Source organism: Podarcis vaucheri (genome assembly GCF_965113315.1).
Source record: "Podarcis vaucheri genome assembly, chromosome: 2".
Lineage (NCBI taxonomy): Eukaryota > Metazoa > Chordata > Lepidosauria > Squamata > Lacertidae > Podarcis > Podarcis vaucheri.
The window spans coordinates 39,625,610-39,883,664 of record NC_138760.1 but is presented as its reverse complement, the minus strand read 5'-3'; the positions used below and the strand labels follow the sequence as shown (position 1 = coordinate 39,883,664).

At 43.4% G+C, this 258,055-nt stretch overlaps 12 protein-coding genes and 2 long non-coding RNA genes across 37 annotated transcripts in view; 10 read left to right on the top strand and 4 right to left on the bottom strand.

Annotated features, from left to right (window-relative positions):
- Nucleotides 1-12,372: 12,372 nt before the first annotated feature.
- Nucleotides 12,373-17,154, bottom strand: GALR2 (galanin receptor 2). Its single transcript, XM_082212286.1, has 2 exons — nt 16,336-17,154; nt 12,373-14,776 (listed from the first exon to the last, which is right to left on the bottom strand). Exons 1-2 carry the CDS (start codon nt 16,713-16,715, stop codon nt 13,996-13,998), a joined length of 1,161 nt encoding a protein of 386 aa, XP_082068412.1. The 5' UTR covers nt 16,716-17,154; the 3' UTR covers nt 12,373-13,995.
- A 6,636-nt stretch (nt 17,155-23,790) lies between these two features.
- Nucleotides 23,791-44,952, top strand: SRP68 (signal recognition particle 68). The gene is made up of 16 exons (XM_082203892.1): nt 23,791-23,988; nt 26,387-26,453; nt 27,562-27,675; nt 29,317-29,512; nt 31,879-31,961; nt 32,245-32,354; nt 33,476-33,558; nt 34,251-34,391; nt 37,871-37,969; nt 38,165-38,229; nt 38,807-38,966; nt 40,191-40,285; nt 40,834-40,963; nt 41,426-41,501; nt 42,079-42,131; nt 43,010-44,952. Exons 1-16 carry the CDS (start codon nt 23,829-23,831, stop codon nt 43,235-43,237), a joined length of 1,860 nt encoding a protein of 619 aa, XP_082060018.1. The 5' UTR covers nt 23,791-23,828; the 3' UTR covers nt 43,238-44,952.
- Nucleotides 44,953-45,109: 157 nt separating this feature from the next.
- LOC309522020 lies at nt 45,110-47,947 on the top strand. The gene is made up of 2 exons (XR_014214813.1): nt 45,110-45,895; nt 46,030-47,947. It is a non-coding gene; the product is annotated as an uncharacterized lncRNA (long non-coding RNA).
- A 10,381-nt stretch (nt 47,948-58,328) lies between these two features.
- Nucleotides 58,329-101,568, top strand: EVPL (envoplakin). The gene is made up of 23 exons (XM_082202963.1): nt 58,329-58,371; nt 61,839-62,013; nt 73,737-73,839; nt 74,314-74,468; nt 75,813-75,936; nt 79,901-80,026; nt 81,613-81,651; nt 83,327-83,488; nt 84,602-84,709; nt 86,492-86,587; nt 87,987-88,112; nt 88,989-89,135; nt 89,931-90,085; nt 92,443-92,540; nt 92,817-92,998; nt 93,646-93,824; nt 94,033-94,171; nt 94,592-94,785; nt 95,597-95,747; nt 96,044-96,127; nt 96,226-96,336; nt 97,032-97,124; nt 97,599-101,568. Exons 1-23 carry the CDS (start codon nt 58,344-58,346, stop codon nt 101,013-101,015), a joined length of 6,192 nt encoding a protein of 2,063 aa, XP_082059089.1. The 5' UTR covers nt 58,329-58,343; the 3' UTR covers nt 101,016-101,568.
- Nucleotides 101,569-101,998: 430 nt separating this feature from the next.
- On the bottom strand, nt 101,999-113,943 carry CDK3 (cyclin dependent kinase 3). Of its 15 annotated transcripts, none has more exons than XM_082204436.1 (8): nt 113,543-113,943; nt 112,288-112,338; nt 111,030-111,107; nt 109,456-109,576; nt 108,573-108,743; nt 105,840-105,941; nt 103,562-103,765; nt 101,999-103,261 (listed from the first exon to the last, which is right to left on the bottom strand). In XM_082204436.1, the coding sequence occupies exons 2-8, from the start codon at nt 112,311-112,313 to the stop codon at nt 103,136-103,138; spliced, it is 828 nt and encodes a 275-aa protein (XP_082060562.1). In that variant the 5' UTR covers nt 112,314-112,338; nt 113,543-113,943; the 3' UTR covers nt 101,999-103,135. The 15 variants fall into 15 exon arrangements, with proteins under 15 accessions (XP_082060562.1, XP_082060569.1, XP_082060558.1 ...); XM_082204443.1 differs by having other exon boundaries at nt 112,190-112,338; nt 113,543-113,942; XM_082204432.1 differs by having other exon boundaries at nt 112,190-112,335; nt 113,543-113,942.
- A 1,514-nt stretch (nt 113,944-115,457) lies between these two features.
- Nucleotides 115,458-123,281, bottom strand: TEN1 (TEN1 subunit of CST complex). Of its 3 annotated transcripts, none has more exons than XM_082205020.1 (4): nt 123,122-123,281; nt 121,358-121,474; nt 119,478-119,635; nt 115,458-116,018 (listed from the first exon to the last, which is right to left on the bottom strand). In XM_082205020.1, the coding sequence occupies exons 2-4, from the start codon at nt 121,444-121,446 to the stop codon at nt 115,882-115,884; spliced, it is 384 nt and encodes a 127-aa protein (XP_082061146.1). In that variant the 5' UTR covers nt 121,447-121,474; nt 123,122-123,281; the 3' UTR covers nt 115,458-115,881. The 3 variants fall into 3 exon arrangements, with proteins under 3 accessions (XP_082061146.1, XP_082061147.1, XP_082061145.1); XM_082205021.1 differs by lacking the exon at nt 123,122-123,281 and adding an exon at nt 122,932-123,115; XM_082205019.1 differs by lacking the exon at nt 123,122-123,281 and adding an exon at nt 121,627-121,872.
- Nucleotides 123,282-123,414: 133 nt separating this feature from the next.
- On the top strand, nt 123,415-149,487 carry ACOX1 (acyl-CoA oxidase 1). Of its 2 annotated transcripts, none has more exons than XM_082203853.1 (14): nt 123,415-123,694; nt 125,019-125,178; nt 134,738-134,898; nt 138,960-139,067; nt 139,572-139,691; nt 140,158-140,273; nt 141,349-141,518; nt 141,851-142,013; nt 142,655-142,845; nt 143,631-143,810; nt 145,640-145,745; nt 145,840-145,983; nt 147,016-147,222; nt 147,763-149,487. In XM_082203853.1, exons 1-14 carry the CDS (start codon nt 123,565-123,567, stop codon nt 147,811-147,813), a joined length of 2,007 nt encoding a protein of 668 aa, XP_082059979.1. In that variant the 5' UTR covers nt 123,415-123,564; the 3' UTR covers nt 147,814-149,487. The 2 variants fall into 2 exon arrangements, with proteins under 2 accessions (XP_082059979.1, XP_082059980.1); XM_082203854.1 differs by lacking the exon at nt 134,738-134,898 and adding an exon at nt 130,476-130,636.
- A 533-nt stretch (nt 149,488-150,020) lies between these two features.
- FBF1 (Fas binding factor 1) lies at nt 150,021-179,672 on the top strand. 6 transcript variants are annotated; one of them, XM_082203429.1, is made up of 30 exons: nt 150,021-150,643; nt 152,669-152,775; nt 153,851-153,878; nt 155,201-155,242; nt 155,889-155,976; nt 156,268-156,328; nt 156,719-156,769; nt 156,896-157,031; nt 157,503-157,586; nt 158,696-158,815; nt 160,388-160,541; nt 161,450-161,583; nt 163,494-163,593; nt 163,688-164,113; nt 164,335-164,406; nt 165,113-165,210; nt 166,622-166,680; nt 167,660-167,815; nt 168,949-169,049; nt 170,508-170,714; nt 171,305-171,412; nt 172,700-172,839; nt 173,263-173,381; nt 175,347-175,469; nt 175,862-176,047; nt 176,539-176,715; nt 177,457-177,594; nt 178,778-178,916; nt 179,064-179,185; nt 179,519-179,672. In XM_082203429.1, the coding sequence occupies exons 2-30, from the start codon at nt 152,773-152,775 to the stop codon at nt 179,600-179,602; spliced, it is 3,456 nt and encodes a 1,151-aa protein (XP_082059555.1). In that variant the 5' UTR covers nt 150,021-150,643; nt 152,669-152,772; the 3' UTR covers nt 179,603-179,672. The 6 variants fall into 6 exon arrangements, with proteins under 6 accessions (XP_082059555.1, XP_082059557.1, XP_082059554.1 ...); XM_082203431.1 differs by lacking the exon at nt 150,021-150,643 and adding an exon at nt 151,338-151,442 and having other exon boundaries at nt 166,643-166,680; XM_082203428.1 differs by lacking the exon at nt 150,021-150,643 and adding an exon at nt 151,338-151,442.
- Nucleotides 179,673-190,594: 10,922 nt separating this feature from the next.
- On the top strand, nt 190,595-198,062 carry MRPL38 (mitochondrial ribosomal protein L38). The gene is made up of 9 exons (XM_082204344.1): nt 190,595-190,717; nt 191,420-191,599; nt 192,778-192,906; nt 193,001-193,209; nt 194,008-194,080; nt 194,385-194,430; nt 195,071-195,229; nt 196,146-196,282; nt 197,026-198,062. Exons 1-9 carry the CDS (start codon nt 190,651-190,653, stop codon nt 197,160-197,162), a joined length of 1,137 nt encoding a protein of 378 aa, XP_082060470.1. The 5' UTR covers nt 190,595-190,650; the 3' UTR covers nt 197,163-198,062.
- Nucleotides 197,620-201,468, bottom strand: LOC309522040. The gene is made up of 2 exons (XR_014214816.1): nt 199,437-201,468; nt 197,620-199,184 (listed from the first exon to the last, which is right to left on the bottom strand). It is a non-coding gene; the product is annotated as an uncharacterized lncRNA (long non-coding RNA).
- A 381-nt stretch (nt 201,469-201,849) lies between these two features.
- TRIM65 (tripartite motif containing 65) lies at nt 201,850-212,279 on the top strand. Of its 2 annotated transcripts, XM_082203980.1 has the most exons (7): nt 201,850-202,429; nt 204,923-205,018; nt 205,417-205,650; nt 207,653-207,818; nt 208,510-208,551; nt 209,202-209,282; nt 210,920-212,279. In XM_082203980.1, exons 1-7 carry the CDS (start codon nt 201,980-201,982, stop codon nt 211,561-211,563), a joined length of 1,713 nt encoding a protein of 570 aa, XP_082060106.1. In that variant the 5' UTR covers nt 201,850-201,979; the 3' UTR covers nt 211,564-212,279. The 2 variants fall into 2 exon arrangements, with proteins under 2 accessions (XP_082060106.1, XP_082060107.1); XM_082203981.1 differs by lacking the exon at nt 208,510-208,551.
- Nucleotides 212,280-214,708: 2,429 nt separating this feature from the next.
- Nucleotides 214,709-234,771, top strand: TRIM47 (tripartite motif containing 47). Its single transcript, XM_082203873.1, has 6 exons — nt 214,709-215,592; nt 225,532-225,627; nt 226,461-226,691; nt 228,529-228,724; nt 230,806-230,880; nt 232,385-234,771. Exons 1-6 carry the CDS (start codon nt 214,846-214,848, stop codon nt 233,008-233,010), a joined length of 1,971 nt encoding a protein of 656 aa, XP_082059999.1. The 5' UTR covers nt 214,709-214,845; the 3' UTR covers nt 233,011-234,771.
- A 5,041-nt stretch (nt 234,772-239,812) lies between these two features.
- On the top strand, nt 239,813-253,556 carry WBP2 (WW domain binding protein 2). Its single transcript, XM_082213147.1, has 8 exons — nt 239,813-239,971; nt 243,418-243,526; nt 244,138-244,273; nt 246,822-246,914; nt 247,989-248,123; nt 248,620-248,739; nt 250,022-250,098; nt 251,013-253,556. Exons 1-8 carry the CDS (start codon nt 239,913-239,915, stop codon nt 251,064-251,066), a joined length of 783 nt encoding a protein of 260 aa, XP_082069273.1. The 5' UTR covers nt 239,813-239,912; the 3' UTR covers nt 251,067-253,556.
- A 2,236-nt stretch (nt 253,557-255,792) lies between these two features.
- Nucleotides 255,793-258,055, top strand: part of UNC13D (unc-13 homolog D) — a 73,676-nt gene continuing 71,413 nt past the window's right edge. Inside the window, exon 1 of the transcript XR_014214502.1 lies at nt 255,793-255,886. The gene's annotated coding sequence lies outside the window, so the exon portion shown is untranslated. The remainder of the gene's footprint in view (nt 255,887-258,055) is intronic.

Genomic DNA, 258,055 nt, shown 5'->3' with positions numbered 1-258,055 from the left:
AAACTTCCTCTGCCGAGAGGATCAGCCTTTGAGCAGAGTGATGCCCAGGGGTCAACAATCTTTCCATAGGGGGCCGGTCTACTGGCCCTCAGACCTTGTGGCGGGCCAGACTATATATTTGAAAAAAATATATGAATGAATTCCTGTGCCCCACAAATAACCCAGAGATGCATTTTAAATAAAAGGACACATTCTACTCATGTAAAAACACGCTGATTCCCGGACCGTCCGTGGGCTGGATTTAGAAGGTGATTGGGCCGCATCTGGCACCTGGGCCTTAGTTTGCCTACCCATGGACTAAACGGATGGCACCAAGCAGATCTGACTGGCACAATACAGCTCATGATGAATGCCCTTCCTCGGAGCAAGAAATGTATGCAATCCCAGTGCTGTGCTCTGTGTTCAAAGTATAAGTCTGCCCGTTATACTCTAAGCCATTGGGGAAGGCTCTGTAAAGTGGCAACAAGTCTTAGCTCTCCGTTGCTTTTAATTGGCCATTAAGCAGCAGAAAGAGCACTGGTGGCAGGTCACTGAGCTGCATTATGGTTTTTGAGGCACCTGGTGCCTGTTGTTCCTCTTGCTTCACACCATTAGGTAAGGCTGTTTGCGCTAGAAAGATGCTTAGTCTTGCAGAACACACCCATTTCCCTTGAAAGATGGAGATGTAGAAGAGGCAGAGAAGCGTCGTGGTTTCCCCAGGGTCAGCTGTTACATTCTCTAAGTGCCTGACAACGCTATACTTTGGATTCATAATCGGTTATTTGTCTGAAGCTGATCTCTGTGTGAAGCAGAGTCCCCAAGGGCATATCTACACTCTCACCCAGCTAGGGAACAGCCCAGAGCTGCTGTTGTGTGGTGGCCAAAGGGCCTCAAGGGAACAGGGCTCAACTTGCAGTGATGCAGGAATTAGAAGCACAACCAAGGCCAGCTCAATAACTTACCATTGGACAACCTTTACTCTTGGTTAGAAACAAATAGCATACCTTTAAAGCACATGACTTACTCCCAAAGAATCCTGGGAATTGTGATGGGAATTGAGGGCATTGGAAATTGTTGCCCTGTGAAGAGTAAACCACAGGTCCCAGGATTCTTTGCGGCAAGTCACGTGCTTTAAAGGCACAGTGTGGGTGTGGACATCTCACAAGAAACTGCCACCACCAAGTATGTAAAGAGATTACCAAGCAAATGGCAACCAAGATCCTTTGGGAGAAGCCATCACTGTTAAAGTGGTATGGTACTGCTTTAAATGTAAGGTACAGATGTGGCCTGAGACAATGTTAGGAAGAACTTCCTGGAAGTACAAACTGTTCTGACGGTGGAACAGACTACTTTGGAAGGTAACGAACTCTCCATCATTAGCAGCTCTTAGGCAAGGCTAGATGAGCACTTGCCATCAATGCTGTTTCAATATGCTTCCTTCACTTGCACAGGATTGTGCTAGATGCCCTTTGAAGTCCCTTCCATTGCTATAATCCTAAGATTATATTCATCCCTTAACAGTCAGTCACCATCACTCCTGAAGCGTCAGCAAATGCCTGTTATCATGGCTTATCCCACCACAGCAGTTGCTACCACAGTGTTGGCTTTTGAGGCCTATCAACTCTTTCTTTCCGATTTACCATCAACAAGATGGATGGTTCTGCAAAACAGTGGGGTTACTAAGTAAACAGCAGCCTTCAATAAAAGCGAGCCAGGCAAGTGCTTCAGGAGAACATTGCTGCAAAGTGGCTTCCTGGGTTGTATCTGATTGCTGAATGCTTCTCAGTGGCAGGAGACCATAGAAACTTTAATGCCGTGGAAGGTGAGCCCGGTGCAAAATTTGGAATGATCTCAGAAGAAAAGGCAACCATGTCACCTGAAATACTCCTGAAAAAAAGGATTGGGAAATACAGGAAATGGTAGAATGTAAATCAATCCTAAAGATAACAGCGGAAAGCTAGGGTGACAGGAAATGGAAGTGGAGGATTGTTATATTTAATCTGGAAGTCAATTTGTGAGGTTGGACTGGAGGAATTCTATGGCTGACTCTTACTCATAATTGTAATTGGAGAACCTCTCTTGGATTTCTTGGATGGAAAGGGAAAGGAATGACTCTGTGCTTCCTGGGTTGAACATTGGGAAAACATCAGCAGAGGGAGGAATAAATGGATATTATTCGGGATTGGACATTGAACTATTATGAGGAATGTTTCCTGGCACAACTGATGGATGGATAGTTGGAAGTCATTTTTATCACTTTCTTCATCTTTGTTCTTCTTCTTCTCTCTCTCTCTTCTATTATTATTTCCCTTAATATTATTTATTGTTGTATTTGGGTAAGTTTTGCATACATATGAAGGTGGTGGGCTGTTTGAAGGACCTTTTGTGAGAGACAAGGGAGGGGAGATCTCCCAGGGTGAGAGGCTGAAAGAAGAAAGGGATGCTTCCAGGTGAGAGCTGGGGGGGGGGACGACATCTTTTTTCTGTATGGGACAAAAGTTGGGTTACACTTGTGAGAGAGAATCTCGTATTTTTAAAAATATTTCTTCTTTTCTTTTCTTTTTTGTTATTCTTTGTATGGGTTGGTGTGACTTTTATTGTATTGTGAAAATAATTAATAAAACTTTATTTAAAAATATTGTTTTTTGAGTATATTCATGCCTGTGTTAAGTAAAGGGGTTTTATCTGCTCTTGCTGTGTTGTATTTTCACGTTGCGTCTTTTATGTTGTAACTCATGTTGGGCTTGGTAACAATGAATGGCAGGACGAGAAAGTACCGGTATGCTAAGCAATAAATAGTAATTAGAGACAGCGGAACATTGCTTTTTTGTAAGCACAATTAGATTCCTTTATTGTAAAATTCTTTATTTCACAATAAAACAGTGTGATAAACTATGCCCTAGCTTATAGATTTACTTATGCATTTCATTTATTTCTCTTTTCTGCACGTGAATACCTCCTTTCCTTACATGTTGCTTGCTGAATTTGCTTGGCTTTTCCGCTCCCCCTTCCCTTCAGCCCGCTCTTCGGTGTGCTGGGATATAAAAGAAGAGAAGGGAACGATTTCGCATTTAATTAGCACAAAATGCATTTGAAAAAGGGCTTTGCAGCTATGTCTTCAGGCCCTTTTGAAACAGCAATACCCACTCAACGGAAGGCAATGTTATTTGTTCTGGATTAACAAGCTCTGAGTCCTCTGTAGAGAGAGGCATTGCTTCCTTCCCCCAATCAGTGAACTTGTCATATGGGATTCGTGAGGAGCTCTCCTGGGTGCTGTGACAACCAATTTGCTTGCCACCTTGCCCAATGGCAGAGCTGGAGAACCTGGTGCCCTCTAGATGATGTTGGACTCCAACTCCCATTAGTCCTAACCAGTATGGCCAATGAACAGGGATGATGGGAGCTGTAGTTCAGCTGCAACTGGAGGGCCAAAGGTGCGATGGGCCCGATGCCTCAGTTACCGCTCACGCCAACTTGCCCGCTCTCTCTTACATATATTGCCCCCACCTCACTGAACAACCCTTAAAACAAATGCTAACCATCCCAGAGAATCTAGTGGGAGATTTTGGGAGGGGGATAACCAATAAGCTGGAGTCTCAAGCGGGTGTTTTTAAAATAACAATAAAGGTTTATTTTAAAACAAGGTACAGTCGTACCTTCTTTTGTGGCCGGGATCCATTCTGGAGCCCCAGCTACTAGCCGAAAAGGTTGGAGGGCAAAGCACAGTGTCTGCACACACACATGTAGCGGTTTGTGCTTCTGCGCATGCGCAAGCGGCAAACCCAGAAGTAACCTGTTCTGGTACTTATGGGTTTGCCGAGGACATTCGCCAGAATGAACACTAGACGAAGCAGACGTTTGTCGAGGTATTACTATATTGTAATACAAGTGGAGAAACTTAGGTTACTTCAGAATCAATATGCTAGTTTGCTGAATTTGTTTCACAGAGGTTTCGGCTTTTTTAGTTTGGTTCCTTTCCGAGGCAGCACTTTCCAACTCCTGAGGTAACTTTCAGTAATAGTCTTAAGGGCTCACAACCCCCCTTCCTTAACTGGGTTTTGGGAGTCTCTTCCTTCCTCAGAAGAATCTCTCCCCTCCAGACTAGTTAGAGACCTAAGTAGACTGATCCTTTTTCAGCTACTTCTTTCCCTCAGTCTCCCAGCAAGATCTGTTCGTATTATTCCTGCAGGACACTACGCTCAGTCCTTCTCTGTACACTCGGCATGGATGTTTTCTCCTGAACAACTCTCCCTCCTCAGTACTCTGTATATTTCAACCTGTCTCCCAACCTAACTCCCAACCTCTATTCCAATGCCCTCCACAACCACAACTCAAAACCAACCTAACTAACTCTCTCCCTCCAAAGCCTCTCCTTTTAAACTCTCCCTCCTGGAACCTCAGCCAATCAGAGGCTGCCGTTCTTTAACCATTTGCTGGCAGGAGATAAAAGAAAAATGAAATACTTGAGGAACCACAAAAGGTTTCCCAGCCCTGGTTGGGAGCAAGACTGGGCAAAGCTTTAGAATCCACCAGTCTATCTTTTCAACATTGGACATCTCAGTTCTGGACATGTAATGAATGACCCTGATTTGCATGCATCCACAGAATATTTGGCATACAGATTCCAACAGTAGAACTCTAATGTTGATTTTTTGTGGGGATGGGGAGAGAAATGTAGATTCTATAAGCCCAGGTGGCCACCACATTCCACGGCTTCAGAGGAGCAGTGCCTAAATAAGTTCACAAATATTTTGTGCAGCTATGGAATAAACACAGAAAACAGAAAGCAAAAGCATTAACCTCCACCTGAACAACCATGGTAATGTGTGATGTGTCAGTTTTGCTGCTGGAATAGTGAGATTAATGTAGGTATATTTGTTGTTAAAAGCATCTCAGATGTAGGTGATTTTTGAGTGCAGCGGCAAGCAGTCCCCCTCTTTTTTGCTGCTAATAAATATAGTTCTTATCATAATAATGCTTTTTAGTAATATCCAAGGGAGAGAGACAGCAAAGTTTCCAAAGTGTTTGGGTGATGTTATCCAAAGGTTTTTAACAGTGGAATATTTTGTGCTATTTCCAGCAGGCTACAACAAGTAAAGGATGATCATAGATACTGTAGGCACTGAAGTTATTGTCAATTGCTTTTCTGCTGTATTAATTGAGAGTTTTCTGCCATTTGTGCTCTAGTGGTCAACCTCATCACTTCATTCCCTTCAGTATCCCTGAATACCCAAGAGCCACCTGCCAAACTTCTACAGCTGCAAGGGGAGAGGTTGTGCTGTCTCATCCCCTCATCCCATGTGGAGACCAGGGCCATCAGCTAAATCTTCAAGAAAATCCCCCAGGGATGTCGCAGAACCAACCAGATTCATCAGTCATAATCAAACTCAGTCCTCCATCTTCAGATTGTAGTAGCGGCCTCATCAGGTAACGACAGCTTTGGCCAACGGGATCTTTTACAGCCAAATTAGTTATTGATAAGCAGGCAACTAAAAGTTTTGAACATATCATTATTTCTTTTGGCCCCAATGCCAGAGGTCAAGTGTCACCTATAAAATAATAAGCACTGGACATTGGCATTTTGACTGCTTTTCAGCTGTCTTTGGAGGATGATTTACAATATAAGCTTAACTCAGCAAGCTGGAGTAAAATTCAGTGAAGAGCCTCATTATGCTCAACCTCTGCCCTAATAAAAGGAACTACACTTAAATGGCATTTAGATGGCATTTCACTCCAATTAAACTTCCATATATAAAGTCAAATCTTTCCCCGCAATATTGGTGCTGGAAACCTAGTAGGGACACATACTTCTACATGGTGGGACCTGCCCATCAGTATCAGAGTTCTGGGATATGATCTGTGTCAAAATTCAGCTAATTACTAAGCAGGCCATTATACAGACCCCATCTGTTCCCTTTCCAGGGGCACAGGAAGGGCTGAATGAAGAGTGTCACCATTATAAAAGAACTTATTCTGCATCTCCTAGCTGCAGCACGAATCGCTGGTTCTTAAAAACTGGAAACATCTAGAGGGAATCAACAAAGAGGCTTGGTACAACCAGGTGTGGTTTTTTAATATTTATGGAGAAACCAGCATATAAAATACAGTTGAGCTGGGAACAAACTAAGAAAGACAAGTTTCTTAAGGTTCAGCAAATGTTTCATTTTTATATAAATGATGCTAATGATGTCCAGACTGTTCTGGCAAGATATGCCATTATTCGGAATACTTTATTCCTGCCAACCAGTGCTAATGGTTGATGATGTAACTTTGGATCCTGGAACCTATAATCTAAATAGGTCCAAAACTCCATAAAAGAACAGAACTGAAAATGTCCTGATTTTTGGCAACAGCATGTTGTTTCCCTGACTGAGCAGTCACTGATTATTCTTTTTCTTTCTTTAAGAAAACGTTGCCCTTTATTTAAGGCATTGCAAGCAGGCCAGGAGCATAGGCCTGGCAGACTTATTGTGGGGGAGTCCCCACAGGGCTGTTCTAGGCTCCCTCTCTGAATTTTCATGATTCATTGGGAGGGGGAGGAAGAAAATAAGCCTCTCTAGTCTCTTTTTCATGGAAATATATAAGAGAAAGCAAGCAGGCAAGACTCTACCCAATTGATCATGAAGGTGTAAATTTGCTCTGGCAAACGAGTGCAAAGGCTCTGGTATGACTGACACTAGCACTAGACTCTTGTTTTAAATGTTACAAGATTTGTATTTAAGGCAGTTAAATAACTTTGTCTACCTGGCAACCTGTTTTCATGTCCTGCAACGATTTCTGTAAGTCCCCCTAACTACAAAATGCCTGATTATAGATGGGCTTAAATGGAGGCAAGACTGGAAGTGAGAGAGAAAATGGCAATGCAAAAGTGGTGTGTCAGTGCAATTAGGAACAAGAGGATGTCTCTGTTAACGGGTGGTGGAGAGAGGACAGGAGATGGCAACAAAGCAATGAAAGGATAAATTAACTCAGAATATCCTTATAGATTCTGCCTTGGAGCTAGCAGCCTCAAGCTGTTTCCTTGGATACTAAGAATCCGTGCAGAACAGCTCATCAGCAATTTGCCACATCCTTTTCTATTGGCTTCCTTTGATTCCTTTTCATTTGGAGCTTGGTAAACGTTAATCAACACTTTTGCCTTCCAGGTTGCAGCCACTGGGCTCTTGGACCTGCCAGGCACGATCTTTTGAAATCCCAAACAAGCCTCCAAATCGCTGTGTCTCCCATGAAGTCACAACCCACCCACGACTCCCTTGCCTCTGCCAGGCTGCAGGGATCAAACTAATTGAGTTTCTCAAATTTTGTCTCAGTCCTGGCGTGAATTTTTCATGTACAAGTGCAGAAGGAGAAAATGACTAGCTTTCGTGTTGCCACCTGAACTCTAGCGGTTTTCTGAGGCTGCTTCCGAACTTTCTGAAGCGTGTAAGAACTTCTTGTATGTGGCAGCCAAATTGTTAACTGGGATTTAGGTGTTGGAAACATGTTGACTCCTTGTTTTGAAAAAGCTTCATTGACTTCTGAGTTGTTGCTTTCCAGGTCCAGTTCAAAGTGTGGGTCATTATGACCTTTCTCACAAGCCTTTATGGTTGCCAAGGGACTTGTACTTGACGTCCAGAGGATAAGCACCCACCATCTATTACACAATGATTTGAGGACCTCCCCACTTTTGCTACAATTGAACATTTTTTTGTTGCAAATGTCAATTTTGTACGGATACCTATCTGCATATTTGGAAAGTGTATATATCAGTTTGTATGTTTAAATTAAGACTGGTGTATTTGATGGTTTAAAGGTAAAGGGATCCCTGACTGTTAGGTCCAGTCACGGACGACTTTGGAGTTGCGGCGTTCATCTCGCTCTATAGGCCAAGGGAGCTGGCGTTTGTCCACAGACAGCTTCTGGGTCATGTGGCCAGCATGACTAAGCCGCTTCTGGTGAACCAGAGCAGCACACAGAAATGCCGTTTACCTTCCTGCTGGAGCGGTACCTATTTATCTACTTGCACTAGATGTGCTTTCGAACTGCTAGGTGGGCAGGAGCTGGGACCGAGCAACGGGAGCTCACCCCTTCACGGGGATTTGAACTGCTAACCTTCCGATCAGCAAGCCCTAGGCTCTGTAAATGTGCTGATTTATGAGCACTTAAGCCAAAACATCTGAATATCCAAAGCTGAACTCAATAATGTTCTGACACAAATAGGCAGGAGTTTGGGGTGTTTGGGGGGGATAGGGGGATTATGAACACATCATCAGACAAATAACAATAACATGCTAACAGAAATCATGAATTCATTTCATACAATCATAATTACTTTCCTCTTGTGAGTTCCTAAACTGGTATGCTAGACTGTAGAAGAAGAAACAAAATCTGAAGTATACCCTTTTTATGAAAAAGGGACTTATTGGAATAATGTTATGCATGATAATGAACTAAACTTATTCTGCACTGCTAATTGTGTAGATGCCACAGGTTACAGAAAATCAAAATGAATGTACAAGTAGGCAGCAAGTCAAACAAACTGAAAGGCTGTGTCTTCCTCACATTGCCCCCCCCCCGAGTTGATTTAGCAGTGTGTATCTGAATACAGGATTTATTGCCTATGCAGTTTTAAACCAGCTTGGTCCTTTTCAGACCAGGCCAAATGGTTTGGTATCTGGAGTTTTCTTTTTTCCTTGCTTCCTAATTTCCTCCCCAACCCCACAGCTAATGCTAGCCAATGAATAATTTGAAAAATACAGTCATACCTCGGGTTACAGACACTTTGGGTTGCGCGATTTCGGGTTACGCACCGTGCCAAACCTGGAAGTACCAGAACGGATTACTTCCGGGTTTTGGCGCTTGCGCATGTGCAGAAACGCTAAATCGCACTTTGCGCATGTGCAGAAGTGCTGAATCGTGAGCCGCGCATGTGCAGATGCAGTACTGCGGGTTGCGGATGTGCTTCCTGCACGGATCACGTTCGCAACCCGAGCATCCACTGTATGCAGCTATAGTGAAGTAAAATTGTACAACTGGTGAAAATGAGCAGTGGCTGGTTATCCCACCTCTCTTGGAGAGCTGATGAGTTTCCATTTTGTTTTTATAAAAATAAGCAGCAAGGGAATCTAATGAAAGATTACTTGTAGAGAACATTTCTGAGAGATGAGATTTTTGCTTCATGGTACTTGACGAAATTGAGGGGGGGGTTAGTTTCTTTTGAAGTGGCCCTGAGTGGCCTAATTGCTAGATGGAGTTAAGATGACCATTTTAGCTGCAGGTGCTCATCAGAATTGCAGGGGCAGCCTGACATGTAACACTATCTACTTTTATGTGTGTAAGTTCCTCAGATGCGTCCTCAAGGGAATTGAATAAGGGCCTTGCATAATGCCTGCTTTTATAATCTGCCAAATAGCTAAAAGAAGGCAATGGAGAAAATGCTTCATAATATAATCTCATATCCTGCAGGGAGAAACCTCCTCTATTTTTTGTGTCTATCAGTATTTTATATTTTATTCTTGGTTTTTCCCCTCACCTCTTTTTCTAGAATCTGTCTCCTGAACTCTGAGTTAAGTGACTTTCACTGGACAACTCCTTGTGCACATGCTTCAGTTCCCGGTGTATGAATAGTCATTTGTTAGTTTTCTTCTGAATTTCAATGGCTTCCTTCCTTTAGTTCTCCTTGAATCTGCCTCCATTGTAAGAAGAAGAAGAGGAAGAAGGGGAGGAGGAGTTTGGATTTGATATCCCGCTTTATCACTACCCAAAGGAGTCTCAAAGCGGCTAACATTCTCCTTTCCCTTCCTCCCCCACAACAAACACTCTGTGAGGTGAGTGGGGCTGAGAGACTTCAGAGAAGTGTGACTAGCCCAAGGTCACCCAGCAGTTGCATGTGGAGGAGCGGGGACGCGAACCCGGTTCACCAGATTACGAATCTACCGCTCTTAACCACTACACCACACTCACTCCCAAATGAGTTGGGTGAGGATATGTGCTTCTCTCAAGAGGGCCAGCTCTATCATGAGGCAGAGTGAAGCAGCCACCTTAGGCAACAAATGCTGACGGGTGAAGAGTGCACTGATTTATGCTACCTCACCAGACCACCCTGAAGGTAGTCTGCTGTCCTCATTTGTAGTGGAGATGTTGTTCCATGTTGAAGTAAGCCTCAGCTGTCAGTTTGGTCAGCTTTTATACATAGGATGAGGGGAGGTGCCATCTTTGTCTTCGTCTTAGAAACCAAAATGTATTGGGGCAGCTCTGTCTGTGAAGGACACATTTATTTTGAACCAGGAGAGAGTCCTACATCATCTGTTGAAAATCAGTTTGGGAGTGGGTGGTATGGCTGCAATTTTATTCCACCCAGATATTGGATTCGTTGCTATGTTATGAAATGAGTATTCAGTAGCATTATCACAGGCTGTAAATTACTGTGGTGGTCAAGGTTGGTTTTTCTTCAGCTCCTCCCACCTTCTGCTCATGTGCACAATTTAGCAATGGAAATCTTGCTCCTCCTTTCACTCCTTCTCCAGTAGTGGAACCAAGCTAAGATAAGCAGCTAACCACGTGCCACAATGTCTCCTCTTTCAGAAACATTAACCCTTAGCTAGAAACAATAGAAAGAAACCTGTCAATCAGCCAGAAGACTTGAAAAAGATGAAGAGACAGCATGAGAAGGAACTGAAGAAGGATGAGATGCGTATTAAATATATCCCTCTACTGTAGAACATTTGGACCAGGGAGGTAAATAAAGATATATATATATATATGATGTGTTTATACAGTTACCGTGCATGATTCATGCCAGAAGAATTGTTAGACTAAATATAGAGATTATTGATAGGGAGCATTGCAGACCTTGACGTAGGAACAACCAGTTCTGGATACAATAAGGTTTAATGGAGATTGGCTGACATGGTCAGACAAAAGTTTCCAAGAACCTCAGAAGAGGAGGTAGGATCCAAAAGGTGAGGACCAAGCGGGTTTGTGGAGTGTAGATGAGAGACTTTGCTACTCTACTAGTCCATATATATTCTGCATTCTGGGATTGTTCACTTGTTTTAAATTTGGTATGTCTCCAGTTTGGGACGCGGGTGGCGCTGTGGGTTAAAGCACAGAGCCTAGGACTTGCCGATCAGAAGGTCGGCGGTTCGAATCCCCGCGACGGGGTGAGCTGTTGCTCGGTCCCTGCTCCCGCCCACCTAGCAGTCTGAAAGCATGTCAAAGTGCAAGTAGATAAATAGGGGAAGGTAAACGGTGTTTCTGTGCGCTGCTCTGGTTCGCAAGAAGCGGTTAGTCATGCTGGCTACATGACCCAGAAGCCGTACGCCGGCTCCCTCGGCCAATAAAGCGAGATGAGCCCCGCAACCCCAGAGTCAGCCATGACTGGACCTAATGGTCCGGGGTCCCTTTACCTTTACCTATGTCTCCAGTTACAAAAAGAAGAGGAAGAGGAAGAGGAAGAGGAGGAGGAGGAGGAGGAGGAGGAGAAGGAGAAGAAGAAGAAGAAGAAGAAGAAGAAGAAGAAGAAGAAGAAGAAGAAGAAGAAGACGGTTCCATGGAGGTTGAACTGAAAAAATAATGTTGCACAAATACTTTTTGAGGACTTTCTGCTGGAATCCACAATAGTGGTTTGATTAAATTTCCTTATAGAATATCATACTCAGAGCTGTGTGCATTATCCATATCAACTGCCATCAATCAGATACCAAAAGTGCATGACCTATTCAAGTAAGGAGTTAGAAAGGATTCATTCAGAATAATCAGTACCTATCTATCTGGAAGAGATGGAACACAAAAGAGGACCTCAGCCACTGACCTAGCTTTTATTGACAAAATTCAACAAATAGCTCTCACTGCTGAGATTTCCGTTCACATCAAGTCCAAGCTATACAGAAAATTACTTTGTGCTGAAAATTGCACAAATAGCATCAGGGTGAAAGCAAAATATATCCACCAGGCATGGCCCAATGGCCTCCTTGTAAGATCTGCAATTTGCATTATTTGTACATATAATACATGCAAATTTCCTGTAACCCATGGCCATAGTTTTGTGTGTGCAATGTTCCCTAGAGAGAAAAAACTTATCTGTGCACTAACTACATTGCACAAGTAATCAGAATAATAAAGTTGACTTTAAAGCCTTTCCTCTCTCTTAGCATCTCAAGTCCAACTTGACGTACTGTCCTATTTTGCTATAACCAAGATGTGAAAACATGGACTTTGCCCCCAGTAAACTCTCATTCCTAAATACTGTGGGATTGCACTGTGGTACTGTATATGCCATAGAAAAACACCCTTCTTTTGCATCATATACATTAAATATTATGTAGGGTCCTCATTTTATGGTCTTCAGATTATTAAAAAGCCTTACATATTTTCTGTAATATTTTGGATGAATGAAATTGACTGTACACACAATTTCAGCAAACAAATAACACACACTTAGTATCTTTTATTATACAGACCAAAAGCATCTGCTATACATCATTATTGTTTCTATTTCTACCATCATAAATTGATTGTTTTATTGTAGGCATGATAACAGAAGTGGGTCCTATGAAGAAAATAATCTGCTCACTCTAGGAAAGCAAATCAAACAAACAAATTGGTAAACCTATTGACTGGATACTGTTGTTTTGGCAGTGAGTAGGTGGAATGTTGTGAGATACAAGAATTTATTTTTAGGTCTAAACTTGTGTGATTAAGAGTGCAATCATATGCATGTTTACTCAGAAATAACTCCCAATGAGTTCAGTTGGGCCTATTCTCACATTAAGTATGCACAGATTGAAGCATAAGCAATGAAGATACAATACAGTACAAATATGTTTTATGGACAGAATAATGTGATTCTTTGGACAGAAAAACCAAGCATAAGACTTAAGATTCCTAAACCCACCATGAACTTTATTCACAACCCGTCAAAGCCAGTTGGAACCATGAGTTGTTGGACTCAAATCTAGATCTGGAGAGTGTACGGCCCACTCTGGGTGCCCAAGATCAGAGATGGGGAACCTGTGGCTCTCCACATGTTGCCTGGGGTTGATGGGAACAGAAACACAACATCATCTAGAGCAGTGCTATTTTTCTAGAAAAAGAGGTGCCAGAACTTACCATGAACACTTCCCTTGTTCTTTTAGAATGGCAATGGCACCCACCAGAGAGGTACCGGAACTGAGTTCCAGTGAGTTCTGGCTGGGGGGGGGGAACCCTGATCAGGGACCACAGATTTCCCATCTCTACATTGAAGGATGGAAGTTAGAATCTGTAGTACATACAGTATGTACACACACAGAGAGAGAGAGAGGGGGGGGGGACAGACAGACAGACTTTATAAGATTCATATTTGCTGGCAGTGAAGGGGCTAAACTCTACTGCTCCTGAAGGGGGCTTTGTGATTTGAGCACAGAGAGATCATGGTTTACCCTTGTAACAGATTCCAGAGGTTTCCTACTCGAAGTCCAAAGTCCTTGACACAGTCAACCAGCCAGTCTCATTTTTTGGTGTAATAATCTTTCTCTTCTTCCTTTAGGCTATAGAACCCTATTCCCCAGGCCCCTGTAATACACTGGTGAGTCCAGATTCCCAGTACAATAATTGCTTGATCAGCTAATCTCTTCAACGGAGTTTTATTTTAATTCCTTTATTTACTTATTAAATTTGTATAATGCCCTTCCTCCGAAGATCACAGGGCAGTTCACAACATAAAAATACAAAATGAGAACACAAAATGCACAACAATGAAAACAAACCAATAACTGAAGCCACTTTAAAAATGTGCAAAATGAAATGAAGACACCTTCCAGTGCTGTTCTCTGCATGTACTTCATGCTCAGTGCACTGTGAGCTTTGCCTTGCAGAGTCTCCAATAGTGCAATGGCTTCTGGTGGAGAAGGGAGCAACAAACAATCAAATATCGTTGGCTGGAGCCATCTGCTGGTTCTTGTGTTTTCAGCCACTATCTTTTGTTCTTAAAACCGTACATCCTTCAGTTGCCAAGGAATTAATCCTTTGGCTAGAGCCTAGAGAAAAGGCACTTTTCTAAGTGACATTGAAAGTGATGAAAGGGTTGGTGACTCTCTCTTGGCGACTCAGCTGCTCTGCCTCACCCCATGTCTGGATGGGGATTTGACAGCAGCTGGAGGCCCTGGCATGCATGGGCTCACTGACGTGTATCACCTCTGTCAGATCTGCTTCCAAGATGCTCACTGTGTGAGTCACCTGTGCCACATGAACCTTGTTGGTCACTCTTTTGTGCAAGAGGCAACTGAATATCTTCCTGAATCCCTTACGGAAATGTTTGGATACCAGAGCGTAGACGATGGGGTTGACACATGAGTTGGCGTACGAAATCAGGTGGGAGAGGATTCTGAGCACGTAGGTTGCGTTGTTCAGTGGGAAGTAGCCAAACCAAAAGCAGAGGATGACCAAGTGATGGGGCAGCCAGCAAAGGCAGAAGAGAACAGCCACAATGATGATCATCCGCGTGACCTTGCGCTTGCCCTTCTTGGAATCAGACATGTCTTTAATGGGGTCCACCGACGTCCAGAGGTAACGGATGGTCCTCACGTAGGTGAGGCTCAGAATCAGCACAGGAATGACATAGCTGAAGACAAAAGTGCAGAGGTCCATAACTTTGCGCTGAGAGACTTTCCAGATGGGATGGCAGACAGTAACATTGGCCACCTGAAACTCCTGGTAGTAACTGATGTAAGGTCCAGAGAAGACGAAGGAAAGGCCCCAGATGAGACAAATGGCGGTGAGGGCATTCCTGGGGGTTCGCAGTTCTCTTGAATGCAAAGGGTACCTTATGGCTAGATACCTAGGAAGGCAAAAGTAAAGCAAGAGAAGGTCATGATGCTGAGGTGGTAGCAGAATTTAAATCAAATCAAATCTAGTAAATACTGTATGTGGGAAGAAACCAAAGTTACAGGGCGTGGTTATGATGGTAAATGCAATAGCCAAAATAATATCTTGAATGTTGGAGAAGTTTCTCCCTGTGATGAAATGGCAGCACTAGAGTCCACTATCATACAATCGAGCTCCTTAACTCAATATGTGACAACAACAAAGAGTCTTGTGGCACCTTAAAGACTAGCAAATTTATTATGCCTTAAGTTTCTGTTGACAAATTTCCACTTTGTTGGATGCATGAAATGTTGTGTGTGTGTGTGTATAGATTGTGGGAAAATGAAATGTAGAATAGTACAGATGGTGACAATTGCAACACACAAAGTTGTTGTTGATAGCTCTGGCACTGGAGAGCCAATTAACGTGGAATGCAATTTTTATTATTTTAAAAAATCACCTTAGTATTCAGCTAGTTTTGCTAAGAATAGACCCACTGAAATTAAGGGACCTAACTCAATCAATAGGTCTTTGAGTAAAACTTAGCTACATACCACCCAGTGTCCCAATTCAGTCTGTAATATCAACAACTTTTTTTTTTTACATAGTCAATATTAATAAAGTAATTATCAGTGTCTTTATTTTTTATTTTTTGTATTTCTCTTCCTCCACCCTCTGCATTTCATTTCCTTCTAACCTCACTATATGCACATACCTGTAACACAGGATATTATTTCATATATGAATGTGACTAACAGGTTTTCATAATCGTGTAATATACAGCTGCACTTACCAAGCAGCTAGGATACAGTGAGGTTCCCCAAAGAATATGCTCTTTAAACAGCCTGGGGGTAGTTATTTCAGAGAAAACCTTCTTTATCTCCCCCCTCCCCATTTTTTATTTTCAATTTACAACATAACTTCACCAGCAACAAAATGCTTTCACATTACAATTTTCTTCTTTTTTTAACCAAAACCATATGAACAATATAGATTCTTATATCAAAAATTTCATTTACTTTTGTCATTGTAAGAACACGGACTACATATATTTGGAGTGACACCCAATATTTGGGTGCAAATATTGGAGTTAAATTTTAGGACAGATTACCTCAACAAAAGGAGTCGGGAAGCCTTTGGACATGTGTTGACATGTGAAATAAAAGAATGCCAAATCTCACAATCTACCTGACTGTGGCTCTGTGACTCTGTGACTGTGGTCTGTATAGTATTGGGATAATTTGTTTGAAGGGAATTCTCGATGTAAGGGCATAGACAAGATGACCCTTGTGATGCTGTTATTCTGGGGGCGCTCCTTTGTCTAGGCAATGTTTCCTTTTTGGATCTGTTGTCCTGGATTTGTAAAACATTAAGTAGATTGATGGAACAGTGAGAAAGTTACGAAACAAAGTTTTACATGCATGCAAGGAAGTGGGAGGCAGGGAATCGTTAGTAGCTGCGGAGATATTGATACTCTATAGTGACTCTAAAAGTCCAAACTCCCCCCCCCCCACTCCCCAACTGCTTGCTCACCTGTCTAGGGATACAGTTGTGAGGGTGAAGCTGCTGGCATACATGGTCAGGTAGATGAAGAAGTGCACTGCTTTGCACATGAGTGGCCCAAAGATCCAGTCATCCAGGGTGTAGATGGTGGCCTGGAAGGGCACGCAGAAGACTATAAAGCACAGGTCGGCCACTCCCAGATTGAGGATGAAGAGGTTGGTGGTGTTGTTGACTTGCCTGTTCCTCAGCAGCACTGCCAGTACCAGAGAGTTGCCCACCGTGCCTACCAGGAAAATCAGAGAATACGCTAGAGGAATGAGGATAGACACCAGATGCCAACAGCTGCTCTCGCTGCTTCCTGAAGAGTTTAGCTGGGACAATGTTCTGTTCATCTTGGAAGCAAGTTGCATGCCCTGATTAGGAAGGAGACGATGGAGAAAGGTTTAGCCAGGAGGAGAGAGATGGCTTCTGTTTGGAAGTCAACTTTTCTTCTAAGAAATTGTTTCCATCATAGCAGATCTTTTGCATAGTGACTCTCCTCTTTGCAGTCCTTCAGCTCACCCCAAGTCCCATTCACAGATGCTGGGCTTCTGCCTGCTATCAAGTTTTTTTAAAAAAACGGTACCGTTAAAGCTCCAAGTTTATTTCCTTTCACAGCAAACAGATTCCGACTTTGTATGGTGCTGGAGTGCCTTTCAGACAGCTGCCTTTTCTCTGAAGGGAAGCCCTCACTGGCAGCCACTCTTGTAGGTGTGCGAAGCTGAAGGACTAAACTTCTTGCCAGTTGCGCTTTTATGGGCGTTTTAATATAGCACTGAGTGCGTTCTGAATCCATGCTATGCTTGGGGGACTAATATAGTCAAGCCTGCCTCTTGTTTCCAGGGAGACAAACAGCTAAAATAAAAGGAAATGGTATCTATGGAAACACAGACCCCTCCCCACATACATACTACACACACTGAACATTCAGAGTGTTTGCAAGTCTGGGGCTTGCCATGTGCTTTTGGAAGAACGGAAGGATTGCTTTAGTGATAAATAAATTGACATTCCTTTGCTGATAACTTCATACTGCAAAGGGATGAACTGTTGTTCAACCCTTCGTTGGTGCATCAGGGAAGGGGCAGAATCTTCCAAGATATGTAAGAGCTAGTGGTGCACACATTAACAGCTACCACATGCAGCTGGCTCAGATATTTACACATATCTCTGCTGAGTGTAGCGGCTGAAAAATGTGCCACCATGCTTATGCGAATCACTGTCAGCAGTGGAGAATCTGCAGTCCAGAATACAGAATGCTGGAGGCATGAGTCCCAGCCAGTGTGGTGTAGTGGTTAAGAGCAGTAGACTCATAATCTGGGGAACTGGGTTCGCTTCACCGCTCCTCCACATGCAGCTGCTGGGTGACTTTGGGCTAGTCACACTTCTCTGAAGTCTCTCAGCCTCACTCACCTCACAGAGTGTTTGCTGTGAGGGAGGAAGGGAAAGGAGAATGTTAGCCGCTTTGAGACTCCTTTGGGTAGTGATAAAGCGGGATATCAAATCCAAACTCTTCTTCTCTTCTTCAGTAGAATGAAGGTGGTAGACCCTCCCTTATTTGAAGATTATAAGCAGAGGTTGGATGAGCATCTGTCACGGATTCCTGAATTGCATGGGGTTGGACTAGATGACCCTTGGAAACTCCCTTCCATGACACTTACTGTTGAGGATTTAGAAATTAACGAAGATCATGCTTAGACTGATGAGGAACAGTACTAATAAAACATCATATCATTTCTTGTGTGTGGAAGAAGAATGTGAACATAATGACCTGATATTTCTGGGCTGTTCTCCAATTTTTCCAAAGCAATGTTTATATTTCTTAGAAGAAACTGTCTCCCAGTCTCCTGCACTGAGTACATCCATAAGTTCATCTTCCCCCAGTTCTTCCAGATCCCATGGTGTTCCCAGGCTGAGCGACTGTAAAATATGATTTGCTTCTTTCTTCGTTGATGGCAGAATGAGTAATACCAGCATCCTCTACACAGAGAGAAAATGGGAAGCCTTGGCGATAAGAGTATTTGAGCTGCCTACAATTTCTCTGTTCTCAGTAGTTCTGTACTAAAAACCTTGCAGCACCACATTATCATCATCATCATCATCATCATCATCATCATCATTATGTTCTGCCCCCTTTCTCTTTGACACTTTCCATAAATTTGTATTTAATGAGAAAGTTGTCAGAGTAAATAATAACATCATGAGGGAATGAGGATTGGCTGTTGCTCTCCAGGGTCTCAGGCAGAAAAAAATGTATTTCCCAGCCCCTGCTACCTAATAGCTTTAACTGGAAATGGCAAAGTTTGAAATGGCAGTGGCTTTTCTGCATGCAAACTAAGTGCTCCACCACTGAGGCACAACACACCATTTTTTGTATGCCAAAGCACCAAATTAGAATAATGGCAAAGTCCCATACAAAGGCACCCTCATCAGAATAGATTGGGCTGCTCCTGCCACATAGCTGCTAACTTGCGTACCATATGGTGTGCTCTCTACTCTGTGGAATAAGGGTGGTAATGATTTTGGCTATAAGCACTTTATTGGTCAAATCCATCAAGATCTGTCACATGGAAGAGAAGGGAGAGGCTATCTGTAGACTAGGAGTCTCCAACCTTTTTTTGGTCCAGGGGCATTTTGGGAATTTTGAAAAGGCATGGACAGCACCAGTCAGAAAATGGTTGCCACCAGCAGTGTAGCCAAGGACAAAATGGATGCCAACTCCAGAAGAGCAGAAAAGAAAATTACCGTAGTTCAAATATGAGAAGATCCATTTATTTTGTTGTTGTTGTTAGCAAAATATGTTTGAAAAACTTTCTTCTTTGCCAGACACTCTTAAGTCTTAGCTGTTATATTGTCTGTCGCTGGTATGCTGCTGGCAATTACAGCTAGAAAATAAAAGGTAACTGAATCCTGGGATAATTTAGAATTATTACAGCCAGCCACACACTTGAATTGTCACAAATAAAAAGACATACTTAATGCTGGCTTGCAAGCTGTTTTTGTTGTTTTTATTAATTTCGTGAAATAGAAAAGAAGTACATGGAAAATTACAGAAAATACCAAGTATGGAATGTATGAGGAGATAATAAGAATGTTTCTGCTTTTCTGTACTGAGCTGTCTCCTACCCAAACAACTTTGAAACAGTCCTTGATTTGGGCCAGGCATGGTGCTGGTGCTGCTGGTGGTGGTGGTGGGGAGTGATGAAAATAAGGATATATCTGGAGCGAACCCCATCACCATATATAACAACTTGGGAACAATCAGAAAAAGTAATGATATTGATACCTCTGCACTCTACCCCGACTACAATTCCCATAGTTCCCTGTGAAGAGGAACTGATGGTTAAACCACTCTTGGAATTGTACCCCTCAGAGGGGGTATAAAGGTCTCCTAAAAACTCTCAGCACCCTTAATAAATGATGGTGTCCCAGATGAATTCAACTATTGTGTATGGTTGCAGGGTTGCAGGTGCTCCTATAGGAGAGCTGTCCCAAGTTGTTAGGGTGTTATGTACTAAGCTTGGATCCTAGAACAATAGGCAAGTAGGGTCCTAGAATGCAACAACTGGTTGGATTGCAGGAGAAGACCAATCAGGCTCCAGGAGGAAGTTAACCAGCCTATTAGGCTGGTAGGATCATAGAATGCAACAACTGATTGGCCTGCAGGAAAAAACCAATCAGGCTCCAGGAGGGAAACAGAATCAGCCAATCAGACGGGACTCATTCTGTAAATAAGGTACAGTGGTACCTCGGGTTACATACGCTTCAGGTTACAGACTCCGCTAACCCAGAAATAGTACCTCGGGTTAAGAACTTTGCTTCAGGATGAAAACAGAAATTGTGCTCCGGCAGCGCGGCGGCAGAGGGAGGTCCCATTAGCTAAAGTGGTGCTTCAGGTTAAGAACAGTTTCAGGTTAAGAATGGACCTCCGGAACGAATTAAGTACTTAACCAGAGATACCACTGTATATAAAAGCCTGAGGTTTGGGGGGCAATTCAATCACTGTTTTACAAGCTGCAATAAAGAGCATGAAATCACTATAGGACTCCGAGTATATTTCAGGTCACATCATGTTGTAGACTGCTGTTGAACTGCTGAGAGCCATTGGGTTGCAGGGGACAGGGGCATATACTGCTTGAATGTAGAAGACTAGTTCAGATCCTGGTTTGTCTATGAAACCTTCTGAGCAAGTCACTGTTTTTGTGAAGGTTCCCATCCAGCTTATTGTTCTTTGAACCTAGCAAGTGGAGACATCTCAACCACCATGCCCTTTGAAAACAGGTATCACACAAGGTCATTTTAGGAACTTGAGGTATAAAATCAGAAATGGAACGGTCATGTGGGAAGAAATCTTTTCATTCCTGTCATCACACAATATGGCACTGAATATTTGAAAACATCCACTGGAGGCAGAAAATCAGCCTGCATCAATTTTTCTATTAGGAACTACAAAAAACAAAAAAAGAAAAGAAAAGCTGAAAGTGTTCAGGAGCCACAACAAAAGCCCTTGTGGATTTAAGCGAGCTGCACAGAAATAGAGGTGACACAAGAGAAATGAGCTGCAGCAGAATTTTACTAATTCTTTATTAATATTAAAGTGCATTTCCCCCAGGGCAGAAGGAAGGATGTGTGCGCCTTGATGCCACTCTCATTTTAAAATGCAGTGCAAATGGGAAATATATTAGCGAAAATAGCAGTTATGAATGTGATGTATTTTACTGGGCAGAGAAAAACCCTCCTATAAGGTCATCGTGACAATTCAATTTTTAAAAAATATGTCTGGAGAAGAAATCTAATTTACTGCTGAGAGACTCACATTCTGAAAAGACGATGAAAATGGATTGAACAAGTTGGAGCCTGTGAACAGTCCAAGGAGAGTCCAATTTCCCCCTCCACATGTGGCTGTTTCACTGACAAAGAAAACCCAAAGGTCCTAGCACACAGTTAAACTATGGAACTCACTCCCACAGGAGACAATTTAGGCTACCAACTTCGATGGCTTTTAAAAAAGGATTAGACAAATCCATGGTCTAATGGCTACTAGCCATGATGGCTATGTTCTGCCCCCACAGGTGGAGGTAGTAATGCTTTTGAATAGCAGTTACTGGAAACTGCAAGAGGGAAGAGTGCGCTTGAGGGTTTCCCACAGGTGCCTGCTTGGCCACTGTGAGAACAGAATGCTGGACTAGATAGGTCATTGGTCTGATCCAGCATGCTCCTTTCAAGGGGGAATTACACTCCAGTAACACATGTCAACAGAACACACGTACTCAGAGCCCTGCTCTCCTTCCCCTTCATTTGGGGTTGAAGGGAAAAACCTGTTCGCCACCAACCAGATCTTTGTGCAGTGAAATGTCCACTGGAGGACCCTGGAAGGCCACAATCATAGCCAGAGAACTGCCTAGTAAGTATGCTTAACACATGGGCAGGGAGGCGACCTGTGACCCTGCACTCCAGCTCCCATCAGCCATGACCAGTGCCATGCTGGCTTAAGCAGCTGTTATCACAGACATTGTAAGTCATGATCTCCTCTCCTCTCTCTCAGCACTTCAGTACTCTAAACACAAACCTTTATGGGTGTAAGAGGGAAGCATGTCTCCCATTTTAATCCATTAAAAAATGCTTGGCTTTGCTATCAAAAGTCTGGGGAACACAAGAATGTTTTGTTTTTTTTACAGTGTCCTGATGTTGCACACATTTGAGTTGCACGTTAAACATATTAGGCACAAGAATGCCAGTTGAACTCTGCAGAACTGTGTAAGCATGCTAAAGCTGGCACAGCAGTGAGACTGTAGCTGTGGGGTATCTGTTCAGCTGGAGCATAATGGAGTTCTAAAAGGACATCTGTGTATCAAACTCTCTGGAATGACAAAGTGCCAGGTTTGGGGCAGCTGCTGCTGGATCTTTTTCATGGCAGGTCTCCATGCCTTTAGTTGTTGCAGGCCAAACAGAAAATTCAGCATCTGCAGCTTTCTCACTCAAACCATCTCTAAGTTGGAAACAGGGCAGGCTCTATGATGAGGCACCTGCCTCAGGCAGCAGGTGCTGAGGTGTGATGAGTGGCCAGACCTGTGAGTGCCATGTGTCCCCAATGCTAGCCTCAAGCACAGGGAGGATATTGTTCATTCACCAGTAATGGGGTAAGATTCAACTATCAGTCCAGTTGGCTTTTTTATATGCCTTGGGAGAGGCTGCCCTTTTGTCCTTCACATCAGGCAGCAAAATGTTATGAGCCGGCCCTGGTTGGAAAACACACTTTTCTACTGCTGTCTATTGTTAAAGGACGCAGGTGACGCTGTGGGCTAAACCACAGAGCCTAGGGCTTGCCGATCAGAAGGTCAGCAGTTCAAATCCCCGCGTTGCTTGGTCCCAGCTCCTGCCAACCTAGCAGTTCGAAAGCATGTCAAAGTGCAAGGTAAACAGCGTTTCCATGCACTGCTCTGGTTCACCAGAAATGGCTTAGTCATGCTGGCCATATGACCCAGAAGTTGTCTGCGGACAAACACCAGCTCCCTCAGCCTATAGAGAGAGATGAGCTCCGCAACTCCAAAGTCGTCCACGACTGGACCTAATGGTCAGGAACCCTTCCAATGTCTGTTTTTTTCTGAATTGGCAATCATGGTGGATTATGAAACTTTGTCCCAATACATGTTCAGCTGTCTCCTTCTGATTTTGTTTGTAACAGCACTGATGTTGATGCTCTCTTCTTGTTTTTAATGTGCTATTTTGGCTTTGTAAGCTGCCTTGGGGGGCTCCTTTGGTTCTGAAAAATGAATGTTTGACCAAATAAACCCAAGTGGATACCCTAACAGTGCTCAGACAGCAGTTGCAGCAGTCTTCCGTATTGGGGAGCCTGCTGCTGCAGCGGTTCCGCTGAGCGGATCGCCCCTTAGAACTTAAAAAAGAGGAGCCTCTGCTCAAATCTGCCATTAGAATAATTCGTCACTTTTATTTAACACCATCTCAGTATACACGAGGCCTTACAAGAACACAACTTAAAATATAAAAATAGATTCAGGTAAACAGCAGCTGAAGGCAAGGGAAAAGAAGCAGGCGGGTGTGTGTGTGTGCAAATTAGGTAAGTGCATGCAAATATTTCAATTAGACAATTACACGCGGAGGGACTAGGGAATTGCAGATGTTTTTGTTGGACTGCAATTCCCATTATCCTTGGCCGTTAGTCACGCTAGCCGGGGCGGGTGGGAGTTGGAGTCCCCCCCCCAAAAAAAAAATCCGGCCGGCTTCTCCGCTTCAGCTTTAAATGCTAACGGAGCTGCTGACGTACCGCCCCAGTTCCGAATGTGCAGCGGCTCGGGGGCGGCCTCAACCATTTAAATAGCCCCTTACTAAAGCGCTTTCTCTTTTCGAAAGCCCAGTCCTCCTCTTTCCCGTCATCCTCAGCGGCCATGTCCGCTACGCCCCGCGCTCCCGACGGCTCGCCTCCCCCGTCCCGTGATGCCTCGCGCCGCGAGTGGAACAGGCGCAAGATGGCGGCTGAGCGGCAGGTGGTCAGCGGCGGTAGCGGCCGTGGGGGTGGTGGAAGCGGCGGCGGCGGCAACAGCGGAGGCTCCACGGCGGGCCTAGAGGAGAACAAGGAGAATGAGAAGCCGAAACCGGGCGGCCTCGGCGATAGCCTGGGCCTGGAAAGTATCCTGCCGGCATGACGGGGTTTGGGGAGGGCTTAGTGGGGACGTGTCACTTAAGCGAGCGGCGGAGCCCTCCATGCAGCTCTGGCCTTCAGGAAGCCTCTGGCCCCTTCGGCCTCCGTGGGCCTTTCTCCCGCTGCTGCCTCCTCCCTCGCTCTTTACAGGGCTGGGGATGTGGCTGTCGGAGAAGGGGCCACTGGCAGATTTCCTAGTGGAAGAAGGGTCAAAATGGGTATTAGCGGGAGCAGCTGACGTGGACCTTAGGGATGCAGAGCAGCAGATTAGTAATAATTAATAATAATGTTATTATATATACCCCGCCCATCTTAGCTTTACATTAGGGTACAGTTTTAGCCAGGCGTTATGGGGTGGTCGGGGTTTTTTTTGTTGGGGGGGGGCGTTACTCCTTGAGATTGTGACAGAATGGATTTGGGATCAACAGCAACATATGGCATATTTAAGAAGAACTTTCTCTTTCCACTACCATCCCCTAAACCGCCTGGATTTGCAGGCCGCGCCTGTTTCTGAAAGGCTCCGTGTGGAATTTATTTTGGGGCAGTAGGCCATGGCAGACTTATTACCTGGAAAAAAGCAGTGTTGAAATGTGAAATCCGTGTGCAGTTTGTAGCAAAGATAGCTGAGCAGGGATTCAGAGCCCTGCTTACCGATCTCTTTTTGGAGGAAAGAGTTATTCTTTGGAATTATTTGGTTCCATATGCATTTTCCCCGGGGGGGGGGTGTCTTTTCTTTGTAATCTGCTCCATATAGCAGATTATAGAAGTACTGTTAAGCTCTTCTGACTGATATAGCAGTCCTGTGCTGTTGGACATTGTGGAGAAGCATTCAGAACTGCTATATAAAAATGAAATGTTATACTGTGGAAAGAAATCCAGGCCCATAGTGTTATTTTGCAAAACTTTGTGAATCTTTCAGTGCAATTAATTTTTCCTTGGTGTTATCAGCATATGTAACACTTCACCAAGCAATACAAGTTTAAAATAAAAACTTCCACAAAGTCATTGCACTTAGATGCTTACAATTTAGACAGTGGGGGAGACAAGAGGCCATTGTTGTGGAATAGATATACTCTGATATAGAGTGAAATAGTTGTTTATGGATTGATGAGGGCAGCATCAAATTGTCAGATGAACAAAGGTCAGTGTTTGAAAGTTAGTTCGGTGATTGGCATTAAAAGTAACTGGTGATCATGTAGAAATGTGTTGTGTGCTGTATAAAATTTAACAGTTCCTGAAAATAATTCAAAGGCATACTTTTTGCCTCCTTCTCCAGAGCTACCACTAAATACTGCAAAGTGTTCATAGTAGCAGTTCATTGAAACCTACTGGAAAGTATACCATTTCAGAAAATCAATATCCCAAACTGTGCAATTGCCACATGCAGTATTAGCTGTCTTTAAATAAGGAGAGCATTTATTCTTACTTGTTATTGTGCTCTGCCCTTTGTTTTGCTAATTGGCTGACTTCCATAAATATTAAGATTTAATAAATATCTTTGTTTCTGTGGAATCAGGAAGAGGGAACCTGTAGTTCATGCCTTTTATAATGTGCGTTAGGAGCCTAGAAAGGTTGATTTTTAAAATTTTTATTTAAACTGATCAGAAGATCCCATGAATTTTTGATACTTCATTATTTTAAGTGTCTACTCTTAATGTTTTACTGAAAAGGCAGATGGGAAATGTAAACTACAGACTACCTTTTGGCCTCTTTTTGAATTTATCTGTACTCTTACTATATTCATTGGCCTATGTGTACCAGTTTTTATTCTGTAACTGTAATAAATTAGATCAGTTAATCTCACAAATTAATGATTATGGTTGCAGTCCTAGATACAGTTACCTGGAAGTAAGCCCATTGAACTTTATCTCATCATCAAATATCTCTTTATAAATATATAAGGAACCATTGGGTTTCCCAGAATATAGCTTAACTTAATTTAGACAAGCTAATATTGATATACAGTGGTACCTCAGGTTACATACGCTTCAGGTTACAGACTCCACTAACCCAGAAATAGTGCCTCAGGTTAAGAACTTTGCTTCAGGATGAGAACAGAAATCGTGCTCCGGCAGCGGGAGGCCCCATTAGCTAAAGTGGTGCTTAAGTTTAAGAACAGTTTCAGGTTAAGAACGGACCTCCGGAACGAATTAAGTACTTAACCCGAGGAGGTACCACTGTACACAGTTGTATTGGCTTTCCAGTGAATACTACTTGGGGTAATTTGTAAAACTTACTTTGTTTAACGCTTTCCCAGTTCAGAAATAAGTATCAGTGTAATATTACAAAATAGAAAGTTATTTACATGTGCTTCTAAATAACAGCTGTCATTTTAATGATACAACTTTATCATCCTGTTTAACGTTTCCTTAACAAGTTCTTCAGTCCTTCAGATTGTTAAGGAATCGCAACAGCAGCATGGGTTACGGCATGGTGATTTTCAGAGATACAGGTTGGTATACTAGGAATAATGAATGGGAATGATTTGCCGCCAATGTCCTTTTGTCTTTATTTAAATAACTAGGTCTAAACAGATGCTAGTTCTTTCTGCAGTTTTAGCAGGGCTGCCATATTTCAAAAAGTGAAAATCAAATCTGGACACAAAAGTTGTTGAGCTGCTTCTTCCCCCACCCCTAAAGTTGTTGAGCTTTTTAAAGTTTTGCCCAAAATTGTTGAGCAGCTTTTTTTAAAAACAACAACAAACTTTTGAGCTACTTTTATTGAAATTCACCAAAATCTACACTACCAACCTGGGCTGTCATACAACTGGGTTTCCCCGGACATTTCAGCGATTTCCGCCCAGACACTGTTTACGAGGGCTATGTCTGGGAAATTCCGGACGTATGGCAAACCTAGAGAGAACCTGTTCCTTCCACTTCTTTATGAAAATTTGTATCTACTTAATGTTTAAAGATACTTCCCCATTTATTTGAATCGTTTTTTCTTCAATTCTATAAAGCACTAGCATGGGTGTTGCATATAATTTATATAATACAGCTTTTACAGGTGTGTAGAGAAGTATGCAAAACACTGAATGGAAAGCTACTTACTCAGAACTAGGCACTAAAGGCTTCATTACCATAAGCCATTTGGTGCACCACTCTAAAGCAGCTGCTTTGTGGTTCCATTCAGTTCTGTAAATCTGTCATGTAGGCTGCCAAGATTTCCTGATTATTAACATTTTGGCTATGACTACTGTCTTCCACTGTAAAAACTGATGACAGCCACACATGGTGCCCTCTAATATATGAAATGTATTATAGTTCTAGGTTTGTTTTTACTGTCCTCCTCTTTCTTAGTCAAATAGGCAAAAAATGGAATTCAACATTGTGTAAATCCTATCCTTCTGTTAGTGCAAGCTTGCCAGACAGAACAAACTCCCATCTCCTCCTTCCACACACTGTTCTGGGGATTCTCCTTGCCTTCCCAAGCAAAGTGGGGAGGGGGAACCCCACTAGGCTAGCAGGGCTTGTTGCATTGGCTCCTGGAACCTTTTTAGTTGAATCCAGCCCAAGTTCTATTCTTTGTAAGAACTAAAAAGTTGTGGTTTTTCTCTTCAGAGGTTACTGCTCCCGACGACTAAGAAGACTCAGAAAAACTCTTAACTTCAAGATGGGAAATAGGCACAAGTTCACAGGCAAGAAAGTAACAGAAGAACTGTTATCCGACAACAGGTACTAGGACGCTCAATAGCCACGCTGATTTTTTGATTTGCCAAAAGGGGCAGGTAAAGTTATAACCTTCTGGTTATATCTCTCAATCAGAAACCTCCAGTAGTGAAGGGAAATGGTGTTGCATGCCTATATCAATGGCTTTTGACTACATGTACCTTAGCAGTGCTATTCCCCCATCACCATGGGTGACATTATTCAACTGTGTGCTGCAGATTTGGGGTGCTGGTGAGGAGAGGAGAGAACTGTTCAACTTCAAAATACCATAGTTTTTGCTCTATAAGACTCACTTTTCTCCTCCTAAAAAGTAAGGGGAAATGTGTGTGCTCCCTAGGGAGCCAATGCAGGCTGCGCAGCTATTGCTGAAGCCAGAAGAGCAAGAGAGATTGGTGTGCACCAATCCCTCTTGCTCTCCTGCTTCAGGGATAGCCACGCAAAGCCTCTTGAGTGCAGCCGGAGCGCTCCTGCCTCTTCACTCAAGAGGGTTTGTTTCTTGTTTTCCTCCTCTAAAAACTAGGTGCTTCTCATGGTCGGGTGCGTCTTATAGAGCAAAAAATACGGTAGGTGGCCCTGCTCAGTATTATAAAAATGTTTTGAAGCGGATTACTGATCTTTTCCCTCTTTAAATGTAGTGACGTGGAAATCAGTATCCTGACTACCAGACTTTGATATGCATATTTGTATGCTAATTTATTTGTGGGTGGGCGGGCAAAATGCCATCTTTGTTTCTTTCTACTTTGTTGGGGGATCGGATTTGTTGGGTTAATTGTTGGGATACTTTAGATAAAATGGGATTTGAGTATCAAGATTCCACATACTTGAATGAAAAAGTTCACAAGCTAATTTGGAGCTACCCCCTTTCCTGTGTTGATCATTGCTAGTCCAAGGAGCAGCATAGGACCTCGTAAGTTCAGTGCGGATGGCACAGTCCAAAACAGGGACCACAGCCAGCCTCAAAACAATTTGCTCAAGGTACCTGTACCACCTCCAGGTTTTTACACTACATCTGAAACTGATGTTATTTATTTATTTATTCATACATACATACTATGTATAGTCGTACCTTGGAAGTCGAATGGAATCTGTTCCGGTACTCCGTTCGACTTCCAAAATGTTCGAAAACCAAATTGCGGCTTCTGATTGACAGCAGGAAGTTCCTGCAGCCAATCAGAAGCCCCGCTGGATGTTTGGCTTCCAAAAATATTTTGCAAACTGGAACAGTCACTTCTGGGTTTGCCATGTTCAGGAACCAAAACGTTCGGGAACTAAACTGTTCGAAAACCAAGGTATGACGTTATATGCCGTTTAAGAGATAAAATATAGTAAGAAAAACACACATACCAATACAATAAATTGAATACAACTTGTATGAATATCAATAACATTTCACAACTAAAACAATTAGACATCAACAAAGCAGGTTTTTTTAAAAAAAATATAGGCAGTTTCCTTACAAATTTTAAGTTACGCAAAAGGAGAATGGTCTTCAGGATGTGCGATCAAGGCTTTAAAGGTGATGGGGTAGATAAATCTGTCCTAACCACAGCAGAACTTGTTCCATGGGTTTTTATTGCACAAGTGAAATAAAGGAAAGAAATTTGTTTGGAATAGATTTTTAAGCTGTCTTGTCTTTTCTTATACTAGATACTTGCTCTTGATTCTGATGGATGCTGAGAGAGCCTGGAGTTATGCTATGCAGCTTAAGCAGGAAGCCAACACAGAACCTCGCAAACGATTCCACTTGTTATCTCGCCTGCGCAAAGCAGTAAAACATGCTGAGGAGCTGGAGCGCCTGTGTGAAAGCAACCGCGTGGATGCCAAGACCAAGCTGGAAGCTCAGGTTACTGCTAACTTTCAAAACCCTTTTATAGCATAGAAGATATAAACTGACATTTTGTTTCGTGTTGGATAAATCAATCTGATTTGTAAATAATGTTAAAACTTCCTGTGGAGATTAGGTTAGGAATGTCCAGTATATTTGTAGCGACTTTTTAAGCCCAAGTTAAATAACATAATTTCATTGAATCAGAATAGTGGTCTGTGAAGTCTGAGACAGATCATTAATCCGAAAGCCAGTACAGAAAATGGGGAAAGAAAGCAGATAGCAGCTAATCCTAGACAGGAGTCTGGTTGGGTTCAGCCCATAGAATGTTTCCAGCTGGCCGATATGTATGCTGCTTAGCCAGTGCTTCCTCCTGTAGTCTACCTGGGACTGAAGGACAATAGTGTGCCATAGCAGATGCAGCAAAAAGGTCAGGAGATGCAAATGCTTGTTTGAAATAGCAGGCTCTGTTATTTACATATATAAGGACATGCGATGGAAGGTTGACGAGTGATATATTTGAGGATGGTGAGTGGAATCCAATATAGTGCTAAGTGAATGTTTTGTCAGTGCAATAATTTTGGCTTGTGCAAAGGAACACCCTTTCCTGTACCCTGTTCCATGCAACCTCTAAATCTGTTCTAAGGGTTTCCCCAATACTCTGGAGCAGATTTGGGGAGCGTGCAGGCCATGCACAAGGAAAATAGAGAGGGAAATTGTCATGCAACTTGAAATAATTGTGCTGATGAAATGCAGTAGTTGAACACCGCTCGGTTTTTGGAAATATCAGGCTGTAGCATATCAAATTATGGAAGTTCAAATCTGACATTTCACACCTTCTGTCCAGAAGGTTGAATCTTCATCCTGTCTTATAGGAAGCATAGATAATTGTCCTGTCATTCACTTTCAACTTTTGGCTGAGAAACAGGAAGGAGGTATCAGCCTGTTTGGAAGAACTCTATAAAGTTTGGAAAAATAAATAACAATTATTATCTCTGCTCGTAAAAAAGAAATCCTCTACTCCAGTGAGGATTATTCTATAGTCACAGGATGTTGAGTGTCAGTTGGAACAGAAAACCAGGGGATACTCTGCTTGAACTCCTTGCAGCTTATATTGGAGGAGGGTTAGGCTGGCTGGCTGGAAACCTGAACAGGAACACTCCTGCTAGGAGGTTACGGTGCACTGCAACATTTTGCGGTATATCTTCTGATGTAGCAACCATTGCCTAATATTTCCAGTGGAACTCCTATATATAAAATGAGCCTTTTCTGGAAACGGTCAGACAGTAGCAGGGATAAGGACTTGGGTCTCTTTGTTTCACCTGTGGTATTCTCCCCAGGTCGCACCAGCCCTGCTTTCTTCTTTCAGTGTTTATTAGAGTCCTTGAACTCTAATAAATGCTGCTTCCTTTTTTGGGGGGTGAAACATAGGGAGGTGTGGGGGGTGTATATATATATATATAAACTAGCCTATTGCATAAAGGTAAAATTCACATTTGCTGTTCTTCTCACTTTTGCCTCTGGTGCTGCCCACTCCTGGCATGCTGCCCCTGGAAGGTTGCCCAGAAATGAATGCAGCCCTCTTGTTAAACTAAGCCCCCGCAGGGCTATCACTTACAGGGAATGGGACTTTCATTTTTACAAATCCTGGGGTTCCTTGATTGAGGCAGAACCTAGAAGAGTGAGGTGGGAGTTTGGGGCCTAGCTTATGTATTCAGTGAATAGGAAACTGACTGTCTGCAGAGCACAGGAAAAAAACAAGAAAGAATAAAAAATTGCTGTGCTGAGTCAGGGTAAAATTCTACTTCCTCTATGTACATTCCATTTTTAGCTGCCTGAGCTAATAGCAATTGATTAACACATCCTTTAGGAATTTGTTCCAAAAATATTATCTATGCTAGAATCCATCTATATTCTGATTTGTGACTTATCACACCCAGGCAGCTATTTGACTCTGGCAGCTTAATGATTTACTTATTATAGTGCACGTGTTCTTTCATTTACCTGAACATCCTCTGTGTGGTGGAGTAGCATGAATACTTGCACAACAACTGGCCAGTAAGTAACACAAGTCTTAGTAACGTGTCTTTAAAAACAGCATTGCATAATTCCTAGAGCCTTTTCACTTGGGGTTAGGTTTCTGAAAACATGAATTCGAAACATGAATGTATAACTTGTACAATGTATGTAGTGATGTAAATGTTAGGGCTGAATGCCAGGTTTACTGTATGAATGCTTGTCGTGGTATTTGAGGTAATGTAGGCAACCGGGGAAAAGAATAGTGTTCAGGCAAGTTTCCAGTCTCTGCTGGCTGTATTCTTGCTGGCTGTAGACTGAGACTGTACTATTGCACCGACTAATAGGCACCCCTCCTTGATTTACAGGCATATACAGCATACCTCACAGGTATGCTCCGCTTTGAGCGCCAGGAATGGAAAGCAGCAATGGAGGCATTCAACAAATGCAAGTGAGTTTGCGCATCCTTCCTATTGCTTTGTTAATATGAATCTGTTAAACTAATCCTATCACATGTTGATGAGTTTTTCCACGCAAATTCTCCTCTGTGTTCCAATATAACCCCCCCTCCCCATCAGTTTTGGACCCAGAGTAGTTGTCCTACTGAGCAGCATGATAAAGTTAAAAGGGCTTTGTAAGAACAGCTCAGTACTGTAACAGTAATTTATTTTAAAGAGAAAGGACTTTCATTGTTGTAAAATAGAAACTATTAAGTTTTTATCTTCCTGCTGCAGAACCATATATGAAAAGCTGGCTAGTGCTTTCACAGATGAGCAGGCTATACTATATAATCAGCGAGTGGAGGAGATCTCCCCAAATATTCGTTATTGTGCTTATAATATTGGTAAGTAAACCAAGAAGAAAAATATTTTAAAAGTCTGCTAGTACTGTTTACATTTGCTCACCTGCCAAAAGAGATTCAAGGGGTAATACATACTTGAGCATATGCTTGGTGCACCGTTTAAAGTCCAGAGTTTCCCTCAGCTTGATGTTTTGGTAATTTCTGCCTTTACTTGGAATAGTTCTGCCTGTCATAATTGTAAACAAGAGCTTGAAAATGTGCTGGAGAACACAGAAAGCTGAGAAAACAAGAATCAAAATTGGGCTTTAATGGTTATAAGTTGGATCTAGGTGCTTGCTTTTTTTTTTTTTTTTTTACTTCAGTTCTATGCAGTGATTAATATCCCAATTTTTCCATTACTTTCTTTGATCTTGAGGCAGAAAATACTTGATAAAAACCTGGTCATTTAAAATAAAGTCCAAAGTACATGTGTCTTGCAGTTTTTTCCTGAAGAAGCTGCTAAAGCTGCAATCTTCACGTGAGGAGGATCTTACCCTTCTCTTTCCAGCATTTTTTTTCCTGCTGAAAATTGCCACCCCATGTGCTTTCTCCTCACAGAAACAGCAGAACGTTTTCCTTTATAGAGCAAAAATCGGTAGCTTTTAATGTGAAAGGTTTGAGAACCCCCCCCCCCATGTTCTGTCTTCTACCACAGATGAAACTACTTGCAACTGAGTAATATGTAACTTTCCTTTGAGAACGAAGGTTTGTAAATATGGGGGTCCTTGTGCATAGTCAGCATCTCTTTTTAGCATGGGCTGAAAATATTAAATTATTTATTATTATTTATTGAATTTATATACCACCTTATACCCGAAGGTCTCAGGGCGGTTCACAGAAAAGATCAACATGAAAACCACAATATATACAATCAAAATAAAAACAACAACCCAATAACTCAAAATAGCCAGTAACTACAGTTGCCTTTCTCAGCCCACTGTTGCAAATTGCCGTTTATCATTACAGCATATCTGTTTCGTGCATACATATTCAAGACACAAATGTAACATGTTGCTCCCAGTGTTCTTTTCATTTACTTCACAATCACGAGGCTTGGAATTGTTTTCTCACAATGTAACAAAATGTGCTAGGTCACATATTGTGCACTGCTATTTGTTTCTTAGGTGACCAGTCTGCTATTAGTGAGCTAATGCAAATGAGACTGAGATCAGGAGGCACTGAGGGACTTCTTGCTGAAAAACTTGAGGTAATCTGTTCTCTTTTTTAAAAAGAGCCCTTCTTGCAAAAGTTGGCATAAGCCTGAACTTAGACCAATAGTGTCAAACTTGGATGGGCTATAGAGAAAACTTGCCATCTAGTGTGTCCTGCAGACATGGAAAGCTATTTGTTCTGTTAAAATGAATCACATATTTAGATGCCTAGCTGTGTCCTGGAAGACTTGGAACGTTCCTCTCCTCCTCCTCCTCCTCCAACTAGCCACCTAGCAAAGCAGATATATGTGTACGCATCCCAGATGCATATGATCACTGAAGGTGGCTTAGTCATTTGTGTAGTAAAAGTGCCGCGGAACACACTGGGATCCTTTAAAAGATCTGACAGCACTCCCTGACTTTTATGATGGACAACCCAGCTCTAGATAATTTATTGTAGGCAAGGATTTTTTTGACTAAGTATAATAAACAGAAGAGTCCTTAGTGGTTTTAGGAGCATTTTAAAAAAATACTTTAAAATATTTTGATTTCTGATCATTACTTGCCTTTAGGGGATAGGACAGACTGCTTATTTAAAAAAATGAATGTGTTATCAGATTAATGTTTGAAAAACAAACAGGCAGATTTTATGGCTGTCATCATGGTTGTTGCACAGATCTAGGTAAAATATTGTGGGAAATACAACCTTCTATTTGCATTTCTAAATAGTAGCTTCTCTGTTTTGCAGTCATTAATCACCCAAACCCGAGCAAAGCAGGCAGCCACTATGAGTGAGGTAGAATGGAGGGGAAGAACAGTGCCAGTGAAGATAGACAAAGTGAGGATCTTCCTGCTGGGGATGGCTGATACTGAAGCAGCTATTGCTCAGGTAAGTATAAACTCCCTGCAATCTGTCACTGTGATTTTTACTGTAGTCAAAGTCCTGTATTCTTGTTTGTAATTAGATAGCTGTACATCATCCACTTGTGTTGGGGGCGGTGCAGATTTACGCCCAGAAAAGTTGTGTAATAGAGCTGTGTGATCAGCAGGTGGTGTAGCTCACGATTTTCCAGTGTCTTGGCTGAACCTTGGCCAAAAAGAATGTGGGAGGATATAAGTGATGTGTATTTTCTGACCTATAATTGTCATGATCAGGCATGTCGCCAAGTCAGTGAGTACACGTAGATTGGCTTCTGGAATTATCACATGTTGACATGCAGACACTTGCACGTACATAGCGCTCCCCAAATTTTGTCTTGGCTTACTCGTCAAACTCATTTATTGAGTTCACCACCAGCCCCTCCTGTCCCCAAACCTTATTTGTGCAGAGAACTCTGAGAAGTGTTAGGCTTTTGCAGAAGGCGCAAGTAGCACCTTGCCGTTGCTGCATCTTGCCGAAGCCCAGTAGGAAGGGAAAGTAAATGTTTTCCCTCCTCATAGAATAGGGGTGGAGAAGAAAGAAGAGGTGGCTTCTGTTATGCAAATTTTGCAAAAGTACAAGCCATGGATCGCTGCCTCTCCTCCCCCTGTTCTTGTAGAACAGGGATGTCCAGCCAGTAGATCGCCATCTACTGGTAGACCCCTGGCTGATCCTGGTAGATCGCGGCAACCTTATCGTGTACAGTGGTACCTTGGGTTAAGTACTTAATTTGTTTCGGAGGTCCGTTCTTAACCTGAAACTGTTCTTAACCTGAAGCACCATTTTAGCTAATGGGGCCTCCTGCTGCCGCCTGAGCACGATTTCTGTTCTCAACCTGAAGCAAAGCACTTAACCCGAGGTACTATTTTTGGGTTAGCGGAGTCTGTAACCTGAAGCGTATGTAACCCGAGGTACCACTGTAAAACTAACTTTGTGCTTTGTGCAATCCTCCCCCAAGAAAGCTCAACCAACCACTCTGGGCACTCCCCTCCTAAAAAAAGCTCAACAATTCGGGGCAATCCACCCACCACTCGCACGCTCCTCCTCCCTCCAACGACAAGGGATAGATCACTGCCACTGCCAGTTTGTTTTTATACTGGGAGTAGATCGCAGTCTCTTGGGAGTTGGGCATGCCTGTTGTAGAATAACAAAGGGAGTGTTTACCTTCCTGTTAGGATTTGCAGGACTGCTGCTGTCTTCTGCAAAAGTCTTAACATGCAAAACTGTTTCTTTTCCTTCATGGAGGAATGAGCCAGTAGCAAATGGTTGCAGGCAGTTGGAGAAGCTGAATGGGAAGGGAAAGATACCACATTTTTTCTCTATGGGAGAAGAAATAAGGAGGGCTTCCCCCTCCTCCTTTCCAGCTGGGTTTTTGTACGAAGCCGCTGCAGGGCAACTTTCAAGAGAAAAAGTGTATTTCCATTTTCTTCCCTGAAGGTACTTCTAGCTTCCCACCAGCAAAGGTTCATTGGTGCATGTCAAATGGAGGAACAGCACTTGTTACTTGTCATGAAGTAAGCAGATTTGTGGAATCCTCATTGAGTGGATCATACATGAGTCTTATTTAGAGGCAATCCTATGAGCCACAGCCTGGTTAAATATCCAGTTCTCACAATTGTTTTTGTACAAGTTACAAGGGAATCTCTAAATGGATACACCCACAACAATATACAGTGGTGCCTCGCAAGACGAAAATAATCCGTTCCGCGAGTCTCTTCGTCTAACGGTTTTTTCGTCTTGCGAAGCAACCCGATTAGCGCTATTAGCGGCTATTAAAGGCTTAGCGGCATAGCGGCTAAAAGGCTATTAGTGGCTTAGAAAAAGGGGGGGAGCGGAAAAAAATCAGAACACTCGCAATACGTTTTCGTCTTGCGAAGCAAGCCCACAGGGAAATTCGTCTTGCGAAGCAGCTCAAAAACGGAAAACCCTTTCGTCTAGCGGGTTTTCCATCTTGCGAGGCATTCGTCTTGCGGGGCACCACTGTATACAAATGTTGTTAAGCAGATGCTGAACATTATGAAGAAAATACTTTCAGGGTCTCATCAGGCAGAGAAGTAAAACTGTAACCATGCTTCTGAATCAAGTATTTACTTATTCAAGCTATTAATCCAGTTCAAGTCTATTTTGCCTTCAGTTCTGCTCTTTAAGAACCTTTGCTGATACATCTATTTCTTGAAGGAGCTTGTTATCAGTCGCAGTGCACCCAGTGCTTGTCCATAGTTATGTTTAACATGAGTGATCAATACACTAACTTCAGCCTTCTCCCCTAGCCAGTCCTGAAGCTCTGTTCTGTCTGCTGGGCGTTTTATTACTTCATCATTATTCTAGTTGGTTTCCCCTTTGCATGTCTGAAGTTGACATACTCTCATGGGTGTTGCTGAGAATGCTGTCAGACTTGTCTAGCTTGTCTCGGTGGTGGTTCAGAGTAACCAATGTCCCTCCTTAATATTTAGAAACCACCTTTATATATACCTGAAGAATAAGCAGCATATTTTTGAAGTTTATTAATCCAGTTAACATTAGTTAGATGAGCAATTAAAGCTACTATGCCCAAACCTATCCCAAAACTGCTAGGGAAGTTTTCTGAAGGGCTGTTCAGGCTAATGAAACTAGAGAGTAATTGGCTTCTGGAGTGCAGCCCTAATCCTGCAATGCGCAAGCCATGGCTCTCAAACATGCTGATCTAATCAAATCAGGCCGTATACCAAGGAAGTGGAACTTTTAGCCTTCCAGAAGCTTAATCTAGGAAAGGCTGATACTGTTAGTGGGTGGTTCCTTAAACTGGATGGGTGGGGTTCAAGCTGTTTTGGGTGGAGTCTCACACCACAAAGGAACAGGTGTGCAGCTTGTGGGGTCCTTCTAGATCCCATTACTTCCTCTGGAGGTCTTGATATTTTGTGATATGGCACTATATAAATAGTAATCTTCATGGTGTGGAGAGCCCTTCATCACCTGCAGCTGATGATCCAGCTGTATCTCTGTCTGGATGGGGACAGCCGAGGTTCTGTTTCTCTGGTCTGGTAGTCTATGTAGATTACTACAGTGCATTATACATGGGGTTGCCTTTGAAGATTGTGGTCTGGAACTAGACAATCTAAGCATATAACAATGAGCCTGGTGGGCTCTTGGTTTTTCTTGCTCAGTTCATACGGTACAGCACTGATGAAACAGTTACAAACAGTTTTTATGAGAAACTACTATAGAAGGCCTTTTTTTTTTAGGGATTTGAACATAGTCACACTACTTTCCCTAGTGCATCTCAGGAATGTTAGCCACAGGGCCAAGTTTCTACAGTTTGTTCCGCAAGCAGTGTAACGTTCTGTAAAGTTTCACATGATATTGCATTTCTGAGTTGTTAGAATTCTTAGCTTTTACCTCCTTTATGATTTCAGAAAAAGTAGCAGCGGCCTAATGGATTTTCAATGTTTCTGTGGTGCTTCTTTGTTTAGGCAGAAGAAGAAGAAACTAAAGAACGGCTGTTTGAATCCTTGCTGAGTGAGTGTCGAGATGCAATACAAGCTGTTCGTGAAGAACTGAAACCAGATCAGGTGAGGATAAAGTATTGTCCTTGTGCATCACCTTTTAACTGAGTGCTTGAAGAAAACATCTTGTGACAGACCCTGTAGGGTTCTTTATGAAGTGTAATAAATTGCAGTACAGTATCTCTCAGGCTTTGAGTTTTTGTTTTATCTCTTGTGTGCTCCCCAAATAAATACAATATAGCTTTGTTCTGCTCCCAACAGAAGCAGCGGGAACACTCTTCAGAAGTGGATTCTGGAAAGGTTACTAATATCCAGTACCTGCACAGGTGGGAGTCTTTCTAGATACTAATTTAGGGTTGTATCCTGTGAAGTCATCCCATTTGCACATTGGAATTCCCCACCCCTTCTCTTGCCAAGCAGCCCACCAAATCTGTTCTGCAAGTTTGGAGAGACCCTATAACAGATTTGAGGGAGCACATAGAATGAGAAGAGGGAAGGGGAAGCTATGTTGCATAAGAAGTGCTTGTGTGGGACATACAACTTGGTTGGAGAAAACCCGCAATCTTTATTGAATAGATCTTAAACTCTTAATGGCTTGTGACTGTGGATCATTCAAATCCAGCAATATAACAAACGCTTTAAATATTCCAACATTGCTAATAAGGGTTTGTAAACAAGCCAAAGTTAAACATGTTCCAAACTCTGTTCTACTTGTTTGTTTTGTTGCAAATATATCAACGAGAAAAACTTGTAAGGTGGTCAGACTAGAGTTCTTCAATAAACTTTTTAGGAAGGTTTGACAGTCACCTTGTTCACTTGCCCATTTTGCCTGTTAAGGTTTTATGGTATGTCCAGGTGTTTTTGAAATGGCTTTAACAAAACTCCTTTAATCATGCTTTCTAGTTACCTGACATACATCAAGCTGTCCACAGCCATCAAGCGCAATGAGAGTATGGCAAAGGCATTGCAGAAGGCGCTGCTTCAGCAGCAGCAGCCCGAGGAAGATGGCAAGCGTACACCTCGGCCTCAGGATTTGATACGCCTTTATGACATCATCTTACAGGTAATAGCAGTGGAGGGGGAGGAAGTCTTCTGGTTCCATATTTCTTAATCCTTTCCTAAGTTCGCAAATCAGGATCAGAAAGCACAAGTGCTATAAAGCTGCAGGGAGATCCTAATGCATTATTCGGCAACCAGAGATCACAATCGTCTGCTGAAAATTCTGTATAGCCTATAGTAGTGCTTAAATTCTAGAGCCTTATGCTCTCAAAATGAGTCTGTTCTCCTGCCTGTTCATTCCTGCAAGTACATCTTTGCCGTGTTCATTGTCCCTAGAGGACTCCACCTCAAGCACACAGTCCCAGCTGGTCAGCATTCCAAATATTTATAGTCTTTTCTGTATTTTGAGATGCAAGTCTTTGGGGGAAATGTGGCTTCATTGTAGGGAGACTAAATTTGATGCATTTGTCACTTTCCTATATGAGCATTTACTACAGCTAGTACATAGATAATTCTGATAATTGCAGGTTATTCTTAAAGGGAGCATGTGGAAAGGGTTTAAGAAAAATTTAGTGTTTAAAAGAGTGATGCTGTAGCTTCCTTATTCAGTTATTTCATATGTTTGTGTTTCTTACTGAAGAAACAAACAACCATCCTGTGAAAACTACTGGTTTGGTTTACACATCACTCTAAGCCACAGTGTGACTTGGCACAAGTGTTGGGGGCTCCTGGGAAGGAGATGGTGGTGACTTTGCTACTCCCCAGTTGTTCTGCTACTGTTTAACCATGCTGAGCTAAGCCCATAGTTTAGCTTAACATGTTGTCCAAACCCACCCTTGTAGTTTGGCTCTCTCCAGACTAGCCATGAGCCATGAACGAAGAACGAACCTTGATTATGCTTCATGGTTAGTCTCGAGACAGCTAAATCGTGAGCTCGCGTTTGGATGACACGTTAAGCCAAACTGTGGCTTACTTCAATACAGCAGCAGCGAAACAACCAGACAGCTGTGCATTTACACCGAGCCATCATTTGGCTTAGTGTGGCATGTGAACCCAGGCCTCTGTCATAACAAAATACTTAATTACTTTTGGTGAAAGATTATCATTGTTTTATTTTAATAAGATTTATATACCATTTGATTTTAAAAACAATTTGTTTTACAAAAAAGACACCTTCATTTGTAAACCACTAGTTGCATTTCTGATTTATGAAATACTATTTATATTCAATAACTGTTTCTCTCCCCTCCCCCTCCCTCCCTTCTGTTAATTCTCTTCAACATTGAAGAATCTGGCAGAGTTGCCACAACTTCCTGGTCTGGAAGAAGATAAAGGCTACCTAAAGGAAATTGGGATAAAGACACTGGTGTATAAAGCTTACAGGTAATTCTCAAGCAAACATGGTTACTTGATCAGTTTACTTGTAGCTAAAGTACAGCTAATATTTGAATACAGAGGCATGGATCCTAAGAACCAAGAATAGAAGGAGAAAGTATAAGTGGTGTTCTGTGAGCTCTTGTGTAAGCTGTACCAGAAGATTTCTTGCAGTGCCATTCCACAGTGTGTTGGTGATTTCATTGCAGTAAACATTGAAAATACAAACTTATAGCATATAAATGTTAGAGGCCCAGATAAAGTTCTTGCACAGAAACTTAAGCAAATAGTTATTATTTCAACACTGATTGAATTTGAAGTCACTTTCCTCAGGCAACATTCTTCTGCTAATTCAGAAGCAGCCCTGTTGTGACTAACAAAAAACCAATTATACTGAGAACTGAGTTGATTGATAACAAGAAGCAGACAAGAAATTGCTCAGCAGAGTGGGCTTCTTTTAAATTGCTTTTAAATTGTTTTTTATATCCTTTTTTATTGTTTGAACTGTTTTTAACATGAATATGAATGCACCCAATGTTGTCTTCCCACCCCACTAGGTGTTTTTTCATTGCACAGTCATATGTTCTAGTGAAGAAGTGGAGTGAAGCCCTTGTTTTGTATGATCGAGTTCTGAAATATGCCAGCGAAGTCCAGGCCCAAGCTGGAACTTATAAGAACAGCTTAAAGGTATGAAACTCTCCATTCAGCATGGAGCAACTTTGTCAGTGAAAGCTCTTGAAAGACCGTGTGCAATTAACTAGAGACCATGTGTATACATTTTTAACTGGCTCTTTAACTGCTGAGCAGTAATATGATGTTTAGCTTTTGTAAATTCTTGCTCTGTAGACCTTACGGTACAGTGCGCAAATGCAGCTGTGACTTCCAGAGACTTTCCTCTTCTTGCAGAAAATATACTGAATATATGTATCTCAATGGTACTGCTGGATGCAGGCTGTGGGGTTGTAACGGCTACTGTGGATTGTATTTGTATATGCACAGTAAATGCTTTGCTTCCTTGTCTGTTGTGATTGAAGCTGCTCTGGGTGATCTTCTGTCTCTGAGGAGTTTTTGAACAGTGGTTGAAATTGCTAATGGCATAAAACTTTTAATACCTGGAAGATGTTTTACATAATTGATCTGATTATTTAGGAGCTGCCTGATGTCCAAGAGCTGATCACTCAAGTGAATGCAGAAAAATACTCCTTGCAAGCAGCTGCCATATTAGGTGAGTGGGTTCCATTTCTTCTGTATAGATTGCTTCTCCCTTTTCAGCATTGTGAAATTGTAGCCTTTTCTCTGCTTCAGAAAAATTCTGGTTCATGCTGTAGACACCTCTTGCCTACATATATCTAGAACTCTTATCACTAAAACCGTCCCCCTCTGGTACCTTTTCTGATACTTCCACTGGCTTTCTGATCACTCCCAGATGCAGCACAAATTCCTCATCCTCACTTTCAAAGGCATCAAACCTTTCTATGACTTGTTCAGCACAACTCACAGTTCTTAATCACTACTGAAAAGAAACCGGTGTAACTCAAGTCAACATGCAGTCGTTCGTTCCTTCTGTCCCCAACCAGCCACCCCACCGCCTGGGTCAAATTTCAGACTGCAGTATTGATGGCACTATTACACATAAATAAATAAAACAGGACAACTACGTATAAATCTCAAATTGCAACAGAGAATAGGAACATGTTCTGAAAGCTGTGACAATAGATGCTTGTATACTATTGATGTGTTTTATAGGTAGTTGCATTGCTAGGAGCTGCATTTTCCTAAAATATTCTTGTGGCACCTTTCAGATGCAGGTGACAACCATGAGACTGAATCACCATCCCAGGTCAAGGATGGCAAGGTAAGACAGTTTTTGTAGCTAGTGAGATGGAAAATAGATTATTTCAGCATAATCAGCAAACGTACCACATGTTGCAGTTTGCACAAGCATGCTTTTAGTTACACAAATTAGACAGATTCTTACAAGTACATTTAATTGCAGATTTCTGCTGCTCATAGACTGGGACTTCCCCTTCCTCCCTTCTGCAGCTCCCACACACCCCAGATCTGCCCCAGGTCCCCCAACCTCCCAGGGCAGACTGGTGTTTTTTTTAGCACAGGGAGCGAGGAACAGTGAAAGAGGAAGTCCCATTGGGCAAGCGAAAGTCCATTCCTCATCCATAAACAGCTTTGAATTTCGTGACATTGGACCATGAAGAATAAAAATACTTTTCAGCTAAGTTTTGCAGAATCACCCAGGCATTACACCTGAACTCTATTTAGCATGATAATGAGGACCTTCATCCAGATCTGGGAGGAAATCTGACAGCTCAGAAGCTGTTTAGAGATAAGAAAAATGAGCGTAGAACAGGTCTAAACGCTTAACCAAGTTTGTGCAACTCTACAGTTGACTCATTTTTGAGAAGCTGTCAGCTTTCTGTAAGTATGCATACACACACCCTCTCTAGCAGAGTTTAAAATACTTCCTCTTCAGGCTTAGAAGAGCAACTGTCTCGTGGAGTGGTTTAAAAGAAGGTTCTGAGGTTTCCATGGCAGTACATATGAAATATCCATTCTTACTTTACCTTCCTCACTGGCTTGGACATGTTACCCACAAAGTCAGAACTGATGGGGAAGGCGATAATAGGTTCCTGCCTGGCCATTAGGCTAGACTTCACTTGGTAGCTAATGTTGTTTCAACTAATCTTATCTGAGATTTTTGTTTCCTTTGATATCAAGCCACTTTCTGAACGGTTTGAGACTTTCTGCCTGGATCCTTCTCTTGTCAGCAAGCAAGCCAGTCTGGTGCATTTCCCACCAGAATTCCAACCGATACCATGCAAGCCTTTGTTCTTTGACCTGGCTCTCAACCATGTTACTTTACCGCCCCTGGAGGACAAAGTGGAGCAGAAAGCAAAGAGTGGTCTCACAGGATATATCAAGGGCATCTTTGGATTCCGGAGTTAACCGGGGCCATTCTCAAGAAGAGTGCTTTTCTTCCTGTATTTTGGGATGGCTCCAGCAGGTTCAGACCTTAACTACTTATGTCTAAAATCTGTATGGGAGGTCTTTAATAACTTCCCACTATTCTCTTTGTTTGCACACCTGTTTTATTAGAAACTTTCCACCCTGAGAACATGCATAATGTGGTCTGTCTCCCAACATTTGAAACTGAAGGAAAGAGCTGGAGTCTCAAATCACATTTATCAATCAGTTCAGGCAGGAATAATGCCCACTTTGTGTGGGCTAGACATATCATCATTTTGTTTTACAGCTGATATGGTACTTTTAATTTTCAAAAAGCTAACCCAGCCCTCTGGACAGTACAGAACAGAGGGGAACCAAAGGCACATATATGTCTTCAGATTTGGACTGTCTAAGCAGAGTATGCAAAAACCCACAGCTGGCTAGATATCTGTACTGCCTGCCATTTCTGACTTTTGCTTACAGCCATGTAAAGTTTTCTTTTGTATTTAACAAAAGTCAGGAGCTTCAGATTTACAAAAGTCTTGGATTAAAGATATATGATGGTTAAAATCTATAAAGTAAAAATGAGATTGTTTAAGAATACACTTTAAAGCGTATTGTATATAGTCTTTCCACATTGAGGCACCACTTCTCAGAACAGAGGAATATGTTTCTCAGAGGGTCTTTCTTAGAACCTAAAAAGTCTTTCGGCTTCAGAAAGAACAAGCTACTATCATTTTGTATCTTGAAAGACTCCTGACATTTCTTCAGTTTCCCTCTTCAACTTAGCTGAAAGTGGTAAATTGGGAGGGTGGTTTTGTTGCTTATTCTGTCTTTTACCTCCTTTCTGACATTAAATTTGGTTGTTTTAGGGATTCCACTAGTGAAGAATCAAAAGTGGAGCCAATGAAATCTTAAGCAATAAAGATCTCTAGCCATGTGTTCATGGTGCATTTTTTTGTGAGAGCATTTATCTGTGCTGTGGGAATCCAAGTATCTTTATGTCAATATCATTCCCCCACCCCCCCAAAAAAAATGCATAGGCACAATTATTCTAAACATTTGTGAGCCTGAATTGTATATTTGACTTTTTTGCGAGCTATATTACTTGGTCTTAGGTAGTCTGAAATATTAGTTGGAGATGAGAGTCCTTAGCCATATTTTCGTGTTTATATTTTGTCATACTGTGCTCCAGTTTAGCTCTGTTTCTTCTTGGCATTGTTGGAAACAGTTTTGAAACTGGATTGTTCAGTTATAGAAATATTAAACAAAAACTGCTTTTCAGCCGCTCAGTTAACAAGCTGCAGAGAATTAAAATTTTCAGATTAAAAATAAATTGGGTTTAATTATACCAAAGTTATTGGATGTATGTACCATATGAAAAGAGTGCCCCACCTGTTTTAAAGAAATGGTCTTTCTGATCTGTCTATGGGAAGGGGGTTTTATAGGGGGGGAACCTATTGCAAAAGAAAAAGGAAGTAATATTTTTTAATTTTATCAAGATATGAAATTTCACATTGAGATGCAGTAGTAAGCCAATGATTTGTTAGTTCTATTGAAAGTTAAATGGAAATGAGATCTTTTGTCAAGTGACTGGGTCCAATCTCCTTTCTGGGGATGTGCCTATCAGTGTTTCGTTGATTGTACTTTGCTTCAAGCTCTGCTGTCGTCCTCTTTTCAGATCTGAATTAAATCTGAGAACTCTGCTCCTCTTACAGATGTAGCCAAACTTTCTTTTTGTTTGCGTTCTACCCCACACCTGTGGGCAACTGGACACATTCCACTCCCTCTGCTTTTGTCCTTGTTTGCTGTCACAAATGGCGACTACTTCCTTTGTGAAACATGCTATGGAACAAAGCATGTTGGTCAGACTTTCTAAAAGTGTAGTTGTAAACTATTGAAATCAGTGCTGAGCTTCCACTTTGCTGCTTCCTTACTTGAAAGTTGAAAAATTGCCTTTGCAATTGTTGGAGCTAAATTTCTAGGGAGAGTAAAAGCAATATTTCAAACTGTGTCTGCGGTTAAAAAAAAAAAGGAAAAAGCTTCCTGCCACACATACATGTACCCACTACAGTGGACCCTCCAGATATGAATTAAATTCGTTCGGGGGTCTGTACTTAACCCGAAAAGTCCATAACTGGACACTTCCAGGTTTGCCCCGTTCGCAACCCAAACATTACATATCCAGAGCAGTGCGTAACTTGAGGGTCCACTGTACTACTATCTTGAGCCAGCTGAAATGGTTCAGACGAACTATGGGATGATTGAGTTGGAACCACTGTGCTTCGGCTGCTCACATGTCTGTTGAAGGCTTCCCCTTCAACTGTTCTTTAGCAATGTGTTAGGGCCTATATCCAGGTGCAGCTACCACCAAAGCAGCTGCTGTTCATAATGGGCGCCAGCATATGGGCCACAACCCTTGGATTGGGTCAGGTGTCTGTTAAAAGAGCAGCAGGGAGCCTCACTGCAGTGTTTCAAGGCAGTTTGTGCATCACAAATAGATTTCATTTAATGATTAAGAGTGTGTTACCCTCTGAATTTGTGAATTGTAAAAGGAATACTGTGATGCACTACGAAATCATCAAAAGAGAACACAGAAACGTGGGCTTTTTAAAAGCTATGTGAATTATAAAAACCAGGTAGTTTGCATCTGAAGATGTAGCCTTAAAACAGGCATAGGCAAACTCGGCCCTCCAGATGTTTTGGGACTACAACTCCCATCATCCCTGACCACTGGTCCTGTTAGCTAGGGATGATGGGAGTTGTAGTCCCAAAACATCTGGAGGGCAGAGTTTGCCTATGCCTGCCTTAAAAGTTGAGTCAGGAGAGGTTTGTTGGTGGTAGAATGCTAGATCCTCGCAGTTGGCTGGTAGTAGTATATAGTTGGCAAGCACATTTGAGTAATTCTTGAATATCTGAGGTGGGGAAATCTATATAGAATGCTTTTGAGCAAATTATCAGCATAGAAGCAAGTGGAGTGGGGAGCTGCCCGATAACAATAAAAAATGCATATTTCCCAAAAACAAACAAAAAAATTAATGTCACACTCAATGAAGAAACAGGAATGCAGTATTTGGTGGTGGTATTTAACAGTATGAATCACCAGCTTCAGTTTCCTTTGGTTCAAAAGAATATTGCTTAGTTTCACTATTAGTCACCTACACCATAAATTCCATCAGAATTCACAAGTGATTCTATAAGAGCCTTGATTTTCTGTGTAGCTTATTGCGGTTCAGTGTTGGCTTAGTTGGTCGAGAAATAGGCGATGTCTTTCACTTAGTCCAGGGGCGGGGAATCGCTGCCTGGGGGCCAAGTGCAGCTCTCCAATTCCCTCTAAGGCCACACCTCTCACTGATGCTGCCCCACACCCTCAAGCATTTTTGCACATTCTTGAACTGTGATAATGCATCTTGCTTGCCTGGGTGAAGAGATGTGTGCACAGAAACCTGACTGGCTATAGCTTACTGTACCCAGAGAAGAGCCACATCCCTTCTTCTGCCTCCTTTTGCCTCTGGCCCCACCCAATGTTGGCATGTGGCCTCCAGAAGGTTGGCAACGAGCGACGCCCTGGGCTGATAAAGGTTCCCCCCCCCCAGGCCTTGATTATATCAGGTTGAAATTTAAACACCTTTGTCTGTTTCTTGTATTGATCAGAAAGGTAAACAGGATGATTTGGTTGAGCTAGAAATATTTGGCTGTTAGTGATGTCTGTACTATGTAAAGTCACAGTTTTTAAGTTAATAGAACAATCTAGGAGTAAAATGTGTTGACTTAGGAAAAACACTGAGAGGTTCTTCAGTTCTCTGCATAAGTGCAAGATAGGATGCAATAAAAACGATACAGATGCAGAGAAGTATTGTTGCAAGACTCGGTTGTGATGAAGAGCAGTTTAGTTCTCAGGAGCCCAGTTTGTTCAATTAAGAAATGGGGAAGCTGTGGACCTCCGTATGCTCTTGGACTCAGGTTTTCAGCAGCCCCAGCCAGCAAAGCCAACAGCCAGGGAGGATGGGAGTTGTAGTCCAGCAACATTTGTAGGGTCAAAGATTCCACACACCTAAGAGCTGGAAGCCTATTGGACAACACAAGCCTACTAGCTAACATTTCATAGGTTGTCGGCCTGTATAATGAAGTCAGCAGCACCTAGTGATAAAGATGTCACAGTTAACTGAGGCAATGATAATGTGTGGAATATTGTGTCACAACTTTTGATAAGTTTTTGCTTTAATTAAGTTAAAAGGTCAGCAAATAATCATTTGAAATCAGATTAGGATAACCAGAGAGCAGATGTGGACCTCCAGCTCCAGACAATACCTTGGGATAGTTATTATGTCCCGACAATTTAAAGCGGAATAAGAGAATGGCACACTCTGCCATCCCAGTCATTCCAGGGCATTGAATTTAAAATGAGAGATCTGTTCACTGTTACAAAAGCTGTAATAGTTGTTTGAACACTGCAGTCAGGAGTTAAAAGAATGAATTTATATTCCATGTGTTTTTCTTTTTCTCTTTAATGTATCCTATCTCTTTTAAGAAAGATTAAAAACTGTAAATGCTCCAGATCTGCATTTTTAAAAATGTGTTTTGCCATTGTATGCGCTCGTGTTCTACCTGGACCATTAATTCTGCGCAGACCTGCTACAAACTCAATTTGCTTAATTTGTTTAAAACCAATTGTCATAACAGAGGAAAAAAATATGTGTGTATATACAATCTGCTGGTGAGTACTTCCTGCAGTGCTGAGAACAGAAATATTTTTCAACACCATGCTTAATTTACCTTGGTTTCAGTCACTGAGCAGTTGCATTGCTGAAGTCATTGTAGCAAAAGCATATGCTTAGAAAATAAATAACCAAGTTAGCTATCCTTTGGCTTGGCATAGAGCAGTTCCAGCCCAGTTTTGTGCTATCCTACTAACACCTTTCCCCCCCCCATGTTGTTTTTTTTTTGAAAAAACAGAGCAGGTGCCAAATTTGGGCCTGATAAATCAAAAGAAAATTAAAGGCATGAACAGCAACTCTGTTTATCAAAGTAAAAGTGCTTTTCTGTGGTACAAAGTTGGCCCAGAACAGTTTCTGGCCAAAGAGGGAAAACTTTTCAAGGTTTCTATATACACACTGTTGTGTTTTTTATGGTATCTGAAGAAGTATGGTATCTGAAGAAGTGTGCATGCACACGAAAGCTCATACCAAGAACTAACTTAGTTGGTCTTTAAGGTGCTACTGGAAGGAATTTTTTTATTTGTGTTTTTTATGGCGTTTTGTGACTGTTCATGTAAATCAAACTGCCTCCTCTCCATATGTTTGAAGAGTAGCCTCTGTGCAAGAACATATCTCTCAAGAAAATTAAACATCGTTAATTGTGAAAAGAAATATTTATTTTTAAAGGTCTTAAAGGCTGCTGTACACAACAATGAACCAAGCGAGTCCATGCAATCTAAACAGTGATACGAGAGCCAGAGAAGAGGAGACAAAGCAGCAGTTGAAGTGAATACTGTATATAACAAAGCTATGGCTGGTCTGTCTGTTCCAAGTGCTTTATTAGAAACTAAACAAAGCTTGTCCCATTGTGTTGATATCATCCAGCTTGGGCAAAAGGTTAGCACTCTGCTACCCTTACTGTCATAGAGCTAACTGAACAGAAGAAAAGCAGGATCAGGATTAACAGTGGGAGGGAAGGAGGCTTTCAAGGAGAAGAAAGGAACTGATAACACCTGCCAAGAATATAAACCAAAGATAGGTGACTTTAAAAGATGAGCAAAAGGAAGAATAAAAGACAAGAGAAAAAAGATGGGAAGGAGAAAGTTATCCATCAGTCACAGAGTTTATAACATTGATTAGTGGTAGTGTGTGGATGAATGGATATGCCCCTCTTTCAAGTGGCAGCTGTGCTGTCAGTGCTGCCTCAAATATGCCATGCAAGCTTTCCTCATGGGTTTTCAGAGTACCTCTTGGATACTTAACAGGTTGAAAGTTGGCCATAAAGTAGTTGTTAATATGGATAAGGAACAAGGTGGCAAGAATCTTGCCCCGTTGCATGGCCACTCTTTGCAGTCAAGCTGTTGTACAGGTTAGAGACAGGGTTACAAGGCATATTTACTACCTGTAAAAAGGTACCGCTACCGTCTGAGCAAGCTGATGAATGGCATTGTCCCTAGAATCCCCTGGTGGGACAATGATATGGATCTGTTAAAAGCAGATGTGAATCCAAAGCCTGTCAGAATGGAAAGTTAGAGGGTTTCTTAATAAGATGTTTAAAAAGTTATTAAAGGATTTTTGCCCCAGCCTTAGGTCTAGATGCTATCAGCATGACAAAAAAAAAGCCATAATAGTTATTCAACCTAGCAATCTGCTGTAAACAGGAAATAAAAAGGCCTTCATCTGCTGCTTGCAAGATCTGTCAGTGCCATGTTGTGACCTCCCTGGGCAAAGCATTCTATGAACGGGGGTGCCACAACTGAATGAAAAGGCAGGGACACGTAGAGAAGGGCCTCTAACAATTACATGAATAGGTAGGCAGAAACATGGGAGGAGGTGGTTTTGAGATGTCCAGGTCCTAAGCCATATAAAGGCTTTGAAATTCATCATGGAGTTGAATTATGCCTAGAAATAGGCTGACAACCAGTGTGGCTCTTTTGACCTTATGGCACTTGCCTTATTCTCCACCAGTATTCCAACAACTGTGGGTTGTTTATAGTGGTTATTGCCAGAGCAGAACGACTGCTGGTGCTGTCACTCTCCCTCCTCTACTCCCCACCCCACATCTGCTCTGGGGGTTCCTCAAACCTTCTGAAGCATATTTTTTAAAGGGGTGGAAGTTGCTTCTCTCATGCAATGACCTTTTTGAATTCAACCCTTCATTCTGGGATAACTGAAGTCTCCAAAGATGCTGATATAATGAAATGAAAGCATGGATAGGCTCGCTGTCTTAGAGGGGGTTTCATGTGACACTTGACCAGTCTCAGTTGGTGGAAGGTGCTACTTTCCATGGAAGCCATTTGGACTTCCTGTGATAAAGCTGAATCAATCATTGCCCCCAGAAATGCAACATTGAGCCATCGGGGCCAGATTAGTTCTATTCTGGCTGAACACTGCTGGCCAGGTCAGATAAACCAGCTCTGAACCATCAAATTGAGCTTCAGATTCTCACTGGCCTCAGACTTCCATTTAGTATTTTGGCAGCCTTACCTGGATTAGATTAAATTAGTAGTAGAGTTAGATGTTATCAGCATACCGAAAGCACAGCACTCTAAATCCCTGGTTGACTTCACTCAGCAGTTTTGTGAATCTTCTAATAGTTAACTACTGTAGGGCAACAAGATAGAGCTCTACGAAATGCCATATCACAAAAGCCGAGGGGTCTTCCAGGTAGGAGCAGGATCTTCTAGAAAGTAGTGCCTCATTTCTGCAAAGCCTATCCAGGAGATCAATGGTATCAAAAAGCTGCTGAGGTACAGGAGAAATAACAGGGTGACATTCGTCCTGCCAGTCTCCCAGCACAAGTCATCTGTGAGAGTGACCAAGGCATGAGAACAAAGCCTGAAATGGATCCAAATAATCCACCTCTCCCAAGAGTGCCTGGACTTGTACAGCCTCCAAATGTTCAAGCACCTTGCCCAAGAGGGGTGTGGGATCATCAGCCATGTTGGCTGAGGCTGATGGGAGTTGGGAGTGCATCAACACCTCAAGGACACCATGTTGTTGACCCCTGGCCTAGAATCTGTTGGACATGCTTTAGCTCTGGGGTTTTGGTTTTGCACTGACTAGGGGTTGGGCTTGATGGCTAGCTAGGTCCACTCCAACTTCACTGATTCCACGAAAGTAAGATAAAAATGGGTACTGAGAGCCAGTGTGGTGTAATGGTTAAGAACAGTAGACTCGTAATCTGGTGAACTGGGTTCGCCTCTCTGCTCCTCCACATGCAGCTGCTGGGTGACCTTGGGCTAGTCACACTTCTCTGAAGTCTCTCAGCCTCACTCACCTCACAGAGTGTTTGTTGTGGGGGAGGAAGGGAAAGGAGAATGTTAGCCACTTTGAGACTGCTTCAGGTAGTGATAAAGCGGGATATCAAATCCAAACTCCTCTTCTACTACCTCCCCCCCCCCCCAATATTCCTTCTCCTTTGGACTTACTAAGATGACTGTGGACAATAGCAATGAAAAGGCAAATGAGCAGACATGAGTAGGCAGATGAGCACGCAAATGCTTTACTACTGAGCCACAGCTCCTCCTCACATATTTCTGATGCTGTTCAGTTACCTTCATGTGCCAGGCTGATACAGATTATAAAGAAAATCAGTGAAAGTTCAATATTGCTGTTCTCCGCCACTCCCACGCCTGTACTTTGAGGAAGTAGAGCCAGCTCTGGTGACTGCTGCTTAAGATCAGAGATCTAATGTGTACAAAGGTTGGGGTGTTGGTAAGTATTAACATTTTCATGCTTTCTTGGTAACATTCTGTCCTTGCAACTCTTGCGTATTCCTTTCTTATCCCCATGTCTCCCAAGTGTTTGCCTCACTTAAAGGAATTCTGGCCAAGTTAGGGAGAGGGACACCCATTTTCATCACTACCTCCTTGGGCAAGTCTTTGGTCTGGGTGTTCATGGGAGGCATTGTGGACTTTCAGAGTGCTCTCTGCCCATCCCTGTCTAGGTTTCAGACCCATGTGTTCTTTTCCTCTTTGCAATGCCGAACAAAAGCATAGGGGTGAGGTACAGTGGAATTGGTTTGAATTTGCCTTTCCCAGGCCCTCCCTTGCCATTTCAAGCTCTCATGAACTTAACAAAACAATACACACTGCAAATGGGACACCCAGTGGAAAGTCTGAGAAAGCCTCTGGCCTCTTTGATTTTTTTATGAGATGTTATGACTTTATGAGTTTACAAGCTTTACCACAGTCACACATGGATTCCTAGCTTGGGAAGACACAAGAATCCTTATATAAGGAGTATCGATATCTGTATTTGGAGGGATAGTTTTTTCTATCCTAGTGTTCAGGAGAGGATGAAATCTTCCCCACATCTAATGTCCTTGGCTAGTCTTATTTAATATATAGGTCTACTCAGGAGCCATCAGGGCTTGTTACTAAACTGATTTCCGAGTCTCAAGGCACCTCTCATATTACGCACTCTGGTTAACTCTCAGCTTTCTGCTTTTGTGACACATGGAGGAGCAGAATTTGCATGCTGTGGTGTCATGGGAGCAGGGAATGTAGTTTCTGAGCATAGCATTCAGATTCCTGATTATTGTTTTCTGGCACTTCTTGACTTTCCTTCTTTTTAAAAGGACTTTTGAACTCTTGATATGTTTGCAATGCCTAGCAAAACCAGAATAAATTATGCAAATTAGTACAGTGGTACCTCGGGTTAAGAACTTAATTCATTCTGGAGGTCTGCTCTTAACCTGAAACTGTTCTTAACCTGAAGCACCACTTTAGCTAATGGGGCCTCCCGCTGCCGCCGTGCCGCCGGAGCAGGATTTCTGTTCTCATCCTGAAGTAAGTTCTTAACCCAAGGTACTATTTCTGGGTTAGCAGAGTCTGTAACCTGAAGCGTATGTAACCTGAAGCGTCTGTAACCCAAGGTATCACTGTAAACATTTCAAAACAAAGTATGCAGCAACAACAAAAAGACAGGGACTGTGCATAATTTGTGTAGTTTAATCAGGTAGCAGAAATTAGTTGCTTGCTGCAATGTTCGGATTCCCTGAGAGCAGATTAAAAAATATATAGCAAAGACTACATCTGGCCCTACTATAATCTGATTCATGTGTTACGTCTCTTAGGGATAAAGAATCCCATCTCCATGGAAGAAGTTACATGTTATATTTACCACGTGCTCTTTCAGGGCATCAAATCCACGAATGTTCCATGTTATTTCTGGTTTGGGAGTGAGAACTCTTCAATACTTCTGGTTTAGTGGTAAAAACACAGATCGCAGACATCACGGAAGCTCCGAAGTCAGCAGTCTTTCTCAACCCGATGTCTTCAGTATGCTTTCTTTTTGATGTATTTAAAGCATTTCCCCCACCCATAGATTTTATTAAAGTTTGAAAAAAAATATATGAAAGTTAGTATGAAATACCCAATATATTTTTAGAATATCAAAGGTAAAAGGAGCTAATCTAAATAAAAACACAAACAAGGAAAAAGGGAAAGAGAGAGAAATGACAATGAGAGTGAGGAGAAAACTTCTGATTCCTTGTCTGTCAGCAAAAGTAGAAAAATTATTCAAAATATCCACTCGAAGATATAAAGCATTTCTTGCACGCTTTTCATTACAATGTAATTTCAAGGCAGGGCTCAATTAAAAAACCACCACAATACATAATAAAACACAATAAAAACATCAAACATATTTGCAATGATAAAAACAATAACCATAAAAATTGGGGGAAAGTTAATGGCAGCTTTGGAACCCAACAGAATAACATGTTCAGCTGAAGGTGTGTGTAAACCAAGGGAACACTCCCCAAGACTACCCCAAACTCACCGTCAAATCACATGTCTGTGGCCACAGCATGAAACACAAAAATCATACATCCACTGTTTCGTTCAGAATATTTTTTGTTGTTGTTTTCCTCCTCTAAAAATTAGGTGCATCTTATGGTCAGGTGCGTCTTATGGAGCGAAAAATACTGTGTATTCCAAGATATCCAGAGGGCACCAGGTTGGGGAAGGCTGTCCTAGAGACTTTTAAGTTTGTTCCTTTCATACAATTCTGTATACTTGGAATAAAATAAGCTGAGCCCGGCACAGCTGGGGAGGGCGGGATATAAATAAAAATTATTATTATTATTATTATTATTATTATTATTATTATTATTATTTGTTCAAATCTACAACTTATTTCTTTCTCTGCTTCTGCAGAACTGAAATGGAGCTCTTTTGTCTGTTCTTTGGATATGCAGACAAAGGAAGATTTAAAACTTGAACAGCAGGTTCTAATTCTGCTACTTAAATTTCATCCGACAAATCTGTTTGGTTATAGCTTTCCTCTTCTCCCCGTTGCAAACATTATTCTTAATGCAAAGTGTCTCTCTGAACTGTTTTCTCTCTCTCCTGAGAGGCTTAGGACAGCAGCACTCACTCTCAGCACTCGCTCTTAAAATATTCATGTTGAAAATCAGCACAAGTAAAAATGCATCCTTAGTTTCTGGTGGTGGGGTATGTGGCAGAGAGGATATAGTCCAGTGAAGCAGTCTTCAATGCATTCAGATTCAGACTCACCTTTAACTCAAACATGCAATTGGGGACTCTATTAATTTTGTTTATCATATATTCGTATGGTGGTAGTGCTAAGATGTAACCCACCTTAGATCAGGCAAGTGACCTGGTAGTGGCTGCTTTATTCACTTTTATATGCATTGTGTCTTTTGGTTGATGTTTCAATGGCTTTAAGTTGCTTTTGTTTTAATACTATAAAGGGGGGAAATAAAATAAGTCAGAATGCTGAAGTCCAGCAAGTTGAGCCAGAGCTGAAAAAGTGGTTATGTTATCAGTCCTTAAGCCCATTTGCGTATCAATGTGAAGTAAGACATGTTTCTCAAGGGGTTCTTCAGGCTGAAAATATTTACAGCTACAGCTGGAATGCATCATAACTGGTCATCCTGTTTTGCATGACTTGTCCAATAGCGACTCTCACTCTGTGTTGCCCTTTAAACATTAAAAATATTACGTAAATAACTTCTCCCTTCTCTGGATATTTTGGAGGGCAATTCAGGATAAGGGCTGTTAGGTGAAAATGCCAAAGTACATTCTTCTTATTTATTTGACACACAACAACTAGTGTGTATGTTACATTTTCTCCATTGTCATATTCATCCCAGCCTGAAAGAGAAGCACAACTAAAACCTGTGTGAAGCCTGAATTCCGTAAGGAATTCAACAGGCAGGAGAGAGATCTGTCCTGATGTTGCGGCTTTACAAAAAGGGATTCTGTTCCTGAGTTGGAATAGGAATAGGAATTGAAAAGAGACGTGGAGACCTCCATCTTTGTGTTGTAGCAACTGCCAGTGCTTCCTTCCATGTCTTTGGCTGGCTTGATAACCTGCTGTGGCTCCAAAGGTGGGTGTGGTGTTGATTAGTTGATGTTTTGCCCCTAGGAATAAGCTGTGTGCCACCTGGTTCAGCAGGAGGTGAGATTATGCCTATGACTTTGAACACAGGCAAGAAGGCTTAGCTTGGCTCTTCAGATCTGAGGCACCGAGACTGAGGAATAACTTGTAGAGCACATCTAATATTCTTTTTCTGCTTCCACGAACATCTGTGCCTTCGCTTTGTTTTTTCAGGCAGGACAAATATTTGAAAAGGGAGGGTCTGCCTAGAGTTAGTGAGGCATTAAAGCAAGAATGGCAACCCATAAGGCAAATGCACAATGCGATGGAGCCAGAAAGATGCTATCTTCCTTAATATAGTGGAACCTCTGGTTACGTACTGTCCTCCTTGCGAACGCTTCGGGTAACAAGCTCTGCTAACCCGGAAGTAGGTGCTCCTGGAAGAGAACTTTGCCCTGGGATGTGAGCAGAAGTTGCATGCGGCCCCATTAGCAAAAGTTTGCCTCAGGTTAAGAATGGTTTCGACTTAAGAACGGACCTTCAGAACGAAATTAAGTTCGTAACCGGAGGTACCACTGTATAGTACATTTTTGTATATTACTTTCAAGAATATATGCAGGCAAACACTCGCCAGACAACAGAAAGATCTCTCCCATTCCTTTGGTCCATGTTCAGCAAGGGCTGATCCTTGAGAAAGTTGAGGAGCAAAGATGGAGTCCTATTGGAGTTTGTGAGCTACCCAACTATTGAAAATCTGGAGTTTGGGGGTCAATTATTCTCTATCGACGGGGAACGGGTCTTTCTGGATGTTTGAGTCTTATTAGAGTTTTATTCCTTTGTACTATTATTTATTTTCTACAAGTTCCTGTCTTTTATTCCATTTACTTTGCTAAGTTTGAAGTTGAAGGGACATGACCTTACTTAAAGATGACTAACTGGTTTCCTGAATCATTTACCTTACCTTAGGAGGAAGATGTCATTGTCTATGCAGAACCCAATTCTTTCTTGTAGGAGGTGATAATTAATCTTTGCTGGCAACACAGGATTAATGTGCTGGTCTTTACAATAAGTACTGGGAAGTCAGAATATTTACTCATACCTCCCAGGTCACATTTGAAGTAAGGACTAAGTACCAGGGTAAGGATAGTTCATAACAGGGATCTCCTTTTATATCAAGTTATGCCAACTGCTCTGATGTCATGATCTACGGGAATTAACCATGTATTTGTCACAAATTGTGGCAGCACGGAAAAGCTCCCATTCCCAGACTCTCTAATTGCCTAAGTTGTTAGATGCTTTCATGCCCCATTAAGAATGTGTTTAAATCTCTTCCATTGAAAGAAATCCATTTAAATTTGGATGAATTGTGCCTTTTATACCCAGAGCGTTCCTACTGGCTCACTCCCAGTACTTTGTATAGTATCTACACACACACACACACACACACACACACAAACTTCTCAGCTGTAAGTCTTTTCTTTCTTTTGACAACCAGACTGAAAGGCATGTTTGATCACATACTAAACAGCTTGGCCAATAAAATAAACTTTATGTGCCCCTGTGACTCGTCATACATTGCTGGTTGCTATATGCATTCAAAATAACACAGAAAAGCCTGTTTGAGAAAGGAATCATGGAATCTATAAGAAGTATTATTTTTGTGTGTGTGCACTGCCTGACATAAGGAAGAACAAAGCAGATAAGAGAGTGTCAATATTTATGGAAATACCAAAGCTAAGGAGGGGACCTCCTAACACAGCTTTGTAATGCTGTAGAAATAACAGACCAGTTCTGAAAAAGTGTTGTATCACAAATAAACCAACCAAACCAAACAAAAAAAATATAGTTGAATCCAACCATTCGGAGTAGACCTGCTGAAATAAACCTTGCTGAGAATTTTAGTGGGAGAATATTGTTGTGGGAGAATATTATTGTGCTCATGTCTTGTGGTTAAGGATCTTCCAGTTTTGGTTTTCATTTCTCATTTTTCCATTCTTTATTTCAGTTCTCCACATTTTGCAGCCATTTGTACTAAGCGCGCGCACACACACACACACACACTATGAAAATTCACCAGCATTTTAGCTCAAATTTCTCCTAATAAATAATTTTTATGTGTAACTTTTCCTAATGTACACATTTTTGTAAGCAACCTTTCCTAATATAAAGCATGTCTGTAAGTTATTTTTTACAAATGTATTCATTTTTATGCACACTTTCCCCTAATATCTGCATTTTGTGAACATTGCTTGGTTGGAGAACTGCATTGCAAAATTTACAGAAGTGCAAATTTTGAAACAAGATAGATTCAGCTTTAAATGGCTACTGAATTGAATTTATCCTTCCTCCCTGCTTGTGGGTTTTCCACAGGCATCTGGTTGACCACTGTGATAACAGAACACAGTATTAAATAGGCCTTTAATCTGATCCAGCAGAGCATTTATATTTTTACTATAGCACTCTGCCTGCCTACCATCCATACTCATGTCCTTGCCCGCACCTTGTCCCTATTTAGATGATGATATTTGAAGCTGAAAACATACATCTTTGCTATATTGCCTTTTAGCTCATGATAGCCAGAGTTCACAGGGATGCGGGTGGTGCTGTGGGTTAAACCACAGAGCCTAGGTCTTGCCGATCAGAAGGTCGGCGATTCGAATCCCCGCAACGGGGTGAGCTCCCGTTGCTCCGTCCCTGCTCCTGCCAACCTAGCAGTTCGAAAGCACGTCAAAGTGCAAGTAAATAAGTGGGTACCACTCTGGGTGGGAAGGTAAACGGCATTTCCGTGCACTGCTCTGGTTCACCAGAAGCGGCTTAGTCATGCTGGCCACATGACCCGGAAGCTGTACGCCGGCTCCCACAGCCAATAAAGTGAGATGAGCGCCGCAACCCCAGAGACGGCGACGACTGAACCTAATGGTCAGGGGTCCCTTTACCTTTACCTTTACTAGCCAGAGTTCACCCATAGCATTGATGTCTGAACTTCTTTTCTCGTGATTTTCATTTCAGAACTTTCCCACGGCCATTGGACCTACCAGCTTCTGTGATGTCCTGCCCAGATGTACAAAGCATCCTGGGCAGTAGCAGGTAAGGGCACACAAGAATGCTTGATGGCAAGTCTTTGTATTTGTGTGAAGGAACATCTGAACTACTTTTGCAAACTATTGCAGTACCACTGGGGTTCTTTGCGGCTAGCTAGAATGACATTCAAAGGTACTCTGCTGCTGATGCCATCACCACTTCAGGCAGGTTCAGTCTCTACCTGAAGTTTTGCTGGCACACTTTCTTGTAATCCTGATGCTTCCGCATCATGCCATGCCTGCCAGCCATTGCAAGACTTCTCCACTATCCTATCCCAGCTACAAACATTTCTTGATCTTTGCCTGAGAGAAATAAAAACAAGCAATGAGCTACCAAGAATTCTGGAATTCTTTCACCCTTCTCTCTCTGTACCTTTCACTGTTGTACTCTGTGGATACCCTAGAGGGTTTATTTGTAGCACCCCAACACTTATTTTAGCTCAGGTCCTGCCAAACCAGTACTGTTTACAACGGTTTCTGCCCAGTGTGCATAGAAAGTTACTGACATTGCAGCTGAGCCAGTTCAACTAGTTGTCCTGACTCCGTCTTCAGAATACCTGCCTTGCCTTTGAAAATAACCTTTAAAGGGTGCTATGTGGCAGGGACTTTCTGAGTCCCAGAATGCACTGGAATGAAAGGAATGAATGGGTCATTTATTAGTTATCATGTTGCTTCTTGTGTGCTTTTTGCAGAAGCATCTGTTAGACTTCCAGTGAAAAGAGGCTGAATGAATTGTTAGGGTCAAGCTCATTCACCTACTGTTGCATATCTATTTCATTTTCATTTTATATTCTGGCTCTCAGGAATATGTTATCGCAAGACAGCAAGCACTAATTAAGCCATCATGCATGACAATATGAAAGTGCATAATTCAAACTTTGAAAGCCACCGATAACATTAGACTAGTCAGTGCATTAAGGCAACAAACACAATATAATCAGAATGAAAACAACGTCACAAATTTGAGTAGGCCAGTTAAAATTGCTCTGAAAAATCAGGGGCGGGGGTAACCATGGATATGTTACACAACACATGACACAATCAAGTCTGGCTTTGATCTTGCTCTTCCCTACGCCATATTGATATGAGAATTGGAATAATTATGATATAAACCTCATGAGGTGTTGCATATAATTTCATTCCCTCATGCCACCTTCTGTCCTTTTATTGTCAGGCCCAGATGATAAAGAGAAGAGTGAGGACAGAGGGCATGATGATACAGAACTTCATTCCCTTTCTTTCTCAATGAGTTTCCAACACATTGAAGTTTTAGAAAACCCAAATCCATGCCACCATTATCTTAGACTGAACACCTTACTCTTTGAGTCTGTGCTAATGCAAAAGGTTTTAATCCCATGCCTGAGACACTGAGCACAAATGGCTTTTGAGCGTCTCTCCTTGCTTCAAGCAATTTGTGCCTGACTAATAATACAAGGAAGGGCCCAAAACAGTCCAGCACCATCTCCCTCCTGGATTATTTCCAAGCACATGAAGACAGTCACTAAAGAAGTGCTGAATGCATCAGGGCGGTCCTCTTTCACAGCTAGAAGTCAGCAGGATGCTCAAATTTCTTTCTCCAAGCAATAAAAGGTTTTTGTTTTTAAATTTTTAATTTGGCGCTTAGATCAAAGCCAGCACACTAGTGCTACTTCAGCCTATTCTCAGCCCTCTAGTCTTGAGCCAGAAAATGGTTTCTTGCAACTTCACAAAGAAATCATTGCTCTTCAATGAAAGCCACACCTTCGTGTGTGTTTTGGTTTTTGGCAAGCAGGGCTCCTTTCAACTCAGATGCTTGGCATGTTTTGAATTCATGATCTGAGATGAGTTGCAATTTTCCTGCACGCCCACATCAGCCATATCACAGGCATATTTGACGGCCAAAGCTGAAAAGGTGCTTAAGAAAATATTTATTGTGCCAATCTTGGCTGGACATGATCCAGCTGGAAGGAGGAAACAAATAACCACAGGGGGTTTGCTCACATACCTTGCAGAGAGGAACCTGAGGTAAACTCTAACATGGAGCTGCTTCACCCTTCAGTATATACAACATTGTATGTAAAGTGCCAACAAACGTTTATTTCGGTGCAACTATGCGGAGGGGGAGGAAGTTGAGAGCCGATCAAGAGATTTACGGCAAAAGCAACATGGCGTTGTAGTGATTGCTCTGGTTATCTATGGGAAAGGACTGGAAAGTGTAATTGAATATTTATTTCATTCCTTCCTTCTTAAGTGTGTATCCTGCCCTCCCTCACAAAGAAGCCCAGGGTGGCAAAGAACAGGTGACAAAGCAATAAAAACATATTAAAACCAATTCCAATACGGATGTAGACTGGTAAGGATCTCAATTTGAAAGGCATTTTGAAAGAGGAAGGTTTTCAGTAGACATCCAAAAGACAACAGACACACCACCTTTCTAATATTGAAGGGGGATTTGAAAAGTAGGTGGCAAAACCCTAAAGACCCAGTTCCTGCACTGCCTATTGACATCACAGCACCCTTTCGGCACCTGCTAAAAGCATTTTTATTTGGCAAACCCATCAAGACATGCATAGAAGTCGACATGTATTTTACATCTGGTTTTACCCTAACTGTTGATGTTAATCATATGTTGAATTTCTATTATGTTTAATTTGGCCTTTTGTTGACAATTTTAACGTTTGTTGGTTTTGTTGGAGGTTTTGAGTCATGGTTGGCTAAGTTTTATTCAGAGTAGACCCACTGAAATGAGTAGACCAAACCCTTAATTTAACTGGGTCCGCTCTGATTAAATCTTAGTGGTATACCACTCTTTATTTACAGGCAAGTGGGAAATATGTTTTGTTGAATAATGAATGATTTAAATAAATAATTTTCCACAATAACCCAGTAAAAGTAGGCCAGGCTGAGAGACAGTGACTTGTCCAGGATCACCCAACGAGTTCCATGGGCGGGTGGAGGGGATTTGAACTTAACCTGGTGCAAATGGAAATAATTTTTCTTTAGGAATTAATTGGGAAATTTTCCGTTTGTCAAAAGGAATCAGTGGTAGATCTAAATAGCGAGGGGGCAGCATGGATTGGACAGCAGCCACACAGATGGACCGCCTGATCCTGTGTGCTAGCAATGAGCAAAGCTACTTTTGATGTAATAACTACGGGCACAGATGTTATTTCCCAGATGTAGATTGCATTTGGGGTAGGGAATTGCAGTGTACGAAATGTCTGTCAGAAATGGTGTGAATAGAACTGGGTATGCCTCTGCTTGTACAGAAGCACATTCTTCAGAGTACCAGGGTGGGGTCTCCCACTCCTTCCCTCTGGGCTTTTTTTTTTTTTACTCATTCAGTCCTAAACTGGTTTTTCTAGTCCTTTTTTTTTTTAAGGCAAGTTTCCATCTCAGCTCTTAATCACCTGCAGCTCAGGGAGGAGCCACCCAGGTTCTGCTTTTAACAATCTGCAGACTTTCCCATCCTCTCCTGTCATACCATCTCCACAGACAACCTCAGGCAGAGGCAGGCAGCTGCTGGAACGCACCCACCCCTTTCTTCCACAGCCTTCCAGACAGCGAGAGAGAGGGGAGCTTCAGCCGCCGCCGAGATGTTCAAAGGGGTGGGCAAAGGCTCACCAAGCAGAAGCTCCCCAAGCAAAGGGTCCCCGATCAAGCAGCCCAAGTAAGTAGTTGAAAAGTCTGTGGTTTTTGCAGAAGTGGGGAGAGTGCCATGGGCCCCAGGAGGCCACCTCTGAACTGGCAAGGTGTCTTACAAGTAAAGGGGGGGGGGAATGGACATTGTTTGCCTAAGGGAAGGTCCAAAATAATAAGTGGCCTGTGGGCAGTTGCCTGTATCCATTCAGCTGATTGGGAGTAAACACTGAACTCTGAGGTACTTTTCTTTTGAGCAGACACACCAAATGTTCTGCTGCAAAAGCTATACTGGCTTCTCTTCTCCACAGGAGGCTTCCTCCTCCTCAGCCTGGCAAATGCTTCTGAATATCTGTGTACAAGTGAGAAGGTGAAAATCCCTATTTATTGAGACTAGTTACGAAAAATATGGCTTGGCTTGGGAGCATACCTAAAAGCTCAACATCTGGTGGTATTCCCAGCACAAGTGAACCACAGTCTTTTGAGACATCTCTGTCTCCTATTGTGACAATTGGGAATTGTCTCAATAGGAGACCAAGATATCTCAAAGTGTCTGAAAGTGCCACCAGACTTTTCATTGCCCTAGCTCTGTTACCCTGCTTGATCTTTTTCGTCCTGTAGTGGGATGGAAGTTGTGGTGCTCTCTTGCATCCCACTGCCATTGGGATTCTTAAAAGACAAGGTAGCCTTCAAAGGGGCACAGCTGCCATTGCTCCGTGGTGGCCAAGCGTAGGAGGTTGACAGCTAAACATTTTCCATTGGCTGCCAGATTTTTCTACTCCCTCTTGGAAGGGTGTGATTCCTCTTGCAGGTATAATGCATACAAGGCACTGTTCAAAGCAGTGAAACACCTAACTGGCCAAAGCAGGAGAGCCCAATAAGTCAAGTTAGCAGAGGGTAGAATAATATTGAATAAGGAGAAGTTAATACACCCCAATTATCCTTCCTTGTTAAGGGCAGTGCTTTTTTCCAGGTGGTTCTCAAGGGTGTGCAATTCTGGCACCTCTAGAGGTTGTTGTTAAAAAATTACCCTGGTTAAAGGTAATCTGTTTTCTTGTCCATGTCCATGGTTAATCACTGCCTCTATTTTGATAAATTTTTACCTTTTGCAGATGCCTTTTTTTAATGTTTATGTGAGTTGCTAGAATAGTAATTCTTCCGGGTTCAGAGTTCCATCAGGGGCAACCTGTGGTAAATGCCTGTGCATTAAGGTATGCAGGCTGCCATTTTGCACCTGCTGCAAAATGGTCCATTCCCTCCTGTTTCACTTTCTACTCCAATGTGGTGCCCTCCAGATGTTATGGGATGCCAACTTCCATCAGCTCCAGCCAGCATCGCTAATGGTCATGGGTAATGGGACATGTAGTCCAGCAACAACTGAAGAGCAACCTGTTGTCTATCCTTCTTGCAATGCTTAGAAACCCTCTTAACAAACCATTTTTAATTCCTAACCATTGGTGTGCTGAATATCTTGTAGTCCAGGGATACTGTTGGCACAGATCGATGGGAGTAGTAAAACAAAGCTCTGGCTTCATGCAATTCCTTTTCCTTCAGAGGCAGATGGAGTCCTTAGGCTCCATTCAAAGCTAGCTTAACTTAAGAACAATCTTCTCTGTCGGCTGCTTACTCTCTTCTCCTTATATGCCCAACCAGGATTTTGTTGTTGAGCAGCTGCTGCCATTTGAAAGGTTTGTACATGCTGAAGGTTGGTACCCTGAGTGTGATGATTTTTCCAGGGAAGTATCCGCTGATAATATTGTCTTAGGGACTGGTTTATGTCCTTTTTTAGTTTGTGTTCCTCCTGATTGGATTGCGTACATGGTGTAGGCCAGAGAATGGTCTGAGGGCACACAATGTTGTCACACTGTTAAAGCAAAGTGGGCCTCAGACTGATCTGCTAACTCTCTGTCTTGGCTTTCCAAAAGAGAATATACATGAAAGAAATCTGAAACCATCATAGTATTTCTGTGCATCCCACAATCAAGCTGCACTAAGAGTATTTGAGGTAGCATAATGCAATAATTCAGATTATGCATAGTTTGCCTTATGGAGAGCTTCAGCCACATGGCTAGCGGTGGGGGGTGCCTGAATGTTTGGAGAAGTCCTGTGAATAGCTGCAGTAAGGAATAAATATGCCTCATTGATAGAAGGCCATGGGAAGCTGCCTGATAATGAGTCAAACCGTTGTTCCATCTATTCCAATAGTGTCTGCTACAACTGGCAGTAGCTCTTTAGGGTCGTCTTCATCTCCTGGAACTTGGTCATTTCTTACAAAATGGAAATGCCAGAGATTGAACCCGGAACATTCTGCGTGCAAAACTAGGGATGTAAGGAGGCAGCAATTTCCATCCCATCCTCAGTTAGTCACAGTCAGCACCATTCCCATTCCACTATGGTTCAGCTTCATATATTTTTCTATGTCCAAAACATAGGCAATGAATTAAACAGTCAATTTCTGTACATTTCAATGGAAGGGAATAATTTAAAAAAAACAAACCATGCAGAGAATAATGTAACCATTAATGTAACGTTTGCAGACTTGGGGGTGGGGAACCAATGATGAAGAAGGTTGCTTGCATTCATTTGTGTGATTTCTGATCCTGACCATTGATGCACATTCAGATTGAGAGAATTTCCAGTCCTGCTTCTCTTTCTGATGAAATTCTCTGACATCCCTATGCAAAACCCAGAGTCAGTTGTTGAATTATCTAACCACTCCTCAAAAGAAGCCATGGAAATGTTATCAGTTTGCATCATTTATAGATGTCATCATCAGTATTTCTGAATATGGTGCTTTTACCCTAGCAGGCGTCACTCATACTTATTCTAGCAGTTGCGGCACAGACCTATGGTGTTCCACTGAGTTGTGATGTGACCCTTTAAAGACAAATGCTGTCCCTTGGAAAAAAATCTATATACAGTGGTACCTCAGGATACATACGCTTCAGGTAACATATGCTTCAGGTTACAGACTCTGCTAACCCAGAAATTGTACCTCGGGTTAAGAACTTTGCTTCAGGATGAGAACAGAAATCGTGCTCTGGCAGTGCAGCGGCAGCGGGAGGCCCCATTAGCTAAAGTGGTGCTTCAGGTTAAGAACAGATTCAGTTTAAGAACGGACCTCTGGAACGAATTAAGTACTTAACCCGAGGTACCACTGTACTCCAGGCTTGATTCTATTTGAACTGATAGGGAGACAGATATTGCTGATGGCTAGAGTTTTTCTGGGACGCGGGTGGCGCTGTGGGTAAAACCTTAGTGCCTAGGACTTGCCGATCGCATGGTCGGTGGTTCGAATCCTCGCGGCGGGGTGAGCTCCCGTCATTCGGTCCCAGCTCCTGCCCACCTAGCAGTTCGAAAGCACCCTTAAGTGCAAGTAGATAAGTACCGCTTTATAGCGGGAAGGTAAACGGTGTTTCCGTGTGCTGCGCTGGTGCTGGCTCGCCAGAGTAGCTTGGTCACACTGGCCACGTGACCCAGAAGTGTCTGCGGACAGCGCTGGTTCCCGGCCTCTAGAGTGAGATGAGCGCACAACCCTAGAGTCTGTCAAGACTGGCCCGTACGGGCAGGGGTACCTTTACCTTTACTACAGTTTTTCTATCCACTCAGTGCACACTGGAATCATTGTTCATTCATTTGTAAAGTCTTAATTTTCTCCATAGACGATTGCTATGAATACAATAAAATCTTCTTGGCTTTGGTTTTGTCATCAGCTTGACTTTTAAAATTAGCTTTGGTTGCCCAAAGCAAAAAATAAACAGCCAAGACAGGTTGATGTTTTAGACGGCAGGTGTTCGATGGGAATCCAAAATGAAATTACCGTATTTTTTGCACCATAACACTCACTTTTTTCCTCCTAAAAGGTAAGGGGAAATATCTGTGCGTGTTATGGAGGGAATGCCTACGGGTGGCATGCCTATGGATTTTCCTCCTCTAAAAACTACGTGCGTGTTATGGTCGGGTGCGTGTTATAGAGCGAAAAATATGGTAGTTTCATCTGTGGTAGAAGACAGAACATGGGGGGGATTTCTCAAACCTTTCACATTAAAAGCTACCAATTTTTGCTCTATAAAGGAAAACGTACTGCTGTTTCTGTGAGGAGAAAGCACATGGGGTGGCAATTTTCAGCAGGGAAAAAAATGCTGGATAGAGAAGGGTAAGATCCTCCTCACGTGAAGATTGCAGCTTTAGCAGCTTCTTCAGGTATTTTGCTGGTTCAAAAAGTCAAGGCAGTATGTCCAAGATCTGTCTAATGCTTAGTAACTCATAAATATTAACTCAATTAAGCCTGCCCTTATTCTTCCCTATTTGACAGGCTATTCATGATGATATCCAGTGTCAGTCATATTCTTGAGTATGACTTAATTGGACATCACCCATAGCTGAGACAAGTTGAATCACTGTGCCCCGTCATGGCTCCTAGACTGCTTGATCTTTTCACCTAAGAATAAGGAAGAAACGAATACTGTCATTTATAGGAACTGAGGCTTCTAATAATCTTCCAGCTCCTGGCACAATCCCTACAATATTCAGTTTGTGGAGCTTGTATTTTATTAATGTCACCAAGCCTGTATTCACATCCGTAGCCCATGCAACTTTTCTGCCTAATAACCTTTTGGTGCATTGCAAATTTGTACCGTCACCTGAATGCAAAAGTGATTGCAGTAGTAGCTAACATGAAAGAGCTGGTTTGTGATTCTTAAAGCTGTTGTGAGGTGGAGATGAAAATAAACACATGAACAATTATTGTGCAGGTGACCTGTTGTGGGCTGGGGTGTGATGCTGGCAGATTATGGCTATTGCTGTTTCCAGTGGTTTGACATCACCCCTGGAGGCATACTCCATTGTCTCTCGAGACAGTTGTATGCCAACATTTATTGTGGCATGGAAAGATGAAGTCACACATACAAATTCTAATGAGGTGTCATCATTTCTGGAAACAGTTGACAGCTATTTCTGGATTTCTTCCCTTTTTCGGTACAGATTAAACTTGAATGAGTTAGAGCAAGAACGTTAGGAGGCTCGTGGGTGTGCAGAAGTTGTTAGTAAGTAGTATTGATTTAGAAGCTAATTGATTTTTATTTTTAAAGGGGGAATTTCTAGGTTCATTTCTGAGCCAATCCAGTGAAGACAGCATCAGGGCTGCTTGCACATTTCTAGACTTGAAAGCCCTAAATTTATGGTCATGGAAGAAACCACTTGGTTCACTTATTATTACAGAGGAATATATATGTGTGTGTGTGTGTACAGTGGTACCCCGCAAGACGAATGCCTCGCAAGACGGAAAACCCGCAAGACGAAAGGGTTTTCTGTTTTGGAGGCGCTTCGCAAGACGAATTTCCCTATGGGCTTGCATCGCAAGACGAAAGCTCATAGGGAAATGCTGGCGGTCGGGAGCAAAGACTTTCGCCCACAGCCGGCCTTCAGAAGAGGACCTCTTCTGAAGGCCGGCGGGGGGCAAAAGTCTTTGCTCCCCCCGTCTGCCTTCCCCCCCGCCTGCCCCGGGCGATCTTAAAATGCTGGCGGGCGGGAGCGAAGCGTTCGCTGCCGACCCCCAGCATTTTAAAATCTCCAAGGGACAGCAGAGAAGTCTCTGTCCCGGGGAGATTTTAAAATGCTGGGGGTCGGGAGCGAAGCGTTCACTGCCGACCCCCAGCATTTTAAAATCTCCCCCTGTCCCGGGAAGGTTTTAAAATGCTGGGGGTCGGGAGCGAAGCGCTGCCGAACCCCAGCATTTTAAAATCTCCCCGGGACACGGGGAGATTTTAAAATGCTGGGGGTCGGCAGCGCTTCGCTCCTGACCCCCAGCATTTTAAAACGCTGTTCCGAAGGGGGGGCGGGGACACCTGCCCCAGCCGCCCCACTTCGGAAAGCTGTTTTTTAAAATGCTGGGGGTGGGAAGGAAAGCCCTTGTCCCCCCCCCCCAGCCTTCAGAAGAGGTCCGGGGACAGACTGTCCCCGGACCTGGTCTGAAGGCGGTTTCCCTAGGAACGCATTAATTGATTTTCAGTGCATTCCTATGGGAAACCGTGCATCGCAAGACGAAAAAACCGCAAGACGAAGAGACTTGCGGAACGAATTAATTTCGTCTTGCGAAGCACCACTGTATGTATATATATATATATATATGGCATGGTCTAACAGAAAATGTTCAACCCAACCATTTTTTTTCCTGGGGAGAGTATCAGAATAACTAAATATTTCAGGTCAAGGAATCTAGGTGAAATGTACACCTAGTTCTTAAACTCAGTTCTTAACTCGGAAAATGAAATGGATGTTCTATTGAAAAATTGAGTAGTTCCAGGTGTCAGCTAGTCCCTCTTTCATTGGATGTCACCAGTGTGGCAAGCCATTCCGCACTCTGAAGTCCCTTCCACTAGGGACTTCAGAGTATATTTTATTTTTTTATTTTAGTAGCCACCTTATGTTTTCCTGTTGGAAAAAAAGAACAGTAGAGAACCTATTAATAAAGCAGAATGACAATCCCAGAATTAGGCATAGAAAACAACATAGTATGAATGGATGTCATCTAGACCTTGAATTTTGCTCTGTATCAGAGAGTATTTATGAAGCTTCTTTACCTTTATAAAAGAGTATCACATACTTAATTTAAAAAATCCTGCTCAGAAGCAGAATGTTAATTGAGAGAGAGGGTGCATAGGTAGCATTTGGTTAACTAAAGATACCATATTTTTCTGTGTATAAGACAACCACTATTTTTTTGAGCCCTAAATTAAGAAATCAGTATTTTTTGGTTGCCAAAGTTGTTGAGCTTTTCTGGGGCAATCTTGAAGTTGTTGATCACCCTGCCAAAAACCGTGTATAAGATGACCCTCCCCCCCCCCCCGTTTTTTACTCAAAAAATTAAGGGGGGGAACCATTGTCTTTCATACACAGAAAAATGTTTCATATACAGGCAAGTAAGAAAAGCCAAGATACTTCCTAGATTAAACACAAAAAGCTGTGGGGTGGTGGTTTCAGAAATGAAGGTAACTTCTGACCTAACCTGGATGATCTGCAAGCACGCTTAATAAAGCCAATTAGAGAGAATCATCAGTGAATTACCATGAAGACAGTTACACAGAGGCAAGCACAGAATATGTATTTGTTCTGGAGAAAGTTGTTACCAGACTTAGGATTTAATAATCACATTGCGCTCATGCCTCTTAAGAGGTCAAGGCAATGAACACGATTAAAAGGTTCACTTTGAAGGAAAACCTTTGATATAAGTTTGGTGATGGATCAATTTGCTACATGGGTTTTGCTAAGGCTGTGAATCTAGGAAGGTAGATGGTTGTTGGGATAACTTTAGTATGCGTGGGAACATCTTTTGTGGTGTACTCTCACATGCAGAGGGCAGCATGAAGTTTGAGCAGCCACCCCTACCCACAGCAGGGTGACTTTCATGAACCTCCCCTAGCATGAGCCTGGGTCAAGCCTGCCATGTTAAATCTCCCACAATGACCCAGAGCATCTGACATAGCATTGCTGAATGACATTCTCTGGGGCACTGTGGGAAATGTTGGGCAGGAAGCCCAAAACAGGAGGCAGAGTCAAAAACAGTGCGCCGTGAAAGGGTGCTAGATGCTATTGCCAGTCCTGAGAATTTTTAAACAAGCATCACATGGCAAAATGCAAATAGACAACAAGGAAGAGTTCCATGAGCCGTAAGCTTCTCATTCCAGCTGATCTTTGGTTCTTGGATTAGTCTGTTTTATCAGAAAGGTGGGTCACCAAAACACCTTGAGTTTCAATACTTTGTGGTTTCTTGCCATACATATCATACCATAAATTGCAAAGTATGAGCAAAGCTGCCAGATACGTTGAGTTTCCCTTGACTAGGCCTGTTGGCCAAGGTGCAGAAAGAGAACTCAGAAAAGCAAATACCTTTCTAGGGCTGTCTCAACATGTCAGGGAGGCCGCATGGGTAATGACTAATATTCCTTCTCGTTTGGCAGAAAGCAACAGTTGAAGTTTTGGGTGGTGTCCAAGTGTTTGCCGTCAACGGCTCCTCCTCATTCCAGGGATGGGGAGCCAGTGGGGCGTCAGCAAGAGACAAGCGACTTGTGCAATTGACATGAGAAAGGTTAAATCAGTTTCTGCATTCAAACTGGTAGGACTAGTGATCTCTGAGGAAAACGGGAGTCTGGTTGTGTGTGTGCCCTCTCTCACCAAACATTACCACCCACCTTCTTTGACAGTGACAGAGAATAAAGTTTCGCACAGGAACAATTGGTTGCATCCAGTTGTGTGTGCGGAACAACTTCTGCTCATGTAACAAAATGTCTCCTCCCTCTCCTCTCCCCACACCCCACATCTGCTCTAGGGGTTTTCACAACCCTCCACAGCAGATCTGGAGGCAGAGCAAAGAGGAGGAGAGGGAGTGGAAGTTCTGTTGGGCTCATGGAAGCCATTGCATGTGCTCAGTGACTTAGCTTAGATTCAATCTGACATATATTGCTGTTTTGAGTGCTAAGAAAATGTGACATTCCTGAAACAGAAAAGCCCCCTTGAAAGGATCTATATCTATATCTATCTATCTATCTATCTATCTATCTATCTATCTATCTATCTATCTAATAATTAAATATTTCTATAGCAGTCCATCAATAAAAATTCCCTGTGCATCCTACAAATAAGACAAGATTATGATTACAGCATGTAATAGTTTTTAAAATCCCACAATAAAACAACACCTCGCTTTCTTTACAGTAACTGTTTGCAATAATACCACAAACAGTTTACAGCCTATACTAAATTACACTAGGCCACAATTGTCCAAGCTTAATTTAAAAGGAAAATTACTAAGGTGGAACAGAGAGAGAGAGAGATGATCCACCATAAGAAGTGAGGATGACTCAACACGCATAATCACTTTTTCGCTCCATTTCACTTCACTAATTTATTCTAGCCTTTGTTGCTGCTCTAGAAAAGCAGGATTAACAGATCAGAGAGCCTAAATTGAAACTAAACTTGGAAGGCCACTCAACATTTTAACTAAAGTGGTACAGAGCCCTTCATGGACTTCTCCAAGGCATCTAAAGTTTTAGCACTCTAATTTCTTCTTTCGCCATTGATTTATGCTAGCAGTAATGATAGGGTGTGTCTAAAGACATAGGGTTTTTGAAAACTGAATACTTCTGATGGTACATACCTCTGTCATTTTTCTGCAACAAAGGACAGCTGTTTCTCAGACATTCATTACATCAGCTCATTTTTATTGCTACGCTTTCCTGCATGCACACACTTATTTTCTGTTGATTAGTCTGAAATAGGCCAGTTTATTTTGACTTTGGCTTACAATTCCACAGTACAGGAGACAAAAAGCATGTGCTTAAATGCATATACATGTGTCACAGAGCCTTGACCAATTGCTAGCTTCCAGGTGAATTAATACAATCTTTAGCTTCAGATACTTCTTTTCAGAGTTTATGCTGCCATTTTTAATCTGTGCATGCTAAAGACATAGCATTGTGTGTTAGCAGAGATGGAGAATAATTTTGTTCAAGCTTGCATTTTAAGGAGAAACTGCTTAATTCATACTACTTGAACAAATACGCGAACCAAAACACAGCTAACCTTTGAAAAGTTGCACTTGTATGAATTTTACAATGCCATTCTCCAGCAAAAATTTGTACAGAAATGCATATACACAAAATTGTGTATATTAATGAAGATCACATACAAGAAATATATAATATTTGGGGAAATCGCTTACAAAAATTTGTATATTGGATGCATTTATATACAAATCTGTTATATGCTGGTGGAAATGTATAAAATGCATACAAATTTTTGTGTGTGTGTGTAAAATTATGACAACTGTATTTAAGGTTGGGAAAATGAGCTTTCCTTTCCAGTTTTTTTTAAAAAACAAAAACACAAAATACCCTCCAGATATTCACTGAATAATATTTACCAAATATACTTGTAACCAGCATTCAGTTGTAACCAACCATTATATTTTGCAGCGTCGATATGCAACACAGTACAGTGCTAGTTACCAGCATGGGCAGCTGATATGTAATGGTACAGTGGCTATCAAGCGTCCTACCTTCAAGGAACACTTTCTACTTTGGCACCTGCCAAGGAACCTCTGTGTGCCACAACATTCTTGTGGAGGAACCCTGAAAATGATTCTGGTGCATGTTATCGGGTTCATACACCCTCAGTTCACTCACAAGGGCAATGTTGAGTCCTACAAGAACACGCTGTGTGCCCATATAACATACTCATTCTCTTGTGATTGTTGAAGTAACATCAGTTGTTGTTCTTCTCACAGAAGAGTATTGCTAAACTCTCTGTCCATGACACAGTGTGGAGACTAGAGACAGGAAGAGCTGACGGTCAATGATATCAAAGGGGAGCTGTTCTCCCTTTTGATTTCAATCATGGGGTGGTAAAGCGTCAGGTTTGAAATCACCTTCAATCCCAATATTAAGGGGCTGGTGGGGGAGAATCAGGCATCAAGGCATGGCTCAGGAATGGGGTTTAAAGTGAAGGAATAGGGGACAGTTGAAGTGAGCTCCCCAGAAGAGAGTTTGAAAACCACTGGTTGTTTGTGATATTTGACAGCATTTGATAGCTGGCATGCAATAGTATTTACTGTTCAAAAGCTGTCATGTAATGGTATTTTTATCTTGTAACATTGGTACAGGTATATAGGTATATAGTATATTTGTGAATAATGATTTCCATTCAAAGTGTGAATACAAAGCTTTGGTAGCCAAAAAGTATATTTAGTAGGTTCTTTTTAAAAAACCACATAGGATGATAGATGCTTCTGATAGCTAACAAGTATCTCTTCTCAGACACAAATAGTTTTATTTTCCATTAGAATGACTCCCTACAATATTATAGTCTGCAATGTCATTCACTGCAGTTTTTATACCTTACTCATTACTGAGGGGAGAAAGAAATCAACTATTGCTCTTTTCAACATATAACGTAACACACCCTAGGTGGTTCTCAAGAAGTCACTAGGAAGTCATCAATGGGTCAAGCAAACATTGTGTCTGGATTGTCAGGCTGTTGACAATCCACAGTATTAATTTGTGGTTATAGGAGTGTATGAAGAAGGCAATTTCTTAGTCTGGGCTGGTGGAGAATTGTGGAGAAGGATTGTTGGACAGAACTGGAAAGGCTTGTGAAGAAGAAACAGTCGACTGAAGTTGCAGGACATTAGCAACTTTGGACTTTGGATGTGCAATGACTTTGAAAGCTAAAAACCCTCTCTAGGCTCAGAGAAAGACGCCTTCTTGTAGCAGCTATGTATAATATGCATATAGTGTGTTTTGTGTTTACCAAGTGAAACAACCTCTGCTACATTTTGTCTGCTATGGGAAGCTTAATCGCTTTGCTGAACTTCTGACTACGTGCAGTCACCCAGAAGATTACTGGGCACAAACACTCCAAAATGCATCTCACTTCCACATTACACCAGCAATAAAGTTAGACACTCTTTCTCAACAGCAGACTTGGATCTGTTTCCTTCCTACTGGCCTGGGAGGGTCTCCTTGTGAGCTGGGGGCCCAGCAAGGCTTTGTTGAGGCTGTCTAGCTGATACACAGAAAAGCCACTAGGACTCCCCATTTACGTGCTTTTCATTTATGGGGGGGGGCGGTCCAGAAGGTAAGTGGAGAGTCACCTGTATTTGCTAATTACATAATGATTAATCGGGCCATGACTCAGATGAAAGCTTTGAGCAAACTACTGTAATTTGTATGCACCTAATTTCTCTGTTCTTGTCCTCAGATCCTCAAGCACAAATGACTTGGCTGTGCTCATCTCTCGTATGCAAAAAAATGCTGACCAGGTGGAAAAGGACATCCTTGAAACACAAAACAAACTTAAGCAGGTAAATTTGGGAGGTTGATATGAGACCCACACTATGTGCTAGAGATGAAGGGGTATTGGAGAAAGCCCTGAGTAGCGCATTAAAACCCTGAAGATTCAGCTGCAAATGTATAAGCACAATGTCTAGGTGGTGTACAAGAGCTTTAATACATCGTTTTGTCTCCAACCCAATGCCTTCGGGAAGTATCATCTGTTGTTGTTCCCTCAGCATGCTAAGTCTATCCTTCATAAATTTGTCTCACCTGTTTTTTTCAATCCTCTAAGCTAGAGGCTACCAGTGTATATTTTGGCAGTGATTTCTATAAATTAATGATTATGCACTGCGTGACGAAAAACACTTTCCTCAAGTTTGTGAAAATACTGAGAGCTGCCTGTTTGTACTCAAGAGTAAGATTTGGCTTCATGATTCACAGCCACTTCCTACCATCTCCGATGGATGATGGCATTTATGCACCAACACTTTTTTTGATTACAGGACAGCAGTTACCGCCAGCAGAACAAGCCTTTTGAGTTCCAGCAGGAGAATGCCAAAAACCTGAAAGAGGCCGAAGTGCTACTGAAGGACCTCTTCCTAGATGTGGACAAAGTCAAACGTCTGAAGCACCCTCAGGCCTTGGAAATTGAAAAAGAGTGAGTTTATAATGCTTCTATTTGTTTGCAACCCTTCTGAACTAAATTTAAATAATGATGATGACGATGATGATGATGATGATGATGATAATAATAATAATAATAATAATAATAATAATAATAATAATAAATATTTTTTAATATATATACCCCACCCTCCCCTGCCAGAGCCGGCTTCAGGGCGGCTAACACCAGTAAAATTACAATAAAAACATAATGGGGGGGACCAATTTAAAATATGGGTCAAAATACAATTTAAAATGCAGCCTCATTTTAATAGTAGCCCATAGATCAAAACCATAAGGAGAGGGAAACATAGGGGTCAGACTAAGTCCAAACCAAAGGCCAGGCAGAACGGCTCTGTCTTGCAGGCCCTGCGGAAAGATGTCAAGTCCCACAGGGCCCTAGTCTCTTGTGACAGAGCGTTCCAACAAGTCGGGGCCAGTACTGAAAAGGCCCTGGCCCTAGTTGCATGGTGACTAGGGATGAGGCACAAATTAGATTCAGTTTGCATTTTAAGGTGAATCTTCCAAATCTGCACCTTCCAAAACAATGTACAGACTGAAATTCAACCATGCCTGGATAGCTCAGTTGGCAAGAGCATGGTGCTGATAATCCCAAGGTTGCAGGTTTGATACCCATTTGGGACACCTGTATATTCCTGTATTGCAGGGGGTTGGAAAAGATGATCCTCAGGCTCCCTTCCAACTTTACAATTCTATTCAAAATTTGCACTTCTCTGAATTTTGCAGTGTGGTTCCCCAACCCAAGATATGTGTACAAAAATGCATGTACTAAGGTAAAGTTGCTCAGAAATGCATAAAGCAGCAGAGAAATTAATTAGGGTAAATGTAAATATATGGGGAAATATGCTTTAGAAAGATATATGTACAGTGGTACCTCAGGTTAAGTACTTAATTCGTTCCGGAGGTCCGTTCTTAACCTGAAACTGTTCTTAACATGGAGCACCACTTTAGCTAATGGGACCTCCTGCTGCCACTGCGCACGATTTCTGTTCTCATCCTGAAGCAAAGTTCTTAACCCGAGGTACTATTTCTGGATTAGTGGAGTCTGTAACCTGAAGCTTATGTAACCCGAGGTATCACCGTATATTAGGCAAATGTGTATACAAAAATGTGTATATTAGGAGGAGTCTACACTAAAATGGAAGTCTGATAAACTTAAATTGACAGATTCTCCCATCCCTAATGGTAACCCATGTGGCTGACTGACATCAATAGGTGATAAACTCCAGACCAAACCTTTCATTGTGGTCCTGGTCAAATCTTCCTTAGGTTGGGAGACCTAATTTCTAACAGAGAAACTTCCTTCTTTCTTGCAAAGCATCAAGCAGCTGCACGGCCGAGTGACACACCAATGTGCTGAATATCGAGATCTGTATGAAAAGTTTACACTTCCTGAAGCTGGTTCCAAAGTGGACTGGGGAAAAATTCTAGAACAAAAGCAGGTAAAGGTTGCTAACTGGATACGAGTAGATTTGCTAATAAAGGTGAACATTAATTCCACTAAGGAAAACAAAAGGCATGATTCAAGAAGTGTGATTATGTTCATGAGGATTTTATTTTTATTTATTAAATGTCTATGCCGCCTTTCATCCAAAGATTCACGGGGCAGTTAACTACAGTGGTACCTCTGGATGCGTACGGGATCCGTTCCGGAGCCCCGTTCGCATCCTGAGTAAAATGTAAGACGTGTCTGCACGTGCACGGGTCATGTTTTGCCGCTTCCACGCATGCACGTGATGTCATTTTGAGCGTCTGCGCATGCACGAGCGGCAAAACCCATAAGTAACGCGCTCCGTTACTTCCGGGTCATCGTGGAGCGTAACTTGAAAACGCTCAACCTGAAGCACATATAACCCAAGGTATGACTGTATATAAAAACACAAAAATACATAATATAGTAACAAACAAATGCAATAACCTCCCCTGGCTCAATCATTCATAGCAGATGAGACCATCTTCAGATATGGCCCAGTATACAACTTGATGGGAATTCAACCTGGTCATCATGATAATCATAGTAGCTATGGTTTAGATCGCAACCTTAGGCCCTCTTGTCACTGCCATCATTGAAGGAACTATAGCAGAAGGGGGTTTGTTCGGATTGTTAAATGCAGTTTCTTTGCAGTAAACCTGAGAAAGTTTTTTTAATGTTGCAAATATCTTAAAGCAACCTGGAAGATGCAGCTGCTTTAATAGTGCCTTTGAAATAAATGCCCCAGGCTTGTAGTCAAGATGAACCGGCAGCTGTTTTGCTACTGAACGTACTCTTTGCCACAGACCTGCTTTCAACTACTGGCACTAGACCTGAGCTTTTAGAATGGAGGGTTGCCTTGTCATCACGATAGCTCTTTGGTGTCCAGCTGGGCAGGGCATAAATAATAATACTTTGTTGATAATGTTGTTGTTGATGATTATGATGATCTACCAGCAGATGAAACAGGGTCCCTTAGTGCACAACCGACTTCTTCCTCCCCTGACTCAGGGGGAGTCAAATTTGGATGATGATCCAGTCTACGCTTCCCTCCACATCTCCTATTTACTCTATGGTCCCCTAATAAAGTCTGTGAGGAAGACAACACACACACACACACACACACCCCTCTTCTCTGGTGTCCTAGCTATGGGCAGAGTGATGGCTGGAGGCATTTGCATTGCAGAGCTAGAAGATATTTTGGCTGCTGCCAGCCACACTGTTGTCTTGGATGTAAGCCTACTCAGCTGTTTCTTCTCTGCATGAACCTTAACTCTCCTCCTGCCCTGCTTCCTTGTAAAATCAACAGCTAAGGCTGTGTACACGCTATACCTTTAAAGCACATTCAAAGCATGTTTCTCCCATAAAGGAATTCTATGCACTGTAGTTTACCCCTCAGAGTTACAATTCCCAGTATGCCTTAACAAACTACAGTGCCCAGAATTCTTTGAGGGGGGAGATGTGGACAGACTCCTCCGAGCTGGAAAGCCCACCACTTGTCCTCTCGACCCGTGCCCGTCTTGGCTGATTAGAGCATGTCCAGACGAGGTGCGGGTCCCCCTGGGGGATATTATCAATTTGTCCCTTGGCACCGGGACATTCCCAGGGGAACTGAAGGAGGCAGTGGTGCGTCCGCTCTTAAAGAAAACATCATTAGATCCCTTAAAGGTAAAGGTAAAGGTACCCCTGCCCGAACGGGCCAGTCTTGACAGACTCTGGGGTTTGTGCGCCCATCTCACATCTATTGGCCGGGGGCCAGCGCTGTCCGGAGACACTTCCGGGTCACGTGGCCAGCGTGACATTGCTGCTCTGGCGAGCCAGAGCCGCACACGGAACGCCGTTTACCTTCCCGCTGGTAAGCGGTACCTATTTATCTACTTGCCCCCGGGGGTGCTTTCGAACTGCTAGGTGGGCAAGGCGCTGGGACCGAGCAGCGGGAGCGCACCCCGCCGCGGGGATTCGAACCGCCGACCTTTCGATCGGCAAGCCCTAGGCGCTGAGGCTTTAGCCCACAGCGCCACCCGCGTCCCTATTAGATCCCTTAGATCTATCCAATTACCGCCCAGTTTCGAATCTTCCATTCCTGGGTAAGGTGATTGAGAGAGCGGTTGCTGAACAGCTTGGTAGGTTTCTGGATGAAACATCGGCTCTGGATCCATTCCAGTCCGGCTTCCGCGCTGGTCATGGGACCGAGACGGCTCTGGTCGCCCTAACAGATGATCTTCGTAGACAGCTGGATCGAGGCGGGTCGGGGCTGCTGATTCTTCTAGATCTGTCAGCAGCTTTCGACATGGTTGATCATGAACTTCTGGACCACCGCCTCGCCGACGTGGGGATCCAGGGCACAGTCCTTCAATGGCTGCGCTCGTTTCTCTCTGGTCGGGGACAGAGGGTGGCGCTTGGGGGGGAACTGTCATCCCGCCACTCCTTGGTGTGTGGAGTGCCTCAGGGTGCGATTCTCTCCCCGATGCTTTTTAACATCTTTATGCGCCCCCTCGCCCAGCTTGTCCGGAGTTTTGGGCTGGGCTGCCATCAGTATGCTGATGACACCCAACTCTATCTGTTGATGGATGGCCATCCTGACTCGGCCCCAGACACACTGATCAGATGCTTGGAAGCTGTGGCTGGATGGTTACGTGGGAGCCGGTTGAAGTTAAATCCTTCGAAGACAGAGGTCCTCTGGCTGGGACGGGACGATATGGGATTGAGGGGGCAACTCCCATCTCTTGCGGGGGTGCAATTAGTGCCAGCACCGTCCGTCAAGAGTTTGGGTGTAATCTTCGATACCTCCCTCTCTATGGAGGCGCAGATTACAGCTATAACAAAGGCGGCATTTTTTCATCTCCGCCAAGCTAAGCAGTTGGCCCCTTACCTCTCTCGCCCTGACCTAGCCACTGTGATCCATGCGACGGTCACCTCCAGACTGGATTATTGTAACTCGCTCTATGTGGGGCTGCCCTTGAGACTGACCCAGAAACTCCAGCGGGTGCAGAATGCCGCAGCGAGACTCCTTACGGGGTCCTCGCTGCGAGATCACATTCATCCGGTGCTATACCAGCTGCACTGGCTCCCGGTGGAGTACAGGATCAGGTTTAAGGTGCTGGTTTTAACCTTCAAAGCCCTATACGGCCTAGGACCCTCGTATCTACGGGACCGCCTCTCCTGGTATGCCCCACAGAGGAACTTACGGTCCTCAAATAAAAACATCTTGAAGGTCCCAGGCCTCAGAGAGGTTAGGCTGGCCTCAACTAGAGCCAGGGCTTTTTCGGCTGCGGCTCCAACCTGGTGGAACGCTCTGTCACAAGAGACAAGGGCCCTGCAGGACTTGACATCTTTCCGCAGGGCCTGCAAGACAGAGCTGTTCCACCAGGCCTTTGGTTGGGGCACAGCCTGACTCCCTCCTTTGGCAATCCTTACAATACTTTAGTTTATGGTTGCCATCAATTCTGATTTTAATTAATTCTTATGATGTTTTTATAATGTTGCACTATTTTAGTGTTGTTAGCCGCCCTGAGCCCGGCTTCGGCTGGGGAGGGCGGGATATAAATAAAATTTATTATTATTATTATTATGTGTTTTAAAGGTATATTGTGTACACAGCCTAAGGTCCTCCTGAATCAAAGGATTCTCCTCTGTCTGAAAAGCTTCATGGCAGAAAAAAGTTTATCGGGGGGGGGCAGTTTTACCAATAATGGTTTTGTGCTGGTAAAACCACCAGACCTTTTGAACCTGTCCTGAGAACCTCTGCCTCCCCTCTTCTGTTTTCTCCTGCTCTGTTGTTCTGGTGCTCAGTAACCTCCAACATCACAAGGTAAGGGGGTCCTTATTGCTGGCAGCTACCATGAGGAACAGATCTTGGCATAGGAGGTTAGAGGAATGGACTGGTCTTTCTCAGTTGGGTAACCCTTAAAGTGCTCTTACTGGCTTTGTTGCAGAAAGAAATCGATGCAGGGAAATATGGACCTACTATGCCAGAGCTGGAGAAACAGGTAGCAGAACACAACATCCTTCAGAAGGAAATTGAAGCATATGGACTCCAGATCAAGAACCTTCATAGTCCGGTAAAATTGCATATTTCATCTACCTTTCCAACTCTGTTGATAGACCCCATTGTGTGCCCCCAGAATGTGTTCAGTAGGGTTCCCTCAACCATGCAGTACAGATTCCGAGGTTGTATAGAGTTTTGCAGATATTACTATTGTGCAGCTGGAAGCAACTGGGTGCATAAAAACTGACTCCTTTTGAAATGAAACATGGTCCAGACCCATTAGATATTATTCAAAACTTTACTTACAGAACATTCTTCAAAACAGAACAAAAACATCAGTGATACATCCAAGTAATTTCATATAATATCTTGCGCTGTCCAGCACAGGCTCAGCATCTTATAAATAAAAGGTCTATAAAATCTCAACAGTTAAAAACTTGAGAAAATAATGAAGTTTTGAGCTGATGCTGAAAAGATAACACATGAAAGATGCTTAAATAAACATAGCTTTGGTTCTTCAAAAAATTATGGTATTTGTTTTTGTTTTTAAGGCATTTTACTGTTTTATTATGCAAACCACATTTTTATTTTTATATGAAAGCCAGTCAATAAATGCTTCATTGATTAATTAAGTAATTAACACTGTAGGTGTCAAATGGACTTCTGGGGGGAGAGTATTACACATTTGGGACATTATGTGACTATGTGGCCTTTTTCGGGACGCGGGTGGCGCTGTGGGCTAAAGCCTCAACGCCTAGGGCTTGCCGATCGAAAGGTCGGCGGTTCGAATTCCCGCGGCGGGGTGCGCTCCCGCTGCTCGGTCCCAGCGCCTGCCCACCTAGCAGTTCGAAAGCACCCCCGGGGGCAAGTAGATAAATAGGTACCGCTTACCAGCGGGAAGGTAAACGGCGTTCCGTGTGCGGCTCTGGCTCGTCAGAGCAGCGTTGTCACGCTGGCCACGTGACCCGGAAGTGTCTTCGGACAGCGCTGGCCCCCGGCCAATAGATGTGAGATGGGCGCACAAACCCCAGAGTCTGTCAAGACTGGCCCGTTCGGGCAGGGGTACCTTTACCTTTTACCTCAGCTGCCCTATTACTGAACTGTGTGATAATAACAGCCTACAGAAACAGACTGAGCCTTAATTACCTTAGTAAAGTAAAATTGCTAATTGATAGTGATGACTAATTGGTAGCCAAAAGTAAAGGCTGACTTAGCTAATTGATAGCTTTCTGCTGCCATTCTTTAAACAGAAAGCTATGAGTAATCTGCTTTGAAAGGATGAAACAAAGCCAGAATTTTGCACTCAATGTTCAAAATTCAATGTTCCCAGCATCACTTTCCTGAATCTGATTCAAATTAAAATGATAAACACTGAATTAGTACACACAGAATACCAGCATTTTGAAATAAACTTGTTAGCATCAATTTATTTAAAAAGCCAGAAGACTCTACTTGAATCCAAATTGTATAAAATAAATCTTCACTGACTTTCCTACAGTACATATATTGGACCCTGACAATTGCCTGCAATAAGACAAGGTCTGCTTTTTAAATAAAACTTTCTATAGTCTGTGAAATTCTTTTTTAAAACTTATAATCAATTACTTTGTGAATGTTCTCTCTCTCCCTCTCTCCCTTCCCTCCTTACCAAACAAATAGGAAGCAGAAGATTTAAGGAGCCGGCACAAGAAATTGCTGGTAAGAATTTTTTCCAATATGTCTAGAATAGAATTTACTGTGTTAATCCATAGACCACAACATCACTTTTTCTCTATGAGGTAACTTATTTTTCCTTTTAAAAAAACCAAATGGGTTATTAAAGAGGCTTTTATATTTTAAAGGAAACTGTCAGGTTCAGGCAGGGCATTGTTTGGAAAATGAGGCATGTTTAGCTGCACCCCAACCTGGACTAGTCGATTCCTGAAGCACTTAAAAAGCTGCTGAGGCATACCCAGGGGAAGAGGAAGGTGGGTCCAGGCCACCCCCAGTGCCACCACTGAGGGAGGTGACAAAATGCCAGGCGGCACTCACCGCGGGGCCTGGGAGAGACACGGTGGCTTGGGCGTGTGCAGGCTCTGCGCTGCCCAAACGGTCCGCTCGCTGCCTCCCCCCCCCCAGCTGTAGGGTGGCTGAGTGGGAGGAGGCAGGCAGACTCCGGAGGCTCCGCGGTGCGCCCCACCCCTATGGGTGCCCTGCCCTCGCCCCACCCCTGGGTGCGCAGCCCCAGGCACCCAAGCAGCTTCCTCCACTGCTAGGCATACCTCTGCACCCTTGGCAAGAAGCTATATTGGGACCTTCAAAGTTGGGAGGGACCATGGACCAGACACTCAAAAAGTTTGCTATTTGTTGCCTTTCACACTGTGCCAGTGACTTCCTCTGCAGCTATCAGGATTGGGTCTGCTCTACTCTGCCTCCCTTCTCCTTCTCCTTCTCCTCCTCCTCCTCCTCCTCAATCATCTGTCTGTCTGCTTCCTGCCTCCCTTCCTCCACTTGCTGCTTTCCCTTCTACTTCCTCCCTATCCCTTCCTTTTCCCTCTTCCTGCTACTCTCACCCACTGTCTCCATATTTATTCCCTCTGAGCCATGCTGGGTGCTCCGCTCACCCTTCTAATAGTGCTGCTGGCCACCTGGGGAGGGGTCTCCACAGGGCTGCTGTGAAGGCCCACACCAGCAACTGGATTCCTCCTCTGAGACCCTAGAGGAGCCTTCGCCCCTCAACCAGCCACCCCAGAGCTGCGGAGGAATGGGCTAGGGAATGGGCAGGTGGCCTCCTAGCCACTCCAAGGCAGAGTGGAGAGGTGCAATTTTTGCACACATACTTGGGCCTGCAGCCTTGGAGGTGCCAACCTGGTCAACCCCTAGGTACACTCCTACAAAGCTGAAGTTGGTTACTAGTTCCCAGTACCTTATTTACAGTTCCTGGTTCCTTGCATAAAGGAAGCACTGAATTTGTGAGGAAAAGAAAAGCATTTGAATGCCCTGGGTGCAGTATTTAAATTCTGCCCCTTCCACACAATGGTTTCCAGAACCTGAGGGCCCACTTCAAGCAACCAAACAAGCCACATGACTCAATGAGCACAAACACCTTCATTTCAGTCACCCATCCCCACACTAGCCAGCGTCTCGACGGGGAAGTTTTTGGACTGAAATTTTGAGGCTGGATGTAGAGAGAGATCCAGGTTCATATGATAAACATTCAGCGGTGGCCTTTGTCTTTCATTCTAAACTACTTCATGGAGTTGTTGTGGTGTCAAATTATATTCTGAGGGAGAACTGAAACGAACCACGTTCCCTAAAACGGGCTATAGGCATTCTAAGTTAAAATTGCTGCCAAGGCATTGAAATCTCTCTCTCTCTCTCTCCAAATGGATAGAAAGCCTCTATCTGGAGGGGCCAGAGCTTGGGCAGCCTCTATACACACCTCCAGGGTTGCAATAAGGAGCTGGGTTACCTCACAGAGCAGCAGAACAAGATATTGAGGCAGGACTGGAGTGACCAGATGGCTGACCCCCAGTCTGCGCGGCGTGAGTACGAGGTAAGTAACGGCATTGCAAAACAAAAGCACCTGATGGGAAGAACAGGAGATTTGGGGAAGAATTCAACGTAGTGCTTTGGCAAGGGTTTGGATAAGACATTGGTCAGGGAATGCGGGTTTCTTTTGTTTACTCTCCAAAGTGATTTTTAGCTCACAATGATTCATATGTGTAACAGCACCAACATGCAGCATAGTTGCATTGGTAGGAGTCCTTTTAATTATCGGTGTTGAACATCACTTTACTAAACAGATAACTGGGCCTATTGCTCTTGTTGTTGCCCTTTACCTCAGTCCACATTCAGAGGAGAGTCCCAACGTATATTCAATATGTTCTGGTCAGTCAAAGCTCTCTGAACTTGGGCATGTTCGTAGTTACTCTGACTTGGTTAACAGAACAAGGGTGGACCCCAGAGGAAACCATCCTTTAGGCTTCTTCTGAGCATGCATGCTCTCTAGTGCTCCTTTTATGGAGCTACAAAGTGCCGCACAAGCATGGAAACATTGAGGAAGCAGAGAAGAGAAAATGTAAATGGGGAGGATGGAGGAAGCTACCTACCATTTTATGAAACTTTTATAGAAATGGTTGGGGAACCTGTTCCAGGCTGCTTTGTGGCATGGGTATCTGTGTATGAGAGAGCCAGCAACAAGGAAAGGGAAAACGGATACTTTTGCATCTAGATGCTTCTTTCTTTGCATGCAAACCATTTGTGAATGGGGATTTGGGAACAGAAGTCCTACCACTTTCAGCTGACATGAGCTATCACTAATCTATGCCCTGGATTCCTTAGCCAATTGGGTCTGGGGCACATCTGGAAAGTTCTAGCCACGTGAACTTCACATTTTTCCAGTTGTTTTATTGGGAGAAGAGATTATGTAAACATGCTCTTTGTCTTCTAAAGCATTGTTTCTCTCTCACACACACTTTTATATGAAAATCTGAGCAGCAGGAGTTTTCTCTGCCCCACTGACGTCAGTAAAGGCATCTAATAACTAAGCTTAGTGGTAGATTTGGCATTTTCTAGGACATGTGGGGCTACTGCTTCTCCTAAAATGCAAAGGACCTCTTAGCATTCAAAGTGCTTATATAGTGGGCTCCTTCTGATCCTCCTGCAGGATTTCAAAAATAATGAACTCCTTAACCAAGAAGAGTATGTGACTACCCTCCAAGATGATGGAGAGAGGATGGTCGAATTGAAGCATCCAGCTGTGAGCCCAATTCAGGTAGGTGCAGAATCTGGAACTCTCTCTGTGCCCAGATCTTCAAACAGTTATGCACTGATTCTCCCATAATCCCTGACCATTGGTCATGCTGGCTGGGGCTGATGGGAGTCCAACTACATCCGGAGGACCACCAATTCCCCACCCCTCTGCTTAATGAAGAATTGTTCTAGATTTCTCTTGCTTCAAGCTATGTCTAAATGTTTGTGATATTATATGGCCCTCCAGAGCGAGTTCAGGAGAACAGCAAAATAAAAGAGTATTTATTGAGATACTGTTTCGCCATTAAAACCTACCACATCCTGAGAGCTGAGAGCAGGCAACTCTAGTGTGCCACTTAAAAAACCCATATCATTTCCCCCAAAGTTTTGCAGTCTGCATTAGATGAAGGATCTTCTCTGAATAATTACGCCAACCTTACATTTTGTGTTTTGTTGGACAAATCCACACTACAAAAATAGCTTAGCAGACATCCCCTTCTTCCCAAGGAAACCTGGGAATTGTAGCAGGGGTGTGGGTGGACTCACAGAGAAATTTCTGCAGCTTGGCAAACTACAATTCCTAGGATTCTTTGAGGAGGCAGCCATGACAGCTAAAGTGGTATAAAAAGACAAACCTAAGTTTGACAATACCATACTAATTGGGCCATGCTATATGTTGCTGGATCTGCTGGGTTCTCTGCCCTCTGGTTCTTCAGGGCAAATGGATCATGATGCATGTTCAATAAACAGGTTGTCAGGTGACCTGATTCAAAAGCTCCCATTCCGAAAGGCCTTTTCTTGTGTACCAAAACATAAAATTCTTCATGGTTTTGTGGTATGTAGGAATAGCTGGGTCAAAGTTCTGGCCTGTCATATGTACAAGCAGACAAATGCCCTGGAAATGGTCAGTTATGAAAGGAAACAGAAATTGCAGAGCAAGGTCATCTGGGGAGTTTTTGCTTTGTGCTACATTAAAGTTTGGCATTATATTCTCAACTGAGAATATAATCATGGAGAGCTTGGGCTAGAGTCCAACAATGCCGCTTCTCAGGGAGTGGTAATATTTTGCAATCTGATGGCATTAGTATTCGGGGAATGAGATGTTGCACAAGAATAAAGTACACCGCTGTCCATCCTCTAGCTGTGCAACAAGCTCACACGTGTGTTTTGAATGTTAATATTTTTCAAAAATGTTTTACGACACACCTCTGATCCAGACCTTATAGAAACTGATAAGTTCACATGCTACAAAGCAAATGTGTTGATTTCCCTCTCTCAGATTTTGAACAGCATATTACAGTGGTGCCTCGCAAGACGAAATTAATTCGTTCCGCGAGTTTTTTCGTCTAGCGAATTTTTCGTCTTGCGAAGCACGGTGTCGGAAAAGTTTTGGAAAAGCTTCAAAAATCACCAAAAACCTCAAAAAAGGCTACCACACTGCGTTCTATGAGTTGCTCCTCGAAGTCAAGTCGCAACTGTATTAACGGTGTTAAGAAAAAGGAAACAAACTTGCAAAAAACGCAAGACGTTTTTGTCTTGCGAAGCCCATAGGGAAATTCATCTCGTGAAGCAGCTCAAAAACCGCAAAACCCTTTCGTCTAGCGAGTTTTTCGTCTTGCGAGGCATTCGTCTTGCGGGGCACCACTGTATCTTTCCCCTGTAATATGATTTCCTTTGTTGTGTGGATTCAGCAGCCCACAGCTACATACTTCTGTCAGTTTGGGGGTTAACAGAAAAGAAACTCCGCGGAAAACCATGAAGCTAGATGGAGAATGACATGAGAACTATTTCATTTCCACTGCAGGCTCATCAGGAAGCGCTTAAGAATGAGTGGCAGAATCTTCTCTACTTGTGCATCTGCCAAGAGAACCATCTGAAGAACATAGAGAACTACAGAAAGGTAGATTGTGGGAGGGTACTAGAAGGTGGTATATGAGGGACCCCAGGGATCTCAAATCTTCATGATCATGTGTAGAAACTTGTAAAATATTTAGGCAGTTTCCTAAGGGCAGGCAGACAAAGTTCAGATGAAACTTAGTGATCAGAAGGTACACCTTCAGCACTTTGAACTCCTTGCGCCTGCGCCATCTCATGGATCCTTCCTCACCCGTATCTTAGAAAGATTCCTTGTTCAGAGTCTGAAAGCATTTGTTTGTCTAGTATGTCCGTAGAGTTGTAGAGTTGGAAGGGACCCTAAAGGTCATCTCACCCAACTCCCTGCAATACATGTTGCATTTGTTTTTGCAGAAAATCTCTTAATTTCATAGGGCTCGATTCAGATTTTTTGTGAGCAGTCCTTCTCCCTGCGCCCCATCAAAGCTGCTCTAGAACTGCTTCCAAAGCAGCAGTGCAAGGGGCTTTGGGGTGGGGGAGCAAAGGTTAACAAAAATAACCCTTGCCCACTCTCTTCCTCCCATCAGAGCCACTGCTAGATCTGAGTCCATTCCACAAACAGAAGCAGACCTTCCATTTGTGGAAAGGCAGGTCTGAATCTAACGTAGTCCTTTTAACACTCTTTGAATCCGTTTGGGGGGGGGTACAAAAGAGATTTCTTACTTCGTTGCTATTGAAATTTCTATCTCATCCTTCCGACGCATTCCTAGGGCAGCTTACAAAGAATCAAAATACAATACCATGCAAGTGATTAAAGCCATTGCCACTTGCAAACGACGTATTAAAAGCGTATTGCCACTTGCAAACGACGTATTAAAAGTCTAAAACAGCAGCATGCAGTCACCAGCAGATATAAAAACCATTACACAACCTTAGAAAATATAGAGCTCTTCACCTGGTGCTGGAAGGTCATCAAAGTAAGTGGCAGGCAAGCTTTCCTGGGAAGAGCATTACAGAATATGGGAGGCACCATGGCAGCGACTATTGCCCAATGTTCATCTGCCACTCCTGATATGGAGGGAAACCTGAAGAAGAGTCTCTGTGCAAGATCTTGGTATTGATAGCATTAGGGCATGTCTCCAACATTTTAAATGCTTTAGCACTAAACCAAATGCATAGAGGCAAAAGTCATGGCCACATAGTACTGGGTCACATGACTGTTGAGGTCTTAAAGCAGGCCCCAATCACAGCAATGGGAAACTAGTGGAAGCAGACAAACTCTGGAGCCCTGAAACTTGCACTGACCTGATAGGATGAGGCTATATAGTTAAAGTTTGGCAAAAACAGCAACATGAACATTCTGCTATAGGAGCACAGCAGCAGAGGTTAGCAGTGTCTGAATTTCATGGTCAAAGTACATTTCTCTGACTGTTTTGCTACTGCTCTTCTCTCTTTTTTGTATTTAGTTCTATGACGATGCTGATGCTGTGAGCCATTCACTAAACAAGCTGAACAATGACCTTGATACGAAATACAGCACGTTCAACAAGGACAGCCCAGGAGTGGTGTCTGATTTATTCCTTCAGCTGGAAGTGAGAACCACAAGGGGGAATGGGGACGTGATTTCAACAAGTTCTTACGTTTTAATTACTGGCCTGGAGCAACCGTGCCTCTCCTGGATTATTGCAGCAACCAAATCTAATTATTTTTATGGCTTCATCTAAATTCAGTTAGGTGCACAGCCTGGGAGTTATAAATTGGACAAGTGGACTTGATTCACTTCATTAAATCGAGTGAAGAGAAGCTAAGATAAGAGGGGAAAGGAGGAGGTGAGGGAAGATGAGTTGCTGGGGGGAAAACTGCACCAAGTTTCTTTGCCTTGTGACTGGGTTCTCTCCCAGAAGGTTTTGCTCCCCAGATAAGAATTAATAAAACACAGAAGTTCTGTTCAGATGAAGATTATGGATGAAGGGCTGACCTGGGTTGAGCAGTGAGATCATGTGCCTTTTGAAAAGTTCCTGATTGTGCAGTATGTGTACAAATTGTGCATGCACAAGCTCTTTCAGACCTTCAGATTAATGTGCATTTTAGGAATGGAGACAGCAAACATGATCCAAGTCCCCCTTCCAAGCTTTCTTCTGAATGTGTGAACAGAACAAAAGTCATTGTGCCATCAACATCCTCAAAATTAGGGTCTCCAGCCCCATCAACACCCAGCCCACACAACTTACAGGCCATCAAACAAAATGCTTTCCACTAACTATGTATGGCAGAGCACCAGGAGCTCGCTAACTAGCCTAGATCTTTGAAAACAGGAAAATTGTCATCTACCTAGCAGGCCAATGTATAGGGCTGATGGGCTCTGCATGGCTTAGTGGGCCACAAGTTGTTCTGGTCCTGCTCTAGGCTGCGTTATTTGCCCAAAATACATACCAGCTCTGAACTCTCTCCTCCTCTTTCCTGTCTAGAACGATGAGAAGTCTGTGAAACAAGCTGAGAGGAGCATTGCTGAACTGAAAAGGAGGAGCAAGGAGATTAGCCCTTTGAAACTCCGCAGACTCCAACCCTCCCAGCCAATTACCGTGACTACCATCTGTGACTGGGATTTGGGTGATGTAAGAAAATGGCCTTGTCGTATCATATGTGATGGAAACTGATTATTCTGAAATTGTGTACCGTGTACATCACTGTGGTTTCTTAAGAGGTTGCTTTAATCTCCCTTTTGCTGCTACTTCTACATCAAATCAAGCAGAAAGAAAAGCAGCAGTGAAGTATTTGGGTGCCATGTTTGAAATAGGAACAGTGTGGTATGAGAGTTCTCTATGCCCAGATATCCCTAAGACAGTGCAACAACCAATCTGTAGCACACCACAAACAGTGAGCAAGTGTGACACCACACAATTGATCCCTTTATTGTAGGATATACCAGAGTGACAGAGTTTAAGGGAAATCACTATATATGGCATTCCACTCATTTGGGGCTAGTAGGGTAAAGTTAACAATGACTACTAGTCATGGTGGCTGTATACCATCATCAGAATCAGAGATAGTATTCCTGAATATTGGTTTCTGGGAATTATGGACAGGAGAGGGATTTTGCTCTAATGCCCTGTTTATGGGCTTTCCAGAGACATCTGGTCGGCCACTATGGGATTTAAGATGCTGGTGTAGATAGGTCTTTGGTTTGATCCAGCAGCAGGGCTCTTCTTCTGTTCTTAGTAATGGCACCAAATGTGTACATGTACAAACATCTAAAATAGACCCAGGGCACCTCTGAACTGCAGAAACAAAGAATAACATTTTGTGACATCTGAACAATGTCTTGAGTTTGTCTTTCTAGCAAAGGGTGGCTATATTTGAAATTCTCTCAAAACCAAAACTTTCCTTCTGTCTTCCTTCCTTCCTTCCAGGGGCGGCTCGAGATGGGTGAGAAGTATATGTTGCATGACAACAGCAACCAGGAAAACTGGGTCGTGCAGAATGCCAGTAGAGAGACTAAGGTAGCACCTGCTGTTTGCTTTTCCATCCCCCCTCCAGATCTAGAGGCCATAGAGAGAGTTAACAGGTGAGTACAAAGCTTTTTCTCTCTGTCTCATGAGTATACCACTAGCGGTGCACATGCCACAAACAATAAGAACATATTTTCTATCTATTCATTACTGGTGATTTTTAAAAATCGGTGAATACGGGTTTTATTTTTATTTATTTATAAAACTATATCTATAATGCCATATCATAAAATATTAGGGCAGTATAGAACACGACACACCTTTAAAAACGATGGGTCTTGAACCATGGTCTTGGAAATTGTCCCATATCAGAGGTTCTTCTCTATAAAAGAGGTTTAATGGCATTCTATCATGCGGGTATTAGGTCTGCATGTGGTGGGAAGCTGCAAAAGATCTGGTTCATGATGGTAGTGAAATGTTGCTGGATGGAAATGGTTTTCAGGCTCCCATATGCCTGTTGTTTAAGGTGCGGGTTTTGTGGTATCATGTAGCCTCTACACATAGACTTTCCATAATCACTTGGAGAATTGTTGTTTTTTACGATCAAGTGGTGTATAATTTTGACAGCAATTCATGCAGGGTGCTGCATCAGTAGTCACTCCATAAAGCTTTCATGTTAGCAAGCATGAGTGCCCTGCCAGTGGAACTTGCACATCTGCATATGCTAAAAATGTGATTATTGTCACCACTGAGAATCAGCCTTAAGACAGTGGTGCATAATTAGGAGGGGCATCATGGCAGCAATTTCCCTTTTCTCTTGTTCACTTTTCCTCCCGAAAATACACACTATTCATGTCATTTGTTGCTTAGGAGACTCTCTGAAACAGGAATTTTAATTAGTTTATGTCCTTCCAGCTCCTTAACAAATTGGTCTTTGTAGATTCCACCTCTCCCACTGAAGGCTCTGCAAATATGTGCTATCTTTTCTAATTAGTACTGTTTCTTTTTTTTTGGCATTATCAGGATACCACATTTACTCCAAAACAGTGCAGACAACCACCAGAATCTAAGACTGATCTTTGTAAAGCATTCAGGGAACAGTTTTCCAAGTAGAGATATTTATGTAGCTAAAACAGCACAATCTATCCTCAAGAGGGGGGAGGTACCAGAAAGGTTGAGGAAACCCCAGTGTTTGGAGAAGTACAAAAAAAAATAATTGAGAAAGCTCCGGGTGAGAACCCCAAATGAGTTCAATGAGCACACTCAGTGGGGACAAAATGTGGCCTGGCTGTTTGGGGGTGGGGCGGGGGTGGGAATAGAGTATCCAGGGCATGTCTGGTTGGCCTGCACACGGAATAAGTCCACTAAGGAGAGACTGGCAATGGATTGGGTCCACTAAGGAGAGACTGGCAATGGATTGGGTCCACTAAGGAGAGACTGGCAATGGATTGGCTTAGAGGATGGAAAATAGCAAGCAGGCAGCAGCCATTTTGTGTGGGGATTCCTTTCCTGAGCCCTGTGCATGTTGGTGGAGAGCACATAAGCCCGCCCCTACCCTGGCTCCATCCCCATTCTGCCCTTTTCCAGGTCCAAAAGTCCTGCACATTGGTGGTCGTGCGTCAATTGGACATGCGCAAAATGGTTGCTGCCTATGTATGTGTGTGTATATATATAATAATAATAATAATAATAATAATAATATGCACTGGACAGAGGGAAGTAGAAGCAGGAGTGCCAGCTTGGCCTCACAGCTGTGGGTGCCTGGGGCCATGGGTGCCATGCAGCGTGCACGGCCCTGGCGCTAAAATTTGTGGGTGCCCAGCCCCTTCCTGGAGAATTTTGTGGGTGCTTGGGCACCCACGGTAGAAGTATAAATTGCTGCAAGGCTCATGGACACTTTCCAGAGTGCACGTGGCAAAGGAAACAATACACACCCTAGAAAGTACCCGTTGGCCTTTGTCAAAGTAAAAGCTGATGGGAAAGTATCTTCTGAGAAATCTCTAGCAGAAATCGATTCATGGGGTACTTAAACAGCATGGGACCACTTCTGTGTGGATGCTTCTCAAACACACAGCTCAGCTAATGTCCATAGGAAGCAATCTCACAGGTCAGGCAACTAATGTAGTCACTTACCATGTCAACTACCCGCCTGCAAGCTAGGTAGTTTAACTGCAGGTGTTACTGGAGCGGCATGGGAAGCAGCAATACAAAAGCAGCTCTGATTTTAAAATTTCACATTATTTTTACTGTTTGGTTTTATATACGATTGTCATAAGCTGCTCTGATATTTATTTATTTATTTATTTATTTTTCAACAATTATTTCAATATAAATACTTGATATGGAATAAAATGACCTGATTAATGCCCCACTAGAAAAAGGCAGTCTCTCTGAGCTTGCCTCGTGTACACGGCAAGTGTTGTAGGGAAGCCCTGGGCTGTGAATAACGTTGACTTCCTCCTGTCTTGTTCAGGCTAGAAGGTGAGCTGAGCGCAGTGAAGCAGAGGAGAGCTACAGTCCAGAACACCTTGAAAAGCAGCCATAGGGAACCAGTTAAATCCAGCCACCAGGGTATGTCAGCATTTCAGCCGTTCTCTAAGGGGAAATTGCAATACCATTGTGGCGTGACGGGTTGGTTAAGGTGCTCGCCTCTCTTCCCCATGGGCCTTCAAGTTGCCCCGTCTTTGCTTGTGCAGGAATCCATAAGGATCAGAGATCCTAGGGGAAGGCTTAACTTACAGGGTGGATGTGGAAGAAGATGAACAGGAGGCATTTAGGCATAGCAATTATCCCCATGGACAAATGCAAATATCTGCATGCTTTATTGAATAATACTTGTCATTTCAGTTCCAGTCAGAAGCACCACTGTGGCCCAGGATGATCCCCAAGCCGGCCAGTTGCTCCATAAACTGGATAACGTTGGTGGTAACTTGGACCAAGTCAAGAATGAGATTTTCAGCCGCCTGAGGTCTCCACTAAACCACAGTGACCCTGTAGAGGACCTTACTCAACGGATCAGAGAGCAGGAGGCAAGTCCCCCTTTTTTTTTGGTAAAGTGGCAGGAGGTAAGTTTTGACTGCTCACTTGTGCCTCTGATAAGCCTGTTCATTTTTAGAGGGAATGAACACCTTCAAAGGGCAGAGAGGTTTCTACTGCTGTTTTTCTGCCTGTACATTTTATGTCTACTTTGCAAGACTAACTGGCATTCCTGATAAACAGAGCCAGGGAGGCTCTCTCATGCAACGCTTGAAGCTGCTTCATTGAAAACAAGTTCCTATCCTCACCTTCCTACCCCCTCAATATTTTGTAGAATGATTTTTAGCTTGTTCTTTTTTTTTACGGCTTTCCTCAAAGATGTGGATAAATAACTCAAATATTTGGCTACATCCATGAAGGTTCTGTGGTTGAGAGTTGCTCATGAAATAATTGCCTCAGTATTCCCAGCTATGACTGGTGACCTAACTCCACTGGGCTGGAAAAAGTCTTAAAGTGGTGCTAGATGCATCATTAAACCTTATAAGCTTATAGGCCATGTAGACATGTCAATCCAATGGCTTCAAATCCACTGGTGGTGTTGAGACCTACGGTATGTCCCTAACTGGTCTCTCCATAAATGACTGTTGTATCACATTGAATTTTACTGACTGATTAAAAATAAAATCCGCCTTTATATCAGGGAACAGCAAGGAGACTTCAAGTCATAGGAGCAGAAAAGGAAGTTGCCCAGAAGGAGTGTGAGGCCTATCTTTCCAAGAAGCCTGCTGGCACCTCTGCCTCTCAGCTGCCTGTGACACTCAACAACATCAAGAACAAATACAATGATGTTAAGGTGCTCTCCAGGCTCTATGAGGAAAAGTAAGTGACTTCAGCAATATTTTGGCAGAGAATAGAACTCTGTTGCTGTGTGAAGGAGGCAGCAGCTTGCAAAATGTTTCTATGAAATCTTAAATGTTTTCACCTGGCAATATATAGCGCTTTTTTTTTTGCTTTGGTGTGGAGTTGAAGAAAACAACCTAGAAGTGAAATGTTGTCTTTTGGCATTAAAATGTCTCCCCCTCTCCAGAGCCAAAGCAGGCCTGAACCTGGAGAATCAGATAGAGAACACAGACAAGTTCATCAGCACCCTTGAGGCCAAGTTATCTCATGATGGCATCATCCCAGCCTCGCCCAATGCACTGCAGGATCGTGCCAATGAACTTCAGGTGAGGGACCTCTGGAATCAGGAGGACATCGGTATAGGGTGGGATAGAACAGAGTATTTCTTTTCTTTCTGTGGGTGCTTCTGGGCCAGTGCTTCCCTTATCCCTAACCACCAGAGAATTTTATCTCCCAGGCTCACTTCCAACTGAGGCTGCAACATTTTCCATTTGCTCAAACCCCAAGTGAAACTATTTATTTGTCCTTTTTTTTCTTCTCCACACATTGGTTCCATTGGTTTGCAATTAAATTACAGTATGATACCTGCTCAGCGCCACACCAGTCTCCTTCCACTTAGCAGAAACAGGCTTGGCACTTCAAATGATCAAGGAAAGCAATCAGACTGAGATTTCGGGAGGGTTTTTTTTAATCCACAGGTTGAAATAAAATTGCTGTTCTGAATGGGTGGTCTCTTTCTTTCACAGAAACTGAAGCGAGATTTGGTGAAACATGAGGACAGCTTGCTGAAGCTGAACCGCAGCCTCAAGGATGCTGAGCACAGCTGCAGTGCAGTGCAGAACAATTTTGAAGAGTACTGCGCTGATTTGCCAAGGCAGAAAAAGGAGGTCCAGCTACTTAACGACCGATATCATGCTGTTGCTGACCAGCTGGATCACCGGTAAGGAGCCAAATCCTCTCCACTGGTGGGCATGGAAAGTGTTTGTGTGTATCTGAACATCCAGCCTTGTGAGCCAACTTAATTAACAGGCCAGATTTGGAACAGGTGGCTTCCAGTCTCTCTTTGCCCTCGAAGATGATATAAAAACATATAAATACACACCAGGAATAAGAAAACAGGGGCCTCTAATGACAAAGATGCATCAATGACTACCCCCAAACTAAGAACCTGCTCCTTCAAAGGGAGTGCAAATGGGCAATTTCCTGGAGCTTGGAACCACCCACCCATAGTGCCAGAATTTAGCTTCAGATTATTGGCCCTCATCCAGCCAATCACTGCATCTAGACACAGGTATAGGACTGACATGCCCACTTCTGATCCAGATGTTGCAGAGACATAGAGCTGAGTGTCATCTGTATTCCGAAGATACCGTGCTCCAAATCTCCACAAAACTGCTCCCAGTGGCTTCATTATAGATGCTAAATAGCATTGGGGACAAAATAGTGCCTTGCAGCATGGCTGAGATCAATGAACTATGGAAGAATGTGGAAAGCTGGTAGCTATTTTGTAGCCACTCTTCCCTCTCAGTGACCAGCCCATCATTTTCTATCCAGTCTCTGGCTGCTGGGTTAAAAGTTATATATATCGCATCTTCCAGAAGCAAAGCCTTGTCTTTCAACAAAAAGGAATCAGCCTGCCTCTCGTAACTTGACAGAATGCTTCCAGTCAATAAACGAGGCACTTCCCCTTAACCACAACAGGCACAACCTGAGCTTCTGCTTCTTAATCAGTGTCTCCGTTCTTTGTGCAGGGAGAAGACTCTCCGGAACACCAGCCTCACCTACCAACAGTTCCAAAATGCCAATGAGAACCTAATGTTCTGGCTCAACAATGTTCCCAAGTACCAGGTCAAGACCACAGATGGACCCAGCCAGGTCAACTACAAGCTCCAGGCCCAGAAGGTGAGCAGTGTGGTATCTTCACCCAAAGAAAGGTCTTGCAGTTTAAAGGTAACAACACCCTCAGAAAGGGAATTGATGGCTCCTTGAGGCGACCATTGCTAGGTCGTTCTGCATTCTTACTGTCAGACTGATGTAACCAAACTCACCACAGTGGAGGATGAGGTAACCCAGCTCACCCACCCACCTAGACTGAAAACAGGAACTTTCAGGGCAGGAACATTGTAATGCTTGTTGTTTATTAAGCACCAGGGAGACCGCTGGTGCTTTCTTGTCCTAACTGCCTTTTGCTCTTGCAGAGGCTGGCAGATGAAATCCAGAGTAAAGAATCTGACAAGGATGCTGTGGTCAACTTGTCCCAGAACGTGCAGACTGTCCTCAACGTATGTTTGCAGGGTTTCTTTCTATACGTTTTCCATTTCCTGTTGGGCGAACCAGTCTGATCTTCCTTTGACCACATCCTTTTTTCTTTTAACAACAGGAGTATGAGCTTCAGGCAGGAAAATACCGATCCTCCCTAGACCCTTCGTTGACTGCTTCTTCAGCAAAACGCCTCCGGGTGACACCACTTCAGGAGAGCATCCAAGCACAGGTGAGAGCTTGGGACCCTGGACCCTGATTTCTTTATATAAAATTTCTACCCCTCCTAACCAACTGGTTACACTCTTGAAGCAGTTTAGAAAATCTCAGAACAAAGTATTGTGGCACCTTGGCAGTATATACACTACAGCCTTAATATGCAGCTAGGCTGTTCTTTTTCTCAGTTTGGATTGGTTGGGGGGGGGGGGCATCAAAAGCAGTGCATTTCATAGGAAACTACAGGATAAATATTGATTCACAAAGTTAAAAGAGAAAATTGTCCAGTAGCCCTAATGGCTGATAAGAGGCTTAGAATTGGCTGGTGATTATCTTCTACTTATTCCTGCGATGCAAATTCCTCTATACCTAGACTTTTCTAACACATGTATCATCACAGTGTGTCACATAAAAATAAAATAAAATAAAAGGAGTAGGATCAAGGAGTGCCTGTTTGAATGCAAGTAGAAGAGGGAAGAAAACGGACAAAGCACACTCTTGCAGTTTAAAGAAAGCAAGAAATGCTCCCACTGGTAACATTCCCGTTCCTGATCTCAGTTAAACAGCAGGCCCATTTATAGTTTCCATACAGTGGTGTTTGTTCAGTACTGTAGCCTGGCAGATGTTGACAGCCTTGAACTAGAAGGGAAATGGCAGCAGGACAAAGTGATGTGGTATCTTAAAATAATGCGTTTTGCTCATTCTCTTTAGGAAAAAAACGTGACAAAGCTCTTCACCGAGACAGCTGCCCAAAACAAAGAGCAACTGAGCCGGCTGGAATTTGCCAAGAAAGTTATGGACAAGGTATATGTAAATCATATTAGGTTAAAAGATAGTGCATAGATAAATAACCATAACTTTCAGTTAGTGCAATTAGCTTCTCCTGAGAGCAAATGAGAAGGAAGATTTCTTGGTGTTTCATACCAAAACCTGCCAGGATACTGCCTTGAGTTGCTGTCATTCTGTCATGCTCTACTGCAGGGATGGGGGACCTCAAGCCCCGGGACTGAATGTGGCCTCCAGGAATCTCTGCAGGCCACACCTCTTCTTTAGCCACACCCTTCCTCACCTCTCACCATCACTGCTACACTCCCTCAATGGGTGTCTTTGCCTGTGCAATGTTTTATCTCTGTCTTCCTCTTTATCACACTATTAAACTTGTTCGCTAGATAACTAAAGTCCTACCGCCACATATCCATATAGGCAGCAGTGTAAAAGTTTTCATTGGGAGTCATTTTGGCTTGTCTTTCTAAAGATTCATTTTCTTCATTTCTGCAGAAGGAAGTAGAAGAGACAGTGCACATGATGCACGAGCAGACCCAGCGGTCTGAAAACACAGCTGGGTCCTATAGAGAATCAGAAGCCCTAAAATCTCAGCTGGAAGAGGAACGGAGCAAGAAAGCCAGGGCTCAGCAGCAGCTGGAAGAGCAGAGGAGCAAACTTCTCATGCTGAAGACCCAACGGCCTATTGAAAGAGTGGAGGAGAAAGAAGTGATGGAATACTATAGGGACCCCACTCTGGAGAGTGACCTGTCCAAAATATCTAATCAAATTGAGAATGAAATTAAGAAGAGAAGGGGTCTACAGGCAGATATTGAGATAATGAACAATAAGGTCCTCCAAATGGAGAAAGATAGTAAGGTTGTTAAAGCCCAGCTGCTTACAAAAGAAATTACTAAGATAGAGAAAGACCCAAGCCTAGATGCTCAAGCAGCCAGACTCCGAGAGGAAATCAGGCACCTCCAGGAGAACTCAACTTCCTCCTCCGAACTTGAACGGCTCAGGAAAGAGCTGCACTTGCTGGAGCAGATGCAGCCAAACATCCGAGAGAAAGTGGTGCTGAAAGAGGTGGTCAAGCTGGAGAAGGACCCAGAAATGCTAAAAGCAGTCAGGACATTGCAAATGCAAATTGACGAAGACAGCTTCAAGAGGAAGTCTCTGGTGGATACAATTGCTAAACTGAAAAGCAGGACTGAAGAGCTTGAAAAGCTGATTGAAACGGCAGAACCTAAAGTCATTGTGAAGGAGGTAAAGCAAGTGGAGCAAGACCCAGAGCTTCTGAAGGAGGCATCCAAGCTTCAGACTCTCATTGGTGAGGAGAGAAGCAAGAACTCGTTGCTAGCAAGCCAACTGATAGAGCTGCAGAGCAAATACAGCACTGTGGAAAAGGAAAAGCCTAAAGTGGAGGTTAAAGAAAGAGTCAACGAGATATTTCGTCTTGACCCAGAAACAGAAGAGGAGATAGTACGTTTGAAGAAAGAGCTCCAAGAAGCTTCAAGAAAAAGGTCAAGGGTTGACCAAGAGGTGGAAAGAGCCCTGACTGAGCTCAAAGTCCTTAAGTCTCAGCCTCCTACTGTGGAGTTTAAAGAGGTCATCGAAGAAGTGGTGAAGATGGAAAAGAGTCCGGAGATTCTGAGAGAAATAGACAGGCTGAAACAGCAGCTGAATGACCTTGTGAATACAAATGGCAGGTCCCAAGAACAGCTGATCAGGCTACAGGGAGAGAGAGATGAGTGGAAGAGGGAAAGATCCAAGGTAGAAACCAAGCTGGTTACCAAGGAGGTTGTCCGATATGAGAAAGACCCTCTGTTGGAGAGAGAAGCTGAACGCCTCCGCCAGGAAGTACGTAATGTATCACAAAAGAGGAGAGCAACCGAAGATGCCATCTATGACCTGCAGAACAAGTACATGCTTCTGGAGAGGAGAAAACCAGAGGAAAAAGTGGTGGTCCAGGAGGTAGTTCTCACCCAGAGAGACCCAAAACTCAGAGATGAGCACAGCAGGCTAAGTAAGAGCTTGGATGATGAAGTGAGCAACCGCCGACGCCTGGAACGTGAAGTCCAGCAGCTTCGAGCTGCGGTGGAAGAGAAAGAGAAGCTGCTTAATTTCCAAGAAGACAGAAACAAAAGACTAGCCTTGGAAAAGGAAATGCGGCAGATCACCTTGAGGATAAAGGAAATTGAGGAGAGCCCAGCCCCAGTGCAGGAAAAAATAATCACAGAGGAAGTGGTCAAGGTAGAGAAGGATCCTGTTCTTGAGCAGTCCAGCACCAACCTGCGAATTGAACTGGATAACGAAAAGGCTCAAGTATCGAGCCTGCAGAGGGAATGTAAGAAACTTCAATCCCAGATTGATGTTCTGCAAAAAACAAAGTCTCAGGAAAAAACCATCTACAAGGAAGTAATCAGAGTAGAAAAGGATAGGGTGCTAGAAAATGAGCGAGCTCGTCTCTGGGATCTGCTAAGCAGAGAGAGAACAGCACGGCAGAATGCAGAAGAAGATATCAGGCGTCTCAAGGAGAAGATTGAAAGAGCAGAAGGCATGACGAGAACATGGTCCAAAGAAGAAGCCGATCTCCAAAGAACTCGCAATCTGACAAGGCAAGAAAAAGACAATCTTGAGAATGAATTAAACGAACTAGAAAGGCAGAAGCAACAGAAAATCCTTTTCCTTAGAGAGCAGACCAAGCTCCTGAGCCAAAGGACAGAGAATGACAGACAAAAGAAGATGCAAATTGGTCAAGAGCTTTCTTCCCTTGAAGCAGACATACTTAGAGAGAAGGATCAGATCTATGAAAAAGAGAGGGCTATCCGGGAACTCCAAACCAGAGTTAACAAGGAAGAACTGAACCATGAGACCCAGATGAGAGAAACTAATCTCTCCACAAAGATTTCTATTCTGGACCCAGAGACTGGCAAGGATATGTCACCCTATGAGGCATATAAGAGAGGCATGATAGATCGAAGTCAATATATTCAGCTGCAAGAACTAGAATGTGATTGGGAAGAAATCACAACGCTGGGACCCAAAGGCGATGTTTCTGTGCTCCTTGACAAGAAGAGTGGGAAGCAGTACTCCATTGACGATGCCCTGCGGTTTAGGAGGATCACAAAAGAAGAATACCAGCTCTACAGGGAAGGCAAGATCCCCATCTCTGAGTTTGCTCTACTGGTAGCAGGAGAAACTAAGCAAAATTCCTCCCTTTCTATTGGTTCAATCATTTCCAAGTCTCCAGTTTCATCCCCCGTTTTCCAGCAAAAGCAGAGCTTCTTCCCTCCTGGCGTGCAGATAACCTTCTGTGACGATACCTTCCCCATTGCCGGTGTGTATGACACTACCTCCGACAACAAGTACAACATAAAGTCTGCACTTAGCAAGAAGCTGGTGGACCCAATGACTGCTCAAAAGCTTCTAGAGGCCCAAGCAGCTACTGGAGGCATTGTTGATCTTATCTCACGTGATCGATACTCTGTCCACAAAGCCATTGATAGAGGGCTGATAGACAACACTTACATGCAAAGGCTGCTGAATGCTCAGAAAGCTTTTACAGGGATTGAAGATCCAGTCACCAAGAGAAGGCTGTCTATAGGAGAGGCAGTCCAGAAAGGGTGGATGACCAAGGACAATGCCTTTCCCTATTTACAGGTCCAACATCTGACTGGAGGGCTAATAGATCCCAAGAAAACTGGCCGTATCCCAGTGCCAGAAGCTTCCCAGGCTGGCATGCTTAGTAGTGATCTGGCCATGATGCTACAAGATGAATCCAGCTATGAAAAGGATCTTGTTGACCCCATCACCAAAGAGAAGATTAATTACAAGGAAGCCATGGCTCGTTGCCGGAAAGATCCTCAAAGTGGGCTCCTTCTCCTTCCAACTACATCTGATGGATACCAGTCATATCAGTTCAGGCACTGAGAAAATAAGAAATCCTCAACAGAGCTCATATACTGTCCACAGATGAACAGAGTGCCTGGCAGTTCTAAATGGCTGTGTGCTATTCTAGATTGCTAGTCTTACTTCACTATAACAAGGCAGCAATGCACCTTTAAGATGCATTTCTGAAGGTAGAAGGGTTCTAATGCAGGAGTTACTGCATAGCAGTGGTTCCCAAACTTCCCCACCCCACCCCATGGGCCACTTGAAAAATGTTGAGGATCTTTGCAGATCTCTTAATGATTTATCTGCCTGTTGTAGCAATTGTGATGTGCTGTGCTAGATGATTTTTCATTGTATTTTTACAGAAATGCTGCAGGCCACCCGAATGAAGCTTATGGACTACTAGTGGTCCAGGGACCAGTTTGGGAACCCCTGCTGTATACTATAGGGAAATAAATGGGATTTTAAAAATAAACAGATATGCTTGGGAAACTTTTACTCTGTGCCTTCATGGCAAGTTTAAGGGTTGTGTATCAAGGAGCTTTGAGTTAGATGGTTGTCATGCATGCAATAAAAAAGTTAAAAGATTGAACAGGCTCCATTAGTTATCTTTTAAAAAGCTGGGATGGTTCCTGTATGCACATTAGGATCCTAACCATGAGTAAATCGCAACAGGCTGTGCTAAAGAATGGACCCCATAAAATGAACATTATACAACTATGGAGAACAACAGTGCAGAAGGTTACATGGGGATTCATGGCCAAAGAATACACTTTATCAGAAATCTAATGGTCGGGTCAGAGCAGGACTATGGGCAATAAAAGGCAAGCAAGACTGATGTACAACACACAGAGAACTTTTCATTCCCTTGATAACTGTGAGGGCTGGAGCTCAAAATGGCAAAAGGGGTTCTAGATTCTCTCTGTATACCATGCATTCAATATAAGCAAAAATGACCGCAGTGTAAAAGATTTTCCCATCATAGGCACTCTTGTCAGTAAGGACATTTGAGAACCAGCAAGTTACATTAAAAGATTTATCAAAGCATGTTTTTTTTTTATTTAGTGCATACAGAAACTTCTTCAATAATATTAACAGTTAATGATAAAAATGACTTAAAACATCAATAACAAGGTTTCTAAAAATAACCCCATAACTAGGCAGTGGCTTTGATTCAGAGCAGGCAGAAGTAGGGGACAAATTTACTGGTTTCCCTCCAGAGCAGATTTTCAGGAAGCACACAGGAGATTGCAGGCAAAAGAGGAAATCAGTGGACATTATCTCCCCCTGCCCTTCTATCAGCAGGAGCAATCCATGAGCCGAACCCTGCTTGCAGGATCCAACCCCCATGTATTCGGCCAAGATCAGTAACTGGAGTCTATCAAATATTTATTCTTTAGCATCCTGCTCTATCTAGCTTATTCAGTGACTCTCTTGGCACATTGATGATCAAAGACTGTCACATTCTAATTAAATTAGAAATGAAAACTTGAAGGGCCCGACAGCTGCTCCAAGATTAAGAAGCCCATTCTTTAATGTGAACTGTGTTTGGACCAAGTTTTTGTCCTTTCTTGAGGGAAAAGGTAAACAAGTATGCTGATAAAGGATACAAAAAGAAACTAAAATCTGTTGTATTTCTGGGTGGTCTCATGATGTCTGGTTCTCCCACAATTTCCTCTTGAGCATGGATAGTGTGAATGCCAGCAAAAAGCTCCCATATTAATTACAGGGAGAATCAAATGACATGATATCCCCTGTCGTCTGCAGGCTGTGCTGGCAGTGCCTAAGTTACTATAACCAATTTCTCTGCAATGCAATACTGAACTACAGCAAAAATAGAATAATATGTGGTTGCTGGATTAGGATTGAATTCAAATACATAGCAATCCTAAAATTTCAAATCATATTTTGCCCCATCAAATGCTTAGAGTGCCAAGTTTGTTTTCAAAGAACACAAGAGGCTGCCTTCTATTTAGAACAGTCAAAATCTATATGAATATAGCATTAACCCCACTAAAAGGCTGAGAACTTCTAAACCAGAATGAACAAGTTTCATCCTCTATAGCCATTCCAATTCCAAGCATAAGAGGCTCAGTTATTAGGAAGGGTTAATCCAGGGAACTATTGTCAGGGAAGCACACTGCAGATTTGCCTCCTTCTCATGGGCCATACCTCTCTACTACACGTTGCTCTCTGGCATCTCGTGATGGAGTCTGCCAGAAATATTGGTGGGTCAAAGCAGCTTTGGCTGAGATGCGTCTGTTGGGATCATACAGTAATAGTTGCTGCAATTAAAAGGGGGGACACAGAAATATCTCTCTTAATGGATTGATACTATGCCTATCATCCCAAAGTCAATACTAATTTTCTATTCCCAAGTATAGGCTTTGCATGCAATGGTAATGTCATGATCAAAATGGCAGAAATCACAAATCCCTATATTACCAAATACCTATATTACCAAATACACTTGAGGGTTAAGACTAAATCTCAGATTGAGGCTCTTGGCTGAAATTCTGGTTTACAACATCCCTGCCCCAAGGTTGTTTTAAAAACAAAACCCTTCATTCCAGCCTCTTTCTTACCATCAGCAAGTCTCGTCCGTCTCGGTCCAAGTTTGGAATTAACACCTTCATGTCTTTTCTCGGCCATTTTGGGAAATTCCCTTTGTAGTCCGGAAGTTGAGTCACTCCCGGCCACGATGATTCAGTAGGTGTACCAAGAGTGCGGAAAATACGGAAAAGCTGATCGATTTCGGAGTCCCCAGGAAATAAGGCTTTTCTGGTTACCTGGAGAAAGAAAAAGGATGTCTCACTCATCTATCTTTCCATAGGCACCCCTATTCTTTATCCAAGTGAAGTCCCAGGGAGTAGGAACAGAGAAAAATAAATACCTTTTAGTACAAGCCACCTGGTGCTGAAGGAGAAAGGAGAAATATACTGAACACACCAGATCCCCAGAAAATCATAATGTAGATCAGGGGGAGACTTCAAGCTTGTTGAATCTCCTTTGTTTTGTACTAGAATCCCAAGATCTACCAACCAGAGCTAGGTGCAAAGACATACAGTAAACTAAAGCAAGTTCAACGTGATAATATAGAACATGAAATCTAATGTTGATCCCATGCCCTATATTACAAACTTGAACTTCATTTGAACTAAAACTTCAGTCATGTTTTATTCTGCTGAGAGCTCAGGAGAGAAAGACAACAAGGACAGCCATGGGGGTGGAAATCTACATAAAAACCAGAGATGTATTAATATGAAACTTTTAAAATAAAAATTGGTTTAATTGATCTTTGCAAAAGCAATTGACATGGCTTTTCAGTATGAGCCATATGGTAGGCAAGGCTGAAGGAAGAGCCTAAATGCTTAAACCTTTGCGGTTTTCAAATGTTGTAAACAGTATTAGGATAAGGGCTGCATGTCCTTTAATCGAGTGCCATGTCATCTTCATCACTTTCTTCCTATACAGCAGCAGCCTCTAGTGGCTGCTGCCACATTGCACATCTTTCTCATAGCAAGGTGTTTTTCAGGAGAAGTCAGCTAGTGTGTGTAAGAGGTTGAAAACTAAGGGAACGCATTGCTGATCTACCACTGAAAGATCTGTTCTGATAGGAGCTTAGGGAACAGCCTTATACAAGATTGTTGGTCCATCTAGCTCAGCACTGTTGACACTGACTGAAAGCGGCTCTCCAAGCCCTACCTGGAAGCACCAGGCACTGAACCTAGGATCTTTCTGCATGCTAGGTATATGCTCTGTCACTGAGCTGCAAGCCTTCCCCATGAGCCACAGTTCTTCTTTTCCTTATGCAGAAAGCTAGCCGCATGCAACTGGCTAAAGTTCAATCAGATACTTCCAGATGGGGGCTTAATGTTGTGAATGGAGAAATCTGAGTTAAGATGCCAGCCCATATCTTTTTAAAGCATTTGACGACAATAATGTTATGTAGGCTTTGCAATAAAATAAAATAAAAATGCATGCATAAGGAATATACATCCCTCTGGAAGCATCCTCACAGAATTGAGAGATAAATTTACCAAACCAAAATGGAAGCTACATTCCACATAATTTTTCTTCACTTTAGACTACCTGCCATGGTCACAACCTTCCTCTTCAATACAGCAGCAGCGTGATCCTCACTATGCACTAAATCTTATTTATTTGAAAGATACAGCACCCCTCAGTGCAGCTTTCATAGCAGTGTACAAAAACCAGGTATAATGCTCAAATAAAAGAAAACATTTTTAAATGGATAAAAAATTGAAAGTAAGTTTCTCCTTTACTCTGCTGTGATCAGGAAGCATGTATCTAAACAGAATCAGATGGCCACAGGAGCAGCAGCAACAATCAATGCACATTTTCATGCTCATTGCAGCTTTTAACAATATCAGAGAAGGAAGTCTTATTAAAGACTCTTGAAATTTTAAAAAGGTGGTGGCAAGAATAACACATTTTGAACACAAAACTTGGTTCTGCCACACAGTAGAATTAGGAAAAAAATAAGAGCACATTGTTTACATGATTCACAGTGTCTGTTTTGGATATTTGTAATGTTAAGAGTATACATAAACTCAGTATCACTGATTTTTATGTCATCCAGATGACACAGTGCACCAACTGCTTCTCTTGCCAAAATGCAAGTATTGATTTGAGCTTCAATACTGACTTCTGGGCTAAGGGCTCAGATTAGAAATTCTCTTCAGAGAGTGTGTGTGAGACAAAGACAAAGGGGAGCTAGGTAGCTATAAATACAAACAAGGCACACATTACCACATAAAATTTTCATAAGAAATTAACATATTTGTGCGTCTAAAACGCAGTGCACTTTACTTTTGAATCAAAAAAACTGAAGTCTATTACCATTTCTGCAAATATGCAGCCAATGCTCCAGATATCCACAGCAGTTGAGTAGAATTTACAACCTAGTAAAATTTCAGGAGCCCGATACCATAAGGTTACAACCTAGAAGGAACCACATTGAAAGCTCGAGTTCAATTTATGCTTTTTATGTATTCAAATGCCTTCCCACCCTCAGTTAAAAACTTTTATGATTGAGCCCATAAACTTTTACAGTCCAGTCTTTTGCAAGAAATTGTTCTCACTCGGATGAAGTCCGTTGGACTGCAGCATGGCCTCTTGAACGCCAGCCAGAAAAACAGGTGTTGCTATCCCTCCACTCACTCTCCTCCCCAAACTGCTATGAGACAAAACTAGAGTCCCACTTGTTCTCTGCTATAGCTGGACAAATATAATAATAATAATTTTTTATTTATACCCCGCCCTCCCCAGCCAAGGCCGGGCTCAGAGCGGCTTACAAGCAATAATAAAAACAAGATGAATGATTACAACTTAAAAACAAAAATAAAATACAACATTAAAATAATGGAACATTAAAATATTAAAATGTAGCCTCATTGCAGGAGAAGGAAAAGAAAATGGGGGGGAGGGAATCAAATTGGCTCCAAGCCAAAGGCCAGGCGGAACAACTCTGTCTTACAGGCCCTGCGGAAAGAAATCAGATCCTGCAGGGCCCTGGTCTCATGAGACAGAGCGTTCCACCAAGTTGGGGCCAGTGCTGAAAAGGCCCTGGCTCTGGTTGAAGCCAATCTAACTTCCTTAGGGCCTGGGACCACTAGGGTGTTGTTATTTATGGACCTTGAGGCTCTCCGTGGGGCATACCAGGCGAGGCGGTCCCGTAGGTACGAGGGTCCTAGGCCGTGAAGGGCTTTAAAGGTCAAAAGCAGCACCTTAAATCTGACCCTGTACTCCACCGGGAGCCAGTGCAGCTTGTAAAGCACTGGATGAATATGCTCCCATGGCAGAGACCCCGTGAGGAGCCTCGCTGCAGCATTCTGTACCCGCTGGAGTTTCTGGGACAGCTTCAAGGGCAGCCCCGCATAGAGCGAATTACAGTAGTCAAGCCTGGAGATGACTGTCGCATGGATCACTGTGGCCAGGTCGGGGCGGGAAAGGTAAGGGACCAACTGCTTGATGCGGCGAAGGTGGAAAAATGTCGCCTTGGCTGTTGCTGTAACTTGCGCCTCCATGGAAAGGGAGGCGTCAAGGATTACACCCAAACTCTTAACGGAAGGCAATGGCACTAACTGGGCCCCCTCAAGAGAAGGGAGTTGGTCCCTCATCCCCATACCATCCCGACCCAGCCATAGGACCTCTGTCTTCGAAGGATTTAGTTTCAATCGGCTCCCACGAAACCATCCAGCCACAGCTTCCAAGCATCTGGTCAGTGTGTCCGGGGCCGAGTCAGTGTGGCCATCCATCAGCAGATAGAGCTGAGTGTCATCAGCATATTGGTGACAGTCCAGCCCAAAGCTCCGGATAATCTGGGCAAGGGGGCGCATAAAGATGTTAAAAAGCATCGGGGAGAGAATTGCGCCCTGTGGCACTCCACACACCAAGGAGTGGCGTGACGACATTTCCCTCCCTAGTGCCACCCTCTGTCCCCGACCAGAGATAAAAGAGCACAACCAGTTACGGGCTATGCCCTGTATCCCCACGTCTGCGAGGCGATGGTCCAGAAGATCATGATCGACTATGTCAAAGGCTGCTGACAAATCTAAAAGGATCAGCAGCCCTGACCCGCCTCGATCCAGTTGTCTACGGATATCATCTGTTAGGGCAACCAGAGCCGTCTCCGTCCCAAAACCAGGACGGAAACCGGACTGAAATGGATCTAATGCCGATGTTTCCTCCAGAAACCTACCAAGCTGTTCAGCAACCGCTCTCTCAATTACCTTACCCAGGTATGGAAGATTTGAAACTGGGCGGTAATTGGATAGGTCTAAGGGATCTAATGAAGTTTTCTTTAAGAGTGGACGCACCACTGCTTCCTTCAGTTCCCCTGGGAATGTCCCCGTGTCAAGGGACAAATTGATAATTTCAACCAGGGGGGGTCCGCGCAACATCTGGACACTCCCTAATCAGCCAAGACGGGCACGGATCAAGGAGGCAGGTGGTGGGCCTACCAACTTGGAGGAATCTATCCACATCAGTAGGGAGTATCCGATCGAAATGGTCCAAAGGGAACTGATGGAGCAATGAGCTCAGAAGCAAGATGACTGCATCCCCTTTTTCTGTCTCAGCGCATTTAAAAATCTAAATTCCTGGAGAGAAACCATGTTAGTCTGAGGTAGTAAAAACATACCTTCAAAATGTATCATGGCGTGAACTTTTAATCTGCAGAATCTTGACCCAGAATACTAAAGGTATGGGCACAGTCTTTAGGTTAAAGTCTGCCAATTGCAGTTTCAATCCATTCTCTGCATAAGACTGGGCATCATAATAGCTCATTTCATGGCTACTTTTCTTCTCACTTCACATCAAATAACATAGCCAGAGCAGCACCCAGAGGGGGTCTCCTGCATCTTTCAGTGTTTCAAAGGCAGGAAAATTCTACCATTGTGGAGCATCACAGAAGCACTCTGATGGTGCAAAATCTGCCTCAAAAACTGTGCTTACACAAACACACACACACGCACACACACACACACACACCTTCTCAGAGGATGACTTGGAAACCTTCTTGCCTACTAACAGCACTAAGAAAGAGAAGGAAGAGATGATGACGAACATTACCTCATGAGTGTAAGTACGCAGTGGAACACCAAAGGCTCTTGCTAGGCCAAAATCAGCTAGTTTGATGGCTCCCATTTCGTTTATAAGTAAGTTCTGGGGCTTCAGATCTCTGTGGATGACTCTGTGGGAGTGACAGAAGCTTACACCTTGTAGCAGTTGATAAAGGTAGCTCTAGGGAGAAGCAAAGGTTTCAGAGATTAGTAAAAACAAACGAACAAGCATTTTAAATGCATTATAACACTGTGATACCAGATGGTGCTGTAGAAGTCCGTCTTTCAGCAACATGATTTCCCACTACGAGGTTTACAATGCATTTTCCTGAAACTTTTTTTTATGTGGCAAGATCCAGTGTAGGCATAAAGAAACCATGGGCAGCTGGTACATAATATGCCACAGTTCAACATCTCAAACAATCGCTTGCTTGCAAACAGGTTCCACGTACATTGTTAATATATTTCTTTGAGAACAGCAGTGTGACCAGATAAGAAACTTTCCACACTCCTTGTTAGGGTAGCCAGTTTGTTTCCTGTCAGCGTTCCTATGTCTTTTTTAAATGACAGGAAGAACGCAAGGAGAAAATTCAACAGTTAAAGCTCTCCTACCCCAGCCTTTGCCTGATTTGTTGTCTGTCACAGTTTTTAAAGGCACTATCAGATACAAAGAAAGTTAAAATCTTACAGGCCCTTCTGCAACGTGAATGGCTTTTCAATGCTTCAAGGTCAGTGGTAGTTAACCTGCAGCCTGTCACATATTGCTGAACTACAACTCCCATAATCCCTGTTAACTGACAATGCTGTCTGAGGCTGATGGGAGTTGAAATTCAAGAACATATTTCCAGGTATATACTGTAAGTGACTGTGCGTATGTTTGTGTAAACTTCTACCTTGACCAAACTTAAAGGCAGCTCCCCTGTACGGGATGAGTCCATGTACTTCTTAAGGTCCTGATTCAGATATTCAAAGACTAGATAGAGTTTCTTCTGACTGTGAACCACATCGAGAAGCCTGGAATAAAAATTGAATTCAGTGACTGAACATCTGGGTTTGGAAGAACTAATGCCCCTGCAGAACAAATGCATCCACCACTCCCACGCACACGCACACGCACACACACACACACACACACACCTTTTTTGGCACAACAGAAGGAGAGTCAGTGTGGCACAGTAGTTAGGAAGCTGGACTAAGACTGGGGAGACCCAGGATCAACTCCTCAATCAGTCATGAAGCAAATTTGGGCTTTGTCTCTCAGCCTAACCTATGCCATACGGTTGTTGTAATGGTAAGAGAGCAGTAGCAGCTCCATTGTTCTCCTGGCTTCCCAGTGCTGTGAGTCACTGTCATTTACCAAGAGGGAGAGGGGTGAAGCAGCAACTCACGGTGTTGAGAAGCCAGGAGAGCAACAGAGACCCACCTCCACCATCCCATGAGCCACTACTAAGAAGAGAGAGGCAGAACCATGTATGCCACTCCGAGCTCCTTGGAAGAAGGATGGGATAAAAATGTAATACACAAAGCAAGTAGACAAGCCACTGAGTGAAGGAGCTTGTTTGCAAAACTGCATTCTCTAGTAGCTGCCAACAGATGTCTTGCTTAAATGCTGGCTGTTGCAATGCTATTTAAATTAAACTTACTCAGCACCGAGACGCCCTTGTTGCAGTTTCGTGTTTATTTATCCCTCATTCTCTCCTGTGCTGCTCTGCAAAGAACAGCAAAGGTGCAACAAAAGACTATGAGGAACAAATTAACATGATCTGTTTTCAGATACCTGTATGCCTGCATGTTATTCGAAACAGCAAGGCAGCACACTACTAATGAGCAGGTTTACTACTGTAACTATGCTACTTTGCCTCTTAAAATGTACTTGCATGAATAGTTACTTGTAGATATGCTAGCAGACAATGTCTCTCACTCCAAGTGTCACTCTAACCTAGCCCCTGGTCCCTATGATAATGACAATGGCCTCAAGCCAGGATTATTGCCCCAGGAGATCTCATGACCAGCTCCTCAACAATCAGACTCCAAACCTGTGAGTGGCAGCTCAAGAGTATTTTGATAGCCACCCCAAGGCTGTTTTAGTCTCCTCAAGGTGTCTGCTGGAAAAGTTCCAAGAAAGTTGGCATAGGATTTGCAGTCTGAATTAAAAATAGCCTTATCTATTCCATGTTTCTATTAATCTAAGCAATGCTGTTATGGGTTATAGATGAGAACAGCTCACATCTCTAAAAGCAGCAGAAATATGAGATGACTGGACTCTTACTGAACTAGAAGCATGGGAACCCCCTACAAAAAATTATAATTTGGCAAAATATTTGGACTTTATGATATGTATTGGTATAATTTGGAATAATCAATGTGATATAAGTGGATTGTTAAATGGAAAACTTAATAAAAATTATTTTTTAAAAAAGAGAACAGCTCACATCTACACAGACACAAAGTCTAGACTTTTTCTTACCTCACTATGTTTGGATGTTTCAATTCTTTCAGCAGGGAGATTTCTCGAATTGCTGTACTGGGAACTCCTTCCGTCTCCCTGTGAAGAAAGGGATTTGGTATCAAACAATCCAATTCTTTCTGCTTTACTGGGCATCAGTGATTATTTCCACTCACATATCTTCTCTAGGGGAATGTTCATAGAGCTTGTCAGCCAAAGCAGGGAGGGAATCACAAAAAAGAGAAAATGTGGAAAACTACACAGGTATAAGGTTAATATGGGACGCGGGTGGCGCTGTGGGCTAAAGCCTCAGCGCCTAGGGCTTGCCGATCGAAAGGTCGGCAGTTCGAATCCCCGCGGCGGGGTGCGCTCCCGCTGCTCGGTCCCAGCGCCTGCCAACCTAGCAGTTCGAAAGCACCCCCGGGTGCAAGTAGATAAATAGGTACCGCTTACCAGCGGGAAGGTAAACGGCGTTCCGTGTGCTGCGCTGGCTCGCCAGATACAGCTTTGTCACGCTGGCCACGTGACCCGGAAGTGTCTCCGGACAGCGCTGGCCCCCGGCCAATAGATGTGAGATGGGCGCACAAACCCCAGAGTCTGCCAAGACTGGCCCGTTCGGGCAGGGGTACCTTTACCTTTACCTTTATAAGGTTAATATTTTAGCAACAGCAAGCATAACATATGTGAACAAGTAAGGAATAAGATATGATAATCTCAGTGCATTCTGAGTAAGGCTCTTCTACATAGGTTGAACTACAACTACTAAAAGATAAAATTAAGGAGATGGCCTTTCTCCTCAAAGACTATAAGTCTTTTCTCCACCCCCTTCAATTCTGATAGTGCTTCAATAAGAAAAGCATATCTGCACAAAATTTTAAAAGGGACAGATACATTCATGTGTCTCCACTGTCATATTTAATGGCTAAATCAGCCATTAGTCTCCATGCTTAAGGTGCTTGCAATTCTACTGTTACAGTAAGTATACTTTACATTAACAGCTGGACCCTATTTGGAACTGACCCTTATGTGAATAAATTCTGCCCATGGTTTTCCGCATGGTATCTCTCAAATTCCACAATTTGCAATGTATTAAAATTCAAAACATAAATGCTATCAGAAAACCATTTCATGAGTTTTAAGAGTAGCCAATTCAGGGGAAAGTTAGTGAACTAGGTACTTACGAATCTAGGCGGATCTTCTTCAAAGCAACTAGCTGGCCTGTCTGTTTGTTTTTGGCTTTATATACTACCCCATAGGTGCCCTCTCCAATCTTCTCTACCTTTTGGAAGACATCTTGGAACGCATCCATTCTCTGTCTTCTTACTTGCTGCTGTAACATTTGATCAGACAATTAGGAGTAGTACTATCTGGTCATCTCTATACATCATAGCATTTTGCATGTTTCCATTCTTCCATTCACCCTATCCCTGAAAAGTAATAATAATCCATTTAAACAAATAAGCATAATGCTTAAATAACATCTTTAATAATCCCTTTCAAATGGACTACTCTCATATTCTCCAATACATTAACCTACTTAAGTTAACTGAAGGTGTCTGGCGATTACAATGACATTTACTGTTCCCTTTTGTGCTATGACAGCCCAGCCCCAGGGCCAAGAAACACAATACGCATCCCCACATAATGGATGATGTCTTATTGGGATCCTGCCTTTCCTTCAAGGAGTTCAGGGTGGTATTTTGGGCTCACAACACCATCCTATGAAGCAGATGAGCCTCAAAGGGTGTTTCGTTTCATAGCAAAAGATGTGCCCGACTTTCCCAGTCAAACTTTATCAACTACACCCCACAGGCCTTGTTTGTTTGCCTCAGCTGCAAAATTAAGCACAGGTTTCGTACCAGTGGAGCAGAAAACGTAGGCAAATGGCACATTTTTCACTCTCTCCCCTATGGAGCAGATTGGCAACAGAGCCAGGACAGGCAAGAGGAAGGGATTCTTTACACAATGCATAATTGCATTAGGGGATCCACAGCCACAATGTTTTCTAGGGTAACTGCAGATATAGGGAATAGTCTTGTCCGTCCAACAGGGTTAATCAAAATATTTCTTGACTTAAGGGGGGGGGGGAGTGTTGGGAATATTCTGAGTAAGAATCCTTCTTTACATGCGATGTTCAAGAACATGGCATTGTTAAATGGAAGAGACTTACTGCACGTTGTCATATTTGAGGAAGGCCTTGGGCCCAGGCCTGCCCTGACACCCAAGGCACTAACCACTACGCCACTCCTGTTCCCACGCGAGTCACAAATTACTAATGTGATCATCTAAGGGTAAAATTAAAGCTCTCACTCCTCAGAATGCTTCCCACCTGCTCATCTAGTCTTCCATTTGCCTCCATACCCTCCTTCCTACTGAACTACAGTGTTTCCAAGGGGTCAAAATTCACCTCACACCACCACTAAAGTGGCTTTTGCCCACTAGAGGGAGATGTTCAAATGCAAAAATGCAAATGTTACCAAATATAAGAAAACACACAGAGATCTCTTTTGGTGCTGTTTGACTAGTATACTCACAGTTTCTGCATCCCTTCCAACAGGGATATATTGTAGGAAGTTGACAGGAGCAATAACTGCAGGCTAGACTTTGGCCCTGCTTTTAAAATTTCTTGCAAGGGGGAAATGATCAAAATTACTTAATTTGGGCAAGTTTTTCTTTGCTCACAGGCTATCTTTTCTTCAGAGACTTGGTGATAGCACCGAAGCACTCGTGAGGCCCAGAGGACTTCTGTTATGAAGTGAGACTAACAGATGCAAATATCAAATACAGTAAATAAATAATATTTGTATATTCAAAGAATGCAAGGAAGGATAAAGTGGGCATGCAGCAGCCCTGCAGCCCAAATTCCCATCCCTGCTGGCTCCACCCCAACTTTTGCACATCAAAACCAGTATTATGATAGGATACTTCATGGGTTCAGCCTCTCCGTGCTTGGAAACCATGTGTATCAGGGTTCCCAATTGTAACCATTCTTCAAGTATAGGATGAATAACACATTTCTCCTACCTCACCCCCAGCCTTTAAACAATGTTAAAGTCTTGCAATTATTATCAATATGCAAACGAATATGCTTATCCACATATGGAGAAGCACCATTTTACACTTGCAAAAAAGTTGCGATCCTCATCATTTCAAGAACATGTCTTAATTTTTAATTTGGGATGGTGGTGGTCTGTTTCTGACACTACAGTGAACATGGTGGTTAAGGTCATTGCACAGAGCGAACAGTTTGATGCTGAGTTCTCAAAAGTGTGTTAACTAGGAAGAAATGGCACATGGGTGGATTTTTAATATCTCTTCAACACATTTTTATAAGTAGGCATGGCACTTCTTACCAGCACCAGTGATTGTGAGTTCAGTATTCATCTGAGTTAGGAGAAAGTCAGGACTATTTTGTAGAAGGCAAATGTGTGTTATCTTCGTATGAGATATCAGTATGTGCACTCTGCTAAAGGTCAGCCTCTGCTCCTTTCTCTGACAGGTTTTATTTCACAAGAAGATGACTCCCACATTAGAACCCCTCCCATAGATCTTAACAGCTGAGATTGATACAAATATAATTAGAACATAGAAACGTTTATGTTTCTATGAATTCTAATGCAGAAATTAACTTCGATCATTAACTCTTTGGAGTAGAAATCTCAGTCAAGAACCATGCAAAGTGTCGTAACTATGGGGGTGGGGACACACCTCTTTTTCAATATAAATCTCAGTTGAGCATGATAATGGCTATGACACAACTTTCAGTAATCTATTATTAAGGTGAAACCATAATGGACGTTTAAGAATCTGAGCTCCCATTAGGTAATATAGAAATAAAACCTGTCATGATTTTGTAATATTAATATCTTGTAGTATTGTAATATTTCTCTCTGGTGGAGAAAGGATCCAGAAAAGCCCTCAAAAGATATCAAAATCCATTCAGTGTCTCTCCCCACGCCCCACCCCAGTAGAGGTGCAAAACTTTGTTGTTGTTGAGGACTGCATTCCCTCAGATTAAGTTGACCAATGGCAGGACCAAATGTGGACATAGCCACCTGTTTTCTCTCTCTTTCTGCCATCCCTTCTCTTTCTCACTCTTTCTCTCTCTCCTTCCTCCCTGTCCACCCAGCTGCTGCAGGGAGTACAGATCACTCTTGCTGGAGGTCAAAGCTGTTTCGTAGCAGAGGGATTTTGAAATTAGGCTAAGGGTTGCATATAATAAGGCTGGGTGCTACAGGTTGTCAGGAAGCACACAAATAAATAGCCCAGTAAGTATTAGTCAATCTAGGAATGCTGCTAACCAACCAGTTTTCTCACAGTATCCATAAAGCCTGGGACTTGAAGATTGGCCACAGAGGACTGAAAAATGAGCAACTTAACATAATCAAGGCTGCTTTGTGGCCCTGTCACAAAAGCAAAAGAAGAATGGGCATTTAAACACTATCAACTTTTAAATTTTATTATTAAACAAAAAACCAAAGAGTATTTAAAATCCAGCTGCTGTAAACTTAATGGCTGATTTCATTATTTCAAAATACAGTCATAATAAACTGCTTCCAAACTAGAATGCAAACCCTTTGCATTTTGCATTGTTTAAATTTGCATTGTTTAAATGGCTTTCAAAACACTGTGGCAACTTCTGCATATCCTAATGTAATACGTGAAGCAGTTCTAGAACACCGGGGGCATACTTTCTCCCTCTGAACATTAAAAATATTTTTTTTGGGGGGGTCATCTTAAGGCAATAGCAGGCAGTACAATTTTAAGACAGCATTACAAAATGGTACTAGAGTGAAGGAAAATGATAAGCTGGCCCTATTCAGTATAGCACTAATTATGTTCAGTAATAAGTCCTCTCCTAATGCAGAGAGCACTAGGAGGCATTTCCTTCCAGCTGCTTCTCTCTCTCCTGGAAATATTTTCTCTGTTCCGTTATGGCCTTCTCCAGCAACTGAAGGTTTATTCCTTCCACACATGTAAACACACGGGCCTTTATCACCATCTCATTACCTGTAAATATAAAAATTAAAGTTGTCAGAAATGTGGCAACTTTTTAAAAGAATCTATGTAAGCTCCGTCATGGTCAATAATGCAGTCTTGCACCTGCAGTATGCTGACAAATGCTTAGAATGCAGAATGCTACTGCAACTTTACACCAGCACACAACGATAGGCTGGGGCAAAAATCTAGAAGTGGACTATAAGGTCATATTTAAAACAGGTCCTGCTGAAAACTGAAATTAAGCAGGTCACATTTTCACTGTGCTTTGCTAAATATGACATACGGGAAATAATTGGCTAGAAATCACTGAAGTGGAAAGAGATGGAGGGTAACTGTATGTCTATTTTATAGGTCATGGGATTCAGAGCAGTCAAGTCCTAGAAGCCATTTCTAATTTCAAATTCAGCTTCACATGTAATATTCCAAACAGTGACTTTTGTCTGTTCAATTCCCTCCCCCCCATCAACCGATTCGGATTAATTCCAGAGTACCCACTTGTCTGTAAACTGAGTTCAAATACCCACAAGTACAAAGGCACAGTAGATTTCAGAAAACCTAATAATAAGTCACATGTCTCCTGTATCTCAGTGTGCAACTAAGAAGTGCTTGAATTATGAGTGATTATCATAGTTATTACTTGGTATAATAAGGTGTGGTCATCTAGTCACATTTGACATTTCACCCAGAAATCTACTTAATTATTTAGGATCCCAAACAATCCATCTGCAGATCATGTCAGCTAACAGGCTAATTGGTGCCAGGGGTCAAGGTCTCCTAAAATATACAACTGGCGCCGAAGAAATGCTGGTATTTGGGTGCCAAGGATATAACAGGAGCTCTCCCAGACACAAAATGTATAAAGCAGTTATCCCTTTGCTGAAGAGAATTCAAAAGTCCTCCCTGAAGGCAATCCTTTGTTTGCAGGAATATAATATTTTCCAAGCACTCTCGTTGGAACGTCGTTTTGCTAGCTAATTGCTTATCTCAGCTCCCAGCTACTGCTTTTACACAGGAAAACAATATTGGGAATAAGCCGTTTGCAGGAAGAGTGTTTAACTGTTCCCCTGCCCACCCCTTTCACCTTCCTTTTTCCATCCCCATAGCCACTATTATCCCAGTTCCAAAAGCATGTTTGTAAAAGAATCTGAAATTTGTGTATTTGTGGTTTTGCAAGGGCAAAGCACCAAATGAGGGGAGGCTGCATCCTCCTGCCCCATAATTCTCCTCTATAATCTGCCCCCTCAGCAATGCTTTTCAGTGAAGAAGCAGGACATCACATGGCAGGGCAGAGTCTCAAACAAACATGTGCTCTTCCAACCCCACATTCCCAGCATGTTTGCACCTCTGTCTCAGCAACGTCTATGCTGGTCATATCCACAGAATGGAAGATGGCAGGATCCCAATAATGTTCTCCATAGGGAGCTGGCTTCAGACATCAGGCCCGTTGGCAGACCAACTCTGTGTTACAAAGATGTTGGCAAGTGTAGCATGAAGGCTGGCAACATTAACCCCATCGTGTGAGAATCCTTTGCAGATGACCACAGTCCTGGAGACAATCAAGCTAGCTTGTGTATCTGCAGCAGTGACCAGAAGAGGAATGTCTGCTGGGAGGAGCGCAGAAAGAAGAGACGCCATGGTACACCTGCATCAGCACAACTGGACGCCTTCATCTGCCCCAGCTGCAAGCAAACATGTCTCTCCCATATCGGTCTCTACAGTCACAGCAGGCACTGTTTGACTTTACCCTCACTGGTGCACTCTTCCATTGTATCCCAAGACAGATGGGTGCCAACTACAGCCCACAACAACCCATTTCCTTGAGATAATGCCATACTGTGATGATAATAAATATAATAAATAATAATAATAATAATAATAATAATAATAATAATAATAATAATAATTTATTTATACCCTGACCATCTGGCTGGGTTTCTCCAGCCATTCTGGGTGGCTTCCAAAGGAATATTAAAATACAATAACCTATTAAACATTAAAAGCTTCCCTAAACAGGGCTGCCTTCATATGTCTTCTAAAAGTCTGGTAGTTGTTTTTCTCTTTGACATCTGGTGGGAGGGCGTTCCACAGGGAGGGTGCCACTACCGAGAAGGCCCTCTGCCTGGTTCCCTGTAACTTGGCTTCTCGCAGCAAGGGAACCGCCAGAAGGCCCTCGGCGCTGGACCTCAGTGTTCGGGCAGAACGATGGGGGTGGAGACGCTCCTTCAGGTATACTGGACTGAGGCCGTTTAGGAGAGCTAGCTAGACTGACAACAGTAGTACCACAGACATACATGGATGTTAGCCAAGATGGTGCCCCCAGATGTTGTTGGACTCCTATCAGTCCCAGCCAACATGGACAATGCTCATAGCTGGTGGGAGCTGTAGTCCAATAACATCTGGAGAACCATTGTGAGAACAGGATGCTGGACTAGATAGGCCATTGGCCTAATGCAGCAGGCTCCTTTTATGTTCTAACAGAGGCCACCCACTGCATACGACCATCAAAACAGGTGGAAGTCTTTGACAGATGTAAGCAATCAGTACTGCATGAACACCTTCAAATGCACTTGGGGGGGGGGTTTGAATCTGTCTCCTCAGTGTGGTTGAAAATAAGGACATGATTCTTCTTTCCTCTCCACCCAGAGGCTTAAACGTATGTGCACTAGCCCTAGTGCCTCCCACACAATATTCACTACCACTGTAGCATAAGTCAACATTTCAAATCTCAGGGTTAGGTAATGCAACTTTTAATAAGGGTACACAAGCAGCTTAAAGTTTCTGTGTTATACAATCAGGTCAAAGGTGTTTTCATATGCTAAGAGAGTCTAGGAACAAACGTTGCCACCTTTGCAAACAAGTTGGCTTGCAGCACAGGGCTAGCATGATTAGAAAATCAGTGTTATCCCTATGTAACAGTTCCAGATAATAAAAAGGAAACACCAACAGGAGTGATTAGGTACTAACTTAAACCACTGCTAGTTTTATTTTTCTTCCATGCAAAAGGATTGCATCAGAAGATCAGGGTCCCTATTCCCAAGACTATTTATTTTACCTTCTATCTAGACCAAGGATGAGGAACCTCCAGCCACAGGCCAAACATGCAAGGTTTTTTCTCTGAAACCACACCTACCTGCCCCATACTTGATGCCGTATGTGACTACAGGTGTGGGCCAGGTAGAGAAGCAGCTGCACAAAGCAGGATTGAACTCCCCGCATATTAACTGCTGTGTGGGGAGTTCAATCCTGCTTTGTGCAGGATCTCCTTCCGCCCCTGGTGGGCCAACTTTTGGCAAGTGGCTGGGACAACTCACCCATCATCAATATAATGCCTGATGACTAGCAGGCGGGTGGTCCTGCCCACCTGTCAAAGTTGGCTCACTGGAGTGAAGGAGATAAAGGTTGGTCCACCAGGCCAGGATCTAGACTATTCCTGGTTTCACGGATAGAAAAAAATACAGGTGTTCTTACCCTCTTTATGTTCGGTTTCCCCCAGTACAATATACAGCGCCCCAAGCTGGGCTTGGAATGGTTCCACAAACTTGGTACAAACTTGGATACAGTGCTGAACTGAAGCGTGCTGAGCTGTTAAGATGGCTTGGGAGCTGACCACATCATAGGAGTGTAGCCTGAAAAACAAAAACTTGGGTCTCAAATAATGTTGATAATAAAGCATGTGGAAATCATGTGCAGAATGATTTTGTTTCAAGTTGTCCGTTGTTACTTCAGTTTTTTGTACACTCCTTAGAGATATTTTTAATACATTAAGTAGTACAGAAATCAAATAATGTATTTAAATATAGAGAAATTAGATCTACCTATATCTGCTTCCCAATGCTAAAGACATTGGGTAGTGTTCAGCTAGGTTTTACTCAGAGACCCATTTAAATCAATGAATATAATTCAGTAAAACTTCTTTGAACACCACTCAGTTAACTGAAAATAAATAACTGATTTCAAAGTTTTTCCCTCAGCTAAGCATGTCTAATAATGCTATACTGAATGAGTGCCTGAGCTCAAAACACATACAATATGACATTTAGAATTTTTAACTCAATGTTAGCCTAATGTTTCTTTCTTTTAACTCACATATTCATCTCTGTGCCAGAAAAATAAAAATGAATATTTTACATGTGACATTATGGATTACACAAATAATGAGGCATACGGCGGAACAGTACCTATAGATTACAGTAGAGCCTAGCATGCATGAAGTACACATTTTAATTTTCCCCTTCCTATAAATTATAATTGTTATTGATACAAAATACCTCTTACTAAGGGTCAAAAAAGCAATAAATGTTGCTAGACATAATTTCATATCTGTAATAATTGTAATAATTTTGGCATATATACTTTGACATAACTTTGTTAAGTCAGAAATGTTTCAGAAAGTCAGAAATGTCTATTCAGAAATGTTTATCTGAGTGTTTATCGTTGTTTTATTTTAAATTTTATATCATTGCTGCGCATCATATCCTCCAATGTAAACAATGCAACCATGTTAAAAAGTTTAAAAGTGAAGAGGAATAAAAACTATGTTACTAAAACAATGACAACAAATACTTTACAACATATAATGGTGGTGCAACACATGGATTAATAAACTAACAAGGACACTATGCAACAGATGAGAGTCCAGTCCTAAGTAGGAAGGGGTGAAGAGTGAAGTGGTAGGTGATTCATTTTATTTAAAATCATTTCAATACCACTTTTCATTTAAAAATAAATCTCAAGGCAGTTTACAACAATAACATGATAACAATAATGATCTGTCACTTCCCAATCCCTGCCAGTTTGTACCATCTAGGGCAGGAGGTGTGGGGAGCAGATGTACCTCTTTTGGGTTGTCTTTTTTAGAGAGCTCCACTCCCCACACATGCTGCAGTAAATCCAAGGAAACCAGCATCTCACACATCTAAGTCCCCAAAACTGCATTTTATGGACTACCACTAGCTCCCACCACCAGTAGAGCTAGCAGTGGCCTGGATTGCGGATGTCTCCCCACAACCACCACACCCCAACACCAGCAGAGGGGCACTTCCACACAGTCTTAACCCGCTCTATCCTGCTGATCTTGAGGTTGGGCTTAATCGTTACAGATATAGTAAACAGGAGACAGGAAACAAAACAAGTTTTTTTCACAGATGTGCAGGGTAGGGGGGAAGAAATCAAACTCATTATGCTTTCTTTTACATGTGTCATTTGGTTATTTATGAATTTGGTTCTTCTATGAAATCTAAAGGAAGGAATCAGAAGGAAAATAAGAGACAAAAAGAGTAGCAGTAGTAATGTTAGATAGGATGAGCAAAAGAAACAAAAATCTTAAGGTCGAAAGGAATTACACTGACCTGCCAAAGGTTCTCAGGGTCTTCCCTTCTGGGATCAATGCAGAGTTGATTTCCCAAGGAAAGTGATATGTCCCAGCATCCGGCAGCATTTTGCGCAACTGTTCTTGAGAATAGACCCTACAGTCAGACAAAAAATGAAGTGAGTATTTAAAAGATTATCTTTCCGCTTCAAGGTAATTGGATTCCCCTACTATGCAACAGCAGGGCTTCTTTAATTATGCTGAAATCAATTCTAATAGACTACTACCTATTTTGTTCATGATAATAACCTCATTTTAAGTACTTTGCAAGGTTCCCAGACAGCTTGGCCATTGGAATAGGGAAGATGGGAGTTGTAGTCCAGCATCAACTGAAGGGCCACAGGTTCCGCATCTCCGCTGTAAGGGCAGGTAGCTATTACTATTTTACAGATCTCATGATAGGATTGCTATCTACCATACCTTTATCTTACAGCATCTCACTCTTCAGATGCCACTGCACAAGAAAGTGTCACATACAGTATTATATTATATACTGTTTAGGGAAGTTTTTAATATTTAATGCTGTATTTTTTTTAACATTCGATTGGGAGCCGCCCAGAGTAGCTGGGGAAACTCAGCCAGATGGGCGGGGTATAAATAATAAATTCTTCTTATTATTATATATTATATCATCAAATACAGACTATTATTTGTTTTTTGAATATCCCACTTTTTTCTCCAAGGAGTTCAAAGTGGCGTACATGGTTCTTCCCCTCCTCATTTAATCCCTATAACAATGCTGGCAGACAGGCTAGGCTGAGAGGCAGTGACTGTCTCCAGGCCACCCAGTGAACTTCTTTGCTGAGTGAGGATTTGAACCCTGGTCTCCCAGGTGCTAGTCCAACATTCTAACCACTACACCACAATGTCTCTAAGCAAACTAGGTAGCAGGGTGCCAAAATAAAAAATATGTAGAAGGAACCAAAGTGCAACCATAGAAAGAGGAGCGAGTCTACCTTTGAGGATGCCATTACAAATGGAAAGCCAGAATAGAAAGAGTTTAATAAAATAAAATGTGTATCTGAAGAACAGCAGCAGAATATGCCCACAACAGGGCATCCTCCAGCCCCTTCCAAATCAATATGCAAAGTCAATTTTTGATTAAACGTTTACTAGGAAAACAGACCTCTTTATGTCAAGGCATGCATTCTATTTGTTCTCCATGAAATTTTAACCACACCCATCCCAATAAGTCTAATAAATGAATTTAAATTTAGCTGGGCCCCCTCCCCACTTAATGTTTTTGAAGCAAAGAGACAATGGAAATCTTGAATATGGAGAAGGGGGGGGGTCGTCCAGTAACAATGTTTTTTTTTTTTATTATCCATATGCCAGCAATCTGACTGGGTTGCCTCAGGCACTTTAGGCGGCTTCCAACAAAGTATTCAAACACAACAAAAACCTTCAAACATGAAAAACCTCCCCGGTACAGGGCCACCTTCAGATGTCTTCCAAAATTCAGACAGATGTTTATTTCCTTGATATCTGATGGGAGGGCGTTGCACAGGGCAGGCGCGACGACCGGGAATTTCCCAAGCACCACAAGCAAACTACCTGCAAAGCAGCAATCGAAACCCTTGTTTATATCCTCCTAACACCCATCTAGAGACAGCCTGTCCAGAATTCCTTCTTATGCCGCGGAGTTTCTGCCGCGCAGCCACGTGAAGCCAATGTGCCCTCAGCCACAGATCAGTGGGCGGGCAACGTTAAGCCACCCTTGGTTTCCCCATCGCAGCTAAGGCACCTATTAGTGAGGAGGAAGAGGAGGAGCAGCTACATCCACAACCGCTTCCAAAGCGCAGGGAGTTCCCGCTCTCGTTTCCTTTCCCGCCTCCTCCTCCTCCTCATTGGATACTGAAACCGACCACCGCCGCCCGCGCAGCAGAAACCAGCGCCCGTCTCGCTCCACAAGCCCCGCCTACCAGAGGGAGGGCTGAAGCGCGAGGCCACGCCTCCCGGCGTCACGTGGCCCGGAAGGCCGCACGCCCGGGGTGGAAATCTGCCTGCGTCACGTGCCGGCCGGGTGGGCGTGGCGGGGTTGCCCCGTCCGGAAGCTTCTGCCGCCAGCCTTTCTTTACCCGCCGCCGTCGCTGCTGCCGCGCTAGTAGTTGTTCTTCTTCTTCCCTCGCCGTCCGCCACCTCCCTTAGTCTGCTGGCGTCAGAGCGCACAGGAGCGCAACCTTCGCCATGGCGGCGGCGGCGACGACCATGAACCCGGACCTGCGCAAAGAGCGCGAGGGGGCTTCCTTCGACACGGAGAAGCTCACCAACGTCTTGGACGGAGGCGCGGAGCGGACCCGGCGCCGCAAGGAGATCGGTGAGAGGAGCCGCTTTGGGTGGGTCGGAAGAGCGGCGGCGGCGGCTGCTGCCATTCTGGACCCGGGGAGATGGGGGTTTAGTAGGATGGTGGGCGCGCCTCCTCCTCTGTGTGCAGCTACTACCTGGCGGTGGTAATTTGATTCGTTATCAAATGAGGAGTGTCCTCCGCGCCCCGCGATTCCACAAATCCTTCTCTCTTCAGATTGTGCCATTGCAACTTGGCTCATTTGGAACGCGTCTCGGCAAGCCTGAATCCTCATCAGGCAGAGACCAATTAAAACGATACCGTAGTAATTAAGCATTAACTGCAACCTCAGAGATTAAATACCAACCGTTCATTTTCATGCCAAAAAGGGGGGGGGGAATAATAAACGGCGCGGCACCTAGGAGAAATAGACCGTTCAAAGATGTTGTTGTTAAAAAGAAAAGATTTAAAAGGCATTGGAGGGAGAGAAACAAAGTATACACCTGCTGCGGAAATGCTCTTAATGTAGTTGCCCTGTGAGTCTGGTTGCGGAAGGCATTCCCTAAGCCCATGCAGTTATTAAAAACTAGATTTATATACTGTGTGAATAAGTAGTTGTTCTGAACAAGGGTGCTTCCCTCACCTTTTAGACGGTTGTCCGTGTGATCTCTGCTGCATGCAGTTTTTCTAAATGCATTTAAATAACTATTTTTTAAAAAATTTAAAAGAACTTTCCCACTTAATGGGGATTTGTAATAAAAGGAGGATTAATCTGAATAGTGGCTTGACAGTACAAGGTAGCTTCCTATGTTCTGGCCTAAATGTTGCACAACACAATTCTAACACCCACTCCCATCCCTGCATATGTTCCTGGCTGGGGTGGTGGGTTAGGATGATGTCTAGGTTTCTCTCCTCTGGTGTCTGTTGATGGAGAGAACCACTACTGGTGAAAGCATTGCCTTGCAAAACAGGCCCTGGATTTTCCCATATGGGTGGCAAGGTACCACCAATGGTAGAGTGTAGAAATTCCCAGAGCAAGGTGTTGTGGGGTGCTGGTGTCTTTGAATCCTCAAGCGACGTGATTGCCAGGTCCCTTGGCAACACTAGGTTGAACCTTTTCCATGTTAGGATGTACAAAGATGGCCTGCTGATGGTAGCAATGGTGATACCAAGCTGTCCAAACACAACAGATGCATGCCCCACTATTTGTGCCACTCAAAGCAATTTCTCACCTTTATGTCTTGAAGTTGTCAGCAGTTTCAGTAGTGAAGCCACAACATAGAACCAGCCTTATATCATTTTTTTAAAGGAATATGTCTTGACTTAGCACTAAATTTCTCTTTTGTCTTCTTTACAGAAGCACTTGTGACAAACGACCCAGACTTCAAGCACAGTGATGTAAATTTCCTCTCCCGCAGCCAGCGCTATGAAGTTGCTATCAGGAAGAGCGCTCTTATGGTGATGAAGCTAAGAGAATATGGAATTGCAGATCCTGATGAGATCTACTGGTTTAAAAGGTACAGAAATCCAGTGTAAGGCACATAAAATAGCAGGTGCTCCTGTAAAGACAAGGGCAGTTCTTCATTCTGTCATGGATTGAAAGGTTAAGGACACTGGAAAGTCATCAGAAGTTGTCAGCTGATTGTAAGGATTACCTGAGTAAAACCTCCTGGAATTGATATGCAACTTCATGCTCATTTTGATAAGGCAACATTTACTAAGGCTATAAAAACAGTCCTTTTTACATTCTAACCATGAATAATGTCAAACTGTAAGCTACTGAAGGCGGGGAGCTACTTGCCAAAGTATCGGTATGAATCTAGACTGCAGATAAAGCTATTAAGTTAGCAGTATAACTTTAAGATACTTTTTATTTCCTTGACCACATCTTCCTCCACTAAGGCCTTTTCATGTTGAAATAGATTGGAAATGGTTAAGCATTCTTTTAATCTACATTAGATGATTGGGCACTATTGAAGTTCCAAAGATGAAGTTTACAACATGGAAGACTGCCAGCTTGCTGTGCACTTAATCGTGCAGAATGTTACGTGACTTTTGAACCCATGAAATTAACTTGGTTTAATCATTGTTAGCTAGATGTTGTTTTTTATTCCTCTTTGAAGATTGCTGAATGCGTAGGTCTTGAAGCAGGATTGCAAGTCTTTCCTCTGAAATAGTTTATTCTCGCTGGAACTGTTGATGTCAAATGGGTTGCTCTGACCCACTCAAACTTCCATTTTAAAAACTCTGGGAAGGATGACCTTGCTATGATGTTGCAATGTGCGTGTGCTAGTTGTTTCATACAGCTGGTTACTGTTTCCAAAAGAAACAAATCTCTCTTAAGTAAAGCAGTGTTGGCCAATTATTCTTGCAATTGTGTCGCAAGCCAACTTAAAAGTATTTTATTGTGCCACTCTAGCATAAACATAGCTCCTTTTTGCCTTGGTTGGAATCCCCACCCCCGGTTTTGTGAGACAGGGTACAGTCAGAAATTCAGCACTGGACAGGGAGGCAGGAGTGCAGGCCTGACCTGCTCAGAGCCAGGCCTGTTGACTTCTGTCCAGAAGTTCAGCAACACCTTGCGCTGCGGGCTGGCTGCCTCAGAAGTGGCAAGTGACTGGGCAGATCAACCAACTATAATTTAAGAAGCAATAAAAGTGTCAAAGTGCTGAGATCCTGCAAGATAGAACCACATTTTTTTGTACTGACCTTGCTTCTGGCCCAGTTTGGACCTTGTTTAATTTGCCACATTTGCAGTAAGGAAGATACTTCTCTCTAGACCAGAGTGGTGAGACTCTGCTGTGTTTCTGGCATGCTACAGTTCACTTTCTTGGAGTTAGTGCCTTGTGAAACTTGTAACTCCAGCATGATTTCTGCTAATCCCTCTCCTGTGCTTGCAGCATAATTTATTCTAATCAGATGTGTCAAGTAGGGGGTGGGGAAACCTTCAGTTCTTTTAGCCCTGCTATTCTGCATCAGTTCTATAAGTAGAATGGCGTCTGGAGTTTAGAAATACTAGGAAATCATTAATACAAGTTGCTAAATAAATTAAAAAACTACATTGCTGTGCAATATAGTACCTTCTTACATTGATGTGCTATAATCTGAATTCTGTTCTATTGAGTAACATACTAATTTGTGCTGCTTTTTAAGCACTCCTGTTTTATGAATCGGGTAGCTAACACCACCCCTTTAAAGTTTAAACCTTAAACTATTGAATGACGCAGCTACTTATATCTGTGGGCAAAAGCTTTTCTCCCCCTGCCCCCTGTGCTTATGTAATTGTGACGGGGCAGGTTGAAGTTCAGTACACGGGCAGAAGTCAAGTGGGTGGAGCTTGGTTTCCTTTTTACCAGTTAACAACAGGCTTGGTCCTGTTTGTGGGATAAAGCATAAGGCAGGTAGCCTGCCTGGGATATTGCTATTTGATCTGCTCTCTGACATTGAAACTTCTCACTCACTCTTTGTTTGAGCAACAGAATTCCCGCATTTTAAGCATTGTAATAAGAGACAAAAAGTAGTTTAGAAATCCAAACCCATTATTTTGCCTAGCCACAGAATCTTTTTAGCAGCAGTGGGAACTTAGTGCGTCTCTTCTTTCTCCCCTTAAAAAATAAAAAAGCATCAATAATGCCTGAAAATGCATAATCAGTGTTTTGTTTTGTTTGGGGCTCAGGAAATGGATTAGCTGAGCTCACTAGTTAGGCATGTTCATTCTGCTCAGCTCCCTCTCCCAGCCCTTAGTTCATCTCTTCCCTTCCCAGTTGCTAAAAAGGTAAAGGTACCCCTGCCCATACGGGCCAGTCGTGACCGACTCTGGGGTTGCGCGCCCATCTCGCTTAAGAGGCCGGGGGCCAGCGCTGTCTGAGGACACTTCCAGGTCACGTGGCCAGCGTGACGAAGCTGCTCTGGCGAGCCAGCACCAGCGCAGCACACGGAAACGCCATTTACCTTCCCGCTATAAAGCGGTACCTATTTATCTACATGCACTTAAGGGTGCTTTCGAACTGCTAGGTGGACAGGAGCTGGGACCGAACGACGGGAGCTCACCCCACCGCGGGGATTCGAACCGCCGACCTTCTGATCGGCAAGTCCTAGGTGCTGAGGTTTTACCCACAGAGCCACCCGCGTCCCAGTTCCAGTGCCTATGCATCTTCTATTGTCACAATTTCCTGTGCAGGAACCACCACCAACAAAATCAAGTAAGCCATCTAGTTGTCTAGTTGATATACTTGAGACTGTTCCTAATCTTCCACCCAAATCCTCCCATTCTGTATGACTAGTGCAACTGCATTCAGAATATTATATATACAGTACTTTAGAATGCCACATATAATAAGAATATAGCAAAATGATAGTGGTTGAAATGCCTTTATCATTAACGGCATTTTGTAGCACAATCCTAAGCATGTCTAGTCAGAAGTAAGTCCTACTGAACTTAATTGGCCATACTCCCAGGTACGTGCTACATCCACTTATCTTGTGTATTTTCTTATAAGTACAAAAAAAGAAGGTAAGTCAATATGTCATGTGACAGTGTGAGTAACTCATCTGTTTAGCTTTGGGCCCAGGAGGAATTGTCAGGTGACTAACTGGAAGGGCTTGTATTACATTACATACCCAACTGAATTATTACTGTGGCAAAGTTAACTGTTTGAAAAGGCAGTGTGGCCAAAGTCATCAGTTGGTCCCACTATTTAAAGCCAAATGCTGATTCAAAAAGTTGCTGAATTAACTTATCAGCAGGACAGCACTTGCACCTTCTCAATCTAATCTCATAGGATAAATTGCTGGATGCTCATCTTTTGGGGGTTTTTTGTACAGCAGCCAGATTATGCAAGAGAGTACACTTTGCCTCTTTGCTTCTTTCATCATAAGGCTTTGATGTAGCTTACTATTTTCCCACATCTCATTATGTGGGTGGCTGTGAAAATAGTAAAATATTTCTTTTCTCACCCTCTTTTCTCCCCACCCTACCCTTTGGGGCTTCTAGTAGCTTGGAGAACTAAGATGATCATGTTTAAACAGAATAAACAAGAAGGTAGAACAAAATGGCATCTAATGTTGTTATTTTCCCCCTGCTTGCAATCCAACTTATTTTGATAAAAGGAATTCCTGATAGCAGATAGAAAGATGAGAGTTTCCAGTCCTTGAACATTATGGCAGCTTTTTCACTTGTCCAGAAAAGGGAATGTCTTCTTCTGTTTCAAGAGTTCTTCACATCCTGCAGAATGCTGAGTATGAAATCAAAAGTGCTGTTCAGTGAAGGAGAAAGGCATTCAAGTGCCTTCTGCTAGTAACCAAAGTTTAGAGAGCACACAATATCATTTTTCACCCCACTTGTTCACCCCATTAAGAAAAATGTTAGGAGGTGGACATTTTCTAATCAAGTGGACTGAACAACTAGTGTTGCCCTCTATGAAATAGATGATCAAACTAACTACTATTTCCCTCCTTGTAATAGATGGCCATTGCAGGTTGCCCAGTTGTGGTGGGCTATAAATGAAAATTTGTATCAAACCATTCTCTTATTTTGATAGAGGCCTTGATTCCTTAGGGTTGTACTATGTAAAATTGCATCCAGGTCATTATGGAAAACACACAAGTTGAGGTTCTTATTTTCACGTTGAGGTGTCTGGAGGGCCTATTTCTATCCTTTAACAATTTTTACTCCCAGGCAAGCAGCAAGTGTGTACCTGCCCTTTAACGATAATATCTGCTCTTTAATGACTTTATAGCATTTTCACCCCGCTCGCCCTTGCTGTTCAGCTGACAAGGTTCCCAGAGCAGCTGATATGAAATCAACAATGACATAAAAATAATCTAAAGCTGTATGAGATCCTTTAAATTGCCTATTTAAGATGGTGGCAATGATGGCATTTTGTGTCATGATCATTATCCTCGCCTGCTCATAGGACAGCTAGTTCTACCATACTCTGTAGGAAGGAGGAGCCCAGGTCCAAGTGGTGATGTAGCTTCAGGCTGAGGTGGCAATGACTGCAGTTAATTTGACTTATTTGTTGCTGGCTTGCTCCTGGACTCGGTTCAAAGACCGCCTTTAAAGTTCTTAATGATCTGTGGCCAGGATACTTAACAGTGAATGGCGTTCTGCAAACTTACTCTGCTGAAATGTCACAGTGGCGCAGACAAAACAATAGTAGTACAATCTAGTGCTGATTTATAAAAACAAACTTTCTGGTGGGAAGCTCAGTCTGCAAATGGACTGTCTGCCTTCAGCAACATGCCTTTTAATACTCCTTTGTAATGCTTGTTAAACCCTGTTTTCATGTTGCGCCCACGGTCCTTGTATTCCCATTTTCTTTGTCTTCAAATAGCCTTGTCAGCATAAACAGCATCCTGTATAAGCTCCAGTGTTATTAAAGTAATAATTGCAAACTAGATGAGGCAAAGCTTGATAATGGCAGAATTTGGGCTCTTCTGATGTATATGAAGCTTTGATAGGGCTGGGGAGATTTGCCTTAAAACTTTGCTGTGGGGAGGAGGAAAGCTACGGTCAGGATTTTAAGAAATGCCTTGGCTGCTTAGGTGCAGATGGGCAGAAGCACCCTTTGTGCAGGAATGGTATAGGTTTTGAATCTGATGTCACTGCATTTTATAAACTTCTTTTCATATACAGTAGTTCATATATGCCTTTCCTGTTGTCATTACTGGTATATCGAAAACCTTTAAAAGTATGAAAAGGCTGGAAGACTTAAGGGGGTATACGACTACGGAAAAATGGAGGGAGGAAGGCCTTGTTGGATTCTAGAAAAATAACAGCTACAACCTAATTTGCCATCTCTCTCTCCCATAGTGTGTGCATGGGTGAATCTGTTCTGCCTCTTGGTCTGCACTACAGCATGTTTACTCCCACCTTAGAGAACCAGTGCACTGTTGCCCAGCGAGAGAAATGGCTGCCTCTGGCCTCGCGGTTCCAGATAATTGGCACCTACGCTCAGACGGAAATGGGGCACGGTTAGTTCTTTCCAGAGACTTACGGGTGATCCTCTGCAGTGTAACTCCAGTCCGGCAGTGATTTTTAGGGTGAAATGGTTGCTTTAAAAAATACTGGAGTCAGAATTCAGTGCATCACCACTTCTGACAGTAACTATATATGCAAAGTTGTGCTCTTCACGCATTCAAAGGCACCTCCTTGCTGTTAGCTGGTTTTATATCCTTGTTCTCAGATCTTGTACATAATATTTCAGTTACTCAAAGTTGCTTCCTAGATTGCTGACAGTGGGCATGAGTGAATTGTTCAAACAGCCTAGTTTTGTTTTGTTTTCATTGTGATGATGCCCAGGAACATTGCTGTAGTGTATCTCCAACATTTCATCTCCTCTTAAGCAGCTGCCTTAAGCTTATGTAATATGTAATAGATTGTACATGGCTCACAACCTATGTCCAAGTTACTTTGTTGTAAGTACTTGGACATAGGATGTGAGTAGTGTACAAAAGTGTGAAGCCAAAAGTGAAGTATGGAGCAGGTGTATTCCTTCATGAGTATACCAAATGAGCAGCTGCTAACTAGTGTACTTTTGGAGCAGGAAAAAATGTAGCATGTAAGGGCCTTGTAACACAGCCCTATGCTGGTCTGTTGGAGAAAATTAGTTGGCAGTAGAAAAAGCTTCTAGATCCTTTGCGTGTTTTGTGTTAGCAGCCTTATATTTTAGATACAGCTCTTCTTCTGCTGAAATCAGTAATTCACCCCCAAAGCAGTCAGGCAAGATGAAAAATCTTGACTGGACTGTTTTCAGGCCTTTCTGCTGCATGAAGGAGGGCAAAGTTCTGGCCAGCATCCAAATGCAGCTAATACTTGTTGGATTAAGCACATCATTTCAATTTCATGAACCAGAAGAACACATCTCAAGAACAAGATGAACAGGACAAAAAACCCACATCAAGAATATGAATATTTTCTTTTCCCTTCTAGCCACTACTCTTCTGTGGTAGGTAGTTTTTAAAAAGCACTAATCTCTTATCAGTTATGGGAGTATCCTGAGTTTATCAAAGCCCAATACTACTATTATGACTTTGTCTGGATTGCTTGAATACTATACTTCCCTTTTAAAGAAGAAATGGAATCTTTCAAGAAGATGGAGAGTACATGGATGAGAATGAAAATCTCTGGTTCCTAATTCATAATCTTCAATCAAACCCGGAGAATGGTGTCTCAGTTGAGCTGGGTTATATGATGAATCTGCTGTTAACTATTTGAAGTCTTGCCTTTTGCAAATGAACATTCCACATTGTTATGGTATACTTCACATCACCATTTGAATTAATGGTACCACCTCTCAAGCAAATAGTTTAAAGGCCAGAAGCTGCAAAATGAATGGAACATCCTGTGAATAAGCAAATCATTGTCACACTCGTTTGTCTACCCCTTCCCTTGAGACCTTGTCTGTGGATGTGATTAGTTTTTTTTTTTGCATGCTGTGTTTTACTACTTTCCCTGTCTCTGTGTTGATGTGTAATACTTGTTGTATTCTGTCAACTAACCAGTGTCTTGATGTTGACACTAACCAGTGTCTTGATCGTGCTGTCACCATCGATTGTTGTGTGTGGTGGTGGGGCAGTGCAGTTCCTGCTTGCCATTTCAGATGATGATTCTTCAATAGCATGTGTGTTCTAGGATTACATCTGTTGGGTGGTGGATGACTTGCTGAACCTGCATTGCATTAGGATGGAGGCACTACTTAAAACAATAATCTGTACTGGGGCTGGTGTGGCAAGAACTTGATTTTAGGGGAAATCCCTCTACGGGTAATATTCCAGCATTCTTCAATGGTGCATGTGAAGTAAACTCTTCTAGACGTGTTAGATGAACAAAATGCCCAAATTTTAAAATCCTGGTATTTTTGCATTAGCTATAGGCTTGCTAGTCCAAGTGAGAACGGAACTCTTCATTTGGTTGCTGGATCCCTGCTCCAAATGGCAGCTCTGGACCCTTTAGCATTTTGCTACTTCAGCCTGCTCTCCATTTTTCTTCTCCTGTGTGGTGCCCTGGCGTATTGGAGCTCCACTTGCGTAAACAAAGGGGATGAAGAGAGGAACCACAGCAGCCCTGTGCTTTAGAGTGGAAACCTGCATGATTGCTTCACTTGTAAAATTACAACATTGAACATTGCTGTCTAAAAATTGACTTTTCTGTTCCCTCTACTGTAGAGAGGTGTCTGTCCCCAATAGACAGAGACACTACATGCTGGTCTTTTTAATACCGTTCTCCTTTTTTTCAGTTGCAAAGGCAGCCACACATTTATAACTTGCTGTGGATTAATAATGTAGTATGTTGTTGCACTATCCCCATAGTGTTAGAAGGGATTGGTTAACTTTGATAAACACACTCTTCACCGTCCCTCAACTCATTGGTATGTGAAGCTAGGACATGATGTATTCAGTTTTAATGCTGGTATTAGCAAAACAGTTAGCACATGCCATTGTAGGATGTACATCCTTAGTTGTGGTTCAGGTTTCACAAGCATGAGAAAATGCCACAATCAGCTTAAAAATATCTTGATGCGCTTACATTAAATAAAGTACCGTCGTACTCCCGTGAGTCCCATCCAACATGGCCAATGGCCAGGGATTATGGAAGTTGTAGTCCAGAACATCTGGGGGACACCATGTGAAAAAAGTTGTGAATTGCTTTGCAGTGGGAAAGCAGGCTAAAAATATAAATATATAAGTGGGACCTGAAACAAAGCATTGCTGTGTGACGTGCTCCCTGGTTAGGATTCCAGGCGTTCCATTCACCCTCCCACCTGTGTTGCCAGTCCTCTCCCACCCCAACAGTTAGTATTTTGTTTCAGTTGAGCATCCTCTGTCCTCACTGAACTCTTTGGGGATTTCACAATTTTTTAAGCCCTTCTGCAAGAGAGAGGGAGAGAAATTTAGGAATCTAAGGTCCCCCAAGCCCACTGATGCCTTCTTCATGGCTGGCACTGTTTTAACTATACAGCAGAAGTGCTCCTAACCTGGATATATAAAATAGAGGGGATAATAAATAGTACTTTGAGTTTTCAGAGGGCTTTACACCCATTACTGCAGTACTCCCCGCAGAAACCTTGCGAACTAGGCCTGTTATCATTTCCATGTTGCAGATGGGATGTTGTGTGTGTGAAAGAATAATGGCTTGTTTTAGGTCCTCTAGTGAGTACAGTACATGGCAGAGGTAAGATCTCACCAGGGTTGATTTTGCTCACATTTCTAGTCACTGCACCATTTAATGCAACAGGTGAAATGAGCACTGCGCACCAAGGTGTGTTGGATGGGGTGCTGGTATAGGAATACCTTAAGTATATAATGCTGCCTTCTGGATCAGAACATTATGGAACTTAAGTGTGGTGACTGGATTATCATAAGGAAGCATGTTTTGTTGTGTTTTGGGTGACCTTTGCTGGTGATGGCTCACTGGTTATAAATGTTGGCTATTGATACAAAGCTATGGAGTTGTTCACTAGCTTTGATTGCTGATTCAGAGCACCATACTTTTCTGGATGGATAGTCTCCAACAAACTGGAGTAAAAGAAAATAAAACAGTTGACAAACGGGTTTGCTTTGAACAAGAGTAAACCAGTTTGGATTTTATGCCTACACTCCCGCCCCCCTGGAACATGAATTGGGTAAGGATGGATTGCCGTCAACCCAATGTAAAACATTCCTTATCTAATTTGCTCCCAAGCCATTCCAGTTGTAAGACAGGCAGCTATTTTATATTCAGTGTTTTATTCATTTTGAATACACTTCCAAGGGGCAAAGAGGACCTGGTACAATTTCTGGCTAGTTCTGTGATAAAACACTGCCTCCTCTAAGCCACAAAAGGGGGCTGCGCTCTCTCTTGCCCTCCTGCCGCAATAGGATTGGAAGATCATTTTCACCCTTGGGTCCTATAATTGACATAAATATTAGTGGGCCTTGGGAAAAGAATGATGCTCTGGTAAAAGTGTGCTTTCTAAATTCTTTATTCATATAAAATTATTTTTGTCTTCCCCCCTCCAATCTGCACCTCTAATCTCACCTGCTTTAATCCTGTAACACCCCTTCACATTCCCTCCCCTCGGCATTTCTTCACAGCTCTGCTCATCACGGACGACCTGAGCCTTTGGACCTCCACCTGGGCATGTTCCTACCTACTCTCTTAACCCAGGCAACCCAAGAACAGCAGGATCGCTTCTTCATGCCTGCTTGGAACTTGGAGATCATTGGCACATATGCCCAGACAGAGATGGGCCATGGTACAGTACTTTCAAGTCTTATTCGCAAGTGTAGTACAGTGGTACCTCGGGTTACAAATGTTTCGGGTTACAAACACTTCAGGTTACAAACTCCTCTAACCCGGAAGTAGTACCTCGGGTTGAGAACTTTGCCCCAGGATGAGAACGGAAATCGTGCGGCGACAGCGGGAGGCCCCATTAGCAAAAGCACGCCTCAGGTTAAGAATGGTTTCGGGTTAAGAACGGACCTCCGGAACGAATTAAGTTTGTAACCTGAGGTACCACTGTATTTCTGAGTAAGAGATGTTGAGCAAAAGGCATGGGGGCATTTTCCCTTCCAGTGTAGGATTCTTCAGACTGTCTGATTCACAGTCAAGGAGTTCCCTCTATATGAAATGCAGACACGTCTTCGTTTTTCTCGCATAAGCATATACATTTGTTGAGAATACATACATCAACTTTCAGATTACATGTTATGATTGCATATGTGAGTTTGCACAAAGCAATATCAATGATTCATCAAATCTTGAGCAAGAATCGTGAATTTTCTTTGACAAAGCCTTCTTTACTTTAAATCACAGTTCAAAACTGATCTGAGAGAGAAAGGTGCATCTTTCCTAACAGTCCTGTAGTATCAACAATAACAACAACTTTTAAACTTAGATGCTTTTGTAGGAAATGTATAGGCTTTTCAAGCAGTAGGTTCACCACATCTAAATAGGATAATGGCTTTTGCAATAACAGCTAGAATCCCCCTTTGGCAGACTCTTCTACTCAATGTAGCCTCTAATTTAAATCATCTTTGGTTGTAGCTCTGGTGTGTTTGACAAAATCCCGGCTTCTGCATCCCTGTAAGGCTTCCTAGTTAACTAGAGACATTTCAGCTTTTAGTACAAACTGAAATCAGGAGTTCATAGGCTTTTGAAGATACAGCAAAAGGATATTAATCCAGATCCATTCTCTTTTGTGAGATACCATGTATCTACACCTAAGGAAAAGGAAACCTCCTCTCCAGTTTTTGAAGTATCATTGGAAACTTCCGAATGGTAAACATTCATGTTGGTGTGGCACATTGCAAGATACTACCTAAGCTTCTAATTTTAAGGTTATGGTGTGTCAATGTTTCTGGGTGTGTTTGAGGTGCTCTCTTGTTTTTCTCAATGAGAGGCTGCAATTAGGCAAAGAGCTCTCAATGTGCAAGGTGTGGTGATCTCCAGCACATGGCACCTCAGTCAGCCTCCAGGCCCATCTGACTTTTGCCCTACTTGACGTTTTCTTCTTGAAGATGGGAAAACCAAGTTTCATTGAGATACTAAATCAGCAGATCGTTTTCTTATTTAGGAACTGGCCGAAGAAATTGCTTATACTCAGTGTTCATTGGGCCTTTCCTGCTAGCAGTGGTCCTCATCAGTTGTTAGATGATTCTCTCCCCCCCCCCCCCTTATTTAGCAAGTTAGTTTTGCTTCTGGCTAGAAAGCCTAGAATTTACTCTTCAGCGGCACTAGGAAAGTCCAGCTTCTTTTTGCAGACAGTGTCCAAAACAATTTAAGTCATCTAAATAGCTTCCAGTTTCCCCACACGCTCCCTAAGTGACAGAAAACATATTATTTTTGGAGTTCCAGTTAAAAACTTCAAGATTAGTAATTCTCATGGTCCCCTCTGCAGAGTGGCAGAGAAGGCCACTGATGCTCAAAAGGCAAGAGGCCTAGTAATTTGTATTCAGAAAATCAAAATCTGTAAGGAATTAGACTATTAATGCCTCCATTTCTTTAGATAATGAGAGATGGAGCTAATGTAACATTAAAATTGCCCGCTTTTTATATTAAATTGCAGGATTTCAGTGGCATAGAATAGGGGAAAGCTGTGAGAGTTGTCTCACAGTTTACATAGGTTTCCCTGCTTGCTCACTTTTAGGTAATTTTTTACAAGTCAGAGCATTCCAGTAAGAGTCTGTCTGCAAGCCTATTGTAAACTATTAGATGTGCACAGGGAAAGGCCACCAGAAGATAGATGCCGGCATATCTCTCTCTCTCTCTCTCTCTCTTTCTTTCTTTCTGTCTTTCTTTCTTTCTTTCTCTCAGGCTCAGATGTGGGAACATTTATCTTCTAAAGGCCTCTGAGGCAGATGGTTCTTTCATTTTGATAGAATGCGAAAAAATGAGCAGGATTGTCAACCATAACCAAAGGCAGAACTGTGCCCAAGTCTGAATTTAGGTCAGTGTTTGATAACTAAAGACTGCAGAGGGCTAGTCAACCCAAGCAGAGGGCCTTCTCAGCAGTGGCGCCCTCCCTGTGGAACACCCTGCCATCAGATGTCAGGGAGATAAAGAATTACACAAATTTTAGGAAACGTTTGAAGGCAGCCCTGTTCAAGGAAGTTTTTAATGTCTGGCATTTTATTATTGTTTTATATTTTGCTGGAAGTCGCCCGGAGTGTCTGGGGAAACCCAACCAGATGGGCAGGGTATAAACAATAAAATTATTATAGTTATTATTAATATTATTATTTATTCATGTACACATCTTACTGCTGCAACCAGTGGTTGAGCACATTCCCTTTTTTAAATGCTAAAATCTGGAGGGGTGTATCTATAGTTTTGCTCTAGAACAGGCTAGCATACAAAGTTCCCCAGTTCCCATCAGTCTCAGCCAACATGGCCAATCGTCATGGGTTATGGGAGTTGTAGTCCATCATCTGGTGATACCAGGATGTCTACCCAGGCTCTGGACTTCACAATTTGCTATGCAATTGGCCAAACACATATCTCAGTGTCTTATTATTATTATTATTTATTTATTTATTTATTTATACCCCGCCCATCTGGCTGGGCTTCCCCAGCCACTCTGGGCGGCTTCCAAAAGAATATTAAAATACATCAAACATTAAAAGCTTCCCTTTAAAAGCTTCAAACATTAAAAGCTTCCCATTAAAAGCTTCTTGTTCAGCATTGCCATGTATCTGCTTCAATTTTTGAAAAAAAGTACCCGTATACCTTAAATGCGCTCTGACTCTTTCAAAAACCAAATCCTTCACAACTTTCTCAGAACCTAGAAAGCACAATCAGCCTATATCCGATTCAAGGAACTCATATTGTCATGAAATAACCCAGTTTGGGTCACCTGGAACCTTCTGTGGAAGCTCAGTTGCTATTTTGACATAAGCAGCCTTCAATTCCTCCATTTCCTTGAGCCACAAGAACACAACACCTGTTAGGCTTCATTGCTTACTTTGAAAACGATGTGTGTCCAGCAACAGCTATGAAGAAGATGATGGCTGTGGGGGTGAAAATCAAAATGAAAATCAGCATGGATGAAGCAGTTGTTGAAGATTTCAGCCTGTGAGGATTTTCGTACAACGCACAAGCAGAATAGCCATTCTGCCAGCAGGACTTTTTGTTCTTAGCGTAGCACAGCAGCTCCACCCATCAAGTTGACATGCTGGTCAAAAATGTTGCACACTTAACATTGCAACACAAACAGGTGCACAGGTAATGAATTGGGAAATGAGCTTTTATTAAGATGTATGTTGAAGATTACAAGTACAACTGTGCCCATCACTTGCACAACAATGGAACTCTCCTACTTCTTGCCCTGTCATTATGTTGGATCACTCAGTATCTGGATTTGAGGAAATACCTTCCTCACATGAATGGTGATGATCGGGAGCAGAATTCAATTATTGTGCTTCTCTCTTTAATTCACCTTATCAGGTACTTACGTTTTACACTCTGCACACATGCTTTAGTGACAAGTAAGCAAGAAGTTGTGAACAGTGAAAACCTCTTGGCTGTAAAACCAGTGAGCTTTCAGGATGGAGGTGCCTAAAAGTGGAATGATCTAGTTTGCAATCTTTTATTGGTGTTGTGATCAAAGGAAGAGTGGCATACTTCCTGCTATTCACACATGCAGTTTATTTCGTAATGTGTCATCTACTTCCCATTGTGTAACTATAATTTGCAATAAATGTTCTGCTTTTGCATTACCTATATAGTTGCATTGCCTCTGGAGTTCACTGAAAAAAAATGTATGTGTCCATCTTGTAACCTGTGACTGTTGAAATAAGATGTGCTACGTGTCTATAGGAACTCATCTCCGAGGACTGGAAACCACAGCTACATATGATCCTGCTACCCAGGAATTTATCCTAAATAGTCCAACTGTGACTTCTATTAAATGGTGGCCAGGTGGATGTAAGTGAATTATTTCAACTTTGAAGCTAAAGAAGGAATTTTCTCCTCATTTAGTCAAATATTTTTTAAGAGGGTGAAGTCAGTTAATGTTTTAAAAATACAACTTGTGTTTGTATAAAGAGTGTGTGTGTGTGTGTGTGTGTGTGTGTGTGTGTACACAGAGAGAGAGAGAGAAATGGTTTTTATTTTGTTTTAGAGCCAGGTTGTGAAACCAACATGTTAAAATTAACTACCGCACATGAATAAATGTTTTTGTTATAGCACTATTGCTTTTCTCATGGTAGAGGAAGTGCTGTTACATTGGAAAGGCTTAGTCAGTTTTAATTTATGATTTTGGGAAACTCATTATTCGTTATTGGGGCAGAACTCGATTACATTTATATTTTTTAAAGTCTTGTGAATGCATTAAACAAAGCCACTATTTAGCAACCTAAATTGGGTGCTTCTGGAACTGTATAATGAAGCTTCCAACTGTTTACATTTGTTTTCCTTCCCTCCCTGCAGTGGGTAAAACATCAAACCATGCCATCGTTTTGGCTCAGCTTTACACCCAAGGCAAATGCCATGGCTTACATGCTTTCATTGTTCCGATACGTCAGTTGGGGACTCATGAGCCATTGCCAGGTATGGGCATCCTATTTTGGAGAATGGGATAATGCCTTATTAGTCACTTTCTAGCTATGTAGTATGCTGCAACTCAGGGGTTGCTAATTCATGACCTGTGGGCCATATGCAAAGGGGTTTCTTTCTTTTTTTAGAGGTGGAGACGCATAATATTGCCTTTAAAAGTGTATTATAAAAATTATTGTTCCTATGGGTCCTGTTACCTTAATACAAAAATGTTTTTTGTATCCCCAAGATCTCCAGAATTTCTCCTTTTACTTTTTTTTTTAATTAATGAATGATAAAGGGTGTAAAAATAGTGTGGAAAAGGTGGTGAAGAAAGACTTTTTGAAGACACACTTCAGCTCTTTGATACTTGTAGCTGGTTAATATTGTGGCAGAAGGTATTTCTATTAATGCCTCATTTTGGCTTTCCATTAAAACTCTGCCTCTTTTCCTTATCCCTCCATTATAACATGTTTGTTAGGTATAACTGTTGGTGATATTGGACCAAAATTTGGTTATGATGAAATGGATAACGGTTACTTAAAAATGGACAACTTTCGCATTCCTCGGGAAAACATGCTTATGAAACATGCCAAGGTAAATCATTATGTTCTCTTTGCTTTTTTTTGTATTGATTTGTGGAATTACCAGTTATTTTAGCCAACTCTAAAGAGACTGTTCCATGTGGAGGCGTACTAAGGTTACTTTGGCTAGATGTTAGGATATGTTTTCAAGAGGTAGCTGACTACTTTGTACTCAAAAGCAGCCGTCTGTAAATTGGTCTTCAAGGAAGAACAATCAAGTCCCCATTTAAGATTAGCCCTGTTATCTCTGGCTAGAGAGTTTGGAGTTCTAGGGTTCTACTAATCCATTTGCCATTCTTGGTTAGCTCCCTAGAAGCTTTCCCAGGAGTGTGTCAAAGTTCAGTACACTGTGATTATGTAAGACAACTGAGCTCATAAACAATTTGGTATTGGTAACATTCCTGATCTTCTAATCCCTGTGAAATGAATTCAGTATCTGGATGGGCAGGGTAGTTATCAGACTCTTAATTTTCTGCTCCAACCTACTTCTCCATGCATAGCTGGCCTCTGTTTTGCATAATAGGCATATGATAAATGATGTAAACAGCTAATCTAAATTTCATTGCTTGGATCATATTACCTTTTTGGCCACCAGGTTGACAGTGTCACTGGATAAGCAGCATGTGCTCAGGCAGGAAGCAATTAAAAGTGCTGAACATGGAGATCTTTTTATACAAATGCACAAACTATGTTTTAAATAAAGTCAATAAACAAAGCCAAGTATAGAATGACAGAGTCTTTGAAGTAGGTCTAATGACTGAATACCTGTCTGGACATATATTTTGAGTGCCCCTGTGACAAAGCACTTGTGAAACTCTTAAAAAGCTATATAATGGTACCTCGGGTTAAGTACTTAATTCGTTCCGGAGGTCCGTTCTTAACCTGAAACTGTTCTTAACCTGAAGCACCACTCCTGCTGCTGCCGCACTGCCGGAGCACGATTTCTGTTCTCATCCTGAAGCAAAGTTCTTAACCTGAGGTACTATTTCTGGGTTAGCGGAGCCTGTAACCTGAAGCGTATGTAACCTGAGGTACCACTGTTATGTGTATGACCAAGCATTTCAGATTTGTGAACTCTGTCCTTCTAGGTTGAACCAGATGGCACTTACGTGAAACCGCTTAATGCCAAGTTGACATATGGAACCATGGTATTCATCCGATCAATTATTGTTGGGGATGCTGCTCGCTCTTTAGCCAGAGCTTGCACAATCGCCATTCGCTACAGTGCAGTGAGGCACCAGTCTGAACTGAAGCCAGGGTAAGAAGCACAGCTACTGGATGAGAGTTCCTGACTCATGTGGTGAAATTCTTGTTTAGTGTCCCCAGCACAGTGGGCAGCCTAAAACCCTTAGCATCCCCTGAGATTTTACCTTTTCTCACCTGGTAAACGTCCTGTGACACCTAGTCTCTCCCCACCCCCCCACACACATATACTTTCCCCAATCCGTATGCCCTTTCTGCTGATCTGATTTTCAGTCACATCTGTCAGCTCTTCAAGAATATTTAGTATATTTAACCTTCTGCCTTTTAACCACATTATTAAAATTTAAATGAATGTGCATGTAACTCTTTGTTTGCTTTCTGCTGCAGTGAGCCAGAACCTCAGATCTTGGATTATCAGACGCAGCAGTACAAACTATTCCCTCTTCTGGCAACGGCATATGCCTTCCACTTCGTGGGCGCCTACATGAAAGATACCTATAGGCGTATCACTGGGAACATCAATGACGGAGACCTGAGTGAGCTGCCAGAGGTAGTACTCTTGGTCTTATAAAGTGGGAAGCTGGGCAGTGTACCCTCTTCTTTCAGTAAAGATCAGGTTGAAGGTGGCTCCTGGGAGGGAAGGGGCGGGGGTCAAAGGAAGGAGAGTGAGAGAAACCATTACCAAGTGAATTCACAAAAATGAATGGCATTGCTTCAGTTCCCAGTACTGTCGCCTAGATACAAATAGAAAATGGGAAAATAAAACCCATACATATATAAATATTCAGATTGGGTTTCCTCGTCTAAGAGGAGGATATTGTACCTGGAGTTTGTGGGAAGGAGGCCACAAGATATAAATGTAATTCTGCTACTTCTCTCCCCCATTGTTCTCCAAAATGGTTGTAGAATATGTGCTGCAGCAAATCTTGCATTTGTATATTGGGTCACAAGTACTTTTCAACAACAGCGGTAATAGTTACTGGGCCTGGGGATGCCAGGGGAAAAGGAAATCTAGCTAATATCATCCTAGGCATTTGAAACATGTGGGCTCCCCCCAGGTCACTTTTAAGGCTTTATCTTTCTACCTTCCCACCGTTGAAGTCTGGGTGGGGGTATTAATGTTGCAGTAAATGACAAACCTGTCAGAAGTATTATAGATAACTTGGTTCTTAACTTCTACTTCTTCCCCAGCTGCATGCATTATCTGCAGGGCTAAAGGCTTTCAGTTCCTGGATTGCCAACGCAGGCATTGAGGAATGTCGAATGGCGTGTGGTGGGCATGGCTACTCCCGCTGTAGTGGCCTACCTGATATTTATGTCAATTTCACCCCCTCCTGCACATATGAAGGAGAGAACACAGTCATGATGCTGCAGACGGCACGGTGAGTGATGCAGCTTTTCGCTTGTAGCTTGACTTGTTGCATGTCATTAAAGGTAAAGGGAGCCCTGACCATTAGGTCCAGTTGTGGCCGACTCTGGGGTTGTGGTGCTTATCTCGCTTTATTGGCCGAGGGAGCCGGTGTACAGCTTTCGGGTCATGTGGCCAGCATGACTAAGCCGCTTCTGGCGAACCAGAGCAGCGCACGGAAACGCCGTTTACCTTCCCACCAGAGTGGTACCTATTTATCTACTTGCACTTTGACGTGCTTTCGAACTGCTAGGTTGGCAGGAGCAGGGACCGAGCAACGGGAGCTCACCCTGTTGTGGGGATTCGAACCGCCGACCTTCTGATCGGCAAGTCCTAGGCTCTGTGGTTTAACCCACAGCACCACCCGTGTCCCACTGCATGTCATTAGTCATCTCTTTAAGAGGGACTCGGCATAGCTCTAAGGAAATCACCCTTTCAGTGCAAACATTTCTGGTTTCCTGATGGAATGATTACCCCTCTCCTTCCCTTGTGCAAGGAAGATACAAAAAATACAAGAGTCACGTCAGTCCAAGAACAAAACTCTAGAATGTGCAGCTTCCAACCTTATCAATGTTTTATTGGCAAGAGGGGTGCAAATTACACTATTATCATGTTGCCTTCCTTCCTGCTTGTACTCTGCCATGTGGCTTTCTCCAATTCTTCACATGACTACCGATTGAAATCAGTTTGTAAGTTGTTTTAAGCTGCAATCAGCCAAGTAATGTAGTGTGCATTTGTTTGTTTTATTTTGGCATCCAGGTTCCTTGTCAAAAGCTATACCCAAGTTAGTTCTGGACAGCTAGTGAGTGGCATGATGTCCTACCTGAATGATCTCCCAGGGCTACGCATTCAGCCCCAGCAGGTGGCTGCTAGACCCACAGCAGTGCATATCAACAATCCGTCCAGTTTGGTGGAGGCATATAAACTGAGAGCTTCTAGGTAAGTTTATATAAAAAGTGCATAAAGTGGATCATAGTAACACTGTTGATTTCTTGAAATTGAAGAACGACATGTTGTTGTCTTTAAATTAAAAACAAAAACCACAACTTGCCCATCTCAGGACACTTGTTTTGACAATTTCACACTTGGTTGGTGTGCAGTGAGTCTTGCTTATCTCTGCTGCTGTCTTCCAAACATGAAAATGCCTCTTCCAGGATGGGCAATGCTGTGATCCGTATGGGAATGGGAGAGAACGTGCTAACAGCTGCGGAGCTGTGTAGGGTGCAGTAACACTGGAAAGGGTGTTCACCACTGTGGTAGAACCTCTCGGTAAATTGTAATTAGAAATGCTCTAGGAACAAGCTAGGGGAGAAAAACTGGGCAGGAATATCTAGTATAGTAGTTAAGTTGCCCCGCTGATCAAGTTGAATAGATCAAAGAATGCATGGTGGGTGGAGTTGGCTGCAAGTGGACGAGGATAAACGCCACCATCCTACCTGGGAGATGGTGGTGGTGGGGAATTCCTTTTTCATAGTCACTCAGAAGTGAATGTTTCTGCTCCCTGGGAAATCACAGCATTGTTACATTGCAAAGCCAGGATACTGTCAGTGCTTACCAGGTCTTATAATAGCACCCTTGCTATCATAGCATGTATCGGAGTATAAATCGCAAAATTTCTATCTATGGCTACTGAACCTCTCCCCTAATTACTTGACACAAATAGCTGGGATTCCAAAGGAAGGAAGAAAAACATAATGTGCAGCCAACCTGCAACATTGCTTTTACTAGTTCGCAGAATGGCAAATGCAAATTTCAGCCCGTGACTTGCAGAATAAACAAACATACTGGTCTTGAGGGTATTCCAAATAAGTGCAAAAGTTAAAATTGTGCTGCACAGTGTAGCAAAATGATCTGTGTAACAGGATAGAAATTCCTATGTGGACAGAGATGAACAGAAATTAGCATGGTTACTAAGTGAATGGGGAAGTACACGAGCGTAGCACAGCACATCACCGTCACTTCAGAGAGCTTATTTTCATTCTGCTTTAAACCACCTGAGAGCACTATTGGATGGTTAATGGGTGCTCCAATATTTTTATTTTATTTTTTTGGAATATTTTATTAGTTGAATATAAGAACAACATATAATCAAATACAAGCAATCAAATACAGTTTCCCCCTAACCCACCCCCAAACAGCCCCAACTACGTCCAGGTAATTACATTAGTAATATAATCAAATAAAAAAATATTTCTACAGTCGCTGGTTTAAAAAATAGCATTCCACATGCTCCCATGTGTCTTAGGTGGTTTAAATGCATGTTCTTTCTTTGATGCATATGTAATAAAGGAGGACCACGTTATGTAAAAGTTATGTAGTTTCTCACATTGTTTTCTTTCATGTACCCTTTGTTAACTTTTCCATGAAAATTAATTCCCAGACATAAGCATACCAAACTTCATATAGGTTCACGTTTAATGCCCTCCAGTGTCTAGCAACAGCAAGACATGCTGCAGTTATAAGATGGACAATAAAGTCTTTGTCTCTAAGATTGTGCAAAGTGAGACTCATATACCTTCAGTTTCCTCACATCAGAAAGCTTAAAGAATAAAATCTACCCCAAATTCATGTTTGATAGCTTCTAGATGGATTTGGGCAAGTACTTGAATGTATAATTTTGGGGGCTTGTGTACAAGCCTGTGGTTGTTGCTTGTACCAGCTCCTAGGTTCTCTTAGTGTTCCATGAAATGGGCTTGAGAGTTCACTCTGCCAACTGTAGTTTTGGTGCTACTTTGAATAAGCTGTGTTCATGTCCTTCCTTGGTACAGGCTGGTTGAATTTGCTGCAAAGAATTTGCAAGCTGAACTGAACCGTAGAAAGAGCAAGGAGGATGCTTGGAACCGGACTTCTGTTGATCTAGTGCGAGCATCTGAGGTTAGTAGAACCACTCAAATACTACTTTTGGAAGCCTGTTGACTGCCCCACAGAAACCTGAATTCTCACTTATCCATTGAATATTCTGTTTTAGGCCCACTGTCACTATGTGGTGGTCAAGCTGTTTACAGCAAAGCTTTCAGAAATTGGTGACCCAGCTGTTCGTGCTGTCCTTAACAACTTGTGTCTGCTGTATGCACTCTGTGGGATCAATAAGCACAGTGGAGACTTTTTGCAGGTCAGTGACTGAATTCTATCTTGAGCCAAAATGCTCTGCTATGTTGTTAATTAGAAAGGGGGGGGGAGAGAACCACCTAATTGAGGCAGCTAGAATTAAACAGTTCTTGGTGCGGAGGGGGGGGAACCCTTGGGTGATGTTTCGGCAATGGAGCTAAAGGCAAGATGGGTGGTTATGGATAAAGCAGGCCATACTTTTAAGTTGGAATTTTCATGTATGTCTGCAAAGTAGATGTGGTTTAGGGGAGCATGTAAATAGGTATGACCACAGATATGGGAAAGATCTCTGCTCTAGAGAACTGGTTCCAGAGTACAGTGGTACCTCGGGTTACATACGCTTCAGGTTACATATGCTTCAGGTTACACAATCCGCTAACCCAGAAATAGTACCTCGGGTTAAGAACTTTGCTTCAGGATGAGAACAGAAATCGTGCTCCGGCAGTGCAGCAGCAGCAGGAGGCCCCATTAGCTAGAGTGGTGCTTCAAGTTAAAAACAGTTTCAGGTTAAGAACGGACCTCCGGAACGAATTAAGTACTTAACCTAAGATACAACTGTACACAGTACTGGGCTGGATGAACTCTGTAGAAGGCAGCTTCCCACATTCATAGCAGGGAACGCCATACAAGTATGATAACAGTGACAGGAGGGAGGGAGATGCTCATTTCCAAACATACTATCATCCTTTACTTAGTATTTAGGTCCTGGCTTGGGCTTCACATTAGCTTAATATCCCCCAGTATTAATTGGGAGACACTTTTTGTGCCAGGAGTCTGTATACGTGTATATAACATATTACACACATATAAAATCAGTCTGTAAAAATTACTAGCCTATGCTTCTTTTTTACTAGCATGAAAAGAAGCTAATAACCTGTTTCCATGGCGGCTGCAGAGGAGGTTGGCGTGCCTGCGAACATGATTCTTGACAGCTTTATATTCACCTGTGTAATCTTGCCCTTCATGGGCGATTCAGACTGTAGCTGCAAACCACAAAGTGCTTGGATCTGTAACTGTGGATTCCTTTTTGCCTCAGGGAGGCATTTTGACAGATGCACAGATAATTCAAGTGAACCAGCGCGTGAAGGAGCTCTTGGCATTAATCCGTCCCAATGCAGTCGCTCTAGTGGATTCGTTTGACTTCCATGACAACGTTCTTGGATCTGTGCTTGGCCGATACGATGGTAACGTCTATGAAAACATGTTTGAGTGGTCAAAGAAATCGCCACTAAATAAAACACAGGTCAGTAAATATTTTATTCCCTTCCCTAGTATATCTTCCAATTGTGAGGCACAGTAAGAAATGCAGAGTTATCAAACAAGGGTTTGAAAAGAAAATCCTGAGGTAAAATTGTGATCTTTTTCTGTGGTTAATGTAGTGATGCAGGCCTCTTGGGGTTACTAAAAATATTTTAAAGTTGCCCCAGGTTGCTTGAGTTGTGCACCCTGAACTAAGGAAACTACAAGGTTCACATCCTAACTAAACCACAAAACATCATGATTGGGGTGGATAGGCGAGCCCTCTTATTTCTTCTTATTTTCCTGCTGCTACCAAACATCCAAACTCTGACTTAAAAAGGATCCTAGGCCTTGTTTCACTGTCATGTGTAGTAGTAACTGATATGGTGCTATTACCTTTACGGTAGTTATAAGCTGTGCATGTATATTCTGAAGTACTCAAAAGGTTTGCAGCTCTGTGAGGGAGCTGCATGGTTCTAGCAGCACGAGAGATGTTAACTTTAAACCAAGCACTTAATAACAACTTACCTTGTCACTTCAACAGGTCCATGAATCTTTTCACAAGCACCTGAAGCCAATGCAAGCCAAACTGTGATGGCGTTTGCTGCTCTTAATGCACTATTCTCCAGTTCCTGGAATTGATGTCATTTGCCCTATGAGCACTTGAATCACTTGGCAAATCCAAACAGTCATAGGGTAGTTACTAATTGTAGCCTTTCTTCCCAATTTTTAATAAATTTTGAAAGGATTAGAGTGGGGGGAACACAGGATTATAAAAGTGCAATTGTAATTATGCTCAGAAACTAACCTTTTTAATGATTCAAAAAAAGCTTTACAGATTGGTGTGAAGTGTCAATTTGTGAAGCAGTTTAAACTGCTGCAGAGGCCTGTATCATCTATAGCAGAATTTTCACTACTAAGTAGTTATGGAGGTAGCTGCTGGGGAGCAACAGCTTCTCGTCTGGAAACTCCTTTAAAGCTCAATATAGTATTGCACACCTTGTCAGCATTTATACCCAGTACAGCAACAACAGGTGAGAATTGTCAGAATCCTCCACATTTATTCTACTTTAGTGAGGTCTCCAAAAGTCTTGTCAGGAACTGGGCTTTGAGGACCTGGTCAGGAATATTTTGTGTTCATCATAGCTTCCATACTTTTGTGTACCAGTAATAAACTCCTGTCATCATGGGTTCAGACTCTCAGCTAGAATCATCGTCATCTTGTTTGTGTGACACAGTGCTTTCCCAGACAGCAGCTAGGAGTTCATCTCCCTCTTTCTCTAGAGCTGTAAATCATAACACATCACCCATACAACTGCCTCTTAAGGCACAGAAGTGTGTTCTGTCTCCCGCAATTACTATTTGTTTGTAGTGCTGCCTTTCATCTAGGACCGTGGTAACAAGGAATGGAAAAATGTCAAGGTTCCCTGCTCCTGTGTCTAGAAAGTAATAATGGGAATACTTGTACCTTTGCAGTTCTTAAAATTTTACACAGTTTCTGATCTGTAAAGCTTTTAATATGCAACTAGTTGAGAGAGGAAACCTCCTTCACCCCACTTGCCCCATTTGACCTGAAAGGTGAGCAAGATCACAGTCTCTGAAACACTTTAAGAGGGAATGATTTGTGCCCTGCATTTTAATGAATCATAGACCTGATGGGAATATGGTCCAAACTTCAATGATGGACAGAAGTCTTGTCAGCCTACCTACACAATCTGGATCTCGGGGTACCGTAGAGAACAAGAGTACCCAGTAAGGTGCCTTTAGACTAAGTAACTCCAGGTTACTATACTGTTAGCAGGCTAACATTTTAGTATTGTACAGAAATATGAAATCAACGTGACTAAAAATTGTGGCAAAATGGTTGGATTCTGCCTTGTTAATATTATCCTGGCACATCAAGATTTAAAGATCATCAACTGAGGAACTTTGAGTTGCCTTCAATTATGTGAAATTGTGTAAGGGGTCAAAACTGGAATTTCAGAGTTGATTCTTGGACCAATTTGATGCCCCCCATTCAAGAGCTGAACCTACTGCAAGGCTATCCTCACACTACAACCTTCAAGCAGGAGAAGCACTGTATATTTGAACTGAATACTGATTGTAAAATTTATGTTAATGTCTAGCTGCTGAATCATTCCATCTAACATACCTAATTACTGTACTGTGCATACTGTGTGCTTCCAATACCTTGCTGATTGAAAAATGATGCAGTTGGAGAACACCTTATGTACCCTTAATAAATAAATTCATTTTAAAACAGTAAAAATACTTTTGTGTGTATGATTGTGTCTTTTCATTCATGTAAAGCACCAGAAGCAAGGGAAGTGGGGAAGGTGTAATGAACACTGCTTTAAAGGTAGAAGTATTTAGGAAGACATTTATTTGGAAATAGAAGCTGGCTTAAGCCCTGTGGTTCCCTTCATTACTTTCAGCGTAGTCTTGAGGAAAACTCTGCTGGCTTCAGACATCCCTGAATGCCAAAGACACAGTGAAGAGGATGGCTATCTTCCAACACAATCTTCCAGGCACCAATGGCTTCCGCCTGGCAGCTTCATCCCTGAATTCCACCTATGAATATCCACTGGTTCATCCATTCACTTTGCACCTGAAAGGTGACTTCTGCCACCCCATGAACATGTAATTCCCATGCCGTGTCTGAAGGGCGACCCGAATGCGCGCACACACACATGCCATTCACCTCAACCACATTCAAAACCTTCCATTCACACAAGATACGTAAATGTATAGAATGAATTGAGTGGCATTAAAAGGATATGCAGAAGGGAGGGGGGAGGAACCATGGAGGGGTAGAGGTGGAAGTCTTAAAATAGGAATTGGTGTCTGAAAATGCATAACTATATTTTTTAAAAAGAGAGACGTTAATCCATTAGCCACTCTTCATTCATATACATGGCCCAGCTTCAATCCACAAATGTCCACACTGCTTCTGTCAACGAGCTTCCAAAGGTGAATTTCAACCAGCTTACATCCACAAACATAAGCCTGCTCCAGCCTTCTGGCATCCACTGCTTTTCAAATGCAAACTCCCCAATGGCTTCCCCGCACCAACATTTGCCAGCTTCCAACCATGGATATCGGCCACCTTCAAGTTGCAATCCTGCTTCACAAGGGAACTTGCCTTCTCATCGCTCCACAGCTTCCTGCTGTGGGGTGATCACCTCATTCTGTCTGCCAGTTCACCTGTATGTGGAAGGACCTGGTGCTGAATGCCACAGCTCTTGCCCACTGTGTTCTCTTTAGGAAGGAAAAAGTTGTCTTTTCTCTTCTTGCCTTGGCTTTCCACTTGTCCCGATTTTACATATCCACTCAGGCGCCATGTTCTTTTGTGACATCACAGGCAGTTCACAACCAATGGCAGCAGCTGAGGAGGCATCATCATAACCTCCTCCGTCCTCACAATGGTGGGTACAGCTCAGCTGTTGTCTGTTTGCTTGGTTATTTAAAAGATGTATAGCCCATCCTTTATCTGTGCTAATAACAGAGAATGGAACACCATGGGCCCAGGGGTGGAGGACCGTCTCTCAGCCTGATGGCTGCATTCCCCAATGGCTAGTGGCAAAACGGTAGCGAAATGACAAATTTGACCATTATTGTCGTAAAGGAGGAAAGCATCACCCCCTCTCTCCATTTGGTTAAGCAAGGGGCATAATCAAAATTCAAGGAATCATCCGAACCAGGCAAAAGCACTCCAGAAGGTTATGAAGTCCTGAGGGCCAGGCTGCCTTTGATCTACTGGCTAGAAACTCCCCACCTGGGTTATAAAATATATATTTAAAATAAGGCTATTTCCAACAGTAGTTGTACTCAGAGCAGACCCATGGAATCGATATAGACAGGCCCACATCCTGGACAGGTGACATGACAGCCGGCAGCTGGGGCAACGCTTCATGTGCCCTCATGCTTGGTCTCAATAGGCAGTGAGTTCCATAGGCGCTGCCAAGCGAAACGATCTTGCAAGGGCCGGTCCTGCGCAGAGCCGTTTGCGCTTGCGCAGAAGGAAGCAACGTTCTCCCCCCCCCCCTTTGAATGAATCGTTCAAAAGAGGGCGACTTCCGGTTTGGCGTTCTGCGAAACGTAGCCCCGCGTGCGCAGTACAGTATATGGGCAGAGCGTTCTGCCGGGACTACGTTTCCCAGAAAGCTTTGCGGCCACTCAGCTGGGAAGAACCTCCCATGCTTGGAGAGCGCCTGGTCGCCGCAGGTGAGAGTAGCTGTGCTCTTGCTGTTTCCAAAGGAAGAGGCTGGAGGCTGCAGGGGTCCGGAGGCGCCGGAGGCTTCAGGAGGCTCCCAGCCCAAGGAAAGGGGGCAGTTTGCGGGGCGATTTATTCCCGCTGCCGGTGTCAGGGTAGCATTTGCCGCGGACGCCGTCTGCCATGGTAACTCGGTTATGCTTCTATGGACAACAGTGCAGGCACGCCTCCACCGGCACCGGGAAGCGTGTATAAAACGTAACGTTAAAATGCCACAGGTGTGACGCGTGCATGTCCACATGTACAAATGTTGCCAGCATAAATTTGATATTGGTAAGCGAACCTTAACTCGACAGGGCTGGATTGTTTGTCAACCCTGTGGATGGCATTGCTTTAAGTGCGTTGTATCCCCTTCTGCCTTATGCTTGATGAATGCTAGCAAGGCTTAGTTATAATTTCTTTTTACAAAGGAATATTATCCTTTATCATTAACCCCACAGGTAAAAATAAAAGCATGGCAAAAAGAAAAAGGTACCATTTAAAGTTGCAGTCATGGGCATGGCAAGGGGGGCAGCTGCACCCCCCCCAAATCAAGCAAATAAATAAATAAAAATGCTTAACTAACTGACCAATTGCATCACAGATAATTCATTTCTGCCCCCCCCCCCAAATCCTGGCTACGCCCATGGTTGCAATCCCATGCTGTTGGAGAGTGTCTTTGCCCATTTGTTTCAATGAGCAAAGGTGTGTCCCAACTGCATAAGATCAGGCTGTAATAAATTGCAAAAGCATTAGGGTGCTTGTTTTATGAAGGCCATAGTCATTCCAGTGAGGTAGTGTGCTGTGATGGCTAAAGTATTGGAGCTGGATATGGGACACCCAAATTTAGATTCTTACTAGCTGTGAAGAAGGTGTTGTTGGGCAAGCTGCAATAGCTCAGTCTTCTTTATAAGGTTGTTGTGAGACTAGAAACGTAGCTGCTCTGGAAGGTGAAATTGCTTCAAATAAATAAAATTCTCTGAGCTCTTTGCCACCGTATAACAATCAATAAAATGTTTCCCTTACCCGCATTGGTCTCTACACCCACAGCAGGCACTGCTGCCATCCAACAGCTTGGCCAAATGTGCTGTCTCTTCCGAGACAGACGGATGCCAACAACTACTTTCAAAGCCTCAATAAATGAAAAATATTTATGATGCTAAATTGGTCATTTTTATTGTTCTGTTTCTTTTTTTAGGTGAGGGAGGCGGAGGTATTGTCCACTGTATTAGCATCGTAAAGATGATTAATGTCTGAGTGGAACACGAGAAAGAGGCAGAATATGCCATTGAGAGTCATGATATGGTAAGGCAGGCCTCATTAGTCAATTGCGTCTAATGGATTGGGCAAGGCCCTGTCCCACTGTCCCAGCCAGCCTAAACACCAACATGATACTCCAGAGAGAGGTTAGCTCAGGCACAGAGAGGTTTTTCTGAGTACAGTGGTGCCCCGCAAGATGAATGCCTCGCAAGACGAAAAACTCGCTAGACGAAAGGGTTTTGCGGTTTTTGAGCTGCTTCGCAAGACGAATTTCCCTATGGGCTTGCTTCGCAAGACAAAAACGTCTTGCAAGTTTGTTTCCTTTTTCTTAACACCGTTAATACAGTTGTGACTTGACTTCGAGGAGCAACTCGTAGAACGCGGTGTGGTAGCCTTTTTTGAGGTTTTTGGTGATTTTTGAAGCTTTTCCAAAACTTTTCCAACACCGTGCTTCGCAAGACGAAAAATTCGCTAGACGAAAAAACTCACAGAACGAATTAATTTTGTCTTGCGAGGCACCACTGTATGCATCTAGGAGTCCAAATCCACATCTATAGTTCTTGCTTCCCCACTCCTCCCATGAAATCCCTGTGGGTGGCAGCCCAAGCTAATAACACTTCATAGTGAAATTGTACATGCAACTAACTTTAATTAATGCAAAAAGGAAAGACTGTACACTCTACTGTAGCCAGAACACAACAGGGCCCCATTCACACCATACATTTAATGTACTATGATACCACTTTAAGTAGTTATGGCTTCCTCCAAAAAATTCTGAGAGCTGTAGTTTGTTAAATGTGCTGAGAGTTGTTAAGAGGCCCTTATTCCCCTGCCAGAGCTACAGTACCCAGAAGTCCCTGGTTGTTAAACCCACTCTGAGAACTGTAGCTCTCCGCCGGAGGAGAGGACAGGTGGTGGTAGATGTGCAAATCTGAGGCTCACTGCAAGTTATCCTTTTAAGGCTAAACCATTTAGTGTGACATGAGAACCCTCCCTATGGCTACCAGCTCTTGGTTTCTGGAGTTTGTTATGCACCTGTCTGCATTTAGAGAGCTAGTTTGCGCTAGTAAAGTTTTTGTCTTTATTTTTCTAACAAATTGTCTGCCCCTTTCCCCTTTAGGCAGTGAAACCGAAGAAAGGACTGAAAAGTATGTGTGTTTGTGTTTCCACACTTTTATGACCCTTTTTGGTATTGGCTTGGGGTGGAGATAGTTTCCCATAGCGTCATCCAGTAGATGTAACATTTTCATCATCAGCTTGAGGAAAAAGCAGAGCCAATAACACTATGGCCCAATGTAGTAGTGTTGATATTTTGGGGGAGGGAAAGCATTGGATTTTTTTTCTACGATAATTAAGCTATTTTATATAAGTTACTGTGTATTGGGAAATTTCCAGCTTTCATTGGAACATTTTTTGCTGCACTAAAGAGTGATCAAATTCAGTGTGTTTATTTTACTTGTATTTTGTAAACAAAGCTTTAAAAAGTGACCCATCTTAAATATTTTGTCCCAATGCACCACTGGCATTTGATCTGAAATATTTGAGAGGGAAAATTAAAGTGCATGTAATGCTCTTTAAACTGTAGAGTGTTTTATTAGAATACTTAAAAATATTTGAGGACAATAGCACGTACTTCTTGTGCATCGTTTAATTTTAAGAAAAACCAAAGTACTAAAAAGCTTTTGACAATTCTGATAAATTTTAGCAGTCCAAAGAACTACACATGATATGCTCACTTGAATACTTGCTAGGGACAATCACCTGAAAAACATTAATCCCAACTTTGAAACAACAAAAAGATTGCCTACTATTCTGTTTGCAATGGATATCCACTCATAGTTACTAATGAACTTAGAACACAGAACATTCTTCATGGAAAAATATAATAAAGGTGTAACACTGCAAATCTTGCTTTGCCCATTGAGAGCCAGCCAGCCTTTGGAGTGTGTGAATCCACACACTTCACCCTTTTGAGTTCCCCACTCTCTTCCTTTGTTGGCTTTAATCAAAATCCAGCATTATGGGTTATATCCAGTCATTCCAGTAGCACAAAGACTTCTCTCTGTGTAATAGGAATTTATCTCCTTGTCTTGTGCTTCCTCCGAAATATGCTCCAGAAGGAAAGGGAGAGGTGGAAGTCCTTGTACTAACTGAATGACTTTGTTAGCTACATCCCCTGTATCTGCATCAGTGGTGCCCGTAGCTAGTGCTAACCAGGTTCCATCTCAGCCAGGTATGCCAACCCATTTCAAACCCACATTTGAGACCTTTGTTAAGTGGTTGATCTCGGTTCACAGGGAGCCAATACACAGGATCTATGATGTATGTGGAGTCGATTTGTCTATATATTTCTTGTTTCTGGAGTTCCTGTCAAAATATGGCGGCCTTGGATCTCCCTTGTTGCAGCATGCCCTTTCCTAAGTTTATGCTAGGGTAGATTTTTGAGGCTGTAAACTCTGTCTTATTCTAGGCTCCATTGATGACGTTCTTGGTGATCTCCTTGGTGATGAAGGTAAATAAGCAGTGAAATGGAAAAAGGTGTTTTAAAATTCCGTAGGAACCAGTTTGTCAAATAAGACTTTCAAATGAGGCACGGCTACTAGAAGGAGGGCCTGTTCCATGATGGTGCCCTGGTTGTGGAGTTCCTTCCCCTAGTAAAATTGCCTGGTGTAATCATCATTACTCTTTCAGATGCCAGGTAAAGTCACACTATTCATACATGATTCTAATAGTCTGCACTTTTCTTTTTTAACTCTTGTTCTCACTGTTTTGTTGGGTTTGGGGAAGTTGTTTCTAAGGATCTTTTTACATTCTATGGTCAGCTTTAATTCTCGTAAGAAATGTTCTGTTTTAAGGGAGATATGGGCAAACATTTTCCTAGGTGACTTAGCTGTGATGGCTGCTGTGCAGTGAGGAGAATGTTGAGGCCTCACTGCATTTCAGGAAGATGGAGACAACCATTGCATTCACCATGCTGGCCTACTCATGTACTTCACGACTGATCTGCCTGGGTCTATGTTTATACAAAGTGTGCCCAACCCCTAGCTTGTTTGTTGAGACTGCCAGCATCAGAGGTTGTTCAGGTTGCTGTGCAACTGTTAGGACAAAGGATATAACCTATGCTGCAATCTCCTAAAATCCCCATCTCTCATTCCTAGATGACGTTCCCCTTAAATCCAGCAAACCTGCCTCGTTTGGTAGTAGTGCAGGAAGACCCAGAGGAATCGCCTCACAGACCAACAAAAAGTAAGGAATGGCATTGCTATTTGTGACTTTAATGCTTTCAGCACACACACACAAAAATAGAACAATGCTGTTGGAGCCTCTTGAGAATTCCCCCTTTACTGTTTCTCCCCAGCAACTCTCAATTTGCCCTCTGTTTTAAGAACCTTTTCTAAGTAGAGGCACTACTGAAATCTGAGTAATTTTGAGGGTGTTTCAATGAGGCCATGAAACATTTCAGGTGTTGCTTTCTAGGCTACCGTATTTTATTATTTTTCTTGCACATCCTAAGCTCTGGATTTCCCCACTCCCCAGGGGCCTCTTGGGGGATGATGTCTTCAGCAAAATGGTTCTTGAGGAAGAGGAAGATGCAGAGGTGAGGGGGGGGAAATAAGAGTCCACATCTTCTCTGCAAGGTAAATGAAGGCATTTCTATTGATGCAACTGGACAGCTACTGGTGTTTTCCTGCAGGTTGTTGCTGTACCTGAAAACATGGCATTGAAAGGAGAATATACAGTACATCAACTTCAGTCATGAGTGGTGGGGAGGACATGGGCCTATAGAACTTTTCCAACCATTTCCCACTGGGACACAATATTTGTCTCTTTGGAGTATGAGCCCCAGATTAATAATGTGCATATGTTGGCAGCACTTGGATTAAGTGCCTTGGAGTGTTTGGTTTCTCCCCTCTTTTATTGAAAGGCAGCATACAAATACTACAAGCAATTAAGCAATAACTTGTGTGTTCCTTCATTCACCCCTAAGGATCCTGATATCTCAGATGCAGACCCAGGAGCTCTTCTAGAGACCTTGAAGGTAAATTGAGGGGACTTTTTTGGTTTTCTTTGGCAGGGCAAAAATAATTTGAGTGTGCTGTGCTCTGCTAGATGTGAAAAAGTGCAATACACTCATTTTGAGTATATGTGTTCTCTCCTGTGCCAGGATATAGATGACATGGACGCTGATCTTCTAGGCATAAAGAAAGCGCCTGCTCAGAAACTGGGGAAGAATATGGCAAAAACTCAGCCGTTGAATGAGCCAGCAAGTTCTGCTAAGAAAACATCAATCACTGAGCGACGTAAGGCTCCTTTGTTTCAGGACTCAAGTAATACTCAAATTTGTGTAAAGAGCTACTATGGTAGAAACGATCTCTTAGTGGTACCTGTTCTTATTCTTAACATTACTACAATTTATTACTAGCCTTTCACCCTAATGTCCCAGGGTGGATTACAACAGTTGAAACACAATATAACACTATATGAGAAACAGTTTAAAACAAATTTGAAGCAACTTCCTGTCATCTTTGTAGCCATGTCTATGACGATCACTTATTGATTAAGGACTAATAACATCCCTGAGAAAAGGAATGGATTGTGTCGTTATCTGCTTCTAATGTTGCACCTACAGAATCCTCTCCAGACTTTTCAAAATGTTGACTCGCACCTGCAAAGAGCATTTAAGTTCACAGTGACTTGAGACAAAACTTTCCTTGTTACATTAGAATTGGACACGAGCAAAAGTATCCGCTATACCTGTTGTTTTAATACAGGAGACTCAGAAGGTGGAATCACTAAGAATCCCAGCTCTACTCTCACCACTTCCAGAAATCTGAAACAGAAGTTTGCCTTTGAAGGTAAGCTCTGCTTGTTAACATGAGAGGGGAGCTTTGTGTGTGTATGTGTGTACGCAAGGATGCATGCACGCATGTAAAATGCATTTTTAAAAACCTAAGTTTGAGCATACAAGTCCATCTGGATGGGGAAAGGTTAGGGTGTGACAGTGACATATTTATGCACAACCAACACGGGGCCTACCTGATTCAACACTGCTACTTCATTTTTTAAAATAAATTTATTTATAATTTTCATTTATAACAAATAAACACTTCAACAACAAAAAATTAAACAATCCTCACATATCAAACCGTGACTTCCCTCCCTCTCTTTCAGCGGTTCCATGAATTTACCCTTTTTCTACTTCTTCTGCATATCCCAATTCACTCTATTTATTCTTTTCCAGCTAATGTCTTAATTTGTTTACAATTTGTAAATATTCAATAAATTATTTCCATTCCTTAATAAAAAGTTTGTTATCTTGATTTCTTATTCTTCCGGTAAGTTTCGCTATTTCTGCATAGTCCATTAATTTCTGTAGCCATTCTTTTTTTGTCGGGATTTCTTCTTTCCATTTTTGGGTGAATATCATTCTTGAGGCAGTCGTTGCAAACATAAATAAATTTCTATATTGTTAAGGTAACTCTGATCCCATAATTCTCAAAAGAAAAGCTGTTGTTTTGTTTTTACAAATGTTATCTTAAACACCTTTTTCAATTCATTATATATCATTCCCAGTAAGCTTATGGTTTGTAAATCCTTTATGTACTTTCACCTTTTCATACCACAAATACATGTGCCAGCCAAATATGTTATCATGACCTTCCAGATCTTAAATGTACAGATTTTTCCATAACAAAACACTGTGCTACTTCAGAGGCCATTTTGCTGCAGGAATCCATCCAACCCTAAGTGATGGGCATGGAACAACAATTCACCAAACAAAGGGCTATTAGGCATCATAAAATTAATTTACTAAGCACTGGAGAAGGATTTGCTTCAATCCTTTCCTAGTAGTGCAGTCTCTTCCCATGCAGCAGCTGATGTGTAACTTTGCTGCTCCGTTTGCTCTCTCTCCATTGTTTTGAAGTGATTGCCCACTCTCTTAGATGTATTTTTTCTCCCACAGATATAGATGACCCTCTAGCTGGTCTTTTGTCTGATGAAGAAGAGGACATGGTGAAGAAAGCGCATTCCTTTGCCACCAAAAGTGTTCCAGAAACAAATGCTGGGACCTCGAAAGAGAAAGGTTAGTGAGGATACCAGAATTGCACCATTGGCTTGGCATCTTTTCAAATAAAAGCACACCACACATTTGTTTGTGCAAATGAAACGTTTGGCAGTCTTTATCTACTCATCAATGCTTGTGGTCGCATTTTCGGAAGTCTGTGAGAACGTAAGAGCCCTGGTGGATCAGGCCCAGCACCTATCTATTCCAGTGCCCTGTTTCCTACAATGGCCAACCAGATGCCTTCATGGCGTGAAGACAAGACCCCTCTCCCACTGTTGTTCCCCAGTAACTGGTGTTATAACAATAATTGAACAACAAACCAAAACCAAGAACACCAGAACTGGCTTATGAATATAAAGAACAGTTTTACTAGAATAAATATATACCCTCATAAACCAACTAGACAATGAGCAAACTAAAGTGCAATGTGCATAACCAAGCCTGGAGATACTAATAAACACAGAATGTACCAGTGTCTCTCTCGTTGCTGTGCTGGTTATGTATGTGATAAATATGTCATAACACAGCTGGAACAAATAGTCGTTCACTGGAAGCACAAAGCAATAAACGTAGGAGCGGTTGCCAGAAAGCGTTCTTCAAGGGGTCATCCTTAGCTGGAAGTGCAAAGCCAAATGATCAGTTTAAGCCAAATAGATGAGACCTGTTCTCCAGATATTATCCGGATATTTGCTGTGCCTGTGAGTACCTTTTGTCTTGAGCGAACCATGTTGAGTGATTAGCATCATGGACTGATGAAGCTTGCTGCAAAACCTTTGTTCCAGCTGTGTTATGACATATTTATCGCATACATAACCAGCACAGCAATGAGAGAGACACTGGTACAGTCTATGTTTATTAGTATCTCCAGGCTTCGTTATGCACATTGCACTTTAGTTTGCTCATTGTCTAGTTGGTTTATGAGGGTATATATTTATTCCAGTAAAATTGTTCTTTATATTCATAAGCCAGTTCTGGTGTTGTTGGTTTGTTGTTCCCCAGTAACTGGCATTCAGAGGTGTTGTGCCTCTAATCCCAGAAGGGAGTATACATCCATCATGACTAGTAGCCATTGATAGCTTTATTCCCCATGAATTTGTTTATTCCCCTTCTAGATCTATTTGTTTAAAAAAAAATATTCCGCTTTAAGCTTTGTAGGTCTCAAACCAGCTTGCAACAATAAAATATACATAATTTAAAACATAAATCCAATCTCCAACATTTAGCACACACAACATTTTTGGCACACACACAAAAAATACCCCAATACAGCTAGTGGCTGTAATGGCATATTTTTGGGCAACAAGTTCCATGGGTAGCATTCAGCTAAGTTTTACACCAAGCAGACTCACTGAAAAGAATGGATCTAACTTAGTCATGTTCATTAACTTCCATTGTGCTAACGGGAATCCTTATGCAGGCTTCTGCTAGTAGGACTGGTTATTTGAATCTGGCTCAGAATATTGAGCATGGAAATTACAAGCTATGTATTGGTCACACTGAGCAGTTCTTGATTGGGGAGGGAAGCCCATTAGACCGGTTCTGTAATAGTTAGACCTCATTGGTGCAATCTCTTTCAATTCTGTTTATTAGGAACACCTGTGTCTGCAGCTCCTGGCCATGTTGCTGCCCCTGAACGGAAGCGGGACGAGTTAACATTTGAGGTTGATGGAGATGATCTCATGGATGCCATGGGGTTTGGCGAGAGCCCAAAGACAGAGCTGAAATCCGGAAGAAAGGACGGAGAGTAAGCAATCTCCCTAAAACTCACTAAAATGGAGTTGTGCGATACTTTCAGATTAAAGGAGCTTAATGGCATGACTGGAAAAGTTGAACATTTGAGCTAAGCTAAGGCGGACGAACTCGTAGTTTGCACTGTCGCTCCTGATTTAGTTGCAGTGCATCCAGGAGAGGGCTGGCATGACTTATGAAAAAGACTGTGTACAGTTCTGGTCCCCTTATCTGGAAAAGGGATATTGTTGGGAAAGGTACAGGAAAGGGCAATTAAAATGATCAAGGGGATGGAGCAAACCCCCTGTGAGGAAAGGTTACGGCATTTTGGACTTCTTAGTTTAGAGAAAAGGTGAGTTAAGAGGTGATACAATAGAGTTTGACCAAACTGTGGGAGGCAGTGGAAGACAGGAGTGCCTGGCGTGCTCTGGTCCATGGGGTCACGAAAAGTCGAACATGACTAAACGACTAAACAACAACAACAATAGAGGTTTATAAAGTGAGGCATGACATGAAGAAAGAGAATTTGAAGGAGAATTCAGACAAATCCATGGGGGATAATGCTTTCAGTGGCTACTAACCATGAGGACTATGTTCTGGCAAAGCAGTATCCTGAATACCAGTTACTGGAAACTGCAGTAGGGGAGAGTGCTGGAGGCAGCATCTTAAAACCTATTTCTAGCATAGAGGTGTAAGACTTCCTTCTACTAATTTCTGGAAATAGCCAGACTTTTTAGTTCTGAGCCTTTATCAGAAATTGCCTGTGTGTTTTAAGTTTTTTCTCATCTGCTGTACAGTTAAAGTAAATGCTGGAATGATAGCTAAAGGTGGTCAAAAAGCCATTAAGATTCTCCTCTTGACTTCCACATTCTCTGAACTGATCATATGGGTTAGTTGATGGAGAATTGCACTTCGTTTTGGCAGAGAGCAGTCTCGTCCCGCCCGATCCATGCTAGATGAATTGCTTGGGCAAGGAACAGCCAAAAAGCTCCTGGAGAGACCAAAGACAGGAGAACCCAAGGAGTTCAAACTGGACAAGAAATATCAAAAGCAAGCAGGCAAGTGCCGTAGGGGTGATGAAGCCTGTGGTGTAGTGGTTAAGAGCGGTGGACTCATAAACTGGTGAACCGGGTTCGCTTCCCTGCTCTTCCACATGTATGTAGCTGCTGGGTGACCTTGGGCCAGTCACACTTCTTTGAAGTCTCTCAGCCCCACTCACCTCACAGAGTGTTTGTTGTGGGGGAGGAAGGGAAAAGGAGCTTGTTAGCCGCTTTGAGACTCCTTTGAGCGGGATATCAAATCCAAACTCCTCCTCTTCTTCTGTTTCATGCGCACAGTATTCTGGGAAGTCCTTTTGCCCCTCCTCTTAAACACTGGAGAAGCCTGCAGCTGAAATTCAGTTCTCTCATAGGTTGTTTGATGATTGAAAATATCTTAGATCCGTGGTGGGAATCTCCTGACCCACAGCCAAATTTCATCCCACCCACAGCCATCACCCACTCTGACTTTATTTCCCCCACTTAGAGCTTATCTGCCTCTCCCTCTCTCTCTCTCTCTCCCTCTCCCTCTCCCTCTCCCTCTCCCTCTCCCTCTCTCTCTCTCTTTGGGCTGCTACTCCTGCCACCTCCATGGCAACTGTACACAAAGCCTGTTCCTCTTGCTTTGCCAGCTCATGGATGAGGGTTTGGTGCCACCATGGTTTCTAGTTCTACTTCACAAGCTTTCACAAGCAAGACACTCCAGCCCCCTTAGAGAGCAGCTGTTGTTGTTTGCCCCTAAGCAATCTCAGAGCAGATAGTGCCTGATAGCAAGGTAGACCTGGTCCATCTAGCTCCTTACGGTCTACTCTAGCTAACAGTGGCTCTTCTGGCTTTCAGACAGGGCTCTTTCACAGCTCTACTTTGAGAGAACAGAGGTTGAACATTGGACTTTCTGCATGCACTCTGCCACTGAGCTACTGCTTCAACTTCTCATTTCTTTTTTTAGAAAATAAAGACTGCACACTACCTATCTTTTCGACTTGCTAGTACCTGGAGATTTTTTCTTTTCTTTTAATTATTTGCTTTATTAACAATCTCTTATATCATACGACACATTTCATATAATATATACATTTACATATGTATTGTATATCTTCTTGAGTATACATATATATAATCCATGTAAGCAAAAACTATATGCAAATAGTATTCTGTTTACTTACATAAATTGAACTAATTCGTATTTTTACTATCTTTTGTTGTCTTATCTATTTATTAATATGAATTAAAGAAAGAAAAAACCAGAAAAAAAGAAAAAGGTGTAGTTGGACTTCCTATCGTTTCCCAGTGCATAGCCTTATTCTAGTAATGAATATACCTAACATTATTGAGTTATTCTTTATATTCCTTCTAATACATTCTTACAACAGTTAGTACCTTTTGACTTATTTCTCACATGTTTCACTATATCAATCAATCAAATGCTGCCATATTATACCACTGTTATAATTTCATAAATATTTCTTATATTTATCCCATTTTTGTACGAATACTTGTCTTATGTTGCCTCTCAAGCTATTGTCAGTTGCGCCATTTCTACATATTCCTGTAATTTATTTTGCCAGTCCATTATGGTTGGAACATTTCCCCCTTTCCAGTTCATTGCTATCAATGTTTGAGCTGCAGCCGTGGCATACAGGAAAATTTCTCTCAAATTTTTTGGAATATTGTTGCCGAGAATGCTTAGCAGAAAAGCCCCAGGCTTTTTTTAGAAAGGTACCTGGAGATTTCAGGGCTTCCAAGGCAGGGCTGGGGAGCCTGTGGCTCACCAGATGTTGTTGGATTCCATCCCTGACCATTGGAAGCCCACCACATCTGGAAGGCAACACATGGGCTTCCTCTGCTCTTAAGTCTCTGAGGAAAGCAAGGGGGGGGGACATGGTTGTGCATCCCATCAGCTTGACTCTCTGGGCTCTTTTTGTGTACAGAGAAGGAAGATACTTTGGGAGATGAGTTCACTTTTGGAGCCTACCAACCCACTGCGGCCATGATTCCAGAGGGAAGGCAGTCAAGACGACAGTCTGTCAGGTAATGGTAAATGCACAAGCCACAAAAGGTGGTTCGGTCTCCCACAAGGCTGCTTGTAAAATCCTGGCTCTCTCTCATTCGTTTCTATTTGCAGGTTTTCCTCGGAGAATCTCAGTGAGCTTAAAACAGACCAGAAACCAGCATCTCCTCATTCTGGCAGCCCTGTACGCAACAGGACTGCAGCTGATTGGCTGGGGCTGAAAGAGGATGATTTTAAACTGCCACCGTCACCTCCGCTAAAAGAATCCAGCAAGACCAGCATAAGAGGAGCCACATTGGATAGGCCTCCTAGCCCTTCTGATGCCCAGCCCCCCGTTCCTACCAGCCATCTTCCTTCTAGGTCAAAAGCAGCTGCTGAAGAAGCAGCAGCGCCAAAGCATGAACCCAGCAAGGATGATGGTGAGGACAGCTGGCTGAGCAATGTCTTATCTCAGAAGAGAACTCGAGCGCAGGAGAAAGAGAGGAGACCTGGGTCCTCAGAGATTCACCGAAAGGAAGTGGATCCCATCACTCTTACCAGGTGAGCTCAGAGGTCGCTTGAATTCTGCACTTAACGTTCTTCAGAGTCTCTAAACTGTTTTCCAAATTCAATACTATGCAAATTTCCCATGATGCACTTAGCCACTGGTATTGCACATGTCACCTTGCCTCGCTGCAAGTCTTGTAGGCTGATTTTTGGGGAGAAGTATTGTGTTAATTAACTATTCCCGTACTTTGGATTTTGTGTTTGGTTTTTTTCAGCCAGGGGGCTCCATCCGCCTATCAGCAGTCTATTGCCCCAGTCGATAGGCCTGCCAGACTGGATCAACCTGGGTAAGAACTTACTTGCGGGCTTCCACTTGGGCATTGTCATTGGGCACTGCAGGAACAAGGATGCTCGACTAGATAAGGCCTTTGGTCTGGTCTATCAGGGCTTCTCTTAGGCTAAGTCCTCTGGGTTATTGTCAAGTTGCTCTGGGTAACCATGTTACTTCTGGGTAACCATGTTTCGGATTGTGGTGTGAAAAGAGATTATTCAATCTGGAGCAAAATACCTGCATTTGTGTGGAATTATGAGGATACAGTGGTGCCTCGCAAGATGAAAAGAATTCGTTCCGCGAGTCTTTACGTCTTGCGATGTTTTTCGTCTTGCGAAGCACGGTCCGTCGCAACTGCGCCTCTTCAAGCGGCTTTAAAAAAAAAGCGCAATACGTTTTCGTCTTGCGAAGCAAGCCCATAGGGAAATTCGTCTAGCGAAGCAACGCAAAACCGAAAAACCCTTTCGTCTAGCGAGTTTTTCGTCTTGCAAGGCATTCGTCTTGCGGGGCACCACTGTATTCCTAGGTATTCAAGGATGTTTAAAAGAGAGGGTGCCAGCTCATTAGCTGTTGGATTGAATGATGTAAAGACGGGTAGAATACCTGATTGTGTTGTAGATTGGCACTTATTCCATAATAAAAGGTGATTATTCAGATGCCCATTAATCTCTCTCTCTCTCTCTCTCTCTCTCTGTCTCTGTCTCTCTCTGTGCTTGACACAGGTCTTCCATACCTCTGTTAAGATCTCAGGAACAAACCACTCCTGCTTTTCCATCTAATTCCAGGAAAGGGACTCCCTTTGGAGACACCAGTAAGACAAGTAAGATTCAAACTCCAGTTAAACTGCCAAGGGAATGAACATTGCCAGCATACCTCCCATCTTTGATTATGGTGTTGTTGTTTCTGAATCAGTGGTATAAATGAACCTGCCTCTGCAGAGTTGCTTTCCAGGAATGATGTTTGACCTTCACTAACCTTGAAATAGCAAATTATAGAAGCATTTCATGTTTGGGCTACTAAATGTCGTGCACTGAACTGCACTTCCTCTCGGTGTCTGAGAGAGTACTGTTTGGTGCTCTGACAAAGGGGAAAGCTTCTTGTTGCACATCTTGCTTCTGCCGTCACCTCTTAGTTAATTTCTCTGCCAGTTTGATTTAGACTTGTGCTGAGGCCCCATCCCCACCCCACTCTTTGAACTGTATATTTGGAAATCTGATACTTGCCTTTGCTCAGTGCTAATATGCCCTGTTGTCTGCTGATGTTCCTTTCCTCCTCCTGTGGGTTTGGTGTGGTAGAAAGAGGTTTGAAGCCACACTTGGTGCTATGGAAGTGAAAGGGACCACTCATCCTTAAGCTGCCCCATCTTACATCCTGTCTGCTCTCTTCCCACTTCCATTTGCCCACAGGGTTTTCTGTGCAAGGGACCTGTGGAGCAGAGCAGGGTGAAATTTCTATAGCCCCTTCCTTCTTTCCTTTATGTTTGAAGAGCAGCTAAACAGCTATCCTACCTCCTTTTAACCGTGAGATAACAGAAATGGGAGATACAGTCAGTGGCGTAGCGTGGGGGGTGCCAGGGGTGCCGGCCGCACCGGGCGCAACATTTGGGGGGGCGCGTTTGGTCGGCCCCCCTCGAGGAAGCGGGAACCTCTCCAAGGCGCAGCGCGCCGTCGGTGGAGGAAAAGAGCCGCGCAGCAGCAGCAGCAAAGCCGGGAGGAGGAGGAGGTGGAGCGAGCCTGCTAATTGCTTGCTGGGAATTAAGCGGAAGGCTGCTCCGAAGCCTGGCGGCGGGAGGAGGTCTCTCCGCCCCACCGCCAGCCTTCGGAAGGCTGCTCCGAAGGCTGGCGGTGGGGCGGAGAGACCTCCCGCCGCCAGGCTTCTCTCTGCCCCACTGCCAGCCTTCGGAAGGCTGCTCCGAAGCCTGGCGGTGGGGCGGAGAGACCTTCTCCCCGCACCAGCCTTCGGATGGCTGTCCTGAAGACTTGTGGTGGGAGCAGTGGCGTAGCGTGGGGGGTGCGGGGGGGCCTGCTGCACCTGGCGCAACATCTGGGGGCGCGCGGAAGAGACTCGAGTGCTAAAATCCACGGGTTAGGGGGCGCAAATTACTTGCCTTGCCCCGGGTGCTGAGAACCCACGCTACGCCACTGGATACAGTCCCTACCTGTGTAATGCTATATAGGGAAAGCATCTAAACCCATTGCTGCATCTGAGCTCTTTATGGATTGATTTTACAGCACCTGCAGCTTTTTTCCAAGGACATGAAGAAATCCTCCCCATTCCTATGCACTCTCCGGTAGGTAGGAAGTGATATTTTTAATTACTTATCGAGGAACGGAAGTGGGAGGGATAGATGAATAAATGTATTTAACAAGCACTCATCTAGCAGTTCCTACAGACGTTATAACAGTTCTCGATCTTTCTTTTCTTATTGTGCATGTATTTAAATAGAAACTGAACTTAGACCAGAAGGCTGCATAATCCATTAACCAGGGTGCATTGACTTCTGGAGCGGCCACATCCTGTCCCAATATAACCTTGGTGCACATTATGGGTCTGGTGTTCTTTCCAGCTACGGGGATAAATTGGAGGCTCTCATACTCCCATAAACCTACTGGGTCCCACCTGTCCCTAGACCTGGCACTTGCAAAGTTTTTCTTGATTTAAAGCATTCCCCAACAGATACTGAGCTATTCTCCTTAGATAAACATCCAGGAAGGGAAATGCTACAGTTCCACATTATATACAGCACTCTCAAACTAATTTCCACAAGTGTAGGGTTCCTCAAAAGGGGAAATAACTTCCCATATTTGTATGTTTCTGTATCAGGAGATGTCTCTCCAGCAAGTTGTTTTCTTCTATAGCAGATCAGACTCATGCATGACTGCCGGACGGCATGATCTGTGGATACTGCAGCACTCTTTCACAAGTGATGCTAAGAACAGTATTCAAAGTTCTCCCTGTTTGCAAGTTGAATGATAAGAGCAGTGCTGGACAGAATGTTCATTTCATTTTACAGTGGTTCTTTCATGTGCTTTCTGCCATGGGGAAGGGGCACTTGTGGCCATACATTTGCTGATGGGCTCAGACCCCCATCGGTCAGCAATGATCAGAGATGATGGAAGTCCCACAGCATCTGGGGAGGGCAGAGGCTTCCCCACCCCAGTTCCGTCACATTCACAACACATGGGGACGCTGTGAAGCCTGTGAAACATTCTTCCCTTGTGAAAACGGCCTCTTGTATCTTCTCTCTCAACTCCTCTGCCCTTTCCCAGCTCCTGCACCGTGAACCCCACATGCTGAGCTCACCTAACAGCAGCGAGTATGAAAAAAGGCTGGCGGGTCTGCAAGCGCAGCTGCGAGAAAGCCTGGCGAGCTATCAGGCGGAGCTCCTGGGTGCTGAAACTCGCATCGCTGAGCTGGAAGGTCAGGTAAGTTAGTTGCACTTAAGGCATGAAATAGAAACAGGTTCTTTTTGCATCCTGTTATTTTAATGGAAGCACCACGCTATGCATTAACAGCACACTCGGAGAAGGAACATGAATCTTTATGTAGCCAAAACAGCACCATCCACTACAAGTGGAGGAGGTTTCAGTAGACTTGAGGAAATCCCAAGGTTTGCAGAAGTACAGAATAGCCTATCTAGTGCAGCATCTGGTTCTCCAGTGACTGCCAGAGGCCTATGAATCAGAATAGTAGAATTGTAGAGTTGGAAGGGACCCCAGGGGTCATCTAGTCCAACCCCCTGCAATGCAGGATTCTCAACTAAAGCATCCATGGCAGATGGCCATCTAACCAGGACTCTCCCCAATTGAGATTCCCTGTAACCAGCATTCAGACAGTGGATGTAGATCATAGCCCTCATGGGCCTTTGATAACTTTAGCCTCCATTAATTTCCTTGATCATCTTCTAAAGTCATTGTGGGAGACTATGCCATGGTTCAGCTGTATGCATAGTGAGAAGAAATTCTTCATTTTAACTGTCCTTAATCACCCAGTGTTCAGCTTCCTTGAATGACCCTGGGTTCTAGCATTATGAGAAAAATCTTTGGGGTGTGGGAACCCTAAGCTATGTAAGGAGACCTAAAGCACCTCAATGAAGACTGAGCAGGCTCCGTTGGCATATAATGTTGATTGACTCTTAGGGATGGAAAATTGGAATGGAATATGCTGGAAAAGTGCATGACCAGCTGGCTAGAAATCTGAACAAGAGGACTTTACATTGCAACATTTTGTTGCAGACCCAATGTGTCATAAATGTGCATGGATAGTGAGTGTTGATAAACATGGCCTTACTCTGCTGTAGAAACCATGTATGTGTAAGTAGCCGAGGGCTTGTGAGTCATGGAAATATGACAACTGCTTAGCCACATTATTTAACAGTAAACATCCTTGTGATGGTCAAATTGCTTTCTCTCTCTCCTCCATCCCTCCAAGGCTTCCCTAGGTTAAATCTGAAGCAATGCTCCTGTGTTGATGCAACGTGTGAGTGGCTCCAAACCAAGTAGCTGTACCCTGTTTACGGATATTGATAAGTAAATTGGGTGTTTTTTAATTCATTTAGGTCAGGCGGCTGGAGCTGGAGAAGAATCAGCAAAAACTGCTGTTGGAAAGTTTACAGCAGCGCCATCAAGAAGACTTGGAGCTCATCGAGAATGCTCACAGGTATTGGCAGCTGTTGTTAGTGCTCAGTGGGACAAGTAGAACAGAAAGCAGGAAGACCAACAGTAGGTGGCGCTAGAACCAATGACAGGCGGAGAGAGCTGCACCATTACTGGCTGTAAACAAAATGGCAAGAGGGTGGTGGTTGGCTGAGAGCAGACTGATGTTGGTGGGGCAGCGCTCCATTCGCCTTAATGGACCAACATACACCAGGCATTGGTTGTGCTGAATGCGCAAACTTATCCTAGAGCACCTGCCCCAAGGATCCATATGAAACAGGAACTACAGAAACGTACTCATAGGCACATCTTCCCACAGGGACTTCCTACGTATACCAGGCACATTTTCTCTTCTTGCCTCTTTCCAAATGATTAGGCCCACTGTGAAGTGTGTTTCTATCCCTTCCCTGAGCGGACATGCAGTACGAGCAGTATATATCTTCCTTGCCAGTCCCAGCCTGTTTGAGCAAGAGAGCTAGAGGAGTTTGCTACAATCACAGTTCTACCACTGGAATTATTGCTTTGACACATCTTCATCTAACCTCCCACAAACAAATCGGGATGAATGCTCACTGAATAGCCAAAGTTGTGGAATCTCTCTGCAAACAAATCAGAATGGGTGCTCAATAAATAGGTTGTGTGGGAAGCTCCCTGTGTTTCAAAGCTACCCAAAAAGCATACAGTGGTACCTCGGGTTACAAACACCTCAGGTTACAAACACTTTAGGTTACAAACTCCGCTAACCCGGAAGTAGTACCTTAGGTTAAGAACTTTGCCCCAGAATGAGAACAGAAATTGTGCACCGGCGGCAGCGGAAGACCCCATTAGCTAAAGTGGTGCTTCAGGTTAAGAACGGTTTCAGGTTAAGAACGGGCCTCCTGAACGAATTAAGTTCGTAACCAGAAGTACCACTGTATCATAAAACATACAGTATAAGAAACAGATAATAGCAAATAAAAACCACTTTCAGAAGATGAGGTTATTGGTGCTACAATGTAATGTATATGGAAAATGAGAGAGAGATGCTGATATGAGAAGCTCAGTTTTCAAACCTAGACAAATACAGGCAAATAAGTCACAAGCCAGTCACTAGACCCCCTAAAGCAGTTCATTAATTAAAGATGGACAGGCAGACATCATTTTATATGTATGCCTCCTTTCCCTAGTTAAAAATCATGCTCAATGCAGCTTCCAACAAGAAAAGAATTACATAATTACAAATATAACAATAGTCATAAACAATAACACATATCAAAAAGTACAGAACCAAATTAACAATTTCCACATTGAATCATAAGATAGAAAAACTAAAGATACAAAAAATTAAGATCAATAACAGCAACAACACCCCCTCCCTTTAAATACTAGTGAGTGAACAATTACACAAGAATATCCTACATCATTTCTTTCAACCCAAACACGCTTGGGAACCCGTGTGGTGGTGTTTTCCCTCCTGACATAGGAACCGTGTAAAGGTGATTGAGGACTCGTACCACCAGCGTGAGGAGCGCCTCCGGCAAGAGAACCAAGAGCTGGCAGGTCGATACTTATCTTGCTGCCAGAATGCAGAGGAGGCCAAATCGGAGTTGCTGGCCCAACACCAGCGCCGGCTGACAGAGCTAGAGCAGGAGAAGGCCAAGGATATTGACCGGCTACGGGAGCTTCAGCGGTATGTGGTGAGGGAGGTTCAAAGGGACTTGGGTGGCTTTCCAAAGCCCAAGTCAGACATCCTGTTGCTTTTCCTTTGACAAATGCTCAAACTTCAGTCCTTCCAGTGTGATGAGAGCCAGTGTGGTGTAGTGGTTAAGAGCGGTAGTCTCGTAATCTGGGGAACCGGGTTCGCATCTCCGCTCCTCCACATGTAGCTGCTGGGTGACCTTGGGCCAGTCACACTTCTTTGAAGTCTCTCAGCCCCACTCATCTCACAGAGTTTTTGTTGTGGGGGAGGAAGGGAAAGGAGAATGTTAGCCACTTTGAGACTCCTTAGGGTAGTGCTAAAGCGGGATATCAAATCCAAACTCCTCTTCTTCTTCTTCTTCCAACATTTGGCCACACTTTCTGTGTGACCTGAAAGCTTGCCTTATTTGTGGAAAGATGTCTTTATGTCTTTAGAGAGAAAGAGAGAGAGAGAGAGAGCACAATTTAGATTGGCGCAAACTCTGAAGTGAGATTCGTCCCAAGAACCTGTTTGTTTTACTCCATTTTCCTAGCAAGTATGGATCAAATGTCTTTTTTCCCTCCCCCTTTGGGGACCCCCAGGATGTCTATTCTGGAAATGCGCAAAGACCACGAAGAGCAACTGCAACGTCTGAAACAGCTGAAGGCTCAGGAGATTGATGCAGTGACCAGTGCCACCTCTTACACCAGGTAACACCTGCTGCTCACCTGCGAGCTCAAGGAATTGGAAAGAAAAAGAAGCCAGTGCTAGGAAACAAGGAACATAGATGGAGAATTGTCTGTAGTGCTCAAAGGAGGTCTAGTCTTTCAGCAGCAGTAACTAAAAGGGGGTACTTGAATGCAGGTAGTCAGAAACAGAGTTGCCGGACATATAGGAATTCTCATATACACATGACAATTGAGAGCCTCTCTTTACAAGGAAGAATACCTGCTCCAGTCTGGTACACAAATCCAGGTGTTCAGGGTTAGTGGGAGAATATGATCAATGCCTGCAGAAGGTGTGGGTGTCCTCTGCTCTCCTACTGGCCAGTGGCCCCATCGGGAGTGGTTCTGCTTCGCAGATGAGCACTGCATTAACATCAGCCACAGGGAGTAGTGGCAGAGGCTTCCTTCCCTCCTTTGCCAAAATCAGCCTTCCCCAACTTGGTGCCTTTCAGTATTGCCGGACTCCCAAGCCGCATTAGCCCCCAGCCAGCATTGCCCAATGGTCAGGAATGATGGATGCTGAAGTCCAACAGCACCTAGTGGGTACCAGGTTGAGGGAGGCTGGCTTAGGTAACCATAGGCTGCTTTGCTCTTGCAGCACTACTGGGGAAGTGAAACGGGACAGGAGAAGGCTGAGGGTCTTTGCAAAGAATGGGACGGAAGGAACCCTCCACATGTTGAAACGGGATAAGATGTGAGAGATTTAATGGGTATGTTTGGGGATGCTGCTACCTAAGGAGAAAAGGGTGATTCAGGAGGAATTGCACTTCTCTGAGGCTGTTTCCAGTGACAAGGTGGCTTAACAGTGCTGTTGTGAGAGAAACGGGGGTTCAGGTGGAGGTGGAGGTTAAAGGCCACACGCCCCAAACATACACAAGTTCTGAGCAAGACCTGAGAATTTAGAGGCACTGGCGCAAGGATCTTAAAACTGATAAATCTGGAAAAAAACTAGTTTTATTATTGTTAAATTGCTTCAGGATCTTTCATGGAAAGGGAAGTGGTATTCATAAATGCATGAACGAATTAAAAAAAAAATGCTGGCCAGAAATGCAGCCTGTGTATCCTGGGCAAAAAAGGGCCAATACTCCTCCGCTCTAAATTTGCGCCCTTTATGACCAAGTAGCCAAAACATGTCTAGCCCGCCTCCAGCAGAAGCAACATATAAGCCTCACTACTCCAAAAGAAGCTTCTTGGATCATGTTCTTTGTGCCAATGGGAAACAAAAGGATGCATAGTACTGGGCAACTTGGCGCTCACGTTGCTTTTTTCCAGGTCTTTGAATGGTGTCATCAGTCAGATGGAGAAGTTCTCCAGCAACCTGAATGACCTTGCTAACAAAGTGGAGGCCACTCACCACACCACATCCCAAGGACTTGAGATTGGGTCTCGCCAACGGGATGAACAACTCAGGGGTACGTGGCTTCCTGACACTAGGGACCTAAATGCCACTTCCACAGGACTTCCTCTTTCACTGGGGCATTTGTAATTTAGGAATTGGAGGTTTTGAATCAGCTTCAGCAGATTCTCCTGCAGGGCCATGAGACTAGTGTGGAATCAGTGCAGAAGGATTTCCAGAACTTTCCCTTTTGTGTCTTTCAAAGGCAAATAAAATGTGATGGAGGCTGTTGCCTGGGGGTGCCTCATCTTCCACTTCATTTGTGTGAGGTAAAATTACAAATTTCTTGGAAATTGGTAGGGATAAGCTGGTTAGCACCAGTTATGCAGTCTAAAACGGTTGGCACCAGCGGGGAGGGTTGATTTGAACAAAGAGATAAGCCCCTATACTATTGGAGCCTTGCAAAGTGTCGGTAATTCTTTCTTCCTCCCTTCTGAAGTTCTGGAAGACCGTCTGATCCGGCAGCAGAGAGACATGGAAGAAGAACGCAACCGGCTCCAAGAGGTCATCTCTAAGATGGAGGCCAGGCTGAATGAGCAGACTCGCCTTCTGGAGCAGGTGAGCTATTGCTGGAATGGCAGCCATTTATTGTAGCAAGAATGTGACTTCTGGGATTCTCAACTTTAAAGGGTGATCTGTTTTTCCTCCCCAGCTCCTCCTCAAATAACATGCTTGTTTTAAGATGGCTTGAGTTATCCACTGGATTCCTGAGCCCTTTTCAACTACATTTATTTACTAGCGTTGTGGAAACTAAGTGGTCCACCAAATAAATGTTGCCTCACAGCCTCGCTCAGGCTGCTACCACTTACAGGGTGAGGCATGGAGTAGCGTGCACAGAAGAGGCAAGTGAATATCAGATTTGGCAAGCAGAATTTTCCTGAGGAAACCCATGACTTCCATTAACACCAATTTCTTAAGATCGTAACTGTACATAAAATGGTAACGGGTGGACATATTTCTTGATTTAGAATGACATGTTGAGATCGGAGCAATGGCTCTGATCCAGTTTGCTGTTTATGAAAATGCTCCTATTAACCTAATTCAGAATAAAATAACCTATATTAACATAGAATTAGGAAAAGGTCTCACAAACGTGCATTGAAAGAGTGGAGGAAATTATTTTACCCACTGTAATTATATTAGCAAAAGGGATTTTGAAATTTGTATCATGGTTAATTGAATGACATGTCTCTAAAGCAGGGATGGGATGGAGAACTTGTGATCTTTCAGGTGCTGAACACCTACCATGTCCAGCTCTGGACAGTGGTCAGGGCTGATGGGAGTTCAACAACATCTGGAGGGCCACAGGTTCCCTGTTCCCAGTTTGAAACTTTGAGCGTGGTTCTAAGCCATATTTATTCTTCCGGAACTGTTCAGAGGGGCTTGCCCCCCCCCCCCATGAGTTAACAGAAGAAAATAAGAAAAAGCAAGTTGCTCACTGATCAGGGGTTAAGGATTGCCCCAGTTCCATGGCACACTCCTCCACTGCCTTCCAAGACAGGTGAATGCCAATAACAACTTGTCTGCATACATTAGTTTTCTTACTAAGTGAAGGGTTGCTGTGTGGTGTGGAATTGCATCAGGTTGATGACACCAGTGACTAGAATGAATTTCAGTTGAGCAACACCCACTATTTGTCCTTGCTTGCCTCCTTGCAAGGATCTGTCCTCAGCTTGTCATGAGAACTTGTCCTTCTGCTGCTCCACTGAGCCCTGATTTCTTCTTAAAGTAGCCACTGCCACCACCCCATTGTCCTAGGCTTGTATCCAACTAAACTGTACTCAAAGTAGATCCACTGAAATTAACAAACCTAAGTTAGTAATGCCAACTTCATTGGGTTTATTCTGAGTAGACCCAGCACTGGTTACAACCCTTAGATGTAGGACTTTTTCTGTAATTACCCACATAAAGGTAAAGGACCCCTGGACGGTTAAGTCCACTCAGAGGTGACTCTAGGATTGTGGCGCTCATCTTGCTTTCAGGCCGAGGGAGCTGGGGTTTGCCCAGAGACAGTTTTCCGGGTCATGTGGCCAGCATGACTAAGCCGCTTCTGGCGAATCAGAGCAGTGCACAGAAACACCATTTACCTTTCCACTGCAGCGGTACCTATTTACTTGCACTGGCGTGCTTTCAAACTGCTAGGTTGGAAGGAGCTGTGGCAGAGCAACAGGAGCTCACTCCATCACGGGGATTCAAACCGCCGACCTTCCGATCAGCAAGCCCAGGAGGCTCCACGGTACCCTTTGCACACACACATAATAGAGCTCAAGCCCTGAAGCAGAAATATTACTTTAATTAGCAGACAAGCAATAGATCTTGTAATTCTACCACTCTGCCTTGGTGTGTCTGCCTTAGCTTTTCTAGCAACTGTTCTGTATATTGTTGTCCACTCTGACCTGCTAACCAACTGAGTCCGTCCCTCTTGCCTCCCCCTTGGACTGCTGACACACCCAACTACATTGCTTTCTTGCCTGATGGTGGAATGAGCCTTCCCTGAGCAGATCTTGTGTCTTTCTACCTTAGGAACGCTGGAGGGTGACAGCAGAGCAATCCAAAGCATCGTCCTTGCAACACTCGCTAGAGGAGCGGAGGAGGATCATGACCCAGCAGCTGAGCATGGAGAAAGAAGAGCTAGAGAGGGCAAAGGTTAGAAGGGCCCTTGGTGGTTTTGTTCGTTTGTTCATTTGTTTTTTTAGCAAAATGATGTTGCCAACACACTGCAAAGTGTGGACTGATCCGGTTGTAAATATGCAGCAGTCTATACCAACCTGGAAGGTGGGGGGGGGGAATTTCTATACACCTTTTGCATTTCCTGCTGCTCTTGTTTCCAGATAGAGGTTCCTCCGTGACAACAAAGAGAATTTTAATGTGTTGGGTTTCTCCCCCCGCCTAGGCAACTGACTATAAGTTCAAGACCACCCATATCAACCTTTAAAAATGCCATTTTGGTGTACGAGGCCTCTTGTTGGATTATATGTCGTTCTGAGGCTTTCAAGAAGTAGGCATTACTTCCCTGTGTTTCTCTTCGTTGCTCCCAGAATGCTTTGCTTGACGAACAGAAGGCCGTCATGCAGAAATGTGCCGCGGAGCGCCATAAGCTTGCTGCAGAGTGGTCTGAGCTCCACACCCAGCAGAGGCTGAGCAAAGAACGCACAGAGAGGGAGGTGGACCGGGCTCTGCAGATTGACTCTCAGAGAGAAGGGGCCATCATGAGCCTGGCAAAGGTAAAAAGGAGCTAAAGGAGAGCTTGCTCAGTTCTGGAGCTTTCTTTCAAGGCTGCAGCCTAGGGCCTAAAGGATATGAAGTGAAAATAAGAAGTGGGAGAATCTGAGTGGATATTTAGGTCAGGGCTTGTGAAGCGTTGCTCTTCAGAATGCAGTAACAATAAGGTATGTGTGAGGAACCTGCGACCCTTGAGATGTTGTTGGACTTCGGCTCCCCTCAGCCCAACCAGCATGGTTACAGTAATATATTATTTCTACTTTGTCTTTCTACCATTATGCATACACACAAAGAATTAAACAATAGAATGTAGGCATGGAAATATAAGATGCAGTAATTAAATTAAGTAGAGGATCTTTTCCCGAATAGCCATTGCCTGCTGCCCAATTATGTGGGAACTGAACTAGGTGGATCTAAGTCATCATAAGGAGCTGCCTAATATTCCATTCACAGTAATACAAGATAGCAAATCTGACAGGCTCTTTTTTATTAGGAACGCGCAGACCTGCAAATCAAAGCCAGTGAGCTGAGATCGAGGGAGGAGCAGCTGGCGAGAGATCGGGAGATTCTGGAGCAAGAGAAGCAGGAGCTGAGGCTGGAAAAGGAAAGGGTCAATGCAGCAGCTTTGCACGTCAAGCAGAGGACCGAAGAAATCCATAGCATGAGCAAAGTAAGAAAGCCTCATTTCCCCCTTTACACATCTAGCTGTGCTAGGAAGGCAGAAGGAGGAGGAAACTGAGTCAGAGCAGAATGTAGGAGCCAAACAACAGGTTTGGCTTCTGATGGTCTGGTTTCTAGTGCTAGGTGTAACATCAGTATGTGATATTTTGTTCTCTCAGTCGTGGAGATGCTGAAGCACACTTCTTGGGTTGAATTCAACAAACCCACTGCATGAATAGAACAACTTGTGCAATGGAACTTCTCCATTCTATCTTTCCACTGTCTGCCCCCCAAACTCCCCCAGACCTGGCCTCCAGGGTTGAGAGTAGATTTTGGTGGGGAGTGGGGGATGCAAAGGGCACATGGGGGGAGAGGGAGGGAAAGTTCAATTGCACAATCACAAGTCATTCTGCTTATGCAATTACTTCATTGGAGTCAACCCTTTGTGCCAGATTCAACTAAGTTGTTGCTCTAGCAGAAGCCAGCACAATGAGTTCCATTCGCAAAGTGGGACTTCCTCCCCCAGCACAACCTCTGTCTCCCCTGAGATCTGTCCAGGAGGGTTTGGAGAACCCCCGGAACAGGAGGAGGAGAGGAAATTATTGGGTGGCGTCACCTGCTCCTTGGAAAATAGAATTAAGATCTCACTGCTTGTGGCTCAAGACGGATTTTGTTGTGGTAAGCACACAGTAACACTGAATGTGTAGTAACAAATTGGGTCCTGGTGATTCTTTCTCCTCACACTGCACAGCTATCCTCTGAGAAATACGAAGAGGGAGAAAGAGCCCTCATGGAGGCCAGGAAGGTGGAGTCGGAGCATCAGGCCAGGCTGCGTCTTGTGCAGCACCAGATGGAGCGACTCAGGGAGCAGGAGGAACTGCTGCACCAGGTGATTTCTCTGAAGCTTTTAAACTATTTTGTTGCCTGTGTGCCAACATCTTTGTCAGTCTCGGCATTATTATTAGTAATAATGATTCATAATAACAATTCATAATAATATTTATTAGACTTATTAGTTTAGGACAGCTGTCCTGAACAAAAGATAGAAATACAGTGGTACCACAGGTTAAGAACTTAATTCATTCTGGAGGTCCGTTCTTAACCTGAAACTGTTCTTAACCTGAGGTACCACTTTAGCTAATGGGGCCTCCCGCTGCCGCCGCGCTGCCGCCGCACGATTTCTGTTCTCATCCTGAGGTAAAGTTCTTAACCCAAGGTACTATTTCTGGGTTAGTGGAATCTGTAACCTGATTCCACTGTACCACTTTTTTAAAAATCCCACCCTGCCTGTGCAGTGGGGACTCTTCTCCTCATACACCCCTCAGGTCTGTTCTGGGGCAGCTTTCAGGTGGCTGCCCAGAGAGAGGAAGTTCTGCAGAACGTGGTGCAAGAGACAATGACACACAGGAGGCTTTTTTTGTGGTAGCTCCTCTGTTCTAGAATGTTCTCCCCTCTCTCCTGTGAGGTGCATCTGCTGCTCATGCTGTGTAATTTTGTAGGCAGCTCAAGGCACACCTCTTTGCTCAGGCTTATGAAGGGTTGATGTGAAATGATCCACTCCCTCCATTATTTCATACTGATTTGCTGCTGCTTTTATCATGTTTTGTTTTTGCTTGTAACTTTACACAATGTAACCCACCTTTGAAGAAGAAGAAGAAGAGTTTGGATTTGATATCCCGCCTTTCACTCCCTTTAAGGAGGCTCAAAGCGGCTAACAATCTCCTTTCCCTTCCTTCCCCACAACAAACACTCTGTGAGGTGAGTGGGGCTGAGAGACTTCACAGAAGTGTGACTGGCCCAAGGTCACCCAGCAGCTGCATGTGGAGGAGCAGAGACTCGAACCCGGTTCTCCAGATTACGAGACTACCCCTCTTAACCACTACACCACACTGGCTCTCTTTGGGTGAAGGGGCAATAATAAATCCCATTCAATCAAATGAAGAAACTTAGGAGGCACAACTCATTCTGTGCACAGGACACCTGCTCAACGTGGGTTTGTTGCCCTGTACCACAGAGCCTCCCACCAGAACGTTTCTCATTCTCTTTTTCATTCTCACACCGGACTCTGTCAGGAGCACCTCAGCCTGTCTCAGCAGAGGAGGCAGCTTGAACAACTGCGGGTGGGACTTCCAAGCAATCCATTGGTGTTCCAGACCACATCCCAGATGCCGTTGTCAGGAGCTCAGACCAATGCAGTCTCCAGGACACACTGTAAGTAGCTACGCAGCCGCTACCAATCCCTTCAGGAGTGTTTTTGGCAGGAATCCTAAGGATAAACCTTGGAGATGTTTGGGACATGATCTGTGAGGGCCTTTGTGTGGAGGCTCGTTACTCTAGCTAAGTTTATTTCCTTCGCAGATTTCTCTCTTCCTCTTACTGACCTACCTAAAGCCAACCCCGGAACCTCTCAGGGCCAATCCAGTTCAGGACCAGCAGATCTCTATGCTAAACTGGTGCTGCATAAGATTTCAGCTGATCGGGTAAAAATTAATTCTCTAGCATTTGATCTTCTGTAGACTGGGAACATTACCTCTGCCCCGGGCTTGTTGTTTCTGTCCTGATGCTGTTTATACAACTTTCATATTACATACTTATACATAGCTCAGTTTCAGTTCTAACCATTGCATGCTCTGTCTAGCTCACAAGACAGATGGATTTATTATTATTATTTAATGATATTTATATACCACTTGGTTGTAATAAAACCTCTAAGTGGTTTACTCACTAAAGTAAGTTGGTGAATGGGAAGGTAGCATAATGAGTCTGTGACACCCACAGATCCTGTTAGTTTGACTTTTCTTTTTTTTAAACAGGATCATGATTTCTTAGAGGAAGAACAGTTCTTCTTAGAAACCTTGAAGAAAACCTCCTACAACGCTCCATCCCAGTCAGCATAAGAATGGAAGAGTCCTGAAGGAATCCCTTCCTGGATTGATGGTTTCTCCTAATAAAGATGGATCTTCATCATTTTGATATATATTTTTTTAATGCTTCCGGAGGACGGTGGTAAATGTAAACATGTAAATGCCAAACCTCACTTTAACAGATACTAAATTTGTAAAATAAAACTTTTTACAGTTTCCTGTAACTCCCTGCTTTTGTGAAAAACATAGGAGTTTTTTGGGTTGAAGCTTTTTGTTTTTAGGTGCCATTGGAGCTTGATCCATTTGGGTAGCAAGGTGCTCCTGGCCATACCCTGTCTCTCCACCCTATTGCCCAGTACGTTTCCGAGCACAGTTCAAAGTGTTGGTGCTGACCTTTAAAGCCCTAAACGGCCTGAGTCCTGTATACCTGAAGGAGCGTCTCCACTCCCATCGTTCAGTCCAAACATTGAGGTCCAGCACCGAGGGCCTTCTGGCGGTTCCCTCACTGCGAGAAGCAAAGTTACAGGGAACCAGGCAGAGGGCCTTCTCGGTAGTGGCGCCCGCCCTGTGGAACGCCCTCCCACCAGATGTCAAAGGGAACAACAACTACCAGACTTTTAGAAGACATCTGAAGGCAGCCTTGTTTAGGGAAGCTTTTAATGTTTGATGCATTACTGTATTTTAATATTTTGTTGGAAGCTGCCCATAGTGGCTGGGGTATAAATAAATTATTATTATTATTATTATTATTATTATTATTATTATTAATTGCATTCCTTTCGTGGGGGCACTTCCCATCCCCTGTGAGCTGAAAAAGGTCAATAGAAGACCCTCCAGATTATATACTTGCTAAGCATTCATCCTGATTTGCTTGCACAAAGTTTCTGTGGAGGTTAGATTATATTCTATCTTTATTGAGCATTCATTCTGATTCATTTACAGGGCAATTACACAGCAATAAGCATTTGTCTAGCATTCATCCTGATTTCCTTGTCGGATGTTTACACAACTTCCCATTAGTCATTTGTTCTTTGTTATGATTTATTAAATTTGTATACATCCCTTCAGATCCGTAGATCTCAGGGCAGTTCACAACATAAAATTAATATAAAAAACAGAAAATGCATAATTAAAATAAGAACAAAAACAAACCAATAAGCCTCCTTCCCACAACACATTTAAAAGGACATCGGATGTCAATAAGCTAAAGGCCTGGTTAAAGAGGAACATTTTTGCCTAAAGGTATACAGTATAATTGTTACGGAAAAAATCTGGGTGCGGGGTTACTCTGCCACCCAGCTCATCGGACTAAGTCCGTGGGTCCCTGCGGAAGAAAATGAGCTCAGCCGGACGCAGGAGCAAACTGCAGAAGATCCAAGTTTATTGCGCAACAGGTTCAAGGCGAGATTGAACAGTGAGAAAGGGGTGACATGAACTTTTGAGTTTTCCCTCCATGTCCCAGAATACAGTGCATGAAACGTCACGAATACATTATGGGAAGGTTGGGTTTCACAAGTTACATCATGAATATACTTTACACGTCATGAATACATTATGAAAAGGTGGGATTACATTAATTAGCATTTTCGGATGAGGGAGGGGGGATATGCGGAGCGGGAAATATACATAGATACACATTTATTGAGTACTGGTGGTGGCAAGACAATGGGTCAGAGATATGCATCGTCTGCCACCTAATATTGCCCGAAGGAAGGATTTTGCAAGACTATCTGACAGGATTAAGAAATTCCTGTGTACGTGACCTGCCGCTTCGGGGATTATGGAGGTAGGGGTAGCATTATGGAGTCCAGGGGGAGCTGAGTTGAATGACACCAAAAGTGAAGAAATCGGAGTTACGGTTGATTTTATATCAATTTTTGAAGATTTCAGTGATTTCTAAGCCACTCTGTACTATAGAGCAAAAGCAGAAACAGAGTGGATACATTGTAACAGGATTTTGACAGTATTACTTGAGAGATTATGGAGGACAGGGGAGGGGTGATGGAGTCCTAGAGAAATTGAGCAAATATATTGTAGTGAAGAAGACATTGCCCCCCCCCCCGTTCCGTATCAGTCCCCCATTCGGAGATAGATTTGCATTAAAGTTCTGTAAGAACTTGCAAATCTTTTCTCCGCACCCTAAATCTCGGTGAATGGGATGTGTGGCTTTATGCAAACCTGAAAGGGACTTGCAAGCCATGCCTCTTACGGTCATTTGCAAGTATATCAGTGCAGGTAGCTGTATATAGGGTATTATATAAAGAACACGTCTTGTATTTTGTTGCTAAATTACTTGTGGCATTCTCAATAGTGTTTTATGCTTTACACCTAGCAGGAAGGTCTAATTGACTGAAAAATGCAGTTGGTGTTTTGTCCTTTGCCATTTTTGTGTGTTTCTCAGGTGTCAAGCTAGCTCTTCTGTGGTCTCACACTGACATAGTGCTACAGCAACACATCCTGTCTGTTGAATCCCCTCGGGGCTTTCATTTAACCATGTTGCCTGGCATTCACCATAGCTGGCACATAGGTTGGGCATCTCGTGAGGGAGATGCCTTGGCCTTGGCCTTCCTATGGGATTCTATTATAGGCTGTGGTTTTGCACGCATGGAGAGTTGCTCACTTGCACTTAAAGGACCAAAAAGCTAATTGCAGCCTGGATACACTTGCCCAATTCAAACTGAGTCCAATTTGAATTTATCTTGCCCCATGGTTCTCAACTCTTCAAACCAATCTGTTAAATGAAAACCATTCTTAACAAGGGCAGTTGTCCAAATAAGTCAATTTAACTCTATAAGGGATCATTCCTGCTAAACCAAAGCATATGCACCTTCATGTACCTGGTGTTTTATGGATCCAGAAGCTTGTCCTTGGAAAAACGAGGTTTAACACATTTTAAAATGGATATGGAAAGTTGGCAGGGTGCCAGGTGGAACAATTAAATGTGGTTATAAATTGATCTAAACATTGGACTCCAGAATAGTGTGAGCTATTAGAAAGTATAAAATGCATGAGAATTCTCCATTGGTGTGTAAGCAATAAGACATTAACATAAAAACAATTACACACAAAAATTGCCCCCCTTTGTGGAAATCACACTGTCAGACACATTTCAACATTCTCACATAATAACACATAATACAAAACAAACTAATTAAATATCAGTTACATATCTTGACACAATTGTGATCTTTTATGCATGTATCTTTTGAATCCTGGAGCACAGTCTTAAGGTTCAAAAGTGAGAAAATGTCCTTGCAATTCAACTCCTCCCCTTAGCCATGAGGGGTTGTTGCTGCTTTTCATCCTTGCACATCTGTAGAAGTGATATCCTGTAAGGGGCAGGGTTTTGGGGCTTAAAGACAGTTAGAAAAGGGAGGGGGCAAAAGGCGAAAAGGATGTCCTTCGGTTTCTGTTGGAAGTTGCAAATAATAAAATCTTAGTGGATTAAACATTTTATTCATTATCACATTTCCATATAATTACTGTGATTATCTGCTAAGTTTGTTTGCTTTCCTTCACTTAATTTTTGTTGTTGTTGTTCTTTTCATATTATAAAATAAAAAATTACTCCACATGTATAGAAAGAGAACTGTAAAAAATACAAAGGTTAAAAAATAAAAAAGAAAGCAAAAAATTAGATTACCAGTTAGATGAAAATGGACTTGACACAAAGACATCAGATTCAGAAAATAACTATTATTAAATAGTACAAAGATATTATCAAAACCACACATATTACTACTGGACTGGAAAAAATGGAAAAACAATGAGGAAAACTTAAAATTCACCATGTGCTATTCAATAAAAGAACTTCGTGAGACTGACTTTCAACATGTGATGAACATGTCCCCCAAAGTAAAACACAAACACACAAAAATGAGCTATGAGGAACCAAAAATAAATAAATGCTAAGACACACAATTAATAAGTAACCTGAAGTAATCTGTTTTGGCATTCTAACATCCCAAATGAAAATAAAAGTGTTTCTTGATGTGACATCAGCTGTAATGTTAATAGCGGAATACTGGGAAATGAGTTAATACCAATAAAATGAATGGCAATTTAAAGTTGTGCAGGTACCTTGCACTAGCCAAAATGACAGAATTAGTAAGAAATGCTCAGGCCAAAGGTAAACAAGTACCATTCCACAAACAATGTTTGGTTGTGCTTCGATTAACTTCATAGACATCATGGAGAAACTGATTAAATAAATGAAAACAGATTATTTGTAACTTAAAAAAAAGTCAAAGGCACAAAGAGATAGAGGTCACTAATACAGCAGGGATTCAGACTTGTTTCACAGAACAGAAAGAAAGTTGCTGTGGGAGGAAAAGGGACAAACACTTTGTTATCAGGGTTCACATATCCTGTTAAAAGGGAAAATTATTTCATGTGAAAAGCCTGTCAGGAAATGCTGTTCCTAAAATTCCCAATCAGGGGGGAATGCTTTGATATTTACCTGTGAAAAGAATTTTGCATGTTAAGATTTGGAACCTGGAAAGCTCTTGACTTTTGATGGGCTAGTTTTTTTTTTTTTTTTGTAGCCTTTTGTCTTAAGTAGCCCCTGGGGCAAAGACAGATTAAGGGTGATTTCCCTCAATGGTTCTGACTTTTCTTTTACATTTGGAAGAAACCTCCTCTCCCTCCTTACAGTCCCCCCCCCCCGTCCTCTCTCTCTCTCTTCTTTAGCTGATCTAGCCTCTGTGCATGTGCAGAGTTCATGTCTCAGCAAACCTTTTGTACTATTGAAAATGTTGCATCCTTTGGCTAAATTAACATTTGAATAAGGGAAGGGAAGGGTATGGAGTAGATTTTGAAAACAGGGTTTGATTTTAAACAAAAAAGAGAAACTCAGCAATTTAAGTATTTACCAAAGCTAGCGATTTCGGCCCAAGCAAACGAGACTGCTTCCTTTATGTACAGGAAAGGGCTAATATCCCTCTGGCCATTCGCGGAACAATCAACCGCTCTCTTATTTATGAGTAAAAATGGCCAGAGAGTTAGAATTCATAGGAATTTTTTTTTTTTTAAACATTCTCAGTCATTTCGGCCTTACCATTTGCAGACAAATGGATTGGTCAAGGCTAATTCTACTTGATTATCCATTTGTATGTGCTTAAACTTTGAGTAGACTTTTAAGTCTGATTTTTGTAAATAATAGACAAAATGATAAACACTGTAATCACTTAAATGCTTGATATCACCAGTTCTGCTTCAAACATCATGGCTTTCACCTCTCATCACACCTTTTAAAAAACAAAGAGCCAACCTGGGCTGAATTTCAACTCATCAGCCACAAATTGGGAAAGTTGAAAGGGACCTGGGGTCATCTAGTCCAACCCTAAAATACAGGGTTCATAGCAAGATTTGTACTACCAGAAACACACACATACCTATAGAAATTATCTTTAAAGGAAGATTGAAGTTAACATTTTTCCTAAGATAGGGAGAGGATCTTTTATAAAGCAAAGTTAATTCAATTGATATAACCACTCACAAATAATTACAACAGCCATAGATTTGACAATTTTGTTGAACTTGCAGAGCAATAGTAAGCCTAATCTATGCCCCCCCTTGCAGTTTCCTTTAAAGGAAGCTTACTCAGGAGTAAATTTACCTGGCACAGAATAAGAAGGAGAAGGAGGGAAAAAAAAAACCCTGAAAGAGACAGAATGAAACAGGGGGGGGGGGGCATTTTCTAAGAAAAGAGGCCAGGAAGTCTTATAGAGACTGATATCAGGAGCCTTACAATAAACTTCTGTCCAACCAAATCAAAGTTAAAACTGGACTCAGATATTTTCTTAGAAGGAACACCATACTTTCATAGGCATATGCTTAATGAAATACATACACTGCATTTTAGCTTGAGAGCAGTTGGCTCAACTAGGCTTTTGCAGCAGAAACATTAGGTTATCAGCACCTTCCAAAATAAGACTGTAGACTCGCAATCTCAAAAGTTGGGGCAAAGCAAGAGGTGGGGTAAACATTTGCACACTTCATTCTCATTTTCTCTTATTTAGGACTGCTAAGATCCAGCATGACTTCCTTAGATTTAAATTTTGAAGCAAGCTTGCAGTTTAAACTATGCACACTTAAGAAAGGCAGTCTGCCAGAGACAGAAGGAACAGACAACACACATAACGGACAACATGTAAACATACATATTCTCATATATGTATTAACAGACAACACACATAACAGACAACATGTAAACATATATATTCTCATCCTTTAGTTGGTTATTGCAAGGAGATGGGCCACTACCTTTGGCTTCATTAAGTGAAATTAGTAGGAAGGTCCCACATGGTTTTATGAGCCTCCTTGCCTCTTCAAACACACCACCAGGTAATCAGACTGGTAGGGCTCACAACGCTTGGTTGACTGGGTACCCCTTTATAGATGCATGCGTTGCTGTTGTTGCTTTTTTGCTTTTTCCTTTTTTTGGGGGGGGGTGTGTGTGTGTCTGGGATAGAGAAGGGGAAAAAAGAGGGGTTGATTAGGATTGGTATGTCTAGGGGTTTGGTACGCTTAGTACAGGGACGTATAGTAAAGAGGAGAAGGGGCTTCTAGTTGCCTGGCAACTTCCTTAGTGGGTTTTAGAGAGCTCTAGCTATCCGGTTCCTTGCGTTCCATTTCCTATTTCCTTATTTCCTTATTTCCTATAACCTGGGGTCTCTTTCCACTCTGCCGGTCCTGCCCAATTCCTCATGGGCTATCCCTCCTGGCAACCTCCTACCTATCGTCACATCTCAGGAAAAGGGGCCCTACTGGACGCCCGCGCCATGCAGTGCCAGATCGGGTGGTCCCTGGATAGAATTTCGGGTCGAAAATCCCCCTTGCTTTCGGAAGCGAGCTTACAGTACACGTGGTATGTAGCTCGACCGGTGCGGCTGGGATTGGGATAGAAAGCAAGACCACTTCCTGCCCCCTAGAAAGGACGCTCGGGAAGATCGGAAAGAGAGCTCCAACCCCTTGCTTTCAACTGGGATGTCCGTTGCAGAGAGTCGGCTATCTTTCAAGTCGGGTCTCTCCGTCTTACTTTCGGGCTCCCAATTGGTGCGGCTGGCTGGAGATTTTAAGGAAAAGGGATAGAGCTCAGAACCCCCCTTTCGGGTTGAGCAGCGGTCCACGGTCTCTCTCACTAACCGGACCAAGAGAAAGGCAAGAAGGAGCGATAGAGAGGAGGGCAGAGAATTCAGTTGCCAGGAGACTTCCACCCCCTTCCCACCAGTGCACTGGATTTTCCTTTTTCCTTATACTCACGCGTCTTCTATGATGATCCCGGGATCGATGAATAAGCCGGCTGGATCCCTCTTTTGCTCCCCGGCTGAACTCCTAGGGCTTTCGATTACCGCCCAGAAGATGGCTGGGGGTCCAAAAGGATCTTCCCAGGCAAAATGGCCTGGAGCCGGCTGAAGATTTCGGGGCCCCCAGTCAGCAGCTTGGGAGAACCACAAGCCCCACGTTGGGCGCCAACTGTTACGGAAAAAATCTGGGTGCGGGGTTACTCTGCCACCCAGCTCATCGGACTAAGTCCGTGGGTCCCTGCGGAAGAAAATGAGCTCAGCCGGACGCAGGAGCAAACTGCAGAAGATCCAAGTTTATTGCGCAACAGGTTCAAGGCGAGATTGAACAGTGAGAAAGGGGTGACATGAACTTTTGAGTTTTCCCTCCATGTCCCAGAATACAGTGCATGAAACGTCACGAATACATTATGGGAAGGTTGGGTTTCACAAGTTACATCATGAATATACTTTACACGTCATGAATACATTATGAAAAGGTGGGATTACATTAATTAGCATTTTCGGATGAGGGAGGGGGGATATGCGGAGCGGGAAATATACATAGATACACATTTATTGAGTACTGGTGGTGGCAAGACAATGGGTCAGAGATATGCATCGTCTGCCACCTAATATTGCCCGAAGGAAGGATTTTGCAAGACTATCTGACAGGATTAAGAAATTCCTGTGTACGTGACCTGCCGCTTCGGGGATTATGGAGGTAGGGGTAGCATTATGGAGTCCAGGGGGAGCTGAGTTGAATGACACCAAAAGTGAAGAAATCGGAGTTACGGTTGATTTTATATCAATTTTTGAAGATTTCAGTGATTTCTAAGCCACTCTGTACTATAGAGCAAAAGCAGAAACAGAGTGGATACATTGTAACAGGATTTTGACAGTATTACTTGAGAGATTATGGAGGACAGGGGAGGGGTGATGGAGTCCTAGAGAAATTGAGCAAATATATTGTAGTGAAGAAGACATTGCCCCCCCCCGTTCCGTATCAATAATAAAGGCGCCAGGTGAACTTCCCAGGGGAGAGCATTCCACAAATGGGGAGCCACTGCAGGAAAGGCCTGTTCTTGTGTTGTCACCCACTGGACCTCACATGGAGGAGGCACACAAAGAAGGGTCTTGGAGGATGATTTCAGGGTCTGGATAGGTTCATATGGAGAGAGGCAGTCCTTGAGGTATTGTAGTCCTGAGTCGTTCAGTTTGTTCTTTCCACACTTCCCAACGCATTTCCCCACCGCTTTCTATACCACAGAAAGGCCCTTTCAAGAAAAGTGCATTTGTTGCACTAGGGCACCAGGGCATAACTGCCAACTGTTTCCTTTTTTTAAGGGAAATTCCCTTATTCCGAATAGGATTCCTTGCAAGAAAAGGGAAAAGTTGACAGCTATGCACCAGAGTCCATTAATTCACTTTAAATAAGCAAATCTAAAATTCTGGTATGCTATTGAATCTGTGCAAGAAAGTGACAGATATACTAACTTCTGCTGTTACTCATCTTTCATCAGGGTTGGAGATCCTGTGATCTTCCAGATGTTGCAGGACTGCAACTCTCATCTGGTCATGGCTGATGGGAGTTGTAGTCTAGCAAGATATGGAGGCCACCATGTTGGCTATTCTTGATTTAAACTAAGCAATGCTAACTTTCACTTCTGATTAAGTGAATTATCAGGAGCAAAGGGGGAAGTGGCAGTGAAAAGTACTATTAGCTTCTAATGGCTAGTTTTTTCTGCTGTTGGTGACAGTAATTGTGCGGTTACAGTGAACAATTGTGAAAATTTGATTTAAACCACCAAGCTTCAGCTGGTCAAATTAACTACCAATCTATTAGGCTGTAAAAATTGAGTGACTTCAACTAACAAACAAAAAGCTATTTTAATAGAAAGGCAGAAAGAGATTTCATTCCTCTTCCCCATAATCTTCAGTGACTTACTTCCATTTTCATTATTTCTCTGTAGCAGCCATCTGTTCTCAGCAATTGGCACATTCCATTAAGGCCAGAAAGCTTAATAAAAATCTGTAGCCATAGGAAAAACAAACTGCTTAGTGGAATAATATATTTTAGCAAGAGGAGGCAGAAGGTGTTTAATCTCCACATGTCACTGTTTTTTTGGTCAGAGTTTCCATCAAGGACATATGCTGCTTATTTGAACTGCAATGGGTGATTTTTTAAAAAAACCCCAAACAGATAAAAACAGAACTGGGCATTTAGTTGATCAGACAGTGTAGAAAAGGGTTTAGCTGTGCTTACCTAAACCTAGAATAATGGGAAGTTGTGGCAGAAGAAAAACCTCACAATTCTTTAGATGAAATCACTGAATTAGGATCAGGAAGAGGTAGCGAGGGGGTAATGTGGCAGGTTGTTGTTGTTTTTTTAAAAAAAGGTAATTTTATCTCTGTGATCTTCATTCCTGTTATGTAGCTGTAAAAGACACAAAGAGGGCTGCCATCTGAAGAGGGGACACTTTAACAAAAGCTATCCAAAATAAAAGAATTCCTTCCAGTAGGTGCTACTGGAAGGAATTTTTTTATTTTGTTTCGACTACGGCAAACCAACACTGCTACCTGCCGGTAAACAAAAGCTATCCAAGTTCACATCACATGGCTCTATTATAACCTAGTTTCAAAGATAATTGGACTGCAGCAAAGTTGGGAAGAAATAATAATTGCTTATGACTATGCTATCCTGATCTCATCTGATCTTGCAAGTAGTGCAGGATCAGGCCTGATTAGTACTTGGATTGGGAGTACATGTGGCAGTACCAAGTGCTGGACCACTGCCTTCTTTCACTGTTATGGGCCATCCATTGTGAAGTAACCAATACTGTATTGGACTTTCTACCTGAGACCCTAGTCCTCCCTGACTACAAAAATCATCTCCAAACTGGCCCCAATATTCTTGATAATTCTGCTCACAAACATAAGCGCTTCAGGATTGCCAGGGGAATTATTTCATAAACTCCTCTGCAAAGTTCTGCAATTAAAAAAAAAATAAAAATGGGGGAAACTGCAGCCAGTTCTGTAGGATTGCTTCCTTTTGCAATGCTTTGCTACGCTGATTGGTGCAGTATAGTATCCAGCCTGGAGCTCAACCGTCTGCCCAACTGCAACTGCAAAACAGTGCTCAAAATATTAATCATGGCAGGAGAACCCAGATCATACCTGCCTACAGTGTGGCCCAAGTATGGAATTCATAGGAAAAGGAAGGAAGCAGCTGGGTAGGAGCCAGGCTGAAATGGGGTGCCGAGAGCAGAAGCAATTTTAAAAATAAAAAACAAAAGAAGAAATCTGCAATGAAATCTGAGACAAAAACAGAAGAAGGTTACCTGAAAACAAAAGAGGAAAAAAATAAAATAATAAAAGCCTACAGCACCCGGTATTCCCAGGCGGTCTCCCATCCAAGTACTAACCAGGCCTGACCCTGCTTAGCTTCCGAGATCAGACGAGATCGGGCGTGTTCAGGGTAGTATGGCCGTAGACGTTAAGACTCTCTGCTGCCGCCCCTTTAAAGCAGGAACCGGGAGAAAGCGCGCCCTCTACACGCACATGACAAATTTTGAAACACCTCGCTTTCCACAAAACAATCAGAAGCACAAGTGATGACAGTAAAGTAAATAAAAAAATAAAAAAACCTGGACTGCGCCACAAGGAGCATGAATAAGGCTTTGTTTCTTTGAGAACTAATAGGCAGGCATTCTCGTAGACAACCGCTCCTGCGTGACGTCATCCAGATTGCGCGTCGCCGCGAGGGCTTTCCAGTCGAGCGACGCCGTGGTCCGCAAAATGGCGGCGCCCATCCTGAGCGCTGCGCTGCATGGACTACGGAATGCTAGGCCTTTTAGTACTTCTGGTGAGTGACGGCTGTCTCCTTTCCACACTGGAGGAGGATGATGGAGGGAGGGGCGGAGGAGCGGGGGCAGGAAGCCATTAGCCTGCTCTTTTTTAGGGTAGCTTGTCCTCCGCTACTGATGGACTCGAGACGCTTAAGTTCTCTCTAGCCCCGATAATTTAGGAATCCGAGGGCAAATGTTTTTGGACGTCTGCGTTTTGTATCTGATGGTTGTGTTGTGCCGTGAATGACCAATATAATAGTCAACTCCCATGCAAACCTATATGAGCTCAGAAGATGGATAGCTGTGGAATATATTCATGTTATGAGGAAGCAGCACATTTTCTGACTTGGCAAGAAATCAGTTTAGTCTTCTTTGCATCTTTGAAAATATACGAAGAAACACAAAAAGTGGTATGCCACTCTCATTTTGCACATTCAGTAGTGAAGCTTCAAACATAGTTTACTGCCCCAAAGTCTGATTCATTCGTTTCTGCCCCATCTGCTGTTGGAACAGAAAGGTGGAAATGCAATTGGACACAAGTTTTTGTAAGTGTTTTAAGTATAAAACATGTCTGCGTATTGCCATCACTTTTGTGTCTGCAGTGTTTACTAGTGTTTCTTCTCTCCCCACACCCATTACTTCTGCTTTTGTTTGAATGGGACAGGTTCAAATAAAATGTAGACCAAACCTTCTATACTTTTTTTGCTAATTTATTTTAGCTGTTCTCTGGAAAGTGGGAGTACCTCTCGGGCCAATGCCTAATGAAGATATTGATGTTAGTAAATTGGAGGTGCTAGAAAAGTACCGTGTCTTCACTCGCTACTTCAAGGAAGCAGAGAAAGCACAAAAGAAACCTCAGTGGTGGAAAACCTACAGGCAATATGTCACTCCAAAGCAAGGTACAACATTAGGGAGGGCAGAAAAGTTCAGTCCAGTTTCTTCTGCTCCTCTCCTTTTTGTATGAATAGTTTATCTTCATGTGGAAAGTTCAATCCTATGTGTGCTTTTGGGGGGCAAGTGCCTGAATGCCAAGTACAGGAAGAAAAGTAAAGTAAAGCATTGTCTCTGCTGATAGACTGTCACCTCGCAGCAGCCATTCCATTTGACTATCTGAACAGTTTCAGTCCCATGTGGTCACTGTAAGAATGGTGACTTAAAAACCAGTGCCTGACCCTGTTGTTTGCCTCCTTCCTCTCCCTCCTTTTAGATGAGTGTGAGAGCAGAGACTGTCTTAAAAACAGAGATCTAGATGAGTGTGAGAGCAGAGACTGTCTTAAAAACAGAGATCTTGTGAACTGCTTTAGGAGCTTTTTTGACTGAAGAGTGGGAGTGAAAATATCATGACCTCGTCCCTGAGTAAACGAGCATAGAATTGAGAGCAAATTACATGCCTATACATTGGTACCTCGGGTTAAGAACTTAACTCATTCTGGAAGTCCGTTCTTAACCTGAAACTGTACTTAACCTGAACCACCACTTTAGCTAATGGGGCCTCCTGCTGCCGCCGTGCTGCTGCTGCATGATTTCTGTTCTCATCCTGAAGCAACGTTCTTAACCCAAGGTACTATTTCTGGGTTAGCAGAGTCTGTAACCTGAAGCGTCTGTAACCCTAGGTACCACTATATTCAATTGAGTGGGAGCACAGGAGAAAGGTAACAAAAGGCAATAAAAAGTGACTGTTCACCTTTTGATGTTAAACTTTAAAGAGAAACAGAACTGCCCATACTGTTCACTAAGGAAAGCTACTGAACTGGAAACACACAGCCTTGTAGTGAGCCTGAGTAATGGTTTTTTTCATTCATTTTAAAGAGTTATACATGCACATATGTGGGTGTACTGGGGTCCTGCTGCAGATTGGAGGTGCTCAATAAGAGCCAAGTCTTAATGGGGACACTTTCTACTTACCTTGGGATATCAGGTAACTTTTAAGCTTTGCGAGTATTAAGCAACACCATAAGGCAAGGCATGAGCCACCCAATTTCCCAGTCATTTATAGTTTGTCCCTTAGCGAAACCAGAGGCAGAAAGTATGTCATGAGACTTACTTTATGTTTTCTCTGTTTTTCTAAAAACTATAGATGAAGAGGCAAAGATCGACATTGGGCTACCTTATTCTCCGCCACCATGGAAAAAAACACTTAAGGAGAGAAAAGCTATAATGAAACAGAATCGAGTGGAATTGGAAAGAGCATCCCGCCTACGGAAATGTATGTTGGTCACAGCTCCCGCCTCATTTATTCCTTTTCTCTTCACTAAAGCTTTTCCACTCAGTATTTCACAGTGCTGTGTTTCTGTTTGCAGTGTTGATTCCCCTTGATGAAGTAAGAGCTGAATGGGAGAGAACCTTTGGCCCATCCCACAGGCAGCGAGTGGCAGAACACTATGGACTGTACCGGGACTTGTTTGATGATGCCTTCTTTGTTCCCCAAGTTCCTTTAAGAGTGGAATACAATCAGGATGATGAATATGTTATGCCAGTTTATCATGGGAATATGGTGACACCCACAGAGGTATTGTACCAAATGTATAAGCTTTGAGGGGAAGAATATCCTGTTCTTTTTTTTTAAACTACAACTCATCTAGTAAACATTTTGAGAAAACAGATTCCCTTGAGTACTTTGCCAACTGCTTTGTTCTCCCCCACCCACTCAATGGCATATACCAACAGCTTCATTAGTCTAATTGTTGTGATGTTTATTTATAAGTACAGTGTTCATCAGATTTAATTTCCCGCTTAATGTAGGCAACTAATCTGGGAGTCTGTTTACACCAAGTCATTTTTTTAACTTCAGAATTTTCATGACTCATAGTGATAATTAGCATTCTTTGTGGTATTGGTCCTCTTCTGTCTGGCTCTATTGAATGTAATTTTACCTTATTCATTCTTGATTATTTAAAAAGCTATATATTATATGCCATTTTCCCCTCTTCCTTCTGGAAAAGAGGATGTTTTCCTATATCCCTTTTTGGTGAGACCCCTGAAGTCGCTTCAGTGTGTAGTATCTGTGTAGCAAATCCTGTATGCCAGTAACAAATCCTGATCTTCAGGCTATTTTAAAATATTTTTTAAAAAGTCAAAAGTCTCTTGTTCTCCGCTTTTGTCGGTTATTAGTTTGATATTAAAGCATGCCCGTTTTTATGATCTTTCTGCAAAGATAATAATTGTAACTAGTGTGAATTGTCTAGATCTGGCTGGACTGATAGAAGCTGGCAAACAAAAGATGGGGTGAAATTTAAACTAATCCTATTTGGGAGCATAGGCAAAAGTCTTGGCTACTTTGTAATCATTGCTGTATTTTTCTGTTTAGGCTTTTAATCCTCCCAGAGTCTCATTTGAAGCGGATGAAGGATCCTTATGGACTCTGCTGCTCACCAACCTAGGTGAGTAAAGGTTTCCTCGCCCTAGGAATGGCCCAGATTTTATTTTTCTGAGAGGCTACTAGTTAATGTGCAGGTTCTGCAGTAACAGCAGAAATCCTGGTTGCAAAAGATTATGAAGGAGTTGCCAGTGGTATGGTAAAAAATTAAAGGTGCTGAGTGATCTGGAGCTTTTAAAGCTTGGCCAAGCTAGGACAAAGGAAAAGAATCATTTGTGCAGCCAGAAAGAGCACAACAAAGAAGCATTACATAACTGTACATGAATAATGATAATTTAATTGAGATTATGTTTATGTTATACACACAGATGGGCACCTGCGTGATGCCGATTCAGAGTATCTCCACTGGCTGGTGTGAGTATTGGCTACTAATCCATCTTTGCACTGGCATCAGTTACCAACTTGGGTTACATTTGGAGCTGAATCTCAATATTCCACTACCGCTTTCATGCAGACTTTCATGCAGCAACTGACAGCTGCATGACTGCAGAGGTCCATGGCATACCAGATTCTCTACCTTCAAAGATCCTTCGTCTCACAATGACTTTTCTACTGCGAAGTTCCTGCACACCTACCATGGGTTGCGGAGGTTTCTGTGACATGTCCTAGGATGCAGAAACTCTTCTTGTAGAACCCTAATGAGACTGTGCATCCCTTCTGCAAACTGAAAGCACACGGAATACTCCTCTCACTATGGCAGTACACTGTATGAGTAGGTTGATAGCAGGAGGCCAGCCAACATTCAACATTACTGTTTTTTTCTCATCAAGATGCCCCAGGCTTCCATGGAGCATGGTTTGAGGACCACTGAGCTGGAGCCTTGATTTTATATATTAAGCCACTTTCCGCCCCTTTTGCTTGTACTGTGGTAGCCTTAGAGAATGCGATTTAGAATGAGGGCAAGTCTTTACCTCTTCAGATATGTAATGGCCATTTGAACTCCAAATATCATACAGACAAAATCACTCTTGACAATCGTATTTTAACTCAACAGGACAAACATTCCAGGAAACAAAATGGAGATGGGCAAGGAGATTTGCCATTACTTCCCCGCATTCCCCGCTAGAGGAACTGGATACCATCGCTTCGTCTTCCTTCTCTTCAAGCAGCTCCATCCCATTGATTTCACTGAAGATGAGCGGCCTGTGCCATGGTAACTCTTCCCATTTTGCATAACTATGGTGGAATCATTGGGTGCTTCCAACTTCCGGCTTCTTTTGCGAAAGGAGCCACAGACTTATTTCTGAAGGTAGAATTGTGAACTATCCAGTATTCTCTGAAACTTAAAAATTAGGTCAAATAACAGTACAGCCAGAATGTAAGGCACAGCTCAAGTTGAAAAGGGTGGGGATAGGGACACTTAAGTAAAAAAGATGTGTCCAGGAATAGATTTTAAGAGTTGGAAACCCACTGAAACCTCACCTATTGTAAACAATTGGGCTTGAAGTCAAGAGTAGCAATTGCTCTTGCATGAGTTTGTTACTTCTGTGTGATAGTCTGCCTTCCAAACCATTGCTTGCCATCCAAATAAACATCACACAAATATTTTTTCTTGCTTTTCTCCCAAGAAGCAGGCGTCTTTTAATTTTGTGACTGCACCTAATTTCCCCTTATTTTTCTGGAAAGAAAAGGAGCATGGAAAACTAATTGCTAGAGATAATGGAAGGAACAAGAAACACAGCTAGCCAACATCCCCTTCCCTCTAACAAGAAACGGTGTAGCCATGGGTGAATTTGATGCAACTCCCTCCTTCCAGGGAATATCTCCTACATTTATATTAGAAGTTTAAACTAGTTCTGAACTGCTTTCTCACCCAAGGAATCTAAAAAAAATAGGCCTTTTTCGAGGCTGGCAGTGTGGGGAATGAAAACCCCCTAAGCCATTCAGACTTACCATTTCAGTGGTTTCTTTGGTGGAGCAATTGCTACCTGATTGATAGGGAATATTATTTACCCTTCTATGTTTTACTATACTGAAGGAAACTGGCGGCAGCTTGAATAGGGTAGTGAAGGTAGCTAGAAATAACAGCAGAAGGGTTCCATTGCATCTCTGTCCTCTCATCTTTTCAGCCACAGTCTCCAGATGAGAACGTTCAAGACGTTCGACTTCTACAAGAAGCATCAGAGTGACATGACACCTGCAGGACTGGCATTTTTCCAAAGCCAGTGGGATGATTCAGTTACTCGGGTCTTTCACCACCTTCTCGGTAAGTAATGGACCGTACATATAATTTACGGTAGTACTAAATTTTTTTTTAGTAATAATACTTTTTTTAGTAATAAAAAAATTGTGACTGGAGTACATGTCCAGTAATTATACAAGACCAAAATATTTCTGAATGCGTGCTAAATTTAAAACTTGAAAAAAATGGGGAAGAATGCAATAAAACTTGATAAAAGTATACAGAATTGGGAACCTTTTTCTCCCACCCACTGTGTCCCAAGTTCCCAGCCAGAGAAGGGAGGGACTTGTTCTGAACTGCTTGGAGAGGTGATTATTTGGATAGGGACTTCAGGATCCTTGTGGAGCAACGAGGTCTTGGAAGCTGCTTACCACAAAGCCCAGTTCATACAGCAAGTATTGAAATAGCATGTTGGGAAGTACCTAGAGTACTTCATTTAAGGCTGCCTGGGACAGGGGAGCTTGCAGACCCATAACAGTTTGAAGCCAGCAAAGCATCAGTATTTGGACAGCTGGATTGGGGCTATGTGGTGGGCTGGATTTCAATTTAGCAGGAAGGGCAACTGCATTCTTGTACAGGTTTCCGCAGCAGAAAAACTAGAAATCATTAGGACCAGAGCACAAGGAAATCATGTGCTGTTAGTGGGCCAAAAGTCACCGTTTTCCATTGCAGATCATCGGTGTCTTTGAGCCAGAGGATGCTTCAGGTTGGTGCTTGTGGAATTTGCAGATGTTAGGATGTGCTAACTTCCAATCTGCCCTTTGCAGACATGAAGGAGCCTGTGTTTGATTTTGTGCGTCCCCCTAAATATCATCCACCGCAGAAGTTGTTTCCACACCTCCAGCCTCTGAGGTACCTGGACAGATACAGGGACAGTGATGAGCCTACCTATGGCATTTATTGAAATGTCTTGATACACCGCTTGCCAACGGGACCCTGGACTGAGTAGCCATGGTGCAACAAAGAACCCTCCCAAGCAGTTCATATCTCTGATCGGAAAATGGAAATATAAGAGGCAGCTGGATTTGATTTGAATCATCACTTTTATTCACTTGGAAGAGAGCGGTGCAGCTTGCATCTATCTTCTCTATATCTTGGAGACTCTGTCCTTGTGATGAAGAAGCAGGCAAGCTGTGTCCAGAGGTCTAGGGCTATTCAGAAGCTGAATTTCTGCCTCACTTTCTCAGGAGCCAGATGCCGTCCATCAAGTGTTCTGAGCAAAACAGTTTTCTTTCTCTCTCATCAACTGCTGGACCATTTCAGCAAAATGGGATCAGATAATGCATGAAATATAGCACTGAGTTGTTACTGAAACGCTGGGCCGTGTGCTGTCTTTAAAGTATGAACAAACATTCTTTTAAATTCCTGCTGAAAAATACTTGTATTTGGGGAGAAGCAGATGGGAGCAGTCAGTCTCTTGGAACTATCTAATATATCAACTGCTTCAATAACTTCAAGCAGCCTTTCCAAACCTAGTGCCCTCTGGATGTTTTGAATACAACTTCCATCAGCTCCATCCAGCACAGTTATGCTGGGGCTGGAGTTGCTGGAAGTTACAGTCCAAAACATCAGGAGGCCATCAGTTGGAGGAGGTTATTTCTAAGGTCAAGCAGGCATCATACCTTTTATGTTTCTGAAGGGCATCAGTGTTGTGACACCTTAAGGGATGAAACCTTTGGTTGGTGGCATGAACCTTTCATAAGCAATGCCTGCTTTGTGCAATGCATGAAACAGGCTGTGGAGCTAGTTGATATATGTTTATATAGTTTAAATGATTTGTCAGAATTAAACCAAATGAAATGAATACCAAGATGGGTGTGTTCCTTGCTTTGCTATTAAAATTATTTCTTTTCCCCCCTTCATTTGGATACCTTGAGACATACTGGTAAATCGGTTTGAAGAGCCTATTTTGCATAGGTGATTTTTTTTACCTTCTGGGAAACACAGGATCATCTCATTTCCTCATTTTTCTTTCCATATAAAAACATGAACCCTTGTATTTCTGCATGGATGACTACTTACCTTTGTGTGTATTTGCAAGTCTGATAAGGTTTGGATTAACCAGTGTGTGCTTATGTTCCTCATTCCAAAATATTGTCCTGCAGAACAGTTCCATAGCATTTCGATAGCAAGCCCACAGTTGAAGAGTACCCTATCTTTTAAAAAACATTTACAGTGGTACCTCGGGTTAAGTACTTAATTTGTTCCGGAGGTCCGTACTTAACCTGAAACTGTTCTTAACCTGAAGCACCACTTTAGCTAATGGGGCCTCCTGCTGCTGCTGCGCTGCCGGAGCACAATTTCTGTTCTCATCCTGAAGCAAAGTTCTTAACCTGAAGCACTATTTCTGGGTTAGCGGAATCTGTAACCTGAAGCGTATGTAAACTGAAGCGTATGTAACCCGAGGTACCACTGCACTGCACAAGTTATTCGTCTGCAGGTTATAAATAGCAACACGGAAGAAGAGAAATACGGGGCTGCATGCTTGTTTTTAAAGAAGAGAATTTGGAAATCTGGGAAAGCAGAGTTTAGAGAGATTGTAAACAGTTGAGTCCCCTATTTTATTTAGTGATATTTAACACTCATAAATGTATATTGAGATGGGGTGGACAATGCGGTAGACAGGTCTAAAGGCAAAATAAAATTATTTAGGGTGAAAAAAATCCCGAAGTGTCTTGTGACGAATGGGAAATAAATTACTCTCTCCATATGGCTTTTGGCAACAGCCTACCTAAGAAATTCAGTGTAAGTATGGAAAAAAGCAAGCTTTGGATCATAATGGGAAACTTACTGAAAGTGTCAGCTCTCAAGAGCCTCTGCCAGGAAATTCAGTTGCAGGAATCAGGGTGGGGTTGGGATAAAACAAGTACTGTATCATATATACAGTCCTGCGTTTTGGCATAAAGTCTGGCTGTTTTCCTTCTACCTGTTTTCCGCCTAGCCTTTGGCTTGGAGCCAATTTGATTCCCTCCCTCTCTTTCTTTTTATTTGCCTTCTCCTCCTGCGAGGAGGCTACATTTTAATATTTTAATGTTTCAATATTTTAATGTTGTATTTTAATTTTGTTTTTAAGTTGTAATCATTCAACTTGTTTTTATTATTACTTGTAAGCCGCTCTGAGTCCGGCCTTGGCTGGGGAGGGCGGGGTATAAATAAAAATTATTATTATTATTATTACCTAAAAAGTAATATCAAGAATATAAGAACATAGCCATTGAGGCTAGTAGCCACTGATAGCTTTATCCTCCTGGGCAACCTGTAGAACAGGGATGCGGAACTACCACTGTATCACATTCATTCTTGCTAGGACTGATGGAGTCCCAACATTTAGAGGGCCAAAGGTTCGCCACCCCTACTACAGAGCTGGGCATCCTGTAGAAAAGGGCAACTAAAACTAACTGCAGAGGGAAATTCACAGGTGGAAGATTTAAGACTGTGCTTTTGTAATTTAGAAAATCACTATGAGGGGAACTTGCCAGAGGTTTTTAAAATCATGACCACTGTTGAGAAAGTAAAGAGGAATAAAGCTTATTACTAGAATACAAGAGGATCATCCAACAGAATGTATTGGCAGTAGCGTGTTTATGCAGTGTATTATTGTAGAACTCATCGCTCCAAGGTTTTGTGATGGATACTGGTCTATATAGCTTTTATAAGTCTTTATGGACTTATTCATGGAGGATATATCTACCAGTAGTGCTACAACTAAAAATCAAATGTCCATATATCAGAGGCTATATATCAGAGGATAACTGTTGCCATCATACCCTGTGAGCTTTTCAGCAGCATCTATCTGCCTGGCCACTCTTGAATAGTTCTTGTCTTTCAAGACAACTATTCTGTGTTGGAAGAGTGTATGCTGGAATATTTCATAGCAATTTTTATTAAAAAGAAATATTGTCAATTTGTTATGAGAGGAGAAACACGTTTCATACAGACTTCACAATAAAGAGGGACAACAATAAAACATAATAAATCAGGAAAGGGGAAAACCAGGACATAACAACAACAGCAACAACAACAAAAATCATAACAAATGTGAAACCTAACAGCCATTCTGGTTTCCTGGAGTGCACTACCTAATAGAGGCTAATCAATTTCTTTGCTAAGATAACATGGAATAACAGTGCAAAAAAGTTTTTAAAACCCATCACAAAAAGCACATCAATTAAAAACATGTATCTAGAGCTTTTCCTAAAAAATGCCTCCCAGGGAAAAAAACAGACACAGGCAAGGATAAGTCTAGACAAAAACCTCTCTCTGTGTTGGCAGTGGGGTGAAGCTGTGGGATGTGGGGCTCAGAAATAATAATAATAATAATAATAATAATAATAATAATAATAATAATAATAATAATTTATTTATACCCCGCTGTGGCGTTTGCCCATTCTTTGGGGTTACGTTTATATTGGGGGAGAGAAAGAGTTAATAGGCTGACCAATAAGAAATCCTGGAGGCGGAGCCTACCTGATTTTAAGGCTCAGCCCAGAGGTTTTGACAGTTAGTTGGGTTGGTTCTTTTGGGAGGGGAGATAGAGGAGGCAGAGTGAGTTAGAGACAGGGACAAGACTGAGAAGGAATAGAGTGACAGCGTTTCAAATATATTTTTAAAAAATTTTGTCTTTGAAATAAACTTTAATCTTCGTTGTTAACTACCTAAGACTCAGTACTTCACTGGGGAGCCCGGGGATTTTCCCCACAAAAGAATAAAGTAGTGGTGTACAGATCAATAGTCTGTGAAACGACCGTCAAACCCACCCATCTGACTGGGTTTCCCCAGCCACTCGGACCAGCTCCTAACAGAATACTAAAAACACAATCAAACATTAAAAACTTGCCTAAATGGGGCACAGATCTTGCTGCACGTTCAACTGAGCCTGCAAATAAACTGGAAGCCCGTCATCAGATCTCCTGTCTCAGGGCTGGATTTAGGTTTGATGAGGTCCTAAGCTACTGGAGGCAATGGGGCCCTTTATACGTCCAGCTGTCCTTTGTCAACAACAAATTGCCGCTGTTTTCGTGTTGAATATATGCTATATGGTAATTTATGGACCTAATAGGTATCTAAAGCCCTTTGCACATAACAAAATACAGTGGTACCTCGGGTTAAGAACTTAATTCATTCTGGAGGTCCTTTCTTAACCTGAAACTGTTCTTAACCTGAGATACCACTTTAGCTAATGGGGTCTCCCGCTCTCGCCGTGCGATTTCTGTTCTCATCCTGAAGCAAAGTTCTTAACCCGAGGTACTATTTCTGGGTTAGTGGAGTCTGTAACCTGAAGCGTCTGTAACCTGAAGCGTCTGTAACCTGAAGCGTCTGTAACCCGAGGTTCCACTATGTATTTTATCAAGGTACATCCACTTTTTTTCTTTTAAAAAAAATTGGAGGCCCCAAGAGAGTGGGGCCCTAAGCTATAGCTTGTTTAGTTTATATGTATATCCAGCACTGTCCTGTCAGAGGAGCGGGTGGTATTTGAAAAGGCTGCCTTTCACACGGGGACAAGGGAGCCAGAAACTCAAAACTCTTTTCTTGCATGGAAAGGAGATGCCAATCATCTTTGCTCTCCCTGCCTCTTTAAGAGCCTGGGGGCTGATGCGCCTTAATTTGGCCCAGCCCTTCCTTCTCCTGAGCCATCTCCAGCAGCCTCAGCCTTTTTTTGGCGGCCCGGGGTTTCACTTTCTTTCCCTCTGGGCTTTGTAAGTGGCGCTTCTGCCGCGCGCCATGGCTTCTCCGGACTCGCAGAGGCTGGAGGAGAAGCTGACGTGCTGCATTTGCCTGGATACGTTTAGCACGCCGGTGACGGTGCCCTGCGGGCACAGCTTCTGCGAGAAGTGCATCTGCGACCACTGGGACGGAGAAGAGGGCAAAGGGCCCGCCGCCGCGGGCTACACTTGCCCCTCATGCCGCAAGAGCTTCCCGGAGAGGCCGGAGCTCAGCAAGACCGTTCTGCTCGACAGTCTGGTGGAGCTGCTCCACAAGCAGGAAGATGGCGGGCCGGCTTCCCGGACGGAGCAGGCGGCCGCTGCTCGGGAAAGGAAGTGCCCCAGGCACGGCCGGCCCTTGGCGCTGTACTGCCAGACGGAGAAGCGGGGCATCTGCTGCGTGTGCACGCTCAAGGAGTGCCAGCAGCACGGCAAGGCCCTCGTCGAGGACGAGCGGAAAGCCAAAGAAGTAAGCAGGGAGCGGGGCAGAAGCATTTCCGGAGCCGGCCACTTGGGGCCATGGCAACATAACATATACAGTGGTACCTCGGGTTAAGTACTTACCGGTAATTCGTTCCAGAGGTCCGTTCTTAACCTGAAACTGTTCTTAACCTGGAGCACCACTTTAGCTAATGGGGCCTCCCACTGCTGCTGCGCCGCTGGAGCACGATTTCTGTTCTCATCCTGAAGCAAAGTTCTTAACCCAAGGTACTATTTCTGGGTTAGCGGAGTCTGTAACCTGAAGCGTATGTAACCTGAGGTACCACTGTATGTACACAGCACAAACTCCTGTGATCTTGGGCATCTCTCTTTTTTTATATGCAGTGGTACCTCGGGTTACATACGCTTCAGGTTACAGACTCCACTAACCCAGAAATAGTACTTCAGGTTAAGAACTTTGCTTCAGGATGAGAACAGAAATCGTGCTCCAGTGGCGCGGCGGCAGCAGGAGGCCACATTAGCGAAAGTGGTGCTTCAGGTTAAGAACAGTTTCAGGTTAAGAACGGACCTCCAGAATGAATCAAGTACTTAACCCAAGGTACCACTGTATTATATATATACATTTTATTAGTTTTTTTAACATATCATTTTCAACAGTAATTAAACATACTTTTACATCTTATTCAAATTTTTGACTTTCGTCAATCCCGTCTGAAAATTTTCCAATCTAATCTCTCAGTATGCATTTCTTCTCTTGCCTATTGCATTTCAAACACATAACCAATATCTCTATCTTTTTCTACTTCGTAACACTTTGTATATTTCTCCTTACAAAACCTCTTGTAGTCCTACTAGCGTAATTTGTTGATTACAGTTGCTCTTCAAATGATTCATATACTTCTTCCAGTCTTCTGTAAATCTCTGGTCCCACAGGTTTTGAATCCTTCCTGTCATTTTGTCCAATTCTGCATAGTCCATTAATTTCGTCTGTCGATCTTGGGCATCTCTCACTCTGCACGGGACCAGGCTGTTGATGGACGGGTGTCATGCTGGCCAAAGGAGCCTTCGGGCATCCCATTTTAAAATTAAGCGTTCCCTCTGGTGCATTAGTTACTTGGGATTGTGGGACATGTCCCTGCACATTGTAGTTGTCGTGGTGCGCACCTTACTCTCAAAGGATTTATGTTGTTGGGGGCAGAACACTCACCTGTCATCATCCTCTGTCTCAGATTTGGAATGAAATGTCTCAACAACAGTTGTTTTAAATAATGATGATGATTAATTAATAATAATTTATTATTTATACCCCGCCCATATGTCCAAGTCTACTCAGCCACTCTGGACGGCTCCCAACAGAATATTAAAAACACGATAAAGCATCAAACATTAAAAACTTCCCTAAACAGGGCTGCCTTCAGAAATTACTTTCTTTTGAAAAACCAGTCAAAATCCTTCTGCAATTTCTACTTTTAGTTAAGTATTTTTATTTATTTACTCGATGAAACTGCCTCCCACCCCCGGCTATGCCCACTGGTGACGCAGAGACAGCCTAGGTTGTGTATATTGCTCTAATCTCAGCTTTGCTGCAGTGGATAAATTTTCACTTGCTGAATGTCTGCCTGATTGACTCACGACTCTTCTCAGATGCCAAATGCTTTATAATAATGGGTTTGATGCAGTAAGGCCTTTATCTCCACTGTAGCCTAAGATTTAATTCATTCCATATGAAGGATGGCCGGACATTAACTCTTGGTACTGCCACCAAGCTACATTTCCTCAACTTCTGTAGGAGGAGCCATGAAAGTTATAAAGCAGGCATCACTTGCCGTACAGTGGTACCTCGTGTTAAGAACTTAATTCGTTCTGGAGGTCTGTTCTTAACCTGAAACTGTTCTTAACCTGAGACATCACTTTAGCTAATGGGGCCTCCTGCTGCCGCCACGCCACTGCCACACGATTTCTGTTCTCATCCTGAAGCAAAGTTCTTAACCCAAGGTACTATTTCTGGGTTAGCGGAGTCTGTAACCTGAAGTGTCTGTAACCTAAAGTGTCTGTAACCCAAGGTACCACTGTATAGATATGAAACATTTTAAGGCTAGCTAGGGCATAACGACTTTGCTGTAACAATACCAAGCAAGAATCCTTTGCTTGAATATACACTGGAAGACATTGCTAGACCCAAATCATAGCCTATGGGCTTTCGTGTGGTGAGGCAGTTCAGCACTGCTCAATACAAACGTAACGGTTTGGATTAGTCTGGACATCATGGCCCTTTCTTACATCCTCAGTGAGTTACCTCTTCCTATAACTTGGCTACCTTGATGCCTACACTGATTACCTTCAATCTAATGGGGTGTTATATTAACAGAACTCTGGAGTCTTTCCAAAGGGATGAATGAATCTTGGAAGATTCATCTGGGGAATTCTGCCGCCCCTCTTGGGAAGGTGAGATGCAGGGGCCGGGTGTGGCTAGGTGAGATTGAAGTGCTTGCCTGTTAAATTATTTTGAACTCTTTGGCAGGAGTCCGTAAGAGCAACTCTGGAGAAAACTCGAAAGGAGGCAGAGCCTATCAGAGAAGCAATTCAGAAACTGGAGCAGCGGATAGACAACATCAAGGTAAGGAATCCACAGAGAGCATCATAATGACAAAAGTGCCTCCCATGGGAAGTGCTTGCTCTCCACTGACCCCATTTGGTACCCATCATGGCTAAAACTCCAGTTACTGAATGAGCAAGTGGGCCTTCTGCATTTGTGTCCCTTTCCTAACAGCTCAGACCTGTAGTGAATTCTTTGCCAACCTGCTGCCCTCCAGATGTTCTGGATTACAACTCCCATCAGCCCCTGCTAGCCAGTCAAGGATCACAGTCTCTCTTTTTGCCTGCCTCCCAACATTTTATTTTCTTATTTCCGTTAAGAGGGACACCTAGTACCCAACAGAATGCAGAGCAGCAAGGGAAATAGAGGCAGCTACAGTGGAAACAACTGTATTTTGTTGCCCTTCCTTTTTCATCCAGGGTTCCTCGGAGAAGTTAAAATCTGGAGTTGTGCAGAAGTTCGCTTCTCTTGTGGAAGCCTTGAAGGAATGCCAGAGGAAGACAGTGGAGAAGATTGAAAGAGAGCAAGATGCTGCGCTTGGCAAAATGCAAGAGAACTTGGACCAGCTGAAGCGCCAACTGGATGGGCTTACCCAGCGCAACGAGAAGGCAGAAGAGCTGCTCGCTTGTACTGATGATATGACGTTTCTGGAGGTATGTAATGTGTATACTGATGGCATTTGGGCCAGATCTTTATATCTCCACTCCCAGGGGACAGCTTTAATAGGTGGGTGGTCCTGTCAACTTGTTAAAGTTGGTTCATGGATGAGAGATAGTGACCATGAAGGACTGAACTCCAAGTAATTCAATCCTGCTTTCTGAAGGGATCGGCTGTGCCAGTGAGTTCTTACATAGCCAAACCAAGCAGGATTGAACTCCCCACCCTTCAATCTCTATGTGCCCCCACACGTATGGTTTGGGGAAATGTCCTGGAAGACGAAACGGGGAGAACCGGTGGGCCAAACATGGCCAGCAAGCCAGAGGCTCCCCACCCCTAAAATAAACCATAGCTTAGTATTACAGAGTGGGAGTTGCTGCCTGTTCTGCTCCCCATTCCTGGCAGCTGACAAGCTCTTAACTGGAAGCTATCTTGAATATCATAACTAAGCCTCTGAACCTTGGCAACCATTGGCATGCAGGAGTTCTGTGTTTATTTAATTCTTAACAGTGATATGCTTTGAATGCAAAGATAGTCCCAGACCCTCAGAAGTTCTTGAAGTGTGGAAGTCCTGTCATACACCAGTGTGGCTACAAATTCTTATCCTTAAACGTTTTCTGTGAAGTGGGGATTTCCACCCCCACCCCCCCAGCATTGCACTGCATTGTAAGCTAAGAGAGCAGTGGTATGTTTCACGTCCTGTGTACAGCATGCAACTGAGATTAGACCTTTCTGTGGGACTCTTCATAATTATAAGCGCTTCTCTAGCCTTCTCAGCTAAGAGAAAAAGGATTAGCTAGGCCTAATGGTCAGCAAGTTGAGACAATTGAAAAACAATTTGGCTGCCAACTCCAGAGCAGAGTTTAGAATGTGAATCACCCACCATGCCAGAGGGGGGAATGTCTGAAGTTGAACTGTCTGGGGGGGCGGGGATTCAATTGATGGGGCCCTCTGTCTTCAGAGAGACAGGCAACTCATGCCGTGAGAGGGGGTTATTGTAGCAAAATGGCTTTACCCAGTTGGTTACTCACAGCAACATTTTGTAGCCAGCAGCAGCAGGGAATTGTGTGGTTTTCTCATCAGAAGGCTGCTGTGCCATTGTCCTCCTTTCTGTTCTGAATTTTTTTTTACGAGCTGAACAGTCTCAGATTGGCAAGAATGCCCTGGCACACCACTGCCTTCAAATATATAATGAATACAATACACTTGCTTTTACAGTGGTACCTCAGGTTAAGTACCTAATCCGTTCTGGAGGTCTGTTCTTAACCTGAAACTGTTCTTAACCTGAAGCACCACTTTAGCTAATGGGGCCTGCTGCCGCCGCGCCGCCGGAGCACGATTTCTGTTGTTATCCTGAAGCAAAGTTCTTAACCCAAGGTACTATTTTTGGGTTAGCGGAGTCTGTAACCTGAAGCGTATGTAACCCGAGGTACCACTGTAGTTCGCTTTTATTTTAAACTCGTTTTTCAACATAGTGCTCAAAGTGGCATCACAAAAGGGACCCACCAGCGTGCTCTTGGCACATTTGGATTTCTGAGCAAGTGCTATGGGGACCACTAAGGTAGGCAAAGGAGGGGAAGAAGTGGGGAGGGGAGCTTTATAGCTACCTCTGCTTGAAGGGCTGGCTGTTCCAAGTCCAGTTAAGAAATAATGAACCACAATGGAGAGGCAGGGGCTTGGAAGTTGCATCTGGACAGCAAACTGATCAGGGACACAGGTCACGCTATTAAGGTCTTGCAAATTTATTTTTATTTCAATGAATTGCAATTTTGTCCAAATATGCATATATTAACATATTTTATGCAAATTTATGTTCGTTTGTTCCCTTCTTTGGTGATGCATTTCCTCCTGCTTGGCAATATGTAAGTGGCCACCGTAGAGTACCAAACTAAAGAATTTCAGGATCGATCCAGTTCACTTACATAAGCTGAAGTTAAACTCCATTCCTGTAAGTCAACAGTCAAACTTTGTGATTCCTACATTTCCTGTTCCTTGTAGGAACTGCATCATCTTCCTCCTCTTGGCAACTTAGAAGTTATTCCACCTGTTGAGTTTGATTTGGCCAGCAATGTGGATGCTGTCACTGAACTCTTCAATGAGGTTTCCAGGCTTTTGCAAGAGGCTCAGTCAAATTCCTTGAGTCCACCAATGACTGAAACAAAAGGTAATCATTCAGCTGCTTTAGGGAGTGGTGAAAAATTAAAGATCACCTGTGGAAAGTCGGTTGGTCAGTTTTCTTTCTAATAAAGGCGGCTGGAGGTTTAAGTGCTACAGTAAAGTGGGGGGGAGTATTTATTTTGATAGATTTCCATATTGAGGAGGAATAGTAGGGCAATGACAGTGCTTAGTTTTCTGAAAGAAAGATTAGATTTGTACTGCCAGAATTACCCCAATTTTCTCTGTAGTCGTCCACAAAACTCTGACCTCCTCAGAGAGACTTTTAAAATCTTATAAAGCCCTTTGTTCCCAAATGTTTTCCTAGGAAAGTAGAATCCAGTTCAGATGTAATCATGACAAACCACAGTTTGTCATTACAAGGACAAACTGCAGCAAGCCTGAGGCTCATTCGCTTCCTCCTCCATTTCCCAGCCTTCTCTGACCATAAGAGGAGGAGATTAGAAGTGTCTGCTACTAGTTGTAAAAAGCGCAGGAAATTGTGGTTTTGCTCTCAAATCAGGATTCAAAGCCATTCTTTGATTCTGTTTTCAGATCCTGGTTTGAGAACAAGCTGCAGTTGCACAAACCACAGTTTCCCACATTTGGATGAAAAGGCAAACTGAAGCTTGTTGCAAACTGAAATTCTGAACTGGGCCAGAACATGTGGCCTTTATCTGGATTTCACCTACTCATTTCAGCTCCTGACCTGGAGGCAACCCTTTATAATGGGCCTGGGCAAGGTGAGCAGCATGATACCAAGGAGCGCGGGGAGCAGAAGGGGGTGGCAGTGAAAGCACCTCATTCATCATTGGTTTGGGCCCACCATTGGCTCCAGCCCTGCCCACCAGTGGCATGCAGCCCCCCAACAGATTGCCCCCAAAGGAATCTTGCCCTCAAAGGAGAAAACCCTTCCTTTTGCACCTACATGACACCAAACAACGCATACACAGCAGTCCACAAGTGTGGTCTTTTGTGATGCATTAGGATGAGAATTGTAAAGATTGCTGCACACAGAAAAGTGATTTTAGAAACTTTAATAATTTGATCATACATCAGAGAGTATTTATGCTTTGTCTTGTTTCAGACCATGAGAGATTATGCCTTGGGAGCACCTAAGTGTCTGGTTATTATGAAGAAAAATATAACACTGTGGGATGCCTTTAAGTACACTGCTGCTGCTTCTCCTTTTTAAAGAGAAATATTTTAAAATATATCCAAAGGCCAGCTTTGAACCTTGCTGCCTGTGTATCTTGTCCTCACCCCTCCCGAAAAGGCTCCCCCAACTCACTGCCGAGTCTTGACTTGTCTACCATTTTGAAACCGTTGTTTTTAAGGCAAATGAGTTTCCTTCCTGCTTTTAAGTTTTCCTTGCTTATCTCTCACTCGGCAGTCTCACCGGAGCCAAAGGTAATTGTGAGAAGGGCTGGACCGTGCCTTCCAGACAATGAGTTAAGAATGTCTTTTTTAAAAGGTAAGCGACTTTCTGGGCTGCACGCAGTTACTTAAAAAAGGGAAGTAGGGTCACAAGTGCATAAATATATTCAGAGCTGCTTCCTTTGGGTCCTCTGTCAGAATCATAAATTTATTTCTTTGTGTGTGCGTGTTCTGTTGGTTATAATAATATTCCTGGTGGTGGTTGACCTGAGGCGGGTGAGGAATTCTCGCATAAACAAGTCTATTCATATGAACAGCATAGCATGGAAGTTGCAAAGTCACACAGGAATGTAGCTCCTCTTCCCTTCCACTTATGGGGTGGAATTCAAACTAGCGCTGAGGAGATCACTTGTCAGTGCAAGCATTTTTGCTTGCCTGTTGAAATGATTTCTCCTCTCCTGCGCACTGTTGTGGGGGTTCTCCTACCCTTACCCCAAGCAGATTGAGGAGGGCACACTGTGCTAGTGGGGCTCATTGTGCTGGCTCCCACTACAGCACCTATACTGTTTAAGGCAGTCCATGATTTTTGTTTTTCATGCAAAGGAGTCAACATTGCAAGAGTTTGCTGGTCCCACATTATACTGCTCATGCAAGTAAGCAATTGCCCACATCAGTAGTCCTTTAAAAAAGGAAGAAGCATAAATGTGCCTTCAGATCCAGGAGTTCAAAAAGCTTTGCAAAACTGTGGAGCCATATTGGAGGCAGCCGGTGCAGACCTATAAGTTCTGCATTTTATTCTCACTGTCTCCCACACACCTGTGCCCAACTCTGCTTTTGGGGACATCTGGGTGAGTTCCCTGTTAAGATCTCTAGGATCCTCCTTGTTCAAGAGAAGCTTCTTGCGCTTAGATTAGCAGGAAACCAGGAAGCTATGGAGCAGGTGTTCACTTAAATCACAAAGAACACAATTTATCTGTTAAACTAATAAATGGAACAGCTCCTGTTTTCTGACATGGGTGGAACATGGATCAAAGAGAAAGCACTTAGGACTGGTAACTACCGCAAACAGTTAGTAACTCCTTTCAGAAATCTGTGGACCAGAGCCAATGGACAAGGTACAATCTTTTGTATATACTTGCACATAATGCCTGTGTACTTTCCTTGCCCAGGCTTCTGGTTTGCATCCCTGAGGAAAAAAATTATTACATTAACCTTATTTAGGCAGAAGGCTGATCAAAGGGAATGTTGCGTTGCTGACAACAACTGACACCCCTCATAGGCACCCTGGCACTGAGCAGGGATTTCTCATAGGCCATTGTGAGCAAAAAGTTATGTTTAAATAAAGCAGAGCCTGCCATCCTAGAGATCTTGCTCCAAAGGAAATGGAAGGCACCCACTTCCCTTGGCTTTTATTTGACGCCTCTAAAGCCAACTTTCACTCTCCCTCAAATGCGCACTGATACTTTCTCCTTGCTGCTTTGGTTAAATGCCCTGCAAAATTAAAAAATTGGTATTTCGTTCTTAGAACAGAGTTGACAATAGGTTAGCTCTGTTAGGAGAGGACAACAGAAGAAATTGCCAAAATGCCACTTCAGCAAAGCCGTGGCATGTCTGATATTAGGGATTGGGGACCTTTTTCTCTAACTGAAGAGAAATTAGCCAGTTAAAAATGAGTTAAAGACACTTGGGTGTTTTTTCTCCCACCTGACTTTGATACCTTTGTCTCTCCTGCAGATCAGCAGAATTTGACCTTTGATCCAACCACAGCTAACCAATACATGCAGTTGTCGGATGAGAACCGGAAGTGCCATCACTCTCAACGTATTCCAGGGTCGAGGCCAAAAGACCCACAGAGGTTTGAGCCATGGCAAGTCATGTGTGCCCAGAACTTCAGCCAGGGCAGCTGCTACTGGGAAGTCAAGTTATCTGGCCACTCTGTCATCATTGGCGTGGCTTATGGAAGGTTCCCCAGGAAGAAGCGGGTTGGCCGCACATTCACCATTGGGCTGGATAAATTCTCCTGGGGCCTGCATGTCCAGGAAGATTGCTATATGGCTTGGCACAACGCCGAGTGCATTAAGATAAAAAAGCACGTGTGCAAATTCATTGGGGTGCGGTTGGATTGCAACCAAGGAGTGCTATCCTTTTATGGCGTGGATGACAACATGACACTCCTCCACACTTTCAACACGATCTTCACAGAGCCCCTTTTCCCAATCTTCTGGCTTTGCGAAGGCATAGCTGTGACCCTCTGCCAAAAGCCACAGGGCAAAGTTCAAACTGATGGGGTGCCTCCTATCTTGGCTGCTGCTGCCACCACAGTGGACGAACTGCCAGATGATGAGATAGCTCTGAAACAAGGAGAGCAACTCTCCTGAGATCTCAAGGTACTTTGTACTCATCTTCCCCAGGGAGATGCAAGTCCCCATTTCTCATCACAAGGTGGGACAAATGTGCAAGACGGATTAAAATTTGGGGAAGATGATTAGGGCACTGAACTCCGGCTGTCCTGGCCACTCATTGCTTAGTGTGCTGTGCATCCTGGTGAAGAATACGGCTTTCTGACAATCTCATCTCATTAAAAGCTAAGCAGGAAATGAAGAGGAGCAGGAAAACAGAGTAAACAAAGTTTGTGATATTTCAGCCTACTTACGCAATTATTAGGGGACTGGAGGTGGACAGAACTAAATTGGGTTTTTTTAAAAAAGTAATTTTTAAAATTTAAATGGCACAGTAGGGACTGATAACTTCACCTTGGGACATATTAATTTTCAGAGTTGGCTTGCCCTGAAACATTAAATTCTCCACTATGTATGTACTGCATATGTGTAGCTTTCCATACAAGGAAACTGAACTCTTTGGTTCAGAGAGGTTGCACTATTTTATGGTGTGACTTTAAATTATGATGGAAGGAGTTCTATTTTACTTCTCTGTGCAGGCTCAACATGTCGTAGCTGCTCACGTGTTTGTTGCCACTTTCTCATCAGCAGATTATGGTGGGAATGAAAACTTGCCATGTTGGTTCCTGTTTTATTCAGCTTTTAAAAAAAGTTTTATTGAGAAATAAAGCTTTCTAAGCAGAAAGGAAAAATAAGCTTACTAAATAAATTTCTTCTTTTATTAGAATTCCCTCTTCTAGCTGTGAGCTAGAAAATTGTCATAGCCCCACGGAAGAGTATCCAAGAAACAAAACTGATCTGGTTCTTAGTAAGGTGACCTTAAGCTCACAATTGCCAGGGACTGGGGATCCTACACTACTGAACCTCTTGGTCTTGCTGATCAAAAGGTTGGTGGTTCGAATCCCTGCGATGGGGTGAGCTCCCATTCCTCTGTCCCAGCTCCTGCCAACCTAGCAGTTCGAAAGCATGCCAGTGCAAGTAGATAAATAGGTACCACTGCGGCGGGAAGGTAAACGACGTTTCCATGCGCTCTGGTTCCGTCATGGTGTCCCATTGCACCAGAAGCGGTTTAGTTATGCTGGCCACATGACCCGGAAAACTGTCTGTGGACAAACGCCGGTTCCCTTGCCCTGAATCGAGATGAGTGCCGCAACACCATAATCGCCTTTGACTGGACTTAACCGTCCAGGGATCCTTTACCTTACACTTTCAGTGACCCCTATTTTTTATTTTGTTTTGTGTACCGATTAATTCCCTCAAGTCCAAGAGCTTTTCTCATCGTTCCACAGCTTGGAAAAAAGCACCATCTTACTCGCTGAATTGAAGGTTGGTTAAACAAAATCTCTTCGGATTTCCTGTGCATCTGATAAAATCTGATTCGGTGGATAAAATCAGAGGCGTGTGACTACTGGGCTTCAAAGTTCCACAGTGCCAGATAGCCATTGATAGACCTATCATCCCTGAATTTGTGTTTTCCACACTGTCACTGGCCATCACTGTTCATTCTCTGAAATAAGGACGGAAGAACAGCCTGCTGGGCCAGGCTAATGGTTCATCTGGTCCAGCAACCTGTTCTCACAGTGGCCAATCAGAAGCCTGAGGCAAGAACACAAGCAGGACTTGAGTGCAACAATGCCCACCTGTGGTTCCCAGAAACTGGTATTTGGAAGTATGCTGCCTCTGACAGCAGATGCGGAACACAGTACTTCCCTTTCATTAGTTGCCCTCAATTTCTAATATCGGGGGAGGGGAGGGTTATCTTTCCACCCACCTCTATCTCGCTCATCCTATTAATATATAAGTCACTATCATGCCCCTTCTTTGTTGTCTTTTGTCCAAATTAGGGAAGGTGCACTAATAGCTTTATCCCCCCCCCTTTTCATGCCAATGAATTTTTGGAGAACGGTGGGCAGAACTGTGCACTGTATCCTGAAAGCAGTTATGCTATTGATTTAAATAAGAGAATGTTGATACCAGCCATTTTACTTCCAATTCCATTCCAAACAATCTGGTGCGCCCTCTCTAATCTATGTGTGTTTCTGTCCCTTTCCCTTTCCCTTTCCCTGACCCTATCCTAGGCAAACAAAATTGTATCTGTCTAGGTCACAGCACCTATTTATCGTTGAAAATCTGCTCAGTCTCCAAGTTAGCAAACATGTGAAAGCAAGCACATACGAAAGGAAGGTATTCCCTATGATAGCTGCAGTGCTTACTTCTGAGTAAACATGTTTAGGCTTCAACTTGTATGGGAGATTCATAATTCCGAGCGCCTCCCCGCCCCCATCAAGAAATTCATTCCTGATTACCAGAGGAAATTAAAACGAACTAAAAAATTGCAGGGCAATAATCACACCCCCACCCCCACCGCTGTATTTGTGAACACGATCTTTAGAGCGTGCCGGCTAGGAGAGATCTATCTCCCGAGATCTAGTGATTCTCTCACAACTCATATAAGGCTGCCTGCAAGCCTAAGTAAGCTATAAAGTTTAGACCGTAAACCTCGTTCATTAAACTCGTTGGGTTTTACTTCAGAGAAAGCACGCTTAGTATCGTGCATCACTTCTACGACATCATAAATCCGGCAGCGGGAACCTGTGGCTCTCCAGGCGTTGTTGAACTAGTACAACTCTGACCATTGGCCATGCTGCCTGGAGTTTGGAAGTCCAACAACACCTGGCGGACCATAACACCCCCCCACGCCATTAACAATGTAGTTACACGAGTCTTAAAAGGGCCACAGCATCCCACCACAATTAGCTGTATGCCCCCTTTATGTTCCGGGGTCGGGGTCAGAGTTCCCTCGACAGGCTGATATCCTCATTTTCGGAGAGGACACTTAATTAATGAAAGAGTTGTCTTATCCAACTTCGTTCCTCGCTCTTCCCCAAATACGCAACAAGGAGCATTCACACGATCGTCTGCTCCTGACATTCACACCAGGACAAAAAGAAAAAGAAAGAAGAAAAGCCTTTATTAATGTGACTCCCTGCCGGCGCGCCGAAGGAAGAACTGGGGCCAAGCCCCTGTCCTTTCTTGGTGGGATTTCGACGTGCTTGGATGAAGGGGCGGGTTCACCTCCTCCTCCGCTTCGCACCTTTGCGGGAGCGGCGAAGGGGCCGCGCCTCCAGGAGGAACGCGAACGCGCACGCTGCCCCCTTAAACGGGAGGCTGGACTCGGCAACCTCCGCTGTGGGGCTGGCCGGAGCTGCCCGTCGGTGACACGCGTTCCCGGTGGGCGGAGTTGGCTCTCCCGCGCCCTGGATGTGGGAAAGGGAGCAGCCCAGGCGCGCTCTCTTCGCCTCCTTCTCGGTGGAGTCGAGCAGCATGGATGCGGGCTCCGGCCCCATCAGCCCAGTCTCCCATCTCCAGGAAGGCCCTTTCAGCTGCCCCATCTGCCTCGACGCCCTCAAGGACCCGGTCACCACCCCTTGCGGCCACAACTTCTGCCTGAGCTGCCTCGGCGCGCACAGGCACCACCCGGCGACCGTCGCGGCAGGAAGCGGCGCGCCAAGTAGCTCCCGCTGCCCACTCTGCCAGGAGCCTTTCCCGGCCGACCTCCAGCTCCGGAAGAACCACACCCTGGCCGAGCTGCTGCAGCTCCGGCAACCCGCCCCGAGCAGCCCGGGGCTGGCCATGGCCCCCGACAAGCCGCCGGAGCCGTGCGTGCCCGGCGACTCTTGCGCGCCGTCGGAGGACGCGCCGCCCGAGGAGGTGCTGTGCGACTTCTGCACCGACGGCGAGCGCGCCCGGGCGGCGCAGTCGTGCCTGGTGTGCCTGGCGTCCTTCTGCTCGCCGCACCTGCAGCCTCATCTCAAAAGCCCCGCTTTCCAAGGCCACCGGCTGGTGCCGCCCTTGCGGCACATCGAGGAAAGCCTCTGCAAGCTGCACCTCAAGCCCCTGGAGAGCTTCTGCCGGACGGACCGGAGCTGCATCTGCCAGCTGTGCAGGGCCCAAGAGCACCGGGGCCATGAAGTGGTGGCGGTGGAGGTGGAGCGGGAGCACGTGGAGGTGGGTAGCACGCTCGTCCGGCCGTCCAGGCACAAAGGGGGTCCTTTGTGCAGCCTCGCTCCAGGGGCGGGGAAGGCGGGGACGCTCCCCTACCCTAGGCTGCAGTGCGCGGGGATTCCTGCAAGCTTCGCTCACCAGTTCCAGCCCGGGAATAACTGGAAGAGGGGAGGGTGGGTGGGTGTGGGCCACTGCTGCTGTTCCTCGACGTGTTAAATTTAGGAGCCTCGCTAGGGACGGGTTGGGAGAAGCTGCCTGAGGCCGCGGCAGAGTGGCTGGCTAGCAGGTCCCTCTTGGATGGGACAGCATAAATAAAAAATTGTCCAGTAGCACCTTAGAGAAGTGTGTATCTGAAGAAGTGTGCATGCACACGAAAGCTTATACCCAGAATAAACTTAGTTTGTTTCTAAGGTGCTCCTGGACAATTTTTTATTTATTTCGACTTCGTCAGACCAACACGGCTACCTACCTGAATCTAGAAGGATGGGACAGAAGTTTGTCAGGTGCCCCAAGTTATCTGAAAAACAGGCACTCTATTTCCTAAGAGTTGGCACAAGGGTCTGTGTCTGCTCAGAAACACATTCCTGGAACTTACTTTCTTTGAAGGAGTGTGAGCTTGTTGAAAGACCCTTCCCTGTAAGCTTTCAGATTTTGAAGCAGTGTGTAGCTACTCTCTGGGGTTAGGAAGGCAGAGCAGTGCTGTCAGTGCAGGATTTGGGGGCAATGGGTTAGGGTCCAACTCAACAGAGTGAGTAGGAGATCCTCACCACCAGCAAACACAGAAGGGCTGGCATACTACAATTTCAAGTAAGTTAAATAAGACACACAACTGTCTGCAAAGGGGTTACATTAACAGTAGAGTGGGAGAACATGTTAGAGTGTTAGATATGGGAGACCAGGGTTCAGATCCTCACTCAGCCAGGACACACACTCGGTGACCTGCTTGGACCAGTCACTGCCTCTCAGGGTGCCGTAGCTTTGTGGAAGTGTGCAAACATTGTAGGCAGGGGCTTAACCCTTGGCATCTCCAGGGAAAAGAATAACAAATAGCTCAGCTGAGGAACAACTCCTGCCCTGAGATGCTGAGCAGCTGGTGCCAGTAGACAGCACTGGGTCAGAGGGACCAGAAGACTGACTCAGTAGAAGGCAGCTAAGCTGGCCCTACCATTAGGCTGAGTGGGGCAGCTGATTTTTGTCAACATATTGTTACATTTGAGGTTATTATTGCTGCTATTGTATTTCTACTTGTGGGAGTTCTTGCCTCAGGTACCAAAATAATGTGGCCAGCTCTTGGTTACTACTTATCTAGTGACTCTAGGAGAGGGAGGGTTGCTGTTCTGCCATGGGCAGCAGAACATCTCTGGGCAGCCATATAATCTTATGTTCGTATGAGTGGAACGGCAACAGGCTATGGAACAATATTAAGGCTTATTGGGAAATTGGTTCAGAAAGGGAAAGAGCAGGGCGAGATGCGCTGGAAAAGTTATCTGTAGAGCTAGCTTGGCAGGAGAACGGAGCAATCCTTGTGGAGGAGGAGGAGACCTGGGTTGAAGTGGCACAGCCCAATCTGGGGAATCCTTGGAATGGCATTGCTCAGGAATCTGTAAGGCTAGGTTGTTGATCTGGAAGAGGGTGTGGGTAACTGGAGTATATGTTCTATGGACATTGTGTTTTAGGATGGTTTCAGGTATACATGACATGTTTTAAGCTCAGGTTTCTGACTTCATTATGTCTCCCCTGGCATGGCTGTAAGTGCAAGAAGCATTGGAACAAATTTTTGCGCAGTGAATCCCAAAGTGATGGCAACTTGGACAGGAAGCTTTTAGGTTGTAGCAGTCAAGACAGAGTTGGAAGGCTGATGACTTGATCAGATGTTGGCTGTGCAGACAGAGAACACTGCAAATGAACAGGGTGGAGTGCAGCATACCATGGTGTTAGCCCTGATCCAAAGTTGGTAGCTGGACACCTCTGCCAGTATAATGATCGATAGGGGAGCTATGCTTTAGGGCAGGGATGGGGAACCTGTGACATTCCAGAAGTCATTCAAACTCCCCACTATTCCTGAGCACTGGCCATGCTCACTGTGGTCGATGGGAGTTGGAGTCAAACAACATCTGGTGGACCACAAATTCCCCAAACCTGTTAGAGGGTGACAGAGCTAGCTTTGTTCTTCCTAACTGTGGCCATGCTGATAAATGAACTGGTTTGATTGACTAGACCAGTTTTTGATCTAGTCAATTTTTCCAACAGAAACTTTGCACTTTAAAAGTTTGGAAAGGCGTTTGCGACTGCAATCCTTCACATTGAGGAAGGGAAACCTTTTTCAGTCAAAGGTGACGCAATCAATGCCTTTTGGGCATCCTGGGGGGGGCAGGGCCAGAGGCAAAATAAGCATAGCAGTAAATGGGAACTTTGCATGCTGCCACATTCCCCCTGTTCTTTGTCTATTTTTTTTAATAAATTTTTTATTGGTTTTTCACAATTATTATAAAGACAAACAATACACACTACAAACAAACAAGCACACAAACAAACATGTATAATTTCATATCCCTTTTTCTTAAACCTTACTTCACCGACTTCCCCATACCTCCCCTTTCTACATCCCAATTTCCAAACTTATTTCAGCAAATCCTAGCTTTTGGTTTTATCAAATTTTTCCCTTATTCTTTTCTTTTACTTAATCTTTTACAGCTGTAAACCCCTTTTTTCCCTATAACCTCGACATTTTAGCTTTCATTAATTTTACAATGTTTCTTAAGATAAATTTTGAATTTCTTCCAATCTTCTTCCGCCGTCTCTTTCCCCTGATCACGGATTCTGCCGGTCATTTCAGCCAGTCCCATATAGTCTATCACCTTCATCTGCCATTCTACCAGAGTGGGTAAATCTTGAGTCTTCCAATGCTTTGCGATGAGTACTCTTGCTGCTGTGGTGGCGTACATAAAAAAGTTCTATCTTTCTTTAACACCAATTGGCCAACAATGCCCAAGAGAAAGGCCTCTGGTTTCTTGGGGAAGGTACATTTAAGTACCTTTTTCATTTCATTATATATCATTTCCCAGAAAGCCTTAATCTTCGGGCACGTCCACCAAAGGTGATAAAAAGTACCTTCAGTTTCTTTACATTTTCAACACTTGTTATCAGGCGAATGGTATATTTTTGCAAGCTTGACTGGGGTCATGTACCACCTATAAATCATTTTCATAATATTTTCCTTTAAGGCATTACATGCCGTAAATTTCAAACTGGTGGTCCACAACTGTTCCCAGTCAGCAAACATAATGTTATGACCAATGTCCTGTGCCCATTTAATCATAGCTGATTTAACTGTTTCATCTTGTGTATTCCATTTCAGCAACAAGTTATACATTCTCGACAGATTCTTAGCATTGGGTTCTAACAGTTCTGTTTCTAATTTTGATTTCTCCACCTGGAAGCCAATTTTCCTGTCCTGTTTTTACACCTCCATTATTTGATAATAATGGAGCCAATCTCGTACTTTGGTCTTCAATTTCTCATGGCTCTGTAGTTTCAATTTATCACCCTCTTGTTCCCCCTGTTCTTTGTCTAGGCAAGCACAAATCAGAATCTGAGTTAGAGGAATTGCCTTCCATCCAGGCAAAAACACTTCAGGAGAGTGCAAAGCTGTCAGTGGGGTGTGTGTCTCAGGAGGGGGAGATAGGGCCAGATAGAAAGGACAACATATGAGCCCCCAGCCTGAGGTTCTCCATCATTGTTACCTGGAAGGAGTCCCACTGAATTCAATTGCACTTACTTTGCTTCGGGCATAAATAGAATTGCATTGTAAGAGTGCATATGTAGATGTGTGCTGCACCTGCTTCTTAACCTGCTTCAAAACCGATTCATAATGGAAAGGGGACTAACCAACATAGCAACCATCCGACAGCATCTAGCACAGTCGCATCCATTGCCGCACTTCTGGTTGTGCAGCTGGGAGTTCTGTAATTTTCCATGGAGCTGCAAATCCCCAAATGCTGATATATCATGTGATGTGCATGTGTGAACTCAGCTCCTCTGAAGCTATGCAATATTCTGCAACCAGTCTTTTGGGGCTTGTGGGGATGGGCTTTGCCAAGAGCTACCAAGAAAGACAGGTGAAATCTGCGTGCAGCAAGGACCCAGAGAGAAGAGCATCGGGAAGGGATTTGGGGAGCTGGCTGTTGTCATGGTTAAGTGCTTAGAGCCCGAGAATCTAGAAGGGGTTGTGAGGTAGGGATTGTAGATAATTAATCAGGGAAGAACATTTCCTATTACAATTGCAATGTTCTGGAATTCCTAGACCATAGAGGTTTTTATTTAATTGGGCTGCTGTCCTAATCCCAGTTATTTGGGAGTAAGCCACACTGAGTTCAGTAGGGCTTACTTCAGAGTCGGCGTAGTTAGGAGCGCAGCCTTAGAGTTGTCTAGAGGTCTGGAAGAAGGTGTCTGGATTTCTGATTTATGGGTGGGGTACAGTCACACACCCACATCTCTGCTTCTGGGGCTGTTCTGTGCTCAGCCAACGCCTAGAGAGCTTTCCAGTGAAAGCGGGTGGGGTAGGGGGCCTGTGTTTCCCAAACCCTCAATGAGATGTTCCTAATGCAAAGACAAACATTTAGCTGAACTTCAGCCTGGCCTGCCAGATTACACACATGCAAACAATTTGTTGCTTTGGGGTTTGGGGAGGAGGCTAAAACAAAAGTTGCGTGGGAGGAGGGTGTGATTAATTCTGTGTGCCTGTTAACTGGGCCCAACCAGTTTCTGTACTGACAGCCTTTGGCTGCTGTGCAGTTGCACCAGGGACTCATTTCTTCCTCTTGCCTCTCTTTCCCACAGTGGCTCAGACCGGCTTCTTTATTTCACTTGGCTCGTCTCCCAGGTTCCGCTCCTTGCTCCGTTAGCCCTTTGTGTTGCGTTGAGACGGGGCATTTTTTCCATCGCTCCCCTTCCCAGTTGACGCTGACTCATCTCCTAGATTTTCACTTGCTAGTTTTTAATTGAGCTGTCAGTTTCGGTTTAGCTCATCCTAAAGCACCGGGTTAGTTGGGAAACCCCATCTCTGTGTTCTCTTTGGGAGAGATGGCTAAACTTGGAAAGGTTTACTGAAAGCAGTACTTTGCAACTCCCTAAAACAACTTCGTTTCAAGGTTATTATTCTTAAGTGGAGCATTTAAGGGCGGAGGACACTTCCGCAAATGGGAATCCTCAAGGGACCACACAGAGCAGGCAAGTTCCCATTGCATCACAACGCCATATTTTCTCTAGTCACAAGGCCGATTGAGATGTCCCGTACCTAGTGAAGTGAGGGGAGAATATTATCCAGAAAATATTCTCGAGAATATTCTCCAAAAGATTATTCTCAAGAATTTAACATCACTACTCGTACCCCGAGGGATGTGGGTGGCGCTGTGGGTTAAACCACAGAGCCTAGGGCTTGCCAATCGGAAGGTTGGCTGTTCGAATCCCCGCGATAGGGTGAGCTCCTGTTGCTTGGGCCCTGCTCCTGCCAACCTAGCAGTTCGAAAGCACGTCAAAGGTACCACTCCGGCAGGAAGGCAAACGGCGTTTCCGTGCGCTGCTCTGGTTCGCCAGAAGCGGCTTAGTCATGCTGGCCACACTGGCTGTACACTGGTTCCCTTGGCCAATAAAGCAAGATGAGCGCCACAACCCCAGAGTCGTCTGCAACTGGACCTAATGGTCAGGGGTCCCTTTACCTTTACTCATACCCCAGGATGCCCAGGAAAATATTTTCCTCAGTGTTCACACTACTCTTGCGACCCATTACATTAAGCCGGAGATGGGGAACCTTGTACCCCTCATGTTCTTGGACTCCCAACTCCCACCAGCCACAGCCAGAAATGATGAGAGTTGTAGTCCAGTAGCATTTGGAGGTCTATGTCTTCCTGATCTCTGAAGGGAGTACATAAAAAGTTAGACAAAGCACTGGCTGTTGTTAACATGCTTTAAGCCAGCTGTTGGGAGCCTCAGGCCTGGAGGTTGAATGGGGCCCCTCAAACCTCTTTGTCTGGCCCTCAGGACTCTCTTCAAGCCACAGCCTCTCCCTGTTCTGCCTGGCTGGAATGGGTCCTTGAACTCTGATAATGCCTCTTGCTTGCCTGGATTGAGGAGCAGAAGAGAAAGAGGCGCACAAAGCTAAAATTCATATTTATTGCTCTTCCTCCTTTGGCATCTGACAAGGCTTACCATCAGCATGTGACCCCTGAAAGGTCGCCCAGAGGGGAGATGTAGCCCTCTGGGTGTAATGCCATGTAATGTACCAGAACTGATGCTATGATCACACCCGGAAAGGCCTTCTTGGAGAATGTTGCTTTCTGTTCATTAGTGTGGGAAGGACTCTGATACTGTAGTCTGTTCCAGTACCTCTGGCATGTAGCATAAGCTCCACAAAAGGGATTGAAGCTACAGCAGCCACAGGCAGGACAGCTGTGGCTTTCAAAGTATAGGTGCAAACTCCCTAAATGGGCACCAGGTGTTCACTTTTAGAACATGGATGGGGAAGCAGTGGCTGTTCATTGTACTACAGCTCCCATCATCCCTGACCACTGGGCATGCTGGCTAGGGGTTGGTGGGAGTTGGAATCTCACAGCAGCTGGAGGAGCACCACTTCCACATTGCTGTCGTAGAGGCACAGAAGTGGGGTGTATAGTGGTACCTCAGGTTAAGAACTTAATTCATTCTGGAGGTCCGTTCTTAACCTGAAACTGTTCTTAACCTGAGGTACCACTTTAACTAATGGGGCCTCCTGCTGCCGCCACTGCACGATTTCTGTTCTCATCCTGAAGCAAAGTTCTTAACCCGAGGTACTATTTCTGGGTTAGCGGAGTCTGTAACCTGAGGCATCTATAACCCGAGGTACCACTGTATAGGGACAGTCTCTAAAGCATATATCACGTCATGGGAAGGAGCCTCATAGCATGGTAACAATGGAGGAATCAAGTTAATCAGGACAGAGTTTATTGAAGGGGTTGAAAAGGCCATCTGATATATTGCCTACAAACTTGGAGCAAAACATTTTAGAAATGGTCCCAGTGGCAGCTGGGACCTATTGGGAGCCCAGCAGTAGATAGAGCCAATGATTGGCAGAGCCAACTAAGTCTAGATTTGTCCCCATCCTCTTCCCTGCTGAGGTGGACAAGGGCAACACTGTGAGACCGAGGAGGAGGAAGCTGGCAAGTCGTGTTGCCCCCTGAACTGGCTGTAAGTAAGAAGGATGCAGGCAGATGGGCCTGGCAGAGAGCAGGCTGAGGGTGGTGGGCAGTTCTCCTTTCCCCTAATGGACTAGCCTCCACTGGACAGTCCCATAGTTCAGTGGGGGGAGCACCCTCTTTGCGTACAAAAGGTCTCTGGTTCAGTCTTCTGCAGTATTTCCAGCTGAAAGGCATTCCTGGGTAGCAGGGCTAGGAAAAACTTTGGCACAAGTTCCCAGAGAACGGCTGCCAATCAGGATAGCCACTACTAGGCTTGAAGGACCAATTGTCTGGAGCTGGTATGAAGTCAGAATTCCAGGCAGTGAAGTTCTCTCCTGCTGCCAGACAACCATAAATTGACCCCAGTTCTGTTATGGAGCCAGAGCAAGTCTGTAGCTGATGAACAGAAGGGAACCCGTCTGTTAATTACCTCCCCCTTCGCCCGGAATAAAATGTTATCACTCCTGGTGGAAGGGAAGAGGCAGAGACTTTCCTGTGTGGCAAAAATAGATAGGGTTTGGCTTGCTGTCAAGGATTGCCATGCCTGGGATGGCTTAAGCAAGTTTTATTTATTTTCATGGCGGCACACCTGAAAAAAAAATAATTCCTTGCATGTGTGAGCACATGCACATGTATGTTAGTCAGAACACACTTAATCATTCTTATTGCTGCATTTATATTCCACCTCGAGGAAGGGTATCTTGTTCTTCCCGCCCCCGCCTCTGTTTTATCTTTGTGAGAAAAGTAGGTTAGGCAGTTAGTTTAGGGGCTGAGAGGGGATTCGAACCCTGGTCCTTTAGCAGCACCCTAATTAGTACACAGATTGGTGCTGAGTATGCCCCAAAAGAAATTGAATTTTTACCTTATTGTCCAGGGTCAAATCAAATTGATCGTGGCTATTGATGCTAGCTCCGTTTAATGCTAGCAATTTTATGTTCTGTATGTTTATATAAAATAGCACATACGACTAAGGAACAAGTATTCCCTGCTTTTGGAAAAGAAGCAGCTTTTATGACCGGAAAAAATAATGCCATTTTTTTGTTAAATCATCCTGGCTACATCTCAGTTAAATCCCTTTCCTTCCCTCTCTGCTTAAAGAGATCAATGGGTTATTATGGCTTCACCAGATAAGCCCTCTCCCTGGCACTTTAATTTCCTTGCTTTCTGGTCCGGGTGAGGGTGTTGATGCAATTTGGGCTGTGGCTCTTGCTTTCTCTGATAGAGCTACGATTGTTCCTTTCATTGCAACGCTCTTAGTCTGGTCTTTATCTCACTCCAGCACATTGTTTAAATGGAGTTTGGAGCCACATGACAGTAGCACTTTGCTCTTTTTAGCTTTCCAGAATTGGGCACGTTTCCAGTCAAAATTCAAATGTCAGACAGTTGGGAAGACCGCTTCCTTTACAGGTCTTTAAAAGTAGACAAAAGACTGTTGCTTTTGCAAAAACAAAAACAAAAACCAGACACACGCACATAATATATTACAATAACGTTTCCAAACACAAACCAACTCATGTTCGGGGTCAACATTTGATAGATCATCAGGGGAATGGTTTGTTTCAGTTTAGATTACTTTGGCCTCATTCACACATAACACTAAGCCATGGTTTAATCAAAAACATTATTAGCATTGTGTGAGAGACCTCCCTAGCCATTTAACTGTTATTTGTTCACTGACAACAAACTGTGTTTTATTGTTGACTTATGAACCTTTGTTTTACTCAGTGTTTTTTTTTAAATAAAAAACAAGGTGCCGGTACTCATATCTTGATAAAAGTGCCATTGGTGCCAACACAAAATGGCTGCCATGAGCCACAAAAAATATGTAACAGTATTCAGTACCTGTGAGTACTATCACACACACACAAAAGCACTGGTTTGGCTATGGCTTGGTGTGTAGTATGTGAATCCAGCACCCTTCTTCAATCATGGCTTGTTTGGTTACTCCACCCTGGATGTTTACCAGGTTACAAAGGCATGAGAAAAGAAGAACTGGAAAACAAAACTAATCATCATCATCCTCTCCTTGACATCTGGGGGGAGGGCGTTCCACAGGGCGGGTGCCACTACCGAGAATGCCCTCTGCCTGGTTCCCTGTAACCTCACTTCTCGCAGTGAGGTAATCACCAGAAGGCCCTCGGTGCTGGACCTCAATGTCTGGGCTGAATGATGGGGGTGGAGATGCTCCTTCAGGTATACAAGGCCGAGGCCATTTAGGGCTTTAAAGGAGAAATAAGCTGTGGTGTGTTTAATCATCCTGGTTAACTCATGGTTTGTTGAACAAACCGTGGCTTAGATTTATGGGCTAGCGGAGCCTTTGTCAAGAACAAATATATAATAGGCAGGAGAGACAATAAGGGCAATACGTTATGCAGAATGAATGGATAGGAGGGAATATAAGGGTTTTGGGGAGCAAGAGCAATCCGGCACAGTGCAAAGGGAAGTCTCATCACTACCACCTTCAAAGAACTTTTTTTAAAAAAAAATCTTTAGAGTGGTGGTGGCTCTCCAAATGTTGCTGGACTCCCAACTTTCATCAGGCACAGTTAGCTTGGCCAGGACTTATGGGAATTGGGAGTCCACAAAATCTGGAGGGCTACAGTTCCCCATTCTTGCTTTTCAGAAATAGATTTAACGGTGAATATTTCTCTACAGCCATGAGGACTGGAAGAGAAATGTACTATTTTCTGTCAATGTGAGGTGACATTCTGATATTCCCTTTCTTCAAAAGGCCCAAAGACCCAAAATCCTGAACAGCGTCGAGAATCAGTTGGATGAACTTGGAGTCACTATTGCGCAGACAAGGAGGACTGTGGACCTCATCAAAGTAAGATGGCTTCAGTCTATTTCATCCCAGAAGAAAAACTGGATGTTGATCACACACACACACTGTGCCCTGTTCTTTTCATATATTTCTATGTCATTGTCTCCTGGTGCCAAGGGGGTCAGGGGGTTGGACTGTCTCTCGGCCTGGGTATCAAGAGGGGGTTCATCCACTGATTCTGATCCAATTCTGCCACAGTGTTGGGAGGTTTAATTAAAGATAACACGTAAGCAAAGAACAAAAATCCTCTTGCATGTATGCACTCATGTTGCACAAATATACAAGTTTCCTGAGAACTGGATCACATGGTGCTTTTCCTAGACTGTACCACTTCAAACTGCAGGTGGAGGATCACATTTTTCAACTTTCCCTCAGACTGGGGGAAACTCCATGCCTATAAGAAAGTAGCATGTCCAAGGTAGCCATTTCCATGACATGCTACATTTCCACTTGCATAGATACCCTAATTTCTGGCACTCAGATAAAAGACAGAAAAGCATATAGTGGCTTAGTGAATTAGGCAGCAATGGGAACCTTTTTCCTAAAGTTTGTCTCTTTACACGTTGTGGTCCTGACAAAAACTGGAGGGCTTTAAAATGGAATAATCCAGACTGTTTCCTAATGTCGAGTTCAAGCATCATGCCTAGTCTGGCTTAAAGTGGGTCTTTTTAAACAATCAGATCGTGAAGAAGATTTGATTGCTTCTGCCCTCCCCCGCCTGGCCAACTTTAAAAGGAGGATCTGGATGTGTGCATGTTTTTGGGGGTGGTGGTGGAGGAAATATATGTAATCTACATGAATGATAATTGGTATAAAGCTTTCTCTGTTGTGTTTAGGGCACTGCTCAGAAAGAGAAGGAAAAGGTCAGCAAACTCTTTGCCGAGACGGCCAGGGTCCTTGCAGCCTTTCAGAAGGAAGTCCTTGGCTTCATCGAAGATGGGGAAAGAGCAATGTTGACTGGGGCAGCGGAGGAGCTGCGGCAGAAGGAAGAGAGGCGTGACACACTGACTGAACACAAGCGGAATCTGGAGAAGGTTCCCAGCACAGACACCATCTCTTTCCTGCAGGTCTGTGCCCCTGAGTGTTATTCCAGTAGAGAGTCACCCCTAAAAGCGCTTCATTCCTTGCCTCTGGGCAGATCCACACCATACATCGAAAGCACATCTAACATACATCGGAAGCACATGACTTTCCACAAATGAATCCTGGGAACTGTAGTTTCCTCTCACAGAACTACAGTTCCCACTGCCCTGAACAAACTACAATTTTATTTCTTCTTATTTCTTGAAATTTATATACCGCCCTATACCCGGACATCTCACAGAACAAAACCAGATACACAAAACCACAAAATATATACAGTGGTACCTCGGGTTACAGACGCTTCAGGTTACAGACGCTTCAGGTTACAGACTCCGCTAACCCAGAAATAGTACCTCAGGTTAAGAACTTTGCTTCAGGATGAGAACAGAAATTGTGCGGCGGCAGCGGGAGGCCCCATTAGCTAAAGTGGTACCTCAGGTTAAGAACAGTTTCAGGTTAAGAATGGACCTCCAGAATGAATTAAGTTCTAAGCCCGAGGTACCACAGTAATCAAAATAAAAGCAACAACCCAATAACCTACCCACCAAAAAACCCACCTTTTAAAGGGGCATAGGATGTAAATTGGATCAACCGAAGGCCTGGTTAGAAAGGAACGTTTTGCCTGGCACCTAAAGGTGTATAGTGAAGGCGCCAGGTGAGCTTCCCTGAGGAGAGCATTCCACCGACGGAGCCACTGCAGAGGGCCCTTTCTTGTGTTGCCATCCTCCGGACCTCTCGAGGAGGAGGCACACGAAGGAGGGCCTCAGAAGATTATCTCAGGGTGTGGGTAGGTTCATATGGAAAGAGGCGATCCTTGAGGTACTGCGGTCCTGAGCCGCTTAATGCTTTATAGGTCAGAACCAGCACTTTGAATTGGTAGCGAGTGCAGTTGGACCAGGATTATTTTACAGAAAGTAATGTGCTTTCAATGTATGGCATGGATTTCCCCTCTCTGGAAACAGTAGAAAAGGGGAGGATTTGTGGAGACGCGCTGTCCTCTCTAGCAAGCCGCAAGTGGAGAGTCTGATTCAGCTTGTCCATAATTTTTTTATGGGCAGATGCTGCTGCTTTTTCTGGCTCCAGACTGGTGGTTTTTGTATTGGAAGGTGGGCATGCTTATATGCTACAGGGGCAGGAAGGTAGAAGAAGAAGAATTTATTATTTATACCCCGCCCATCTGGCTGGGCCTCCCCAGCCACATTGGGTGGCTTCCAACCAAATATTAAAATAAAGTAATTCATCAAACATTAAAAGCTTCCCTAAACAGGTAGGACACAATGGGCATTTGTCTCTTTTACCAGGCCCCGCAGTTTGTAGGCCCTTCATTCATTTACAATAGCCTTCCCCAATCTGATGCCTTTCAGATGTTGCTGGACAATAACTCACATCATCCATGACCATTAGCCCTCCTTGCTGGGGCTGGTGGGAGCGGTAGTCCAGCAACGTATGGTGGGCACCAGGTTGAAGAAGGCTAGTATGCAATCTCAAGTGCTCAGTCCTAGCTGGATCTCTGCTGGGAAATGTGCCCTCATCCGCTGTGTAGGGGCCCTGGGTAAACGGACCTTATAGGGAGGAGGCTCTGCTGAGCTCTATGTTCCTGGATCCACATTTGGAACAGAGCAGCATGCCAACATCTCCTGCCAGTGTAGCTGCTCTTTCTCTCTGTCCCCCTCCCTCCCTCCCTCTGGTATGTTTGTTTCCATGTCACGAACAGCAGCCATAGGCTCTCTGGTACTTGGGAAAGAGGTGGCTCTGTGGAATGAGTCCTCCCATCAGTCAATTGCTGTATATCACCCCCTTTTCTTTCTTTTTTTGGCCCAGGAGTTCCAAGCACTGAAAATAGCCACCGAAGAGAAAAACTTCTCATGGGCAAGCTTCCCCAAAGAGCTGAGCTTCATCAAATCCAGCCAGGCCGTGCTCGCCGTGAAGGAAATGCTAGTGAACATTTGCAAGAACCAGTGGGACCAGCTCTCAGGGAACGGAGACGAAGGGCCCATTCTTTATGGCATGCCAGAAGGTCTGTAGCAGACGGAATATCCTGTCCTTGCATTCCATGTAGAGCGCTATGCATTCTGCAGTGTTTTGATTACGGAATTCTTTGCTGACTCTGATAGCTACCATGCGGTTTCTGCAGAGATTATTAGTGCCCGGCAAGTGCTAAGAATCCACTGCTTCCCTGTAGCTCTTAAGTATCTAGGAGCTCTGGAAGTCTCTGTGAACAGGGACTGGGCTTGGAAGTATCAGCAACAAGAATGCACATTGCTTCCTTTGCATCAAACATTAAAAGCTTCCCTAAACAGGGCTGCCTTCAGATGTCTTCTAAAAGTCTGGTAGTTGTTGTTCTCTTTGACATCTGGTGGGAAGGTGTTCCACAGGGTGGGTGCCACTACCGAGAAGATCCTCTGCCTGGTTCCCTGTAACCTGGCTTCTCACAGTGAGGGAACCACCAGAAGGCCCTCGGCGCTGGACCTCAGTGTCTGGGTAGAACGATGGGGCTGGAGACACGCCTTTTCCCAGTCTGTTCTCAAAGCTTGAAATGCAGCTGGGTACCCAGCCTTATGCAAATTCAGGACACTTGCATCAGCTTCCATTCACATGTTGAATTTTGCTTGTACACTTTTGCTGCTTTTAACATGCAGTAAACACTTTGGGGCATTAGAACCCACTAGGCACCATTTACATCATGGAAGTTGGAACCTGCCGCTCTCCAGATGTTGTTGGACTTTTATCGCCATCATCTCTGGCCGTTGGCCATGGTGGTTGGAACCGATGGGGTCTGGAGTGCAGCGTCGTTTGGAGGGCCACAGGTTCCCCATCTCTGTTTGACATCTCCAAGTCTCCTCTTGATGTTGGCATTTGTACCTGCCTAAATGAATGCCAGCCTCAAAGGGAGAAGATGTTTCAAGCTACAGCCTCCATGTCAAAGCACTGCAAGAGGTGCAGCTGTTTTGAAATTGCATAATAACAAGACTCTCTTAAATTGGTGTCGGGTTTCTGCGCCCTGTGCCTCCCGCTTGGGGTTGTGTTTTTTTTATGAGGTTTCCATAAGGACTCAAATAAATCAGAAGGCAACAAACAGACATCACCGGGTGTGGCCAGCAGTGGTTTGAGGAAGATGTCCAGAGTGGCTTTTCCTTGAAACAGAGCCTTGTCTTTCAGAACACAGGGGAGATATATGCTTGAAGCTTACTCTCCTGCCAGAATTGGAGTGGATCTTGCTGGCTTCGTCCTCAAGTTCAACTGCTCCCTAAAGAAAGTATTGCAATGTCTGACTACTAGCCTAGCATCGGCTCTGTTCTGTTCAGGGCTTCCCCTCCCTCTCCCATACATGCCCCATGTTTCAGGGAGGAGTACTTCCTGGATACTTACCAGGGAGTTTGCATGAACTGCTACCAGGTCACAGCGTGCTGCCACTATCCCCACAAGACCCAACCAGAGGCACAAACAAGACATCCATGAGAACAGTGGAACAGTCTCCCTCTGGAAGTTGTGGACTCTCCTTCCTTGGAGGTTTTTAAGCAGAGGTTGGGTAGCCATCTGCCATGGATGCTCTAGCTGAGATTCCTGCATTGCAGGGGCATGGACTAGATGACCCTTGGATCCTTTCCAACTCTATGATAACTGGGCACCACCACACAGAGCCCTATGTGGTGATGGGGAGGCTGAAGGAAGGAGAGTAGAGAGGGAATCAGGGTTTGCAGACCCAGAAGAAAATGTTGTTGGGGTCCAGCAACTCTGTAAAATGTGTGTTTTTTGGATGAGCACAGGACCACAACACAGTTATGAGCAGATCCCTCTGCTGGCTGGCTTTGTAGTAGCACAAGGACATGTTAGGATCTTGGATCCTGGGATAACATCCTGTGGGATTTCCCTCTTCTGATTAATAGGTTTAAGAATCTAATCACAGCAGGCCTGTCAATGACAAATGAATTTAAGGTTCAAGGTGGTTGTATGGAATAGTACACCTGCATCTGATCAGCCAAGGTACTTTCTAATGAACAAGCCTCTTTTCCTTGTGTGATGGGTTGGTTTTTTTCTTTTCCTTTTTTGCTGTCTTTGTCGTTGAGGTAAATTTTTGACAATTTCCTCTCCTCACAGTGACCATTGAGCCCCCGATTCCAGAAAAAAGCAGCAACCCCGCCTGTTTGGAGTCCCGAGATTATTTTCTCAAATGTAAGACCATTTTATTGTATGTTTTGTCTCCCTTGGCTTTTGTTTCTTTGCTGATGTCGTAACTTTTGGCAGACGGCAGACGTGTTGCAGACAGCAGAAATGTCAGCCCACTCAAAGTTAATTATGAGCGCAGTCCAGTGAAAACAAAACGCTTGAGTGTTGTTTTTAGAAAACGTTCAGTGTCTCAGTTACTGGTCTTTACTGGCCTAGCTAGGTTTAGCTGAAAATATGGGCACTTAAGCACATGGGCAAAAGATTGGATTTTAGGGGGTTGGACTAGATGACCCTTGTGGTCCCTTTCAGCTGCATGATTCTATGATGCCTGTAAAGCTACACCACCCCCTTTTCCTGTCATAAAGAGGCACATATTGGAGGAGATGGAAAACACATATTCAGTTCTATCACTGCATGAAAGAAAAAAAATAAGGCTGTGGCATAAAAAAGAGATTTATGTTAAATATATATCATAAGGACTAGAAACTGGATTTTATTTTTATTTTTTTAAGTAAATCTGGGGAACTGCATTTATATGGAGGAAGAAACCAGAAACCTTGAAAATAAAGAAAATAGAAGGGGTCTCTGAAATCAGAGTGTGGTACATCTTTGCTCCTTGATTCCATAGCTCTGCCACTCTCTGCTTCTTAATGACTATTACTCTACATACCCCCATCTTACCACCTGCTTTCCCTATTTCACCTTCCCAAATATTTTTATTTTTAAAAAACAACAACAACAACAACCAATCAATCCAGCTAAAGTTTGCCATAGGGCTAAACTGCAGGCACACAAGTGGTACGCACAAATTTAAATATAGTTAGGAAAAATCCAACAATTTTTGCAGAATATATGTTGGTTGCAGCAATTGAGTTTTTAGAACACGTGGTTGTATCCAACACTGCTGTTCCATTTATGCAACAGCTTTCTGCTTGTGCAATGCAATTATGTTGTTGTTGTTTATATACCAACCTATACCCGGAGGTCTCAGGGTGGTTCACAGAAAAGATCAACATAAAAACCACAATATATATAATCAAAATAACAACAAGAAATCAAGCGCACCCCCCAAAAAGAGCCACATTTTAAAAGAGCATAGGATGTCAATCAGATCAATCAAAGGCCTGGTTAAATAGGAACGTTTTTGCCTGGCACCTAAAGGTGTATAATGAAGGCGCCAGGCAAACTTCCCTGGGGAGAGCATTCTACAGATGGGGAGCCACTGCAGAGAAGGCCCGTTCTTGTTTTGCCACCGTCCTTTTCTCCTTTCCCCTGCAGCCCCCTACCACATGCCCTTTGGAGCATATTTTGGGGGGTGGGATGCAGGGAGAGGAAGGGGGAAGTTAGACTCCTAAGCCAAGGTTTCATAAGTTCAGGAGACTGAATGATTCCTGAGGGGCACCAACCTCAGTGATGGTATGTTTCAGTTTTGTTGTCCAAGAAGACAAGAGAACTAATACTGTGCGACTTCCTTGCTCTGCCTTCTTCTCCCGCCCCCCACCCTACACAGTTGCCTTCATCATCGACTTGGACAGCGACACTGCCGACAAATTCCTCCAGCTGTTTGGGACCAAAGGAGCCAAGCGCGTGCTGAACCCTATCGCCTACCCCGAGAGCTCGACCAGGTTTGTCAACTGCGAGCAGGTGCTAGGCGAGAACTTAATGAACCGAGGCAACTACTACTGGGAAGTGGAGATCATTGACGGCTGGGTGAGCATTGGCGTCATCACGGAAGATTACAACCCGCAGGAGTCCTATGACAGGGGCCGCCTGGGCAGGAGCGAGAACTCCTGCTGCCTGCAGTGGAACGGGCAGAACTACGTGGCCTGGTTCGGCGGCTTTGACTGCGTGATACAGCAGCCTTTCTTCCATACGATTGGGGTGTACTTGGAGTACTCTGAGAAGGTGCTGACCTTCTATGGAGTCAAGGATTCCAAGATGACGTGCCTGCAGCAGTTCAAAGTGGCGCGCTTCAAGAAGGGCCATTTTGACCCCTTCCAGAATAAGATCAACCACCAGTTTCCGGCGCTGTTTACGCACAACCTCAAGCCGGCCTTCTTCCTTGAAAGTGTTGATGCCCACATGCAGCTTGGGCCTCTCAAGAAAGATTGCGTTTCGGTGCTGAAGCGACGGTAACTCGTTCCATGTGCAGTAGAGCAAGAAAGGAACTGGTAAAGAGATTTAAAACGGGATCTTTCCTAGAACAGCATGTCACTTCCATGATACAGGGTTACTAGGCTCTTCACCCATATGTCTGTCCCTGCTACCTTTTGAGTCATTTGACTGGTGCCTTTAAAGATAATGGGCCATTTCCATGTTGGTCTTTTCTCTCTCTTGCCACCTCTTGTATTTTTAGTCATAGTTATAGTTTGTTCACACTGGGCTTAAACTCGAAGACCAAGCTTGTTACCTTTCACCTGCTGTTTGGGGATTTGGAGAGGATTGATTCTAGTCTGAACTTTCATTTTCTGTATTAATCCAATATATTTACCACACACACACACACACGCACACACAGTTTCCTGATTCTGTACTCATCAATTCTAGGGTTTCTTCCTGCTCTCTTAGCCAGGGTGGTGGCGGCGGCGGGGAAAATATCAGTGTTACTTTAAGACAGGAGTCAAGAACCTGGAATGTTGCTGGACTACAAGTCCCATTACCCCTAACTATTGGCCAGACTGACAGGGGTTGCTGGGATTTGGAGTCCCCTAACAGCTGGAGAGCCATAGGCTCCCCACCTCTGGCCCAGTTTGTGAGGAGTTACAATTTTTTCTGTGGGCACTGAGCCAAATCTTAACTTCTGATTTAAACTGCTGTTCTTTAAGATGGGAGCTGGTGGTTAAGTTGAAACAGGCGACCTACTTTTCTTCTGTTTCTAGGATATCTTGATTTTAGTAGATAATTACAGTTCTTCATATAAATTGGGAAGGAATAAAACTTAGCTAGTTCAGATAAAACTTAAAACTTAGCTAGTTCAGAAACAGAACTGATTTTTACCATTTGAAGATTATTGTTATTTACCTCATGGATTCCCTGACAATAATTGAATTGCTGAAATGCTTGTGTGTTTTATTAGCCCTGTGGTCTCAGCATTATGGTTATTTTCTGCAAGAGTTTTCTTCCAGTTATTCAGTTTGTTGCCTATCTGCCAAGGGTGGATCTTTTACAAAATAAATGGCAACATACTAAACACGGGGTGAAAAATATTATGAATTTGGTGAAACATGATGGTTAATTGTATGAGTTCACTTATCCCTGCTGTCTGGGCTCATGCAGTTCTTCCTGCCTACCAGTAAGAAACGGTGAGGTCACCAAAGTTATTTTCTACTTCCCCTAATGGAAATAACTACAGCGCAATTGCTCACAATAGCAACACACACACACACACACCATCATTGGTCAGCATTATTAAAAATGTGTTTTGGCGTTTTCATCTTTCAGCCAGATACTAAATATGTTAGTCTGAGTTGAGTTGAGCAAGTCTCTACTTCCTGGTAGATATGCCTATAAATGCAGCCCTTACAATTTCACCTGTTGCCATTGGAATTAGTTATTGAAAGAATACCACAATGATCATGTTGTGATTTCTGTATTCTTACTGTATTCTTAAAAACACTTTGGGGATAAACTGGAACAATAGGAAATTTCACACTGAACCAAAATTGGCTGTATTAATTGTTCCTCCATGAGCAAAATAATAAAGCCAGTATATTTGCTTCCTTAGGTAATACTGTGCTGCTGTTTGTTTTTCACCCCAATTTTTGGGTGGTGGTAACCTTTCTGCTTTGTTTTATTATTATTATTAATACACAGTTGTATAATCTAACATGTGTGAGGAAATAATAAGGAAAAAAGTTTAAAAGAATCTAGTTGCCATTAAAGAATATGCAAACATAATCCTGGTTTGTCTTTCTTTGCTAACCTGAAATGAATGAGCTTACTTTCTGCAATGTTTTCAATCAATACCAGTTTACTATGGGCAAATAATAACATTTTTGTGGATAGCAGCAGCCAACTATACACCATAAAGTTTGCACACCCATGTGTCTGCATTTATTTTTAATAAAATGAGGGCTTTATTTATTTGACTCATGCAGCATGTACAGCCTCTTTGAAGAAAATAATCTGGATTAATTTCGTAAAAATGCCTTGCAGTTTTAAAGTTCTACCACAAAATATCATAGTAAGAGACTCGTGATTACTGTAACATGTGGCACTACAAAATTTCCACTAAAGTCAAGCTTAGCTGGGACGTAACCCAACCAGAGTAATCCTCATTATCCACATTATATAGATTCCACCTTCCATGAAAAATGGGAATGGATACAGCCTCTGCAATATGATTGTTTTGCAGTAAAAATCTTCACGCTCCAGTTTCTCATTTGTTTTGACTGCTGCCTGTGATACTGGAATAATCTCACTGCAATAGCCAAACAACTTCCCATAGCTACAGTGCTGATGGTGTAGCTGTTGATAATGCCACAAAGCAAGTTTTAGGATCAAGTTGTAAGGCAGTGAGCTTAACACAAACTGTCGCTGAAAGTAATGACCTCCCGTGACCTTCCTAGGACTCTGGGCGGGTTATATCCTGGGTTTTTTACGTGACAATGCATTAAAGATAAGTATTAAAAAAAAATAACAAGGTCAATTAAAGTGATAAGAAAAAAACAAGCAAATAAAAATGCAGTAGAGATGGCGTAAACACAATTAAAAAAGCAGAATATACCATATCTGGTTTGAGTGTCCTATTTTAAATTTATGATTTTGTAATAGTTAAGTCTCTATTAGGTTATAGGGTGCTACGGCTACAGTCCAATATGTATGATCCCAGCAAGAAAGTCCCATTGAACTTTTAAGCAGACACATAAAGGATTCTGCTGTAAAGGAGATGCATGTCTGGCCCAGGTTAAGGGGTTGTATTTGTGGTTGGGAGCGCAAAGTAGTTTGGGGAGTGTGGATTTAACTTTATTTACTTCATTTTGCCCACCCGCTTTCTGCCTAAGTGCTGAAGGTGGCAAACAGTTGAAAATGATAGCTTAGTATCAAAGACAGAGCAATTGACTTCCTCTGGGGAAGATCCCTGGGGCAAATTTGTCCAACATACAGTACGAAAGAAAAATGGTGAGAATAGGGAAAGAATCAGCACTTGGCCAAGAACATGTATATATTGTTGTGTAACAAGGGTGGGGGACCTCAGGCTCAGGGACTGGGCGTGGCCCTTCACATCTCTTTGTGTGGCCCTCAGGACTTTCTCCAGACCATGTTGCTCAATGGTCCTTCTCCATACCTTCAACTGCTATTGCCTGGCTAAAACATGTCATTGAATTATTATAATGCTGCTTGTTTGCCTGAATGGAGAGGTGTGCATGGAGATACAGGGTGGAACTCAACATTGACCAATGTTGAATGTTCTACCTGCACAAGCACATCAGCTTGCCAGATGGCACAATCTTCCCTCCTCTATGTGTTCTGTTCTGGGGGTTTTCCCAATCATCCCCAGAACCAATTTTGCAGGGTGCGAACAGAGGAGAGGAAGGAAGCTCCATTGTGCAAGGATTTGTTAGGTGAATCATGCACACAGAAACCTCTGGCTTTTGTATGGGTGGAATGTAACCTATTGTACGAGTCACATCCATTGCTCTGCCCACTTTTGCCCCTATCTCCACTTACTTTTGCCTTGGGCCCTGCCCACCCCTAGATCCAGTGTGGTGTAATGGTTAAGAGCAGTGGACTCGTAATCTGGTGAACCAGGTTCGATTCCCCGCTCCTCCACATGCAGCTGCTAGGTGACCTTGGGCCAGTCACACTTCTTTGAAGTCTCTCAGCCTCACTCACCTCACAGAGTGTTTGTTGTGCGGGAGGGAAGGGAAAGGAGATTGTTAGCCGCTTTGAGACTCCTTTGGGTAGTGATAAAGCGGGATATCAATTCCAAACTCCTCCTCTTCTAGCATGCGGCCCTTGAAGGATGCTAATGATTGAGTGCAGCCCATTGAGATGAAAAGTGTTCCCTTGTTATATGATGAAGATAATGAACTGGATGGGATGATCCCTGCAAAAGACAATACTGCTTCAGTTCTGGGAAGACCCAGAGCGTAGTTGAGTCTACCCAGGCTAATGAAGGGGTGGGCCCTCACTGTTTCACCTCCCTGCTCCAGTCAGATGAAATGGCCAATGGGTGCAGTTTTGTAAGGGGAGGAGGACCCATAGATTGTGAGTCTGGGCCTGGCAGATGGTGAAAGCCTTGATGTCTCACCTCTCCCTATTAGGCTGCCACTTGGAAGAGCACTGGACTAAGAGAGTAGGAGCAGATGTCTACTTTGTTTATTTGTTTCGGCATTTCCTGGTTCTTTAGCTAATGTTAAGTGCATGAACCCAGCACATGAAGCCATGTGTAAACACAACATTGTAATCATTCTGAAACCAAGGGTTTAAGATGGGCTAAAAAGCTACAGCTGTTGGTCTCTCATAATGACCAATCACAAATTTTATTTCTGCCAAACTGGCTAAAAATTAAAAATAATCCAGTTTCCATTCTGTTGCAACTCCAGTCTTCTCTTGAATAGGGCTTGCCAACTCTACCACAATTGCTAGTGAGGGATCAGTTGTGGATGTACATCCAGTTCTCGCTTACAGCCTCTTAATTTGGACTAAAGCCCTGGAAAAATGAGTGATTTAGCCATGTGACTGAGCCAGCCAGGAAACTTCTCTGTTAAAAAAAAATGGCATGAAACTACAACAAACTAAAATAGTAGTAAAAATAGCTTATAAAACCACCAAAGTGCCAATATCTTTTTTTAAAAAAGGTTAAATACCTGCTGTGAATTGCAGCTGTTCTGTTTGGCAGAAATACCAGAAATCAAGTTACTTGATTCATATGACCACTGCTGCTTCCTGTTTATGTGGTCTTCATAGAATTAATACAGTTTATTATACACAGTGAGAAACAAACAAATTTGGAGACAAGACAAATTTCAACAGAGTTCATTTGCTATAGCAAAACACAAAAGAGGCAAGCCATGTGGCACTTTAAAGACTTACATTTTATTATGCCGTAAGTTTTTGTAGCCCAGAACCCACTGTCCTTATCCAGTATAATTTAAGCTTTACATTAAAATGACACAGGATGATGAGAACTGAAGTCCAGCAACATCTCTTCCAACTCTATGATTCTATGATCTTCAGTGCCACAGGTTGGGTAAAACAACTGGTTAGGCAAAACAACTCAGGAGAACATTTCTGTAATTTGAGGGTCCCCCCCCTCCAATTGCAGGGCTCAAGTGAAGTACAAAGGACAAGAGCTTCCAGGCCATAGCTGTCAACCTTCCCTTTTTTTGCGAGAAATTCCCTTATTCCAGTGCTGTTTCTCGCTGCTTCCCGCTGCTATCCCGGATTGTTAGATATCCCATAGACTGTCCCCGAGACAGGTGAGGCTGCTGGTCTCTTATTTTCAAGGCTGCTGATCCCTTATTTTCAAGGCTGCTGATCCCTTATTTTCAAATCTGAAAGTTGACAGCTATGTTCCAGGCTAACCTCTAGATCAGTGCTTCTCATGTAGCCTTATGAGGCTTTGCCCTTGGGTGGGAAAAATATTGCGCCGGGAAAGGGAAGTGGGAGTCAACAGACACTCAAGGAATATTTTCGGAGAAAAAGCTATTATTTCTACCATCCATGAACTGGTAGAAGGAGCAAGTGTGATAGTTCACAAAAAGCATGCACGGGTTCACAGTCATGTGCACAGAGCATATATTCCCACTCCAGTTCCGTCTCCTTTCTCCTCCTTCTCCAGGAGTCCTGCCCCATGAGTTCCTCTGAGCATGAACAGAAAACTGTATTGTGGACTCTTGGCACCCTTCCCAGGAAAAGGGGAATGAAAGCGGTTCAGCACGTCCAAAGATGTTGCAACTAGAATGAGATAAGATTCAGTTCTCAGGCCTGAGTATTCTTGGCATTGACAGAGTCTATTCATTAGCCTTTAAAAGTAACATTTTGCCTATGCACAGCATTTTGTGAGAATAAGCAGAGGAAATCTTTAGCTGTGGATTTTTAGAAGACAAAAGGAATTTTGGACAGTTTTGAGGCCTGGTTGCGGGGGGGGGGGACTTCGGGCCTAGGTGGGGTCACCTGTCCTCACCTCCTACACTCAAACTATCTGATGCGGGCGAAAGACATTCCCCCACCCTACAAAATGTGCCAGGGTCCTTGAAGCATCCCACCCAACCTGAGCTGTGAGTCACTGCAGACCAGCAGCTAACGGCTTGTGGACCAGCACCAGTTGGTGGACCACCACCTTGACTAGCAATGCTCTCGATGGCATTGAACTCCACTCCTATTAGCTTTAACTGATGCAAGTCATGAGTCCCACGAGGGACACAAATGTCTCCCTCTCCTAGGGTTTCAGGTTTTACAACAGTCTAGCATCAAACGAGCCATTTGCGCTGCACAGTTTGTAACTACAACCATATCTGCAACAAGATTTCCCTTTTTTCCACAACCACGAGACCAGCATCAAGTATTTTTTTATTCTTTTTTTCAAAAAAAAATATTTTTATTAAAGATTTTCTTGGTTTACAAAAGTACATGCCTTCTCTCTCTCTCTCTCTCTCTCTCTCTTTTGCGTAAGAATTTTTTATTATTCTTATTCTCAAACGGCGGCAGCAGCATAGCTGTCAACTTTCGGATTTGAAAATAAGGGATCAGCAGCCTCACCTGTCCCGGAGACAGTCTACGGGATATCTAACAATCCGGGATAGCAGAGGGAAACGGCGCTGAAATAAGGGGATTTCCCGCAAAAAAAGGGGAAGGTTGACAGCTATGGGCAGCAGCAGCGGCAGCAGCAGCAGTCGCCCTTCTCTCTTCCCTAGAGACGGTCCAGCGCCGAACTACATTTCCCATCATGCTCCATTTCCTCCCGCCCTCTTCCGGTCTCTGCGTTGCCGGAAGCCGTGAGGAGAGCCTGCGCAGCGCTTTCTTCACAACATCGTTCTGCGGAGGCCGGCGGGAGCGTGTGCATCAGGGGGTCCCTCAGCTGCTTGGCGGCCATGGCGCTGAACAGGAACCATTCCGAGGGGGGCGGTGTCATTGTCAATAACAGCGAAAGGTGAGCGGGTGCGGCAGCTGTGTGTGTGTGTGTGGACGGCACTTGGCCGCTTCTGTTCCCTTACAACGTTGTGTGTGTGTGTGTGTGTGTGTGTGTGTGTACCTCGGGTTACATACGCTTCAGGTTACAGACTCTGCTAACCCAGAAATAGTACCTCGGGTTAAGAACTTTGCTTCAGGATGAGAACAGAAATCGCGGCGCGGCAGCAGCAGGAGGCCCCATTAGCTTAAGTGGTGCTTCAGGTTAAGAACAGTTTCAGGTTAAGTACGGACCTCCGGAACGAATTAAGTACGTAACCTGAGGTACCACCGTGTATATATGCCGTGTATAGCGCTGCGTCTGATGGGGGTCGCCCCGCCCAGGGGCGGGGCAGCAAATGTTTACCTTCCCATTTCGCTCGGCCCGTCCGTCTTTTCTTCCTTTCTCTGGAAATCTTAAAACACTGAATCCTGTTGGGGGATTCAGCCATCGGCACCTTTACTGCTGCTCTCTGGATTAAAGGAAGAAGTTTGCGACTGTTTCCCCAACCCTTTGGACGAGTGGGGGGGGGGGGAGAGAGGACTAATACATAAACTAGGGCAGCGAGGGGTCCTTGGGAAGCTCGCTAACCCGATGTGTTTTGTCTCTGCTCCAAAGCATACCTGCTAGTTGGAGGTCTGCTACAGTGCCTGAGTACTGAGCTTCCACCCTTGACACAAATCTATAAATCAATGGAGTCTAGGATGGTGTTTTGAAAGCATTTTTGCTCCCAGTGATTTGTGGTGACTATTTCTGTAAATTGGTTTAGGGGAACCTCTAGAAATTCTGTTGGACTTCAACTTCCATTGTCCTTGACTGGGACTGCTGGGAGTCTTGTCAACATTGGGAGGGCCGTAGCATCCTCATCCTTGCTGTCAGTTAACCATGCGTTATGTGAAATAATATTTCCTCTTGTCTATTTTGAACACGCCACAGCTTAATCTCTCTGTCCTGAGCCTTTAGCATTTTGAAGGAAGGAGAGACAACACTTTCCCCCCTCTATTTTCACAAGTTCATTAATGTTCCTTCCGAGGTTTCGCAGTTGAGGGTTTGCAGTTGTTTCTCTCTAAGATTCAGGTTCCCTTCTAATTGGGATTGATTGCTAAACCACTCTGAGAATTGTGTGAGAGGAATAAAGGTCTCCTAACAACTTTCAGCAGCTTAACAAATTACAGTTCCCAGGATTTTTTGGAGGAAGTCAGGACTTTTTAAAGTGATGTAGTGCTTTAAATGCATAGTGCAAATGGGACCAATGAGTAGTTGGTATCCACAGCCAGGTAGTAGATCCAGGATGCTGGAGGGCAGGAACGCGAGAATATGCAGTTTCATAATATTTGGTTGTTTAGAAAGTTGACATTACCTGTGAGTTCATGGGCATCTAGCAGAAGGCGCTACCCTCTACCACTCTCACATTTTTGTTCTGCCCTTTTGTAATTAAGTGTCTTGGTTACTCCTCATATTGGATTTCACAACTTTGTCATGTCTGTAGATAAGATTTCACAGCCTTTGCTCATCTTCTCCAGGTGTGGAAGTAATTAATGCTGAGCTCTAATCTTCCACAGTAGGAAATTAAATTCCAAGGTTGCTGTTGCCTCTTGCTAGTACCAGTTTATGTAATGGGAATACTGCAGAAGGAGCAATCACATTTGGTGCTTCATACACTTCTGCTGTAGGAGTGAATCTATTCTTTAGAAACCCCGAGGTTTAAATTATTAAGGCATAGTATAAAGGGATTACAGCTACAAGTGAAACTAGCAACTGAAAGGCTTACAGATGCCATCTTTGTACTGGTACAGTATTGCAGAAACATTTTCAAGGAGGTGTTTTCCCCTATCCTCTCCTCACTATTATTTTCCTTCCACCTCCTGCTGCTCCCTGTATTTGTAGCAAAATGCTGTGGGGCAGCAACTGCCTGTCACAGCACAAATATGGATGAAGAGCAGCACTGCACCCTGGAGATGGCAGCACACACACATGGGTATATCAACAATTTCCTCTGTGTATGTTTTTCTTCCTGAAACAGTTGGCAGAGTTTGTTGCAGGGTATATAAATGTGCTGCAGATGGTGGTGGCCAAAGACAATGGAGGGATGGAACAGGAGCATATTTGGAAGAGCAGAAATGAGATGGTGAAAATTCACCTGCCTAGAGCCCTATTATATGATTTATTAACTGAACATTGCAGAGCAGTTTATACACCATCATCAGTTTTGCAGGTTCCTACAATGTTAGACAATGCTAATGACAGTACCTCCCCTCTTTCAAACTATATAGTCACAGTGTTTCCTAACAGTCATGTAGATGAGTAGGGGTCCAGTGGGACTTGAAGTGATCTTTGTGTTCATATTGCATAAACTGGATACAGTGGTACCTCGGGTTAAGTACTTAATTCGTTCCGGAGGTCTGTACTTAACCTGAAACTGTTCTTAACCTGAAGCACCACTTTAGCTAATGGGGCCTCCCGCTGCTGCTGCCGTGCCGCTGGAGCACGATTTCTCTTCTCATCCTGAAGCAAAGTTCTTAACCCGAGGTACTACTTCTGGTTTAGCGGAGTCTGTAACCTGAAGCGTATGTAACCTGAAGCACCTTGGTACCACTGTACACTGAAATGGCTCATAAAATCACCACCACCACAAAAAGCCATGTGGAATTCCCACACTGTATGTAGGCCCTTCTTGATAAGATATTGCCTCTTGGGACATGTAAAATATGGAGTGAACAAAAGTTGCCATTGCAAGTTGAATAGTTCTGGCAGTGTCATGGCCCTGTTCAGGAGTTCAGCCTGATCACTGGAGAGCTAAATATGTATAGAATAATGGATGTGTGGTGACTCTGCCTCCCACATTCTCTTCATGCCAGGTGCACCCCCCGCCCCGACTTTTTAGTGTAAAGGTTTGAATGCAGTTAAGCTGAATGCAGTTAGAAGCCTCTGTTAGATCAGGAATCCTGATTGTACAGGATTCCTGATTGTGTGGAAGCTCTTAACCACATTCAGCTGAACATGGTTAGATGCCCCCTTCATATGGTTATTTTTGGGGTGGAAGGGGGGTACATCCGATGTGCTGAGTACATCGGCTGTGGGGCCAGTACATGTACCAACCAACGAGGGCTCCTGTGCACACTTAGCCCTCCTGTGTTCAATCTGAACAGCTGAATATGAGTCAAGGATACCGGCTTTGCTGTTGCTATGCCTCTTATGCTAATTAAATTTTGTGTCAGTTTTGTGTTCACTCTCCTATTTCTTTTTGTTCAACCCAACAGACAATCACCATGTTTAGTAACATGGACATATTGCATATGGGTTTCACTTGGTGAATGAGGCTGGGTGATGATCTGAAATTTGTCAAACCCCACGTTATCTAACCTATAGAGAAATCATTACTAAAGAGTGAATCCGTGTACCAAACACCTCTTTTTGTGTGTGTATAGCATCTTGATGACCTACGATCACATTGAAATGACATTCCATGATATGGAACACATGCCGGATGCATTCAAAGGGACCAAGAAAGGCAGTGTCTTCATGACCCCATATCGAGTAAGTTGGCAAACATGTATTTGGTATGTAAAATTCTAATATGAAGAGTGAAGAATATAGAAACAGACCACATGATTCTTCAGTGCTTGTATTCCTCTGAAGCTCCATGATGAATTGACGTTTTGAATCCCAGCTAGCTATCTGAAATATCTTTACTTGTGAAGCCAAGCATATTGATGCAAAGAAGTAGGAGGGTTGGATGGAGAGGAGTAGATATGATGATTATGATGATGGTGATAAATTTAATTTCTTATTTGCCCTTTTCCACATGGTCCCAGGGTGGGGAGGGTGAGTGGCTCCTGTTACTTGGAAGTACCGTGAGAGGTGGATTTTTCCAGGGCTACGCATGTTCACGTAATAAATCCATTAACCTTCTGGGGGGTGCTACGAAAGTTTCTGGAAAGAGGTGAGCAACAATGGTAGCTTATGTGTGTTTCTGAAATGCATTGCTGCATCGTAGTATCAGTTGAATGAATGGCTTGGCTATTGTTCTAATGAATACATGACCTGTGAAAGCATTTTGAAAGCCCACTTTAGTTTTTCAGTAAGATGGCTTTTTATTCTGATGCTAAATGTACCTTTTAAAGGAGATGTATTCTTTTTGCCTGCAGATTATCTTTGTGTCTAAAGGAAAAGATGCAATGCAGTCTTTCATGATGCCCTTTTATTTGATGAAAGAATGTGAGATTAAACAACCTGTTTTTGGAGCAAATTACATCAAGGGGGAAGTGAAAGCAGAGGCAGGAGGTGAGTATCATACCAAAGCCATTGTGTTTGGGGATGCATTCAGTTTCTGACCTGAATTAGAAAGTTAAGAACTAGCAAAGAATTTGGATTCTTATGGACCACATGACAGCTTTATTACCAGCAACCAACTTCTCTTAAGAGCGTAAGAATTGCAGTGCTGGATCTGATCAAACAGCATTTATTCCAGCATTCATCTTCACCACTGTCCAGTCAGATGCTCCGGAATCTGATGATTCTGCACCAGTTTAAACATGGTGGTTTATATTTTTAGCTATGAATTTTTCTAAATCTGTTTTTAAAACTTTGTGTGCTTGGGTAGCCACTACAGTATCTTCTGCTAGTAAAATCCTTAAGAGCAGTCATGCTCTGTGTCAAAAGATACTTAATATGCTTGCATCCTGAACCTTATGTTAAAGTTAAAGGTAAAGGGACCCCTGACCATTAGGTTCAGTCGTGACTGACTCTGGGGTTGCGGCGCTCATCTTGCTTTACTGGCCAAGGGAGCCAGTGTACAGCTTCCGGGTCATGTGGCCAGTATGACTAAGCATACTGAATCATAGAGTTGGAATAGACCACAAGGGCCATCGAGTCCAACCCCCTGCCAAGCAGGAGTATTTATCTACTTGCACTTTGACGTGCTTTCGAACTGCTAGGTTGGCAGGAGCAGGGACCGAGCAATGGGAGCTCACCCCATCGTGGGGATTAGACGACCCCAAGTTGCAGTATTAAGAGAGTGGATAATTGTATGGGAGCACCCCCTCCCCTCGGCCTTCAGAACTTCCTGTAAAGAATTCACTGAACCCCCACATTTCTTCCTGTCCTGTTCTCGTCATTCTTTATCCTAGTCCTTGCCAAAAGTATTAGTTCTATGAAAAACCAAATATTGTATGTCTAGAAGTACATGCCAGAACTGCAATATTGATTGTTTTAATCTGTCCAGTTAGGTCTTTAGGGAGAGTTGGGATTACCTTTGCAGAAATGGTTTCTAACTTTACTCGCAAGCAGTTGAGCTCAACTAGGTATCGTCGAAAAAGTTCAAAATTCAATGTGTCAAAACTCTTTTTCAGTAACAAAACTGTAAGGAAAATTTTGTCCCATTCCTTCTCTACCTTTGTACTTCTAATAAAGCAGGATGTCACAGGAAAAAATGAGCTCATGCTCCACTTTGCAGATAATAAAACTAAATCAGACAAATTATTTTATCTATTTAGCATCCTTAAATGGCTCACAATGATCAGCAGTCCAGGTCCCAGAGGATTTAAGAAAGACAATTGAGCTATAACTTTATCTTGGCTGTAGCCTTATCTCTTTTGCCTATGTAACTCTATTTCTTCATTTCAAACCTCAAACTTAATTCACTAAAAAGCAATTGAGCAGCATTTGCTTCTGTACAGCATGAGAGAGGCTTTTGCCAAAAGTTAGATTAGCAATCTTCCATCCCACTCTGACTTCTGTCATTCTTACAATGTATTAAAAGGCGGCAATTCTAAAGACACTTCCCCAGAACAGTTCCCTTTCATGAATATATTTCCTCCACACATACTTGTGTCTCAAGTTTAATAGACACTTAGTCACATGTAGTGTATTGTCAGCAGTGGCCTGGATGATATAATCTGTTTGTTTCTAAAATGGGAAGTTCTATTATCATTAATTTTATTTCTATAAACAAAGAGATCTTTTGTGAGCCTTATGATATACTTCCCATTTAATTTCTTGTCAAATGATTATAATTCCAGACTGATCTGTAGCTAGCTAGTGAGGAGAGTTGTAGAGTCTTAGCAAATTGAATTTGCCCTTGCTGACTCAGAATAAATCTAATCTTGTTGATATTTAAGGTTGGCAGACAGAATTTTGTTGTCCTTTGTTGTCCTTTAACCACATTCTAAGGGATGTGTTTCAAATTCATGTACCTTTCAGTCTTTTGACTCCACTCAGCTCGCAATCTTCTTAAGGACCTAAGATGAGATAAAAGCCAAGTTACGTTTTGCATCCAGAAAATTGCATCTCTACTTTTATGATAAATTACATAAATCAGAGATGGGTGGTTTTTGCTTTTAAACCATTTTTATTACCAGCAAATTTCCAGCTTGATAAAAACAAATATTACAAGCCATTCTTTCATATACAAAAGACATATACAAAAGAATATCAACTCTTTACATCAGAAAAGTGCATTACTTTGTCTCAAGGCAAATCAAAGAGAAACAAATCTTTATGTTTGGATACTGAATAATACTTGCTTTATAGAACAGCCTGATAACAGATAAAGTGGTACCTCTGGTTGCGAATGTGATCCGTTCCGGAAGCCTGTTTGCAACCTGAAAAGAATGCAACCCGCGTCTGTGTGTCTGCGCACACACGGGTCATGATTTGCCGCTTCTGTGCATGATGTCATTTTGCGTGTCTGCACATTTGCGAGTGGCGAAACCCAGAAGTAACCTGTACCGGTACTTCCGGGTCGCCGCGGGACGCAACCTGAAGCAAAAGTAACATGAGGTATGACTGTACTCCTATTCCATCCTTACAGTTTATTTTACCTTTTCCCTAGGAGGTTGGGAAGGATCCACAACTTTCAAAATGACGTTCTCTGCAGGAGGTGCCATTGAATTTGGACAGCGTATGTTGCAAGTAGCATCTCAAGGTACTCACTGTTTTTGGTAAAAGAAGCCAGTTCCGCTAAATATAGTCTGAATATATTTTGCTGAAAAGAAGGTGTGTGTGTGTGTGTGTGTGTTGGACAGAAAGGCAGAGAGAGAGAAGAGAGAGAGAAATTAGAATATAGCTGAGTGATTTACCGTATTTTTCGCCCTATAGGGCACACCGGCCCATAGGGCACACCTAGTTTGGGGGGGGGATAAAGGAAAAATTGTTTATTTCCCCCCCAGGCGCGGGGCTGGGGCGGGGGAAGCCCGAGCTTTCCCCAACCCCAGCCCCCAGAACAGGCTGCTATCCGCAAGCCTCCTGAAGCCTGGAGAGCGAGAGGGGTCGGTGCGCACAACTAAACGACTAAACAACAACAAAGTTTCAGCTTTTCATTGACCCTATTTGCAAAAAACAAAACCACTCTTGGTATTCAGTATCTCAAAGACACTCCATTATGTGTGGCACTAGGCAGGCACAATAGATGCTTTCACACCTGACCTAGTCCCTCAAACAGGATTTCTCTCCTCCACCCTAGCTCATTGCCATTAATGACCTGTTGTTCCTTATACCCGCTGATTATCAAAGGACATTCCAAAGTCCTTCCAACTCCCTAATATGCATTGCTGCCTTTTTCCTCAACATCTTTTTCAGTCAGCCGCTCCTGCTGTTTCCCAATTCTTCCAAATGGCTGATAGTTATGGGAGCTGGGTCTCCTTCCATGTCTCCTTCCTTGGCTTATTTGCTCAGTGAAGCATTTCTTCTTGTCATCTTTCCCTCCATCCCCACCTGAGAGGTGCATGAACACTAGGCATCAGGCCAGACAATTTGCATTGCTGAATATTTCCTCTTTTCCTACTGCACCAGACTCCTCATGCCAACTAAGATTTCTGTACAGCGCGTGCTCCGAACTCATTAAGATTTCATGGTGGTGTTGTAAGATATGGCAAGCCGTATAATTTATTCCTCTCACCCACTGCAGATTTCTTATTATAGTAGCGAGTTTCAAATTTGTTGAAGTTGGTGCCCTATAGTGTTTTTGGCTGATCATAATTTCCTTTCCTTTGTTTTGCAGCCTCAAGGGGTGAGGTCCCCAATGGAGCCTATGGTTACTCATACATGCCAAATGGGGGCTATACCTTCCCACCGCTTGCTGCCAATGGGATATACCCTACTCCTTCGGGGTATCCATATCCTCCACCACCTCCAGGTGAGTACTGAAAGTGGAACCTCTAGTTAAATTATTATTTTTTTAAAATTGAAAATGAGAGAAAAGAATAGAGCTCATGTGCTTTGTCTTGATTTCTGGCTACTCCCTTGTTAAATGTGGGCCACTTTTGTTTTGCTTGAAAGCACTTACTTTTAATAACTACAGAGTTCCCACAGACAACTCAGCCTTTTCCTAGTACTTTCCATACTGATGAGTGTCTTCAGATGCCATGAGGTAGTTATCATGGCATAAGGTGGTCATCATGCTGTGAAGTAACTTTGAACTTGGCATTTTATCTGCCATAACTTGCCAGGCACAATACAGAAAAATGGTTTGCTGATGACAGGGTTGAATCTGACACACTCTTCCTCTCAGATTCCCTGTTTTTAATACTATAGACATTGTTTTAAAATATGTTATATCAGCTAGAAGGTATATGGTTTAGTGATGCATTACAAAACTCTCTCTGCAAACACTTTATTCTTCCTTGGAGCAGAATTGTATCCTGGTCCCCCAATGGATGAAGCCATGGGATACATGCAGCTTCCTCCCCCTCCCTATCCAGGGCCCATGGAACCGCCTGTCAGTGGTCCAGACCTTCCTTCGACTCCAGCAGGTAAGAGAGGTGCCAGGATGGCTGCATCAGATATCCTCTGAACAGTAACATATCTGTAAAGGCCCTTCAAGCCTGGATTCAGCAGGATTCACTAGACTTTAAAGCAGCCTGAATAATGTTTATTTAGCTTCTCCTTGCAAACCTCCTAAAAGGGGGGGGGGTGTGTTTTGGAGAGCAAAACTTTAAAGGGCATCTTTCTAAAAATGGTACAGTTGTGGTTTCATGTTAAACATCATGTTCTAACTCCAGAGCTAGCACAATCTGTTTACAAAGAAATGATTGTTTCCTCGCTGCCAACTTTGCAAATGCAATTAATGCAATAAGGGAAAATAGAGGTTTTCTTCTACATTTTGGGTCATCAGGAAAAAACACAGCAGCTGCTCCATCAGACGAGCCAGGCAAGGGTTGAACTTTGTTTACCATAGCAACGACATAGAATAACATGGATATAATAACAGCACAAGCTTTGCTTATTTGGTGTCACTGTGTAATACAGATTAAACAAGAACTACACACAGAGAGAGAAGGTTTTGTAGGAATTTTTGAGGGCTGAAAAAGATGCAGATCTGTGTCACCACTGAGGAGTTGCAAAATGGCAGAGAGCGCTTAGTTTACAGTGACAGGTGGGAGGTAGTTACTTAAACCTTTTCTCTCCCACTGTGTTCATCCCTGTAATCCCCCTTTCTCCCTCCTCCTCCACCAACACTTCCATCTCCTGACAAATGCTTCAGAATCCAGGCTGGGAAACAAGGTTGTTGGGGGAAGAATTTAGCACTGCACTTCTGGCCTGCCACTCCTCTACTTCAAATTGCACCCTCCTTCTGCCACTTTGCAGCTGTTTGGCAATGATTCAACTCTCCAAACTGGAATCTGTCGCAGATTTCTCATTTGGCTCTTAGGACAGAACTGCTGTTATACAATCACAGATCTTGCAGCAGATTCCTACAGTGGGTCTGAGTTTGATGCTTGGCGATCGGTACTTTACAAAAAAAAAAGCAGTTTACAAAAAGAACCAAACAATAAGATGACAAGTTAGAGCAGTTAAAAACAAATATTTAAAACATCAACAAATAAAAATCAATGAATGGCAAACTAAAAACAGATTAAGCAAGCACCAGCATTCAATATAGATGGCTAGGCTTATCTAAACAAAAAATGTTTTTATCAGGCACTGAAAAAAGGAAGTGAAGGTGCCTGACTTACGTCAGTAGGCAGGGAGCCTCACCTGAGAGGCTGCAATCGCAATGCTGATCCTACCTAACCCATGATGTTTTCCTTCCAGCTGAAGCCAAGGCTGCGGAAGCTGCTGCAAGTGCTTATTACAACCCAGGCAACCCACACAACGTCTACATGCCAATGGTATGCTTTGCACCTTGCCCTGCATGTCACTGCAGTCTTAGAAAGGAAGGGAAGGTTGGGCACATAATATTCCATCTTGCTCTCGGCATCTCTTCCAGCCATATTATACTGTTGGTAAATAAGACAAATTAATGTGGGTGCAGCAGTCAAAGAGTAGGAGAGGGCAAGGGATGCATTGAGGATTTTGTGAAATAGATCCTGGTGGCAAAAAAAGAGCGGGACTTGTTTCCCACTGTAGGGCAGCCTTCTCTGATGTGGTTCCCTCCAGCAGTTTTGGGCGGCAACTCACATCACCCTTGACCAAGAACTATTAATCCTGCCTGGGGCTGATACAGTAGTCCAGCATCACCTGGAAGGTGCAAGGTTGGCAATGGTTCTTTAGTTCAATACAAGAAATGTCCGTGTAAATTCAAGAAGACGTTTCATATATTCTCATAACTCGTTAATCACTTGAATAGTACTCTTGATGCAAGAAGAACTTTGCAGTCTTCATAGTGCTCCTTAGTGAGTTTATTGTAGAGCAGAGGTTGTTTTGGAGTTTGCAAGCTTAACAATATTTATTTACCTCAGGGCTGGGAAACTTCTGGGGGGGCACGTGCCAGTGGTGAATGGAGCTACAGCCAAAAGCAAGTACCAGGGGAGAGATGGATTGCTGTTGCCAGAGGTCTGACCTGATTGCTTAGAGGGGGCTCCCCGCTCTTCCTCCTTTTGTGCAGTCTGTTTCAGCTCCACCCCCTGCATCCTAATAAAATTTGGCCACATACAGCCCTCAGACCACAGGTTCACCAACCTTGATTTACATATTTGAGTGCTCTGAAGTAGTAAATTGGATTGCTCCTTCACGGTTGGCATTGTTTATGAGGTAATGAACTGAAGTTAATTCACACAATCTCTCTCCCTGTCTCTCATTTTAGGACCAGCCTCCTCCTCCTCCTTACTTTCCTCCAGAGGACAAGAAAACCCAGTAAACAGCCACCATACACTGCTTCATTTTTGCCATTTGGCTAAATGTTGATTAGGGATATGACAATGGTAAGGACCATTTAACCTCCCTCTCGTACACGTAACTCCCACAAACAGCAGTGGTAGATACGTGCGACATTAGAAAAGAGATCTAACATTTTCCCGGATTGTCACATATAGAACTAAAAATATATTGTTTTCTTCTGTATGGTTCTTTCTCCATGTTGATGATATAATGGAGAAAGAGTTTTGTTCTTCCTCTCCCATCCCATCTTTCAACTGTCCTGGAGAATGTTCCTTCCTGAACAAAGACCACTTAAACCGAAAACTTAACCAACAGCTATTGAATTAGATAGGTGTTGACACTCTGACTGTGTTGACCAGCTCTTTCGTGGTGATGCTTCAGAAGAAAATCAACTTTGTGATCTACCAGACAATCCTTAGTTGCATGAACCCCCACTATGTTGCGACCAAGGAAGTGCACTGATCTCTTGACAAGATCATCTGGTTGTATTTGGACACTGGACTCTTCTGCCATTTCTTCCGCAAGATGCATGTATGGTGGAATGTATGCATCGTCTTTTAATTTTGAGCATTCCTGTTGAGTCACTTATGCATCTTGGTTCTTTTCTTTCATACAACAACAACAAAACATTGGCTGCAGAGTTCTGGCAGTAAAACATCATACCTCTATGGTAAACTTGGTAATTTATTTGACCATGCGGTTTGATCAGTTACCTAAACACTAATACCATCTTAGCAGCTGAAAGCATTTCTAGGGAAGAAGATGGCTCGTATTTTGATCTATTTATTTAATTAGTTTTGTTTGATTTTATTTACTTGTTTTTTATCCCTAGCATTCTGAACATGTTTTAATCTGAGGCAAAGCATTTCCCCTTTGGTTGCTTATGCTCAAAAGCCATTAATTCAACTCAAAGAGGTAGAGAAAGATCACCTTCTGGACTGGGGATAACTTAGATGATGTCTAAACTGACAGATGGGGAAATAAGAAAAGCTTCTTGGAGTTTTCTGCATCTTCTGTTTCCTTTCTGAGGCACAATATTAGCAATTGGTTTTGAATAGCAGTAGCCCTTTGATGCACGGAGCATAGCAGACTCCCAAAGATCTCAGAAACCCATTTACTGGAATATTTGGAATTTGATATATACTGACAGAGCTGTATGACCCAGCATGCATGTGTTACCAGAAATCTGTTTCATTAGCATCACTTGTGACTTACACCAGAATAAAATCAGAATCTGATTTGTACAAAAATCTTCCCTCTTTCCCTGTAATCTGTGACACAGAGGAAGTGCTTCAAATCATGGCTCTCTCAAATGCTAACTAACTGAGCCCATGCAGAAAACCTGGGGCATCTGTTCACAATTGCTTTGATCCTGGGTATCCGGCAGTGTTTGAGACCACCCTAGTTAACTCCAGCTTTGTGCACATTGCGACACTGTTCCACTTAGCAAGGGATGCCAACTGCTTCTTGTTGTCGTTGCTGCAGAGATGTCCCAAGGAAAAACACAGGTAGTATCTGTGGCCAAAATTATGGCAAAGTAGGATGGCTTAACTGCATGCCTCTGCAGTGCTTGATTTGTGCTCCCCTGACTTAGCTGTCTGTTTCGTTTTGAATAACATTCCTGACCTTGTGATTTATGCCAGGGGGTGGAAGTGCAAACTTGTTTAGTCTTTAAAACGTCCCTATTTGCATTTATTGCAGTTACCGCACTATGCTGCAAAATTGAGTGACAGCCAAGTGGATGAGAATCTTGAGTTTCTGTAGGAATCAAATTTAGTTTGTGTGCTTTTTTGAACAGTGGGAAAGGTGTTTCTTGCAGGAGCTCAAAAAACACCCTGTACTAATGAAGCTTGCTGAGATAGTAGGTGTGTGATGCCCCAGATAGGCAAAGCCCATTTCTGGAGTCCTTAGTTTGAATTTTCAAATGCTTTCTAGCTGACAAGTGATGTTAATGCGTGTGCACGCCCCCTTCCCATCTAATGCACTGACTTTTTTCTAGAATTGGTATTTAAACTGCAGTGATGTAAAGAAATGATTATTTAAAGAATTGTATTTTGGGGAAGTTCTATCGATACCTTATGGATGTGAAGTGGGTCTTCTGAATGCAAGGCTGACTTTTGATTTGCTCAAGACTGTGAAGTAAAGATAACTTACAACAACTCTCTGTGACTCATTGTGACTGCATATTTGGGTGGGCAGCTGTTTTGCTGTGGTGAAATCACCTTCGCAGGTTTCAGATGGAAGAGTCACTTTACAAATAAAGCCTGGGTTGCTTGTGCAGGGTGATTCTCTTTCTGTGTCTTCCACTGATTTCTGCCACAACTGAAACGGAGTTAGTTAATTCCATCAGACCTTGTTTAAATAAATTGCATGGTTTTAGATATTCTTGCAGAAGCCAGCTAAAAAAGAATTTGCATAAATGTATTCACAACTCAAGTGGAACACAATAAAGTGTATCATTTTTTCTGGATTTGCTTAACTATTTCACTGGGTGTCTTTTAACTTGGACTGTCAACAAACCTTCTACCATTGAGATACCGAGCACTCCCAAGTTCATTCCCCTGTCAAAGTCTCTCAGCACACAGAGTGCTCTTCTCCCTGAACACTCCTGTTCTGAATCAGATGGTTCTTGTGCCCTTATGTGTGCTTACTTCACTCCTTCCTCCACCAGAAGATTGATGCAAGCCACAACAGAGGTTCAAAGGAACAGATGAGGTGAGGTGGAGAGGAAAGGCAGAAGAGGGAGTGGTGGATCAAAATGGACCCTGAAGTTGCCACCTTCCTCACTCTCCAAACTTTTCTGTGAAATGTTTTATTACATTTGTAACCTGCCGTTCATACAAGAGGTGGAGAGATTACACCTTACAAGAAATATGGTGCTGCTGTTTTCAGTGGCAAGTCCCCCAAATAGACACACATAATGTGTCCAGTGTCATTGTACTATGTGCTTTCCCCCACCAGTGCTCTGTGTCGCTGGCTGGTATGGGTAGGGAAATTCATGAAAAAAAGGATGGTGGGTCATGGGCAGGTTTTAGTACATGCTACAGAGGGGACGCGGGTGGCGCTGTGGGCTAAAGCCTCAGCGCCTAGGGCTTGCCGATCGAAAGGTCGGCGGTTCGAATCCCCGCGGCGGGGTGCGCTCCCGCTGCTCGGTCCCAGCGCCTGCCAACCTAGCAGTTCGAAAGCACCCCCGGGTGCAAGTAGATAAATAGGTACCGCTTACCAGCGGGAAGGTAAACGGCGTTCCGTGTGCGGCTCTGGCTCGCCAGAGCAGCGTTGTCACGCTGGCCACGTGACCCGGAAGTGTCTTCGGACAGCGCTGGCCCCCGGCCAATAGATGTGAGATGGGCGCACAAACCCCAGAGTCTGTCAAGACTGGCCCGTTCGGGCAGGGGTACCTTTACCTTTACCTTTACAGAGGGGAAACACTCCTGACTGCTTCAAATTATACAACAGCCACCCCATGGGAGTTGTCGGTAACAGTTCCACGTGGCAGCTCTGTGGTGGCGGTTATGAAATGACCTTCAAGTTCCCTTCAGAGGAAGGCAAGAGTTCCTGTTAATCGCTCATGAAAAAATGCACAATTTGGCCCATGGAGCTCTTGCATGAAAAAAATCTAGAGTAGAATCTCCAGCACACCTTTTGCTGCTCCTAGCAAGAGGCACCTTGTGGGACTCCAGTATCCAGAAATGAAGGCGACTTGCAACCTACCATATTAGTGCTGGTGACTTCAGACTGTTTCTCCCTGAAGCAAGTTCAAGGAATCCATGAAGTCTGCTCTCACCTCTCATCACCTTCGCCCTCAGGTAGATGGAGTAAGCAGTGCCACACCTGAAGAGATGGATATCCGCTTAATATTGCATTTATTTGTTGAAACAGTTTATATGCCGTTAACCACAATCGTCTCTAAGCAAATTACAGGGGTACAATACAAAAACTAAAAATCGGAAGTATAAAATCAAACTTCACTTAAAATGCCTGATGCAATAAAGAAATGTTCAGCAGGAGCTAGAAATTCAGTAGGGCAGGGTCCTGTCGTGATTTCAGCTAGAAAAGAATTCTGTAAAATTGGGCTTGCAACACTAAACACACAGTGCCTGGTGGGTAAGGCTCCTAACTGTGACTGGCCCAAAGGCCTCCATGATTAGGGAGGGATATAAAGAGTTAATGCAATGATGGCATTGGTGGCAATGTCTGTTTCTGGGGGTCTATTGTTCAATAATATGTGACTGGAAGATGACATAGTTGTCTCTGTGATAATGAAAAATTATCAAAGATAATTTGATAATTTGCACAATTCTGGAACTGTTATTTACACACACACCATGCACATGTTGCCAGTGGAGGCTGGTCCACTAAGGCATAATCCTCCCAGGAGAATGCCAAGCAATTAAAAGGCCCTCCAAAATCTGAAACCCACAATTTCCTGTCTACATACACTTTTTACTTCTCACATAAGTTCTGCAAACATTTCTGTCAGGTCTGTGCAGCACACAGCCTAATCACAAAACCCAGCTGTAGCAAAGAAGGCCTTCCCATGCAGGAAAACTGTACAAGGGATCAGACAGGCCTTCAAGGCAGGCCTCAAATGAAGCCTTCCACTTCATCTGTTATGCAGCTTAACCAGCATTCATAACAGTATTGACCTATTAGGACTGCCTTGAAGAGCAGTCTGAGCATGCTCAGAGCTGTTTTCTTGAAAGAAAGCAAAGCACATTCTTCATAGTTCACCAGAAGGGTATGCTTGCTAGCTTGAGCAGCTTTTTAAATGAAGAATAATTGTTAAGGGGAACAGCGTGTGTAAGTATATTTCATTAATATACATTCTCAAATAATTTGCATTCATTTATGTGAATGGGAGGAGAAATGGTGGGTGGTTTCTATGTGTGTTGCAACCTTCAACACTGGGTGTTGTTGGGACAATAGGGTTTCTGGGTGTGTCTCTAGATTTGAGAGAAGTAGAGAGTTTTGCATTCAAACAGGCTATGTGGTGGTCTTCTGTGAGAACAGGGTGCTGGACTAGATAGGGATAGGATATTCAGCAGGAAATTCTACTGTGGTGATTATGCAATATATTATGTATATAAAGGTTGCTTGTGAAATCGCCTTATTAAAAACAGACAGAAGTTCTGTAGTGGTGAGGCAGGTGCACTCTGTGCATGCTCACACTATTTATTTTGAGGCTTATATCCTTTAGGCCAAATTCTATATCCTGTGCTAAGGTTTGTTAGGAGGAGTTGGTAATGCTAATAGTCAAAGCCCTTAGTCTGCATCACACCCTGATTGGGTAGAATATTGCCTGCACATTTTTCTTCTCAGTAAAGTCAATTGGCAAAAGCCTCCCTATTTTCATACCTTTAAAAATAAGTGCACCAGAGGATGTGGAGACTTAACATAAAAATCCTCCTTTCTGTCACTGGCTTATTGTGTGGTGCCGAGAACATTAATCTTGTATTCTTTCATTTAATGGGCTAGCCAACCAGCCATGAAATGAAACAATAATCAAGAAGCACTTCAGAGCCTAGCAAATATTATTCTATAAGATTTCAGAGATTACCGAGAATGATGCAGACGACAAAGTGGGTTTTAGCGTCCAATAGCTTATGCCATAATGAATTTGTTAGTCTTTAAGGGGCTAGTACTGTCCATACACCCCACGTACATCCTGCCCATACACCCCACAGAGACAGCCACACACTGGACTTGCCACAGATTTACATGTAAAGTCCAGTGTTTGTAGGCCTGAATATCCTTAAGCTAATGGGGCCTCCCACTGCCTCCATGCAATTTCTGTTCTCATCCTGAAGCAAATTTCTTAACCCGAGGTACTATCTCTGGGTTAGTGGAGTTTGTAACCTGAAGCGTCTGTAACCTGAGGTACCACTGTATACAGCTTCGTTGGCATGAACGCACACTCAAAATTGTGACAGCAGGGAACTCTTCAGAACCAAAGTAATACACTTTTCAGTTTGGTTAGGTGCTGTTTGTAAAATTGCAATGCATAAGCATCCACAGTAGCTTTGCAATGGAAGAGGATGGGGAGAAAACCAGAACAACTTGGTCACACACACCTGTGACCACTCACTGGGCACGCCCCCCCAATGACCTCCTAGCAGCCCCACCTGGTCTAGTGGGTGCCAGCTGCTGCTGCTGCTGCTGCATGTTGCTGTGTCCACTCCATCCACAACCTCAGGGGATTTATCAGCGCTGCAGTGCTGCCTGCGTTCCTGCCCAGTGCTGTCTTGCCCATGGGTTTACAATGCAGTGAGTCAGTCCAGCGCGTCAGCTGTTAAAGCAGTTTCCTGCATGAGAAGCAAAGGCACACCTGGCAGAAGAATCTGTGTGAGAAGAAGAAGAAGAGGTGAGTTATGGCCTCCCCGTAGCACTGTTGCAAGCCCACCCACCTGGTCTTTATCTGGTTTAGCATTTGCCGGTAAGCTCTCTCCCAAAAAAGGAATGTGTTGATAAGTCTGAGAGATGTTTCGCGGAAAAATGCTACTTGCAGGAAAGAATTCAAGGCAGAGCAGGGTGGGGCAAGCTTCAGCTTGAGGGTTGTATTTCAGATAGTGCTGTAAGAGTTTCACTAGCAATGGCACCCCAAATAACTGCCTGAGGGAGAAAAATCTGCTGCCCCCCTCCCATTTTACTAATAACGTTATGATAATTTAATTACAACCTACTGGCCTTTCATGGAACTCCAAGTTTTGCTATTTGCTATCTTATTTTGCTAGCAATTTAGCTTTCAACATGCCATTTTATAGAGATCTAGTTGACAAAAATTAGCTGCGCAATTCAGGCTAGAATGCTGCAAAACAGGCTCATTACAGAATTTGTTTTGCGGATGAGTACAGTGGTACCTCGGGTTACGTACTTAATTCATTCCGGAGGTCTGTACTTAACCTGAAACTGTTCTTAACCTGAAGCACCACTTTAGCTAATGGGGCCTCCTGCTGCTGCCGCACCGCCGGA

What these genes read in the sequence shown, in the direction of transcription:
- GALR2 (XM_082212286.1), bottom strand. Translation starts at nt 16,715, where the DNA reads ATGCAACTTGCTTCCAAGATGAACAGAACATTGTCCCAGCTAAACTCT. An exon ending in ACAACTGTATCCCTAGACAG is followed by an intron (nt 14,777 to 16,335) that starts GTGAGCAAGCAG and finishes TTGCCTTCCTAG; the next exon opens with GTATCTAGCCATAAGGTACC.
- SRP68 (XM_082203892.1), top strand. Translation starts at nt 23,829, where the DNA reads ATGGCGGCTGAGCGGCAGGTGGTCAGCGGCGGTAGCGGCCGTGGGGGT. An exon ending in GGTGATTTTCAGAGATACAG is followed by an intron (nt 26,454 to 27,561) that starts GTTGGTATACTA and finishes TTTTCTCTTCAG; the next exon opens with AGGTTACTGCTCCCGACGAC. An exon ending in CTTATAAGAACAGCTTAAAG is followed by an intron (nt 40,964 to 41,425) that starts GTATGAAACTCT and finishes CTGATTATTTAG; the next exon opens with GAGCTGCCTGATGTCCAAGA.
- EVPL (XM_082202963.1), top strand. Translation starts at nt 58,344, where the DNA reads ATGTACAAAGCATCCTGGGCAGTAGCAG. An exon ending in ATTTATTCCTTCAGCTGGAA is followed by an intron (nt 88,113 to 88,988) that starts GTGAGAACCACA and finishes TTTCCTGTCTAG; the next exon opens with AACGATGAGAAGTCTGTGAA. An exon ending in GCTGACCAGCTGGATCACCG is followed by an intron (nt 94,786 to 95,596) that starts GTAAGGAGCCAA and finishes TTCTTTGTGCAG; the next exon opens with GGAGAAGACTCTCCGGAACA.
- CDK3 (XM_082204430.1), bottom strand. Translation starts at nt 112,979, where the DNA reads ATGCATTGTGTAAAGAATCCCTTCCTCTTGCCTGTCCTGGCTCTGTTG. An exon ending in AAACATCCAAACATAGTGAG is followed by an intron (nt 109,577 to 111,029) that starts GTAAGAAAAAGT and finishes TTTTTATTCCAG; the next exon opens with GCTTCTCGATGTGGTTCACA. An exon ending in TGCCTTTAAGTTTGGTCAAG is followed by an intron (nt 108,744 to 109,455) that starts GTAGAAGTTTAC and finishes GCTTCTCCCTAG; the next exon opens with AGCTACCTTTATCAACTGCT.
- TEN1 (XM_082205019.1), bottom strand. Translation starts at nt 121,703, where the DNA reads ATGCTGGACTACAACTCCCATCTTCCCTATTCCAATGGCCAAGCTGTC. An exon ending in TGCAAAGTACTTAAAATGAG is followed by an intron (nt 121,475 to 121,626) that starts GTTATTATCATG and finishes GTCTGACTGTAG; the next exon opens with GGTCTATTCTCAAGAACAGT. An exon ending in GGAAACCGAACATAAAGAGG is followed by an intron (nt 116,019 to 119,477) that starts GTAAGAACACCT and finishes TTATATTTACAG; the next exon opens with GTAATGAGATGGTGATAAAG.
- ACOX1 (XM_082203853.1), top strand. Translation starts at nt 123,565, where the DNA reads ATGGCGGCGGCGGCGACGACCATGAACCCGGACCTGCGCAAAGAGCGC. An exon ending in ATGATGCTGCAGACGGCACG is followed by an intron (nt 142,846 to 143,630) that starts GTGAGTGATGCA and finishes TTTGGCATCCAG; the next exon opens with GTTCCTTGTCAAAAGCTATA. An exon ending in CGCCACTAAATAAAACACAG is followed by an intron (nt 147,223 to 147,762) that starts GTCAGTAAATAT and finishes TCACTTCAACAG; the next exon opens with GTCCATGAATCTTTTCACAA.
- FBF1 (XM_082203429.1), top strand. An exon ending in CTCTTCTAGAGACCTTGAAG is followed by an intron (nt 156,770 to 156,895) that starts GTAAATTGAGGG and finishes CTCCTGTGCCAG; the next exon opens with GATATAGATGACATGGACGC. An exon ending in AGGAGGAACTGCTGCACCAG is followed by an intron (nt 177,595 to 178,777) that starts GTGATTTCTCTG and finishes GGACTCTGTCAG; the next exon opens with GAGCACCTCAGCCTGTCTCA.
- MRPL38 (XM_082204344.1), top strand. Translation starts at nt 190,651, where the DNA reads ATGGCGGCGCCCATCCTGAGCGCTGCGCTGCATGGACTACGGAATGCT. An exon ending in TAGGCCTTTTAGTACTTCTG is followed by an intron (nt 190,718 to 191,419) that starts GTGAGTGACGGC and finishes AATTTATTTTAG; the next exon opens with CTGTTCTCTGGAAAGTGGGA. An exon ending in GATGAGCGGCCTGTGCCATG is followed by an intron (nt 195,230 to 196,145) that starts GTAACTCTTCCC and finishes TCATCTTTTCAG; the next exon opens with CCACAGTCTCCAGATGAGAA.
- TRIM65 (XM_082203980.1), top strand. Translation starts at nt 201,980, where the DNA reads ATGGCTTCTCCGGACTCGCAGAGGCTGGAGGAGAAGCTGACGTGCTGC. An exon ending in AGCGGATAGACAACATCAAG is followed by an intron (nt 205,019 to 205,416) that starts GTAAGGAATCCA and finishes TTTTTCATCCAG; the next exon opens with GGTTCCTCGGAGAAGTTAAA. An exon ending in AAGAATGTCTTTTTTAAAAG is followed by an intron (nt 209,283 to 210,919) that starts GTAAGCGACTTT and finishes TCTCTCCTGCAG; the next exon opens with ATCAGCAGAATTTGACCTTT.
- TRIM47 (XM_082203873.1), top strand. Translation starts at nt 214,846, where the DNA reads ATGTGGGAAAGGGAGCAGCCCAGGCGCGCTCTCTTCGCCTCCTTCTCG. An exon ending in TGGAGCGGGAGCACGTGGAG is followed by an intron (nt 215,593 to 225,531) that starts GTGGGTAGCACG and finishes TTTCTTCAAAAG; the next exon opens with GCCCAAAGACCCAAAATCCT. An exon ending in GGACTGTGGACCTCATCAAA is followed by an intron (nt 225,628 to 226,460) that starts GTAAGATGGCTT and finishes TGTTGTGTTTAG; the next exon opens with GGCACTGCTCAGAAAGAGAA.
- WBP2 (XM_082213147.1), top strand. Translation starts at nt 239,913, where the DNA reads ATGGCGCTGAACAGGAACCATTCCGAGGGGGGCGGTGTCATTGTCAAT. An exon ending in TCTTCATGACCCCATATCGA is followed by an intron (nt 243,527 to 244,137) that starts GTAAGTTGGCAA and finishes TTTTGCCTGCAG; the next exon opens with ATTATCTTTGTGTCTAAAGG. An exon ending in GTTGCAAGTAGCATCTCAAG is followed by an intron (nt 246,915 to 247,988) that starts GTACTCACTGTT and finishes TTTGTTTTGCAG; the next exon opens with CCTCAAGGGGTGAGGTCCCC.